This window comes from Ranitomeya variabilis, chromosome 3 (genome assembly GCF_051348905.1).
Source record: "Ranitomeya variabilis isolate aRanVar5 chromosome 3, aRanVar5.hap1, whole genome shotgun sequence".
Classification (NCBI taxonomy): domain Eukaryota; kingdom Metazoa; phylum Chordata; class Amphibia; order Anura; family Dendrobatidae; genus Ranitomeya; species Ranitomeya variabilis.
In genome coordinates this window covers 340334857-340623214 of record NC_135234.1, presented here as the reverse complement: position 1 = coordinate 340623214, position 288358 = coordinate 340334857, and the positions used below count along the sequence as shown (strand labels likewise).

Below are 288358 nucleotides of genomic sequence, written 5' to 3'. Positions count from 1 at the left end.
TGTATTTTCAGACTGATATTAGAATTCTTTATTTGTTCTTTTCTTCCCTTCGTTTGCTTTTTTAGGTTCAAAGTTGCACGTTTCAGATGCCAAACGCATTTTGCTTGAACTTGACCAACTTTGCTATATCTTGTGTGTGCATTGTGTTACCTATGTAAAGCATTGTATTGTATTCAATTTGTAATGTCATTAATGTAATCTATCTAAGGCCGGAGTCACACTACCATATAATACGGACGAGTGCTCTGCTGTAAAAAAATCGCATAGCACTCGGACCACTGTTAATCTATGGGGAAACTCAGATCAGTTTTTTTTCTCGGGCATATTCAGCATGCGAGTGAAATTGCAGCATGCTGCGATTGTACACGTATATCGACCAAGTCTCGCCAATGCAAGTCTATGGGTGCGAGAAAAAAATTACACACCACGCGGACCATCAGTGTGACTTGCGAGAAATACGCGCACATTTTCCTCATTACAGTCCATTGAGCCATTAAATTCAATGAGGAAAAGTAGTGAGAAATGTAAAGCCATACGCATGTCATACGGATGTCACACGGATACTTAGATGCGAGGAAATCGCATCATCGCTTTGCAAACAGATTACATACGGATGACCATACGGAGAACATTTATGCCATTTTTGGCTGAGAGAATCGGACCGATTTTTCATACGTTGAGTGCGACGTCGGCCCAACAAGGATTTTGCTGGTTGCTACAAGTGTGATAAGCTGCAATAATGTATTTGGCCTTTTGTACATTGTTGCACACACACCACCTACCTAGTCAGCGCACTTGGCCTAGTACTTACTGTTTTAATTCAAGTTTCCCATGTGGTAGGTATTGCTGAGTCCCATGCATTTTTATTCATTTTTTTGACGCTATGATTTATTTAGTGAAACATTGACTCCCTCTTGTGGAGCATTCACTTCTTAATTTTGTGTATGTGAATTAAATAAAAAAAAGTTTGGTTCTGTGGTGCTGTTTGAATATGCTGCCTATGTTTGTCTGTCTGAGTGTCCTAATGGTTTGTAGCCAGCCTTGTGCACTGCATGTTTCACAATGGGCCCTTGGCCATTATCTGGCTGTGCAGCAGCAGCCATCTTTAGTCTGCTGAAGAAGTGACAGCAGGTAGGTAGACGCAGGGCCGTATTTGCCACTAGGCACTGGAGGGGACGTGCCTAGGGCTGCAGGGGGTGGCACCAAGACGGGGAAGAACATTTTAGAAAAAAAAATTTTCAACCTCCTCTCCCCTCCATTAGACAATCCAAGAAATCTGTTGTCTTTTTGGAGGGGGGCGGGTGCGCTCCTCCATATTCACTTCCATGCAGGGACCTGACACAGGAAGTAGTGGCGCCGCAACTTCTGGGGTCAGAGAGGTCCCTGCATCCAAGGTGCTGAAGCATCTGCAAGTGAGGAGGATGAGATCATCTCTCACTGCAGACATCACAGCAGAGGAGGAAGACTACATGGGAGGACACAGGAGCAGGTGAGCGGTCATAGAGCTGAAGATGGGGGGGGGTGTTGTGAAATTGGATTTTGGGCTCCCCCGGTGGCCACTGGTGGAATTGAACTGGTGTGCATCATCCTCTCTGTTCACCTGTTTCCATCAGGATGTGGGAGTCGCTATTTAGCCTTGCTCCTCTGTCACTTCCATGCCGGTCAACATTGTAATCAGAAGCCTTTCTGTGCATGTTCCTGCTGCTAGACAACTCCCAGCTAAGTTGGACTTAGTCCTTGTTTGTTTTTGCATTTTGTTCCAGTTCACAGCTGTAGTTTCGTTTCTGTGTCTGGAAAGCTCTTGTGATCTGAAATTGCCACTCTGATGTTATGAGTTAATACTAGAGTCTTAAAGTAATTTCAGGATGGTATTTTGATAGGGTTTTCAGCTGACCATGAAAGTGCCCTTTCTGTCTTCCTGCTATCTAGTAAGCGGACCTCAATTTTGCTAAACCTATTTTCATACTACGTTTGTCATTTCATCTAAAATCACCGCCAATATTTGTGGGGGCCTCTGTCTGCCTTTCGGGGAAATTTCTCTAGAGGTGAGCCAGGACTATATTTTCCTCTGCCAGGATTAGTTAGTCCTCCGGCCGGCGCTGGGCGTCTAGGGATAAAACGCAGGCTACGCTACCCGGCTACTGTTAGTTGTGCGGCAGGTTTAGTTCATGGTCAGTTTAGTTTCCATCCTTCCAAGAGCTAGTTCGTATGTTTGCTGGGCTATGTTCTCTTGCCATTGAGAACCATAACAGTTTGACCGGCCCTAAAAGGGTTAAATTAATTGACAGAGAAAGGAGAGAAAAGAGAAGTCTGCTGAAGATTTTTTTTTTTTTTTTTTTTTCTCAGTTCTGAGTGTGCTTGTAATTGAATCTCTTGCAAGTCTGCCTATATTGCAGCCTTTCTCTCTCTCTCTCTCTCCTTCTAATCCTGGAATGGCTCTGTGTTCACCTGTTTAAAATGGATATTCAGAGTTTAGCTGCAGGTTTGAATAATCTCACCACGAAAGTTCAAAACTTACAAGATTTTGTTGTTCATGTTCCTATATCTGAACCTAGAATTCCTTTGCCTGAATTTTTCTCGGGGAATAGATCTTGCTTTCAAAATTTCAAAAATAATTGCAAGTTGTTTTTGTCCCTGAAATCTCGCTCTGCTGGAGATCCTGCTCAGCAGGTCAGGATTGTGATTTCTTTGCTCCGGGGCGACCCTCAGGATTGGGCTTTTGCATTGGCTCCAGGGGATCCTGCGTTGCTCAATGTGGATGCGTTTTTTCTGGCCTTGGGGTTGCTTTATGAGGAACCTCAGTTAGAACTTCAGGCGGAAAAGGCCTTGATGTCCCTATCTCAGGGGCAAGACGAAGCTGAAATATACTGCCAGAAATTCCGTAAATGGGCTGTGCTTACTCAGTGGAATGAGTGCGCCCTGGCGGCGAATTTCAGAGAGGGTCTCTCTGATGTCATTAAGGATGTTATGGTGGGGTTCCCTGTGCCTGCGGGTCTGAATGAGTCCATGACAATGGCTATCCAGATCGATAGGCGTCTGCGGGAGCGCAAACCTGTGCACCATTTGGCGGTGTCTACTGAGAAGACGCCAGAGAATATGCAATGTGATAGAATTCTGTCCAGAAGTGAACGGCAGAATTTTAGACGAAAAAATGGGTTGTGCTTCTATTGCGGTGATTCAACTCATGTTATATCAGCATGCTCTAAGCGTACTAAGAAGCTTGATAAGTCTGTTTCAATTGGCACTTTACAGTCTAAGTTTATTCTATCTGTGACCCTGATTTGTTCTTTATCATCTATTACCGCGGATGCCTATGTCGACTCTGGCGCCGCTTTGAGTCTTATGGATTGGTCCTTTGCCAAACGCTGTGGGTATGATTTAGAGCCTCTTGAAACTCCTATACCCCTGAAGGGGATTGACTCCACCCCATTGGCTAGCAATAAACCACAATACTGGACACAAGTAACTATGCGGATTAATCCGGATCACCAGGAGATTATTCGCTTTCTTGTGCTGTATAACCTACATGATGTGTTGGTGCTTGGATTGCCATGGCTGCAATCTCATAACCCAGTCCTTGACTGGAAAGCTATGTCTGTGTTAAGCTGGGGATGTAAGGGGACGCATGGGGACGTACCTGTGGTTTCCATTTCATCATCTATTCCCTCTGAGATTCCTGAATTCTTGACTGAATATCGTGACGTTTTTGAAGAACCTAAGCTTGGTTCATTACCTCCGCACCGGGAGTGCGATTGTGCCATAGATTTGATTCCGGGTAGTAAATACCCTAAGGGTCGTTTATTTAATCTGTCTGTGCCTGAACATGCTGCTATGCGAGAATATATAAAGGAGTCCTTGGAAAAGGGACATATTCGTCCTTCGTCATCTCCCTTAGGAGCCGGTTTTTTCTTTGTGGCTAAGAAAGATGGCTCTTTGAGGCCGTGCATTGATTATCGGCTTTTGAATAAAATCACGGTTAAATATCAATATCCGTTGCCACTGCTGACTGATTTGTTTGCTCGCATAAAGGGGGCCAAGTGGTTCTCTAAGATAGATCTTCGTGGGGCGTATAATTTGGTGCGAATTAAGCAGGGGGATGAGTGGAAAACCGCATTTAATACGCCCGAGGGCCACTTTGAGTATTTGGTGATGCCTTTTGGTCTTTCAAATGCCCCTTCAGTCTTTCAGTCCTTTATGCATGACATTTTCCGTGATTATTTGGATAAATTTATGATTGTGTATCTGGATGATATTTTGATTTTTTCGGATGACTGGGACTCTCATGTCCAGCAGGTCAGGAGGGTTTTTCAGGTTTTGCGGTCTAATTCCTTGTGTGTGAAGGGTTCTAAGTGTGTTTTTGGGGTTCAAAAGATTTCCTTTTTGGGATATATTTTTTCCCCCTCTTCCATCGAGATGGATCCTGTCAAGGTTCAGGCTATTTGTGATTGGACGCAACCCTCTTCTCTTAAGAGTCTTCAGAAATTTTTGGGCTTTGCTAACTTTTATCGTCGATTTATTGCTGGTTTTTCTGATGTTGTTAAACCATTGACTGATTTGACTAAGAAGGGTGCTGATGTTGCTGATTGGTCCCCTGCTGCTGTGGAGGCCTTTCGGGAGCTTAAGCGCCGCTTTTCTTCCGCCCCTGTGTTGCGTCAGCCTGATGTTGCTCTTCCTTTTCAGGTTGAGGTCGACGCTTCTGAAATCGGAGCTGGGGCGGTTTTGTCGCAGAGAAGTACCGATTGCTCCGTGATGAGACCTTGTGCTTTTTTCTCGCGTAAATTTTCGCCCGCCGAGCGGAATTATGATGTTGGGAATCGGGAGCTTTTGGCCATGAAGTGGGCTTTTGAGGAGTGGCGTCATTGGCTTGAGGGGGCTAGACATCAGGTGGTGGTATTGACTGACCACAAAAATCTAATTTATCTTGAGTCCGCCAGACGCCTGAATCCTAGACAGGCGCGCTGGTCGTTGTTTTTCTCTCGGTTTGATTTTGTGGTGTCCTACCTGCCGGGTTCTAAGAATGTTAAGGCGGATGCCCTTTCTAGGAGTTTTGAGCCTGACTCCCCTGGTAATTCTGAACCTACAGGTATCCTTAAGGATGGAGTGATATTGTCTGCCGTTTCTCCAGACCTGCGGCGGGCCTTGCAGGAGTTTCAGGCGGATAGACCTGATCGTTGCCCACCTGGTAGACTGTTTGTTCCTGATGATTGGACCAGTAAAGTCATTTCTGAGGTTCATTCTTCTGCGTTGGCAGGTCATCCTGGAATCTTTGGTACCAGGGATTTGGTGGCAAGGTCCTTCTGGTGGCCTTCCCTGTCTCGAGATGTGCGAGGCTTCGTGCAGTCTTGTGACGTTTGTGCTCGGGCCAAGCCTTGTTGTTCTCGGGCTAGTGGATTGTTGTTGCCCTTGCCTATCCCGAAGAGGCCCTGGACGCACATCTCGATGGATTTTATTTCGGATCTTCCTGTTTCTCAGAAGATGTCTGTCATCTGGGTGGTGTGTGATCGTTTCTCTAAGATGGTCCATTTGGTTCCCCTGCCTAAGTTGCCTTCTTCTTCCGAGTTGGTTCCTCTGTTTTTTCAAAGTGTGGTCCGTTTGCATGGTATTCCGGAGAATATCGTTTCTGACAGAGGTACCCAATTCGTGTCTAGATTTTGGCGAGCATTCTGTGCTAGGATGGGCATAGATTTGTCTTTCTCGTCTGCTTTCCATCCTCAGACTAATGGCCAGACCGAGCGGACGAATCAGACCTTGGAGACATATTTGAGGTGTTTTGTGTCTGCAGATCAGGATGATTGGGTTGCTTTTTTGCCTTTAGCGGAGTTTGCCCTCAATAATCGGGCCAGTTCTGCCACCTTGGTGTCTCCCTTTTTCTGTAATTCGGGGTTTCATCCTCGATTTTCTTCTGGTCAGGTGGAATCTTCGGATTGTCCTGGAGTGGATGCTGTGGTGGAGAGGTTGCATCAGATTTGGGGGCAGGTAGTGGACAATTTGAAGTTGTCCCAGGAGAAGACTCAGCTTTTTGCCAACCGCCGGCGTCGGGTTGGTCCTCGGCTTTGTGTTGGGGACTTGGTGTGGTTGTCTTCTCGTTTTGTCCCTATGAGGGTTTCTTCTCCCAAGTTTAAGCCTCGGTTCATCGGCCCGTACAAGATATTGGAGATTCTTAACCCTGTGTCCTTCCGTTTGGACCTCCCTGCATCTTTTTCTATTCATAATGTTTTTCATCAGTCATTATTGCGCAGGTATGAGGTACCGGTTGTGCCTTCCGTTGAGCCTCCTGCTCCGGTGTTGGTTGAGGGCGAGTTGGAGTACGTTGTGGAAAAAATCTTGGACTCCCGTGTTTCCAGATGGAAACTCCAGTATCTGGTCAAATGGAAGGGATACGGTCAGGAGGATAATTCTTGGGTGACTGCCTCTGATGTTCATGCCTCCGATTTGGTTCGTGCCTTTCATAGGGCTCATCCTGATCGCCCTGGTGGTTCTGGTGAGGGTTCGGTGCCCCCTCCTTGAGGGGGGGGTACTGTTGTGAAATTGGATTTTGGGCTCCCCCGGTGGCCACTGGTGGAATTGAACTGGTGTGCATCATCCTCTCTGTTCACCTGTTTCCATCAGGATGTGGGAGTCGCTATTTAGCCTTGCTCCTCTGTCACTTCCATGCCGGTCAACATTGTAATCAGAAGCCTTTCTGTGCATGTTCCTGCTGCTAGACAACTCCCAGCTAAGTTGGACTTAGTCCTTGTTTGTTTTTGCATTTTGTTCCAGTTCACAGCTGTAGTTTCGTTTCTGTGTCTGGAAAGCTCTTGTGATCTGAAATTGCCACTCTGATGTTATGAGTTAATACTAGAGTCTTAAAGTAATTTCAGGATGGTATTTTGATAGGGTTTTCAGCTGACCATGAAAGTGCCCTTTCTGTCTTCCTGCTATCTAGTAAGCGGACCTCAATTTTGCTAAACCTATTTTCATACTACGTTTGTCATTTCATCTAAAATCACCGCCAATATTTGTGGGGGCCTCTGTCTGCCTTTCGGGGAAATTTCTCTAGAGGTGAGCCAGGACTATATTTTCCTCTGCCAGGATTAGTTAGTCCTCCGGCCGGCGCTGGGCGTCTAGGGATAAAACGCAGGCTACGCTACCCGGCTACTGTTAGTTGTGCGGCAGGTTTAGTTCATGGTCAGTTTAGTTTCCATCCTTCCAAGAGCTAGTTCGTATGTTTGCTGGGCTATGTTCTCTTGCCATTGAGAACCATAACAGGGGGGCTGTGCTGTATACTGGTGAGAGGAGGCTGGTGACGGGAGGCTGCTGCTGTATACTGGTGAGAGGAGGCTGGTGACGGGAGGCTGTTCTGTATACTGGTGAGAGGAGGCTGGTGATGGGAGGCTACTGCAGTATACTGTGAGAGGAGACTAGTGAGAGGAGGCTGGTGATGGGAGGCTGTGCTGTATACTCTTGAGAGGAGGCTTGTAACAAGAGGCTGCTGCTGTATACTGGTGAAGAGAAGGCTGGTGCTGCTGTATACTGGTGAACAGGGGAGGCTGCTGCTGCTATATACTGTGGACAGGGGAGGCTGGTGCTGCTATACACTGGTGAGCATGGGAGGCTGTGTTGTATACAGGTGGACAGGGGAGGCTGGTGCTGCTATATACTAGTGACAGGGGAGGCTGGATCTGTTGTATACTGGTGAACAGGGGAGTCTGGTGGTATGCAGGCTGGGGATTTGGGGGAGGCTGACGCTTTAGAATGGGAATTAGGAATAGGGGGCATATTCCTATAGAATAGTTTTTATTGGTGCTGTAAAGTTAAATTTACTTTATTTAATATGCAAATGAGGGTGTTTCGCAGCACTCTCGTATTTGTATACTAAAGCTTGTCTTTATTGTCAGCGCTCTGTTAGTAAAAGTGAGTGCTGTCTAAAATCAGCTTTCAAGTCTGCGCTTACTCACAGAGGCTGGTTTCACACTTGTGTTTTTTTTTTTTCCAAGTCAGGCAAAATCAGGTATTTCAGCCAAATCCTGATCCTTTCAGGATCCAGTTTCTTGTCCATTCACTTTAATGGTGTCAGGCCAGGAAGCAACCTGAAGTAACTAGATTCTACCTGACACCATTAAAGTGAATGGGCAAAAACTGGATCCTAAAAGGATCAGGATTTGGCTGAAAAACCTGATTCTGCCCGATTTGAAAAAAAACGCAAGTGTGAAACCAGCGACACTGGATGAGTGCAGCAGCGCGCTCCAAGTGTGTGTGGGTGCACACAATGTGGCTGCAGGCTCGCTCTGACGCCTGCTACCTGTCTGCTCTTGGCTTCCCTTTGAACACTTTCAGTAAAGAGGAGGGGTGAATGAGCAGACAGCATTTCTCCATATCACTAGGCCTCTCCTCACTGAAGCAATGGTTAGGTCACCTATTTTAATCTCTTGATGACTTTGAAAAGCTGAAGGTGTTAAAAAAAAACACTCAAAAGACGGAACCTGTGTGCAGCAAGTGCAGACATTCATTCTTTTAGTGTTTAATTAGTGCTTTTTAAAGCGTTTTACAGAGTAGTTCTGCCTTAGGGCAGAGACACACTGCCGTATTTCCCATGCGAGAATCGCATCATAAAACTTGTACTGGCTGTCTGCTCTCCTGACCTGAGCTTGACAGTTGCATAGTAATCCATCATGCTGTCATGCTCATGTAGGAGGGTGGTGCTGTTATGGACAGTAAGGAACATGCACCCCCTTGTCTGCAGTGATGGAATGTTCTGCTCCCCCAGCAATAGACTGTGTAAATGAACTGCCCTGTACTAAGAGGAGGAGTTGAGCCTTGAAAGTGTGTGAGCAGGAACTGCTGTAGAGAACGTCTGTGCTAAGCTTGTATCTGTAAAAGAGGACCCACAGCCTGGGACGGAGTGGACTCGTGAAATTGGACAGAGTGCAGCAAGGATGGCTGTCCTGTGCTAGCTTGAGAAGCCTCGAAGATACCGAGAAAGGGATTTACAGTTTCCAGGAGCACCTCCAGGACCCAGAAGGAAGGAGAAGACCACGTTTCATGGAGCTGGCAGAGAGCCGTGTGCACCACCGTACTAGACTATTGGGGGCCCCCCAGGACTGGATCTGAGTCCCAAACATCACTGTGAGTTTGTTCCTGCTATGTGCAAATGTCAGGGTCTAGTGTAGGCTTCAATAGACAGAACACGGCAGCCGTGTGGCCTACTTAGTAGAGGCTAGGGAGGTGTTGTGATCCGCTTTTTGGCTCCCCTGGTGGTGGCTGGTGGTACTGGAGACTTGTGTGTGCTTTTCTGCCTCAGCTCACCTGCTTCCATCAGTTTTGGGAGTTCCCTATTTAGCCTTGCTCTCCAGTCACTTCCTTGCCGGTCATCATTGTAACCTGAGTCATTCAGTTGCATGTTCCTGCTACTAGTCTGCTGATCAGCTAAGTGGACTCTTGTCCTTATTGTTTTGTTTTTCTTGTCCAGTTTACAGTTTTGTCATTTCCTGTTACTGGAAGCTCTTGTGGACTGAAATTGCCACTCCTGTGTCATGAGTTGACACAGGAGTCTTAAAGTAATTTCAGGATGGGGTTTTTGAAAGGGTTTTTCAGCTGACCGTGAAGTCCTCTTTTGTATCCTTCCTCTATCTAGTAAGTGGACCTCGCTTTGCTAAATCTACCTTCATACTGTGTATGTCTTTTCCTCTGAACTCACCGTTAATATACGTGGGGGCTACTATCATCTTTGGGGAATTTCTCTAGAGGTAAGCCAGGTCTGTTCCTTCCTCTTCCAGGCGTAGTTAGTTCTCCGGCTGGCGCATGGCATCTAGGCAGCCGTAGGAATGCTTCCTGGCTACTGTTAGTTGTGTGGTAGATTTAGGTCACGGTCAGCTTGAGTTTCCATCACCCGAGAGCTAGTCTGTTATTTTTGTGTTTCTGATGTTCCCATGCCATTGGGAAATCATGACAGTATGACCGGCCGCTGTTAAAGTAATTTGCAGAAGAAAGGAGAGTAAAAGAAGTCTGTAGATTTTTTTTTTTTTTTCCTCTCATGTTTGCTACTTAGTTGGCTCAGTTGTATTTCTGCTCTATTTACAGCCTTGCCTTTCTCTCCTTCTAATCCTTGAATGGCTCTGATCTCTCCGGTTTAAGGATGGACCCTCAGAGTTTGGCTGCAGGTTTAAATAATCTTGCTACGAAGGTTCAGAATTTACAAGATTATGTTATACGTACTCCTATTTCTGAACCTAAGATTCCTACACCAGAGGTATTTTCCGGAGATAGATCTCGGTTTCGGAATTTCAAATGTAATTGTAAATTATTCCTTTCTCTCAGACCTCACTCCTCTGGAGATCCTGTTCAGCAGGTTAAGATTGTGATTTCTTTGCTGCGAGGTGACCCTCAGAATTGGGCATTTTCATTGACACCAGGGGATCCTGCGTTGCTCAATGTGGATGCGTTTTTTCTGGCTTTAGGGTTGCTGTATGAGGAACCTAATTTGGAGATTCAAGCTGAAAAAGCTGTAATAGCCCTGTCTCAAGGGCAAGATGAAGCTGAGATATACTGCCAAAAATTTCGTAAATGGTCTGTGCTTACTCAGTGGAATGTGTGTGCCCTAGCGGCAAATTTCAGAGAGGGCCTTTCTGATGCCGTTAAGGATGTCATGGTGGGGTTTCCTACGCCCACAGGTCTGAATGAGTCCATGACAATGGCGATTCAGATTGATCGGCGTTTGCGGGAGCGCAAACCCGTGCACCATTTGGCGGTATCTTCTGAAGAGACGCCAGAGAAAATGCAATGTGACAGAATTCTGTCAAGAAGCAAGCGGCAGAATTATAGGCGCAAAAATGGCTTGTGCTTCTACTGTGGTGATTCCGCGCATGTTATATCAGCATGCTCTAAACGTACTAGGAAGGTTGACAAGTCTGTTTCTATTGGCACTTTACAGTCTAAATTTCTTCTGTCTGTAACTCTGATTTGTTCATTATCAGTTATTACCGTGGATGCCTATGTGGACTCTGGCGCCGCTCTGAGTCTCATGGATTGGTCCTTCGCCAGGCGCTGTGGGTTTGATTTGGAGCCTCTGGAAGTTCCTATACCTCTGAAGGGTATTGATTCTACACCTCTGGCTTGTAATAGACCACAGTTCTGGACGCAAGTGACTATGCGTATGACTCCAGACCATCAGGAGATGATTCGCTTCCTCGTGTTGTATAATTTACATGATGTTTTAGTGCTTGGATTACCATGGTTACAATCTCATAACCCAGTACTGGACTGGAAAACTATGTCTGTGTTAAGCTGGGGATGTCGGGGGGCTCATGGGGACATACCTTTGGTTCCTATCTCGTCATCTATTCCCTCTGAGATTCCTGCATTTTTGTCGGATTTTGGGGATATTTTTGAAGAGCCTAAAATTGGTTCTCTCCCTCCCCACAGAGAGTGTGATTGCGCCATAGATCTGATTCCAGGCAGTAAATTTCCAAAGGGTCGTTTGTTTAACCTATCTGTACCTGAGCATGCTGCCATGCGAGAATATGTTAAGGAGTCCCTGGAAAAGGGACATATTCGTCCTTCTTCATCACCTTTAGGAGCTTGGTTTTTGATTGTCTCTAAAAAGGATGGCTCGCTGAGGCCTTGTATTGATTATCGACTCCTGAATAAAATTACTGTCAAATATCAGTATCCGTTGCCGCTGCTTACTGATTTGTTTGCTCGCATAAGGGGGGCTAAGTGGTTCTCCAAGATTGATCTCCGTGGGGCGTATAATTTGGTGCGAATTAAGCAAGGGGATGAGTGGAAAACCGCATTTAATACGCCTGAGGGCCACTTTGAGTATTTAGTAATGCCTTTCCGCCTTTCTAATGCGCCTTCAGTTTTTCAGTCCTTTATGCATGATATTTTCCGTGAATATCTGGATAAATTTATGATTGTGTATTTGGACGATATTTTGATTTTTTCTGAGGACTGGGAGTCTCATGTTCAGCAGGTCAGGAGGGTTTTTCAGGTCTTGCGGGAGAATTCTCTGTGTGTAAAGGGTTCTAAGTGTGTTTTTGGGGTTCAAAAGATTTCCTTTTTGGGGTACATTTTTTCCCCTTCTTCTGTTGAGATGGACCCTGTCAAGGTTCGGGCTATTTGTGACTGGACGCAGCCTACTTCTCTAAAGGGTCTTCAGAAGTTCTTGGGCTTTGCTAATTTTTATCGTCGATTTATAACTGTTTTTTCTGGTGTTGCTAAGCCTCTTACGGATTTGACTAAGAAGGGTGCTGATGTTGCCAATTGGTCCTCTGCCGCTGTGGAGGCCTTTCGGGAACTTAAGCGCCGCTTTTCGTCTGCCCCTGTGTTGCGCCAGCCCGATGTCTCTCTCCCCTTTCAGGTTGAGGTCGATGCTTCCGAGATCGGAGCGGGGGCGGTTTTGTCGCAGAAAAGTTCCGATTGCTCAGTGATGAGACCTTGTGCGTTCTTTTCTCGAAAATTTTCTGCCGTCAAAAGAAATTATGATGTCGGTAATCGGGAGCTTTTGGCCATGAAGTGGGCATTTGAGGAGTGGCGTCATTGGCTTGAGGGTGCTAGACATCAGGTGGTGGTTTTGACTGATCACAAGAATCTGATTTATCTTGAGTCTGCCAGGCGCCTGAATCCTAGACAGGCGCGCTGGTCGTTGTTTTTCTCTCGGTTTAATTTTGTGGTCTCATATCTGCCAGGTTCTAAGAATGTGAAGGCGGATGCCCTTTCTAGGAGTTTTGAGCCTGATTCCCCTGGTGATTCGGAACCTACAGGTATCCTTAAGGATGGGGTGATATTATCCGCTATTTCCCCAGATCTGCGACGTGCTTTGCAAGAGTTTCAGGCGGATAGACCTGATCGCTGTCCACCTGGTAGACTGTTTGTTCCTGATGATTGGACCAGTAGAGTCATCTCGGAGGTTCATTCTTCTACGCTGGCGGGTCATCCTGGAATTTTTGGTACCAGGGATTTGGTGGCTAGATCCTTCTGGTGGCCATCTCTGTCTCGTGATGTGCGTGTTTTTGTGCAGTCTTGTGATGTGTGTGCTCGGGCCAAGCCTTGTTGTTCTAGGGCTAGCGGGTTGTTGTTGCCCTTGCCTATTCCGAAGAGGCCTTGGACGCACATCTCGATGGACTTTATTTCTGATCTTCCTGTCTCTCAGAGGATGTCTGTTATCTGGGTGGTGTGTGACCGTTTTTCTAAGATGGTTCATTTGGTGCCATTGCCGAAGTTGCCTTCCTCGTCTGAGTTGGTTCCTTTGTTTTTTCAAAATGTGGTTCGCTTGCATGGTATTCCTGAAAATATCGTTTCTGATAGGGGTACCCAGTTCGTTTCTAGATTTTGGCGGGCATTCTGTGCCAGGTTGGGCATTGATTTGTCTTTTTCGTCTGCCTTCCATCCTCAGACTAATGGCCAGACGGAGCGAACTAATCAAACTTTGGAGACGTATTTGAGGTGTTTTGTGTCTGCGGATCAGGATGATTGGGTTGCCTTTTTGCCGTTGGCGGAGTTTGCTCTTAATAATCGGGCCAGTTCTGCCACTTTGGTTTCCCCTTTCTTTTGCAATTCGGGGTTTCATCCCCGTTTTTCTTCTGGTCAGGTGGAGTCTTCGGATTGTCCTGGAGTAGATGCTGTGGTGGATCGGTTGTATCGGATTTGGGAACAAGTGGTGGACAATTTGAATTTGTCCCAGGAGAGGACTCAGCGGTTTGCTAACCGCCAGCGTCGGGTTGGTCCTCGCCTTCGTGTTGGGGACTTGGTGTGGTTGTCTTCCCGTTTTGTCCCAATGAGGGTTTCTTCTCCTAAATTTAAGCCTCGGTTCATCGGTCCCTATAGGATTTTGGAGATTATTAACCCTGTTTCCTTTCGTTTGGACCTTCCGGCATCTTTCGCTATCCATGTGTTCCATCGGTCGTTGTTGCGGAGATACGAGGTGCCGGTGGTTCCTTCTGCTGGGCCTCCTGCTCCTGTGCTGGTTGAGGGTGAATTGGAGTACGTTATAGAGAAAATCTTGGACTCCCGTATTTCCAGGCGGAGACTCCAGTACCTGGTTAAATGGAAGGGCTATGGTCAGGAAGATAATTCTTGGGTAACTGCCTCTGATGTTCATGCCTCGGATTTGGTTCGTGCCTTTCATAGGGCTCATCCAGGTCGCCCTGGCGGTTCTTGTGAGGGTTCAGTGCCCCCTCCTTAAGGGGGGGGGGTACTGTTGTGATCCGCTTTTTGGCTCCCCTGGTGGTGGCTGGTGGTACTGGAGACTTGTGTGTGCTTTTCTGCCTCAGCTCACCTGCTTCCATCAGTTTTGGGAGTTCCCTATTTAGCCTTGCTCTCCAGTCACTTCCTTGCCGGTCATCATTGTAACCTGAGTCATTCAGTTGCATGTTCCTGCTACTAGTCTGCTGATCAGCTAAGTGGACTCTTGTCCTTATTGTTTTGTTTTTCTTGTCCAGTTTACAGTTTTGTCATTTCCTGTTACTGGAAGCTCTTGTGGACTGAAATTGCCACTCCTGTGTCATGAGTTGACACAGGAGTCTTAAAGTAATTTCAGGATGGGGTTTTTGAAAGGGTTTTTCAGCTGACCGTGAAGTCCTCTTTTGTATCCTTCCTCTATCTAGTAAGTGGACCTCGCTTTGCTAAATCTACCTTCATACTGTGTATGTCTTTTCCTCTGAACTCACCGTTAATATACGTGGGGGCTACTATCATCTTTGGGGAATTTCTCTAGAGGTAAGCCAGGTCTGTTCCTTCCTCTTCCAGGCGTAGTTAGTTCTCCGGCTGGCGCATGGCATCTAGGCAGCCGTAGGAATGCTTCCTGGCTACTGTTAGTTGTGTGGTAGATTTAGGTCACGGTCAGCTTGAGTTTCCATCACCCGAGAGCTAGTCTGTTATTTTTGTGTTTCTGATGTTCCCATGCCATTGGGAAATCATGACAGGGAGGCTACATGTAGAGTAGCATCATTCTTTGTTTATTGTTTGCATTTGCTTGTGTGACATATATTGAGTATGTAATAGTTGGAGCACCGTGCTATTTGACAGCCCAGTTAAAGAATACAACTCTTGTAAATTATCTTTTGCCATTGCAAACCCGTTTGCACCTTCCTCATCCACTTCATTCCTTGCCTTCCGATAAATTTACCCTTTGTTATTTGCACCTCATCTTGTGTACGGTAGTCTCCCTGCACTGTGGTGGTCCTTCGGCCATCGCTTCAAGTAGCGCTGCGAGCAGGGTACCGTCACCAAGATGGAGGCAGCAGACAGCAATGGCAGGAATGCTAATGTTAATGGGGATGCTGTGGCACCATATTTAGTGTGCTACTAAAGTTTGACGGCAATAATATGCCACTGTCCGACTGGGTGTCCCGGCTGCAAAGCACCCTGAAGATTTATAACAGCAGCCCGAACCTTGAAGCGGACATTGCTTTAACCGTCCTAGAGGGAGAAGCCCGTAGAAACGTCTGCCTACAACCAGAACTCACCCGTAGTACCCTGAAGGAGCTAGTGAAGTTCCTGGAAGAGATCTACGGTGAGACTGCTAGCGCGGGACACCTTCGTGCCAAATTTTTCTCTAGGCTGCATTGGGAAGAACAAGGAATTTCTCAGTATGCAACAGCACTGCAAGAAGTCTTAGCAGAGGTGCAGAGAAAGGAGTCCGATGGACTTGGGTGGCATGGGCTCTAAAGACCGGATATTCCAGGAGCAATTCATTCAGGGACTGCACAGCACATCCTTGAGGCGAGCACTGTCAGAACGGGTCCGGGCAGATCCGGGTCTTACGTTTCATCAAATCCTGGCGGAAACAGTGGCCCGAAGTAAAGAAGAAAGCTACGCGTCTGGGGTGATGCGTGTCCAGGGTGCCAATACCAGAGGGGACCCAAACCATCAGGAGGTGTTGGTCCAGGTGGTGCAAGACTTGCAGCGGTCCCTTGTCAACATGCAGGAGAAACTGACCTAGATAGAGCGAAGTGTGGGGGAACTACAACAATCTGACCCATCGTACTCATTAAACCATTCTTCGGCCCGACTGATAAGGGATCAGTGGGAGCAAGCCCCCTCCCGTCCAGTATCGGAAGCACGAGGACAGGCTTGAAGTGCCCCCCGATGAGGAGGAGGCATCCAATGCTGGGAATGTGGAGAACGGGGGCACCTTGCCAGAGACTGTCGGAACTGTGCTCAAGGCCAGTGGAAGCCGCCATTAAACTACCAACCCTGCGCAGGGGAGCTGAGGAGAGAGGCCGCTCCGTATCATAACGAACACTTGATTGCTGCGTGTCCCATCCTACGTGCTGAATTCGAGGGTGTTCTAGTGTATTGCTTCATAGATACTGGGTCACAAGTGATGACGATGCCAGAAACGTATTTCAAGCAGCATTTCCAGGCCCTGGCCAAGCCAGAAAAAGAGACATTGATCCGGTTGTTTGCTTCCCACCAACAACCGATCCCAGTCACAGGGGTCGTGTGGATGAATATTCGAATCTGTGGGCAAGAAGTGGGGAGAAAAGGGATCCTGCTAGTCCCTGAGCCTATCAAAGAAGATATGCCTGTAGTACTGGGAATGAATATCCTACGTGAACTCGATCAGATTATGTTTACAAAATGGGGACCCGGAAATTGGAAGAAGGCTACTACACATAAGCCTACTCAAGAGGCCATTCAACGACTGATTCGCATCTGTGGGATGCAGAAGAGTGTGCCATCTTATCAGACGGTAGGGGTCGTCAGGGCCTCTGGTAAAGAGCCTGTAATCCTACCTCCTGAGCGAGAAACCATATTATACCTTCCAGTGGGGACTCATCACAACTTTGATGGGTTGGAAGTGAGTGTTCAGCCTGTGGTAGGTGGAGGAGTTTACCAAGAAGTCATGATAGCTTGTACGATAGCTGTGTTCCAGTGAGGACATGTTCCATAAGAGCTTTGAATGTGAGCCCCGGGGAGGTCACCTTGCCACGAGGGACAGATCTGGCCCTGTGTACCTACATATGGGTGAAGTGGTGAGTCAGAAGGAGATATCTTTATTGCCAAAAGAAGGTGCGGGGTGGACCCTAGCAGTTGCTGCGGGGGCCAAAGAGACGCCATCCCCAGAGTGGAGTGGATGGGTCATCCTTGATCAAAAGGAAGTGGATGTGAAGGCTCTGGGTCCTGAGTATGTGCAAGTGATAGAAGCTATGCTGTGGGAAAATCAGGCCGCATTCGCCGGTCACGCCGAGGATTTCGGCTGTACTGAAGCCATCACACATGAGATACTGACCGGGGAAGCTCGTCCAATTCAAAAACGATACCGGCAGATCCCGCCCAAGATGTACCAAGAGGTGAAGACATTACTGAGGCAGATGCTGGATTCAGGAGTAGTGCAGAGTAGTCAGAGCCCTTGGGCAGCCCCAGTGGTGCTCATCAAGAAAAAGGATGGGACCATCCGGTTCTGTGTAGATTACAGGAAACTCAATGCCTGCACTGTTCGAGACTCGTATCCATTACCCCGCATCAAGGAGTCCTTGACAGCATTGGGGAAAGTAAAGTACTTCTCCACCTTGGACCTAGCAAGCAGATACTGGCAAGTAGCTGTGGCAGAGAAAGACAAAGAAAAAAATGCCTTCATCCTCCCTATGGTGCTTTTTGAGTTTAACCTTATGCCCTTCGGGCTCTCCGATACTCCGGGCACGTTTCAACGGCTGATGGAAAAGTGTTTGGGAGACTTAAATTTTGAGGCTATCCTGAATTATCTGGATGACATCATTGTGTTTTCAGCCTCATTCGAACAACACCTTGCCCGGCTTGGACAGGTACTCGGAAGACTGCGGGCTCATAACCTGAAGGTGAAGTCAAAGAAGGGCCACCTCTTCAAGAGAGAGATCGAGTACCTGGGCCACATAGTGTCACAAGATGGAGTTCTACCCTCATCAGAAAAAGTGGCTGCTATCCAGAAGTGACCACTGCCTCGAACAGTGAGAGAACTCCAGGCTTTTCTGGGGCTCACCGGGTACTACCGCCGGTTTGTCAAAGACTTTGCGAAGGTGGCGGGTCCTCTGAATGAGCTGCTGAGGGGGACCGCTGGAGTGCTGAAGACCCAGTACATCCCTTGAGCCCAGAGGCAAGGCGAGGCCTTCCAGGCTATAAAGAATGCCCTTACTTCAGCCCCGATTTTGGCCTACGCAGATTTCGATCAACCGTTCCTGTTGTACACAGACGGTAGCCTTCATGGACTAGGTGCAGTACTTTCGCAGATACAGGATGTGCATGAGAGAGTCATCGGGTATGCCAGAAGGTCCCTGCGAGACAGCAAGAGAAACCCCCACAATTACAGCTCCTTCCGGTTAGAGCTCCTGGCCCTGGTGTGGGCCATGACAGAGAAGTTTGTGGGATTCCTGACAGGGACCAAGATTAGTTAGAACAGACAATAATCCCCTGGCCCACCTTGAGAATGCTAAATTTGGGGCCTTAGAACAACGGTGGGTGGTTCACCTAGCCAAGTTTGACTTTACCATCCGTTATCGCTCTGCTACCAGACAAGAGCCCATGATGACTCCTTCAACAAGTGTTCTTCTGGAAGATAGTCAAGCCTTGCCTGACAGCCAAGAGCTCCGGAGATTCCAGAGGTCTAATGCAGGGGTTTCACCAGTCCGATATGAAGAACAGTGTACTCTGTCTTTCCAACTTTGTTGCCTCCTCTACAGGTACTGTTTCCAAATTGCACGTTCCTTCATTACACTGTGACCTTGATGTTGTGATGTCATTAAGTAGAGAGGCATGTAGGGGGGGGGGTGGTGCTGTTATGGACAGTAAGGAACACGCTGCCACTTTAAGAGACAGCACCCCCTTGTCTGCTGTGATGGAATGTTCTGCTCCCCCCAGCAATAGACTGTGTAAATGAACTGCCCTGTGTAAGGGGAGGAGTTGAGCCTTGAGAGTGTGTAAGCAGGAACTGCTGTAGAGTACGTCTGTGCTAAGCTTGTACCCGTAAAAGAGGACCCACAGCCTGGGATGGAGTGGACTCGTGAAATTGGACAGACTCTTCAGGTGCAGCAAGGATGGCTGTTCTGTGCTATCTTGAGAAGCCACGAAGATACCGAGAAAGGGATTTAGTTTCCAGGAGCACCTCCAGGACCCAGAAGGAAGGAGAAGACCACGTTTCACGGAGCTGGCAGAGAGCCGTGTGCACCACCGTACTAGACTGTTGGGGGCCCCCGGGACTGGATCTGAGTCCCCAACATCACTGTGAGTTTGTTCCTGTTATGTGCAAATGTCAGGGCGTAGTGAAGGCTTCAATAGACAGAACACGGCAGCCGTGTGGCCTGCATAGTAGAGGCCAGGGAGGCTATACGTAGAGTAGCATCATTTTTGCATTTGTTTGTGTGACTTATATTGAGTCTGTAATAGTTGGAGCACCATGCTGTTATGACCCCAATGGCAGAGGGTCTCAGAAGTAAATACCAAGTCTGCAAACACAAAAAACCAGCTCATAGGGCAGTGGTAACTGGGCTGACCATATATCTAATCCTAGCACCACAAATAGCAGCAGCCGGGGAACGTGCCTACGTTGGTTCTAGACGTCTCGCGCCAGCCGGAGAACTAACTAACCCTAGAAGGGAAAAGATAGACCTTTCTTGCCTCCAGAGAAAAGACCCCAAAAGTTGGATACAAGCCCCCAACAAATAATAACGGTGAGGTAAGAAGAAAAGACAAACGTAAGAATGAACTAGGTATTTAGCAAAGAGAGGCCCACTGACTAATAGCAGAATATAGTAAGATGACTTATATGGTCAGCAAAAACCCTATCAAAATTTCCACGCTGGATATTCAAGAACCCCCGAACCGTCTAACGGCCCGGGGGGAGAATACCAGCCCCCTAGAGCTTCCAGCAAAATCAGGAATCACATTTAGTACAAGCTGGACAAAAAATAAGAGCAATGCAAATAACCAAAAAACAAGGAAGCAGGACTTAGCTTAATTTTGCAAGAACCAGGACCAGCAGACAGGAGCAAACAGAAAGGACTGATTACAACGATGCCAGGCACCAGACTCAGAATTCAGGAAGTTCATATAGCAACACCCCTGGACTAACGACCCAGGTGGGTGCCAAACTGAGGAAAGACAATCCCAGAGTCATATCACTAGTGACCACAAGAGGGAGCCAAAAAAGTCTAATTCACAACACCGTGCTATTTGGCGGCCCAGTTAAAGAATACAACTCTTGTAAATTATCTTTTGCCATTGCAAACCCCTGTTTGCACCTTCCTCATCCACTTCATTCCTTGCCTTCCAATAAATTCACCCTTTGTTGTTGCCACCTCCTCTTGTGTACAGTAGTCTCCCTGCACCGTGGTGGTCCCCCGGCCATCGCTTCACTCAGGTCAGGAGAGGTGCCAGCCAGTCCATGCAGTGCGATGCGATTATCGAACGAGAAATGCGGCAGTGTTTCTCTGCCCTTATATAGATGTTGTGTGCACAGACTCAGTGTGTGACTTCAGTAAGGGGCGCGACCACGAAAAGTGCCTAGGGCAGCATGAAGGCCAAATAGGGCCCTGGGTAGACTCCTCTCTCCTGGTGTTGAGGCACTGGGAACAACAGTGGGAGGGTGTGTTAAAATAGTTGGATTTATGCAGATTAAAAACGCATGGATTGCAGCTAGAACAAGCAGCAGAACTGTTGTTTTTAAGGCGTCCAGTGTAGGAAGCTTGCAGCAAACTCCATTTAGCAGTTTTACATTATTGCCATCCCCATGTACATTTACCCATAATGACTCTACATTGCTGTAACTCCCCCCCAATGTCTTCACTGAACACAGGTTTTAATTAGACATGAGCGAATATTGTACCCGTCCACCTTTTTATATCTTTCCGGTCCTTTCTAAATGTAGTGTGACTCTCAGCGTTTGTTACCCAGTCATGGCTCTCATCATGCCAGGTTTCGGTAATGTCCACCATATTGTATTCTGTGACCGTCTTAAGAATCTCCACTTCTTTCATTTTGTTTGCTAGACTACTTGCATTTGCCAGCAGCCATTTAATATTATTAGCACATTTGTTACTCCTACTCAGCTCCCTGCTTGCCTTGCATATCCCAGCCCCCCCTTTCTGTCAACTCTATCTATCCCCTTATTAGCACACCTACCCTCCCTCCCCCATATCCTAGTTTACAAGCTCCTCCATCCTTCTTACCATTTTCCCCAAGTACAGCTGCACCCTCCCCCTTGACATGCAGCCCGTCTCTACAGGGCTTCACCATTTTTAAGCCACTTATTTATCTTCCTAAGCTCCCGCTGCCGTTCTAGTAATACTCATGGCACTGGCAGTATTTCTGAAAACACCATTGGGAAGGTCCTGGCCTTCAGCTTCTCTCCTAGTTCCCTGTAATCATTCTTAAGGATCTTCCACCTCCCTCTAACTTTGTCATTGGTACCAATGTGTACCATGATCGCTAGGCTTTCCCCAGCCCCACCCAGCAATCTGTCTATCTGATCCGCAATATGTTGAACCCGAGCACCCAGCAGACAACACACTGTTTGGCATTCCCGGTCTCGGCGGCAGATGACCTTGTCTGTCCGCCTAATCATAGAGTCCCCTACCACCAACAACTGTCTGGCCTTTGCTGTACTCATATTTCCCTCTTTCCTACAGCAGTTGTATTTCTGGTTGCTAGGAGCAAGGTACTGCTGCAATGATCCCAGTCCTGGGCTTGCATCCCTAATATCAGCCAAACAGGCGCATTCACTAGTTTGTGCCAGATCAGGGCTGGGCTCCTTGGCACTTTTCCCCTACCCCTTCTTGTAACATTTACCCAGCTACGTACTTTGTCCTGATCTTCCCCACCTCCATCCTCCTTCATATCACTGGCCCCAGCCAACGCAAGCTCAGTGAGCTCTAAACTCTTCTCCAGGCTTGCAATGCTGCTGAGTGTTGAAAGTTGCACATTTAGATCCAGTACCTAGGCTTCCAAACATGTAACTCGCTGGCATCAAGTGCAGACATATTCACCCTCAAACAGCTGTTCAAAGCATGCAAACATCTCATAAGATGCACACCTGGTAGCATTGTACATGGAACACATATTCATTGGGGATACAAGATAAAAGCAGAAAAAAACAAAACAATGAAAGCTAGTAAGGAAAACACCAAACTATGCTCTTGTTAACCCCTTCATGACCCAGCCTATTTTGGCCTTAATGACCTTGCCGTTTTTTGCAATTCTGACCAGTGTCCCTTTATGAGGTAATAACTCAGGAACGCTTCAACGGATCCTAGCGATTCTGAGACTGTTTTTTCGTGACATATTGGGCTTTATGTTAGTGGTAAATTTAGGTCGATAATTTCTGAGTTTATTTGTGAAAAAAACGGAAATTTGGCAAAAATTTTGAAAATTTCGCAATTTTCACATTTTTAATTTTTATTCTGTTAAACCAGAGAGTTATGTGATACAAAATAGTTAATAAATAACATTTCCCACATGTCTACTTTACATCAGCACAATTTTGGAAACACATTTTTTTTTGCTAGGAAGTTATAAGGGTTAAAATTTGACCAGTGATTTCTCATTTTTACAACAAAATTTACAAAACCATTTTTTTTTTAGGGACCACATCACATTTGAAGTCAGTTTGAGGGTTCTATATGGCTGAAAATACCCAAAAGTGACACCATTCTAAAAACTGCACCCCTCAAGGTGCTCAAAACCACATTCAAGAAGTTTATTAACCCTTCAGGTGTTTCACAGCAGCAGAAGCAACATGGAAGTAAAAAATGAACATTTAACTTTTTAGTCACAAAAATGATCTTTTAGCAAAATTTTTTTTATTTTCCCAAGGGTAAAAGGAGAAACTGGACCACGAACGTTGTTGTCCAATTTGTCCTGAGTACGATGATACCTCATATGTGGGGGTAAACCACTGTTTGGGCGCACGGCAGGGCTCGGAAGGGAAGGAGCGCCATTTGACTTTTTCAATGAAAAATTGGCTCCAATCTTTAGCGGACACCATGTCGCGTTTGGAGAGCCCCCGTGTGCCTAAACATTGGAGCTCCCCCACAAGTGACCCCATTTTGGAAACTAGACCCCCCAAGGAACGTATCTAGAAGCATAGTGAGCACTTTAAACCCCCAGGTGCTTCACAAATTGATCCGTAAAAATGAAACAGTACTTTTTTTTTTTCACAAAAAAATTATTTTAGCCTGTTTTTTCATTTTCACATGGGCAACAGGATAAAATGGATCCTAAAATTTGTTGGACAATTTCTCCTGAGTACACCGATACCTCACATGTGGGGGTAAACCACTGTTTGGGCACATGGTAAGGCTCGGAAGGGAAGGAGCGCCATTTGACTTTTTGAATGAAAAATTATCTCCATCGCTAGCAGACACCATGTCACGTTTGGAGAGCCCCTGTGTGCCTAAACATTGGAGCTCCCCCACAAGTGACCCCATTTTGGAAACTAGACCCCCCAAGGAACGTATCTAGAAGCATAGTGAGCACTTTAAAACCCCAGGTGCTTCACAAATTGATCTGTAAAAATGAAAAAGTACTTTTTTTTCACACAATTTCTTTTAGCCTCAATTTTTTCATTTTCACATGGGCAACAGGATAAAATGGATCCTAAAATTTGTTGGGCAATTTCTACTGAGTACGCCGATACCTCATATGTGGGGGTAAACCACTGTTTGGGTGCACGGCAAGGCTCGGAAGGGGAGGCGTGCCATTTGACTTTTTGAATGGAAAATTAGCTCCAATCGTTAGCGGACACCATGTCGCGTTTGGAGAGCCCCTGTGTGCCTAAACATTGGAGCTCCCCTACAAGTGACCCCATTTTGGAAACTAGACCCCCCAAGGAACTTATCTAGATGCATAGTGAGCACTTATAACCCCCAGGTGCTTCACAGAAGTTTATAACGCAGAGCCGTCAAAATAAAAAATAATTTTTCTTTCCTCAAAAATGATTTTTAGCCCAGAATTTTTTATTTTTCCAAGGGTAATAGGAGAAATTGGACCCCAAACGTTGTTGTCCAGTTTGTCCTGAGTACGATGATACCCCATATGTGGGGGTAAACCACTGTTTGGGCGCACCGCAGGGCTCGGAAGGGAAGGCACACCATTTGGCTTTTTGAATGGAAAATTAGCTCCAATCATTAGCGGACACCATGTCGCGTTTGGAGAGCCCCTGTGTGCCTAAACATTGGAGCTCCCACACAAGTGACCCCATTTTGGAAACTAGACCCCCCAAGGAACTTATCTAGAAGCATAGTGAGCACTTTGAACCCCCAAGTGCTTCACAGAAGTTTATAACGCAGAGCCATGAAAATAAAAAATAATTTTTCTTTTCTCAAAAATGATTTTTTAGCCCACAATTTTTTATTTTCCCAAGGGTAACAGGAGAAATTGGACCCCAAACGTGGTTGTGCAGTTTCTCCTGAGTACGCCGATACCCCATATGTGGGGGTAAACCACTGTTTTGGCACACGTCGGGGTTTGGAAGGGAAGTAGTGACGTTTTGAAATGCAGACTTTGATGGAATGCTCTGCGGGCGTCAGGTTGTGTTTGCAGAGCCCCTGATGTGCCTAAACAGTAGGAACTCCCCACAAGTGACTCCATTTTGGAAACTAGACCCCCAAGGGAACTTATCTAGATGTGTGGTGAGCACTTTGAACCCCCAAGTGCTTCACAGAAGTTTATAACGCAGAGCCGTGAAAATAATAAATGTGTTTCCTTTCCTCAAAAATATTTTTTTAGCCCAGAATTTTTTATTTTTTCAAGGGTAACAGGAGAAATTTGACCCCAAAAGTTGTTGTCCAGTTTCTCCTGAGTACGCTGATACCCCATATGTGGGGGTAAACCACTGTTTGGGCACATGCCGGGGCTCGGAAGGGAAGTAGTGACGTTTTGGAATGCAGACTTTGATGGAATGGTCTGCGGGCATCATGTTACGTTTGCAGAGCCCCTGATATGCCTAAACAGTAGAAACCCCCCACAAGTGACCCCATTTTGGAAACTAGACCCCCCAAGGAACTTATCTAGATGTGTGGTGAGCACGTTCAACCCCCAAGAGCTTCACAGAAGTTTACAACGCAGGGCCGTGAAAATAAAAAATCATTTTTCTTTCCTCAAAAAAGATGTTTTAGCAAGCAATTTTTTATTTTCACAAGGGTAACAGGAGAAATTGGGCCCCAATATTTGTTGCCCAGTTTGCTGTGAGTGTGCTGGTACCCCATATGTAAGGGTAAACCACTGTTTGGGCACAAGTCAGGGCTCGGAAGGGAAGTAGTGACATTTGAAATGCAGACTTTGATGGAATGGTCTGCGGGCATCACGTTGCATTTGCAGAGCCCCTGATGTGCCTAAATAGTAGAAACACCCCACAAGTGACCCCATTTTGGAAACTAGACCCCCGAAGGAACTCATCTAGATGTGTGGTGAGCACTTTGAACCCCCAAGTGCTTCACAGAAGTTTATAATGCAGAGCCGTGAAAATAAAAAATAATTGTTCTTTCCTCAAAAATTATGTTTTAGCAAGTAATTTTTTATTTTTGCAAGGGTAACAGGAAAAATTGGACCCCAACAGTTGTTGCCCAGTTTGTCCTGAGTATGCTGGTACCCCAAATGTGGGGGTACACCACTGTTTGGGCGCACGTCGGGGCTTGGAAGGGAGGGAGCACCATTTGACTTTTTGAACGCAAGATTGGCTGGAATCAATGGTGGCGCCATGTTGCGTTTGGAGACCCCTGATGTGCCTAAACAGTGGAAACCCCTCAATTATAACTTCAACACTAACCCCAACACACCCCTAATCCTAATCCCAACTGTAGCCATAACCCTAATCACAACCCTAACCCCAACACAACCCTAACCACAACCCTAACCCCAACACACCCGTAACCCTAATCCCAACCCTAACCCTAATCCCAACCCTAACCACAACTGTAACCCCAACACACCCCTAACCCTATCCGTAACCCTAACCACAAGCCTAATCTTAACCCTATTTCCAACCCTAGCCCTAATTCCAACCCTAACCCTAAGGCTATGTGCCCACGTTGCGGATTCGTGTGAGATTTTTCCGCACGATTTTTGAAAAATCTGCAGGTAAAAGGTACTGCGTTTTACCTGCGGATTTACAGCAGATTTCCAGTGTTTTTTTGTGCGGATTTCACCTGCGGATTCCTATTGAGGAACAGGTGTAAAACGCTGCGGAATCCTCACAAAGAATTGACATGCTGCGGAAAATACAACGCAGCGTTTCTGCACGGAATTTTCCGCACCATGGGCACAGCGGATTTGGTTTTCCACAGGTGTACATGGTACTGTAAACCTGATGGAAAACTGCTACGAATTCGCAGCGGCCAATCCGCTGCGGATCCGCGGCCAATCGGCTGCGGATCCGCGGCCAAATCCGCACTGTGTGCACATGCCATAACCCTAACCCTACCCCTAACCCTAACCCTACCCCTAACCCTAGTTCTAACCCTAGTTCTAACCCTAACCCTAGTGGAAAAAGAAAAAAAAAATATTTTCTTTATTTTATTATTGTCCCTACCTATGGGGGTGATAAAGGGGGGGGGGGTTATTTATTATTTTTTTATTTTGATCGCTGTGATAGAACCTACCACAGCGATCAAAATGTACTTTGTAATGAATCTGCCTGCCGGCAGATTCGGCGGGCGCACTGCGCATGCGCCCGCCATTTTGGAAGATGGCGGCGCCCAGGGAGAAGACGGACCGACTTCGGGAGTCTCGGTAAGTATGAGGGGGTGGTGGGGGGGTGTATCGGAGCACAGGGGGGGGATCGGAGGACGGGGGGAGCGGACAGGGGGACGGAGGGGGGTACCGGACAGAACGGAGGACTGGGGAGGAGATCGGGGCGGTGGGGGGGGCAGAACATGATTTCCAGCCATGGCAGATGCTATTGCAGCATCGGCCATGGCTGGATTGCAATATTTCACCATTTTCATAGGTGAAATATTGCAAATTGCTCTGATTGGCTGTTGAAAGTGCAACAGCCAATCAGAGCGATCGTAGCCACGTGGGGGCAAAGCCACCCCCCTGGGCTGAAGTACAACTCCCCCTCTCCCTGCAGATCGGGTGAAATAGGAGTTAACCCTTTCACCCGATCTGCAGGGACGCGATCATTCCATGACGCCACATAGGCGTCATGGGTCGGATTGGCACCGACTTTCATGACGCCTACGTGGCGTCAAAGGTCGGGAAGGGGTTAAACAATGATATTGCGTTTAACCCCTTAGTAACAGCCAATTTTGTACTTAATGACCAAGCCAATTTTTACAATACTGACCACTGTCACTTTATGAGGTTATAGCTCTGGAACACTTCAACGGATTCTACTGATTCTGAGTTGTTTCGTGACATATTGTACTTCATGTTAGTGGTAAAATTTCTTTGATATGACTTGCATTTAACCCCCTTCATGACCCAGCCTATTTTGACCTTAATGACCTGGCCGTTTTTTGCAATTCTGACCAGTGTCCCTTTATGAGGTAATAACTCAGGAACGCTTCAACGGATCCTGGTGGTTTTGAGAATGTTTTTTCATGACATTTCGGGCTTCATGTTAGTGGTAAATTTAGGTCGATACATTTTGCGTTTATTTGTGAAAAAAATGGAAATTTGGCTAAAATTTTGCAATTTTCAAATTTTGAATTTTTATTCTGTTAAACCAGACAGTTATGTGACACAAAATAGTTAATAAATAAATAAAATTACCCACATGTCTACTTTACATCAGCACAATTTTGGAAACAAAATTTTTTTTTGCTAGGAAGTTATAAGGGTTAAAATGTGACCAGCGATTTCTCATTTTTACAACGAAATTTACAAAACCATTTTTTTTTTAGGGACCACCTCACATTTTAAGTCAGTTTGAGGGGTCTATATGGCTGAAAATACCCAAAAGTGACACCATTCTCAAGGTGCTCAAAACCACATTAAAGCAGTTTATTAACCCTTCAGGTGCTTCACAGCAGCAGAAGCAACATGGAAGGAAAAAATTAACATTTAACTTTTTAGTCACAAAAATGATCTTTTAGCAACTATTTTTTTATTTTCCCAAGGGTAAAAGGAGAAACTGGACCCCAAAAGTTATAGTACAATTTGTCCTGAGTACGCCGATACCCCATATGTGGGGGGAACCCCTGTTTGGGCGCACGACAGTGCTCGGAAGGGAAGGAGCACCATTTGACATGCTGCGGAAAATACAAAGCAGCGGTATTTTCCGCATCATGGGCACAGCGGATTTGGTTTTCCATAGGTTTACATGGTACTGTAAACCTGATGGAAAACTGCTACGAATCCGCAGCGGCCAATCCGCTGCGGATCCGCAGCCAAATCCGCACCGTGTGCACATAGTCTAATTCTAACCCTAACCCTAATTCTAACCCTAACCGTAGCCCTAACCCTAGTGGAAAAATAAAACTAAATATATATTTCTTTATTTTATTATTGTCCCTACTTATGGTGGTGATAAAGGGGGGGTTCATTTACTATATTTTTAATTTTGATCACTGTGACAGGTTTTATCACAGTGATCAAAATGTACCTGGAATGAATCTGCCAGCTGGCAGATTCGGCGGTCGCACTGCGCATGCGCCCGTCATTTTGGAAGATGGCGGCGCCCATGGAGAAGACGGACAGACACTGGGAGGGACACTGGAGCTCGGTAAGTATGGGGGGTGGGATCGGAGCACAGGGGGAGCAGACAGGAGAACGGGGGGGGCGGACAGGAGGATGGAGGGGAGTGGAGCACATTACAGGACAGAGGACAGGGGAGGAGATCGGTGGCGGTGGCAGATCAGCGTTTCCAGCCATGGCCGATGATATTGCAGCATCGGCCATGGCTGGACTGTAATAATTCACGTTTCATAGGTGAAATATTACAAATTGCTCTGATTGGCTGTTGAAAGTGAAACAGCCAATCAGAGCGATCGCAGCCACGGGGCTGAAGTACCACTCAGTCTGTCCCTGTAGGTTGGGTGAAATTAGAGTTAACCCTATCACCCGACCTGCAGGGACGCGATCATTCTGTGACACAACATATACGTCACAGGTGGGATTGGCACCGACTTTCATGACGCATACGCTGTGTCACAGGTCGGGAAGGGTTTAATTATGTAAAAAAAATGGAAATTTGGCAAAAAATTTGAACATTTTGCAATTTTCAAACTTTAAATTTTTGTGCCCTTAAATCAGAGAGTCGTGTTTCACAAAATACTTAATAAATAACATTTCCCACATGTCAACTTTACATCATCACAATTTTGAAAACAATTTTTTTTTGTTAGGATGTTATAAGGGATAAAAGTTGACCAGCATTTTCTCATTTTTTTAACAAAATTTACAAAACCATTTTCTTAGGGACCACATCACATTTTAAGTGAGTTTGGGGGGCCTGTATGACAGAAAATACCCAAAAGTGACACCATTCTAAAAACTGCACCCCTCAAGGTGTTCAAAACAACACTCAAGAAGTTTATTAATCCTTCCGGTGCTTCACGAGAACTAAAGCAATGTGGAAGGAAAAAATGAACATTTTAAAAAAAATATTTTCACAAAAAAATTACTTTAGATCCAAACTTTATTTTCACAAGGGTAACAGGAGAAAATGGACTACAAAATTTGTGGTGCAATTTCTCCTGAATACACCATTACCCCGTATGTGGGGGAAAGCCACAGGGTCTATCACAGTGATCAAAATGAACCAATAGGAAAAATCACCTATTGCACTGTGCATGTGCTCGCCATTTTCTTCCTGGAAGAAGATGCCAATGGCCAGGGGACAGAGCCGGAGGGTCCAGGGACACAGGAGGTACTAGGGGAGGGCTCGGGGGGACCCCACTTCTCTCTCTCCTCTGGTATGCTAAATCATATTAGAGAAGAGAGAAATAAATGGGAAATCAGACTTTTTTTTTGTGTTGTGAATAACGGCGATCGCAACACTGGGGACGGTAAAATCCAACCCGAATCATGTTCTCCAGGATCTCAGCTACCTCCTGTAGCCAAGACCCTGGCCTGGAGATTTGCTGCGAGGCACTATACCCTTATTTCTCAGTGCCGTTAAAAAGCTCCACTGAGGAATTAGTACCATTAACTGCTGCCGTTAAGAGGTGTATTGGTGGTCATTAAGGGGTTAAGTATGGACTTATCTGCAGCCCCTGACTTAAGGACAGCCCTCTCTCTGCTCACAAGCCCTTGCTTAGCTATGTGGAACTTATAGTCCACCCAACAGCATAGATAAGTGTTTTTGCTAGAAGGTACTCAAAGGTATAGTAATTATATTAATACATTGTGAATATTATGCCTTACAATGAGAAACTTATATTTAGTATAAACACACGAACAAAAAATGGCTTGTTGAAAACAGGTAATATTATACAAGTGGGACCCATGCAGACTACTTAGGAACCTACAGCTCAGCAAATAACAGTTAAGGTCCCAAATATCATCTGCAATTCCCGTGAAAATGCTTCTCAGGCGCCCCACAAACCTTTTGTAGATTCATCCATGACATATCGGCAGACATGACCAAGCTAGCAGATCACCTACCTGGAGAGAAAAAAAAGTCTTTTTTTCTGTACACGATACAGTCGTAAATCTACGAGAAAATCTACACCAAAATCTGTATGATTTGGAGCACTTTTGCTATAGGAGTCACTGCCGGACTTCTCTGGTGGTGGCTTATTTCAGGTCACAGAAAAGTATTGTCAGTCGATGTCAGAGCTTGGCTGACGTTCGGCTAATGTGTATGGGGGGGTGTTTAGTCTGAATTTGTTGCAGAAATTGTTAAGAACAAAAATATTGTGTGAACTTACTCTAATACTATATTAGTTCAATAAAATCTGTTATTTTTTTTAGGATATTACATAGTTGGATTGTAGCTTTAGTTCATTTTATTATTTACATTTATCTTGAACAAGAGCTGATCTGCAGGGACTTATGGTGTTTCGGCTCCGTATACTGTTCAAATCTGGTCAACTCTGGAGCTGATCACTTGGGTTGTGATCTGATATTGATGACCTACCCTAAGAAGAGGTCATCAATAGAGATGAGCAAACCTAAACATAAAAGTTTGGGGTTCGTAACAGATAGTAAGTGTCCAGTGTTAAACTCTCAACAAGGACTTCCCCTGGAAGTCCATTTTAATGTTCTGAGTTCCGGGGAAAATCTGGAGACGAGAACATGAGAATATTTTCCTGCTCCAAAGTTCGGGTCTCCATTGTTTTCACTGGGTTTGGGGTTCAGGTTCAAGTTCAGGTATAGTCCTAGTGCCCAAACCGAACTTTGGACTAAAGTTTGGGTCGGGTACCAGAACCCGAACTTCAATTGGTCTGCTCATTCCTAGTCATCAATATCAAAGCAGTGGTAACACATTTAAAAGTAAGAAAGACACTTTTTATATGCAGGAGATGACTTCTGACACTGCCCGCAGTCTCCTATTTACGGGGGCTGCCATATTTGAGGTGTGTAAGTGTTGTTCTCAGACACTTTAAATACCAGAAAATGGCAGCTCTCAGTGGCTGAAGAAAAAGTTAATAAATAAAAAAGCTAAATGAGTGAATTTAATTTTGTATTAAAAGTAAGTGATTGTGTAATCAAAAATTATTAATGCAAAAATAAAAAATTGCAGCACCTTCCCCGTATAAAGTAACTATTTTTATATAATTTTGTCCAGCCTGGAAAGTTCTGAAACTTTTCAAGTCACTTTATTAGGGCTTTTGCCTACATTCCTGAAAAAATTTCAAATAAGTGGACTTCCAAACCTCTGCTTTTCCGCAGTTTACTTGCCCTCAACTGCACTGATATTTGAACATTTGGAGTACTGATTCTGGCAGTGAAAGGGTCTGCACCATTAGTGTCCTACTTATCAAGACAATCTCCTGCAGCAGGCTTGCTTGTCCCCAGAGCTAGGAAGACACAGTTGCTGACTCTCATCTGTATTCCAAACTTTCCATGCTGGACAATATTATCAAAAATAATTTAAGGTTTGCTCACTCCTTACACTGTTCTTTATCTTGGTGTGTTCATTAACCAGTGCGGTCACAATGCATCTTCTGCATGTTAACGTGACAACATTTTTTTAGCTATAAAAATTTTTCTTATAAAAGGTTTTATAAAGGTTTTATTTATTTTTTTTTACAAAAAATAGAATTAAACAATTTGACAAAATCACCCCCCAAAATGCCTTTTCTATTTCTCAAATAGATTCAACACAATGGAATTAAGTAGTATTTCTTTTAACATATCGCCATCTGGTAGAATAAAGAAGCAATCAGCAGGTATTTAAAGGGCGAGCTTCTCCCTGGACTGTGAAGCTAGCCTGCAAGACATTGGATGGCACTTTTGTGACTTGAAAAGGTTGCTGACCGCCGACATAAAGGCTGAATTTGCCTGGTTCAAGGATCCAGTAATTTGTCCAAACAGCTCGCTGTCGAGGCAAAACTGACACAGAAAACTTAACAGATCCACTCTGCGGAATTGTTACTCGTTGAACACCCACTAACTGCCAGCGGGGAACTGGCACAGATGCATTGGACCAGCTCATGTACACTTGAATTACCTGGGGAAAAGATATAGAAGTTACATCACCCTATGTTCATAGAAGACAATACAAGCAGAAGCCTGTGTAGTGCATCTTTCTGTTTATGTTCCATAGACATGCACATTATTGTGGATAACGTCAACACCATTTCAACTCCCTATAATCGTCAACGTTCTAGAATATTAGTTGTCATCTATGTCTTGGCCTTTAATACTTCCTACTATTTTAGGTCTTATAAGGAATTTGTAAAGGGGTTTTAATATGTATGTCACTGCCCCTCTGCTGTTCCTGTTGCCTTTATCTTCCCCCGGTTTAAAAGTCATGCCAGCACTGTCCTAGCCATGGGTAGCAGAAGGGTCATGGCAGAGCCAAGGACCCTACCCACAATCGTGCCCCAATGCACAAATCTATGATTAGAAGAGAATTTCAAACCCTGATTACACAAGAACCACAAAACTGATTTCTTCACCCCATGTATTGTTTTAATCAGTATCACAGGGCCAATATGGCTATGAGAGTACTTTACACAAATCTGAACACTTTGGGACAGTGTGAATTCAGTTCCCGTACCGTGCTCTCATGGCTGTGACAATTCTGTGCAGTCAGACTGTCTGTTTCACTCAGTAGCTGTTCATAATGCTTTTCACTATATTTTTTATCTATGTGTTACAAGATATGCACATTGTGCTAAACCTTTTGCTCCTGATTATATAAATCTATGTTTTAAGAAATAAATAATGAAGGTTGTTTTATTCTCACCTCATCTCCGGTCCTTAAGCCTGAATTTTTCACCTGTACAGATAAATCAAGGGTTTCACAAAGCTTAAGGATTGGGGTGACCACCAAATCACTGTACTGAAATGTAGTATAGGAAAGCCCATACCCAAATGGGTAAAGAGGGATCTGGTTGCCATAATAGCGGTATGTCCGTCCATACATGGTGTAGTTTTCCATTGCTGGCACCTTAAATAGAGAACAAAAATGTAGACACTTTGATTTTACCTTCTAGTCCTAACACTACTGAAAGGCATCCATTTAATACATACTTGGTCCATCCCTGCTGGCCATGTGGCTGGAAGTCTGCCACCTGGATTGGCTCCTTCTGCTCCAGTTAAGACTTTAGCAATTGCAATCCCCGCAGCTTGGGCAGGGAAGAAACACTCTAAGATAGTGTGGACACCGGTACTGTTCTGGGCCCAGGAAACATCCAGAGGGCCGGCATTAAATAGCAACAAGACAAGTGGACGGCCTGCCGCTGGGAGGTTGAATAAGAGCAATGAATTCACTGACATCTGAATATACACATTAAAACATGGACACGCATCAGATTACACAAGCTACCATGTTGTCTACTAAATTAACCAATGGGGCTCTAATCTATTCATTCCCAATGCCAACCTAATAGCAGCTTCAATATAAAGAAAATGGGAACACCAAAAAGATTCAGCAGGATTTAGTGATGGAACAGATAATAAAAGATGAAAACTCCACTGCCAATCACATAGTCGACTGTTCAGCTATGTCTTAACTTAATGCAGCCAAATCCCTTAAAGAAGCTTTATGTTCTTTATTAAATCTCAGTATACATTATAATGATAAAGTATAAGACAATGGCTACATAAACTGGTTTATTTGGATGTTTGTCTGTATAATGGCTCGTTCAGATGAGCAAATCCTATGGCATGTAAAAGTTTGGGCACCCCTGGTCAGAATAACTGTTACTGTGAACAGTAAAGCAAGTTAAAGATGAAATGATCTCTAAAAGGCCTAAAGTTAAATGACACATTTCCTTTGTATTTTAGGTAACAAAAAAAATAAATATATATACATTTTCATCTTTTACATTTTAAAAATTACAAAAAGGAAAATGGGCTGATGCAAAAGTTTGGTTAGTACCCAGTAGCACCCGCTTTTGCAAGTATCACAGCTTGTAACCGCTTTTTGTAGCCAGACAAGAGTCTTTCAATTCTTGTATGAGGGATTTTCACCCATTCTTCCTTAGAAAATTATTCCAGTTCTGTGAGATTCCTGGGTTGTCTTGCATGCACCGCTATTTTGAGGTCTAGCCAAAGATTTTCTATGATGTTCAGATCAGGGGACTGTGAGGACCATTGTAAAACCTTCATCTTGCCCCTTTTGAGGTAGTGTAGTGTGGATTTTGCCATGTATTTAGGATCATTATCCATTTTTTCTACAGATGTTGTTGTGTTTGCATCAAGAATTTGTTGAAATTTCATTGAGTCCATTCTTCCCTCTACCCGTGAAATGTTCCCCGTGCCACTGGCTGCAACACAACCCCAGAGCATGATTGATCCAATTGATTAATTGTTTGCAAGACTTTTTTTCCTTTTTTCAGCTTCTTAGAAGAACTAATGGCTGCAGTTTTTTGGTTAACCCCTTTCTGACCTCGGACGGGAGAGTACGTCTGAGGTCAGATCCCCTGCTTTGATGTGGGCTCCAGAGGTGAGCCCGCATCAAAGTCGGGACATGTCAGCTGTTTTGAACAGCTGCCATGTGCCGCAATAGCGGCGCGTGGAATCGCCATTCACCCACCACTATTAACTAGTTAAATGCCGCTGTCAAACACTGACAGCGGCATTTAACTACCGCTTCCGGCCATCGGGCCGGAAATGAGCACATCGCTGACCCCCGTCACGTGATCGGGGGTCAGTGATGCGTCGGCATGACAACCAGAGGTCTATTGAAGACCTCTATGGTTGTTGATGCCGGATTGCTGTGAGCGCCACCCTGTGGTCGGCGCTCATAGCAATGCAGTAATTCTCCTACATAGGAGCGATCTATGCATAGCTCCTATGTAGCAGAGGCGATCGAGTTGTGCCAGCTTCTAGCCTCTCATGGAGGATATTGAAGCACGGCAAAAGTTTTAAAAAAGTTTTAAAAAATATTAACAAAATGCAAAAAATATAAAAGTTTAAATCACCCCCCTTTCGCCCCATTCAAAATAAAATGAAAAAAAAAAAAAATTAAACCTACACATATTTGGTATCGCCGCATTCAGAATCGCCCAATCTATCAATAAAAAAAAGGATTAACCTGATCGCTAAATGGCGTAGCGAGAAAAAAATTAGAAACGCCAGAATTACGCTTTTTTGGTTGCTGCGACATTGCATTAAAATGCAGTAACGGGTGATCAAAAGAACGTATCTGTACCAAAATGGCATCATTAAAAACCGTTAGCTCAGCACGCAAAAAATAAGCCCTCACCTTTTTTAGCAAAGTTTGGAATTTTTTTACCACTTTGATAAAAAGAACCTAGACATGTTTGGTGTCTATCAACTCATAATGACCTGGAGAATCATAATAGCGCAAAAAAGCCAAACAAAAAACAAGTGTGGGATTGCACTTTTTTTGCAGTTTCACCGCACTTGGAATTTTTTCCTGTTTTCTAGTACATGACATGCTAAAACCAATGATGTCGTTCGAAAGTAGAACTTGTCCTGCAAAAAGTAAGCCCTCACATGGCCATATTGACGGAAAAATAAAAAAAAGGTTATGGCTCTGGGAAGGAGGGGAGTGAAAAACAAAAAAACAAAAAAAGCTAGGGTCATGAAGGGGTTAAAGGTTAGAAGAGGGTGGGTCTTTATAAAGCTAGGAATCTTTCATCACCTGATCTTTCCTAAGGATGATAGTGAACAAGCCATAACCCTAACAGGCTAATTAAGGTATGAAACATTCTTCAAAGTTATCTGAGCACACTAATCTCAAAGGGTGCCCAAGCTTTTCCATCGGCCCATTTTCCTTTTTGTAAAGTTTAAAATGCAAAAAAATGAAAATGTACTTTTTTTTGTCTAAAATACATAGGAAATGTAATCTTTAACTTTAGGCCTCTTAGAGATCATTTCATCTTACACTTGCGTAAGTATTCACAATAGTAATTTCGACCTGGGGTGCCCAAACTTTTACATGCCACTGTAGGTGTGCTGTCAATGGATAGCACACGACTACCGTAAATGTTATTCAATATAGCTGTTCAGCTAATAGTTTTATGACAGACTGAGTTTCCATGTAGACAAAAAAAAAATAATTGCAGCATGTACTAGTCTTTCTGTCTCTTGGAGACTCGCCTATAGGTGTGGAAAAAAAAATGTGATCCAATACAAAGTACGTATCATACTTACTGCATATTATTTTTAAGAATAGATTGCAAATTATTAACATAGGAAACTGTATTTGATCAAGTACATGTGAGGTCTCGCTCAGACGAGCGCTATACAGATGTGATATATCACAGTGCATCATTGATCGCACACATACCCGTTATAGCTGGTGTTCTAGTGCACTTTTGGCTGATTTTCCACATGGACCATAGGTCTTCGTGGAAAAAAAAAACACAGTATGCACTATTATGGTCATATATTATGGTCATATATATGGCCTAGACTAATGCATATAAACAGTCCCTGCACTCATCTTCTATGTAGACATGCACACAGAGCTAGTTATGGTCGCAATTAGTGAACATGACTCGCCCGAGCTTTATTACAGCTACCTGCACTATAGATATAAAAAAACAGCAATACAGATGATAATACAAATGAAAATTGTTAGTTTTTTCTGGACCCATCCTAACACTAAAAGGTTGTTTTATTACAGACACCATTAGACATGTGACCCCGGAGTGCAGAATAAAATCAAATGAATAAAGATCCTGTGGATCCGTTAAAAATGGTTGAAAAAAGCATATCCAAGTGACGTCAAACAAGATATGGTCAGCAGTGCTAGACTACCCGAGGCCAATTTTACAAAAACTGCCAACCTTCTGGGGATCTTGTGCAATGGTACAAAAAAAATACCAAGAATTGTGTGATTGTGGAGAACATCCAATGAAAGGGGATCCTGTGTACGTAAATAATTCTTTGATGAAAGGGGTTAGAGGAGGATGCGGAGTCCTTCTGACTAAGAGATAAAGCGAGGTGTGGCTGAATACGACACTAGTTAACCAACGGAGTTGAACGGAAAACTCCCGTTCTGTACTACTGATGGGCCATGACAGGATACGAACAGTTTGAGTGCTATTGTTGTGTAAGTGAGACAGAAAGTGAAGACTCCAGTGGTCCAGAAATTGGATCGATGAGCAATGGGAAAACATTTTCTGGACAGATTAATCCAGATGTTTGTTGCACCATGCTGATGGAAGGATCAAAATTTTGACTAAGAAGCATGAATTAATGAACCTTGCTTGTTAAGTGTTAACAGGTCAGACTAGTGGAATTAGAGTATATTGGTGTGGAAAATGTTTTCTTGTTACACACTGGGTCCTCTGATACTTGTGCATGGACATTTGGATAGTAGGACTTAAAAGGAACCTGACAGCTGATACATGCTGCCAAAACCGTAGGCCGCATGTATAAGCAGCTGACTGTTCTCAGCTATGTATGTGTGTCTCAAACACTGCAGCGTTTGTGAGAAAAACATAATTTTAATAATTGACGGGGACCGAGCCGTACGAATAACTAGTATTAACAAGCGTTTGCCTGCGTGCTCGTATAGGCAGAGGCTTGCCAGTTACTGTCAGTGGGTAGAGAGATGCCACCGGCTAGTCAATACCGCGGCTCAGTACCCAGCGGCTATTACAAGTATGTTTTTTTCTGAAACGCCACAGCGTTTCAGAGACAAACCTACATGGCTGTGATCATACCGCCAGTGGCTGACACATGCTGCCCATGGTTTAGGCAGCATATATCATCTGACAGGTTCACTTTAGCTAATCAATTTGGCCAACCAAGTTCTTCTCTTCATGGCAACTGGACATTTTTAGTAGGACAGTGCACCATGCTACAAGAGTTATGTTTAAAGCAGCAGCATGTTTAGACATCCTATAAGACAAAATTCTCGATTATGGTAGAATCAGCTGATAATCAAATGTGCATTGGCGTTTCCTGACTCTCAACAAACAGTAGATGTTAGGGGAGCATAAAGCTATACTAGATGTTGATATGGCTCGATCTGTTGTCCACATGAAAGCTATGTGGTAGTATGGTAGTGACTTATTCTGTGCCTCCATTAAAATAATCAAGCATGCTGAAGTTATTTCACGTTTTACCAGATTTTCTTCCTTTCACCATTTGATGTCTCTGATACAATAGATGACAAAGCTCCTTCTATTTGCTTGTGCTATTGAGTCTGACCATTTCTCACAAGTTGATGCTCCTTCCTTGTATAATAGTGAGGACACCACTGAGAATGCGGAGCCTGTGACAGAACTCCTAGAGAAGAACATCGTGACGATGTAAGTGTAGAGAATTACTGATCTTATAGAGAATCCTCACCCATCCCCTGCAGACTGTTAGCCCTCGTGGGCAGGGTCCTCCCTCCTTATGTACCTGTGTGCCTTGTTTTTTAGTCATGTTTATTGTATTTGTCTATATTTGCCCCCTTTTCATACGTAAAGCGCTATGGAATAAATGGCGCTATAAAAATGTATAATAATAATACATTTACTGTATTCTACTATTTTCTGTATAGAGGCTATTCCACGGTTTCATTCCGTGTGACCTATGCAATGCTAATTTAATAAGTACAAATGTATAGGATGATTTACCTGAAGCAACAGCATCTTTTAGTAATGTAGCCTGGAAACCAGGGAGTAATAGATTCTCTCTGTCATTGCTCTCCATCTCCACAGATGTACCTGAGAGACAAAGAGTGAAGATACTGAAATCATTGTATTGCCACTGTTCCCTTTTTTCCCAGTTCATAAAAAAAAAAAATACTTATCTACTCCAGACATTTCTCGCAAAAAGAAAGAGGTGGTTTAGCAGCAAACTCACTATGTTAAAAAAACTAACTCAACAAGCATATACACATGATAAGAATGAGCACACACTATCATCCTAGTATGACACTGCCCAAAAAGAAAAACAGCAAGGGTACAGTAAGTATAACTGACCTCTGTAATCCTCAAAATAAGTACAGTAGAATTCAGCAATGCAAAGGAGATTAATAAAATATAACTTTTATTGCCATAAAATGTATATAGTCAATAACTCATAGACAACCAAGACAACACATAAAGTGCTAGTGCTTAAAGTAACCAGGGCTCGTAGTAAAAACTGGTTTGATCTCACCAATGTAGTGATTTGTGTCACAGGTTTACAAGACTGGAGCAGGAGAGGAACAACAGTATTTGAAGGAGGGAGGGAGAAGTTACTCTTTTCCTTTAAAACTTTGTGTCATGCCCCTGCATTGCTCCTGGCCTTTCAAGGGCAGTCCCCGAGTATATAACTGCTCACAATTTACCCAATGTGCTTCCTCCTATTTTAGGGGAGTTCATCGGGGAAGGGGGGTTAATAGTGTATGGGAATATAGAAATAGATTGGTACTACTTGCCACTTCAAGAGTCCAGATTAAGCCTGACCAGTTGTGTCAGTGTCCCTACATGCCTCTACATTATTTACTACTATTCATGTAATCCCCCCTCATAAGACAAGAAGGCACTCCCTCCTCTGGGGAGAAAAAAGGATTCAGATCCCATAGGAGGCAAGAATTCTTTATCAAGAGAAATATTAGTGGCACAGCCTATCTCAGGAACTGGTCACAGCAGTAACCAGGACCGCCATCAGGGCAATATTGCCCTTACTGCTGTATGGTGCCTGGGGAGCAGAATTCCGCCCCCCTTGAGCTTCTGCTCACCTAGCCCTAGGGTATGAAAGTGTCATGCACAGGCGCGCTGCCATAGGAGGCACACATCTGGGTGCAGGAAGCCTTCCCGGTGCTGCACGGCCATCAAAACCGAATGGCCATGCAGCTCCAAGGGAGTCCCTTCGCCTCTTCTGTGATGCGCGGGTGATGGCAAATGATGATGAATAGAGAGTGGGAGTAGGAGAGAGAAAAGACATGACAATGAATTGGGGTGGAGGGGGCATGTAAATATAATGAATTGGGGGGAGCAGGAGGTACAGAGTAGGGGGCATTCAGGATGCAGGAGTGTGACTGGTGCTAATTAATTTATGTATTTATTGGGTGAGGAAATTGGCCATTTATAGTTGGGGGGCACAGTGGTAGATTACACGTTTTATATTTTGAATGGTAGGTTGCATAATAACTAATTATATATAAAGGGTGGGTGCATGTTTGTATTCAACTGTGTACTGTAGAAGAAAGGCAAAAAGTGGGGAATGTGATCTGGAAGCAGTACTCTAGATAACTGTATTATTTTATGCAGAGACGAGTCCTGGCTGGAAGAAGTGATGGCGGTCTACGCTGGATGAAGAAGAAAAGCGAAGATGAAGGACTCCAACTAGAGACATCACCGGTGACCCAGTGTGTTACCTGTATACGGACACTAAATACTGCATAATATGCACAGCGCTCCTGTGCATAATGGTACTGATGGTATGTGGTACCCTTCTCCTTGTGGTATAATGCTACCCTTTTATGTGGTATTTTTTGGTCACTAAGTGGTGGTAATACATCGTTGTATTTGTTCCTTGTACAGTTGTGTTCAAAAGTTTACATACCCCAGCAAAATTTTTGCTTTCTTGGTGTTATCATTCATATTCTGTGAAAAAAGGCCAAAACTTTTTCTCCACTCATGGTTAGTGGTTGGGTGAAGCCATTTAATGTTAAACTACTGTGTTTTCTCTTTTTAAATCATAATGACAACCCAAAACATCCAAGTGACCCTGATCAAATGTTTACATACCCTGGTGATTTTGGCCTGATAACATGCACAGAAGTTGACACAAATAGGTTTGAATGGCTACTAAAGGTAACATCCTCATCTGTGACCTGTTTGCTTGTAATCAGTGTGTGTGCATAAAAGCTAAGTGAGTTTCTGAGATCCAGACAGACTCTTGCATCTTTTATCCAGCCACTGACATTTCTGGATTGTGAGTCATGGGGAAAGCAAAAAAATTGTCAACAGATCTATGGGAAAAGGTATTTGTACTGTATAAAACAGGAAAGGGATACAAAAAGATATCCAAGGAATTGAGAATGCCAGTCAGCAGCGTTCAAACTGTGATTAACAAATGGAAAATCAGGGGCTCTGTAAAAACAAAACCACAGTCATCCACAACTGCCAGGAAAATTGTCCAGGATGCAAAAAAAAAAAACCCCATAAATAACATCAGCTGAAATACTGGACTCCCTGAAAACTAGCGGTGTGGCTGTTTCAAGATGCACTATAAGGAGGCACTTGAAGAAAAATGGGCTGCATGGTCGAGTCACCAGAGGAACGTCATTAGTGCACAAATGCCACAAAGTATCTCACCTACAATACGCAAAACAGCATAGCGACAAGCCTAAAAACATCTGGAACAAGGTAATTTGGAGTGATAAGACGAAAATTGGAGGTCAACAAGGCCTAAGGTGAACGAAACACCATTTCTACTCTAAAGCACGGAGGTGGATCACTGATGTTTTGGCTATGTGTGAGCTACAAAGGCACAAGAAACTTGGTCAAAGTTGAAGGAAAGATGAATGCACCACATCATCAGCAAATACTGGAGGCAAATTTGCAATCATCTGCCCGGAAGCTGTGCATGAGACGCACTTGGACGTTCCAACATGACAACAATCCAAAACACAAGGCCAAGTCAACCTGTCATTGGCTACAGCAGAACAAAGTGAAGGTTCTGGAGTGGCCATCTCAGTCTCCTGACCTCAATATCATTGACCAACTCTGGGGAGATCTCAAGCACGCAGTTCATGCTAGACAGCCCAGAAATTTACAGTAACTGGAGGCTTTTTGCCAAGAAGAGTGAGCAGCTTTCCATCTGAGAAAATAAAGAACCTTATCCACAACTACCACAAAAAACTTCAAGCTGTGATTGATGTTAAAGGGGGCAATACATGGTATTAAGAAATGGGGTATGTAAAGTTTGGATCAGGGGCATTTGAATGTTTTGGTTTGTGATTATGATTTAAAAAGAGAAAACACAGTAATTTGACAATAAATGGCTTCACCCAACCACTAACTTTGAGTGGACAAAAAGTTTTGGTGTTATTTCATATTCTGTGAAAAAAGGCCAAGAAAGCAAAAATTTTGCCAGGGTATGTAAACAACTGTATGTGGTATTATTGGTCACTATTTGGTGGTAATATGCGGTCCAGCCATGGTGTGGTGGTTTTTGTTCCATGTATGTGGTATTATTTAGTCACGATGTGGTGGAAATATGTGGTCTGGTCGTGGTGTGACAGTATTTGTTCCTTGTATGTGGTAATATTTGGTCACTATGTGGTAGTAATATGTGGTCCAGTCATGCTGTAAAGTATTTATCCTTGTAGGTGGTATTAATGGTCATTTAAAAAAAATGTATGTGGTTCATTCCCTTAAAGAAAAATAAAGAAAAATATACCTTAATAGTGTAGGATATTTTAAAAAATGTTTACTAGGTTAGAGTAGGGCCCGGCCAAAAGGGTTAATCTTGTTGTGGTGGCAGGCTTAAAAAATCTTTTGGCTGAAACAAAAGCTGATGGCTATGTACATGATATTGTGTTTGATGGGAACTGTAAATCTGTGATTGATGAGGACATGGTGCAGAAGTGGAGTTTTTCCAAGAGTGGGAGGTGGAACTGTGGAAGTGGAGGCTGGAGTGGAGTCTGAGTGGTGTCTCAAGGGGGCCCAGAAATGTTGCCAGTATGGGGCACTTGGGATTATGAGCGTAAAATCTCTTTTAGGGCAGACTGGATCATGCATTATAGTTGTACCAATACCCCATTACATTTATTGTCTTTCACCCCTTGGTTGACCTTGAAGGACATGTGTCTTTTTTTAACATTATTCATATCATGGAATCCGTGCACTCTGTCAGTGGCAGAAGACTGTAATACTGTTGATAGAAATATAATGCAATTTAACAATTATCATAATTTTTAACTAAATGAAGTACCCCAGGTTTTGACAGTAGAAAATAGGAAAAACATATTTCCTACTAATTACTAGATCCCAGGAAGTGTAAAGAAGTGGAGGGTTCAATATAACTAATTTTAATGCACTAGGGTAGATTAGGGAGGTAATAGATGGAATGTGTTTCCCTGCAGCACACATTATGTACACTCTCTGCAGCGTACACATAAACACAACTCGGCTACATGCACAGTACAACCACATTCAGCTCAGCAGCATATGCACACAACTCTGCTACATAAGCACACAGCTCAGTTACACCAACATACACCACTATGCTGCATCAACATACACAGCTCTGCTATACCAACACACATAGCTCTGGTACAATACCACACACACATACATCTCTGCTGCACAATGTGTAAACAATACTACATTTTGAAACTTTTTCCGGGCATGTGACTGATCATATGATCTGAAAGGTCCTTCAGCTACTCAGAACTTGAAGCATCCTTGCAGCTTTAGTGATGTGCAAGTTGTGTGAATGTACCAAGTCCTGATAGCTTTCTCCCCTGCCTGGCACCTATCAGATCAGTGTAGGTTTGCAGGGGTGAGCAGTGGATCAGTGATCAGTAATGATGCTGTGTCAGCATTCTCTTTTTGATCACAGGAAGCTGACTCAGAACTATAAGATGCTCACACTTTTTAGCAAGATTTTTTCTTGCTAAAAAGTGAGTCTCATGGTCAAAAAAAAAAATACAATATACATTTATAGAATTTTTGTAAAGCAAATTATCCTGTATCAAATGTACTTTTTTGTACTGTCTGCACCTACCAGTCCCAAGGCATACAATGGTTACATCAACAGTCTCGACCAATCCTTTAATCTCTTCGGAGGAGTATGTCTTACATTTTGCATCACTGCATCCTGCAGCAAAGCTCACCTCCACTGGAAGCTGTGCAATGCCATCTCTGAGAAGCAGAATGGATAACACTGTTGTTACTGGTTTTAATAACTTCATGAAAGACATAACATGCAGTTGTACTGATATCCTACAAAAATGACTGATTAAAACATATTAGTAATATAGCTGATCAGTAGGAAATGCTGTCACTTATGCTGGACTTTAGCCCAACACGGAGTGTATAGTGCAGTGAATAAGTATTCTCACACTGAATGGTATATGTAGGAACAAAATAATACCTGAACTGATATTACAAGAACAGCATGTTCATTCTAGTGGAAGTCCAAGCTTAACAGTGACTAAATCAAACATAAAAAGGGACACCATAGCAAAGAATATCAGTGGCCGTCATTATAATGCTCAGGACAGAATGGCTCACTGTTTGGTTCATTAATTTTGCCTTTGTACCCTACAATATATATTTCCATTAATATATGAAAACACTGTTACCTAGAATCATGAGATCTAAATTGTTACAACAATCTTTATTTTCAGAATTTTTTTCTTCCTACCTGGGAGTGGAAATATATTGAGGATCAGGATGTGGCTCATAGTCTCCAAACAGCTCATGTGCACTATCAGCGAAAGGGCCAATTACCTGGAGGAATAAGGTTAGGGCTGTCAAGTTTCATGTATAGTGCATGTGCAAGAGAACAGTAAGAGTCCCTAAGGCACCATATGGTGCAGCCATGGACACTCCATGTGACTCTGTACGGCACCATACGGTGCAGCCATGGCCACTCCATGTGACTTTGTATGGCACCATACAGTGTAGCCATGGCCACTCCACGTGACTCTGTATGACACCTTATGGTGCAGCCATGGACACTCCATGTGACTCTGTATGGCACCATATGGTGTAGCCATGGCCACTCCACGTGACTCTGTATGACACCTTATGGTGCAGCCATGGACACTCCATGTGACTCTGTATGGCACCATATGGTGTAGCCATGGCCACTCCACGTGACTCTGTATGACACCATACGGTGCAGCCATGGACACTCCATGTGACTCTGCATGGCACCATACGGTGCAGCCATGGACACTCCAAGTGACTCTATGGCACCATACGGTGCAGCCATGGACACTCCATGTGACTCTGTACAGCACCATACGGTGCAGCCATGGACACTCCATGTGACTCTGTACAGCACCATACGGTGTGGCCATGGACACCCATGTGACTCTGTAAGGCACCATATGGCAAATCTTCATACCTAATCAGACTAACTATCATCTATTTGACATTAGTCAAAATCATGCTTGTTTAAAACTTCTCAGACCCTAGGAATCCAAATCCTCTGTTCACTGAATTACAGGGTTTATCGTAGAATCCACTATTTTTTTCAAATTCCTTGTACTTTAATAACCCCTCTAAAGTAATCAATTTAAGGCTTCAGATACTGGTGAATTTTTTTCTCCAGCTTCTCCATAATTGTGTCTGGGCACAGTGTGAAGTACGGTAGGTGGTCTTTCAGTGTTGACCATATCTACTATATAATTGTCTAAGGGTCACTTCCGTCTTTCTGTCTGTCCTTCTGTCTTTCTGTCTGTCTGTCTGTCACGGAAATCCCAAGTCGCTGATTGGTCGCGGCAAAACAGCCACGACCAATCAGCGACGGGCACAGTCCGGCGGCAAAATGGCCGCTCCTTACTCCCCGCAGTCAGTGCTCGGCGCCTGCTCCATACTCCCCTCCAGTCAGCGCTCACACAGGGTTAATGCCAGCGGTAATGGACCACGTTATGCCGCGGTGTAACGCACTCCGTTAACGCTGCTATTAACCCTGTGTGACCAACTTTTTACAGCATCAATAGTAAAAAGATCTAATGTTAAAAATAATAAAAAAAATAAAAAATAGTTATATACTCACTGTGCTGTTCAGATTATCCTGATAGACTTTCAGCCATACATGGACATTTATGTAATGGTAATATACTCAGTTCTATCATCTATTGTATTTGTTATACTTTGCTGCCATCTACTGGTCATTGCTGTATTACACTGTAATATTTTGTTATGGTACTTTCCCATAATACCTCTCTGTCTATAGCTCCTCCTATCTTTTTCCTTCTCTTACTGTTTTTGTACTCCGTGCCATCTTGGAACACACATGTGCTGCAGAGCTGGAAAAGGGATTCTCTTGTTACCTCCAACCTGGAGCTTCTATTGTCTCTAACCTGGAGCTTCTATTATCTCTAACCTGGAGCTTCTATTATCTCTAACCTGGAGCTTCTATTACAGTTCTAACCTACAGTCCTCACTCCTACCTCATCTTCATTCCTTCATCTTCCCTGACGTCTCATCTCATCAAGGTACTGTAAATAAAGTCTGTTAAATTTATCACTGCATCATCCTTCCGGATCACCACGCGCAGCTGTTAAGAGACTGGGAGCACAGGTTGGCGAGTAACGCTATCCGCCATTGTTTATACAGAGATTCATGATCACATCCCTCAGACACATCTCATCCATGTATATCGGTGGCAGAATACTCACCGTCCGTCGGCCCCTCGGATCAGGAACAAGCCTTTTCCGCTCCTCGCGACGCTCCGGTGACCACTCCATGCATTGCGATCTCGCGAGATGATGACATAGCGGTCTCACGAGACCGCTACGTCATCATCTCGCGAGACCGCAATGCACTCTTGGGACCGGAGCGCGAGAGGAGCATCGGTAAATGCCTTGCTTGGATCCGGGGTGAGTATAGAACTATTTTTTATTTTAATTCTTTTTTTTAACAGGTGTATGATGCCCACATTGCTATATACTACGTGGGCTGTGCAATATACTACATGGGCTCTGCAATAAACGTGGGCAGTGCAATATACTACGTGGCTGTGCAATATACTACGTGGGCTGTGCAATATACTACGTGGGCTGTGCAATATACTACGTGGGCTGTGCAATATACTACGTGGGCTGTGCAATATACTACGTGGGCTGTGCAATATACTACGTGGGCTGTGCAATATACTACGTGGGCTGTGCAATATACTACGTGGCTGTGCAATATACTGCGTGGCTGTGCAATATACTGCGTGGCTGTGCAATATACTGCGTGGCTGTGCAATATACTACGTGGCTGTGCAATATACTACGTGGGCTGTTATAAGCTACGTGGCTGTGCTATTTACTATGTGGGCTGCTATATACTACGTGGCTGTGCTACATACTACGTGGCTGTGCTATATACTACGTGGCTGTGCTATATACTAAGTGGCCGGCCACGAACAATCAGCGACAGGCGCAGTCTGGCCACGAATTGGCGCGGGATTTGAACCACGCTTCGCTAATTGGTCGCGCCCGGCCGGCCGAATCCAGTGTATTCAATGTATTATTCTAAAATCTTCATAAATAAACTACATATATATTCTAGAGTACCCGATGCGTTAGAATCGGGCTGCCATCTAGTGACCACTATAACATCCTTAGGTACTCCTCTGTGGTCTAATGATGCCACAGGTCAGCGCTGACAGGAAGAGACAAGGTGCTGTGCACAGTTTCTAATATTATACGAATAAATGTACGGTAATTATTGTCCATCCCTACTTCCCTGAGTAAGTTTCTATCCCTTCAAATCTGTACGTGATTCGGATAGGTTTCCCTTATGCATCCTCTTCTAGCTGTAAACATTAATCAAACATCTCAGATCATGACGGGAACTCAAAAGAACATGGTGAACATAAATCCCCTTAAAAGACAAAATTTATTGTATACTCATCTAAAATTACACCACCCCAGTGTTTCTCCCAGCAGAAAAAACTCTGCCAAAAATAGCTGCAAAGTGACCACTCCTAGCACATACCCTACAATAACCTAACTGTTACCTGCCTTGCTGTGGAGGTTGGCACCCTATATAACGCTTTTTTGGCGCCCCCACTCAATGAGCACTCTCCCTTACTGCCCTTCCTCACCCTGATAGAAAAGGTGGGAAAACAATATTAATAGAACAGAGATGAAAAAAGCAAAAAAAATGGTCACACAAAAAAAATATAAAAACCAAATATAATCAAAAATAGCAAAAAAGACCAAGGCAGGACAAGGTACAGTCATATATGATTAGGATCCTTTATCAACATGACTGCCAAATGCTAACTTGTAATATCGGGTATATTGCCAGATTTGCCATAACAATACGGCAAAAAAAACAGTATCAAAGAGAACAAAAGAAACAGATTGATTGGGTCCGTTTATGTGCTCCCTAAATGCTGTTGTTGTTTTTTGGGGGTGTATTGTTTGAACTAAATAGTCATGTTATGGCATGTTTTTACATGCACCTCATTGTAGGTTTTATTAGGATCTGTATGTTTATATCGGTTATGTTTTTTGATAAGACTGCCATATCCCTTTGTGACAGGTTGTCTGATATTGATAGGGTTAAAATAGAATGGGGTATTTCCTCGTCACTCTATGAGATTGTGTCTACGGGCATGATATGAGTCCCACTATCAGAACTATCTTGTAATCTTATGAGACTGAGCGCTGTAAGATTAGTGTTACTGCAGGTGGATTGAGAAGGGACCTTTTTGTCCTATGTAACACACTGTAGGGAATAACTCTAAGACTGTGGAGTCCGTATTAGAGTGGGAGACACCACTGGGCATGCGCAATATCCCTGCTTTGAGCGATATGTCATAGTCAGGTAAAAAGGAGGCGTCACTTCCGGTCCTGCGCATTCAGCTGGAACGCACGCTGCGGGACGACAAGGTGTTGTGAGTCATCTTGAACAGAGACACCTTTGGGCATGCGCAACACTCTGGAACCCACGCTGGAGTGGACTAACCGCTTGTGGGATATGGCAGGTAAAGCACCTGATTACTCGGTTTTCTGGTCCATCGCTGGTCTAGCGGTGGTGCTGATTGGAGCAACTGTATAAACGGGGGTATATAACTCCGCCCGATGTGAACCACCGGTTATGCTTTTTTATCCATGGCATCTGGTATCTAACATATTTGATGGGCCTCCTGATGAACCGCACCACGGGGAAACGCGTTGAGGCGTACAGAGGCATACATTATCAGGATAAGTGATCTCCAGCTTTACTACTGTGTATACCAACAGCATATTTTGTATGGATTATTGATTCTATATGCCCTTATTTATGGGCATTATCTAGACTGCTAGACTATCCTCTAGGTTGCAGTTTGGATTATGTAGTATTGCATGGGCGCTTTCCTGTTTCTTTTGTTCTCTTTGATACTGTTTTTTTTGCCGTATTGTTATGGCAAATCTGGCAATATACCCGATATTACAAGTTAGCATTTGGCAGTCATGTTGATAAAGGATCCTAATCATATATGACTGTACCTTGTCCTGCCTTGGTCTTTTTTGCTATTTTTGATTATATTTGGTTTTTATATTTTTTTTGTGTGACCATTTTTTTGCTTTTTTCATCTCTGTTCTATTAATATTGTTTTCCCACCTTTTCTATCAGGGTGAGGAAGGGCAGTAAGGGAGAGTCCACGTTGAGTGGGGGCGCCAAAAAAGCGTTATATAGGGTGCCAACCTCCACAGCAAGGCAGGTAACAGTTAGGTTATTGTAGGGTATGTGCTAGGAGTGGTCACTTTGCAGCTATTTTTGGCAGAGTTTTTTCTGCTGGGAGAAACACTGGGGTGGTGTAATTTTAGATGAGTATACAATAAATTTTGTCTTCTAGCTGTAAAACCTGTATTTGTTTCCCATAGCAGCCAATCACAAAGCAGCTTTCATATTACCAAAGTGGTTTAAAACATTTAAAGTCGAGCTGTGATTTGTTGGTTGTTGTGAGCAGCAAAGACGGCATCTCTTTAATACAATATAAATAAAGATCCAGTCATAGTCATAGATCGGAGGTGTCCATTGTAAAAAAAAAAATGTTCATGTTTTTAAAGTGAAAAACCACCGGTGGTTTAGTAACTGGTGTGCCTGCTCTTGGTCTACTTCGTCTATCACTCAGTCAGGGCACAGTTGGGGAGGATAAGAGCTGTTCCTCTTTTAAATGGAGCTGGCGCTCTGTGCCCATGTCCACCCTCTGCGGTAAAGACGGTGCAGTCAAGCATGTGGTGTCTCACTGCAAAGTAAGAAGAGCATACCGACTATAGAAGAACAGCAACTATCTATTGGGCACATGTAACCTGTCATGAACAAACTAAAGGACATATCAATGGCCAACCAAGTAGGCCAAAGCCTCTGACACGCTGTATTTCAGGGGGGATATATATTTAGAGCAGTGAGCATTTTTGGAAATTGCTTGCATTTGACAACTTTATTTTAGGATTTTAGGCCACTGAGATATGATTGATATTGTAGGAATAACTCTTTAATTGGGCTACATACTTTGTAATGCAGATAGAATAAGGTATTAAAACAAAATTGATTTGTAGAGCAAATAGGTCAGACAGTGTCAAAAATAGCGCAAAATATAAGAAGGCTTCTCACCCCAAACTTCTTCCCTTTGATGCTCTGCAAGTCCATAGGCAAGGTGTCCACAATGTTCTTGAGCAGGATGAAGCTCTTAATAGCAGCCTCCACAGCGACGTCTCTGTGTTCTTGACTCTGAACAGAACTAAGATCTAAAGAGCTGTAAGGATTCATGTCTGGAGGATCAAATTCTCCCAACCGCATTCGGGTGTAGAACAGGGGGTACAGGCGTTGTTTCACCGTCTAGTGGATCATACAGTCAGAAGACAGGTTACTATTTTCTGGCACTTAGAATCTATATGCAATCTGAATAGTATCATGGTGCGCAGTGGAAAAGGATGATGTCATAGATCACCAGCCATGACATATTCTGTTGATTTTGTTTTTAACAAGCAAACAGTAAAAATGTCTTACAATAAAAATATTAAAGCACTTTTACAAGGCACATGGCGTATGGGGATTCGGAGAATGACTGCAAGGTTTGGGTATTAACTGAATTCTACACATAATCTAATATACCAAAAAGAGCCCACAGGACATGCAAAATAAATGAGATAAAAGGGAGAAAAAATGGAAAATAACTATTGTAAAAATGCCTTTATTGAGGTGAATGGCAAATTGATACAAAGTGCAAGAGTGCACGCACAAAAATAAAATAAAATCTTATTAGAAATAATACCATAAACTGTTAAGTCAGGGACCGCCCAAGGAGAATCCTGAAATACCGTAAAATAGTATATATGTAGAGATAAATAGCAATAAATATATTGGATTATAGAATTATGATAAATAATTGAATATTAGAATATAAAATATAAATAAATCACAAAAATATATCCAATAACAAATAATGCTGAACCATGAATCAATCAAATTGAAACTAGTATACTGCCTAATATATAATACTATATCCAATCACACTCCCAAACGGTTGTACACTAGTGGAGATAATAATCATAAGTCCCCCCGTCAGGAAAACATGGCTGAAGAGGGCTGACTGCAAAAATCATGTGCAAAATAGCCACTCATAAGTGAAAGCAACCCAAAACCGTGAGAGAGATGCTGTGAAAGGAAAATAAAATAATACCTGGTAACAGGAAAAATGGCAGTCCCCGACGTGTGTTTCGGAACTGCGTCCTTTGTCACAGTTATTTCTGTGTGGGCACTATTGCACTTTGTATCAATTTGCCATTCACCTCAATAAAGGCATTTTTACAATAGTTATTTTCCATTTTTTGTCCCCTTTATCTAATTTATTTTGCATGTCTTGTGGGCTCTTTTTGGTGTTTAACCGGAATGGTCTGCCATTCAAATTACTGGACGTAGTCGCCCACATTATTTTACATTTATTTTAAATAAGTGTTCTGATTATAATTTTGGTTTTTATGAGCGGTTACATCTAGTTTCTTTTTGACATAATCTAATATAGCAGGGTAATTCTTGGATGGAATATATTGATGCAAAAAGGGGCTTTTCATTTTGAGACAGAAATAATTATCTTTCCTTATGCCATTCTTTACCTCCAGCGTGATGTTACCCAAATTCACTGCATCTTGTATTTTCATGAAAACATTGTCTTTCAGATTGAAGGACAGCTCCAAATTGCATCCTGAGGTCACAGAAGCTAAAGACAAATAGCAAAAATGAAAATGCTGTGCTTCCTCCAACTTTGTGTTTTCACATAAGAAAGTCAGCAGGTGATTACAAGCACCAATCACAAATTTGAGGCTGCCCTTTTTACTTAAAGAAGCACCCATAGTCTTTATTCTTTTTAAAGTCTCAGGAAGTCTCTTTTCCTTGCATAAATCATCCCCCTCTTCAACTCCTGACCCAGCTGATCCCTCCTACCCCTTGCCAGGTACTTTTGCAGTGACTCATGAAGGCGAAATTGGCTTAGAAGGATTCCACTAGCCAGTTTTTAATCACATGATGTCATATGCCTAATGGAAAGGAGAAGAATTACCTGGGCAGAAAGGCAAAGTTAGCAATTGTAATTACACGGTGCTATATAATATGATGACTGCAATATATTTAGGGGATAAAATGTTGATGGGAGTGCTCCTTTAGTAAAAACGTGGGTAGCCCCAGACTGATGATTTGTCTAAGATTTCCAGTCCACTACCAAAACCTTCAGAAGTAGCTCTAACGTCCCCCAAAAGGGCCCAACTTTCTAGCAAAGTAGTGTACGTACTACTGGTTTATGGTATCCTGGAAAGCAGAGTAGGCGCACACGACCCTCTGCAGCTGTTCTTGTAGAAAAGAGATCTTGCTGTTTCTACTAGTCCAGCATTTTTGCATACTTTAACTGATATCGAACAGTAACAGCTATGAAGAGGTTAACATTTGGTAACAAATTAAGAAAGAACTTAAATCAAACCTGTCATGTCCCCAAAAGCTATTAAATTGAAGATATGAGTTAATTTGCAGGTTAATAGCATTCTAAAGCTGCCAAGCCACCAAACTGAAAGCACGGCTACCAGAAGAAAACTTTATTCCTCTCAGCAGCCTCCAGCTTTCAGTCCTAGATGCGTAGGGGTGTTTCTTCAATCACCACTCTGTATACAGCGAGTAGCGGCTGTAAGCACGCCTTGACACTAACTGACAACAGTGTCCGCACAGATGTTCTGCAGTGAAAGCTTTCAGTCAATGTTCTAGGGCATGTTTACAGCTGCAGCTCACTTTAAGTGCCATCTTATTTTCTCCTTGTTGTTGTGTAGGAACTGAAACTGAGGATTGGACTCATAATTCTGTTGATAATTTATTTTTAGTTCCATTAACGATCGAAAAAAAATTATATTGCAAAGGGTCTAAGACACAAGTCTATTGCCTTTCATCTTTAAATGACCAATGAGAGCTCAAAGCTAAAGAACTCTCTTCACAGCAATCTTAGTTTCCGGGGACCTCATTAAATACATTAGACTTCACCAACATCAGGGGCCTTTCAGGTAGATGATTATTCTGAGGACTCACCAATGGCGGTTTCCAGAAAGCTGCTGGTGTACTTGTGTGCCCACATAATAAATTCAACTGCGCCTTCATCACTTACAACATAACCTTTAAAGCCCCACTCAGAGCGCAGGATGTCAGATAGTAGCTTTTTATTAGCACAAGCGGGAACTCCATTTACTCTGCAAAACACAAAGAAATTGAAATCACGTCATCAGCGGGACAGCATTAAGCTACTTACCGGTAGCGGTATTTTTCGGAGGCCCATGACAGCACCACGAGAGAGGGGATCCGCCCATTAGGAACAGGAAAACTACAGGCACAGTACAAAAGGGCGGCACCTCTCCCACATATCAGTTGTATTATAGAGCATGAGAGGACTACCGCGGTTAATAGCATACAAATATAAACAATCATATACAATATCTTATTAAAAACTGCAATCCAGATATCACATGTGAAAAAAAACCTTTTTTTTTTTTTTTTTTTTAATTTTAAGGAAGTGCAAACCCCACGTGAATAGGGAGGGAACTAAGGGTGCTGTCATGGTCCTCTGAAAAATGCCGCTACCGGTAAGTAGCTTAATGTTTTATTCGGACTCCCATGACAGCACCACGAGAGATTTACAGAGATGTAAGCCACCCTAGGGAGGGACTATAGCCTGTAGCACCCTTAACCCAAAAGTGAGATCTGAGGAGAATCCCAAGTCCAACCGATAGTGTTTGAATGTGGCCGCCTTACATATCTTGGTCTATAGATACTCCAGATCTTTCCCCCCAGGATGATGCCATGGCCCTGGTGGAATGCGCCTTCAGATTCTGCGGAGCTGGACCTCCACCTGCTGTATAAGCCAGAGAGATAGCCTCCCTAATCCATTTGGCTAGAGTGCATTTTGAAACTCTGAACCCTTTCCTAGGACCTTGGAAGGATAAGAATAGCGCATTACCCTTCTTCCAAGCATCAGTGACTGAGATATAATGTAAAAGGCATCTTCTAACATCTAATGTACGGAGTTCTTTTTCTCTAGGGTTAGAAGGATTAGGGATAAAAGATGGCAAAACTATCTCCTGCCACCTGTGAAAATGGGATGCTACTTTTTGCAAATAAGCTGGATCCGGCTTGAGGACCACTCTATCGTGTAAGAATTCTGTATAAGGGGGAAGTCTGCAAAGTGCCAGGATGTCTCCTGTCCTTCGAGCCAATGTTATAGCTCCCAGGAAAGCTGTTTTAAGCGACAACATCTTGATTGAGGCTTCTTGTAAGGGTTCAAAGGGGTCTCTTGTCAAAGATGAAAGGACTAGATTTAGGTCCCATGGTACCGTCTTGTTTTTATGCAAAGGTCTAGCTCTACCGACTGCCTTAATGAACCTCGACACCCAATAGTTATTGGCAATATTACAAGAGAACAGGGCACCCAGGGCTGAGACCTGTAAGCTCAGTGTACTTGTAGAAAGATTTAATTCTAACCCCTTCTGCAGAAATTCTAAGATCTGGCATATCGGCACACCTTCTTTGATGAAATCTGAAAAGGCCAGGAACTTTCTCCAGGTTCTAGAGTAGATTTTTGTTGTTATCTGTTTCCTACTCTTTAGAAGGGAATCTACCAAATTTGGGGAGAAGCTTCTGTCCTTTAACAATGACCGCTTAAACTCCAAGCCGTTAAATGGAGTCCCATCATTTGTGGATGGCAGATCGGTCCAAGGAAAAGCAAGTTCGGGATATCTGGGAATACCCAGGGATCGCCTACAGACATTGTCCTGAGCCACGCAAACCAGATTCTCCTGGGCCAGAATGGGGCAATCAGGTTGACCCCATCTGCGGACAATTTGATTGAAAATGTTGCCGTTTAGAGACCATTCTCCTTGTTTTAGCGTATTGCGGCTGAGAAAGTCTGCTTTTACATTTTCTTTCCCTTTGATGTGAAGAGCAGTCAAAGATTGAAAATTTGTCTCTGCTGTTTGGAACAGGCGATCTGCCACCTGCATCAGAGCCTCGGAACGTGTTCCACCTTGATGATTTACATAAGCCACCGCCACCTGGTTGTCCGAGAGGATCCCGACGTGGTGTCCCTGCAGATATGAGGACTTTTTTAACTGCTAACTCGATCGACATTAACTCCCTCTGATTGGATGAAGATGTTGTGTGGGGTTCCCATTGTCCCTGAACCACAATGTCACCCATGTGGGCCCCTCACCCTGAGGGGCTAGCATCTGTGGTTATCACCCGAGTTATATGTGTTAGAAGGTACCGTCTCACAGTGGCACTTTGGTCGCTACGACGGCACGATCCGTGAAGCTCTAGCGTCGCTCCATTATCGCTCCAGCGTCGTAGACTGCGGTCACAATTCGCAATGCACGGCGGCTGGAGTGATAATTTCATGACGTATTTTCGATGTAGAAGTCGTACGTATCAAGCTCCTCCACCCATTACATCGTATACAATATCGTGCACACCTTTGTTACACGATGCGATCATGCCGCCACAGCGGGACACTTGACGACGAAAGAAAGTTTCAAACAATCTGCTACGATGTACGATTCTCAGCGGGGTCCCTGATCGCAGTAGCGTGTCAGACACAGCGAGATCGTAAGTATATCGCTGGAATGTCATGGATCGTGCCGTCGTAGTGACCAAAGTGCCACTGTGAGACAGTACCCTTACCCAGGGAACGCCTGCCGACAACTGGAATACATGATATGAGGGACCCTAACAAGGACATAGCTTGTCGAAGAGTCATGGAGGGTGTATTAATTGCTTTTAATACCTGTCGCTGAATTTGATCTGACTTCTCACTAGGAAGATGACACTGTTGTGTAGCTGAATCTAACAACAACCCTAAAAACTTTTGAACTTTTAGGGGCTGTAATCGAGATTTTTCATAATTTATTATCCAATCTAGGTGTTCCAACTTACTTCTAGCTACTTCCAATTGTGACAAGCAATGATCCATTTAATTCCCCACTAAGAGAAAATCATCTAGGTAGGGGACAATAAGAATATTGGATTCCCGTAAATGTGCCATAACCTCAGCAACTATCTTTGTAAATACCCTAGGGGCAGAAGATAGACCGAAGGGAAGTGCCCTATACTGAAAATGGCGAACTACTCCCCCATTAAACCACTACCCTTAGGAATAGTTGGAAATCTACATGGATGAGTACATGATAATATGCATCTTTTAATTCCACTACTACCATGAAGCAGTTTTTAAACAGCATCTTTATTGTTGAATTGATAGACTCCATTTTGAAGGTATGTTTGACCAGAAAATTATTAAGGAATCTAAGGTTTATGATGGTCCTATATATTTTGCCAGGCTTCTGAATAAGGAACAGGGGAGAGTAAAATCCCCTTCCTCTTTCAGATTCTGGAACTTCTATCAAGACATCTTTTGAACAAAGAGACATCACCTCTTCTTCTAAAGCCGACTGTTCAAGGGGAGAAGAGCGTAAGGGAATCAATTTAAAATTATCCTGTGTGGTACGACTAAACTCAAGTTTGAGTCCCTGAGATATAGTGTTCTGCACCCAAACACTATTTGTGATTTTAGACCATGCAGAAAAGAAGTGTAACAATCTTCCCCCCCCCCGGAATTGCTAGTCATTGGTCTGGCTTCTTTCTCTCCCTCGAGGAACGACGAAACAGTATACTGGAGATTGGCTTCTACGCAAAACAGTGGAAGAAGCAGTGATGTGACCAGCAGGCAGTGGTCCTGGAGCCTGGGGTTCTGCCCACAAAGTCGGATGCTTTGCTTGCATGTGCCTGATCATGCTGGTGGAGGTCAGGCTGGTTGTTTTGCTACCCCTGCTGATGCGGGCATGGCAAGTGCTGCAAATGGTCTGTTTGGGGTTATCGGCAGAGTCTTTAAAAAGCAGCCAAACTCGGGAAGATCTCACAGGTGGAATGGCAACTTCACTCATGTTGGTGTTACGGGGAACGGATGCACGCCTTCTGTCTGTGGCCACCACAGTGCTTCTTCCTGCCTGTTGGGGGGATATGCCTCCTTCCCCATTTGTGCTGCTGTCCTCGCTATGCATGTCCTCCTGCCAGGTTGGGTCAGTCACTATAGTTCTAGAGAAATGGCATGAACTTTGCAAAGTATGTGGTAGGTACAGGCTGGACCTGGAGTCAATCAAGTCAGAATCACAGAATAAAAAAAACAGCCGCACTCAGAGTGTAGGTTTTCAAATGCGTAACAAAGGTCAGATATTTATTTGAGTCACAACAGAAGTAAAGAAAGGTTCCAAGGTAACGTTTCGACCCCGTAATTGATCTTTATCAAACCTCACTTTGAAGAAGATAAAGGTAGCAAAAGAGGGGCCGCAGTAGAATATAGGGGCTCACAAGTAGAGCTAGGCACGGAAGGGGACATTGGTCCTGGTAGGAACTGCTGATCCCGTATGGCGGGTGTCTGTGGTGACGTCAACAGACATTTCTCAGGAGTTGTGGATGTAAGAGTTGCAGACTTACACTAACTAAAACCACGATTCTGACCCTATCTCGGCAGCAGCTCTCCCTACTCTCGCTGAAACAGGAACAGAATGCGGAGAGCAGGTCGGTGCCAGGTCTCTTATACTCGGGACGATGCTGTACGGCCCAGCCAATAACAGCACGACCACAACAAAGATGGCTGCGGTGTTTCATGGCCTGGCAGACAATCCCTGCACCATGATTGGGTCTCTAAAGTCCGCCAAAATTGCTGGGTGGAGACTGCAGTTACCGCCGAATAAGACTGGAAATGCTCACCGAGTACACCAAGCATAGCGACACTTCGGCAAGTAACGAGTAATGGCGAGCACGTTCGCTCATCACTACTCCTTACCTTGACAAGCCAGAGCTTTCACAAGGAGAAACCTTACATCTTAGACCTCAGTCCAGAGCCTCTCATCTAGCCTAAAAAGTTCTCCTGCTTCGCACTGACTAGGGCCAAGAGCCCGAAACACCGTGTCTGCGAATTGAGATACTGATTTGGCTCCTATCCTAAGTCATATTGCAAGACTCGTTAAAGGGTTGATTGTGACTTGAAGGATCGCTACTTCCAACAGGTGGCGCTATAGAGCTCAAGTCCTCTTTTTCTCTGAAGAGGCAGTTTACATATTAAACTTCCCAGAGGAGCATTGCACAGCGAATAAGCCTCCTTACCTTGACAAGCCAGAGCTGGTATGTCACTCTCCACAAGGAGAAACCTTACCCCTTAGACCTCAGTCCTGAGCCTCTCACCTAGCCAAGTCAGTTCTCATGCTTCGCATTGATGAGGGCCAACAGCGTGAAACACTGTGTCTGCGAATTGAGATACTGATTTGGCTTTTATCCTAAGTCATATTGCAAGACTTGTTAAAGGGTTGATTGTGACTTGTAGGATCGCCACTTCCAATAGGTGGCGCTATAGAGTTCAAGTCCTCTTTTTCTCTGAAGAGGCAATTTACACGTGCAAGGATAAAAATTTAATTTTATTTTTCACACAACAATATTCCTTTAGCCACAATTTTTTAAATTTTCGCAAGGATAACCTAAGAAAACGGACTATAAATTTTGTTGTGCAATTAGTCCTGAGTATACCGATACCCCATATGCGTTGGCTCAGAAGGGAAGGAGCACGATTTGAATCCGGAGCACAAAACTGTCTGGAAGAGATAACACAAGACGCACATGATGAAGGCGCAGGAGCCCAGGAACACAAGCCAAATAAGGTACCATTTACTCCTAGACACGCTTCCTAGTATCAACAATTGGACTTATTTGTCTCCAACAACAGTATGAATAAGACTCTGGCAGGGTTAAAACATTATTTTTTTGTCGCTAAATTTCCTGCACCTTTTTCCATATCAGTGCTTTTGTCATGCTCACTACATGTGAAATAAACTTTCTGCAAATGTTCATCAAGAGTGTGCGGTGATTCCTTACTACATGGAATAGATAACAGACACCATGTCATGTTTGCAGAGTCCCTGATGTGCCTAAACAATAGAAACCCCCCAAAAGTGACCCTATTTTGGAAAGTACACCCCTCAAGAAATTTATGTAGAGTTGTAGTGAGCACTTTCAACCCTCATGCGACTATATAACATTGGGCTAAATACATGAAAACAACACTAAAATGTTGCTTTAGCATCAAGTTTTTAATTTAAAAAAAGACTAATAGGAATAAACGAAAAGTGCAATTTGTTACACAATTTCCCCTGAGTACATACTGTATGCTTATCTCATGTTGCTGAATTGCAACCACACCAGGTGAGTGGTTTCACTTTTCTCACTCCTCCATATCATCGGATAAGACCCTATTGCGCTCTTTTTTCTTCTAGATCATTCTTTCCAATGGACTGGTATGGTAGTCGAGAGAGTGCTGAAGGCACCATGTGGCCATCATCTTGGTCGAGAGAGTGCTGAAGGCACCATGTGGCCATCATCTTGGTCCTCCTATGAAGCCCAGCCACTGGGTGGACTTCATAACGGAATATTTTTCACTTTATACTGTGATACCATGGTATTGCTGTATATTGTACATCGATCATACTTTTTTTACCACTTAAAAACTAAACCGATACAATTTTGGAATCATAATTCCTCGTCATTTTTACAGCACAATATACGTTGTAAAAACAAAACCCAAAAAGCAATTGTGTTATCGCATTTTTTTTTGCGCTGCAGATGGAATTTTTTCCCATTTTCCAGTAAAATATATGGTCAAATGGGTAATGCCATACAAAACTACATCTTGTCCACCCAAAAATAAGCACTCAAAGGTTGAATAAAAATGTTGAAACTCTTTGGAAGAAAGGGATGATAAAAATAGAAGTTCAAAAATGGAAAATTGCCTGATAAGGAAAATTAAAGTACAGAATTGAATCTTTTTTGCATTAAAACAACACAATAAAAGGTAGCATCAAATCTGCACAAAAATGCATTAAAAAGAGAAAACACATAGAAAAGCAACATAAATGCAATAAACAGTAGATTTGTAATACACATTTTAGTGTGGACACCTGTGGAAAACCAGCAATGAAAAAATGCAGTGTCCTAAAATTCTGGATCTATAATAAAGCCCAGTAATGACTGCCAATGGCGTGTGTGTGGATACTTGCCTGTTATAACTGCACATAATGCTGTAGGTGCCAGCTTCAACACAAGCCTGAAATTGTGGTAAAAATGTCATTCGCAAGTCTCTCTCCTCCACCTGTGGAAAAAACAAAAGATGAGCAACTTGGACTAAACACTTATGATTGTGCAACCTCTGGCAAAAATTACCATATATACTCAAGTATAAGCCGAGATTTTCGGCCCATTTTTTTAGGCTGAAAGTGCCCCTCTTGGCTTATACTCGAGTCATTCCCAGGGGGTCGGCGGGGGAGAGGCAGCTGTCAAATCATACTCACCTGCTCCCGGCGCTGTCCCTGCTTCTCACAGATGGTCTCCGGGTGCTGACAGCTTCTTCCAGAGTTGAGCGGTCACATGGTACCGCTCATTAAAGTAATGACTATGGACGCGACTCCACTCCCTAGGGGTGGAGCGCATATTCATTATTTTAATGAGCGGTACCAGTGACCACTCAACACTGGAAGAAGCTGCCGGCGCTGAGACCATCTGTCAGTGAGAAGCAGGGACCACGCCGGGAGCAGGTGAGTACAATGGGTATGTAACCACCGGCCTTCGAGGATGTTCATTCAGTTGTTTAATGTTGTAGGAAAAAGCGCATCACAGGAATGGCACAAAACTACAGTCATTTCAAATGACAAATTTCTGGCTTTAATAAACACTAAAAGAAATCAAGAACAAAAAATGCTGTAGTCAGTAATGGTTACTTTTTTAGAACAAGCAGAGGGAAAAAAAATTATGGAATCATCCTCTAAATTTCAATTCCCAAAACTAACAGCTGCATCAAATTAGATCTGCTCGTTATTCTGCATCTAAAAAGGAGTGATCACACCTTGGAGAACTGTTGTACCATGTGGACTGACATGAATCATGGCTCCAACAGGAGAGATGTCAATTGAAACAAAGGAGAGAATTATCAAACTCTTAAAAGAGGGTAAATTGTCAGGCAATGTCGCAAAAGATGTTGGTTGTTCACAGTCAGCTGTGTCTAAAATCTGGACCAAATACAAACAACATGGGAAGGTTGTTAAGCCAAACATACTGGTAGACCAACGAAGACATCAAAGCGTCAATACCGGAAACTTAAAGCAATATGTCTCCAAAACAGGAAATGCACAACAAAACAAATGAGGAACGAATGGGTAGAAACTGAAGTCAACGTCTGTGACCGAACTGTAAGAAACCACCTAAAGGAAATGGGGATTTACATACAGAAAAGCTAAATGAAAGCCATCATTAACACCTAAACAGAAAAAAACAAGGTTACCATGCTCTAAGGAAAATCAATCGTGGACTGTGGATGACTGGATGAAAGTCATATTCAGTGATGAATCACGAATCTGCATTGGGCAAGGTGATGATGCTGGAACTTTTGTTTGGTGCCGTTCCAATGAGATTTATAAAGATGACTGCCTGAAGAGAACATGCAAATTTCCACAGTCATTGATGATATGGGGCTGCATGTCAGGTAAAGGCACTGGGGAGATGGCTGTCATTACATCTTCAATAAATGCACAAGTTTATGTTGATATTTTGGACACTTTTCTTATCCCATCAATTGAATGGATGTTTGGGGATGATGAAATCATTTTTCAAGATGATAATGCATCCTGCCATAGAGCAAAAACTGTGAAAATATTCCTTGAAAATAGACACATAAGGTCAATGTCATGGCCTGCAAATAGTCCGGATCTCAATCCAATTGAAAATCTTTGGTGAAAGTTGAAGAAAATGGTCCATGACAAGGCTCCAACCTGCAAAGCTGATCTGGCAACAGCAATCAGAGAAACTTGGAGCCAGACTGATGAATAGTACTGTTTGACACTCATTAAGTCCATGCCTCGGAGACTGCAATCTCTTATAAAAGCCAGAGGTGGTGCAAAATACTAGTTATGTGTTGGAGTGGTTTTTTGTTTGTTTTTCATGATTCCATTACTTTTTCCCACATAATTGAGTGAGTCCATAAATTTTTCCCTCTGCTGGTTCTAAAAAGGTAACCATTACTGACTACAATACTTTTTGTTCTTGATTTCTTTTAGTGTTTATTAAAGCCAGAAAGTTGCCATTTGAAATGACTTTACAGTAGTTTTGTGCCATGTCTGTGATCTGCTTTTTTTCTACAACATTAAACTGAATGAACATCCTCCAAGGCTGGTGACTACATAATTTTTGCCAGGGGTTGTAATAAATGTATTTGTGTAAATGGAAGAGGGGTGTTAAAATGTTCTCCACAACTACTCTGTGTTCTCTGTATGTAAGGAAACACTACGATCAGTGATTAAGGCGATGTTCACATTGCATTTTACCTTATGTTCAGTATCACCATCATGGCTTATATCAGAACCCCACAAAACGGGATTTGGGTGTAAGTGCTGACAGGGCAATTGTCTATAATGATGCAGACGGAGTCAGTGTGGTGTGTTGTATATGCCTAGTTAAAAAGGGTTGTCCACTACTACAACTACCCGTTCTGAATCCCTATGTTTCCCCCGTGTAAAATAACTAACAACATTTCTTGATCTGAATGTTTGGAGCCCATAAAATAAAAATACTTATACTCACTGGTGCAGGCACTCGCTGTCCCAGGGATTGTGTGACACTGTTATGTCAAGTAATCTCTGCAGCCAATCAGCGCTGGCTGCTGGTCTCACTTCCACCAGATGTATGCGATCCCTGGGAGAGCCAGTGCCAACAGGGATTTAATGGGGAAGGCATTGGAGATAAGTATGAAGATGAGTAGAGATGTTATTATTTTAGAAAGGGGAAAACAAGGATTCAAAAGTGGTTGTCTGAGTAGTGGACAACCCTTTTAAGGTGTGCAGAATGACATAGTCTAGGGCATCGAGAGCCACATGTGACCACCGAGACTCAGGTTGTGCACCCATAGTCAAGATTCATGAGGTACCTAAAACTAAAATGGAAATGAAAATTATCAACAAGCTACTTTTAGACTTAATATATTAGCATCAATCATTGATACATAAAACAAAATCCAAAAGCCAGACTGCATTACCTTGGCATCAAAGCTAAATCTGGAAACAGGAATATTTTCAGGCCCACCGTGGACGTCAAAGTGTTTGCAGCCAGCATTGGCTTTGATATAACGAGGGTGGTCTCCCTGTAGTCCTTTCACAAAAGCTCTGGCTAGAAGTCCACTAAGGTAAGGATCTTCCCCATAAGTTTCCTGCAGATAAAACCTTACAAAATGTAATAGTTGAAAACACATTGCTTATAAAGTGTTGGTAGAAGTCCATGAACGAGCATCAGCCTGCAAGCTTTACATCACCAAGAACAATGCCAAGTGTCAGAGTGTTGTGAAGTTGCCAGTACTGGACTCTGGAGCTATGGAAATGTGACAAATCACAATTCTCTACATGGCTGTATAATCATCGAGACCAAGTTTGGCAAAAGCCAAGAGAACGTTGCCTGCTTGACTTCAATAGGTGGAGGAGAGATAATTCTATGAACTTATTTTTCAAGATGGACAGTGGTAAGCTTCTAAATTTATAGAAAATTGTATGCTTCCACTTTGTTGGAATACTTCTGGTAAGGTCTTGTTTGTTCCAGTATTACTGTGTTTTAATGCAAAAACACAATTAATAAAAGGCATGGTTGGGCGAGTTTGGTTTGGAAGAATAGAGCCCTGGCCTGAACCCCATCAAACACTTTAGGTTTAACTAGAATTCAGATTGTGAGCCAGGTCTCCTCCTTCAACATCTGACCTCACAATTACTCTTTTGAATTAATGGGCAAAAATTCTCACATACATTCCAAAATCTTCTAAAAAGCATGGCATTACAAGATCTATTCCTTAAATAATAAATAAAAACACAACACAGAATTTATTGAGTGGAAGAAAAATGGCCGTGATGTTTATTTAGGGTTAAACCAGTTACAAACAGAATAAATAATATAATCACAACTTCCATATTTCCATAAAAACACCAAATCCAATCCGCCCATACCAATGGGCGATTTTCCCACAAACAAGAACATCACGACGGGGACTTAACAAAGAAAAGGGGAGGGAGGGTGGGCTCTTCTTTTCTTCACTGCTCCAGCGGAATGAGGTTCCCTGGTAGAAGCTGGCAAATATATAGCAGAATAAATCTGCCCAACAACCATAACCACCAATAAAAATCATTTGAAATGGGCGCCAAAAGCGCCAGTTAAAACCAGAGCTTCTAAAAATAGCTCACCATGTACATTTAAACTGACCTGAGATTGAACCCTAAATTAAAGCCCAAGGGGCATATCTGATAACCTCAATCTTCCTAAGATCTGTAATGCCATGAGACCCCCCCTTTATTTTATTTTTTGACGGGGGGGGGGGGCTAGCATGGCATTACAAGATCTATTCCTTAAATAAATAAAAACACAACACAGAATTTATTGAGTGGAAGAAAAATGGCCGTGATGTTTATTTAGGGTTAAACCAGTTACAAACAGAATAAAATAATGTAATCACAACTTCCATATTTCCATAAAAACACCAAATCCAATCCGCCCATACCAATGGGCGATTTTCCCAAAAGCCAAGCCTCAAAGAGGCGAGCCCCCCCATAACCACACAGCCACTTTTCAACCATCGTTTGTAAATTTAAGTTAAAAATATCCAATCCAATAACTGATAAATGGACCAAATCATTCCGAAAAAGCCCTGGTAAAAACCCTTCTAATTCCTCGTGACGAAAAGAAAAACCGCCAATTAATGGTAAAAATTTACTCATACTCCTATTAATTCTTTTACGAATCTTATCCAAAAATAAAAACTTAGAATCAGACCATAAAAATCTGGGGACAATTTCAGAAAAAACAAGACCCACAGACGGGAAGGACTGTCTAATGCTGCAAATATCAGACCTCATAAAAGCTAATAAATCTAAAGTTCTCATTTTGCCCAGATCGTTACCGGACAGATGAAAAATCACTAAATCTGGAAAAGGAAACATTTTAATACATTTTCTAAACTCAAAACAAAAATTCGACCATTTCATGCCCCGAACACTGTGCCAGAAGATCTGAACTTGAGAAGAATTAAATGATAAATTCTCAGTATAAACTCTCTGCCTGGCCCTCTTCTCTGCCCAAAAAATATACGAGTGTCCAATAATCCAAACTATGAATGGACCTGAAAAATAAATAGATAATTAGTAATCGTAAAGTTCGTGGCGAACATACAATTTGAATCTATTAGATTCCCATCTACCCAATTTCTGTATCGAAGCATCCTCTAAGCCTGATCTGGCTGCTTCGGTAGCAGCTCCTATACGGAAAGAATGGGAAGTTATCCTAAGGTGTTGGTAATTCAAAGAACATAAGCATTTTTTCAGAACTGCGTTGAATTGAAATATAGTTACAGGTAAACCATCCAAATGAATAAATAACGGGCCTGAAATATCTGGCCTAATAATAAGCAAACGCATTAAACTAGATACTGGGCAGATTAACGGCTCAGGGAAAGAGTTAATAATTAACCTAGATCCTCTGCCCATCTGGTCTGTTTTTGATTTTCTAATAAATAAAACTACTTGAGAATTATCAACTCTGACATCAGAAATGAACAGACCAGAAGGTTCAGATTTATTAGTTGAGACTACCTCGCCAACCCGCAAGGCACCGAAAAATGTGAGTGTGAATATTGAATAAAATAAAAGGCTCTCCTCACTAGAACTACAAACATCAGGGAGCGCTAAGCATAATTCCTTCAAAAGCTGGAAAGAGATCGGGCGCCTTGAATCGGGTTTAAAGTTAGATCTCTTCAAGCCCTTCAAAAATTGCTTTAAGGGGAAAAAACTAGTTAGCGGGGGGTTACCCCTTAATTTTAGAAAAAACGATACCCCTGCGATTGATTTAGCTATAGCTGAGTGGGAGAGGCCTGATTCAGACAGAGATACTGCAAACTGTAGGCCGGATAAGGCATTGGATACATTGCAATTTAAATTATGAAGGGCGCAAAAATTCACCCATCTAAGCCACGTGGCCGAATAATCGGCCCATGATCTAGCAGAGAGGGAATTCCTAATACATTGAGGAATCAAATCGAAATCAGCTCCCAAATTGACTGCGGGCAAGGAGTTGGCTCCAAATCTGCGATGGGTACCTGTAAGCAAAAGATTGACCGCTCATGTTTGCACAGTGAACCCGCCACTGAAGCCCATGCACTCACACCTTGTTTCGCTTTGATCCAAATATTAAATTTTAGGCATGTTAAAACCAATTGTCTTATAATCAAAGAAGCGCATTTATTTTTAGAGGACAGGGTGTTTATGGAGAGAAGTACTCCTTGATTCAATGAAAAGATGCTAATCCTGGAGTTCTGAATCAAAGAGCCCCATAAATAGAGCCCCAAAAAAATTGCAAAGAGTTCCAGCACCATCTCATTATTTGTGATATGAGAATCCAACCAATGAGATGGCCACTGAACATAACACCAATGATGTGACAAGAAAATGCCACATCCGGAAGTGGAATTCACTGAAAAAGAGAAGGGGATTGAGTCAGCAGAAATAAAAGCAGTTTGCCAGCAAGACTTTCCGTTAAAATCTGAAAGAAATTCTAACCAAATTTTTACATCCTCCTTCATCTCAGAAGAAATTCTGATATGAGAAGTAGGAGACGTTAATCCTTTGGTAGCATCATAAAGCCGTCTAGAAAAAACTTGACCGATTGGAATAATACGCAAAGCAAAATTTAGTAGGCCGAGTAAAGATTGAAGATCCTTTAAGATCACCTTCTTTTTGGTAAGACAATTATTTAGTGCAGTGGATAATTTTACAATTTCGTCCAGCGGGAGTCTGGATTCCATTTTAACCGAGTCTAACGTAACACCTAAAAACTCGATACAATTACAAGGAAAAACGGTTTTCTCATGGGCAATGGGAACGCCAAAATAATCGCACATTTTAATAAAACTATTAAGTGTATCTAAACAAATTGAGGATTCAGGGGGGCCTACAAACAAAAAATTGTCCAGATAATGCAAAATATTGACATTAGGGGAATTGGATTCCAGTATCCAATGCAAAAATGATGAGAAGCTCTCGAAGTAGAAACAAGACAGGGAAAAGCCCATAGGGAGGCATTTGTCAAAGAAAAACTGGTTTTCAAAATAAAAGCCTAATGAATTAAAACCGTTAGGATCTATAGGTAATAACCGAAACGCCGACTTAATGTCCGATTTGGACATAAGAGCGTTCTTACCCATAGTCCTAAGCATGTCTATGGCCAAATCAAATGATGAGTAGCTAACAGAACAGACGTCTTTATCTACCTCATCATTTAAAGATGAACCGGTGGGGTACGATAGGTGGTGAATCAGGCGGAAAGATCCCGTATCTTTTTTGGGTACTAAACCTAACGGAGAAATACGAAAATTTGGGAAAGGAGGGGAGGTAAAAGGACCTGCGACCCTACCAAGTTCCAGCTCGCTAAAAAATTTTTCTCTAGCTATATCGGGATTAAACGCCAGAGAGGGAAGATTCCTTAACAACTTACAACCGATCCCTTTAAAAGAAGGAACAAAAAAAACTTTAGAAAACCCATTAAAAATTAATTTACTGCTCAGAAGATCTGGGTACTTGTTTAGCCAGTACACCAGTCTTTCCAGCTTCACTGGGGTCGAGGCTTTTTGCATTACTGTCCCTGGAAAGTGTTTGCTGAGCGGACTGCTTTTTAAAGCATCGTGACATAGAGTGCGCATTTCCACAAAATGAACACTCATGTCGAAATCTGCAGTTAGTATTCCACTTACAGACAGAGTCATTAAAAGCAAAACAGACGCCCTTCTTAGGTAGGGCTGATGACACCTGTTTAGTTGAAGACTGTCTCTGAGGCAGCATCAGATTAATCCAAAGCCCGACATCCTTCGTACCCCAGGAGAGGTCAGGATGAACAGCTAACTTTTGCCTAAAGGATTCATCATAATTAATCCAGGCAAAACCGCCAAAGTTGCGGTATGCCTCCAAAATTATATCAATGTGTTGAAACAATTTACTACATAAATTGGGTGATTTCTCGCCCAGGACCGCCGAGTAAATTGAAAAGGCCTGTATCCAATTGTTGAAAGATCTGATGTGACCACGTTTAACGTCATCAGAATCAGATTTTTCATCGCGCCTCTCCAACCTACCCGGCTGATCCCTGCGAGGAAGCAGAGAAAATAAATCAATGTATTGGTTACTCCAAATCAGCTCCTTTGTTGCTGAGCTGAGATGAAAACCAAGGGGAGAAAGCTCACAAGTCAGAGCTTCTTTAAAATGATTCTGAGGAATTACCGTAGAGGATGTGGAAATTCCAGGACTGTTGTCAAAACTGACAACTGTGGGAGAAGGAGATTTAAAAACCTCCCCCAGTGTCTCTGAAACCACATCCTTGATCATGTTTTTAAAATCAGAGTGCGAGACAGACAGGGGCACATGAATGTTCTCACCCCTACTGATGGCGTCGCTGCTGCGTCCAGAAGCGTTGCCAGCGCTCCAGCCCTCCATGTTGGGCGAGCGCCGGTGCGAGCCAGCTGATCCTGACCCGATGGAGTCCTCACGCTGCGGGAGCACGCGATCCGGTGCGGGAGCTGGGATGCTGGAGGAGGCCGCAGCCATCGCCGACAGGGCGCCTGACAGAGGGGTTCCCGCAGCGCTTGTACGGCTGCATCTTACCCCTGAGCTGCCAGCGCTCACTGATGACGCGGCTGGCGACGGCTGAAGACGCTGTGGGAGATCTCGCGCCGGGCTGCGAGATCTCCTGGATGCAGCACCGCGAGGCTTCCTGGAGGGCGCTTGAGAGCGTCGTCTGGTCCTCTGCGACGGGCCCGGTCCATCCTGAGGTAACGGCAGCGCCGGAGAGCCTGGAACTCCGATGACATACGGTGGCTCTGCAGCGTCTTGACACGAGGACTCAGCCTGGGATGCCGGTAAGGGAGGGGGGGAGACGGCTTCGGATGCTACCGCATAAGGTTCTATAGCCAGGCAGCTCCTTAGCCAGTCAACCCCGCCCTCTGCGCCGGCTCTGGAGATCAGTTGCTGTAGTAATTCTTCCATCATGGAAAGGGGGCTCTTTTCTTCACTGCTCCAGCGGAATGAGGTTCCCTGGTAGAAGCTGGCAAATATATAGCAGAATAAATCTGCCCAGCAACCATAACCACCAATAAAAATCATTTGAAATGGGCGCCAAAAGCGCCAGTTAAAACCAGAGTTTCTAAAAATAGCTCACCATGTACATTTAAACTGACCTGAGATTGAACCCTAAATTAAAGCCCAAGGGGCATATCTGATAACCTCAATCTTCCTAAGATCTGTAATGCCATGAGACCCCCCCTTTATTTTATTTTTTGACGGGGGGGGGGGGCTAGCATTCCGAGATGAGTGTAGGGGGAGGAGTATGGATTTGGAATGACACGTAAAAAGTTCCTGTAGATGTAATGGGCAGGTGTCCAATACTCTTCTCCTTACAGTGTATGTGCTTCCCTACCTGATTCCTGCCCCATAGAGGATGTCTCATAATGTTGATCACTGGACTGAAGCAGCTGAGACCAGTGTGGTCATCATAGTTCCCGACTGACATGAAGTAGTTGTGTTTTGCTCTGACTTCAGTGGCTGTGGCATTAGCCACCTTCAATATCAGTTCAGGGCTGCAGATAAAAGCACAGTATGAGACATAAGCCATGAAGACTAGCCCAAAATGTAGTGAGTGTTCTTTTTTACAATACCTGAATGATGCAGCCAGACCCAAAGCCTGAGGGTAAGAAGTGGCATAACCCTGTGCCTGGACATCTCCCCTCAAACATTCTGTATTCCAGTTGTAGGCCTTGATGCCCAACTTAGGGATAGCAGGAGCAGGACCATTGTTCATTGCACCACCCCTCGCCATCTGTGAGTGATCAAAAGAATTAAAATGAAACCTGCAACAGTATAAATAATAAGACCAAATACAGCATCATGTATGGTAACGCAAAGTACATAAGGCTCTCCGAAATGCTGCATGATGCTTCTTCCATCACAGCCCGAAGCCTACAGAATGTTTCCAGGTCTGCCAGAAATTCACTGATTCTTATAGGATTAAATGGTAGAAAAAGAACATGTTCAGCATATATTTACTCAGAACCAGGAAGCATTACCTGTAGCACCATTTCTTCAAGGCTAAGCCGATCGATCAGGTCCTTCACACGTACATCCCACGACAGTGAGGGATTCCTGAAGGGATAATCCTGTCCCAGACAAGCTGAGAGTTGTAGGAAAAGTATGGCCAGAGACACAATGTCGGCCTTAGCCATAGATAATGCAATAGATGTCATTCCTTATAGTTCTTATACAAGGGTAGACTTTAAGGAAGATGAAATGTAAAGTTTCACTATTATGAGCAGTCAGGAGCTGAAAAGAGGAAATCCTATTTGATGTTTTATTTTGTCGTCTGCAATGAGGAACAAAAAAAATATTATTAAAATTACAAGTAAAGTCACACGGTGTCTCAAACATATTCACACCAAACATTCTGCATCTTCACGTTCACACAAGGAAAATATTCTATCCACACTTAGCACCGTCTAGATGTGATACTATCAATCATTGGCAGACACAGAAAGAAAAGGACCCCTGTGCAAGAACAGTATATGGGCCCCTTGCAGTCCAATAACTCATCATAATGCACATCTTAACCTGTATTAGAGGTGGAAAAGGGCCTCTCTTACCTCCTGTGCTGCACAGGATTCACCAATGATATGTCCACCCCTGCCATCAATATCTACACACCAGAGCATAAATATACAGCTCTGGGGAAAATTAAGAGACCACTGCAAAATGTTCAGTTTGTCTGATATTTCTCTTCATAGGTATATTTTTGAGTAAAATGTAAATTGTTCTTTTATTCTATAAACTTCTGACAACTTGTCTCCGAAGTTCCAAGCAATAAATTTTGTATTTTTTTCTGACAAAGAAAAATGGTCAAAATTAAAAAAGAAACAAAACAGTGCTTTCAGCCTTCAAATAATGCAAAGAAAACAAGTTCATAAACATTTAGAAACAACAATACTAGTGTTTTCACTCTGGAAGAGGTCAGAAATCAATATTTTGTGGAATAACCATGATTTTTAATCACAGCTTTCATGCTTCTTGGCATGCTTTCCACCAGTCTTTCACACTGCTTCTGGTGCAAAAATGTAAGCAGTTCTTCTTTGTTTGATGGCTTGTGACTATCCATCATCCTCTTGATTACATTCCAGAGGTTTTCAATGGGGTTCAGGTCTGGAGATTGGGCTGCTCATGACAGGGTTTTGATGTGGTGGTCTCTTAATTTTTGCCAGAGCTAGATATATAGTGCTGGGGTCCTTGGTTCAAATCCCACTGAGAACATCTGTAAGGGTACGTGTCCACGGTCAGGAAACGCAGCATCCAGATGTTCCAGCATAGTGGAGGGGATTTTTTGAAATCCCGTGTCCACTATGCGTGGAAACACGCATGCAGCGGCCCTGCGACTCAGGTCATGCTGCACGTCTTTTCAGATCGCAGCATGTCCGTGTTCCTTGCGGCGCCGCTGCGCCGCCGCAAGACATAACACAGGGCCCTATGGGAGGGGGGCGATGATGCCGGATGTGTACAATAAACACATCCGGCATCATCGCGTCCCAGAAGAGGGCGGGGCTTAGCGCCGAGCGGGTTTGCCGCTCCGACGATACCGCCGGCCATCCTGACTGTGGACACGTACCCTAAGGGGTTTGTACGTTCTCCCCGTGTTTGCGTGCGTGTTCTCGGGTTTCCTTCCATACTCCAAAGACATACCGATAGGGAATTTAGATTGTGAGCCCCAATGGGGACAGTGATGATAATGTCTGTAAGGCGCTGTGGAATATGCTGGCGCTATATAAGCAATGCATAATATAGCACCTAATTCACCAGTATTTCAGAGCTCTGCAGTTTGTCAGCTTATGTGCAATCTAATAGATATTAATGACAGAGCCCCCCCCACACCTATTGAACCCTTGTGCAGTTGCACTGATGGAACATATCAAATACACACTGTGTATGTGCATTTTTACACTCCTACAGGGACCATTTTATAGATCCTGCTAAATCTCGTCCTCAGTCATCTGCATTATACATCACCTGAAAGGACTGAATTAAATATTCTAATAACTGGTCACAACAATCAATATAGTAAATATTCTGTATCATGCAGAACACAATGGCTGGTGTTACAGTGTCCATTACTCAAGGTCCACAGTGGGTAGTGCAGGGTAAAAGGCAATGTGGTGTAGCAGAGGGAATTAGGCTACTTTCACACATCAGGTTTTCACCATCAGGCTAAATCCGGCTAATTTTCAAAAAAACGGATCAGGCGAATGTTGCCGCCAGATCAGTTTTTTTGTCCCATAGACTTGTATTAGTGCCGGATTGCACCGGATGACATTGTGTATCGTCCGGTTTTCGCCGGATCCGGCAAATCTGCCGCTTCCGGTTTCTTGAAAAAACGTCCATAGCAATGGTTTTTGTCGCCGGTGAAAAAGCCTGAAGCGACGGATGCAGCGCTTCTGGCTGTTTGCTAGAATGGAAGCCTATGAGAGCCAGAAGGTGCCAGATCCGGAAAAAGGCGGATCCGGCGGCCTGATCCGGTTTTTTAAACTGAGCATGCTCCAAATTTTTTTTTTATCCAATAATCCAGATAGGCTAGCCGGATCCGTAAAAAAAAACGAATACGTCGCATCAGTTTTTCACAATCTGCGCCGGATCCAGTTTTTCCAACATTTGCCGGATTTAGCCTGACACTGAAAACCTGATGTGTGAAAGTAGCCTAACCCAGCACTGGCACTGTGCATCACTGGCACTGCAATGAACACTGGGGGTCAGCCCTAAGATACAGACTGATCAGCCACGTTCTGGATCGGGTTAGACTTTGCTTGTCTTGTTATACATGTGTTGACACTTGAACTGATTGAACGGAAGGGGGCACCAGGATGTCAGGATTAGCATGTCCATAGATGCAAAGGAACATAATGTAAAAATGATTACTCACACACCTCTACGGAAGATGAGCCAAACAGCCTCCGCCGACAGTCACATAGCCAGACTGTGACTTCCCCTAGTCAGCTGCTTCCTACCCTGCACTAATAAGGCGGAGTCGGTTCATTTCTACTCACCTTGCTGTTCAGCTTTCCACCACAAGAGGGCACAAATAACAGCACTGATAAACCTCCCTGAAGCTTGCTTTCTCTGCCACTAGGTGGCGCTGTTGTATAAGGCTGTTGTACTATATAGACCTATTCATGGCTCCTGCTTGTAGTAGGGAAGAAACAGCCACTTCTGTATGTTCCATACTATAAAACGGCAGAAAGGCAATTACCACAATCTATATATATTCGCTCTATGCAGAACTGGAAGCGAGGAGAGAAATAAGACTACATTCACTACAATAGGCTGTAAATACCAACTAAGTCACCATGTTAGAACAGTCTATATCCAGTCCTACATAGCTATGCAAATTAGCTCTCTTGCTAGAGCATAAATGGCAAACTCAGGCCCGAGGGCCAAATCTGGCCCAAAGTGTAATTATATAAGTCTTGCCTGAAAATACCAAATGTCTTCTGGAGCTGGCCCTCCGATAGTGCATACACCACTAATACTAGAAATCCTGCCTTTCCTCTCCGGAACGCTCCCTGGTTACTACAAGGCTGTTTCACCCCATAGTAATGTCTCTCCTGTTATGTCACGCCCTGGTTGGCATAACTCCTCTTCTCCCTCCATCAGTGCGCACGCCCCATGTGCTCTCCCATACATCTCAGGGTGCCTAGCATCTACTGCCCACTATCTCCCCCACATGCCGGGCACAGGTCTGCTACTGAGGCGCTGCAATCATGACATCATTGAATATAGGTTTAAATAACCCCAAAAGGAGATGAAGGACCTGGGGAGGGTATGTTGTCTAATCCAAAAAGGCCTACAGGGGCCAAGCCCCACTAGAAATGGCCTCTCTCTAGCTGGTCAATAAAACATACCTTTTATTGTACTACATTATAATAGCTATTTTATGGAGTAATGAACTAAAATGATAATTCTAATTTGCCATAAATAGATTATTCAATATATCCGTATAATCTAGTCTATTTAAGGCAAATTAGGATGATCATTTTAGTTCATTACTCAATAAAATAACTATTTTAATGCAGTACAATAAAAGCTACATTTTATTGACCTGCTAGAAAGAGGTCATTACTAGTGGGGCTTGGCCCCTGCAGGCCTTTTTGGAGCATGCCATGATTTATTTTATTTTATTATTTGTATTATTTTATTTTATTGCGCTATTTCACGTACTGTCCATTTTGTTTTGTTTTTACATTGTTATCCTTACCCTATATATTGAAATCTTACCTGATTACAACTATGGTGGTGTAGTCTAATCATCGGTATAGGGAAACCTCAACAGATGACCACGCTGTAATTGAAAAAAAAAAATCTCCACAACTACCAATACTGATATTACCATCATATAGTGTCCATATAGTGGTAGATATCAGTCCTGCAGAACATATAAGAGATTACTGCACAATTATAGATGGTGACTCACAGCTGATGTTCTTACTGATGGAATCGTTCACTTTTCCTGTCTTTTCCATCTGGCCCAGACTGACATGACAACTTCTCCAGCCAGGACTTGGCTGCAGAGATTACAACAAATACACATTTTACTTCTCATATTCCTCATCATCTTTCCTCCATCTTGTAGATCTTCCTTACCTGACTTATCTATAGCAATTAATGACATCATGCTTTCCCCCGTACTGAAAGTCTGCTGCCTCGGAGTAATCCTTGACTCTGCCCTGTCCTTCAAACTGCACATCCAAGCTCTTTCCACCTCCTGTTGCCTCCAGCTCAAAAATATCTACAGAATCCGTCCTTTCCTCAACCCTCAATCTACTAAAATGCTTGTGCACGCCCTCATCATCTCCCACCTCGACTACTGCAACATCCTTTTCTGTGGCCTCCCTGCTAACACTCTCGCACCACTCCAGTCCATCCCTAACTCTGCTGCCCGACTAATTCATCTCTCTCCTCACTACTCCACCGCTTCCCCCCTCTGCAAATCCCTTTGCAGCACCCCAGATGACCGGTTGCTGCAGTGATGTTGCTTTTCCTTCGGGGAGGGTAATGTCATGCTCAGAGGCAAAGAGTTCTCTTCACCAGGTAAGGCACACACATGCAACACATTCTGAATCCAGGCCAGGAGGGGGAGCTCAGGACCTGGATTCAGGGGAGCTTCCCTAGGCTTTATGTATCCTGACCTGCAGGAGGAGTTAGTCAGTTGGTCCAGGGAGACCAAGCAGAGCAGTTGTTTAGAGACAGTGAAGTATAAGGAAGTCTTGAACTGAGTGCAGACAGAGAGGCCTGGCAGCCACGAGGGAGCTGCAGCCTCTGGAAGGACAGATAACCTGGAAGGATTGGATATGGAGTAGCCAGAAGGGAAGGCGCACAGGAGAGGAACAGAGCTCAGAGGGGAACTGAGGCAGGGCACCCTCAGAGCTGAAGCACAGTACCAGGACCCGGAAGCCCAAGGCTTTTGTGGGATTCTAGGACACAGAGCAGATCCGGAGGGCAGGACACTACACGTTACCTGCCCGCACCACACCTGAGACGCAGCAGCTCCTGAGGAGCCCAGGGCATGATAGAGTCCCTGTAAAAAGGCTCAAGCTGCCCGTCATGCAGGTACCTGTCTCAGGACAGGGGAACGAACTGAGGACTCTGCAGGAAGCTTCAGGCAGCAGGGACCTCACCTTTAACGGTGCCAGTTGGAAAGGCTCACGGACCTCTACTGGGACAAGGGGACCATCCATTGCCTCTGAGCTGGCCGGACCACCATCATCCGTGCCTGGTACCCTGGACTGTGGCCAGCTACCTACAGTAAACCAGGTAAAGACTTACAGCTTGTCTCCTCCATTTATTTACCAGCTATACCATCCATGCCCTACACCATAGGACCCCTGGGGATCCCGCTTCACCTGTGGGAAGTGTAACATCTGTGCTGCCGCAACATCCCCCAGGGGACCCTTTCAATGCAGCATCAGTCCTATGTAAGATTTCTCTTACTGAGTGTATAGGGGGACACTCACTTGGCGCTGGATTAATGTAGCCAGGCACAATTTTCTAACAAAACAGTCCATGCGGTTTATTGAATATGCCATAAACCGGGTTATGCAAAGTTCATTACTTATATTACATAAAACACAACAGGCACCAACAGTCTCTTTGGTACCTGACGGGAGCTCCTGCTCCTCATGCCGACTCCGTTAACCTCTTCTGGGTAAGCTGCCTAACGGGGATCACCAACTTGCCTGGTCAATACACAGTAGTCAGTCCAGACCTCACCGAAGGACTCCAGCTTCCCCACACTTCGTTAACACTCTTCTGGGTAAGCTGCCTAACGGGGATCCCCAACTTGCCTGGTCGGCACCCAGTAATCAGTCCAGACCTCACCGAAGGACTCCAGCTTCCCCACACAGTAACTGTCCCTGGCTCCGCAGATCCCGGTCCTCACCTCGTGCTATTCAGGGATCCGGTCCTCCTCGCAGGACCTCCCAACACCCAGGTAGCCAGGACCCCGCCTGGTGGCCTAGTCGGGGTACTCTTCAGGACGTCCTTCCCCAGCCGGGAACGTCCAATACCCAGGCCACCCGAAACCAAGTCTCACGGTCTCAGGTGCTTGCAGGACCCTAGTCATTCCTAGGACAATCCAGCACCTTCACCATCTCAGGTGCTTGCAGGACCCTAGTCATTCCTAGGACAATCCAGCACCATCCATACATCAGGTTCCTCGGTTCCAGGTGCTCACAGGACCCTAGTTAGTCCATGAGCCAAGAACCAAATTTGACGATATCGGTACCAAGCGGAGTGACTAATTCTCTTTGGTATTTTTAGGTAGATGCATGTCTGTAGTTTATTTTTTGATATGATAGCCCTTACATATACGTAGCTTATTAACCCCTTCAGCCCTAGGCCTATTTGTACCCAAGTGCCTAAGCCAATCTGACCTGTGCCACTTCATGGGCTAATAACTTTGGAACGCTTTCACCTATCCAAGCCATTCTGAGATTGTTTTCTCGTGACATATTGTACTTCACGTCAGTGCTAAATGGGAGTCAATATATTTTACCTTTCTATATAAAAAAATGCTAAATATTCGGAAATTTTGGAAAAATCGGCAATTTTTTAACTTTGAAATTCTCTGCTTTTTACAAAAATACTGATACCCCCCATAATAGTTATTAATTTACACTCCCCACATGTTTACTTCATATTGGCATCATTTTGAAAATGAAACCTTATTGTTTTACGACGTAATAGGGCTTATAGTTTTATGCGCAATTTTTCACATTTACAGCAAAACCCACTTTTCAAAGGACCAAGTCACTTCTGAAGTCACTTTAAGGGGCTTACATAACAGAAACCACCCATAAATTACCCCATTTTGCAAACTACACCCCTCAAGCTGTTCAAAACTCATTTTTAAAAACTGTTAACCCTTTAGGTGTTCCACAGGAATTTTAGCATGAGCCAAGAACCAAATATGACGATATCGGTACCACCCGGAGTGACTAGATGTAGTATTTGTAACAAAATTTAATCCAAGTTATGTAAATACACACTGAACATGTCATGTGCATATATATATATATATATATATATATATATATATATATATATATATATATATATATATATATATGTTACTCCATAATATCTTCAACATCGGACTCTGAATCTGACTGTTGTTCTACTGGCTCGTCTTCAGTACCCTTGTTCTGGCATGTCTGTAATCTGCACATGTCTGTGCACTTCAGGCCATTGCTGAGGCAAGTACACTGAGGAAGTTCACATGACCGCACACACTTGCAGGACAGTAGCTGTATAATAGCTTCTGGTGCTGGTGCCCCTTGCATCCACTTGACAACAAGCTTTCCGTCGTTATCTATCATCCAACCGCAGTCTGTTGGGTTTGCAACCCATGGCTGGCTCTGCAGACTTCTCCTCCAGATCGCAGCCTGGTAGTTTGCACGCAGTGCATGCATGAAAAGGCAGTCCTGGCAAGGAGGGAGTTGACTTGACTCTACCACTCCACGTCTGGCACAGAACAGCTGATAACGGAGCCTGTTTACCTCAGTTGTTTGGGTAGTTGGCAGGTACATGTGGCAGGTGATTTCCTGTAACTTCTCAAAAAGTTCGGTAGACACTTCCCATGAACGACCAACTTCCTGAAAGGCATCCTGGTATGTCTTGTTCATCTTCAACTGCTTGAGTGTCGTCATCTTCCCACGGCCAGCGAATGCACTGACGGTGTCACAGCCTGTAAATGCATGCATACCAATCAATGAATCACATACGCTGCCTCCCAATGTTCGGCTCAGAGTGGTGATATCCAGGAATCTTGTCCGGTTCTGTGTACCGCATTTCTGGAACAGGTGGGATGGGATTTTGTGGCACATGCCCAGACACAGGACCATGACATCAGTATCCTCCGAAGTGATGATGACCGACTTGTAACCAGATTCTGCTGCATGAAGAGCATGGAGAAGGAGGCGTGTGTCTGCTTCTTCTTGATTTGACTTAAGGTCAGCAGCCTCTTCCCACTGTTCTTTGGTGATCTTAAAGCAGAGCTGCTCACATGTGACATACAGCTCCTTCTCCTCAAGCTTCTCCCTGTGGTGTTTCGCCTTCCATTCTTCTACCAGAAACTTTATGAGACTTGCCTTGTTGGAGGAACTACTTAGAAGCTTTTTCCACTGCTGGATGTTGTGCCCATGTTGAATGTTCTTGAAATGGATCCCTGTGCCTTCATATCTGTTGACTCTTTCTGTATCTTTGATGGATGTCTCCTTGTAGACGTCAAAGACAATATCAATGCGCTTGCTCTTAGCACCCTCATGGATAGCGCGACTCATTGCTGTGCCTGCTAGCTGGCCAAATGTTGCATTGTTTCCCTTCAGTTTCTGAACCAGGCTCATCCCATCAATGATGGTTGCAGAGGGCTCGGGGATCACTTCTGCAGGACGAGCATTCCTCTCCAACTCCCTTGCGAGGGCAGCCTTGTTGGTCTTGCGGATAGACCCATCACCATTGGCAAGTGCCCATGGCAATGGACCCAGGGGATGAGTCAAGACATCACTCATTTGTAGCTTTCTGTTCTCAGCTACAAGTATCATCTGGCCAAATAGGTTTCTGTCAGCCTTCAAAATTACCTCCTTGCCAAGACCTTGTCTGCGTGTCTTCATTTGGATGTTAGAGAACGTTTTAAGTTTGTTCTTCGTCATCTTGTCATGAAACAATGTAGTTGGCTTATCGGTACCCAAACGCTCATCCTTGAATGTTTGATATGCATCCTCTCCTATACTGTATGCCCCTTGAAGGTCTTTGGCTACATCTGGTGGTGCTACAGTCGCTGTTGACAAACTGATAAGTTCACCATTATGCTCTTTGTTGAAGGGGTTCACCCAACCTGTCTCCAGCAGTTGAACGAAAGATTGGACATCGGCTTCATCTCTTCTAATCCTAGACACCTGTAGGTCTGAATGGCTGAAGTCAGTATATTGTTGGCCTACCAGGGCCCTCAGCTGCCTCAAGTACATACTGCGGTACTCTGATGTCAGGTAGAACCTGGAAACAGCTCCAACTTTGAGGCTGAAGCCTTTTGTGCCCCCTGGTGTCTGGGTGTCTTTGTTGATTGTCTCTTCAATGGTCTGGTCCACAGGAATTCGTCCAAAAGGATTCTTGCTACCGATCTGGACCGAAAAGCCACCTTGCATGAAGTATTCATGGACCTCTGGGTGTTCTATGGGCAGCCGAGACATTGTGGCATAGTAATAGGTTAGGTATCGGGCATAGTTGACCTTGTCATAGGCAAAACACCATGGTATCATCTGTCGGATTGCTCCTAGGTGAAGCATCCAGTTGCCTTCTCTTGAAGCTCGAACCAGGGCCAGCATGGTCTCGACCATGTCCAAGTATGACATCCAGAATGCTGAGAGTTGTTCATTTCTGAGGGTCTCAAGATAAACTTGAAAGAGCTTCAGGGTAAGTGTGCAAGATTCATTATCCAAGAGCTTTTCGAAGGATCCCTGCGACACACTGATGCGAAAGTTTGTGATGTTCTTCAGTGTTTCATCCAGATGGTGAAGGTCCCTTGCATGGTTTTCTTCTAGCCATGGAAGGAAGTTTTTCCATGCAAGCAGAGGGAGATAGGAGCTCTGCAGAGAAGACCGGAGAGTCCTGTTCAGCACAGAACGTGTATGTGTCAGTGTGTGTGCGTGTGTTGGGGCACCTCAGGGTGTCTTCAAATGTGACATAGCCCCCTAGATTTCTTCCAGTAAAATTTGCACTCCAAAAGTCATTTGGCGCTCCTTCCCTTCCGAGGCCTGCCGTTCCCCAATACTGCAGTGTACGACAACATATCGGGTGTTGTTGTGTTCGGGAGAGATTGGTGAACAAATAGTGGGGTGCATTTTTTGCTGGTACACCTCTTAAAAATAAAAAAATGAGCCTAAAATGACACCTTCATGTAAAAAATGCACTTTTTCCATTTTCTCAACCAAGTGTTTCCAACTACTGTGAAACACTGGTTGGGTCAAAGTGGTCACTATACCCCCTAAAAGATTCCTTGGGGGTGTAGTTTCCAAAATAGGGTCACTTTTTGGGGTTTCCACTGTGGGTGTACCTCAGGCAGCCTTCAAATGTGACATGGCCCCCTAGATTTCTTCCAGTGAATCCGCCACCCAAAAACCACATAGCGCTCCTTCCGTGTTGAGCTGTGCTGTGTGCCCATACTTTAGTTTACGAGTACATGTGGGGTGTTTCTATAAACTGCAGAATTAGGGTAACCAAGTTTGGGTTTGCCGTTAACCCTTGCTAGGTTGCAGGTAAAATTGGATTACAATGTAATATCTGGAAAAAAAATGAAATTTTGAAATTTCGCCTTCATTCTGCTAAAATTCCTGTGGAACACCTAAAGGGTTAACAGTTTTTAAAAATGAGTTTTGAACAGCTTGAGGGGTGTAGTTTGCAAAATGGGGTAATTTATGGGTGGTTTCTGTTATGTAAGCCCCTTAAAGTGACTTCAGAAGTGACTTGGTCCTTTGAAAAGTGGGTTTTGCTGTAAATGTGAAAAATTGCGCATAAAACTATAAGCCCTATTACGTCGTAAAACAATAAGGTTTCATTTTCAAAATGATGCCAATATGAAGTAAACATGTGGGGAGTGTAAATTAATAACTATTATGGGGGGTATCAGTATTTTTGTAAAAAGCAGAGAATTTCAAAGTTAAAAAATTGCCGATTTTTCCAAAATTTCCGAATATTTAGCATTTTTTTATATAGAAAGGTAAAATATATTGACTCCCATTTAGCACTGACGTGAAGTACAATATGTCACGAGAAAACAATCTCAGAATGGCTTGGATAGGTGAAAGCGTTCCAAAGTTATTAGCCCATGAAGTGGCACAGGTCAGATTGGCTTAGGCACTTGGGTACAAATAGGCCTAGGGCTGAAGGGGTTAATAAGCTACGTATATGTAAGGGCTATCATATCAAAAAATAAACTACAGACATGCATCTACCTAAAAATACCAAAGAAAATTAGTCACTCCGGGTGGTACCGATATCTGGCCCGGCTCATGGACTAAGTCATTCCTAGGACGATCCAGCACCTTCACCGGTCAGGTCCATACACAGGAACCACACAGGACCTACCGGACACACCTCTCAGCTCCACACACAGGGAGCTCACAACGAACACTGACCCACACCCTGGTCACGTTACATACTGGTAACCACTCCCCTGGGTGGGAGTGTGTGTGTGGCTAGTCTGACCCTCCCATCTCTCATGACTAGCCCTGCCAATCTCCCATGAGAACTATACACATAACACAAACTCTTGAGGGACTACAGGTCCCAGCATAACCACAATACATCAGATTGACAGTGCAGAGTAACCTCCTCTGCAACACACATATTGGCCATTTACAATCCTGCCAAACTTTCTCTCTACACCATCACGCCTCCAAGCGCATACTGGGGAGATCATGCAGCGCCCCCTACCTGTTGCAGGGGTTACTGCATCACATATATCACACCTACTACTGACCGAACTCCACAGGTGGTGTCACGACAAACTTTGAACATTTTCCCCTTTAACGTTGAGGCCCAGGGCCACTGACCGGGTCGCAGCCACCGTGACATTCCCCCTTGTGACCGGACCTGGTACCGAGTACCCCACTGCCCAGTGGGCGACTCAACTTCACTGGCTCCCATTCCCTCAGTGTATCCAGTTTAAATTACTAATACTAACCTGCAAAGCCATCCATAACCTGTCTCCTCCATATATCTCTGAACTAATCTCCTGATATCTTCCCTCACGTAATCTCCGGTCCTCCCAAGACCTCCTTCTCTCCTCCACACTTTTTCGCTTCTCACCTAATTGCCTCCAAAACTTCTCCCGAATATCCTCATCCTCTGGAATTCTGTGTCCCAACACGTCTGACTATCAACCACATTCGGATCTTTCAGATGGAACCTGAAATCCCACCTCTTCAAGAAAGCTTACAACCTGCAATGACCCTGCTGCCTCCTCATCACTACCGAAGCTACTGCCTCACCAACACCGGAGCTGCTGCAACCCCCCAACCTACTGTCTCCTACCCCACCATCCTGTAGAATATAAGCCCCCAAGGGCAGGGTCCTCTCCCCTCTGTATCAGTCTGTCATTGTTAGTTTGCTTACTGTAAGTGATCTGTAATTTGTATGTAACCCCTTCTCATGTACAGCACCATGGAATTAATGGTGCTATATCAATAAATAAATACATAAATAATAATAATAATATTCCAGCCCCATCACCATGAATTCCCAACCTGCACAAACTCCATACCCTGCTGATACCCCAATACTGAGCCACTGCTGCCGTATGTGTCCCTATTACTGCACCTACTCTGTGGTACAATTTAAACAGGGCTTCTCTTAAGGTACCGTCACACAGTGGCATTTTCATCGCTACGACGGTACGATCCGTGACGTTCTAGCGATATCGTTACGATATCGCAGTGTCTGACACGCAGCAGCGATCAGGGATCCTGCTGAGAATCGTACGTCGTAGCAGATCGTTTGGAACTTTCTTTCGTCGCTTGATCACCCGCTGACATCGCTGGATCGTTGTGTGTGACACCGATCCAGCGATGTGTTCGCTTGTAACCAGGGTAAACATCGGGTAACTAAGCGCAGGGCCGCGCTTAGTAACCCGATGTTTACCCTGGTTACCAGCGTAAACGTAAAAAAACCAAACAGTACATACTCACATTCCGGTGTCTGTCCTCCGGCGTCTCAGCTTCTCTGCACTGTGAGCGCCGGCCGGCCGGAAAGCAGAGCACAGCGGTGACGTCTGACGTCACCGCTCTGCTTTCCGGCTATGGTGCTTACACAGTGGAGAAAAGCAGAACGCCGGGGGACAGACACCGGAATGTGAGTATGTACTGTTTGTTTTTTTTACGTTTACGCTGGTAACCAGGGTAAACATCGGGTTACTAAGCGCGGCCCTGCGCTTAGTAACCCGATATTTACCCTGGTTACCCGGGGACTTCGGCATCGCTCCAGCGCCGTGATTGCAAAGTGTGACCGCAGTCTACGACGCTGGAGCGATAATCATACAACGCTGCGACGATCGTGCCGTCGTAGCGATGAAAATGGCACTGTGACGGTACCCTTACTGCTTCACATATGGTACTAACGCTACTACTGTGCCCCTTACTTGGTAGAAATGTCTCCTTTCTACCCACACTGTATACAGACCCCCACAGTAGTCCCCACACTGTTTAAGGCCCCCACAGTTTATAACATCACCCCACAGTAGCTTCCACGCTGTGTGATGGCCCCCACAGTAGTCTCCAAACTGTATAATGGCCCCTTCATTAGCTCCCACTCTGTATAATAACCCAGATATTAGCTCCCACACCTTGCCTATGATTCTGCTGTATGTCTGTCCCTGTCTGTGGGCTGCAACTTGCACAGCTCTGATATATATACGCTTTGCATGCAGGCATGAATGCTATTCCATGCACCTTCGTGGATAACTGCACCTGCTGTGGACATTTCAAATGTGAGCTGATGAACTTTTTTCTTTTATCCCATATGTGGCTGTAGAGCACTACTTAGCCATACGGAGAGACTCGTTAGGAACAGAGCACTATTTGCCTCCGGGAGTGCAGATTTTCCTACAACAGTTTGTGAACTCCATATACAGAGCTCCTAATTGCTAGTAGAGCAGAATCCTCCTCAAGTGACCCCATTTTGGAAATTATACCCCTTTGGGAATTTATCCACAGGTATAGTGACAATTTTGCTTTTCCAGAGCCTTTGTACTACCAGATGACAGATCTGAGTGGGGACTTGCTTTTTTTGTGGATTGAGTTGAAGCTTTTATTGGGAACATTTTACATAACGTTTGGGATCACATTTATTCAGTGCTCTATGCTGAGCACTTACTTTGGGGTTTCCATCTAAATCTCTGAGTGACATCATTCAGATGAAACCCCCAAGGGATCCATTCACTATTATGAGGCAGCAGAGTTACTCTGGACTCCGTCTGGCCTCTGTTCGCCTGTGTCCTTCTTTTCAGAAGTGCACAAAACTATGGCCAACGACACTTTTATGCAATCCTAAAAAGATGGACACCATCAAATCTAGGTCAGACAGTATCCACAGTGCCTCCATCTGCCTCATTATAGGGAATCTTCCTCTATAGCTGGGGTCCCCAACCTGTAGCTTGAGAGTCACATGTGGCTCGCGAGCCTGTGATGTGTGGCTCGCTGCTGTCTGCCAGCTTGGTGCATTAGCACCAGGTGTAGCAAACCGCTACTGAGAGAAGATCTCTAGATAGTGACTTTTATGCGCAGCCCTGCACAGAAGAGCATATATGAATGGGGGTGAGACAGAAAACCATGGAGTTTGGCATACTGCCTTGGTGTGATTTCAGTGTAAAAGCTTTGGCTGTAATTATATCGGTAATAGGGGTCTATGGATGTCACTGCTGTGAGTGGGCCAGGAGCTGGATATGGCTCACGACCCTCTCTCAGAGCTTAATGTGGCTCACCACCCTCTTTTATAGCTGAATGTGGCTCTCAAGGTCAGAAAGGTTGGGAACCTCTGCTCTAGAGGTTCTGTCTGAATCATGTATTTAAGAGATTTATACAGACACCCTGGTGTAAGCACTCAGCCCAGAGTGGAAGGTAAATGTGCGCCAAGCCTTACTGCAATCTTTGGGAGGCAGAATGAACAAATCAACAGCAGGTGAACAATTGGTTTTATTGTTTACACTGTTCCTCATGTGGTACTGCCTTTTGGGCTTATCTACAGCATTCTGTAATGCTGTAGACAAGCCCTCAGTCTGACCTGAAAGAGAAGAAAAACAAGTTTTATTATACTCACCCGGGGGTGGTCCGGTCCGATGGGCATCACAGGTCCCGGGTCCGGTGCCTCCCATCTTCATGTGACGTCATCATCCTGCTTGCTTCGTTCCACGTTCCTGCGCAGGTGTACTGTTCTGATGGCACAGCAAAGTATTGCAGTGTGCAGGTGCCAGGAAAGGTCAGAGAGGCCCAGCGCCTGCGCACTGCAGGACTTTGCTCTGCCCTCAACAAGGCAGATCAGTGCGCCTGCGCAGCAAGCAGGGTGATGACATCGCAAGAAGATGGAAGGCTCCAGACCCGGTACATGTGACGCCTATCGGACCAGACCGCCCCTGGGTGTTGTGGATTCTGTTTTTGGGCTCCCTCTGGTGGTTACAAGTGGTACTGGGTGACTTTGGTGGGTTGCGGTCTCTGGTTTCCACCTGTCCATCATAGGCTGGGTGTTTTCTATTTAACCTGGCTTTCCTGTCATTCCCTTGCCGGCTATCAATGTAATCAGAGTGTCTCTGTTTGCCTCTGCTACCTGCTCCTATAATCTGCTGGACAAGCTAAGTTCTGATTTTCCTGTTTTTTGTGTTCTGCCTTATCATGTTTTTAGTCCAGCTTGCATACATATGAATCTTTGCTGCTGGTTGCTCTAGTGGGCTGAAATTACTCCCCATGTACCATGAGTTGGCACATGGGTCCCAGTAATTTCGGGATGGTTTTTTGAAGAAAGGGTTTTTCGCTGACCGCCTAGATCTCTTTTGTATCCTTCTGCTATCTAGCTGTAGCGGGCCTCATTTTGCTAAAACTGTTTTCATACCTGCGTATGTGCCTTCCTCTTAATTCACCGTCATTATATGTGGGGGGCTGCTATCCCTTTGGGGTATTTCTCTAGGAGGCAAGAAAGGTCTGCTTTTCATCTTCTAGGGGAAGTTAGTTCTCCGGCTGGCGCGAGACGTCTAGAGTCCCCGTAGGTACGTTCCCCGGCTGCTGATAGTGTTTGTGTTAAGTTCAGGATCGCGGTCAGCTAAGGTTCCATCACCCTAGAGCTTGTCCTATTTTTGTGCTTGCCCTTTTGGTGATTCCCTGCCATTGGAATCATGACAGTATAGCCGGCCCGAAAGTTTGGGCTGAAGCAGGAGAAAAAAAAGTGTTGAGGGGGAATTTTTTTTTTTTTCTTTCCTCAGAGTTTTGCTGCCTAGCCCTTAATTGCTGTCTAGCTGCTTCTTACCTCCTCTTAACCCTTGAATGGCTCTGACCTTAGCTGTTTAACATGGATGTCCAGAGTTTGGCTTCCAGCCTGAATAATCTTGCTGCTAAGGTTCAAAACATACAGGATTTTGTTGTTCACACTCCTATGTCTGAACCTAGAATTCCTATTCCAGAGTTTTTTTCTGGAGATAGATCTACCTTCTTGAATTTCAGGAACAATTGCAAATTGTTTCTTTCTTTGAAATCTCGCTCCTCTGGAGACCCTGCTCAGCAGGTCAAGATTGTAATATCTTTCCTGCGGGGCGACCCTCAGAATTGGGCATTTGCATTGGCACCAGGGGATCCTGCATTGCTCAGTGTGGATGCGTTTTTTCTGGCACTGGGATTGCTCTATGAGGAACCTAACCTGGAGATTCAGGCTGAAAAGGCTTTATTGGCCCTCTCTCAGGGGCATGATGAAGCGGAAGTATATTGTCAAAAATTTCGGAAATGGTCGGTGCTTACTCAGTGGAATGAGTGCGCCCTGGCTGCAAACTTCAGAAATGGTCTTTCTGAGGCCATTAAGGATATTATGGTGGGGTTCCCTGCGCCTACAGGTCTGAATGAGTCTATGACTATGGCCATTCAGATTGATCGGCGTTTACGGGAGCGCAAACCTGTGCACCAGTTGGCGGTGTCTTCTGAACAGGCACCTGAGACTATGCAATGTGATAGAATTCAGTCCAGAAGTGAACGGCAAAATTATAGGCGGAAAAATGGATTGTGTTTTTATTGTGGTGATTCAGCTCATGTTATATCAGCATGCTCTAAACGCACAAAAAAGGTTGATAAATCTTTTGCCATTAGTACTCTGCAGTCTAAGTTCATTTTGTCTGTAACTCTGATTTGTTCACTGTCATCCATTTCCGTCGATGCCTATGTGGATTCGGGCGCTGCCCTGAGTCTTATGGATTGGTCATTTGCCAAACGCTGCGGTTTTAGTCTGGAGCCTCTGGAAGTTCCTATTCCTTTGAAGGGAATTGACTCTACACCATTGGCTATGAATAAACCGCAGTACTGGACACAAGTGACCATGCACATGACTCCCGTTCATCAGGAGGTGATTCGCTTCCTTGTACTGTATAATTTACATGATGTACTAGTGCTTGGTCTGCCATGGTTACAAACTCATAATCCAGTCCTGGATTGGAAAACAATGTCTGTGTTAAGCTGGGGATGTCAGGGGGTTCATGATGATGCACCTCTGATTTCAATCGCTTCATCTACTCCTTCTGAGGTCCCTGCGTTTTTGTCTGACTATCGGGATGTTTTTGAGGAGCCTAAGCTCAATTCGCTCCCTCCTCATAGGGATTGTGACTGTGCTATAGATTTAATTCCTGGCAGTAAGTTCCCTAAGGGTCGTTTATTTAATCTGTCAGTACCAGAGCATACTGCTATGCGGAATTATATTAAGGAGTCCTTGGAAAAGGGACATATTCGTCCATCTTCGTCCCCTCTGGGAGCAGGTTTTTTTTTTCGTGGCTAAAAAAGATGGTTCCCTGAGGCCTTGTATAGATTATCGCCTTCTGAATAAGATTACAGTCAAATATCAGTATCCATTGCCTTTATTGACTGATTTGTTTGCTCGCATTAAGGGGGCTAGGTGGTTCACTAAGATAGATCTTCACGGTGCGTATAATCTTGTGCGGATAAAGCAGGGTGAATATTTTCCGTGAATATCTGGATAAGTTTATGATTGTGTATTTGGATGATATTTTGGTTTTTTCTGATGACTGGGAGTCTCATGTTCTACAGGTCAGGAAGGTGTTTCAAGTCCTGCGGGCCAATTCTTTGTTTGTGAAGGGCTCAAAATGTCTCTTCGGAGTTCAGAAGATTTCTTTTTTGGGGTACATTTTTTCTCCTTCTACTATTGAGATGGATCCCGTCAAGGTTCAGGCGATCTGTGACTGGACACAACCTACATCTGTTAAGAGTCTTCAGAGGTTCTTGGGTTTTGCTAATTTTTATCGTCGTTTCATTGCTAATTTTTCCAGTGTTGTTAAACCTTTGACTGATTTGACTAAGAAAGGTGCTGATGTTGCTGATTGGTCTCCTACGGCTGTGGAGGCATTTCACGAACTTAAGCGCCGGTTTTCTTCTGCTCCTGTGTTATGTCAACCAGATGTTTCATTTCCTTTTCAGGTTGAGGTTGATGCTTCCGAGATTGGAGCGGGGGCGGTTTTGTCACAGAGAAGTTCCGATGGCTCGGTGATGAAGCCATGTGCGTTCTTTTCTAGAAAATTCTCGCCCGCCGAGCGGAATTATGATGTGGGTAATCGGGAGCTTTTGGCCATGAAGTGGGCATTTGAGGAGTGGCGTCATTGGCTTGAGGGTGCTAGACATCGTGTGGTGGTCTTGACTGATCACAAAAATCTGATTTACCTCGAGTCTGCCAGGCGTCTGAATCCTAGACAGGCTCGTTGGTCATTGTTTTTTTCTCGTTTCAATTTTGTGGTTTCATACCTGCCAGGTTCAAAGAATGTGAAGGCAGATGCTCTTTCCAGGAGTTTTGTGCCTGACTCTCCTGGAGACTCTGGGCCTACTGGTATCCTTAGGGATGGGGTAATATTGTCCGCCGTCTCCCCAGACTTGTGACGTGCATTGCAGGAGTTTCAGGCGGATAAACCTGATCGTTGTCCACCAGAAAGACTGTTTGTTCCGGATGATTGGACCAGTAGAGTCATCTCCGAGGTCCATTCTTCTGTGTTGGCTGGTCATCCTGGAATATTTGGTACTAGAGACTTGGTGGCCAGGTCTTTTTGGTGGCCTTCCTTGTCAAGGGATGTGCGCACCTTTGTGCAGTTTTGTGAAGTGTGTGCTCGGGCTAAGCCTTGCTGTTCTCGGGCCAGTGGGTTGTTGTTGTCCTTGCCTATCCCGAAGAGGCCTTGGATGCACATTTCCATGGATTTTATTTCAGATCTCCCTGTCTCACAGAAAATGTCCGTCATTTGGGTTGTGTGTGACCGCTTTTCTAAGATGGTTCATTTGGTACCCTTGCCTAAGTTGCCTTCCTCCTCTGAGTTGGTCCCTTTGTTTTTTCAGAACGTGGTTCGTTTGCATGGGATTCCGGAGAATATCGTTTCTGACAGGGGATCCCAGTTTGTGTCTAGATTTTGGCGGACGTTTTGTGCTAAGATGGGCATTAATTTGTCTTTCTCGTCTGCATTCCATCCTCAGACGAATGGCCAGACGGAGCGAACTAATCAGACCTTGGAAACTTATTTAAGGTGTTTTGTTTCTGCTGATCAAGATGACTGGGTTGCCTTTTTGCCGCTGGCCGAATTTGCCCTTAATAATCGGGCTAGTTCTGCCACTTTGGTTTCTCCTTTCTTTTGTAATTCGGGGTTTCATCCTCGTTTTTCCTCTGGTCAGGTGGAGCCTTCGGATTGTCCTGGAGTGGACGTGGTGGTGGACAGGCTACATCAGATTTGGAATCAGGTGGTGGACAATTTAAAGTTGTCTCAGGAGAAGGCTCAGCAGTTTGCTAACGTCGCCGCGTGGGTCCCCGACTTCGTGTTGGGGACTTGGTGTGGTTGTCTTCTCGTTTTGTCCCTATGAAGGTCTCTTCTCCTAAGTTCAAGCCTCGGTTCATCGGTCCTTATAAGATCTTGGAGATTCTTAACCCTGTGTCTTTTCGTTTGGATCTCCCAGCATCGTTTGCTATTCATAATGTGTTCCATCGGTCGTTATTGCGGAGGTATGAGGTGCCCGTTGTTCCTTCGGTTGAGCCTCCTGCTCCGGTGCTGGTGGAGGGAGAATTGGAGTATGTTGTTGAGAAGATCTTGGATTCTCGTGTTTCCAGACGTAAACTCCAGTATTTGGTTAAGTGGAAGGGTTATGGTCAGGAGGATAATTCCTGGGTGGTCGCCTCTGATGTTCATGCGACTGATTTGGTCCGCGCCTTCCATAGAGCTCATCCTGATCACCCTGGGGGTTCTCGTGAGGGTTCGGTGACCCCTCCTCAAGGGGGGGTACTGTTGTGGATTCTGTTTTTGGGCTCCCTCTGGTGGTTACAAGTGGTACTGGGTGACTTTGGTGGGTTGCGGTCTCTGGTTTCCACCTGTCCATCATAGGCTGGGTGTTTTCTATTTAACCTGGCTTTCCTGTCATTCCCTTGCCGGCTATCAATGTAATCAGAGTGTCTCTGTTTGCCTCTGCTACCTGCTCCTATAATCTGCTGGACAAGCTAAGTTCTGATTTTCCTGTTTTTTGTGTTCTGCCTTATCATGTTTTTAGTCCAGCTTGCATACATATGAATCTTTGCTGCTGGTTGCTCTAGTGGGCTGAAATTACTCCCCATGTACCATGAGTTGGCACATGGGTCCCAGTAATTTCGGGATGGTTTTTTGAAGAAAGGGTTTTTCGCTGACCGCCTAGATCTCTTTTGTATCCTTCTGCTATCTAGCTGTAGCGGGCCTCATTTTGCTAAAACTGTTTTCATACCTGCGTATGTGCCTTCCTCTTAATTCACCGTCATTATATGTGGGGGGCTGCTATCCCTTTGGGGTATTTCTCTAGGAGGCAAGAAAGGTCTGCTTTTCATCTTCTAGGGGAAGTTAGTTCTCCGGCTGGCGCGAGACGTCTAGAGTCCCCGTAGGTACGTTCCCCGGCTGCTGATAGTGTTTGTGTTAAGTTCAGGATCGCGGTCAGCTCAGGTTCCATCACCCTAGAGCTTGTCCTATTTTTGTGCTTGCCCTTTTGGTGATTCCCTGCCATTGGAATCATGACAGTATAGCCGGCCCGAAAGTTTGGGCTGAAGCAGGAGAAAAAGAAGTGTTGAGGGGGAATTTTTTTTTTTTTCTTTCCTCAGAGTTTTGCTGCCTAGCCCTTAATTGCTGTCTAGCTGCTTCTTACCTCCTCTTAACCCTTGAATGGCTCTGACCTTAGCTGTTTAACATGGATGTCCAGAGTTTGGCTTCCAGCCTGAATAATCTTGCTGCTAAGGTTCAAAACATACAGGATTTTGTTGTTCACACTCCTATGTCTGAACCTAGAATTCCTATTCCAGAGTTTTTTTCTGGAGATAGATCTACCTTCTTGAATTTCAGGAACAATTGCAAATTGTTTCTTTCTTTGAAATCTCGCTCCTCTGGAGACCCTGCTCAGCAGGTCAAGATTGTAATATCTTTCCTGCGGGGCGACCCTCAGAATTGGGCATTTGCATTGGCACCAGGGGATCCTGCATTGCTCAGTGTGGATGCGTTTTTTCTGGCACTGGGATTGCTCTATGAGGAACCTAACCTGGAGATTCAGGCTGAAAAGGCTTTATTGGCCCTCTCTCAGGGGCATGATGAAGCGGAAGTATATTGTCAAAAATTTCGGAAATGGTCGGTGCTTACTCAGTGGAATGAGTGCGCCCTGGCTGCAAACTTCAGAAATGGTCTTTCTGAGGCCATTAAGGATATTATGGTGGGGTTCCCTGCGCCTACAGGTCTGAATGAGTCTATGACTATGGCCATTCAGATTGATCGGCGTTTACGGGAGCGCAAACCTGTGCACCAGTTGGCGGTGTCTTCTGAACAGGCACCTGAGACTATGCAATGTGATAGAATTCAGTCCAGAAGTGAACGGCAAAATTATAGGCGGAAAAATGGATTGTGTTTTTATTGTGGTGATTCAGCTCATGTTATATCAGCATGCTCTAAACGCACAAAAAAGGTTGATAAATCTTTTGCCATTAGTACTCTGCAGTCTAAGTTCATTTTGTCTGTAACTCTGATTTGTTCACTGTCATCCATTTCCGTCGATGCCTATGTGGATTCGGGCGCTGCCCTGAGTCTTATGGATTGGTCATTTGCCAAACGCTGCGGTTTTAGTCTGGAGCCTCTGGAAGTTCCTATTCCTTTGAAGGGAATTGACTCTACACCATTGGCTATGAATAAACCGCAGTACTGGACACAAGTGACCATGCACATGACTCCCGTTCATCAGGAGGTGATTCGCTTCCTTGTACTGTATAATTTACATGATGTACTAGTGCTTGGTCTGCCATGGTTACAAACTCATAATCCAGTCCTGGATTGGAAAACAATGTCTGTGTTAAGCTGGGGATGTCAGGGGGTTCATGATGATGCACCTCTGATTTCAATCGCTTCATCTACTCCTTCTGAGGTCCCTGCGTTTTTGTCTGACTATCGGGATGTTTTTGAGGAGCCTAAGCTCAATTCGCTCCCTCCTCATAGGGATTGTGACTGTGCTATAGATTTAATTCCTGGCAGTAAGTTCCCTAAGGGTCGTTTATTTAATCTGTCAGTACCAGAGCATACTGCTATGCGGAATTATATTAAGGAGTCCTTGGAAAAGGGACATATTCGTCCATCTTCGTCCCCTCTGGGAGCAGGTTTTTTTTTTCGTGGCTAAAAAAGATGGTTCCCTGAGGCCTTGTATAGATTATCGCCTTCTGAATAAGATTACAGTCAAATATCAGTATCCATTGCCTTTATTGACTGATTTGTTTGCTCGCATTAAGGGGGCTAGGTGGTTCACTAAGATAGATCTTCACGGTGCGTATAATCTTGTGCGGATAAAGCAGGGTGAATATTTTCCGTGAATATCTGGATAAGTTTATGATTGTGTATTTGGATGATATTTTGGTTTTTTCTGATGACTGGGAGTCTCATGTTCTACAGGTCAGGAAGGTGTTTCAAGTCCTGCGGGCCAATTCTTTGTTTGTGAAGGGCTCAAAATGTCTCTTCGGAGTTCAGAAGATTTCTTTTTTGGGGTACATTTTTTCTCCTTCTACTATTGAGATGGATCCCGTCAAGGTTCAGGCGATCTGTGACTGGACACAACCTACATCTGTTAAGAGTCTTCAGAGGTTCTTGGGTTTTGCTAATTTTTATCGTCGTTTCATTGCTAATTTTTCCAGTGTTGTTAAACCTTTGACTGATTTGACTAAGAAAGGTGCTGATGTTGCTGATTGGTCTCCTACGGCTGTGGAGGCATTTCATGAACTTAAGCGCCGGTTTTCTTCTGCTCCTGTGTTATGTCAACCAGATGTTTCACTTCCTTTTCAGGTTGAGGTTGATGCTTCCGAGATTGGAGCGGGGGCGGTTTTGTCACAGAGAAGTTCCGATGGCTTGGTGATGAAGCCATGTGCGTTCTTTTCTAGAAAATTCTCGCCCGCCGAGCGGAATTATGATGTGGGTAATCGGGAGCTTTTGGCCATGAAGTGGGCATTTGAGGAGTGGCGTCATTGGCTTGAGGGTGCTAGACATCGTGTGGTGGTCTTGACTGATCACAAAAATCTGATTTACCTCGAGTCTGCCAGGCGTCTGAATCCTAGACAGGCTCGTTGGTCATTGTTTTTTTCTCGTTTCAATTTTGTGGTTTCATACCTGCCAGGTTCAAAGAATGTGAAGGCAGATGCTCTTTCCAGGAGTTTTGTGCCTGACTCTCCTGGAGACTCTGGGCCTACTGGTATCCTTAGGGATGGGGTAATATTGTCCGCCGTCTCCCCAGACTTGCGACGTGCATTGCAGGAGTTTCAGGCGGATAAACCTGATCGTTGTCCACCAGAAAGACTGTTTGTTCCGGATGATTGGACCAGTAGAGTCATCTCCGAGGTCCATTCTTCTGTGTTGGCTGGTCATCCTGGAATATTTGGTACTAGAGACTTGGTGGCCAGGTCTTTTTGGTGGCCTTCCTTGTCAAGGGATGTGCGCACCTTTGTGCAGTCTTGTGAAGTGTGTGCTCGGGCTAAGCCTTGCTGTTCTCGGGCCAGTGGGTTGTTGTTGTCCTTGCCTATCCCGAAGAGGCCTTGGATGCACATTTCCATGGATTTTATTTCAGATCTCCCTGTCTCACAGAAAATGTCCGTCATCTGGGTTGTGTGTGACCGCTTTTCTAAGATGGTTCATTTGGTACCCTTGCCTAAGTTGCCTTCCTCCTCTGAGTTGGTCCCTTTGTTTTTTCAGAACGTGGTTCGTTTGCATGGGATTCCGGAGAATATCGTTTCTGACAGGGGATCTCAGTTTGTGTCTAGATTTTGGCGGACGTTTTGTGCTAAGATGGGCATTAATTTGTCTTTCTCGTCTGCATTCCATCCTCAGACGAATGGCCAGACGGAGCGAACTAATCAGACCTTGGAAACTTATTTAAGGTGTTTTGTTTCTGCTGATCAAGATGACTGGGTTGCCTTTTTGCCGCTGGCCGAATTTGCCCTTAATAATCGGGCTAGTTCTGCCACTTTGGTTTCTCCTTTCTTTTGTAATTCGGGGTTTCATCCTCGTTTTTCCTCTGGTCAGGTGGAGCCTTCGGATTGTCCTGGAGTGGACGTGGTGGTGGACAGGCTACATCAGATTTGGAATCAGGTGGTGGACAATTTAAAGTTGTCTCAGGAGAAGGCTCAGCAGTTTGCTAACGTCGCTGCGTGGGTCCCCGACTTCGTGTTGGGGACTTGGTGTGGTTGTCTTCTCGTTTTGTCCCTATGAAGGTCTCTTCTCCTAAGTTCAAGCCTCGGTTCATCGGTCCTTATAAGATCTTGGAGATTCTTAACCCTGTGTCTTTTCGTTTGGATCTCCCAGCATCGTTTGCTATTCATAATGTGTTCCATCGGTCGTTATTGCGGAGGTATGAGGTGCCCGTTGTTCCTTCGGTTGAGCCTCCTGCTCCGGTGCTGGTGGAGGGAGAATTGGAGTATGTTGTTGAGAAGATCTTGGATTCTCGTGTTTCCAGACGTAAACTCCAGTATTTGGTTAAGTGGAAGGGTTATGGTCAGGAGGATAATTCCTGGGTGGTCGCCTCTGATGTTCATGCGACTGATTTGGTCCGCGCCTTCCATAGAGCTCATCCTGATCACCCTGGGGGTTCTCGTGAGGGTTCGGTGACCCCTCCTCAAGGGGGGGGTACTGTTGTGGATTCTGTTTTTGGGCTCCCTCTGGTGGTTACAAGTGGTACTGGGTGACTTTGGTGGGTTGCGGTCTCTGGTTTCCACCTGTCCATCATAGGCTGGGTGTTTTCTATTTAACCTGGCTTTCCTGTCATTCCCTTGCCGGCTATCAATGTAATCAGAGTATCTCTGTTTGCCTCTGCTACCTGCTCCTATAATCTGCTGGACAAGCTAAGTTCTGATTTTCCTGTTTTTTGTGTTCTGCCTTATCATGTTTTTAGTCCAGCTTGCATACATATGAATCTTTGCTGCTGGTTGCTCTAGTGGGCTGAAATTACTCCCCATGTACCATGAGTTGGCACATGGGTCCCAGTAATTTCGGGATGGTTTTTTGAAGAAAGGATTTTTCGCTGACCGCCTAGATCTCTTTTGTATCCTTCTGCTATCTAGCTGTAGCGGGCCTCATTTTGCTAAAACTGTTTTCATACCTGCGTATGTGCCTTCCTCTTAATTCACCGTCATTATATGTGGGGGGCTGCTATCCCTTTGGGGTATTTCTCTAGGAGGCAAGAAAGGTCTGCTTTTCATCTTCTAGGGGAAGTTAGTTCTCCGGCTGGCGCGAGACGTCTAGAGTCCCCGTAGGTACGTTCCCCGGCTGCTGATAGTGTTTGTGTTAAGTTCAGGATCGCGGTCAGCTAAGGTTCCATCACCCTAGAGCTTGTCCTATTTTTGTGCTTGCCCTTTTGGTGATTCCCTGCCATTGGAATCATGACACCTGGGTGAGTATAATAAAACTTGTTTTTCTTCTCTTTCAGGTCGGACCGGGGGCTTATCTACAGCATTATAGAACGCTGTAGAAAAGTCCCGAAAGGCAATGGCCGTATCTTATAGCGGCAAAATGAGATGACAGGTTCCCTTTAACTAGTGGAACAGTTTTATAGGTCGGGTCGTTCCGAGTGTGGCGATACCAAATATGTGTATTATATTGTTTATATATTTCTTTTCATACAAATATTTATTTATTGATACAATATCGTTTGAATTTTTTATTATTATTTTAGAAATACTTTTACAGTTATTTAAAAAATATATATTTTTTCATTTTTCAACTTTTTTACTTTGTTCCACTATGGGACTATCATTTTTTGCAGGCTGATCGCTTGTATAGCATGGGGATGCAGGAGCATCCCTATGCTATGCAAACTGTCAGCTCTGCACTGACAGAAAAAGTTACGCATGATCTAGCAACTTAACTAGCTCTGGTGAGCTGGATGTCATTAGGACGACATTGGGTCACATCATGACAATGATCAGGACCCCATGTCACACTGCAGGGTGTCCGATCCAAGGACAGATGGGCTGTCATCCCTCTGCATGCTTCTTAGGGGGTTAAAGTGCCAGGAGTAGTGAGGGACCGCAGTGTCAGAATCAGCTGACACCCAGCGGCGTTCGCGTGCGCACAGCCCGTGTGTGCACACGATCCCCTGGACGTAATAATCCATCCAACTTCAATATGTACCAGGACACGTGGATGTATTATTACTGACTATGTCAGAAAGAGGTTAACGCGAACCTGTCATCAGAATTTTGCTAAGTAAACTGCAGACACTGTCAGGTTAGAGCTGTTGCACTGATTAAAATTATACCTTGATTGCTGAAATCTGTCTTGTGGTTGTTGTTTAATCTGTATTTTCAATTAATGATATTCTTGTGCTCCGAGGCGACCTGTGGGTGGGGTTGTGGGCGGGGCTTTACATGGTGCTTTGCTTACATATGCATCCTTATTGGCTTATGACTAGTCACTCGATAAGAAAGGTACTATTGCGCAGTATGTGCAGTATTTTAAAATAGGGGGCAGGGACCAATGACCTGTCAGACACCATACTGGTGAATTAGAGAACCACAGAAAGACCCCCACAGGCTCCCCCGAACAAGAGTCTCGTGAACTGAAACCTACAAATATAAATTAAACAACCACAAGACAGACTTCTTCACCCCAGGCATCATTTTAATCTATATAACGGCACCAACCTGACAGAGTCTGTAGTTTACTAAGCAAAATAAAGATGAGAGGTTTGCTTTATTTTATTTATTTATTATTTATTAACAGATGTGTGCCAACAATTTTGTCCAGATATACAGTATAAGCTGAAGATATCCTTGTATTGCAAGGAAGGCCATTATCTGAATACTGAATAATCACTATGTGGCACCCCAGGAGTTCGGGTACCACAGTAGCGCTGCCTTCCTCTCGGGGAGGGTAGTGCTATGTCTGGAGACAAGTTAGATTCCCTTTGGCAGGTTATCACACACACAACACCTTCCAAGTCCAGGCCAGCAGGTGGAGCTCAAAACCCTGTTTTAGGGCAGCTTCCCTGGATAAAGATCCTGGTTTGGAGTTGTAGTTAGTTTAGTGAGTACAGACAGTCTGTGTGCAAGGACAGACAGGGACGGAGCACAGTGGAGATACAAGACTCCAGGAGGGGACTAGGAAGGCCTCCAGGGAGTCAGAGCGCAGTAGCCGGGTACCCGGAGCCTGAGGCTTTTATGGACTATAAGCAGGGGCAGATTATCAGAGGGTCAATGTGGGCGGTAGCCCAGGGCCCAGTGGTGTGGGGGGGCCCTGGGCTACTGCACAGATTGACCCTCTGATAATCCGCCCGAGTGTGACTGAATGCCCGCCGCCATTTATGTGCCCCCGGACCCGGTGGGCAGAGAGAGGGGGCCCGCATCGGGCCCCTTCTCATCTGCTCACCGGGCCCCTTCCGGCGCTGCGGCGGTTTCCTATTGACATGCGGGCGCGCGCCCGCACGTCAATAGTTAACAACAGCCGCCAGCCAACTGGAGGCTGGCAGCTGAAGTCGGCCGCAGCGCACATGTCGCCAGCGTCTGACGTCATTGTCAGTCGCCGGCGAGTGTGCGCTGCTGGAGGGAGCTCGCCGCCTGGAGCGCTGGTCAGGTGAGAAGACTCTGTTTTTTTTTGTTTTTGTTTTTTTGATAAGCTAACGGTGGACGCACTGGGGCAATGCTGGAGGACACACTGGGGCAATGCTGGAGACACTGGGGCAGATTGCTGGAGACACTGGGGCAGATTGCTGGACACACTGGGGGCAATGCTGGAGACACTGGGGCAGATTGCTGGAGACACTGGGGCAATGCTGGAGACACTGGGGCAGATTGCTTGGCACACTGGGGGAAATGCTGGAGACACTGGGGCAATGCTGGAGACACTGGGGCAGATTGCTGGAGACACTGGGGCAGATTGCTGGAGACACTGGGGCAGATTGCTGGAGACACTGGGGCAATGCTGGAGACAATGGGGCAGATTGCTGGACACACTGGGGCAATGCTGGAGGACACACTGGGGCAGATTGCTGGACACACTAGGGGCAATGCTGGAGACACTGGGGCAGATTGCTGGACACACTGGGGGCAATGCTGGAGACACTGGGGCAATGGTGGAGACACTGGGGCAGATTGCTGGACACACTGGGGGCAATGCTGGAGGACACACTGGGGCAGATGATTGCTGGAGACACTGGGGCAATGCTGGAGACACTGGGGCAATGCTGGAGACACGGGCAGATTGCTGGACACACTGGGGCAATGCTGGAGGACACACTGGGGCAGACTGCTGGACACACTGGGGCAGATGATTGCTGGAGACACTGGGGCAATGCTGGAGACACTGGAGCAATGCTGGAGACACTGGGGCAGATTGCTGGACACACTGACGGCAATGCTGGACATACTGGGGCAGATTGCTGGACACACTGGGGGTAATATGCTGGAGACACTGGGGCAGATTGCTGGACACACTGGGGGCAATGCTGGATACTCTGGGGCAATATGCTGGACATACTGGGGCATATTGTTGAACACACTGTCTGGGGGCAATGCTGGAGACACTGGGGCAATGTTGGAGACACTGGGGCAATGCTGGAGACACTGGGGCAATGCTGGACACACTGTGGGCAATGCTGGACAATTGGACATACTGGGGCAGATTGCTGGACACACTGGTGGTAATATGCTGGACACACTGGGGCAATGCTGGACATACTGGGGCAGATTGCTGGACACACTGGTGGTAATATGCTGGACACACTGGGGCAGATTGCTGGACACTGGGGGCAATGCTGGACACACTGGGGGCAATATGCTGGAGTCAGACACTGGGGCAGATTGCTGGAGACACTGTCTGGGGGCAATGCTGGACACACTGGGGCAGATTGCTGGACATACTGGGGCAGATTGCTGGACACACTGAGGGTAATATGCTGGACACACTGGGGCAGATTGCTGGACACACTGGGGGCAGGACTGAGGCATAGGCAGAATGTAGACACGGGGAATGATTGGAGACACAGGGCAGAATGAAAGACATGGGGCAGGATTGGATCATGGGGCAGGATGGATACGATGGAGACAGATGGGGCAGGATGGGGAGATCATATGGTGTAGAATGGATACTCATGAGTGCAGGATGGTAGAACATATGGCTGGAGCCAGAAATGAGACACACGGGGCCAGGGTGGGGAATATTATTACCATAGGGGCTAATTAAGGGATATTATTACTGCAGTGATGTATTTATTTTATTTTTTGAGTATACTGTTTTAAATGGGGGGGGGGGGGGCGGTCCTGTTACTGTGCAGAGTGACACTATATCGCCTTTTTTTCTCCATGTGGTGTAATGTAGAAGTTGTGAAAAATTAAGTAATGTGTTCTGCAAGCAGAGCTCGAGATAACTGTGTTATTTCCTGCAGAAATGAGTCCAGGCTGGAAGAAATGATGGCAGTCTGTGCTGGATGAAAGATGAAGGACTTCACCTAGAGACGTCACTGGTGAGTCAGTGTTACCTATACACTGACACTATACACTGTATACTATATACAGAGGTCCTGTGTACAATGTCACCAGTGATCACTGTATTACCTATACATTATATACAGAGCTCCTGTGTATAATGTCACCAGTGATCTCTGTATTACCTCTACACAGACACTGCATACTAAGTACAGATCTCCTGTGAGTACTGGCACTTATGGTGATAGTATTGTGTTTTTTTTATTTTTATTACTGATCAGTATTGTAGTATTCAGTCACTATGTGGTGGTAATATGTGGTCTGGAAATGGTGTTGTGGTATTTGTCCCTTGAATGTGCTATTTGGTCACCAAGTGGTGGTAATATGTGGTCTTGACATGGTGCAGTGGTATTTGTTCCTTGTATGTGATATTATTCGATCACTGTGGTTGTAATTTGTGGTCTGGTCATGGCGCGGTGGTATTTGTTCCTTGTATGTGATATTATTGGTCAAAATATACCTAAATTGTATTGCAGATTTTAACAAATATTTAATAGGTTACAGTAGAGTAGGGCCCAGCCATTTTTCTGGAATAATCTGGTTCGGGTATCACATGACCCCCGTCACATGACCCCCGTCACATGACCCCCGTCACATGACCGGGGGGGCCCACAGTGTCTGAACAGCCCGGGGCCATGGCTACCCTTAATCCACCCCTGACTATAAGACACAGAGCAGAACCGGAGGGCATAATAATAATAATAATAATAATTTTATTTATATAGCGCCAACATATTCCGCAGCGCTTTACAAATTATAGAGGGGATTTGTACAGACAATAGACATTACAGCATAACAAAAATCACAGTTCAAAATAGATACCAGGAGGAATGAGGGCCCTGCTCGCAAGCTTACAAACTATAAGAAAAAGGGAGACACGAAAGGTGAATGGTAACAATTGCTTTCGTTGTTCGGACCAGCCATAGTGTAAGGATCGGGTGTTCATGTGAAGCTGCATGAACCAGTTAACAGCCTAAGTATGTAACAGTACAGATACAGAGGGCTATTAACTGCATAGAGTGTATGAGGACATGATGTGAGGAACCTGATTAAGATTTAAATTTTTTTTTTTTTTTAATGGGCCACACAAGGATAGTTAGGTTAATGTGTTGAGGCGGTAGGCCAGTCTTAACAAATGCGTTTTTAAGGCACGCTTAAAACTGTGGGGATTAATTTTATTAACCTGGGGAGTGCATTCCAAAGAATTGGCGAAGCACGTGAAAAGTCTTGGAGACGGGAGTGGGAGGTTCTGATTATTGAGAATGTTAACCTCAGGTCATTAGCAGAACGGAGAGCACAGGTAGGGTGGTAGACTGAGACCAGGGAGGAGATGTAGGGTGGTGCTGAGCCATGGAGTGCTTTGGATTCTTGAGAGGATGGGTAACCAGTGTAATGACTGGCATAGTGTAGAGGCATCGGTGTAATGGTTGGTGAGGAATATAATCCTGGCAGCAGCATTCAGGACAGATTGGAGCGGGGAGAGTTTGGTAAGAGGGAGGCCAATTAAGAGAGAGTTACAATAGTCTAGACTGAATGAGTGAAACAGTAACAGTTTTTGCAGTGTCAAAATTAAGAAAAGGGCGAATTCTAGAAATGTTTTTGAGCTGCAGATAAGAAGAGCGAGCAAATGATCGGATGTGATGGGTGAAGGAAAGCTCAGAATCAAGGATGACTCCAAGGCAGCGGGCATGTTGCTTGGGAGTAATGTTGGAACCACACACGGAGATGGCAATGTCAGGCAAAGGTAGGTTAGTAGAGGGAGAGAACAAGAGTTCAGTTTTTGACAGGTTCAGTTTTAGATAGAGGGAGGACATGATGTTAGAGACAGCGGTAAGAGAATCACTGGTGTTTTCTAAAAAGGCAGGCGTGATATCAGGAGAAGAAGTATATAATTGGGTGTCATCAGCATAGAGATGGTACTGGAAACCAAATCTACTGATTGTTTGTCCAATAGGGGCAGTATACAAAGAGAAGAGGAGGGGGCCTAGGACTGATCCTTGAGGAACCCCAACAGTAAGGGGAAGGTGAGAGGAAGAGGAACCAGCAAAACATACCGTGAAGGAGCGGTCAGAGAGATAGGAGGAGAACCAGGAGAGAACGGGGTCCTTGAGGCCGATGGAGCGGAGCATAGTGAGGAGGAGCTGATGATCGAAAGTATCGAAAGCTGCGGAAAGATCCAAGATAATTAGCATGGAGTAGTGACCATTAGATTTAGCTGTTAGTAGATCATTAAGGCATTGAATTACATGGACTTTGCCCATATTTACCTGTGGCACAGCAGCACCTGGGAGCCTGGAGTCACCATGAAAGGACCCCAATAGGCACGGCTCAAGCTGCCTGCCATACAGGTACCTGTCCCTGGACAGGAGAACGAATAGGGACTTTGCTTAGGACACTTAGTGGCAGCAGGGACCTCAGAGACAGTAAGTGCACAGTGGAAGGCTCCTACCTGACCACATGCCAAGGGGATTCCACTTGTCTCTGGACTACCCGGACTTCTAATTCACCTGTTGCCGGTGCCCTGGACTGTGGCCTGTCACCCACAAGTAAACCAGGTAAAGGCTTACAACCTGTCTCCTCCATTTATTCACCGGCCTTACCATCTACGCCACACACCATAGGACCCCTATGGACCCCGCTTCACCTGTTGGAAGTGTAACATCCCCCAGGGAACCCCTCTAATGCAGCGTCGGTCCCCCTATTGATCGAACTCCACAGGAGGCGTCACAACAAACTTTGAACATTTAATCCCCTTTAACGTTGATGCCCAGGGCCACGGACCGGGTCGCAGCCACCGTGACATCCCTCTTTGCAACCGGACCCGGTACCGAGTACCCCACTGCCCTGCGGGCGCGTCAACTATGTAATACAAACTTTTTAACTTCTGCCTGATTGGCTCTAACCACAGAAAACGCAACTAATTGCAGGATGTCCAGAGAGTGATTAGACAATTTCCCAGTGCCACATTTTGAAATGGGTTGTTTTCTAATAAAACAACTTTAAAGGCTCAGATAAAGTAGTTGCGACAGCACACTTTACCTAGAAAATTCAGAATTAGGACCCAAATTTAGTATTTTTTTTAATCCCTGCAAATCGCAGTTTTATGGGAATTCAGAAGTTAAAATAACTTTCATATATTTATTTCCAAAAATAAAAGGAGCTTCTGGAAATTTGTCACTTATGTCAAATCTGTTGATGTGAAAGCTGTCAGATGCATTTTCTAATATCTTACTCTGACCTCCAACTTCACAACTCTGAGCTCATAGATCTCCTGACATTTATTAGTACAGATAGCATGTTACTCATTAGAAAGCTCTAACAAGTGTGACATAGACATGGTCTGAGTGAGAAAGTTTGAGCAGCTAACATAACATAAATCATTACATTGCTTAAGGGGAATGTCCAACATGTCAGTATTATATTTCTTTGTGAGATAATGCAAAACATAACTATTTGTCATTTGTAATAATTTACCCCACTAAGCCTGACATCTGCTGTATGTGTACCACAGAATTCAGAGGGAGCAGAGACATAAAAATAACCTGTTTCAAATATTTTTAAAAATATAAAAAAAAAAGTCACCCCGGATCCTTGACCTGGTGCATGGCTCTCCTTCTAAGATTTGGGTTTCTGTTGCTCAGGACATCTGCTGCCATTTCATTCCTGTTCTACACTGGACAGCCCCCATATTTCCCAACGTGGGGATATTGAGTTATCACTTAGTGTTAGTCATACTCTTAAAATTCTACATTCTTGTAAATGCAAGAACCTCCTGGTTGACTCGCATGGTCCTCTTTTTCATATTACGAACAATCCTGGATTCCCATCAGATGTCTCCTCTAATGCATTTCTAAAGAGCTCCAAATAAAAAAACTCCTTTGTCTTTGTCACATTGCTCCCCAGTAGTGTTGAGCATTCCGATACCGCAAGTATCGGGTATCGGCCGATATTTGCGGTATCGGAATTCCGATACCGAGTTCCGATACTTTCAGTATATCGGATACCGGAATCGGAAGTTCCCATAATTCAAAGAGCCAGAATTCAGCCAATGAGGAATAATTAGAAGTGTGGGCACATCCTGTTCTGCATGGTAGGCATGTAACTACTGGCATGGCTGTGATTGGCTGCTGAAATTATGTCATGATGCAGTATAAAAGTTGCCGCCGCCGCCATTTTCGGTTCACTCTGCTGTGAATTCAGTTAGGGATAGGACGCTGTGTTCTGACTGAGGGCCAATTTAGAGATAGCGATTTGATTTATTGTGCTTTACCCAGGCTAATATAGCAACCGCTGTGTGAGAACCTTTTTTTTGCCTTGCAGCGCTGTTCACGGCTGTCTGCAAGGTGTCTGTGTGGGTGCAGCTCACTCTGTAGTCTGGTCTGCAGCCACCGCTGGTTGTAGTCAGCTCAGGGTGCGTCACTGCCTCATACCGTTCCATTGTCCGTTTTTCAAATAGTGCAGCCTGCTGCACATTTTTTCAATTTTATCCTATTAGTGGCTTTCCATCCGTATCCTGCTAGATTGTGGAAAAACACTATATAGGATTACATAGAGGAGTTTTTTTGGCCATGCAGTGCCGTTTACGGCTGTCTGCATGGTCTCTGTGTGAGTGCAGCTCACTCTGTAGTCTGTTCTGCCGCCATAGCCGGTTGTAGTCAGCTCAGGGTGCATCACTGCCTCATACCGTTCCATTGTCCGTTACTCAATTAGTGCAGCCTGCTGCACCTTTTTTCAAATTTATCCTATTAGTGGCTTTCCATCCGTATCCAGCTAGATTGTGGAAAAACACTATATAGGATTACATAGAGGAGCTTTTTTGGGCCTTGCAGCGCCGTTTACGGCTGTCTGCATGGTCTCTGTGTGAGTGCAGCTCACTCTGTAGTTTGTTCTGCCACCACAGCCGGTTGTAGTCAGCTCAGGGTGCGTCACTGCTTCATACCGTTCCATTGTCCATTTCTCAATTAGTGCAGCCTGCTGCACATTTTTTCAAATTTATCCTATTAGTGGCTTTCCATCCGTATCCTGCTAGATTGTGGAAAAACACTATATAGGATTACATAGAGGAGCTTTTTTGGCCTTGCAGCGCCGTTAACGGTCTCTGGGTGAGTGCAGCTCACTCTGTAGTCTGTTCTGCAGAAAAAACAAACAGTTTATAAAGTTCACCAAACACTCCACTTTAAAGTTGTGTAGGCCACATTAGCTCATATTAAAGTCTAGTCCACACTTGATAAAATTAGTGTTCCTTATACCTGTTAGCAGCTGTTCAGGAATAAGCACACTAAGCCCTTAGTACTTTTCTGCCTATCTTTATCAGTCTACTAAGATGAAGAAGGCAGGGAGTAACGCACGTGGGTGTGGGCGTGGAGGTGGAGCAGGGAGAGGACGGGGGATTCTGTGCCTGCTGCGGGCACTGTTGACTCATCATCCCCCAGTTTTAGCAGGGAACAGTCCTTCATGCGCAGCTTTGTAGGAGCTCACCGTGCCCCGCTGCTGCGGGACGAACAAATTGAAGCCGTTGTCGGATGGATGGCAGCTAACGCATAAACTTCAATTAGTGCCACGTCCTCTCAGGCACAGAGCACTGAAGAGCACCCATCTGTCTCTTCACCACCTGCCAAATTGCCCAGGCAGTCAGAGAGCCCAGGACAGGAGCCATCGCTACTTCTGTTCTCTGTATCTCTTGGCTTGGAAAGAGGGAGCCAGCCAAGCAGCATTGGAGAAATGGAAGAAGAGGCAGTATGCAGTGATGCCCAACAGCTTTTTCTCTCTGACTCTGAAGAGATGGGTGGGCCAGTGCCTCCGGTCAGCACACCTCAGTACGCATCTGATGATGAGACTCAGGTGCCACTTTCCGGTGCGTACTGTGCTGCCGAGACTACCCAGGAGAAGCAGTTGGAGGAAGAGGGTAGTGTAGATGAGGAGGTCCTTGACCCATCATGGCGTGAGGTACAGGAAGGTGGTGGGAGCAGCTCCCCGAACGGCCCAAAGAGGGAGAGGGAGGGGGAAGACTGTGGTGCCTGTAGCCTCCACTTCGGCACCCGTTAGGAGCATGCCTCTTCCAAAAGCCAAAACGGGCGCTCCCAAGACTTGCAGTGCCTAGTCCTTTTTGACACAGTTGCAGATGACATTTGCTTTGTCAAATGCAAGGTGTGTCATCAGAAAGTCAAAAGAGGGAAAAGTGTCAGCAACCTCAATACCACAAATATGTGGAAACATGTGCAGACCAAGCATGCGGTGGAGTTACAAAAACACATTGAAGACCTAGGCCAACCTACAGCGGCACCTACCACCTCTTCAGCTCGTGTTGTTGCCTCTTCCTCCAGCTCACACACAGCTGGTTCGGCTTCCTCACAGGATCGCCATGGAAGAACCTCTGGCACTGTTGTCCAGAGACCCAGTGTAATTCCACCCACAGCACCATGTTCCCAGTCATCCTCACACTCCCAGCCCAGTCTACAGCCATCGGTAGTACAGGCATGGGAGAAAAGGCGGCCATTCTCGGCAAACCACCCCCGAGCACAGGCTCTGAATGCTGGCATTGCAAAACTACTGTCCCTTGAAATTCTGTCATTCAGGCTGGTGGAGACTGACACCTTCTATAACTACATGGCATTGGCAGTCCCACAGTACAATGTGCCCAGCTGCTTGTATTTCAGCAGGCAAGCCGTCCCTGCCCTGCAAAAGCATGTGGAGGGAAACATTAAACACGCGCTACTGAACGCCGTCAGTGGCAAGGTCCACCTCACCACTGATGCGTGGACCAGTCACCATGGACAGGGGCGATACCTTTGCCTCACTACCCATTGGGTACACCCGCTGAACTTAACACTTATAAAATATGTCCCCTCATACCTTGAAACCGTCCCGGAGGTGGGACTTTCCTTCGTAATGAGACGCAACACAGCCATCATTCCTACCCCCTTGGCGCCGTGAGCCGCCTCCTCAGCGTTGTTTTAATCTGTCCTGGAGCCTGCGCTGTTATGTTAAACCTTGGGCATGCGCAATTAGCGCTGCCCATCTTCTGACATCATTTGGTGTCAGGATGACTGCGCCTGTGCGGCCGCGCTGACCGAGATCCCGCCTCGCAGTGTCTTCTGATTTATTCACACTGCGGGGCTGAGATTCATGGGCATGCGCAGTGCATATCTTCCCCTCAGGCTCTCACTCATCTCCCTCCGCCTTCTTCAAACTGGGTGCCGTCAGCTGATCCCTAATCGAATGCCACGGCTGTGATGACGCACTGTCTGAAGAAGCCGGAAGGAGATGAGTGAGAGGCAAAGATATGAACTGCGCATGCCCATGAATCCCAGGCCCGCAGTGTGATTAAATCAGAAGACACTGTGAGGCGGTATCTCGGGCAGCGCGGATGCACAGGCGGTCAGCCTGACACCAAATGATGTCAGAAGACGGGCAGCGCTAACTGTGCATGCCCAAGATTTAACATAACAGTGCAGGCTACGGGATAGATTCAAACAACGCTGAGGAGGCGGCGCACGGCGCCAAGGGGGTAGGAATGATGGCTGTGTTGCGTCTCATTACAAAGGAAAATCCCACCTCTGGGACGGTTTCACGGTATCAGGGGACACATTTTATAAGTGTTTAGTTCTGCGTTTGCAAGGAGCATAATAAAATGTGCCACCTTTTCCTTGTGCAGCATTAGTGCTGCACAAGGTGGCTCTTTCAGTTACAAACGATTGGGGGGGGTTAAAGGTTCCCTTTCAACTTGCTCCAATTAGGCCTCAGCCTACACTCTGCTTCTCCTGCATTCCCTGGGCTCCAACACCACCAGTTGCTGCCGTGTTATTGGGTTTCAGTAACACCAGCTGATCCCCAGCTGTGTATCCGGCAATGTGTCCTGCAACCGCCATGCTGACACTACAACAGATATTAAACTGCCTCGAGTGCAGGCCTCGGCCTACACTCTGTTCCTCCTGCTGTCCCTGGGCTCCAACACCGCCAGTTGCTGCCCGGAAGTGCTGTCTGCACAGTCAACAGTTGCTCCTCTGTTATTGGGGTTCAGTAACGCCAGCTGCTCCCCTGCTGTGTGTGTGGCAAAAGCTCTAGTCTGCTCCTCCTGCTGTCCCTGGGCTCCAACACCGCCAGTTGCTGCCCGGAAGTGTCGTGTGCACAGTCAACACTTGCTGCCGTGTTATTGGGTTTCAGTAACGCCAGCTGATCCCCAGCTGTGTATCCGGCAATGTGTCCTGCGACCGCCACGCTGACACTACAACAGATATTAAACTGTCTCGAGTGCAGGCCTCGGCCTACACTCTGTTCCTCCTGCTGTCCCTGGGCTCCAACACCGCCAGTTGCTGCCCGGAAGTGCTGTCTGCACAGTCAACAGTTGCTCCTCTGTTATTGGGGTTCAGTAACGCCAGCTGCTCCCCTGCTGTGTGTGCAGCAATAACTCTAGTCTGCTCCTCCTGCTGTCCCTGGGCTCTAACACCACCAGTTGCTGCCCGGAAGTGCCGTTTGCACAGTCAAAACTTGCTGCCATGTTATTGGATTTCAGTAACTTCAGCTGATCCCCAGCTGTGTATCCGTCAATGTGTCCTGCGACCTCCACACTGACACAACAACAGAAATTAAAGAGAACCTGTCCACCTCCCCCCAGGCATTTGTAACTAGAAGAGCCACCTTGTGCAGCACTAATGCTGCATTTGGACAAGGTGGCTCTTTTAGTTATTCTCCTTGCACACGCTGAAGTTAACACTTATAAAATGTGTCCCCTCGTACCTTCAAACCGTCCCAGAGGTGGGACTTTCCTTCTTAATGAGACGCAGCACAGCCGTCATTCCTACCCCCTTTGCACCGGGCGCTGCCTCCTCGGCGTTGTTTGAATCTGTCCCGGAGCCTGCGCTGTTATGTTATCCCTTGGCCATGCGCAGTTAGCGCTGCCCATCTTCTGACATCATTTGTTGTCAGGCTGGCTGTGCCTGTACGGCCGCCCTGCCCGAGATCACTCCCCTCAGTGTCTTATTTAATCACTCTGCGGGGCTGGGATTCATGGGCATGCGCAGTGCATATGTTCGCCTCTCACTCATCTCCTTCCACCTTCTTCAGACTATGCGGCGTCATGGCCGTGGCATGTGATTAGGGATCAGCTGACGCCGCACAGTCTGAAGAAGGTGGAAGAAGATGAGTTAGAGAGGCGAAGGTATGCACTGTGCAAGGCCATGAATCCCAGCCCCGCAGTGTGAATATATCAGAAGACACTGCTGGGCTGGGATTCATGGGCATGCGCAGTGCATATCTTCGCCTCTTACTCATCTCCTTCCGCCTTCTTCAGACTGTGCGGCGTCACGGCCGTGGCATGTGATTAGGGATCAGCTGACACCGCACAGTCTGAAGAAGGCAGAAGGAGATGAGTTAGAGAGGCGAAGATATGCACTGCGCAAGGCCATGAATCCCAGACCCGCAGTGTGAATAAATCAGAAGACACTGCTGGGCTGGGATTCATGGGCATGCGCAGTGCATATCTTCGCCTCTTACTCATCTCCTTCCACCTTCTTCAGACTGTGCGGCGTCACGGCCACGGCATGTGATTAGGGATCAGCTGACACCGCACAGTCTGAAGAAGGCAGAAGGAGATGAGTTAGAGAGGCGAAGATATGCACTGCGCAAGGCCATGAATCCCAGCCCCGCAGTGTGAATAAATCAGAAGACACTGTGGGGCCTGATGTCGGGCAGCGCGACCGCACAGGCACAGTCAGGCTGACATCAAATGATGTCAGAAGACAGGTAGCCCTAACTGCGCATGGCCAAGGGATAACATAACAGTGCAGACTCCGGTACACAAACAAACAACGCTCAGGAGGCTGCGCCTGGTGCCAAGGGGGAATGAACGACAGCTGTGCTGCGTCTCATAAAGAAGGAAAGTACCACCTCCGGGACGGTTTAACGGTATGAGGGGCCAAATTTTATAAGTGTTTCGTTCAGCGTGTGCAAGGAGCATAATTAAAATAGCCACCTTTTCCTTGTGCAGCATTACTGCTGCACAAGGTGGCTCTTCTAGTTGCTAACGCCTGGGGGGGTTAAAGGTTCCCTTTCAACTTGCTCCAATTAGGCCTCAGCCTACATGCTGCTTCTCCTTTATTCCCTGGGCTCCAACAATGCCAGTTGCTGCTCAGAAGTGTCTTTGGCACGGGTACTCCCTCCTGCCCAGCCCGGTTCCAGCACGCCAGCTGTTTCCGGGTAGTGTCAAGGTCACTTTGCCTCCAATACATTGTCCTGTCGTGTTGTGGTCGGGTTAGCCGACTCTATGGTGCCTGCAGTTTAGGTGCTTCCTATGTGGGCTGCGGGACCTGGCAATCAAGGCTGGTTCCGTAGTGCCAATAGGACAAGCTCCCCCTGTAGGACTGTGGATGTTCGGTAACTACGGCTGGCTTGTGGCCTAGCAACTTTTGGTTTTCCTGTGGACCTTCTGCTGCCTATCTGAGTTCCAGCACCATTAGCTGGTTCTTAGGAAGACAATCTTGAATAGGTCCCCCTGGTTCAAGTACCGTCAGCTGGTTCCAGGCAGAGCCTTTGGCTTAGGTGCCTCCTTCTGGGTATCCGAGTTCCACCAATGTCAGGTGGTCCTTAATAGTGCTTTCTGGCAGGGTACCTCCTGCTTAGTAACCGGGTTCCAGTAATGTCAGCTGGTCCTCGGTTGTTCCATTGGTTCTTGTACCTTCTGCTACCCATCCGGGTTCCAGTACCGTCAGCTGGTTCTCGGCAGTGTATTTTGCTCTTGTACCTTCTGCTCCCCATCCTGGTTCCAGTACCGTCAGCTGGTTCCAGGCAGAGCCTTTGGCTTAGGTTCATCCTATTGGCTATCCGAGTTCCACCAATGTCAGGTGGTACTTGGTAGTGCTTTCTGGCACGGGTACCTCCTGCTTAGTAACCGGGTTCCAGTACCATCAGCTGGTCCTCGGTAGTTCCATTGGCTCTTGGACCTTCGGGTAGCCATCTGGGTTCCTGTACCGTCAGCTGGTTCTTGGCATTTCCTCAGCCTTCTTGTACCTTCTGCTACGTTTCCAAGTTCAAAACCCTAAAGATGACGACCCTGAAGACCACCCCTAAGATGACGACCCCTGAGACGACGACCCTGGAGACGATGACCCTGAAGATCACCCCGACGACGACCCCGGAGATGACGACCCTGGAGATGACGACCCTGGAGACGACGACCCTGAAGACCGAGAAGCAGAAGAGCAAGAAGCTGCAGAACAAAGAGCAGAAGAACAGTAAGCATAAAACTAAAAATCAGAGCAAAAGATATTATCTAAATTATAAGCAGAAGAAGACTAAGCAGTGTATGGGGGTGAGTCCGTTCCTCCTCGTGGTGCCCCTGGAAAAAGCCTGCTGCTGCAGGCCAAACTGAACGCGGACAAATCCTGTTGTAACTCTTTTGTGACAGGCAGAACGGAAGGTGTAATCTTCAAACTTTTATAGATAACAACTACAGGAATGCCTGTCACAAATAAGAATATGATGAAGAAGTAGAATATGAAGAAGAATAATAGTTTTAATAAAAAGAATATGAAGAATGTAACAAAAAAGAATAATAGGAAGAAGGTGAAGAAGAAGATGAATAAGGTGAAGAAGAAGTTGATGTAAAAGATGCTGCTGCTGAGGATGATCAAGAAGAAAGTGTTGGAGAATTAAAAAAGAAGGTAAAGAGCATGGAATTAGTGAAACATCAATATCTGACAAAATATAAAAAATCTTAACATAGTCAATACCTTTGTAACTCCGAACGTCTTAAAAATTTTTTTTTATTCCTGCTATTCCATTTGATTGGGCTAAACCTCTATGCCTTTAATGTCTCCTCCACCTCCCCCAATACATTCTACATTATTCTTAGTTGTTTTCCTTCATGTAGAATGAACCTACAAGGAAAGAAAGGGTTTATTTTAATTCCATTATTTTGGTCCCATTGACTTGCATTGGTATCGGGTATAGACGATATCCGATATATTTTGAATATCGGCCAATCCAATCCGATACCGATACTTTTCAATATCGGAAGGTATCGCTCAACACTACACCCCAGGGATCCCTTCTCCCACTCACAACTAATAAAACTAAAACTCCCACATTGTGCCAGAGTTTTTAATATCTTCAACCTCATCACTTCTATCGCTCCCTAGCAATCGGAACCAAGCATGCACGTCCCTTATCAACTTTTGAAAAATTATGTACCTCTTCAATGAAAGTAGACTATGCAGTCTCAATCTTACACAAATTACATTCAACTTCATAGCAAGAATCCTTACCACATTTCTGCAGAGCATGGGAAACGGAACTCCATTAAAATTCTCAAAAGATCAGTGGAATAGATGTTTCCACCTCTCTCAGAAATCTATTATTGCAACCAAATCCCAGGAAACAAATTATAAAATAGTTTCTAGATGGTATTGGGTTCCCTCGGCTTTGCACAAATGGATCCCAGGTACTTCTAACTTATGTTGGCGATGTGGTGCAAGTGTAGGTCCTGGTCATGCAGTATTTTGGGAGGGAGTCCTTAAAATAATCAAAGAAGTCACTGTAATAACAATCCCCAACAAACCTGAAGCAACCCTTCTATTCATGTTCCCTATGTCAGGAACTAGTTTTAAAAAATTGCTCATAAGACCCCTTTTACAGGCAGCCAAAACAGTTATCCCCCGTGACTGGAAGTCCCTAGATGCACCTTCCCTAGAGAAGTAGTTTACAGAAATCTCTGTAACTAAGCACGTGGACATGTTGGTTTCACATTCCCAGGAAGAAAGGAGTAAAATTGCAACCAAGTGGTTTTATTGGGATGTCTTTCTAACTTCGTCTTTGTACAGGACCATCTGAGTTAATACGCCTTCAATTTAAACCATTTGCTCCTTATTTTCTTCACAATTTTGCATCTGATCTAATAGCCTCTTCTGATTTCCCCTAACCCATCCATCTGTCTATTTTTGTCTATTACCTGGTTTGTTTTCCCCATTCCTTTTTCCGTTCATTCCTACTTTCTGTAGGCCTTCTATTCACCCTATGCGAGGGAGATAATTCTACAGGGCCTCCTCTTGCAGTATTAATTGTGCTTTCCCTATGTTGGATACGTATTTTGTTGTAATATAGCCTTATGGACTGAGTTATGAGGATGTTTATATGCTTGAATTGTATAATGAAGACATTGTCAGGTCCACATCTTTTCTAAGGGCCTTGAACTTATTTGATTGTATTTGTTTCTGTTATTTCTGTTTGTTAATTACCGTATATACTCGAGTATAAGCCGAGGTTTTCAGCCCATTTTTTTAGGCTAAAAGTGCCCCTCTCGGCTTATACTCGAGTCATTGTCCCAGGGGGTTGGCGGGGGAGGGGGAGTGGCAGGAGTGGCGGGTGTCACATCATACTCACCGGCTCCCGACGCGGCCTTGTCTTTGCTTCTCAGATGGTTTCTGGCACCAACAGCTCTTCCAGTGTTCAGCGGTCACGTGGTACCGCTCATTAAAGTAATGAATATGGACACGACTCCACTCCACTATGGAGTGCATATTCATTACTTTAATGAGCAGTACCATGTGACCGCTGAACACAGGAACAAGCTGCCAGCGCCAGAGACCATCGGAGAAGCAGGGACCGCGTCAGAATGGGGTGAGTATGATGGGGGAGGGTGAGCCATGCGATATTCATCTGTCCCCGTTCCACGGCCGCCCTGTGTCTTCTGCATCCTCAGGCTGTGACGTTCAGGTCAGAGGGCGCGATGACGTGGTTAGTGTGCGCCCTCTGCCTGAACAGTCATTGCAGAGACCCAGAAGACACAGCGGCACACGGCGGTGGAACGGGGACAGGTGAATATCGCAAGTGCCGGGGGCCTGAACCAGCGGTGACAGTGGCACCTGGCCCCCATAGCCCACCAGTGTCTGCCTGCTCAGGACACTGGCACCTCTCCCCCAGCGACGAGAGGTGAGTTTGTCTGCATATGGGGCATATTATTCTATAGAGCATCTTATGGTGCCATCAACCTTTGTGCATCATTATATGGGGCATAATCTATGGAGCATCTTATGGGGCCAACAACCTTTGTGCAGCATTGTATGGGGCATAATATTCTATGGAGCATCTTATGGGGCCATCAATAACCTTTTATGCAACATTATATGGGGCATATTTTAATGTGGAGTATCTTATGGGGCCCATCATGAACTTTATGGAGCATTAGATGGGGCGTATTTTGTATGGAGCATCTTATGGGGCCCATCATGAAGTGCATGGAGCATTATATGGGGCTCCTGATTCAATATGGATATTCAAAAACACTTAACCTACTGATGTCTCAATCAATTTTACTTTTATTGGTATCTATTTTTATTTTTGAAATTTACCAGTAGCTGCTGCATTTCCTACCCTAGACTTATACTGAAGTCAATAAGTTTTCCCAGTTTTTTGTGGCAAAATTAGGGGTGTCTTATACTCGGGTCGGCTTACACTCGAGTATATACAGTAAAAAATTCTTAATAAAGTTTCAATTTGAAGAAAAAAAAACACACATAATATAATTATTTATCAAATGTTAATAAAACCTAAACAAATAAACTAATATGGTATTACTGCATCTCTCAAAGTGAAAATTCATAAAATGTTACAGTATTTTTCCTGTAAATGGTGAAAAACATGGCAAAATTGCCACTTTCTGCCTAACTGTGGGGAGCCGGCTGTCAATCAGCCTGACATTGGCAGTGATGACCCGTTAACAGAGCTGACCCAATGTGAAAGAGCTGCTCTGTTGGTGTGAGGTCAAATGAAGCTGGAGTATCGCTGCCTGAGACGGAACACATCAGTGTAGGGGAGAACAGTCAGTAGTTAGCACCTACCTGCTGGTAAGTTCTTATTTCCACAGCCAAAGAAACCCAAAGTCCCAGGTAATCTCAGGTAACAACTTTAATTAAGTATTGGAAGAATACTGCATTCCAATAATATACAGCTCTGGCAAAAATTAATAGACCACTGCAAAACGTTCAGTTTGTCTGATATTTCTCTTTATAGGTATATTTTTGAGTACAATGTAAATTGTTCTTTTATTCTATAAACTTCTGACAACATGTCTCCGAATTTCCAAGCAATAAATTTATTTTTTTTAATGAAAAGGAGAAATGGTCCAAATAAAAAAAAAAAACCCAGTGCTTTCAGACCTCAAATAATGCAAAGAAAACAAGTTCATAATCATTTAGAAACAACAATACTAATGTTTTAACTCAGGAAGAGGTCAGAAATCAATATTCTGTGGAATAACCATGATTTTTAATCACAGCTTTCATGCATCTTGACCTTTTATGCAGCATTATATGGGGCGTATTTTGTATGGAGAATCTTCTCCGGCCCATCATGAACTTTATGGAGCATTATATGGGATGTATTTTCTATGGAGCATCTTATGGGGCCCATCATGAACTGTATGGAGCATTATATGGGGCTCCTGATTCAATATGGATATTCAAAAACACTTAACCTCCATCAATTTTACTTTCACACTGCTTCTGGCACAAAAATGTAAGCAGTTCTTCTTTGTTTGATGGCTTGTGACTATCCATCATCTTCTTGATTACATTCCAGAGGTTTTCAATGGGGTTCAGGTCTGGAGATTGGGCTGCCCATGACAGGGTTTTGATGTGGTGGTCTCTTAAATTTTTCCGGATCTGTATACTACAGATGTCATATAGGACACAGCTCTCCATATAGATTTTATAATAAAAGCTATATTGTAATATCATACTAGGCCATTTTAGGTTGATAGGATCTTGAAAAGCTGGAGGAAAACCATACTTTCTATTGACCAAGATGTTCACTAATAGTTTTTTGGACTCTGCTGTATGTTTTTGCAACTACCTGTTTTCCCAATATAGTGAATAATGACAGTAATTTTTGCTGTTTCTATTTTCAGTGAGATAAGTGCAATTGAACAACAAATCTGAGTGTTTGCATATTCTTTTATAGCGCAATAATTAATACAAACATAATTCAACAAAATACTTGGAATGAAGACAGAATAGACACAACACAAGATATTTGAGCACAGAAGAAATTGTAAGAAAAGGATTCTAGGGTCAGCTATTAAACATCTACAAACATTTTAATCTTTACTGGCATGAATTCGTAGTTTACAATAAATGTGACTTCTTCAGCCATAATAGGTATTTCAGTCGGACCTGAAATGTTAGGTATATTTTAATATTAAAGTGAGAATTCGAGCTGAATGTTGGTTGTTCTAAGTAGAAGTCTCTTTTTAGGATCCATGCAGTTTTATATTTGTATTAGCTATACGTATGGGTACAAAATGAAGTTGTCACTTCACATGAATATGATTCCAACAATGTAGGGTAAAGGGGTAATTTAGAGGAGATAAATATGACCATAACACTGTCTTCTTTTCTCAGTGATTAATCTTCATCTGTTCCCAGCCACGAAATCTTGAATATCATAAATCATTATCATAGGAATACCGACCCTTTCAGAGTTTTATCTTTCATAGTCTGCATTGGAGTTCCAAAAGATCCATTTTCCAGAGTATCAAGTATGACTCGGAGAGAATTCCAGTTCATGCAGACCCAAGGGGCCTGACATTGCCCAGAGCACCAGATTTCAGCACACTCGCGCATAAGTATAAGCAGATTGAGACGTACGTGACTTTCTAGGCTCTTGATTCTCTGGTAGACAATGTGTCTGAGGAGCACACTACATATATTTATATTACGTTGGATCACACATTTTAGAAAACATTTTTTAAAGTGGTTTGAATACCAGATATAAAGGTCTGCGTGACTGATGTGATATTTACCTCCACTTACAACCAACGGAAACTGATATAAAAGTGTTATGAACTGAAAGTGGTATATCATCCTGAAGAAACATCATTTGCATTTCCAACCCCTCTCGTGAGAGGAGATTAGGGGATATTTCAGCTTGTTATGTGCTTTACGACATCATAGTGGCCCATCATACTGAGAATAAACTTGTCTCATCACAGTGCAAAATCTAAAATGTGTAGTCCAGTCATTTCCATGGGCAACGTTTCCACTTTAAATTGCTGACTGATGATACAGAGACACGGGTCAGTCTAAAGGGTATAATCATGACCATGACCATTACTGTTACAGACCATTTTAGGTGCCTTTTCAGTTTCCAAAAGAAAGATAAAAGTATTAGCAAAATGTTATAGCTGAAAGTGAAAGCCTGTTCAGTAGTCTGTAGGACGGATCATCATGGAGACAGACTTCAGACCATGGCTAGGTCCCTTCCAATAATGCCATTTGATGCTATTGTACTTGGGGGAACTAGATCCACTTGTGTAGTAAATGCCATTTAAGTTGGATGGGCCACAGGCATCAAACCACCAACCTAGAAAAAAAAGGAGTATTCCTTAGGAGAGGTAACGTAAAAATTATACAAAAAACATAACTTTCTGCAAATTGAGAACTGCACAGTTAGGGTATAGTAATATATGTATATAGACACAAAATGTTAATTATTCTGATCATTGTATTGTATTGTGAGATTGATGTGATAACATCATTGGATCTTGAACTATAATAGACATTTTTAATAACACTAGATAATTGTAGCTAGCATGTTTTGTGGTGTAGGTGGGTTCTAAGGGGTGTTATACAAGGCCGTATTATGGCACTATGCAACCTCCGAGTTAGAGCCATAATACGGTGCCCATAGAAGTGTATGGATCCTTTCTGTACATATAGAAGTTGTGCAATGAAACATGCCATCATCTAATTATTTTATCAGATTCAGATAAACAGATTTACCTCCGGTAGCATACTGAGCGCATTTGCAGCTGCAGTTATCATTATCTGCATCTTTGGTGCTAAAGTTGGTCCCTGTCGGAGCAAAACTGCTTGTCCTCCCTGCTGTACCAGCATATCCTTTTACATTTAATCTAACGAATGAAAAAGCAGAATACAGATGTGAATATAAATGCTAATAACTAGCAATTTTGGCATTAAAACAAGATAATAGTAATATATCAACTATTACTTTCTGTAAAATGTTATCTTAAGTTTTACCTTCTTTGGAATTCAAATATCTAATCATCATAAACACATTATACAGGTCCTTCTCAAAAAATTAGCATATAGTGTTAAATTTCATTATTTACCATAATGTAATGATTACAATTAAACTTTCATATATTATAGATTCATTATCCACCAACTGAAATTTGTCAGGTCTTTTATTGTTTTAATACTGATGATTTTGGCCTACAACTCCTGATAACCCAAAAAACCTGTCTCAATAAATTAGCATATCAAGAAAAGGTTCTCTAAATGACCTATTACCCTAATCTTCTGAATCAACTAATTAACTCTAAACACATGCAAAAGATACCTGAGGCTTTTAAAAACTCCCTGCCTGGTTCATTACTCAAAACCCCCATCATGGGTAAGACTAGCGACCTGACAGATGTCAAGAAGGCCATCATTGACACCCTCAAGCAAGAGGGTAAGACCCAGAAAGAAATTTCTCAACAAATAGGCTGTTCCCAGAGTGCTGTATCAAGGCACCTCAATGGTAAGTCTGTTGGAAGGAAACAATGTGGCAGAAAACGCTGTACAACGAGAAGAGGTGACCGGACCCTGAGGAAGATTGTGGAGAAGGACCGATTCCAGACCTTGGGGAACCTGAGGAAGCAGTGGACTGAGTCTGGTGTGGAAACATCCAGAGCCACCGTGGACAGGCGTGTGCAGGAAATGGGCTACAGGTGCCGCATTCCCCAGGTAAAGCCACTTTTGAACCATAAACAGCGGCAGAAGCGCCTGACCTGGGCTACAGAGAAGCAGCACTGGACTGTTGCTAAGTGGTCCCAAGTACTTTTTTCTGATGAAAGCAAATTTTGCATGTCATTCGGAAATCAAGGTGCCAGAGTCTGGAGGAAGACTGGGGAGAAGGAAATGCCAAAATGCCTGAAGTCCACTGTCAAGTACCCACAGTCAGTGATGGTGTGGGGTGCCATGTCAGCTGCTGGTGTTGGTCCACTGTGTTTCATCAAGGGCAGGGTCAATGCAGCTAGCTATCAGGAGATTTTGGAGCACTTCATGCTTCCATCGGCTGAAATGCTTTATGGAGATGAAGATTTCATTTTTCAGCACGACCTGGCACCTGCTCACAGTGCCAAAACCACTGGTAAATGGTTTACTGACCATGGTATTACTGTGCTCAATTGGCCTGCCAACTCTCCTGACCTGAACCCCATAGAGAATCTGTGGGATATTGTGAAGAGAAAGTTGAGAGACGCAAGACCCAACACTCTGGATGAGCTTAAGGCTGCTATTGAAGCATCCTGGTCCTCCATAACATCTCAGCAGTGTCACAGGCTGATTGCCTCCATGCCACGCCGCATTGAAGCAGTCATTTCTGCCAAAGGATTCCCGACCAAGTATTGAGTGCATAACTGAACATTATTATTTGATGGTTTTTTTGTTTGTTATTAAAAAACACTTTTATTTGATTGGCCGGGTGAAATATGCTAATTTAATGAGACAGGTTTTTTGGGTTATCAGGAGTTGTATGCCAAAATCATCAGTATTAAAACAATAAGAGACCTGACAAATATCAGTTGGTGGATAATGAATCTATAATATATGAAAGTTTAATTGTAATCATTACATTATGGTAAATAATGAAATTTAACACTATATGCTAATTTTTTGAGAAGGACCTGTATTCCTGTTTACTTATAATATTCAGGCTTAGAATTGCAATAGAAATCTTTGGACCTGGGTTGTTCATGCCACACCTTACTTCCTACCTAGTAAGCAAATGGGAATTGCACTTAGGCCGGGGTCACACGACTGTACATTCTCTCATTCAAGAGAATCAGGTCCATTATGCTAATGATGCTCCAATTAAGCTCTGATCAAAGTTTGATCTGAATGTCAGCATAGTGTGATCCGTTCTCTTATGCGAGAATCGGAGCACAATGTGAAGAGAATACGGAGAACAAAATTTCTCCTTCTTCTCCATTCTGTGAATCGACAGACATTGGACTGCACTCAAATGTCGTCTGAGTGCAGCCCAATTATTTAAACGCACCTATAGACTAGAATGGACGAATCTCATCCAATTTACACGTCAAATTGCAGCATGCAGTGATTTTTTTTCTCATGCCAAGTCGGTATGTGAAAAAAAGTTGATCAACACTGCCCCATTACATATCACTGGTCCGAACGCTATATGATAAAAAGGTTATATTGCTTGTCAGATTAATACGGTGTGTGAGCAAGCCCTATGGATATGAATGCAAATTTACATGTTGCAGAAATTTTCTTCATCTGAATTTGTTTGTTCCAAGATAAACCGTCCAGTTTCACCAGAAAATCTGCAGCAAAAGTGAAGATACCCTAAGGCTGCATTTATGCTGACTGAAAAGTGGAAACAAATATTCCCAAGGCTGGTTTCACACGTCAGTGGCTCCGGTATGTGAGGTGACAGTTTTCTCACGTACTGGAGACACTGACTCACGTAGACACATTAAAATCAATGTGTCTCTGCACATGTCAGCGTGTTTTCGCGGACCGTGTGTCCGTTTGAAAAACACGGAGACATGTCAGTGTTCGTGGGAGCGCACGGATCACACGGACCCATTAAAGTCAATGGGTCCGTGTAAAACACGTACCGCATACTGATGCTGTCCGTGTGCCGTCCGTGTGCCGTGCAGGAGACAGCGCTACAGTAAGTGCTCTTCCCCCAGCTTGTGGTGCTGAAGCCGCCATTCATTTCTTCTCTCCAGCAACGTTCGCTGGAGAGAAGGAATGAAAAATCAATGTTTTTTTATTTTTTTTTTAAACTTCCCGGCAACCTCCCCCCTCCAACCCCCTGTACGCCCGCCGCTGGAAATAAAATACTCACCCAGCTCCCTCGATGCGTCCCCTCCGAGCCGCAGCTTCTCCTGTATGATCGGTCTCGTGGTGCCGCTCATTACAGTGATGAATATGCGGCTCCACCTCCCATAGGGGTGGAGCCGCATATTCATCACTGTAATAAGCGGCACCACGTGACCGCTCATACAGGAGAAGCTGCGGCGCGGAGAGGACGCATCAAGGGAGCTGGGTGAGTATTTTATTTCCAGCGGGCGGGCGCACAGGAGGTGGGAGGGGGGTGGTGACAAAGATCTTTATTTCAACCGCAAAACAAAACAAAAAAAAAGATTTTTCATTTCTTCTCTCCAGCGAACGCTGCTGGAGAGAAGAAATGAATGGCGGCTTCAGCACCCAAAGCAGGGGACAGCGCTTACTGTAGCGCTGTCTCCTGCACGGTCCGTGTGGTACCCAGTCGGCACACGGGCGGCACACGGCTGCCGCACGTGTGCCACACTGATGTGCCATGTGAGCTCACGGACACACGGACACGGATAACTCCGGTACCGATTTTTCCAGTACCAGAATTATCTGGACGTGTGGGACAGGCCTAAGGGTATGTGTCCACGTTCAGGAAACGCTGAGTTTTTGACGCAGCGTTGAGCAGCATGCATAAAAAACGCAGCGTCCAGATGTTACAGCATAGTGGAGGGGATTTCATGAAATCCTGTCTCCACTATGCAGTAAAAGACGCATGCGGCACACCCGAGAAAACTCACATGCGGCGCATCTTTTAAGAACGCAGCATGTCCTTACATTGCAGAAAAAACTCAAGGACAACGCAGGTGACCTGCCAGTGACCTCAGGTGCAGATTTGGTCAGGATTTTACCTGCATAAAATCCTGACCAAATCCTGAAGCAATCCTGAACGTGGAAACATACCCTAAGAATGCTTTTTTTGAATCATCGGCCTTTCTAAACAAGTTGCCAATCAGTTGATGAACGAGTCAAACACTTGTTCGTCGGGTGAAATAATTATTAAGCTGGATTAAATATAATCGCTCTCAGCAGCACATAATCCTGTGTAAACCAGATGATGTGTTCTGAGAACAATAATATTCTGTGCACACAGAATAGTCATATTACCCATCATTCTGTGCATGTTTGCTTGCATGTTTGAACAAACTATGAAATGAATGCCAATTAGCTTGCATGTAGCTGATCGGCGGTAATTTTACAACTGCAGTTGGGCAGTATATAAGCCTATAGGCTTATTTGTGCATTAGTGTTTTGCATAAGAGTTCTGCCTTTGTTTTTCAAACATGTATAATTTTATTTTTTCTTTTACTTGATTCTATAGCTCCATTATTATCACAGCACTTATAGACGCTTTATTATCACCACTCTCTCCATAAGGGTTCATAATCTGAATTCCTTATCCGTATGTCAATAGAGTATAGGAGGAAACCCAGGCAAACACGGGGAAAGCCTACAAACTCCTCGCAGATATTGTCCTTGGTGGGATTTTGTTCAGAGTTCGTGAAAAAATTGGACAACACTTCAATGCCATCCATATGCCATCTGTGTGCTGTCCATTTTTCATGGACTCTTTATTATGGATAGTTTGAGAAACCTTCATCAGTTTTTTTGTTGCAATTGAGAAAAACTGATGAAACGCTAATGGTAAAAGCTGACATCTGGCCAAACTGATGAAAATCTGATTCCTAATGATGATGAAAATTGGTCCATTTTTTGTCTACAAGAAAAATTCAGTACAGAGGCATAACTATGGGTTTAGTTCAGGGGGAGACGAAACTTCTGAGGGGACCCTAACCATGTAACACTGAATACAACTATGGTGGCGCAGGGGAACCCTAATAGTGGATGCAGGAGAACTTCAGCAGATGACAGAGCTGTTACTAAAAAAATATCTATACTGTATACAAAGACCAACAGTGATATTACTGCCATATGGGGATGATAAGTGCTGCAAAACATATAAGAGATTATAGTACAGTCACAGTTAGTGACTTACAGCTGACGTTCTTTCTGATGAAATCATTCACTTTTCCTGATTTTTCAGCTGACAAAACCGACATGACAACTTCTCCAGCTGGAACTCGGCTGTAGAGATTACAACAAAGACACATATCACTTCATATTTCAGGCACTGTCCCCAACCTGCACAAACTCGTCATCCTGCTGATACCCCAATGCTGAGCCGCTGCTGCCGTATGTGACCCTATTACTGCCCCTGATACCCCAATACTGAGCCGCTGCTGCCGTATGTGACCCTATTACTGCACCTAATACCCCAATGCTGAGCCGCTGCTGCCGTATGTGACCCTATTACTGCCCCTGATACCCCAATACTGAGCTGCTGCTGCCGTATGTGTCCCTATTACTGCTCCTGATACCCCAATACTGAGCTGCTGCTGCCGTATGTGTCCCTATTACTGCCCCTGATACCCCAATACTGAGCCGCTGCTGCCGTATGTGTCCCTATTACTGCCCCTGATACCCCAATACTGAGCCACTGCTGCCGTATGTGTCCCTATTACTGCCCCTGATACCCCAATACTGAGCCGCTGCTGCCTTATGTGACCTTATTACTGCACCTGCTGTGTGGTTCTCTGTGCCCTCTAATTTACCTTCCACTGGAGCCCTAGATCCCACTTTCATTGCACTCATAAAGTATGATGCCAACAAAAGTGCCCACGAACATTGTAAGATATCCCCACAGCGTATTCCTCCACAGTACTCTCCACATGCACAGAATGATAAACCTACTGTAGCCCACCCCAGAAAGTATGGTGACCCCAACACAGTATGATCCCCAGCTGTGACCCCATAAAGCCCTCCACACAGTATGATAGACCCCACATAATCCTTCACACTGTATAATTGCTTACATTCAGTATAACGCACCCCATAGTCCTCCATACAGTAAAATACACTCCATAGTCCATACAGTATAATGCATCCCATAGTCCATACAGTATAATGAACACCATCGTCTATATAGTTTAATGCACCCCAGGCACCCCAGAGTCCTCTATATAGTATAATGCACCCCCTATAGTCCTCCATATTGTATAATGTACCCCATAGTACTCTGTATAGTATAATGCATCCCATAGTTCTCAGTACAGTAAAATGCACTCCATAGTCCTCTGTACAGTATAATGCACTCCATAGTCCATACAGCAATGAACCCCATAGTCCATAAGGTGTAATGCACCCCATAGTCTCTACAGCAGAATACACCCCATAGTCCATACAGTATAATGCACCCAATGGTCCTCTGTATAGCTAAATGCACACCAGAGTCCATACAGCGTAATGCACTCCATAGCCCATACAGTAAAATGCACCCCATAGGCTATACAGCATAATGAACCCCATAGTTCTCTGTATAGTATAATGTACCCCATAGTCCTCTCTATAGTATAATGCACCCCATAGTCCCTACAGCAGAATGCACCCCATAGTCCATACAGCATAATGCACTCCATAGCCCATACAGTATAATGCACCCATAGTCCATACAGCATAATGAACCCCATAGTCCAAAAGGTGTAATACACTCCATAGTTCATAAGCATAATGCACCCATAGTCCTCTGTATAGTATAATGCACTCCATAGTCCTCTGCATAGTATAATGTACCCTATAGTCCTTACAGCAGATTGCACCCCTTAGTCTATACAGCATAATGCACTCTATATCCCATACAATATAATGCACACCATAGTCTTCTGTACAACATAATGCTTCCCATAGTCCATACAGTATAATGTGCCCCATAGTCCTCTGTATAGTATAATTCACCCCATAGTCCATACAGCATAATGAACCCCATAGTACATAAGATGTAATGCACCCATAATGTGCCCCATTGTCCTCTGTATACTATAATGCACCCCATAGTCCTCCGCAAATTATAATGCACCCTATAATCCCTACAGTAGAATGCACCCCATAGTCCATACAGCGTAATGCACTCCATAACCTATACAGTATAATGCACCCCATAGTCCTCTGTGTAATATAATGCTTCCCATAGTTCATACAGTATTATGTGCCCCATAGTCCTCTGTATAGTATAATGAACCACATAGTCCCTACAGCAGAATGCACCCTTTAGTCCATACAGCATAATGCACTCCATTGCCCATACAGTATAATGCACCCCATAGTCCATACAGCATAATGAACCCCATAGTCCATCAGGTGTAATAAACCCTATTGTTTCTTACAGCATAATGCACCCCATAGTCCTCTGCATAGTATAATGCACCCTATAATCCCCACAGCAGAATGCAGCCCTTAATCCATACAGCATAATGCAGTCCATAGTCCATACAGCATAATGTACTCCATAGTCCTCTGTTTACTATAATGCACCCTATAGTCCTCTACAAAGTATAATGCACCCTATAATCCCTACAGTAGAATGCACCCCATAGTCCATACAGCGTAATGCACTCCATAACCTATACAGTATAATGCACCCCATAGTCCTCTGTATAATATAATGCTTCCCATAGTCCATACAGTATTATGTGCCCCATAGTCCTCTGTATAGTATAATGAACCACATAGTCCCTACAGCAGAATGCACCCCTTAGTCCATACAGCATAATGCACCCCATAGTTCATACAGTATAATGCACTCCATTGCCCATACAGTATAATGCACCCCATAGTCCATACAGCATAATGAACCCCATAGTCCATCAGGTGTAATAAACCCTATTGTTTCTTACAGCATAATGCACCCCATAGTCCTCTGCATAGTATAATGCACCCTATAATCCCCACAGCAGAATGCATCCCTTACTCCATACAGCATAATGCAGTCTGTCATGTTCTCAATGGCAAGAGAACATAGCATCAGCATATATAGGAACTAGCTCTTGGAAGATGGGAACTGAGCTGACCATGAACTAAACCTAACACACAACTAGCAGTGGCCGGGTAGCATGCCTACGTTGATTCTAGATGCCCAGCACCAGCCGGAGGACTAAATAATGCTAGCAGAGGAAAATATTAGTCCTAGCTCACCTCTAGAGAAATACCCCGAAAGGAGACAGAGGCCCCCCACATGTATTGGCGGTGAATTAAGATGAAATCACAAACGTAGTATGAAAATAGGTTTAGCAAATTTGAGGTCCACTTACTACATAGCAGAAGACAGAAAGGACACTTTCATGGTCAGCTGAAAACCCTATCAAAATACCATCCAGAAATTACTTTAAAACTCTGGCATTAACTCATAACACCAGAGTGGCAATTCCTGTTCACAAGAGCTTTCCAGACACAGTAACGAAACTACAGCTGTGAACTGGAACAAAAATGCAAAAACAAACATGGACAAGAGTCCAACTTATCTAGTAGTTGTCTAGGAGCAGGAACAAGCACAGAGAGGCTTCTGATAACATTGTTGACCGGCAAGCAACTAACAGAGCAGCAAGGTTATATAGCGACTCCCACATCTTGATGGGAACAGGTGAACAGAGAAGATGAAGACACAGTTCAATTCCACCAGTAGCCACCGGGGGAGCCCAGAATCCAAATTCACAACAGTACCCCCCCCTCAAGGAGGGGGCACCGAACCCTCACCAGAACCACCAGGACGATCAGGATGGGCCCTATGAAAGGCACGAACCAAATCAGAGGCATGAACATCAGATGCATTCACCCAAGAATTATCCTCCTGGCCGTATCCCTTCCACTTGACCAGATACTGGAGTCTCCGTCTGGAAACACGAGAGTCTAAGATTTTCTCCACAACGTACTCCAACTCACCCTCAACCAACACCGGAGCAGGAGGCTCAACGGAAGGCACAACCGGTACCTCATACCTGCGCAATAATGACCGATGAAAAACGTTATGAATAGAAAAGGATGCAGGGAGGTCCAAACGGAAGGAAACAGGGTTAAGAATCTCCAATATCTTATACGGGCCGATGAACCGAGGCTTAAACTTAGGAGAAGAGACCCTCATAGGGACAAAACGAGAAGACAACCACACCAAGTCCCCAACACAAAGCCGAGGACCAACACGACGGTGGCGGTTGGCAAAAAGCTGAGTCTTCTCCTGGGACAACCTCAAATTGTCCACCACCTGCTCCCAGATCTGATGCAATCTCTCCACCACAGCATCCACTCCAGGACAATCCGAAGATTCCACCTGACCAGAGGAAAATCGAGGATGAAACCCCGAATTACAGAAAAACGGGGACACCAAAGTGGCAGAGCTGGCCCGATTATTGAGAGCGAACTCTGCCAATGGCAAAAAAGCAACCCAATCATCCTGGTCAGCAGACACAAAACACCTCAGATATGTCTCCAGGGTCTGATTAGTCCGCTCGGTCTGGCCATTCGTCTGAGGATGGAAAGCGGACGAAAAAGATAAATCTATGCCCATCCTAGCACAGAATGCCCGCCAAAATCTAGACACGAATTGGGTCCCTCTGTCAGAAATGATATTCTCAGGAATACCATGCAAACGAACAACATTTTGAAAAAACAGAGGAACCAACTCGGAAGAAGAAGGCAACTTGGGCAGAGGAACCAAATGGACCATCTTAGAGAAACGGTCACACACCACCCAGATGACAGACATCTTCTGAGAAACAGGCAGATCTGAAATAAAATCCATCGAGATGTGCGTCCAAGGCCTCTTAGGAATAGGCAAGGGCAACAATAATCCACTAGCCCGAGAACAACAAGGCTTGGCCCGAGCACAAACGTCACAAGACTGCACAAAGCCTCGCACATCTCGTGACAGGGAAGGCCACCAGAAGGACCTTGCCACCAAATCCCTGGTACCAAAAATGCCAGGATGACCTGCCAACGCAGAAGAATGAACCTCAGAGATGACTCTACTGGTCCAATCATCAGGAACAAACAGTTTATCAGGTGGGCAACGATCAGGTCTATCCGCCTGAAACTCCTGCAAGGCCCGCCGCAGGTCTGGAGAAACGGCTGACAATACCACTCCATCCTTAAGGATACCTGTGGGCTCAGAGTTACCAGGCGAGTCAGGCTCAAAACTCCTAGAAAGGGCATCCGCCTTAACATTCTTAGAACCCGGTAGGTATGACACCACAAAATTAAACCGAGAGAAAAATAATGACCAGCGCGCCTGTCTAGGATTCAGGCGCCTGGCAGTCTCAAGATAAATCAAATTTTTGTGGTCAGTCAATACCACCACCTGATGTCTGGCCCCCTCAAGCCAATGGCGCCACTCCTCAAAAGCCCACTTCATGGCCAAAAGCTCCCGATTCCCAACATCATAATTCCGCTCAGCGGGCGAAAATTTACGGGAAAAGAAGGCACAAGGCCTCATCACGGAGCAGTCAGAACTTTTCTGCGACAACACTGCCCCAGCTCCGATCTCAGAAGCGTCGACCTCAACCTGAAAAGGTAGAGCAACATCAGGCTGACGCAACACAGGGGCAGAGGAAAAACGGCGCTTAAGCTCCCGAAAGGCCTCCACAGCGTCAGGGGACCAATCAGCAACATCAGCACCCTTCTTAGTCAAATCGGTCAATGGCTTAGCAATATCCGAAAAACCAGCAATAAATCGACGATAAAAGTTAGCAAAGCCCAAAAATTTCTGAAGACTCTTAAGAGAAGAGGGCTGCGTCCAATCACAAATAGCTTGAACCTTGACAGGATCCATTTCAATGGAAGAGGGAGAAAAAATATATCCCAAAAAGGAAATCCTCTGTACCCCAAAAACACACTTAGAACCCTTCACACACAAAGAATTAGACCGCAAAACCTGGAAAACCCTCCTGACTTGCTGGACATGAGAGTCCCAGTCATCCGAAAAAATCAGAATATCATCCAGATACACAATCATAAATTTATCCAAATAATCGCGAAAAATATCATGCATAAAGGACTGGAAAACTGACGGAGCATTTGAAAGACCAAAAGGCATCACTAAATACTCAAAGTGGCCCTCGGGCGTATTAAATGCGGTCTTCCACTCATCCCCCTGCCTGATTCGCACCAAATTATACGCCCCACGAAGGTCAATCTTAGAGAACCACTTGGCCCCCTTTATGCGAGCAAACAAATCAGTCAGCAACGGCAATGGGTATTGATATTTAACAGTGATTTTGTTCAAAAGCCGATAATCGATACATGGTCTCAAAGAGCCGTCTTTTTTTGACACAAAGAAAAAACCGGCTCCTAAGGGAGATGACGATGGACGAATATGTCCCTTTTCCAAGGACTCCTTTATATATTCTCGCATAGCAGCATGTTCAGGCACAGACAGATTAAACAAACGACCCTTTGGGTATTTACTACCCGGGATTAAATCTATGGCACAATCGCACTCTCGGTGCGGAGGTAACGAACCAAGCTTGGATTCTTCAAAGACGTCACGATAGTCAGACAGGAACTCAGGAATTTCAGAGGGAATAGATGATGAAATGGAAACCACAGGTACATCCCCATGAGCCCCCTTACATCCCCAGCTCAACACAGACATAGCTCTCCAGTCGAGGACTGGGTTGTGAGATTGCAGCCAAGGCAATCCTAGCACCAAATCATCATGTAGATTATACAGCACCAGAAAGCGAATAATCTCCTGGTGATCCGGATTAATACGCATAGTTACTTGTGTCCAGTATTGTGGTTTATTATTAGCCAATGGGGTGGAGTCAATCCCCTTCAGAGGAATAGGAGTCTCCAAAGGCTCTAAATCATACCCACAGCGTTTGGCAAAGGACCAATCCATAAGACTCAAAGCGGCGCCAGAGTCGACATAGGCGTCCGTGGTAATAGATGACAAAGAGCAAATCAGGGTCACAGATAGAATAAACTTAGACGGTAAGGTGCAAATGGAAACAGATTTATCAAGCTTTTTAGTGCGCTTAGAGCATGCTGATATAACATGAGTAGAATCACCACAATAGAAACACAACCCATTTTTCCGTCTAAAATTCTGCCGCTCGCTTCGGGACAGAATTCTATCACACTGCATACTCTCTGGCGACTTCTCAGTGGACACCGCCAGATGGTGCACTGGTTTGCGCTCCCGCAAACGCCTATCGATCTGAATAGCCATTGTCATGGACTCATTCAGACCCGCAGGCACAGGGAACCCCACCATAACATCCTTAATGGCATCAGAGAGACCCTCTCTGAAAGTCGCCGCCAGGGCGCACTCATTCCACTGAGTAAGCACAGACCATTTACGGAATCTTTGGCAGTAAATTTCCGCTTCATCTTGCCCCTGAGATAGGGACATCAAAGTTTTTTCTGCCTGAAGCTCCAAATGAGGTTCGTCATAAAGCAACCCCAAGGCCAGAAAAAACGCATCCACATTGAGCAACGCAGGATCCCCTGGTGTCAATGAGAAAGCCCAGTCTTGAGGGTCGCCCCGGAGCAAGGAAATCACAATCCTGACCTGCTGTGCAGGATCTCCGGCAGAGCGAAATTTCAGGGACAAAAATAATTTGCAATTATTTCGAAAATTCTGAAACCCAGATCTATTCCCCGAGAAAAATTCCGGCAAAGGAATTCTCGGCTCAGATACAGGTGCATGACAAACAAAGTCTTGCAAATTTTGTACCTTCGTGGCGAGATTATTCAAACCTGCAGTTACACTCTGAAGATCCATTACAAACAGGTGGACACAGAGCCATTCAAAGATTAGAAGGAGAGAAAAAAAAAAAAAAAAAAATCTCAGCAGACTTCTTATTTCTCTCCTTTCTCAGCCAAGGATTTTAACCCTTTAGTGGGCCGGTCAAACTGTCATGTTCTCAATGGCAAGAGAACATAGCATCAGCATATATAGGAACTAGCTCTTGGAAGATGGGAACTGAGCTGACCATGAACTAAACCTAACACACAACTAGCAGTGGCCGGGTAGCATGCCTACGTTGATTCTAGATGCCCAGCACCAGCCGGAGGACTAAATAATGCTAGCAGAGGAAAATATTAGTCCTAGCTCACCTCTAGAGAAATACCCCGAAAGGAGACAGAGGCCCCCCACATGTATTGGCGGTGAATTAAGATGAAATCACAAACGTAGTATGAAAATAGGTTTAGCAAATTTGAGGTCCACTTACTACATAGCAGAAGACAGAAAGGACACTTTCATGGTCAGCTGAAAACCCTATCAAAATACCATCCAGAAATTACTTTAAAACTCTGGCATTAACTCATAACACCAGAGTGGCAATTCCTGTTCACAAGAGCTTTCCAGACACAGTAACGAAACTACAGCTGTGAACTGGAACAAAAATGCAAAAACAAACATGGACAAGAGTCCAACTTATCTAGTAGTTGTCTAGGAGCAGGAACAAGCACAGAGAGGCTTCTGATAACATTGTTGACCGGCAAGCAACTAACAGAGCAGCAAGGTTATATAGCGACTCCCACATCTTGATGGGAACAGGTGAACAGAGAAGATGAAGACACAGTTCAATTCCACCAGTAGCCACCGGGGGAGCCCAGAATCCAAATTCACAACAGCAGTCCATAGTCCATACAGCATAATGTACTCCATAGTCCTCTGTTTACTATAATGCACCCTATAGTCCTCTACAAAGTATAATGCACTCCATAATCCCTACAGTAGAATGCACCCCATAGTCCATACAGCGTAATGCACTCCATAACCCATACAGTATAATGCACCCCATAGTCCTCTGTATAACATAATGCTTCCCATAGTCCATACAGTATAATGTGCCCCATAGTCCTCTGTATAGTAAAATGCACCCCATAGTCTATACAGTATAATGCACCCCATCTTCATCTGTATAGTATAATGCACCTCATAGTCTACACAGTATAATGCACCCCATATTCCATACAGCATAATACACCCCATAGTCTTCTGTATAGTATAATACACCACATAGTCTATACAGTATAATGCACCCCATAGTCCTTTGTATAGTATAATACACCTCATGGTCCATACAGCATAATGCACCCAATAGTACTCTGTGTAGTATAATGGACACCAAAGTCCATACAGCATAATACACCCTATAGTCCTCTGTATAGTATAATGCACCCCATAGTCCTCTGTAAAATACAATGCATCCCATAGTCCTCTGTAAGGCTACGTTCACATTTGCGTTGTTGTGTGCTGCATCGGCGACGCAACGCACAACGCATGCAAAACGCAGCAAAACGCAGCGTTTTGTGACGCATGCGTTCATTTTTTTAGCGCAAAAAAAAGCAACATGCTGCGTCCTCTGCGCCCTGACGCTTGCACCAAAAAAACGCATGCGTCACAAAACGCAACACAAAGCATGTCCATGCGCCCCCCATGTTAAATATAGGGGCGCATGACGGATGCGTCGCCGCGGCTGTGCCCGACGCAACGCAAATGTGAACGTAGCCTAAAGTATAATACATCACGTAGACCTCTGCACAGTATAATGCACCCAATAGTCCTCTATACAGTATTCTTGGCACCCCAATCTTCTAAAAAAAATACTCACCTCTCCTACTCGTTCCTCCCATTCTCCCGTCTCTGCAGTGAGTGCCCTGAGTGTTAGCATAATGGGTGCCATGCAGTGACACCATTGCACCTGCTTCACTAAGACGTTAGACGCAAAGAAGAATGATGCAGGAGGAAGTGTCAGCTGACGGTCCCTCCTTCATCATTGCTTTCAACTCTAGTGGCATCTAGGATGCTGACACAGTTGAAGTTGGGATGACGAGCGGGGGGCCTGGCGCTGGCACTGGGCCCCGTAGAGGCAGTGCAGAGAGATCGTATCTCCCTGCTCTGCTGGAGAGTTTAACTGTTTCAGTGCTCAGTGCATGCTGATACAGTTAAAAGTAGCAAAGCTCTGGGTTGGCCCCTCAAAGCGCGGGACCTGTGTGGCCACACCCTCTACCCAACCCCCGCCGGTATCTACTCTGCTGATCCAGTAGAATGGAACTTCTTTTCAGTCACAGAAAGGCTATGTTCACACATTGTTTTTTTGCAGCGTTTTATTGAGTGTTATTTTATGCAAATTAAAAGCTTTTTACAGTAGATGCAAAAACTATGAGATTTCAAAAGTGTCATGAATATGCTTGTTTTTTTCGTTAATGAATATTAAAACTTCAGCCTTTATAGAAATCAGCACCCTATCAATTCTTATTTCTCATATCCAACATGTTTGATGCAGGGGAAAAAAAGGCAAAGGCAAATTAATATACTATTTAAAACCACAATTTATTTGACATAAATATTAAATAAAACAAGACAAGGAAATTTCACAAAGATTGCTGAGGGTAAACCAGATAAACAAGGACTATAGGGAAAGGAATATCAAAATATCCTGTAGCACTGCTATATGCAAAATTGCTCTTTAAATAATACTCAAAGTGCATAGTGCTAAATAAATTATTATCATAGGAGCAAATTCATGTAAATGCTAATAGCAAAATATTAAATAAAGTGCCCAGTGCAAAAGGTGCCTTAATGAGCATTGCTGCCCATATCCCCCTATATCATTTCACTTACATAAGTGATAGGGTATGTGTCCACGTTCAGGATTGCATCAGGATTGGGTCAGGATTTTTCATCATCATCAGTTTTTGTAAGCCAAAACCAGGAGTGGAACAATTAGAGGAAAAGTATAATAGAAACATATGCTCCACTTCTGCATTTATCACCCACTCCTGGTTTTGGCTTACAAATACTGATGAAAAATCCTGACCAAATCCTGATGCAATCCTGAACGTGGACACATACCCTTAGTCCCTATCTGGATACCACTCAGTAGCCCCTTTATTAAACATGTACTATAGAGAAAGAACACATGTAATCCTGAAAAACGCAGCGACAACACTGAAAAACGGGTGTTTTGGACGCAGCGTTTTTGCTACCAAGAGAGCAGCTTTTGCCTGCAGAAAAAAACTCTGCAATAATGCTGCATTTGGACATAGTCTCATAGTCAATATGGCCGAGTCTCGCAGGTTAAAACCCGGCTCTACCGCCGCCACTCCAGAGCGGAGCGTGCAGCTCCATGTATTGCTGTGCGGCCGCACGCTCCGCTCTGGAGTGCAGGCGGCAGAGCCGGGTTTTAACCTGCGAGACTCGGCCGTATTTCACACAAGTGAAAAGGAGCCCTTACAGAGAAATCTGCAACATGTGACTTCACTTGCAGCCTACAGTTACGTGCTGCGTATTTTTCTGCAGCTTATCTACAGGAAAATCTGCAGCATATTTTTCAGGAATTTGCTGCAGACTTGCCACATGTTTCAACCATAGCATTGAAAAGGTAGAGATGCAAGACAAATTAATTGCAAATAATCGACACGCTGCAGATTTTATGATCTGCACCTCATGTCAATCTTCAAAGAGATATTTTTATCAGCATCCGTGCAGTTTTACCCGAAATAGCTTTCCTATCCAGCTTCCTATCTGGTATGACCTTGTGTCACAGGGAAAATGGAGATTGGTGTATGGATCTCTGTGGCCAGTGGTTATATTCATAGGGATAATTTATGAAAAAGCAAACGAACGGTCTGTGATTCTGCTCAGATTCAGACTAACATACTATAACATGGTCTGATGGCAACTGATTGGTTCTAGCTCTCTCCCTCCTGTGATAATATTTGGGCTGGAGGACCTTTGCAGGTTTTCTTCCTCTGCGCTTGCAGCATCAAAGCATTCAGTGTTGTCTACAAAGTCTGTCAGATCCTGCCCTGTACAGATGTGCTGAGCCAATCCAAATAGCGGGACATTTCCATTTGTTTTTCTACAGTATTGTTTGCTTCACACAAGAAGAAAAAAAACCCCTCAAAACAGGCCGATTTCCAATCCATACACAAACATGTCCTGTTTTGCCATGAGATGAGGCTTCCATCATCTGCCCAATGTGACCAGGTACTCACTTATGTGTCACAATGTAAAACTAAATGGGAAACTTACTAAGATGTGTGGCATCATGTGTATTCTACATGTGCTTAGCTTACTGCAGTACAATGTATCAGAACCAGGTTATTTCTGGGCACTTACTAAAGCTGACCCATTAGGTGGGCATTACAATTGCAGATTTAAAGGGTCTGTGTCACCATGGGAACTTATTTCAAACAATCAGCTGATTGACACAACTGGAGAGTTACAGTATAGATAACTCAATTTGCATGGCCACTCCCTCCTTGTTATTAACTCTTATGTCTGTACCGTATTTAAAGGGAACCTGTCAGCTGACACATCTTCATTTTTGACATCATGTTATATATGCCAGACTACCATTGATCTGGCTCTTAAAATGTCAAGAAACCCTTTTTTCAAATCAGAAAATCCCTTTAAACATACTTTTTTTTTAATGCAACGTATTTACACATATTGTATATTTTATCTAAATGTCATATATATGCTGCTATATTGTTAGCGGATGCATATGCAATATATTCCCAGAAAGACTACATAACAGTGTAGTATGAGGTCTCAATAGCAGAAAAAATTATATTACTTAGCTGTTTTATTTACATAGATACAATGTTATAAATCAGAGGGTAAAGAAGAACAATATCAGATGTTACAAAGCAACACGTAATGCAACAATGCAAAGCAGAGAACTGAGAGCCTTAGGCTACTTTCACACTAGCGTTTTTTGTCCTCCGTCACAATGCGTCGTTTTGGAGCAAAAACGCATCCTGCAAAAGTGTTTGCAGGATGCGTTTTTTCACCATTGATTAGCATTGGTGACGCATTGTGACGGATTGCCACACGTCGCATCCGTCGTGCGACAGATGCGTCGTGCTTTGGCGGACTGTCGGCACAAAAAAACGCTACATGTAACGTTTTTTTGTGCCGACGGACCGCCATTTCCGACCGCGCATGTGCGGCCGGAACTCCGCCCCCACCTCCCCGCACCTCACAATGGGGCAGTGGATGCGCTGGAAAAATGCATCCGCTGCCCCCGTTGTGCGACATATACAACGCTAGCGTCGGTAACCTCGGCCCAATGCACTGCGACGGACCGAGCCCGACGCTAGTGTGAAAGTAGCCTTACTTGTGTGGTTAAAGGGAACCTGTCAGCAGGATTGTGCACAGTAACCTACAGACAGTGTCAGGTCAGCGGCGTTATACTGATTACAATGATCCAACCATATTTTACAATAAATCCTGCCTGCACCGACATATGATATGAATGACTCACCTGTAATTATTTCCCTCACTATCCAAAGAGAAGACATCATATAAGGAGTAAGCTTCATTCCCATCCCAATCCTGTAGTTGAATCCTCAGCGTATATGAACATTGAGATGTTAATTGATGAATAAATTCATTACCCAACCAGTATTCACCAGTGGGTGACCCAAAACCCTGGAAAAAAAATACAAAATTGTGAAACTTATGGCTCTCAAAATATGTTGACACAAAAAAATTAGATAGTTTAAAAAGTATATTTATTGTATAAATAAAATAAACAATAAATTAAACCATATAGAGTAAATTTGGTTTCACCAATACTGTACTGATTTACAGAATACTGTACTGGTGTAACACTGTGAGTAGCATAAAATTTGAAACACAAAAATACTCTAGTACAATTGCTATTTTGTCTATATTCCTCCTCATAGTGCATTAATAAAAGTTTGTTAATGAGGTACAGTATATTTACCCCAAAATGATGCCCCTGAAAAAATAAGGTTGCATACGAATATGATGCCAAAAATATAAAAAAATTATTCTTCTGAAACCTGATTTTATGCTGTATGGGCTGTGGGGTGCATAAAGCTGTATGGACCATGGGATGCATTATGCTGCATTTTCTATGGGGTGCATTATGCTGTATGGACTATGGGGTACATTATGCTTCTGCAAATACGGATACACGCACACCCATTGTACTCAATGGTGGTGCGCAAATGTCAGGTTATTTTGCGCAACACAGGCAAAATACGTACTGCACACTGATGACACACAGATGACATCCGTATGTCATCAGCGTGACACATACTGGCGCCTGGGAAGAAGCGGTGCAGTTCTTGCTGTTCCCATGTGCCGGCCGTCTGCTGAAGGCTACTCTCATCATTGTCTCCTGCTGTGTAAAATAAAGAATTAATAAAAAAAACGGAATGGGCTCCCATGCAATGTAGTCCTCCATAATGGTGCGCTTCGTATAACCCAGTCTCCAACACTGATTGTTAGCTTTCTGCCTATGCACAGTGTACAGAGAGCCGTTAATCAGTATTGTGTGGGGGGTTATACAGAGCTCAGCAAACTGGTAGATCTGCAGCAGAGAAATTAGTGATTTTAGCCAAACTGCAGCAAGCAGCATAATAAGTGATACGTTGCTGGAATCAGGGTCTCTGTCACTACATCATGCTGCTCTCAGACGGCATAGCACAAACTTCGTGACAGATTCCTTTTAAATCTATTTTCAGACAAATAAAGAAATGAAAGCATCATTTTTTTATTATAATACATCACCCCTACTCTGGAAATCTCGAACATATCAGACACTCGCCTACCTTTGCAACCTTCAAAAGGAACCTGAAGACCCACCTCTTCCAACAAGCCTACAACCTGCAGTAACCACCGATCCAGCAAACCACTGCACGACCAGCTCTACCCTCGCCTACTGTATCCTCACCGATCCCTTGTAGATTGTGAGCCCTCGTGGGCAGGGTCCTCTCTCCTCCTGTACCAGTTGGTAACTTATATTGTTCACGATTATGTACTTGTTTTTATTATGTATACCCCTCCTCACATGTAAAGCGCCATAAATGGAATAAATGGCGCAATAATAATAAATAATATTCACTTAACCATTTTATTATAGCTCCTCTATTAGATTTTCACATTTCGGTAAAACTTGCACAAATACAGTGTCTAAATAACTCAAATCTCCAAGTCTAGGATTATGCAGATATTAGTCACCAGACTGTAACATGTGCTTGTTCTGCATTCTGCTTCCTATCATTAATTCTGACATGTGTGCAAAGCTAAAGAAATTTGGACACAGCTTGGTTTTGTCGGAAATGTTTAAACTGCTCAAAACTTGCCAAAGTTGAATATTTTACTAGTTTAAATTAATGGGCAAATGTAAAAAAATGTCTTAGTAGCCATGGAAATGAGAACAACATAGCTATGTGCAGACACATTACTATGTGCTCGATGAACCAGTTAATCTCCGGTGACCCCATTTATTGCAAATATGGGAAAGTGGTATGTGCAACTCTGTTCACTAAAGTACTACAGATCCAGCTGTCGGCAACGTACATCGTAAATGATTTCTATTTTAAGGTGAATATTAAGCAAACATCGCTGTAGTGATATGTACATCTTATGATAATAATCACAGATGTTATACGAAAAGGCTTGCAAAGAATAAAAAAAGATTTACTTAGTGCATGCTCGATGCATAAAGATCCTTTATCATAGTATGGGTTCCTCTAACAATTGTGTGATTCAAAGCACATCTGTTACCATGATATGATGGCAACATATTGCGGTGACAGGTCTACTGTTATGGACTGGTAATTTAGGAGCGACATGCGACTAGCTCTGAGCAGGTGGTAACTATACAGACCGCAGTTCCTGATCTTAACACAACACTAGCAGTAGCCGTGGGATGTTCCTGTCACTCCCTGGACACCTCGTCACAGCCGGAGAACTAGCTACCCCTAAAGGTAGAAATAGGAAAGCTATCTTGCCTCAGAGAAAATCCCCAAAGGATAGGACAGCCCCCCCACAAATATTGACTGTGAGTGGAGAGGGAAATAACATACGTAGTATGAAACAAGATTTAGCAAAGGAGGCCATTTCTAACTAGAAAGATAGTACAGGAAAGAACACTGTGCGGTCAGTAATAAAAACTAGAAAAAGTCCACCGCAGAGATATGCAAAAATCTCCACACCTGACTAAAGGTGTGGAGGGCAAAATCTGCAGCCCAGAGCTTCCAGCTTAGCTGAATAGATCCATACTGATAAGCTGGACAAATGAGCAAAACTTAGAATGTGCTGAACAATAAAGTCCACAAGTGGACAGCAAAAGGACAAGCAAGGACTTATCTTTGCAGAACTGGTCAGAGTGTCAGGGAAATCCAAAAGAGCAGTATCTCCAAGCAGGAACAATTGACAACTGGCATTGATTGAGGAATAAGGCCAGACTAAAATAGCCGAGCCAGAAAGACGATCAGTGGAAGCAGCTGCTGATGCTAAATCCAAGAAGCAGCTATACCACTCAAAACCACAGGAGGGAGCCCAAGAGCAGAATTCACAAAAGTGCTACTTACAACCACCGGAGGGAGCCCAAGAACGGAATTCACAACAGTACCCCCCTTGAGGAGGGGTCACCAAACCCTCACCAGAGCCCCCAGGCTGATCAGGATGAGCCAAGTGAAAAGCACGAACCAAATCGGCGGCATGGACATCGGAGGCAACCACCCAAGAATTACCCTCCTGGCCATAACCCTTCCACTTGACAAGATACTGAAGCCTCCGCCTCGAAAAACGAGAATCCAAAATTTTTTCAACCACATATTCCAACTCCCCCTCAACCAACACCGGGGCAGGAGGATCAACAGAGGGAACAACAGGTACCACATATCTCCGCAACAAAGATCTATGGAAAACATTGTGGATGGCAAAAGAGGCTGGAAGGGCCAAACGAAAAGACACTGGATTGATAATCTCAGAAATCTTATAGGGACCAATAAACCGAGGCTTGAACTTAGGGGAAGAAACCTTCATAGGAACATGACGGGAAGATAATCAGACTAAATCCCCCACACAAAGCCGAGGACCAACACACCGACGGCGGTTAGCAAAACGCTGAGCCTTTTCCTGAGACAACGTCAAATTGTCTACCACATGAGTCCAAATCTGCTGTAACCTGTCCATCACAGAATCTACACCAGGACAATCAAAAGGCTCAACCTGCCCTGAAGAATAACGAGGATGGAAACCAAAATTACAAAAAAAAGGCGAAACCAAAGTAGCCGAACTGGCCCGATTCTTAAGGGCAAACTCGGCCAACGGCAAGAAAGCCACCCAATCATCCTGATCAGCAGACACAAAGCATCTCAAATAGGTTTCCAAGGTTTGATTCGTTCGCTCAGTTTGGCCATTTGTCTGAGGATGGAACGCCAAAGAAAAAGACAAATTAATGCCCATCTTAGCACAAAACCTGGAAACAAATTGGGAACCTCTGTCAGACACAATATTCTCCGGAATGCCATGTAAGCGAACCACATGCTGAAAAAATAATGGAACCAAATCAGAGGAGGAAGGCAATTTAGGAAAAGGTACCACATGGACCATTTTAGAGAACCGGTCACAAACCACCCAGACAACAGACATCCTCTGGGACACAGGAAGATCCGAAATAAAATCCATGGAAATATGCGTTCAGGGCCTCTCAGGGACGGGCAAAGGCAAAAGCAACCCACTAGCGCGGGAACAGCAAGGCTTAGCCCGGGCACAGGTCCCACAGGACTGCACAAAAGAACGCACATCCCGTGACAAGGAAGGCCACCAAAAGGACCTAGCAACCAAATCTCTGGTACCAAAAATCCCAGGATGACCGGCCAAAACCGAACAATGGACCTCAGAAATTACCTTACTTGTCCATCTATCAGGAACAAACAGCTTCCCCACAGGACAGCGGTCAGGTTTATCAGCCTGAAATTCCTGAAGCACTCGCCGTAAATCAGGAGAGATGGCAGAAAGAATCACCCCTTCCCTAAGAATGCCAACCGGCTCAAGAACTCCAGGAGAATCAGGCAAAAAACTCCTAGAGAGAGCATCCGCTTTAACATTCTTAGATCCCGGAAGATATGAGACCACAAAATCGAAACGGGAGAAAAACAGGGACCATCAAGCCTGTCTAGGGTTCAGCCGCTTGGCCGACTCGAGGTAAATCAGATTCTTATGATCGGTCAAGACCACAACGCGGTGCTTGGCTCCCTCAAGCCAATGTCGCCACTCCTCAAATGCCCACTTCATAGCCAACAACTCCCGATTGCCGACATCATAATTGCGTTCCGCAGGCGAAAACTTTCGGGAAAAGAAGGCACATGGTTTCATCAAGGAACCATCAGAATTCCTCTGTGACAAAATGGCCCCTGCCCCAATCTCAGAAGCGTCAACCTCAACCTGAAAAGGAAGAGACACATCTGGCTGACACAAGACAGGGGCAGAAGTAAATCGACGCTTAAGCTCCTGAAAGGCCTCAACAGCCTTAGAGGACCAATTTGTCACATCAGCGCCTTTCTTTGTCAAATCGGTCAGTGGCTTAACCACACTAGAGAAGTTGGCAATGAAACGGCGATAAAAATTAGCAAAGCCCAAAAATTTTTGAAGGCTCTTCACAGATGTGGGTTGAATCCAGTCATGAATGGCTTGGACCTTAACAGGATCCATTTCTATAGACGAAGGAGAAAAAATAAACCCCAAAAAAGAGACCTTCTGAACTCCAAATAGGCACTTAGACCCCTTCACAAATAGAGCATTATCACGAAGGATCTGGAATACCATCCTGACCTGCTTCACATGAGACTCCCAATCATTGGAAAAAATCAAAATATCATCCAAATACACAATCAAGAATTTATCAAGATAATTGCGGAAAATATCATGCATGAAGGACTGGAACACAGAAGGAGCATTAGAAAGCCCGAAAGGCATCACCAGGTATTAAAAATGGCCTTCGGGCGTATTAAATGCAGTTTTCCATTCGTCACCCTGTTTAATACGGACAAGATTATATGCCCCTCGAAGGTCAATATTGGTAAACCAACTAGCCCCCTTAATCCGAGCAAACAAATCAGAGAGCAAAGGTAAAGGGTATTGGAATTTGACCGTGATTTTATTAAGAAGGCGATAATCAATACAGGGTCTCAAGGAGCCATCCTTCTTGGCAACAAAAAAGAATCCCGCTCCCAATGGTGACGAAGACGGCCGGATATGCCCCTTCTCTAAAGACTCCTTCACATAGCTCCGCATGGCGGCATGTTCTGGCACAGACAGATTGAAGAGTCGGCCCTTAGGGAACTTACAGCCAGGAACCAAGTCAATAGCACAATCACAGTCCCTATGTGGAGGAAGGGAACTGGACTTGGGCTCATCGAATACATCCTGGAAATCTGACAAAAATTCAGGAACATCAGAAGAGGGGGAAGAGGAAATTGACATTAAAGGAACGTCACTATGTACCCCTTGACAACCCCAACTAGTCACAGACATCGATTTCCAATCCAACACTGGATTGTGTACTTGTAACCATGGAAAACCCAGTACAACAAAATCATGTAAATTATGCAACACCAGAAAATGACAATCTTCCTGATGTGCTGGAGCCATGCACATAGTCAGCTGAGTCCAATACTGAGGTTTATTCTTGGCCAACGGTGTAGCATCAATACCCCTCAAAGGAATAGGGCTCTGCAAAGGCTGCAAAGAAAAACCACAGCGCCTGGCGAAGTCTAAGTCCATTAAGTTCAGGGCAGCGCCTGAATCCACAAATGCCATGACAGAAAAAGATGACAATGAGCAAATCAGGGTCACAGACAGGAGAAACTTAGGCTGTACAGTACTGATGGTAACAGATCTAGCAACCCTCTTAATACGCTTAGGGCAATCAGAAATAGTATGAGCACAATCACCACAGTAAAAACACAGCCCATTCTGACGTCTGTATCCCCTCTGTTCCACTCTAGTCAGAATCCCATCACATTGCATAGGCTCAGGACTCTGTTCAGAGGATGCTGCCATATGGTGCACCACTTTGCGCTCGCGCAGGCACCGATCAATCTGAATGGCCAGAGACATAGATTCGCTCAAACCAACAGGCGTGGGGAACCCCACCATAACATCTTTAAGGGCTTTAGAAAGACCCTTTCTGAAAATTGCTGCCAGAGCGTCCTCATTCCACTTAGTGAGCACAGACCATTTTCTAAATTTCTGGCAGTATAATTCTGCCGCTTCCTGACCCTGACACAGGGCCAACAAGGTTTTTTCCGCATGATCCACAGAGTTAGGTTCGTCATACAATAATCCAAGCGATTGAAAAAATGCATCTACATTAAGCAATGCAGGATCCCCTGACTCAAGGGAAAATGCCCAGTCCTGAGGGTCACTACGCAGCAGAGAAATAACTATTTTAACTTGCTGAATGGGGTCACCAGAGGAACGGGGTTTCAGAGCAAAAAACAATTTGCAGTTATTTTTAAAGTTCAAAAACTTAGATCTATCCCCGTAAAACAAATCTGGAGTGGGAATTCTAGGCTCTAAGGCTGGAGTCTGAACAACATAATCTTGGATAATCTGCACTCTTGCAGCAAGCTGATCCACATGAGAAAACAAACCCTGAACATCCATGTCCGCACCCAAATCCTGAACCACCCAGAGATTAAGAGGAAGGAAAAAGACAAAACAGGCTGCAGAGAAAAAAAAAATGGCTCAGAACTCTTTTTCTTTTCCTTCTTTTGAGATGCATTCAACTCATTTTTGGCCAGTTGTACTGTTATGGACTGGTAATTTAGGAGCGACATGCGACTAGCTCTGAGCAGGTGGTAACTATACAGACCGCAGTTCCTGATCTTAACACAACACTAGCAGTAGCCGTGGGATGTTCCTGTCACTCCCTGGACACCTCGTCACAGCCGGAGAACTAGCTACCCCTAAAGGTAGAAATAGGAAAGCTATCTTGCCTCAGAGAAAATCCCCAAAGGATAGGACAGCCCCCCCACAAATATTGACTGTGAGTGGAGAGGGAAATGACATACGTAGTATGAAACAAGATTTAGCAAAGGAGGCCACTTCTAGCTAGATAGATAGTACAGGAAAGAACACTGTGCGGTCAGTAATAAAAACTAGAAAAAGTCCACCGCAGAGATATGCAAAAATCTCCACACCTGACTAAAGGTGTGGAGGGCAAAATCTGCAGCCCAGAGCTTCCAGCTTAGCTGAATAGATCCATACTGATAAGCTGGACAAATGAGCAAAACTTAGAATGTGCTGAACAATAAAGTCCACAACAAGTGGACAGCAAAAGGACAAGCAAGGACTTATCTTTGCAGAACTGGTCAGAGTGTCAGGGAAATCCAAAAGAGCAGTATCTCCAAGCAGGAACAATTGACAACTGGCATTGATTGAGGAATAAGGCCAGACTAAAATAGCCGAGCCAGAAAGACGATCAGTGGAAGCAGCTGCTGATGCTAAATCCAAGAAGCAGCTATACCACTCAAAACCACAGGAGGGAGCCCAAGAGCAGAATTCACAAAAGTGCTACTTACAACCACCGGAGGGAGCCCAAGAACAGAATTCACAACAGTCTACTGTACTATAGGCTGACAGAATACAAAATATATTGTGATGTATGGCTGACACCACCTACCCAATAACAAATAGTTATGAGTCTGCCGTATTCAATAGGTTGAGCTCCTGAGACAGTTCTTGAAATGACACTTTGAACCATGCACAGACGCAGGAGACCTTTCCAGCACTCCTCCATTTCACACTTCATTCTGGACTTCCCGAAGTGCCACTTGCTTTCAACTCCTCTGCTGTTATCTCTCTACCACAGCAAGCTTCCTTCTTACCCCATCCTTGGCCGCCTTGCAGCAGAGCACTTTTTGTTCACAGGATCTATATCTAATTCAAGGCCTTCTCAAGTTTCGCTTTGCGCAACCCTCAATTTTCGGCAGTTGTCTTTCTTTTTGGCAGTAGACATTCACTCCTGGTAACGCACACTTTTCTCCATGCAGCCATCTCAATTATTTTGCTGTGGCTTTCACACATCCCTCCGAGTTTCACAGAGAAGACTTCTCTCTTCTCCTTATGAGTGGGCTTGTCTTCTGCTTCGGATACAGCAGGGAGTTACACTTTTATCGGACTGTCAGGTATCACCTTCATTTTTTAGGTGGTGCTGTCTAACCCCTGCTTTATTCTTTCACACTTGTAAGGATATGGACATGCTGCCCACATTTTCCTCTTGAAGAAACAATTTTATCATTGTAAAATGTTATGTTATGCCATGTGAACTGTGATGTATAGTGTGACTTGTAATGTGTGTTAAAGGCGTTATCAGTACTGATATTTTGTGTAGTCTGACAATATGGATAGTAAGAGTTTCAGGGAAAGTGACAATTTTCCTGTCTGAGAGTCAGATAGGGCATGGCATAGCAAGTGGACCTAAATATCTAAGGTGGGGTGCCCATAAGTGAGAGGAGACCAAAGTAAAGAGATAGCGAGATCCGTAGCAGAAGTGACTTAAGGTACCGTCACACTAAGCGACGCTGCAGCGATACAGACAACGATGCCGATCGCTGCAGCGTCGCTGTTTGGTCGCTGGAGAGCTGTCACACAGACCGCTCTCCAGCGACCAATGATGCCGAGGTCCCTGGGTAACCAGGGTAAACATCGGGTTGCTAAGCTCAGGGCCGCGCTTAGTAACCCGATGTTTACCCTGGTTACCAGCGTAAACGTAAAAAAAACAAACACTACATACTCACCTACGCGTCCCCCTGCGTCCGCTTCCTGCACTGACTGAGTGCCGGCCCTAACAGCAGAGCGGTGACGTCACCGATGTGCTGTGCTTTCACTTTACGGCCGGCGCTCAGTCAGTGCAGGAAGCGGACGGCGGGGGACGCGAAGTTGAGTATGTACTGTTTGTTTTTTTACATTTTACACTGGTAACCAGGGTAAACATCGGGTTACTAAGCGCGGCCCTGCGCTTAGTAACCCGATATTTACCCTTGTTACCATTGTAAAACATCGCTGGTATCGTTGCTTTTGCTGTCAAACACAACGATACACGCCGATCTGACGACCAAATAAAGTTCTGAACTTTAATCAACGACCAGCGATATCACAGCAGGATCCTGATCGCTGCTGCGTGTCAAACACAACGATATCGCTATCCAGGACGCTGCAACGTCACGGATCGCTGGCGATATCGTTTAGTGTGACGGTACCTTAAGAGACAGAGAGTGGAGATGGGTCCTGGGAGCTTAGGCCTAGCAGAAATCACCCGTTATATATAATTTCTGTGCATAAAACAACTGATTGATTATAATATTTTCTGAAACCTTTAATGACGGATAAAATAATTTCACAAAATATTGTAAATTGCAATTATCATTGCAGTTTATAATTTACATAGTTGTGCAAACAATGAGAAAGTTACAGAAAATATATCATATCGACTCCGGGAAAAGATTAAAACAGGTTTAATGTTCTCTCCTTACTTCTTTGTATTCTTTCCAATTCCGATGAAAATCCTCTGATCCGTCTCTGCGATGCTGAATGACAGTCCATCCTCCTCCAGTGGTATCCATATCACAAAATACCTACATGAGAAAACAATACAACAAAGTAGTGTATCCCTTACTGTAATAACATGTTTCACCGCTCAGCAAGTGTTATGGGTGGCCTCTTAATGTGTGCATGTTTTGGAACCAATACATTTCTTTAATGACCAGGGTTTCATCGCGGATGAAATGCTGAACATTGATACACTGCACAGAGGTCCAAAAACAACTAACATGATGGTAAAAGAAATTTCCTTTGATGGGTAGCAGAAATGTCAATAAACAGAACAATGTATTTTGGATTTTACTGGTAGCCTTTGTTTTTCTTTAACTAAGTTGGATTAGTGATTTTATTTAGCATAACTTGTTGGGTCTACTTTTTGTCATGGTATTGCCTGCTAAAGATATATTCTATAGAAACTACCGTACTTGCCTATGTACTATAGGAATAAAATAAATCAGTATATTAACTAATGAAAAAAGTTTCGTATTCTTTTAGTACACCCCCCAAGTATCATCACTCTCCAAGAAGAAAAGCAGAATAACAAAGAGAAGTGAACTGTTATTGGAGGAGAAACTGCAGCATTACTGTTGATTTAGCAGATAATATGATGTTAGTCAGAACATAATATGGGCAATACATTTTATGGTGGATACCTACACATAGACACAATAGATTCCCATTGACGTAAAAAATATGATCATAGAATGAAGACCCCTAACAGATGGGGTTTCAGCATGGTTGACCAATACATGAAGAGAAAAACAGTATGTATAGCAGGAACTGGGCAACTTTAGTTGTATTTGGTTTTTTTTGTGCAAATAGGTTCCAGAGTTATATTCCCTGGTAATAAGAGCACCCATTATGGATATTTTCCATTCAACCAACTAGGCATATACCACAGAACGTCTCTGTGGGTAATTGCTTTTTCTCCTCTATAATGATGGGCATTCAAAACAAGTCTGCATCATAGAAGTAAAAAAGCAACCGCCCTAAGAGAAGGTCAGTGCTGCAGCCTGGCTCAACGTGTTCTCACTCTGCAGTCATCACATGTAAAGATGAGCAGATCCATCTACAGAAGATCAAATTGAAGTCAAATTTCCGGAAATCCATGGTGTCATGCAAATTCAAACAATCTGCAATAAGATTCGTGGTTCACAATTGAAAGAAAAGGCCCAACACCATTTCACATATGTTGCACACTCAGTGAGCAACTAATGGAATCTGGCGTGGCAGCACAAGCTTCTCCATAATGCATTGCATCAATCTGATCAGAGGGTCTAGCACAGCCAATCGAGGGAAGCTATCACAGTCGATGTAAAACATAGGGGTCGGTCAAAGAACACCATTTTATGACTGTATTGTGTAGGCATAGGAGCACTCAGAGCACACAGGACAGGGATAGACAGGGCTGCCATCAGCGCATTACTGCCCTTACTGGCTTATAGGGCCTGGTGAGCAGAAGCAAGGAAGTGGGACCCAGACCAGGCCCACCCTCCTTTTGCTTCTGCTCATTATTCCCCAGGGGTAGGTTTCAGCTGGTTAATTAATTCAACGTGCGACCTCGGACACACATTCAGTTAAAATCTATTGCCATGCAAGAATTCACGGACTTCCTGCATGGCAGTAGTTAATAGCCCATCAGAGGTCCACAGCTAATGTTGGTAATATTAGTATTGTGTTTTTTTGTTAATGATCAGTATTGTAGCATTTGGTCACTATGTGGTGGTAATATGTTATGTGGTCATTTTGTGGTGGTACTTATTTCTTGTTTGTGGTATTATTCGGTCACTATGGGGTAGTAATATGTGATTTGGTCATGGTGTGGCGGCAATTGTTCTTTGTATGTGGTATTATTCAGTCACTATGTGGTGGTGATATGTGGTCCGGCCATGATGTGAAGGTATTTTTCCCTTGTATGTGGTATTATTGGTCATTTTAAAAAATGTATGTGACACATTCCCTTAAAGAAAAATAAAAAAATAAACCTAAAAAGAGTATTAATAAGCAGCAATGGACCTAAAACTTAACTTTTATTATCTCCAAAATAAAGCAAACAAACAAAGTGCCACACTGAACCCACCTAAGTGAAAAAACAGAAATGACAACTACAAGACACAAAAGGGGAAGGTATAAAAGGTAGCTGATAAACAATGCAGGCATATATAAGGACCTAACTCATGGGTGTACCAAAAAAAGGCTGATTTCTGCAAATTGGTCTCTTTCTTAAACTTTGAGAGAATTAATGATCAACAAAGGCCACCTGCAGTGCTCAGCCTTTTTAAAGCCACAACTTGCCAAGAAAAACGGGAATGCTTAATAATGTGCTGATTTTATTATGATCACCAGCACTTAATGGGCACTATGCATAAATATCGCTTTTGTCCCATATCATTCTTTTTGCTGTTTATGATCAGGCACATATTGTCCCAATCAATGTCCTCATGATTACATAAGCAAGTACGGTACACTATTGTATATCAGCATGAAAATATATGCAGCAAGTAAAATATGAGGCCCCCAAAAAATGAAAATGTGTCTTACCATATCTCCTACTGTCATTGCGGGCCATTAATCCCGCCCTTCATCTATTTTCAGTAGGTAGATCTTGTACCTTAATATGTGTCAAATACCATTTTTAGATTATTTATGATAGACATGTGACCGCATAATGTATATGCCTTTAGGTAGCATGGATATGGTCAAATACCTTCCTTCCCTCCATAGCTTAAGTCACAGTCTTCTGATATCATAAGTATGGTTAGATCTCACACAGGGGTGAACCTAGCCACACTGCTGCCTGAGGCGAACTTCAAAACGGCGCCCCCCCAAACACATATACAGTACAGCCCCCCTATAGGGTTCCCATCTCATATACAGTCCCCCATACATTACATGAGTGATAACTATTGTACATTCTACAATAGGTCATAAATCAGACAGTATAGTCCTCCATACAGTATTCTGGGCATTACAGTGCTTCATACAGAATAATGAGCCCCATATATTGCTCCATACAGTATTATTGGCACCACATAGTCCTCCATACAGTATTGTGGGCACCGCACAGCACTCCATACAGAATAACATGCCCCATATATTGCTCCATACAGTATAATGAGCCCCATATATTGCTCCATACAGTATTATGGGCACCACGTAGCGCTCCATACAGAATAATATGCCCTATATATTGCTCCATACAGTATAATGAGCCCCATATATGGCTCCATACAGTTATGGGCACCACATAGTCCTCCATACAGTATTGTGGGCACCGCATAGTGCTCCATACAGAATAACATGCCCCATATATTGCTCTATACAGTATAATGAGCACCATATATTGCTCCATACAGTATTATGGGCATCACATAGTCCTCTATACAGTATTGTGGGCACCGCACAGTGCTCCATACAGAATAACATGCCCCATATATTGCTCCATACAGTATAATGAGCCCCATATATTGCTCCACACAGAATTTTGGGTACCATATAGTGCTCCATACAGTATAATGGCCACACATGATGCTCCATACTGTATATTGGCCGTACATGATACTGCTTACCATATAATGGCTACACATAATAATAATCTTAATAATAATCTTTATTTTTATATAACGCTAACATATTCCACAGCGCTTTACAGTTTTGCACACATTATCATCGCTGTCCCCAATGGGGCTCACAATCTAAATTCCCTATCAGTATGTCTTTGGAATGTGGGAGGAAACCGGAGAACCCGGAGGAAAGCCACGCAAACATGGGGAGAACATACAAACTCCTTGCAGATGTTGTCCTTAGTGGGATTTGAACCCAGGACTCCAGCGCTGCAAGGCACATAGTTACTCCTACACACTTGGCTGCGCTCCGTACACCTTACACACACGGCTCTGCTCCGTACACCTCATACACACCCGGCTCTGCTCTATACACCTCATACACACACGGCTCCGCTCCATACAGCTCGCACACGCCCGGCTCCACTCCGTACACCTCGTACACACTTGGCTCCGCTCCGTACACCTCGTACACACATGGCTCTACTCCGTACACCTCGTACACACGCGGCTCCGCTCCGTACACCTCGTACACACGTGGCTCCGCTCCGTACACCTCGTACAAACGCAGCTCTGCTCTGTACATGACTGCCCCTTGTAATTAAACTCTTTCCATCCACTGCTTTAAGAAATTCAGTTAATCAAGTCTCTGCATTGACACGAGGCACTTGCTCCTTGAATCTACTTCTGAGTCTGACAATCTGATGGAGGGAGGCTGTAAACTGTGACAGAGCTGTGCAGCAGCATGTGGGGGATGGGGGGGTGGGTGGCGAATGATGTTTTTTTATAGTTACTTACACTTACTGCTGCCGGTTACTGCTCCGAATCCCAGCAATGTGTGTGTCCGACTCCCAGCACAGCAGCCAGCAGGTCAGGAGACAGGGCACCACCTCTGTACCTCAGTCTGGGCCAGGTGGTAACAGTCACCTGCCAGGCACGCCGCACATTAGCTTGTTTGTGACTCTGTCTGCACTGTCAGTAAGTGTCAGAGCAGGGATTGCAGGGAGAGTCGGCACCACGTGTTCTAACTTCTGACTGCCGCTCTGCCACCTCCTGTCTTTAGGAATGTTCCGCCGCTTGAGGCAAAGTATTCAACTTGCCTCATGATAGCAGCGCCACTGATCTCACCTGTTTCCTGAAGATATTGTGCTATACTGCTTCAGATTAAAGGGGAATAGGTGATGGGCCTATATGGCGTCTCCTGACGCGTTTCATCCTCTTACGGACTCATCAGGGGAGTGTAAACGATACCTGCGATGGCTGCATTTGGTCACTATGTGGTGGTAATATGTTATGTGGTCATTTTGTGGTGGGACTTATTTCTTGTTTGTGGTATTATTCGGTCACTATGGGGTAGTAATATGTGATTTGGTCATGGTGTGGTGGTAACTGTTCTTTGTATGTGGTATTATTCAGTCACTATGTGGTGGTGATATGTGGTCCGGCCATGATGTGATGGTATTTTTCCCTTGTATGTGGTATTATTGGTCATTTTAAAAAATGTATGTGACACATTCCCGTAAAGAAAAATAAAAAAATATACTTAAAAAGAATATTGGATATTTGATTTTTTTAAGGTTAGAGTAGAGTACAGCCCTGCCAAAAGAGTCTACCTTGTCATGGTAGCGGCTTAAAATATCTTTTGGCCAAAACAAAAGCTTTTTCCAGGAGTGGGAGGTGGAACTGTGGAAGGTTTGAGTGGTGGAGGCGGAGCTGAGGTGGAGCCTGGGCGGAGTCTAAAATGTGCCCAAAAATATTGCCAGTATGGGGCCCTGAAATTCCCAGTGGCAGCCCTGGGGATAAAGGCCTAATGTGATTCTGATGTACTACTTCAGTGGTGATACACCAGATTGCACATGGAGAGATAATTTCAATCTGTGAATATAAATCCAAGAATCAAGTGACATACAGCGATCTCTTGTAACGGTCTTATCATCACCACTCAGTGTGTGACTAGAAATTAATACATCTGTGATATGCAGCAGCAAAAGCACCTTAATAGCTGCAATTTTTTCCCTCAGTGAGAGCAATCTAGGGCATTAATAAACCACACATTGCAGATATTGCAACTCAATCTAAATGAATGTGTGATCCCTGTGCTTTGAGATCCGCCATCTTTTTTAGTGCTCATGCCCGCGGCTGTACTTTTGGTCCAAATACAATGCATTAAAAAAAAAGATCGCACTCGGACAAATGTTATTCAATGGGTCAGTGCAGAGGAATGACTTTTTTCACTGACTGAATCTGCATGGGAAAAAAACATAGCATGCATGATTTACCTCCAAAAATTGTATGAGACTCATACATTCAAGTCTATGGGTGTGAGAAAAATAATCAGATGGCATACCGAGCCAGAGCTTAACTTTCAATTTATATGGATACATTGCCATTTTGTAAATCATTAATAGCTGCTGCTGTAAAAAAAACTTATTGCATGAGGACTACACACGGATGACAAGCAAGAAAAAAATCGTTCCACTTTTCTGGATGCAACTCTGAACGATTTTTTTATACTGTTGTGTGAACCTACCCTTGAAAAGAGAAATCTCTCAAATTCTGAAATTAAAGCAAAAGTGTTTACCTACCAAAGTGTGCACATTGTTTAAAATATTTTTTTGAGAGGTTTTACTGCTCCAATATTTGAGACGTACATGCGCACATGAATACAGCAGGTACATGTGCTTTCTATTGGGATGTGATTCTACCTAGTTTCCTTGTCCAATCCTATTTGGGAAAAGCACATGGACTTTTTTTTTATTAAAGAGAAAAAAACGACATAATCCTGAAACTTAAACACTAACGTGCTTACATTTCTTAAAATAATTTGTTGAGCTGTCTCTGATTGCCCCAATTAGTCTAACAAAAGACATGTATACATGCCACCTTAGTACAAGGGCCAGATGCACGTGTCTGCTTGTGGCAAGTGATTCTACCTACATTTTCTAGCACCATCTGATTGTGTAAAGGCATGGGGCTATTTTTGTCTTTAACTTTAATATAAAAGGTCTCTTTATTTTTGGAATACCTTTCTACTCTAGATACTCTATACACCATGATCATTCTGCTGTTGTTGCCACATATTTGGTATAGGTTGTGCACCTACAAGAGCAACTTTGTTACCTAGCATTTTACGTATCATTAACTTTTCATTTTGGTTAACCGTTATTGCTTTAAAAAAAAAAAAAAAGTTAAAGTTTTGCAACTGTTTAATCACATTTAACAATTGTAGACGCCACAGCAATACTGATGACTGTTGCCGCATATTACTTTCCTTGCATGTACTTAGGTAGCCACCTCTTTATTTAGGGTTAAGCTTTTTTTTTTGTCAAAGGGGAGAGAATTTTCAACCAAAAAGTTAATTTAAGTTGGCTAGCAAAGTTTAGAAACAAATGAAAGGTTATACTTTTGTCAAAAATGTATTCTATACTCACATATGGCATGGGAGAAAAAAAACAAAAACATAATATCACTGATAGAAACCACTAGTAGTACTGGCAGCACCATTTCGACAGTAGTAGTGCAAGTCACATTTGGCTTTGCTTTCAAACTCTGTCAAGTGAATTAGCAGGGAATAAACAGAGGGCGTAATGGAGTACATAAGCACCAAAGCTGGAGGAAAGGACACCAACTTGCACCTGGTCAGAGTTGCATGCGTTGTGTTGATTGGAACCCTAAAAGTCCATATTACATGATTTGGAAGAACTAGATCAGGAAGAGGAGGTGGAGCAGGTAGACGTGGAGAAGAACATAGACTTGGCATAATAGTAGGATATGTCAGCTCACAGTTTTAGCAAAATTGGTGCCCAGAAGAAAAATATCACTAAATAATGGAAAATATTTTTCGGCACACAAAAGACAATAATCATAAATGAGGTAGTTTGTTTTTAAGTTGTAGAAATATTCCAATGTTTAGGTCTATTTGGGCCTTTGTCAAGTTTTATCTGTATAGTGATAAAGATATCAAGAAGACTAGTATCAACCACAAAAAAAAACAAAATTATAAAATACGTACATCAAAGTAAGTATATACAGATCATTTGTATCAGGAGCCAAAGGGATGCATACAAAAGTTCCCTCTGGAATAAATGCAGCTACTGCAGAGTTTTCCGAGTGGTCACGTGAGACAAATCTTGTCTCAAGGAAATATGCTGTGCCAAGCTGTAGCTGTGACCTTCACTGTGGGCCCTCTATGAAGCAGCAGTATTGTGATTGGCCTGCGTTACAGAGGAGAAAAAGCAAACTCCCACAGAGAAGTTAGGTAGCATACACCCAGTTAGGCTGGGATCACACATACGCGAGATACGGCCGAGTCTCGCAGGTGAAAACCGAGCTCTGGCGCTGGCACTCCAGAGCGGAGTGTGCAGCCGTACAGCAATACATGGAGCTGCATGCTCCGCTCCCAAGTGCCGGTGCCAGAGGAGGGATTTCACCTGCGAGACTCGGCCGTATCTCGCATATGTGTGTGATCCGGGCCTTAGTTTAAGGCTCAGTTTGCATATTTTGAACTCTTTATTAATTAACAAGAAAAAAGAGGGGCACAAAAAAATTAACCAAAATTAGTGGAGCAATACCAATTGTATGAGGCACCCAGTTTAAATGAAAAAATCCACTGAAGCATCTATATATATAATTGTCTAAGGGTCACTTCCGTCTGTCTGTCCCGGAAATCCCACGTCGCTGATTGGTCTCGCCAGCTACTTGTCCTGGCTGCCGCGACCAATCAGCGACGGGCACAGTCCGGCCGAGAATTAGTCCCTCCCTACTCTCCTGCAGTCAGTGCCCGGCGCCCGCTCCATACTCCCCTCCAGTCAGCGCTCACACAGGGTTAATGACCGGGTTATGCTGCGGGTAACGCACTCCATTAACGCTGCTATTAACCCTGTGTGACCAACTTTTTACTATTGATGCTGCCTATGCAGCATCAATAGTAAAAAGATCTAATGTTAAAAATAATAAAAAAACAAAAAACCTGCTATTCTCACCTTCCGTCGTCCGCCGAGGCGAGCGCGGCTGCCGCCAGCTTCCATTCCCAGAGATGCATTGCGAAATTACCCAGAATTCTTAGCGGTCTCGTGAGACCGCTATGTCCTCTGGGTAATTTCGCAGTGCATCCTGGGAAAGGAAGATGATGGCAGCTGCGCGTGCATCGGCACAGCTTCACTGGACGCCGACGGGTGAGTATATAACTATTTTTTATTTTAATTATTTTTTTTAACAGGGATATGGTGCCCACACTGCTATATACTGCGTGGGCTGCGTTATATACTACATGGCTGCTATATACTACGTGGGCAATGTTATATACTGCGTGGGCTGCGTTAGATACTACATGGCTATATACTACGTGGGCTGTGTTATATACTACGTGGGCTGTGTTATATACTGAATGGGCTGCGTTATATACTGCGTGGGCTGCGTTATATACTACATGGCTGCTATATACTACGTGAGCTGTGTTATATACTACTTGGCTGCTATATACTACGTGGGCAGTGTTATATACTACGTGGGCTGTGTTATATACTACGTGGGCTAGGTTATATACTGCGTGGGCTGCGTTATATACTGTGTGGGCTGCGTTATATACTGCATGGCTGCTATATACTATGTGGGCTGTGTTATATACTATGTGGGCTGCGTTATATACTACATGGCTGCTATATACTACGTGGTCAATATTATATACTGTGTGGGCTGCGTTAGATACTACATGGCTGCTATATACTACATGGGCTGTGTTATATACTACGTTGGCAGTGTTATATACTACATGGGCTGTGTTATATACTACGTGGGCTACGTTCTATACTACATGGCTGCTATAAACTACGTGGGCTGTGTTATATACTACGTGGGCTGCGTTAGATACTACATGGCTGCTATACACTATGTGGGCAATGTTATATACTGCGTGGGCTGCGTTAGATACTACATGGCTTCTATATACTACGTTAAATACTGCATGGGCAGTGTTATATACTACGTGGACTGCGTTATATACTACATGGCTGCTATATACTACGTGGGCAATGTTATATACTGCGTGGGCTGTGTTAGATACTACATGGCTATATACTACGTGGGCTGTGTTATATACTACGTGGGCTGAGTTATATACTGCGTGGGCTGCGTTATATACTGCATGGGCTGCGTTATATACTACATGGCTGCTATATACTACGTGGGCAGTGTTATATACTATGTGGGCTGTGTTATATACTGCGTGGGCTGCGTTATATACTACCTAGCTGCTAAATACTACATGGGCAGTGTTATATACTACGTGGGCAGTGTTATATACTACGTGGGCTGCATTATATATTACGTGGGCTGCGTTATATACTACATGGCTGCTATATACTATGTGGCCAGTGTTATATACTGCGTGGCCTGCGTTATATACTACATGGCTGCTATATACTTCGTGGGCTGTGTTATATACTGTGTGGGCTGCGTTATATACTACATGGCTGCTATATACTATGTGGGCTGTGTTATATACTACGTGGGCTGCGTTATATACCACATGGCTGCTATATACTACGTGGCCACTGTTATATACTGCGTGGCCTGTATTAACGCATCGGGTATTCTACAATATGTCGTGGCCTGTGCTATATACTATGTGGCTGCTATATACATACATACATACATATTCTAGAATACTCGATGCGTTAGAATCGGGCCACCATCTAGTCCTCTATAAACAGCAAATACTTTTTTCATTTAAATTTGTTCAGATTTTCTTATAGTACATTTGATAATATATCTTTCTAGCGAGCAGAGGTCCAGTTTTCTGATACGGAGTTACAAATCCTCTGTGTAACTGTAGAAAATTCCTATCTTAATTCTGTCATCTCCCTTGAGTGCCAATATAGTATTCCGCATTGGCGTCTTACATCACTAGTCATAAATCTTTTTATATGTGTTAAGGAGCCTGTACTTCAGACACAGCTGCAGCTTTTTATTGTATTTAGACACCCTTTTTATCACTGATGCTGGGCAGGTGCTCATATACTCTGCTTGTGAGGTTCTAATTTCAATCTAAACTATACTGATTACCTAGAAAAAAGAGATACATGGCATGTGTCTGTCCAGGTGTAGTCTGTTAGTGTGAAAACTGTCATAATCATTGATAAATAGGGGCTGGTTTATGTAAAAGTTTCATGTGGCTCCTATTTTCTGTTTGGTTTGTGAAATGTTCTGCATATGTGGAATGCATGGTGTTTTAAGAGCCCCTAATTAGCATTCTTTGGGTATTATGGCATTTTTTGTGATGTGCACTTTTCTCTTGTTAAATAAAATGTTCTGTCCTTTAGGTTCTTAAGTAGTTCATTGGCTTTTGCAGAAGGGCATAACTTTATCTGTCATAGCGGATGTACATTTCATTCCTACTAAGTAATGGTATGGTATTAATTTGTCTCAGTGATGGGTCAGTAATGCACAGTGATAAAATATAACAGCCATGGCTCATACTTTTCTACCTAGCTAGTAGTCAGAACTTAATAATATCATAAATCTATATATACCATCTAAATGTATTTGGACAGCTGTTTGCACCCATAACCATACTGTTCTGTTAGCACATGCTGCCCCAGTGTCCATATGGAATATATTGAATTCCTTATTTGACAATCATGGCATAAGGGAAATTTATTTTTTCTATGCAATTGGTCTAATGATTTTGTGTTTTCAAGTAATGTGATATTCAAATAAATAAACAACATTGATTGAATTGTTGAGTTCATCAGTAGTAGAAATAGTATAATTTATTGGCTGATCAGATTCAGCTTTTTCAACTGTAATAAAAAAAAATAATTTTCAAAAACTATATTTAAGGATTAATTTAAGTTACCCAAACAGCATCTTAAAGGCTTATTTCCAAAAAACAAGTTATATGCTATTCAATGTCATAAGTCATCAATATAAAAGAAGTGTACAATCCCTTTAACACCTTTTCCACTGAAGCCTGTTTTCACCTTCCTGACGAGGCCAATTTTTACAATTTTGACCACTGTTTTTGAGGTCATAACTCTGGAACCCTTCAATGAATCCCACTAATTGTGAGATAGTTTTCCTGTTACATATTGTACTTCATGACAGTGGTAAAATTTATTTGATATGACTTGCATTTATTTGTGAAAACAACGGAAATCTGTCAAAAATTTTGAAAATGTTGCAATTTTCAAACTTTTAAATTTTATGCCCTTAAAGCATAGAGTCATATCACACAAAATAACATTTCCCATATGTCTAATTTACATCAGCACAAATTTTGAAACATTTTTTTTTGTTAGGACGTTATAAGGGTTAATAGTTGACCAGCGATTTCTCATTTTCATAACAAAATTTGCAAAACCATTTTTTTTAGGGACCACATCACATTTGAAGTGACTTTGAGGGGCCTATATGAAAGAAAATACCCCAAATTTACACCATTCTAAAAACTGCACCCCTCAAGGTACTCAAAACCACATTCATGAAGATAATTAACCCTTCGGGTGCTTCACAGGAATTTTTGGAATGTGGAAGGAAAAAATAAACATTTATCCTCTTTCTTTCACAAAAATTTTCCTTAAGACCTAATTTTTTTTAAATTTCGCAATGGTAACAGGAGAAAATGGACCATTCAATTTTTTTGTGTAATTTATCCTGGGCATGCTGATACCCCATATGTGGGGGAAATCTACTGTTTGGGCACACGGCAGGGCTCGCATAATTAGCAGACGCCATGTCATGTTTGGAGAGCCCCTGATGTGCTTAAACAGTGAAAACACCCAACAGGTGACACCATTTTGAAAACTAGACCCCTTAGGGAACTTATCTAGATGTGTATTGAGCACCTTGAACCCACAGGTGCTTCACAGAAGTTTATAACGTTAAGACAAGAAAATTTAAAAAAAAATTCCCAGATAAATCTCTTTTAGCTCCAAATTTTGCATTTTCATAAGGGTAACAGGAGAAATTTGTTTTGCAATTTCTCCTGAGTGCGCAGATACCCCATATGTGAAGGAAAACAACTGTTTGGGCACACGGCAGGGCTTGGAAGGGAAGGAGCGCCTTATGACTTTTTGAATGCAAAATTTGCTGGAATAATTACCGGAAGCCATGTCGTGTTTTGAGATCCCCTGATGTGCCTAAACAGTGGAAATCCCCCATAAGTGACCTCATTTTGGAAACTAGACTCCTTTTGGAACTTCTCTAGATGTGCATTGAACACTTCACAGATATGTATAACGTTAAGCCATGAAAATAAAAAAATAAAATTTTTCCTGTAAAAATCTTAGCTCCAAATGTTGTATTTTCACAAAGGTAACAGATGAAACCCCCCATTGATCCATTCACTATAATGTGGCAGCAGAGTAACTCTGGACTCCATCTCACCTCTGTTCAGTGGTGTCCTTCTTTTCAATGCAATCCAAAAAAGACGGACACCGCTGGATAACAGGTCCTATGGCATCTACAGTGCCTTCACCTGCCTCATTATAGGGAATCTTCCACCGGGGGTTTCGTCTGAATCGTGTATTTCAGAGATTTAAAGGGAAACCCCGATGTAAGCACTCAATGTAGAGTGCAGGATAAATGTGCACCGAGCCTTACTGCAATCTTTGGGAGGCAGAATGAAAAAAATCAATAACATGTGAAGAATTGGTTTCATTTATTTTTTACGCCGTTCCTCATGCGGTATAAGTGATTAGGCGACTTTATTCTTCAGGTCGGTGTGAGTACAGCGATACCAGATTTATATTGGGTTTTTATGTTTGGCTGCTGTCACACACTAAAAGATGCTTTTTATTGCGAAAGAAAACTAGTTTTTGCATCCCAATATTTGGAGAGCTACAATTTTTCCATAATTCAGCTGAGAGAGTCATGTTATGGCTTGTTTTTTTGCAGGACGAGCTGATGTTTTTATTGGTACTCTTTTTGGGAACATGATTTTTTTGAACGCTTTCTTTTCCCGGTTTTGGGAGACAGAGTGAACAAAAAAGAGCAATTCAGGAATTGCTTCTTTTTTTTTTAATGCCGTTCTGCATGTTGTAAAATTGGTAAGGCAGCTTTATTCTTCGGGTCAGTACAATTACAGCGATACCCAATTTACAGCCAGTGAAATAAGTATTTGATCCCTTGCTAATGTTGTAAGTTTTCCCACTGACAAAGACATAATAATAATCTTTATTTTTTAATAATAATAATCTTTATTTTTATATAGCGCTAACAGGTTGTACAGGTTGCACACACATTATCGTCACTGTCCCCGTTGGGGCTCACAATCTAAATTCCCTATCAGTATGTCTTTGGAATGTGGGAGGAAACCGGAGTACCCGGAGGAAACCCACGCAAACACGGAGAGTACATACAAACTCTTTGCAGATGTTGTCCTTAGTGGGGCTTGAACCCAGGACTTCAGCGCTGCAAGGCTGCAGTGCTATCCACTGCGCCACCGTGCTGCCCCACTGCGAACAGTCTATTTCAACATTGAGAGATAGAATATCAAAAATAAAACCCAGAAAATCAAATTGTATAATTATATAAATATATAAATTATATATTATATATTATATAAATTTATTTGCATTTTGCAATGAGAAATAAGTATTTGATCCCCTACCAACCATTAAGGCCACATTCACACGTTCATTATTTGGTCAGTATTTTACCTCAGTATTTGTAAGACAAAATCAGGAGTGGAACAATCAGTGGAAAAGTATAATAGAAACACGTCACCACTTCTGTATTTATCACCCACTCCTGATTTTGCCTCACAAACACTAAGGTAAAATACTGACCAAATATTGAACATGTGACCGTGGCCTAAAGGCCCCGTCACACACAGCGACGCTGCAGCGATACAGACAACGATGCTGATCGCTGCAGTGTCGCTGTTTAGTCGCTGTGTGGTCGCTGGAGAGCTGTCACACAGACCGCTCTCCAGCGACCAACGATGCCGAGGTCCCCTGGTAACCAGGGTAAACATCGGGTTACTAAGCGCAGGGCCGCGCTTAGTAACCCGATGTTTACCCTGGTTACCAGTGTAAAATGTAAAATAACAAACAGTACATACTTACATTCGCGTCCCCCGGCGTCCGCTTCCTGCACTGACTGAGCGCCGGCCCTAACAGCAGAGCGGTGACGTCACCGCTGTGCTGTGCTTTCACTTTCACTTTACGGCGCTCAGTGTGGGTAGCGGACGCCGGGGGATGCGAAGGTGAGTATGTACTGTTTGTTTTTTTTACATTTTACACTGGTAACCAGGGTAAACATCGGGTTACTAAGCGCGGCCCTGCGCTTAGTAACCCGATGTTTACCCTGGTTACCAGTGAAGACATCGCTGAATCCGTGTCACACACACCGATTCAGCGATGTCAGCGGGACCTCAACGACCAAAAAAAGGTCCAGGCCATTCCGACACGACCAGCGATCTCACAGCAGGGGCCTGGTCGCTGGTACGTGTCAAACATAGCGAGATCGCTACTGAGGTTGCTGTTGCGTCACAAAACTTGTGACTCAGCAGCGATCTCGCTAGCGATCTCGCTATGTGAGACGGGGCCTTAAAGTTCTGGCTCCTACAGACCAGTTAAACACTCCTAATCAACTCGTTACCTGCATGAAAGACAGATGTCTTACATAGTCATGTTTATAAAAGACTCCTGTCCACAGACTCAATTAATCAGTCAGACTCTAACTTCTACATCATGGGCAAGACCAAAGAGCTTTATAAGGACATCAGGGACAAGATCATAGACCTGCACAAAGCTGGAATGGGCTACAAAACCATAAGTAAGACACTGGGTGAGAAGGAGACAACTGTTGGTGCAATAGTAAGAAAATGGAAGAAATACAAAATGACTGTCAATCGATATAGATCTGGGGCACCATGCAAAATTTCACCTCGTGAAGTATCCTTGATCATGAGGAAGGTGAGAGATTAGCCTAAAACTACACGAGGGGAACTTGTTAATGATCTCAAGGCAGCTGGGACCACAGTCACCAAGAAAACCATTGGTAACACAATACGCAGTAAAAGTTTAAAATCCTGCAGTGCCCGACAGGTCCCCCTGCTCAAGAAGGCACAAGTGCAGGCCCGTCTGAAGTTTGTCAATGAACACCTGGATGATTCTGTGAGTGATTGGGAAAAGATGCTGTGGTCAGATGAGACAAAAATTAAGGTATTTGGCATTAACTCAACTCGCTCTGTTTGGAGGAAGAGAAATGCTGCCTATGACCCAAAAAACACTGTCCCCAATGTCAAGCATGGAGGTGGAAACATTATGTTTTGGGGGTGTTTCTCTACTAAGGGCACAGGACTACTTCACCGCATCAATGGGAGAATGGATGGAGCCATGTCTCATAAAATCCTGAGCGACAACCTCTTTCCCTCCGCCAGAACAATAAAAATGGGTCGTGAATGGGTCTTTCAGCAAGACAATGACCCAAAACATACAGCCAAGGCAACAAAGGAGTGGCTCAAAAAGAAGCACATTAAGGTCATGGAATGACCTAGACAGTCTCCAGACCTTATTCCCATAGAAAACTTATGGAGGGAGCCAGAGGCATAGCTAGGGTTTTGGTTCAGGGGGGGCGAAGCTTCTGAGTGGGCCCCTAACCAGGTAACCTTGATTACAACTGGATGATGTACCCTAATAGTGGAGGAGGACCTCAGCATATGACCGCGCTGTTGCTGAAAATGATCTCTATATAAAGACCAATATTGATATTACCGCCATATAGTCAGTGGTAAATGCCAGTCCTACAGAACATATAAGTGGTTGCAGAAAATAACTTACTGCTGACGATCTTTCTGATGGAATCGTTCACTTTTCCCGTCTTTTCCATCTGGCCCACACTGACATGACAACTTCTCCAGCCAGGACTCGTCTGCAGAGATTACAAGAAAGACACATTTCACTTCTCACTTTTTCAGTCCCATCACCATCTATTCCCAACCTGCACAAACTCCTCATCCTGCTGATATCCCAATACTGACCCGCTGCTGTCGTTTGTATCCCTATTACTGCACCTACTATGGGGTTCTCTGTGCCTTCTAAATTCTAAAGCGACCCTCTATAATATAGTAATGCCGGGTGCAAGTGACCTAGAAAACAGTGCCCACATTTTGTTCCCTAAAAAGTAATAATGCCCTGTGTGTTACTTTGACAGTCACAGTAACCTGAGTTCCCATATAACAATAAGTGCCCACTTTACATTTAATAATGTCCTGAGTCTCCCCTTTTAAAGCTCCCCTCTACACAATATGATGCTTTCTTATACAGTCTAATGCCCCCTCACTACATATACAGGTCCTTCTCAAAAAATTTGCATATAGTGTTAAATTTCATTATTTACCATAATGTAATGATTACAATTAAACTTTCATATATTATAGATTCATTATCCACCAACTGAAATTTGTCAGGTCTTTTATTGTTTTAATACTGATGATTTTGGCATACAACTCCTGATAACCCAAAAAACCTGTCTCAATAAATTAGCATATTTCACCCGACCAATCAAATAAAAGTGTTTTTTAATACCAAACAAAAAAACCATCAAATAATAATGTTCAGTTATGCACTCAATACTTGGTCGGGAATCCTTTGGCAGAAATGACTGCTTCAATGCGGCGTGGCATGGAGGCAATCAGCCTGTGACACTGCTGAGATGTTATGGAGGCCCAGGATGCTTCAATAGCGGCCTTAAGCTCATCCTGAGTGTTGGGTCTTGCGTCTCTCAACTTTCTCTTCACAATATCCCACAGATTCTCTATGGGGTTCAGGTCAGGAGAGTTGGCAGGCCAATTGAGCACAGTAATACCATGGTCAGTAAACCATTTACCAGTGGTTTTGGCACTGTGAGCAGGTGCCAGGTCGTGCTGAAAAATGAAATCTTCATCTCCATAAAGCATTTCAGCCGATGGAAGCATGAAGTGCTCCAAAATCTCCTGATAGCTAGCTGCATTGACCCTGCCCTTGATGAAACACAGTGGACCAACACCAGCAGCTGACATGGCACCCCACACCATCACTGACTGTGGGTACTTGACACTGGACTTCAGGCATTTTGGCATTTCCTTCTGCCCAGTCTTCCTCCAGACTCTGGCACCTTGATTTCCGAATGACATGCAAAATTTGCTTTCATCAGAAAAAAGTACTTGGGACCACTTAGCAACAGTCCAGTGCTGCTTCTCTGTAGCCCAGGTCAGGCGCTTCTGCCGCTATTTATGGTTCAAAAGTGGCTTTACCTGGGGAATGCGGCACCTGTAGCCCATTTCCTGCACACGCCTGTGCACGGTGGCTCTGGATGTTTCCACACCAGACTCAGTCCACTGCTTCCTCAGGTTCCCCAAGGTCTGGAATCGGTCCTTCTCCACAATCTTCCTCAGGGTCCGGTCACCTCTTCTCGTTGTACAGCGTTTTCTGCCACATTGTTTCCTTCCAACAGACTTACCATTGAGGTGCCTTGATACAGCACTCTGGGAACAGCCTATTTGTTGAGAAATTTCTTTCTGGGTCTTACCCTCTTGCTTGAGGGTGTCAATGATGGCCTTCTTGACATCTGTCAGGTCGCTAGTCTTACCCATGATGGGGGTTTTGAGTAATGAACCAGGCAGGGAGTTTTTAAAAGCCTCAGGTATCTTTTGCATGTGTTTAGAGTTAATTAGTTGATTCAGAAGATTAGGGTAATAGGTCATTTAGAGAACCTTTTCTTGATATGCTAATTTATTGAGACAGGTTTTTTGGGTTATCAGGAGTTGTATGCCAAAATCATCAGTATTAAAACAATAAAAGACCTGACAAATTTCAGTTGGTGGATAATGAATCTATAATATATGAAAGTTTAATTGTAATCATTACATTATGGTAAATAATGAAATGTAACACTATATGCTAATTTTTTGAGAAGGACCTGTATATACTGACCCCTTAGTATCCCCCAAACGGTTTGATAGCTCTAACACTAATCTCCAAACTGTATGATGACCCCCTAGATAGCCTCCATATAGTATAACGCACCAGACAATCCTCAATATAGTATAATGCACTCCCCATGCGCCCCCATACAGTATAATGCACTTCCCATAGGCAGCCTCTATAATGTAATGCAGCCCCTAATATAATGCACCACCATAGGCAGCCTCTAAAGTATAATGCACTTCCCATAGGCAGTGTCTATAGTGTAATGCAGCCATTAATATAATGCACCCCATAGGCAGCTTCTATAGTGTAATGCAGCTCCATAGGCAGCCTGTATCATATATTGCACCCCCATAGGCAGCCTGTATAGTATATTGCACCCCATAGGCAGCCTGTATATTGCGGTATATTGCACCCCCATAGGTAGCCTGTATAGTATATTGCACCTCCATAGGCAGCCTGTATAGTATATTGCACCCCCATAGGCAGCCTGTATAGTATATTGCACCCCTATAGGCAGCCTGTATAGTATATTGCACCCCAAATGTAGCCTGTATAGTATATTGCACCCCCATAGGCAGCCTGTATAGTATATTGTACCCCCATAGGCAGCCTGTATAGTATATTGCACCCCCATAGGTAGCTTGTATAGTATTTTGCACCCCCATAGGCAGACTGTATAGTATATTGCACCCCCATAGGCAGCCTGTATAGTATATTGCACCCCCCATAGGCAGACTCTATAACATGATGCACCCCATAAAAAATAAATCCAATACTCACCTCTCTTTCTCCTTCTTCCTCCACTGCTCTGAGCGCCTGCACATCTCGTGGGTGCCGAGTAGTGACATAATTGCGCCTGCTGTCAGTGTCAGCATCGGTGATGTCAGACGCTGACAGGGGGATGATGAGAGAGGGAGCATAACGCTCCATCTCTCATCAATGTGGTCAGCTGTATCAGCTAGATGCCGATACATCTGAACCTGCGATGACGGGTGGGGGGGCCCACTGCTGGCATTGGGCCCCCACCTTCTCAGGGGCCACATAGTGGCCAGGCAGCAGAGCAGGGAGATTGATTCTCCCTGCTCTGCCGCAGAATGTAACTGTATCGGCGGGCTGCGCGCACCAATGCAGTTACAGCAGTGTAGCTCCGGGTGGGACCCTTCAGAGCACAGGGCCCAGGGTGATGACCCCCTCTACCCCCCGGTAGCTACGCTACTGGAGGGAGTTGAAGCTCCGAGTTAACAAGCAACAGCCTCAAAATTTTAATGATTTAGAGACGATCTGCAAGAGCAAAAAAAAGAGACAAGTGATGAGCGAGTGTACTTGTTGCTCGGCTTTTCCTGAGCAAGCTGGGGTGATCTCCGAGTATGTAACTGCTCGGAGATTTAGTTTTCGTTGCCTCAGCTGCATGATTTATGGCTGCTAGCCAGCCTGAGTACATGTGGGGGTTGCCTGGAATCCCCACATGTATTCAAGCTGTCCATCAGCTGTAAATCATGCAGGTGAGGCAAGGAAAACTAAATCTCCGAGCAGTTACAAATACTCGGAGACCACCCGAGCAACGAGTACACTCGCTTATCACTACTCCTGACATGTGCTTTAATCTCATCATCAACTACAAAAAATGTCTGACTGCTGTGCTTGCCAACAAGAGTTTTGCCACCAAGTATTAAGTCTTGTTTGCCAGAGGGATCAAATACTTATTTCTCACTGCAAAATACAAATAAATTTATATAATTTATACAGTGTGATTTTCTGGATTTAATTTTTGGTATTCTCTCAATGTAAAATTAACCAACCCTTAAAATTATAGACTGTTCATGTCTTTGTCAGTGGGCAAACTTACAAAGTCAGCAATGGATCAAATACTTATTTCCTCCACTGTATTTGAGAGCTATAACTTTTTTTATTTTTCTGTTGATGGAGCTGTATGACGGCTTATTTTTTGCGGGACAAGATGACTTTTTAAGCGTTACCATTTTTATTTACATTCGTCTTTTTGATCGCGTTTTATTGCACTTTTTGTTCAGTGGTATGATGATAAAGCATTGTTTTTTGCCTCATTTTTTATTTATTTTTATGGTGTTCACTGAAGAGGTTAATTAGTGGGACAGTTTTATAGAGTGGGTCATTATGGATGAGATGATACCAAATATGTCAACTTTTATTATTTATTTTTTATTTACATAAATAAATGTATTTATTGGAAAAATATTTGTTTCTTTTATTTCTTTATTTGGGGATTTAAAAAAAAATATTTTACACTTTTTAATATATATATATATATATATATATATATATATATATATATATATATATATATATATTTAACTTTTTTACATTGTCCCAGCATGGGATATTACTGTATAGCATCTGATGTTCTGCAATGCATCTGCACTGCAGGGCATCGGAGCAGTGTCTGACAGGCAGGGAAGGAGGCATCTCACGTCTTGCTCTGAGCAGGCACTGACATGCCACCTTCCCTGAAAACCTCCCGGGCCATCTTACAGCCGAGGGTCTCAATAGTGACCATGCGTTCCCTGCGCGATCCTCCTTTGTCGCTGTCATTACTGACAGTGGCATCGGAGGAGTTAAATGCCCGATCTCACACAGAGCTGACACCTGTACCCGATTGCCGCAGCCCTCAGCGTGAGGCCGAGCGATCGGTGTGTCATACCTATACTTCAGTTTGCGGGAACGCAGCTCCCGCAGAGAAGTACATGTACGGCTCATGCTGTTTATCATAATATAGGATTTCTATAATAACTAAACTGCTAATACATTCTCTTTGTGAAATAGAAAAAGCAAATATTTCTAACTAAGGTTTTGTGCACACTTTCAGTATTTGGTCAGTATTTTACCTCAATGTTTGTAGGCCAAAACCAGGAGAAGAACAATTAGGCCGGGGTCACACTAGACCGTAATACAGACGAGTGTTATGCGAGAAAAAATCGCATAGCACTCGGCCCAATGTTAATCTATGGTCCAGCTCCCATCATCCGATATTTTCTCCACCGTATTCAGGATCCGAGGGAAATCGCAGCATGCTGCGATTGTCAGCGTATCTCGGCCGAGACTCGCCAATGAAAGTCTATGGGGGCGAGAATAAATCGGATTACACACGAACCATGCGTGTGCATTGCGAGAAATACGCAGCGGTGTTCTATAGAAAAGCCGGTAATTCAATTGCCGGCTTCTCATTTCTCCTTTACAAACCCGACAGGATATGAGACATGGTTTACATACAGTAAACCATCACATATCCCCCTTTTTTTTGCATATTCCACACTAGTAATGTTAGTAGTGTGTATGTGCAAAATTTGGCCGCTGTAGCTGCTCAAATAAAGGGTTAAATTGCGGAAAAAATTGGCGTGGGCTCCCGCGCAATTTTCTCCGCCAGAGTGGTAAAGCCAGTGACTGAGGGCAGATATTAATAGCCAGGAGAGGGTCCATGGTTATTGGCCCCCCCGTGGCTAAAAACATCTGCCCCCAGCCACCCCAGAAAAGGCACATCTGTAAGATGCGCCTATTCTGGCACTTGGCCACTCTCTTCCCACTCCCGTGTAGCGGTGGGATATGGGGTAATGAAGGGTTAATGCCACCTTGCTATTGTAAGGTGACATTAAGCCAGATTAATAATGGAGAGGCGTCAATTATGACACCTATCCATTATTAATCCAATTGTAAGAAAGGGTTAAAAAACACACACAGACATTATTAAAAATTATTTTAATGAAATAAACACACAGGTTGTTTTAGTATTTTATTGTTCTCTCAATCCATCAGAACACCCTCGCTTGGCAAAATAATTAACCCACAAGATACATACCTTCCAATGATCTGTCACATCCAACGAGGTAATCCATCTGAAGGGGTTAATTATTTTACAGGCAGGAGCTGCGCTAAAGCACTGCTCGTGTCTGTAATCCCCGGGTAATGAAAGGAAATCTGAGTGATCTGTACTTACATTGAGTTGCGGTGAGGCGCCCTCTGGTGGATGAACTCATATGAACTCGAGCGTGGGAACTTTTCCAAGGCTCCAGTTCATGAGAACATCCACTAGAGGGCGCCTCACCGCAACTCAATGTAAGTACAGATCACTCAGATTTCCTTCATTACCCGGGGATTACAGACACGAGCGAGTGCATTAGCACAGCTCCTGCCTGTAAAATAATTAACCCCTTCAGATGGATTACCTCGTTGGACGTGACAGATCATAGGAAGGTATGTATCTTGTGGGTTAATTATTTTGCCAAGCGAGGGTGTTCTGATGGATTAAGAGAACAATAAAATACTAAAACAACCTGTGTGTTTATTTCATTAAAATAATTTTTAATAATGTCTGTGTGTGTTTTTTTAACCCTTTCTTACAATTGGATTAATAATGGATAGGTGTCATAATTGACGCCTCTCCATTATTAATCTGGCTTAATGTCACCTTACAATAGCAAGGTGGCATTACCCCTTCATTACCCCATATCCCACTGCTACACGGGAGTGGGAAGAGAGTGGCCAAGTGCCAGAATAGGCGCATCTTCTAGATGTGCCTTTTCTGGGGTGGCTGGGGGCAGATGTTTGTAGCCACGGGGGGGCCAATAACCATGGACCCTCTCCTGGCTATTAATATCTGCCCTCAGTCACTGGCTTTACTACTCTGGCGGAGAAAATTGCGCGGGAGCGCACGCCAATTTTTTCCGCCATTTAACCCTTTATTTGAGCAGCTACAGCGGCCAAATTTTGCACATAAACACTACTAACATTAGTAGTGTGGAATATGCAAAAAAAAAGGGGATATGAGATGGTTTACTGTATGTAAACCATGTCTCATATCATGTCGGGTTTGTGAAGGAGAAATGAGAAGCCGGCAATTGAATTACCGGCTTTTCACAGATATCGCGCTGAATGAAATATAAATACAGAATATATATATATATATATGTGTCTCAATGACATATATATATATATATATATATATACTGTATATATTTTTTAACGAACATTTGAGCACATAAATCCATTAGATGTCGGGTTTGCAAGCCTGCGAGAAAATCTCGGCATACGGATGCCATACGGATGTCACACGGATGTCAAAGGGATCATTTGATGCGAGGAAATCGCATCCTCGCACTGCACACGGATCACTGTTTTGGAAACATTTGTGCGATTCTCGTCCGTGAAAAACGGACCGTTTTTTTATACGTTGTGTGTGTCCCCGGCCTTAGAGGAAAAGTATAATAGAAACACGTCACCACTTCTGTATTTATCACCCACTTCTGCTTTAGGCTTACAGATACTAAGGTAAATTGCTGATCAAATATTCAATGTGTGCATGTGGCCTTTCACAACCCTTTTTGAAAAATCCTGCGTTTCTCCCTGAGGCTTCATTGAGACTCCAGTATTTTTCCCATACACAAAAAAATGATGCAAATGTAATTTAGTCTTTGATGCCAGTGAAACATAAGGTCCACAAAACCCCCCAAAATGTAGATGTTCTATCCCCATTCTAGCCCCTTGGACTATAAAGCCATGCGTACACGTTCAGTATTTTTCATCAGTATTTGTAAGCCAAAACCAGGAGTGGGTGAAAAATGCAGAAATGGTGATGGGTTTCTATTATACTTTTCCTCTGATTGTCTCACACCTAATTTTGGCTTACAAATACTGATGTAAAAACTCACCAAATACTCAACGTGTGAATGTGGTTTAAGGTAAGTTCTATCCGTGAAAATCACTGAAAGATGACCTACATGAAACACAGATGTCTGAATGAGGCCTGATAGAAATAAACCTTCTAGAGTATGCAGAAAGAACCTGCCTTTATTATGGTGGAGGATGCATTAATGATTGTTTCTGAATTAAAATTATACTATTTTTTTAGACATTGCTAATTTTCAAGCAAAACCTTTTAAGTTTATTTATTGTATTAAACTCCTCAGCTTCTATTTATATATTCTTTACAGCTGGAAATACATATACTTTTACTTGTTGATCTAAACATATATGTCAGCTCTGTATTTTCAAGCAATGAGCACTGTATAGATCATTATAGATATGCATGAGAGGGATGGCATAGACATGTGACGATTACGTCACGCTCAGGGTTTTCTTGCCGATAGGTCCATTCAGCTTTCAAGAACCTGGCAGTCCCTTGCTCCAACACGCACCCAGAAGAAGCTGGTGGCGAAACGCGCGTTGGGGTGAGGAGACGCCGAGGTGATGTCTAACATCGGAGCTTTTATATTCCAGCTACATTCAGGTAAATCTAACAAGGCACAAAGCCTTAAATAAAGTAAATTTTTTATTATGGATCTCTTCTGCATTCGACCCATTATTTGGTTTGAATTTTGGTATACAGTATAGATATGCGCCTATTTACTACTGACCTTAATTGACTCTGTGGAGTTTGGATAGTGCAAGGTGTATACTCCACTTGATGTTAGACCAGCTCTATAAGCATTTGCACAGTCTTGAAAATTCAACTGCTCCTCTTCTGGTAAGACTGAAATATCTGGAAATCCAAAATGTTTATCATTATTAGTAGATTCTTTAACCTTTACAACGGAATGTATAGTGGTGTGGACATAGGGTAACTTTATATATAAGGAAATTTCACTAAGACCATTTACACAATTAAAAAAAATCTTGTTTATAATAGACTGACGGCAACTAGTGATGATGAGCGAACGTGCTCGCCACTACTTGTTACTCGCCCGAGTATCAGTGTACCGAGCATTTCTGGGATTATTCGGCGGGAACTGGTGTCTCCACCCAGCATTTTTGGCAGTCTTTAGAGACCCAATCACGCTGCAGGGATTGTCTGCCAGGCCATGAAACGTCGCAGCCATCTTTGTTGTGGTTGTGCAGTGATTGCTTGGCCGCACAGCATCATCCCGAGTATAAGAGACCTGGCGCCGCCCTGCTCGCCGCATTCTGCTCCGGATTCAGCGAGAGTAGGGAGAGCTGCTGCCGAGATAGGGTTACTAAAATTGACAAATCTCCGGGCCCGGATTTGATACACCCCCGAGTACTGCAGGAATTAAGTACAGTCATTGATAGACCATTATTTTTAATCTCTAAAGACTCCATAATAACAGGGTCTGTACCACAGGACTGGCGTATAGCAAATGTGGTGCCAATATTCAAAAAGGGGACAAAAGCTGAACTCGGAAATTATAGGCCAGTAAGCTTAACCTCTACTGTGGGTAAAATCTTGGAGGGCATTCTAAGGGATGCTATACTGGAGTATCTGAAGAGGAATAACCTCATGACCCAATATCAACATGGGTTTACTAGGGACCGTTCCTGTCAGACTAATCTGATCAATTTCTATGAAGAGGTAAGTTCCGGACAGAACCAAGGGAACCCAGTGGACATAGTGTATATGGACTTTTCAAAAGCTTTTGTTACGGTGCCACACAAAAGATTGATACAAAAAATGAGAATAATGGGGATAGGAGAAAATATTTGTAAGTGGGTTAAGAGCTGGCTCAGGGATAGGAAACAAAGGGTGGTTATTAATGGAGCACTCTCGAACTGGGTCGTGGTTAGCAGTGGGGTACCACAGGGGTCAGTATTGGGCCCTCTTCTTTTTAACATATTTATTAATGACCTTGTAGGGGGCATACAGAGCAGAATTTCAATATTTGCAGATGACACTAAACTTTGCAGGGTAAACAATACAGAGGAGGACAATTTTATATTACAGGATGATTTATGTAAAATAGAAGCTTGGGCTGATGAATGGCAAATGAGCTTTATTGGGTATAACTGTAAGGTCATGCACTTGGGTAGAAGTAATAAAATGTATAACTATGTGCATAATTCTAAAACTCTGGGCAAAACCGTCAATGAAAAAGACCTGGGTGTATGGGTGGATGACAAACTCACATTTAGTGGCCAGTGTCAGGCAGCTGCTACAAAGGCAAATAAAATAATGGGATGCATTAAAAGAAGCATAGATGCTCATGAGGAGAACATAATTTTACCTCTATACAAGTCACTAGTTCGACCTCACTTAGAATACTGTGTACAGTTCTGGTCTCCGGTGTATAAGAAAGACAGAGCGGATGCAGAGAAGAGCGACCAAGGTTATTAAAGGACTGGGGGGTCTGCAATACCAAGATAGGTTATTACACTTGGGGCTATTTAGTTTGGATAAACGAAGGCTGAGGGGTGATCTTATTTTAATGTATAAATATATGAGGGGACAGAACAAAGACCTTTCTGATGATCTTTTTAACCATAGACCTGAGACAGGGACAAGGGGGCATCCTCTACGTCTGGAGGAAAGAAGGTTTAAGCATAACAACAGAAGCGGATTCTTTACTGTAAGAGCAGTGAGACTATGGAACTCTCTGCCATATGATGTTGTAATGAGTGATTCATTACTTAAATTTAAGAAGGGACTGGATGCCTTTCTTGAAAATTATAATGTTACAGGTTATATATACTAGATTCCTTGATAGGGCGTTGATCCAGGGAATTAGTCTGATTGCCGTATGTGGAGTCGGGAAGGAATTTTTCCCCCCAATGTGGAGCTTACTCTTTGCCACATGGTTTTTTTTTGCCTTCCTCTGGATCAACATGTTAGTGCATGTTAGGTTAGGCTATGGGTTGAACCAGATGTACTTAAAGTCTTCCTTCAACCTTAATAACTATGTTACTATGTTAGAATCGTGGTTTTTATAGTTAGTGTAGGTCTGCAACTGTTAAATCCACAACTCCTGAGAAACCAGCAGTCCTTTTTAGGGCTAATTTGTGGGTCCCGATATTGCAGCCCTAGGTAGGCAGGGCATAGCATATCCACATCAGTGCAAGGCCTGCAGGCACTGTATGTGTGTCCATTGCTCCCACTGCATCCCTTCCAAAGCTCCATAACAGTCTGCTGCTGCAGCTTCTTTACTATATACCTAGTTGGATTTTTTTTTCAAAAAATTCACCCCCAAAAAACAAAAATATACAGTCTATTCTGTCAGATTGAGGCCTGTTGAAAAATCATAGTTTGTCAGGCATATGTAGCATAGTTGTGTGTGCTAGCCTTGTGCCACTGTTTTTTTTTTTAATTCACTAAAAAAGGCCTCATATATCTGCGTGCTCCAAGTTTGGGCATTTTAGGCCATTTTGCCACTGTTTTTGCTGTCTGTTACTCTACTTATATACAGCACTATTTTGCATTTTGCAAAAAAGCAAGCCACACATTTGGCAGTGAGGTATTTCCGTAACAGGCCTCATATATCTGCATGCTCAAAGTTTGGGCATTTTAGGCCGTTTTGCCACTGTTTTTGCTGTCTGTTACTCTAATTATATACGGCACTATTTTGCATTTAAAAAAAACAGGCCACATATTTAGCAGTGTGGTATTACCGTGACAGTCTTCAGATATCTGCGTGCTCAAAGTTTGGGCATTGTTGGCCGGTTTACCACTTTTTTTTGCTGTCTGTTACTCTACTTATATACAGCACTATTTTGCATTCAGAAAAAACAGGCCACATATTTGGCAGTGTGGTTATTCCGTGACAGGCCTCATATATCTGCGTGCTTCGTTTGGGCATTGTAGGACAGTTTCTCACTTTTTTTTCTGTCTGTTACTCAACTGACATACAACACTATTTTGCATTAATATAAAAATACAGGCCACATATTTGGCAGTGTGATATTTCCGTGACAGGCCTCCTATATCTGCGTGCTCAAAGTTTTGGCATTTTAGGCCGTTTTGCCACTGTTTTTGCTGTCTGTTACTCTAATTATATACAGCACTAATTTGCATTTAAAAAAAAAAAACAGGCCGCATATTTGGCAGTGTGGTATTTCCGTGACAGGCCTCATATACAGTACAGACCAAAAGTTTGGACACACCTTCTCAATTAAAGATTTTTCTGTATTTTCATGACTATGAAAATTGTATATTCACACTGAAGGCATCAAAATTATGAATTAACACATGTGAAATTATATACTTAACAAAAAAGTGTGAAACAACTGAAATTATGTCTTATATTCTAGGTTCTTCAAAGTAGCCACCTTTTGCTTTGATGACTGCTTTGCACACTCTTGGCATTCTTTTTATGATCTTCAAGAGGTAGTCACCGGGAATGGTTTTCAATTCACAGGTGTGCCCGGTCAGGTTTGATAAGTGGGATTTCTTGCCTTATAAATGGGGTTGGGACCATCAGTTGTGTTGTGCAGAAGTCTGGTGGATACAAAGCTGATAGTCCTGATAGTCCTACTGAATAGACTGTATTATGGCAAGAAAAAAGCAGTTAAGTAAAGAAAAACGAGTGGTCATCATTACTTTAAGAAATGAAGGTCAGTCTGTTAGGGCTGGCAGAACGCACCGAGTAAATATAGATGTTATTATTGGTGTGTTCGCATCCCGGGGTCCACCGTGCAGGAGGAGAACCTGCTGCTAGCAAATGGCACTATATGGAGTTATAAGGGAGCTCTGTTTTCTTCACAGAGTCACCGTAATAGAAAAGCACTGTGTCCTGTTAAGCTCACAGGAGAACACAGCTAACTGCTGAGCTGATAGCAGTCAGCGGTCATGCAGTCAGAAAAGCACACAAACAATTCCTCACCGGAGGTGCCGGTATTCTAGTGGCTTATTTCAGCTGGGCCCTGAATACATGCAAACAATCTCCTCACCGGAGGTGCCGTTATTCTAGTGGCTTATTTCAGCCAGGCCCTGACCACAAGCATACATGACCACACTGGCGCAAAGCTCATAACAAAGATTGATACTAGCGCATGGCCGTGCGGCCATGCGATCCTTTTATAGTTGCAGCAACTTCAGGACCTTCCTAGAGGACCAATAGGAGTTGCTTCAGGACCTGAGCGTGTGACCCCTTACCTCCAATGAGAGGTCTTCCTTTGGGCATGCTCAGAAGGGAGAAAGGAGGACTTAGTCCCAGAAGCGAGTCCTAGCTGCAGACCAGTATTAGTTATAATGGCAGAGCCTGGAAGAACAGCAGTAGCCAGATGCAGAGTATCTGCCTGAGCCAGACGCTGGGACCAACGTCTCCACTGAGCAGGCTCCACTGCAGCTGGAGAAGAATGGGAGACCGCAGCTGAGATGGCTTAAGATTCCCCTTGTGCAGAGGTGGGAACTCGCTCCCTAACACAGTCAGTCCGAAAAATTGGGAAAAACTTTGAAAGTGTCCCCAAGTGCAATGGCAAAAACCATCAAGCGCTTCAAAGAAACTGGCTCACATGAGGACCGCCCCAGGAAAGGAAGAACAAGAGTCACCTCTGCTTCTGAGGATAAGTTTATCCAAGTCACCAGCCTCAGAAATCGCAGATTAACAGCAGCTCAGATTAGAGACCAGGTCAATGCCACACAGAGTTCTAGCAGCAGACACATCTCTACAGCAACTGTTAAGAGGAGACTTTGTGCAGCAGGCCTTCATGGCAAAATAGCTGCTAGGAAACCACTGCTAAAAACAGGCAACAAGCAGAAGAGACTTGTTTGGGCTAAAGAACACAAGGAATGGACCAGTGGAAATCTGTGCTTTGGTCTGATGAGTCCAAATTTGAGATCTTTGGTTCCAACCACCGTGTTCTTGTGTGACGCAGAAAAGGTGAACGGATGGACTCTACATGCCTGGTTCCCACCGTGAAGCATGGAGGAGGAGGTGTGATGGTGTGGGGGTGCTTTCCTGGTGACACTGTTGGGGATTTATTCAAAACTGAAGGCATACTGAACCAGCATGGCTACCACAGCATCTTGCAGCGGCATGCTATTCCATCCGGTTTGCGTTTAGTTGGACCATCATTTATTTTTCAACAGAGCAATAACCCCAAACACACCTCCAGGCTGTGTAAGGGCTATTTGACCAAGAAGGAGAGTGAAGGGGTGCTACGCCAGATGACTTGGCCTCCACAGTCACAGGACCTGAACCCAATCGAGATGGTTTGGGTTGAGCTGGACCGCAGAGTGAAGGCAAAAGGGCCAACAAGTGCTAAGCATCTCTGGGAACTCCTTCAAGTTTGTTGGAAGACCATTCCTGGTGACTACCTTTTGAAGCTCATCAAGAGAATGCCCAGAGTGTGCAAAGCAGTCATCAAAGCAAAAGGTGGCTACTTTGAAGAACCTAGAATATAAGACATAATTTCAGTAGTTTCACACTTTTTTGTTAAGTATATAATTCCACATGTGTTAATTCACAATTTTGATGCCTTCAGTGTGAATCTACAATTTTCATAGTCATGAAAATACAGAAAAATCGTTAAATGAAAAGGTGTGTCCAAACTTTTGATCTGCACTGTATCTGCATGCTCCAAGTTTGGGCATTTTAGGCTGTTTTGCTGTCTGTTACTCTAATTATATACAGCACTATTTTGCATTTAAAAAAAAACAGGCCACATATTTGGCAGTGTGGTATTTCCGTGACAGGCCTCATATATCTGCATGCTCAAAGTTTAGGCATTGTAGGCCAGTTTACCACTTTTTTTGCTGTCTGTTACTCTACTTATATACAACACTATTTTGCATAAAAATAAAAATACAGGCCACGTATTTGGCAGTGTGATATTTCTGTGACAGGCCTCCTATATCAGCGTGCTCAAAGTTTTGGCATTTTAGTCCGTTTTGCCACTATTTTTGCTGTCTGTTATTCTAATTATATACAGCATTATTTTGCATTTAAAAATAGTATTTTCGTAACAGGCCTCAAATATCTGCGTGCTCCAAGTTTGGGCATTGTAGGCCAGTTTACCACTTTTTTTGCTGTCTGTTACTCTAATTATATGCAGGCAGTATTTTGTATTTAAAAAAACCAGGACACATATTTGGCAGTGAGGTATTTCCGTGACAGGCCTGATATATCTGTGTGCTCAAAGTTTGGGCATTGTAGGCCTGTTTACCACTTTTTTTCCTGTCTGCTACACTAATTATATGCAAACATATGACCCAAACTCATTACCTCACACTCTGGATGGGTAACCCTCTATACAAACTATAAACATACTGACCAACTATGCACTTATTAAACTGCGTGTTGAATCAAAGAGTGTTGTTTCTTTTTTTTATAAAAAGTTATAACTTTATTGACACAGACAATACACACATTTAATTAAAATAATGCCTCTAAGCCGTAGAAAAATTGTAATAACAGGTAAGCGTAGAGAAAGTTTACAATAATAGCAGGTAAGCACTAAATTACATTACAAAACAGCTTGATTTGTTAGTATTAATGATAGAGCATGCTGAGATAATATCTCAATTCAATTAAAGCATACTAAGAAAATATCTCAATTAGATTACAGCATGCTGAGAAAATATCTCAATTCAGGTAAGCATTAGATAAGGTAAGCACTAAATAACATTACAAAATAGCTTGACTTGTTCGTATTGATGATAGAGCATGCTGAGATAATATCTCAATTCAATTAAAGCATGCTGAGGAGATATCTCAATTAAATTAGAGCATGCTGAGAAAATATCTCAATTAAGGTAAGCACTAAATAAGATAAGCACTAAATAACATAATATCTCAATTCAATTAAAGCATGCTGAGAAAATATCTCAATTAAATTAGAGCATGCTGAGAAAATCTCTTAATTAAGGTAAGCACTGAATAAGATAAACACTAAATAACATTACAAAACAGCTTAATTTGTTAGTATTGATGATAGAGCATGCTGAGATAATATTTCAATTCAATTAAAGCATGCTGAGAAAATATCTCAATTAAGATTCCCTGTCTGGAAACATTGCACCATTTTTGTAAAAAGCATGCTAAGAAAATATCTCAAACATTTTTAAAGCGATTGTGTTTTGTTATTGGTTGTCAAAAGAGCATGCTGAGAAAATTCTCAATTGTGCTGAGGGCAACTTTGCTGATACCATGGACATAATTTATAAAGAGTGCAGAAAGCTGCATATCAAAACACAGTATATTAATGCAAAGAGTGTTAAGCGCTCAGTCAAAAGATCAATACCTTCATTTCATAATATGCGCTACATAAATTTTAATGTGCAGACCCCATAAATCAAAACATAAATAAAGCTATTATACTGGCTCAAATGACCTATCAAAAACTGGACAATAAGATCTCCACAAGAATTTATGCCGACTCGATTACCCTATCAAAAAATGAGCAATAAAGCCGCAGCTATATTTAATGCTACTCACAGCCATGCAAGGATTATATCCATTTCATTGCCCAGTCAGAGTAAATACTATGACCGCACCTATATTTAGTGCAGATAGAAACCATGGATTCCAAGAGCCCTATATACCAGCTTTAACCAGATCAATGCGCTCCAAGAGCTACTGCTAACCTGGATCCACTAATATCAAAATACATCAACTGTAAAAACTGAAAATGTACGTATTACCTAAATAGGTGGTGCTCCCTGCTTACAGCCACACATGGCACGCTAGTCCTGGCCGAACTGTGGCTGTAAGCAGGGAGCACCACCTATTTAGGTAATACGTACATTTTCAGTTTTTACAGTTGATGTATTTTGATATTAGTGGATCCAGGTTAGCAGTAGCTCTTGGAGCGCATTGATCTGGTTAAAGCTGGTATATAGGGCTCTTGGAATCCATGGTTTCTATCTGCACTAAATATAGGTGCGGTCATAGTATTTACTCTGACTGGGCAATGAAATGGATATAATCCTTGCATGGCTGTGAGTAGCATTAAATATAGCTGCGGCTTTATTGCTCATTTTTTGATAGGGTAATCGAGTCGGCATAAATTCTTGTGGAGATCTTATTGTCCAGTTTTTGATAGGTCATTTGAGCCAGTATAATAGCTTTATTTATGTTTTGATTTATGGGGTCTGCACATTAAAATTTATGTAGCGCATATTATGAAATGAAGGTATTGATCTTTTGACTGAGCGCTTAACACTCTTTGCATTAATATACTGTGTTTTGATATGCAGCTTTCTGCACTCTTTATAAATTATGTCCATGGTATCAGCAAAGTTGCCCTCAGCACAATTGAGAATTTTCTCAGCATGCTCTTTTGACAACCAATAACAAAACACAATCGCTTTAAAAATGTTTGAGATATTTTCTTAGCATGCTTTTTACAAAAATGGTGCAATGTTTCCAGACAGGGAATCTTAATTGAGATATTTTCTTAGCATGCTTTAATTGAATTGAAATATTATCTCAGCATGCTCTATCATCAATACTAACAAATTAAGCTGTTTTGTAATGTTATTTAGTGTTTATCTTATTCAGTGCTTACCTTAATTAAGAGATTTTCTCAGCATGCTCTAATTTAATTGAGATATTTTCTCAGCATGCTTTAATTGAATTGAGATATTATGTTATTTAGTGCTTATCTTATTTAGTGCTTACCTTAATTGAGATATTTTCTCAGCATGCTCTAATTTAATTGAGATATCTCCTCAGCATGCTTTAATTGAATTGAGATATTATCTCAGCATGCTCTATCATCAATACGAACAAGTCAAGCTATTTTGTAATGTTATTTAGTGCTTACCTTATCTAATGCTTACCTGAATTGAGATATTTTCTCAGCATGCTGTAATCTAATTGAGATATTTTCTTAGTATGCTTTAATTGAATTGAGATATTATCTCAGCATGCTCTATCATTAATACTAACAAATCAAGCTGTTTTGTAATGTAATTTAGTGCTTACCTGCTATTATTGTAAACTTTCTCTACGCTTACCTGGTATTACAATTTTTCTACGGCTTAGAGGCATTATTTTAATTAAATGTGTGTATTGTCTGTATCAATAAAGTTATAACTTTTTATAAAAAAAAGAAACAACACTCTTTGATTCAACACACAGTTTAATAAGTGCATAGTTGGTCAGTATGTTTATACTAATTATATGCAGCACTATTTTGCATTTAAAAAAAAACAGGCCACATATTTGGCATTGTGGTATTTCCATGACAGGCCTCATATATCTGCGTGCTCCAAGTTTGGTCATTGTAGGCCGGAGGACCACTTTTTTTGCTGTCTGTTACTGTAATTATATACAGCACTATTTAGCATAAAAAGATATAAAAAGGCCACATATTTGCCAGTGTGGTAATTCCGTGACAGCCCTCATATACCTGCATGCTCCAAGTTTGGGCATTGTAGGCCGTTTTCCCACTGTTTTTGCAGTCTGTTACTCTACTTATATACAGCACTATTTTGCATAAATTAAATTCACAAAAAAGGCCCCAAAAATTTAATACAGTCTGTTATGTCAGGCTGAGGCCTGCCTGGTGTTTGTGTTTGAAAAATCGTAGATTTGCAGGCATACTGATCAGATATTATTTTGCTCCAAATAAATACATTTGTGTTGAGCTTTTGAAATAGTGCAGTAGTCCATTTAAAATGGGCAAGGCAAGGGACGGTGAAGTGGACGTGATGTTGATGGTGCATGCAGAGGACGAGGCCATGGCCAAGGTGAAAGTGGGCCAAAACAAGACCCATATCTTCTCGCTCGACCTTCCTGTCCCAGTTTCTAGGGGACCGCAGCACACCACTATTGAAGCCAGAGTAGTGTGATACGGTTGTCGGTTGGATATCGGATAATGCTTCCAGTCACTTAGCCACCACCACCATGTCTTCCACACGGTCAAGTCTGAGTAGCCGTGAGTGTGGCCTGAATATTCCTCACCCTGATCCTCCTTCCTCCGGCCCATGCCGAGTGCCCTGAGACAACTGATCCCACACTTGGACACTCTGAAGAGCTGTTCAGTTTTCTATTTCAAGATTCTGGACTCTCAGCCGGTCAACTTGAAGTGGTGATGGCTGAGATCGCATGTAGAGATGCCCAAAGCTTTGACCAGCCCCGGTCACATGAAGGCAATGGTGGGAAAGTGTCAGAAGAGGTGGACAATGATGAGACACAATTTCCAGAAAGTTAGGAGGGGGAGCAAGTCAGGAGGAGGTTGTGGAAGACGAGGTGGTGGATGACTATGTGACTGACCCAACCTGGCAGGAGGACATCCAGAGCGAGGGCAGCAGCACACATGGGGAAGGAGGCATATCACCCCAACAGGCAGGAAGAAGCAGTGTGGTGGCCACAGACGGAAGGCGTTCATCCGTTCCCCGTAACACCAACATGAGTGTAGTTTCCATTCCAACTGTTAGATCTTACTGAGTGTGGTTATTTTTTAAAGACTCTGCCGATAACCCGAAGCAGGCCATTTGCAGCACCTGCCATGCCCGCATCAGCAGGGGTAGCAAAACAACCAGCCTGACCACCACCAGCATGATCAGGCACATGGCAGCAATGCACCCGACTTTGTGGGCCGAACCCCAGGCTCCAGGACCACTGTCTGCAGGTCACACCTCTGCTTCTTCCACTGTTTTGCGTAGAAGCCAATCCCCAGTATACCGTGCATGTGAAGATGCATCTAGCCCTGCACCTGTTGTAGCCCACAGTCAAGCAGCACCATCATCAAGCCCGTCCACGTCCTTGTCCCAGCACAGCCTTCAGTTTTCTATATCCCAGTCTTTGGAACGCAAGCGGAAATACCCGTCAACGCCCCACAGGCCACAGTCCTAAATTCTAATATTTCTCTTCTGCTTGCGCTAGAAATGTTGCCTTTTAGGCTCATTGAGATGGAAGCTTAACGCAACCTGATGGTGGCGGCCGTCCCAAGGTACTCAGTCCCCAGTCGCGACTATTTCTCCCAATGTGCCGTACCGGCATTACACCAGCATGTGTCCCACAATATTAACCGTGCCCTCAAAAATGCTGTTACAGGGAAAGTCCACCTAACCACGGACACATGGACAAGTGCTTGTGGGCAGGGACGGTACATCTCACTGACAGCACCCTGGGTTAACATAGTGGAAGCCGCGACCCAGTTGGACCTTGAGATGGAACACATCCTCTCCATGCCGAGGATTGTTGGCCCTACGTCAATCAGGGTTGCCCCACAGTCTACAGCTCCTGCACCTCCTCCTCCTGCTCTTCACCCTCCATCTCTGAAATCAACACATCAGTCAGAAGCTGGAAGCACTGCAGCACTGCCTCAGCCAAGCGGCAACAGGCTGTGCTGAAGCTAATCTGCATAGGTGACAAACCGCACAATGCAGAAGAGTTGTGGACAGCGCTGAAAGAGCAGTCAGATATTTGGATGACACCGCTGAACCTACAGCCAGGCATGGTCGTGTGTGACAATGGCCGTAACCTGGTGGCGGCTCTGAGGCAAGGTGAGCTCACACGTACCTTGCTTGGCCCATGTGCTTATCTTCGTGTTTCAACATTTTCTGAAAAGCTACCCGGAGCTGCCGGATCTGCTAGTGAAAGTACGCCGTCTGTCTGCTCATTTTAGAAAGTCAGCTACAGCTTCAACCGCCCTTGCCGTGCTTCAGCAGCGTTTGCAGCTTTCAGCTCACCAGCTGGTGTGTGATGTCCCCACACGCTGGAATCTACGCTGCATATGTTGTAAAGGATTTGTGAGCAGAAGAGGGCAGTTGTTGACTATCAACATCAACAAGGCCGTCAATATTCAGTTCAGACTCCACACATAAGACCTCAGGAGTGGACATGGATGTCTGACATATGTACTATCCTCCAAAACTTTGAGTACTGTACCAAGATGGGGAGCAGCAATGACGCCATAATTAGTGTCACCATCCCGCTTCTCAGCATTCTGAAAACCTCTCTGCTCACAATTAAAGAGGAGGCATTGCAGGCAGAGAACGAGGACATGGAGCAAGGAATCATACAGGGGGATTACACTCAGCCCAGCTTCATGTCTTCTCAATGTGGATTAGTAGTCAATGAGGAGGAGGAGGAAGAACAGGAGCTATTTTCATGCGCTATAGACGGTACTACAAACACAGCTGTCATACCGTCTGTTCAGCAGGGATGGCCTGAGGACAGGGAGGAGGAGGATGAGGATGAGGAGGACAGCATGGTCAGTTGTCCTGTTGGTGGGGACAAGGAAGTCTTGCCTGTTAGCAGTCTGGCACGCATGGCTGACTTTATGTTGCGCTGCATTTCACGTGACCCTCGCATTATAAAAATTTGGGGTGACACTCATTACTGGTTGGTGACACTTCTAGACTCACGCTACAAGGAGAATTTTCAATCTCTTCTGCCAGAGGCAGAGAGGTGTACTAAAATGTTGCAGTACTAGAGGGCCCTTAATAATAATAATAATAATAATCTTTATTTTTTTATAGCGCTAACATATTCCGCAGCGCTTAACAGTTTGCACACATTATCATCGCTGTCCCCAAAGGGGCTCACAATCTATGTCTTTGGAATGTGGGAGGAAACCGGAGTACCCGGAGGAAACCCACGCAAACACTGCAGTGCTATCCACTGAGCCCTTGTAGCAGAATTACTTAGAAAATTCCTATGTGAGAACGCTGGCAGCAGACTTCAGAGCTTGTTGTACAACCAAGGAGTCCAAGCAAGAGAGACAGAAATACAATCCAGCTCAGGCAGGGGACAATTTTCTCAGACCCTCCCATCATCCCTGGACCGAGGCAAGGGGTGCTGTCACAAGAAGTGCAATGTTTGGGAAGATGCTGAGGGAGTACCTTGCAGATCGTACAAATGTCCTCCGGGATTCCTCTGGGCCTTTTAATTATTGGGTATCCAAGATGGACATGAGACATGAACTGGCTCTCCACCTTAGAGGTCCTGGCCTGCCCTGCTGCTAGCATTCTGTCAGAGCGGGTTTTTAGTGCCGCTGGTGGAATCATAACAGATAAGCGCATCCGCCTGTCAACTGAAAATGCTAACAGGCTGACTCTTATAAAAATGAACAAGGGCTGAATTGGGAAAGACTTCTGTACACCACCAAGTGAAAACAGCAAAACATAACCTCAAATACATTCTCTGTTTTGGGGAGGTGTATTCTCATGCACCTCTTCACAACCACACAGTCCTCTAATGAGGTATTGTACACCTCTACAATAGAAAATTACTCCAAGACTTTAATATTATATTTTTATTTTTAGCCATGTCTCTGAGCAGTTGCTAGGGACAAACATATCTCTTTGCACGCATTCAGGCTTCAAATCTATGAACCTGTGTTTGCCCCTCCCTTTTGTTATTTACTTTCATCGATAGATTCAAATTTTTTATTTATTTGTTTTATTTCATTATGATTTAGCTTTATGTTTCCTCATTCTCCACCACTAGATCACCAGGCTTATCGGCTTGTGTGCCGCTACAGGCAGTCAACTTTTTGGCAAGGGTGTCTCGGATGTCCATGGTATGTTTTTAATCAATGTATCCCCCTTGGAGAAATGTGTGTCAGCCCATAGGCACTTAGTGTATGGGCATTACAAGTGTAGGAGAAACACTCCTTTCAATTGGGCCTAGGTTTTAATGCAGCCTTCCCCCACCTCTCATCATTTTCCACCACTATATCACCAGGGTTCATGTTTTCTGTGCTGCTACAGACAGTCAATTTTTTGAAAAAGGTGTCTCGGATGGCCATAGTATGTTTTTATTCAGTGTATCCCCCTTGGGGAAATGTTTGTCAGCCTATACACTTAGTGTATGGGCATCACAAATGTAGGAGAAACGCTCCTTTAAATTGGGCCTAGGTTTTAATGAGGCCTTCCTCCACCTCTCATCATTTTCCACCACTATATCACCGGGGTTCATGTGTTCCGTGCTGCTACAGTCAATTTTTTGGCAAGGGTGTCTCGGATGCCCATAGTATGTTTTTAATCAATGCATTCCCCTTGGAGAAATGTTTGTCAGCCCATAGGCACTTAATGTATGGGCATTACAAGTGTAGGAGAAACGCTCTTTTATATTGGGCTTAGGTTTTAATGAGGCCTTTCTCTACCTCTCATCATTTTCCACCACTAGATTACCAGGGTTCATGTGTTCCATGCTGCTACAGACAGTCAATGTTTTGGCAAGGGTGTCTTGGATGCCCAAAGTATGTGTTAGGAGTCGAGTTCCCGCCGCTGCACAGGGGGAATCTCGAACCATGTCTGCTGCGGTCTCCCATCAGCCGCAGTGGAGCCTGCTCAGCGGAGACGTCAATCCCAGCATCTCACTTGGTCTGATACTGTGCAAAGGGTTACTGCTGCCTTTCCAGGCTCTGCTGTTGTAGCCTGCATTAGTCAGCGGCGAGCAGGCTTTTCTGGGACTAAGTACAAAAAATAAAGAAAACACGCATCCGCACTGCTGATCCGTGAGCACCCCCAAAGTGGATTACTGCCAATCCAGCACTCTAAAGGTAGTGACGGCTGTACGTATCTTCCACACCTAGGGGTGCCGCATCCAGAAAATATAAACAGGATCCAACGAGAAAAAATAGAAAAAAGTAGGAGCGCACTTACCCTGGTGGGTTTAACATCACTTTATTTGGACATTCTAAAAAGCAAACAGCAGGGAGGGATGATGTCAGCTACGGACAACGGCCGTTTCGTGCTTTACGGCACTTCAACAGGTCCAGATGCTGAATGGATCAAGGGAGTGTTTTATAGACCCACCTGAGTCACAAACTCCTCCCCATCAATCATCAAAACATAAACATTATTACATTTAAAAACAACGAATGAGATTTAAAAACAAACTCTGTGAACACAAATTAAGACAGGATTAAGCATTAGAGACCAACAATGGATATTACAAAAAGACCGACATATCGACTTTTTCATTTAGACCAGATGGTCCTGCCGCATCAGCGCGCAGAATCCATCTGGCCTCTCTGCGTAGTAGGAGGCGACACAAATCGCCTCCTCCCTCCGGCAGGGAGACCCGTTCTAACCCAGCGAATCTCAATACCTCGGCATTACCTGCATGGTAAGTGCAAATATGATCTATTAATCTCGGAGCCCCCTTGCCTGTTCTAACAGAATTAAAGTGTTCCCTGATGCGGACAAAGAGGGGGCGAACCGTTTTGCCAATGTAGAAATTCCTGCATGGGCAGAAAAGGATATAGACAACGTGAGTGGTCCTGCAGGATATAAAGTCCCGTACTACATGTTGTATGTGGCCCACTCTAACCATGTTTCCTGTATGATGATATCTACAGAAATTACAACTCCCACATTTAAAGTTTCCTTTGGGAATGCTGTCTGTGAGCCAATTATTTCTATTTGTCACAAAGCGGTTGTGGACTACACTATCCCTGATGTTTCTACTCCGGCGGCTGGCAAATAAAGGTCCCCTATCAACAATTTCTTTTAAGTCATTATCTTGTCGCAAAATCTGCCAATTTTTGCGGATGACTGCTCTGATGTGATTGTCAAGTGGGCCGAATTTAAAGCTGAACACGAACTTTTTCTCATGTTTTTTCTGGGGGATGATGGAAATATCTGTAGCAACCGCCCTGTCATAGGCAGTGCTTAAAATGGCGGGGGGGTACCCACGTTTTTTGAATCTATCAACAAGATCAACTGACTGCTGCGTGAATCCCACTGGGTCGCTATTGATTCTTTTCACCCTGAGGAATTGACTATATGGTAAAGATCGTTTCGTATACAACGGGTGAGCACTGTTAAAATGTAATAATGAATTTGATGCGGACGGTTTTCGGTATACTTCTGTAGAGATACCCCTCTCATTAGCTTGCAATTTAACATCCAAAAAAACCAAACTGGCTCCTCCAAATTGCAAGGTAAACCCCATGTTCATGGTGTTGGATGTCCCCAGGTACTCCACAAAAGCTGTGAATGTATCCTGGTGCCCATCCCACACCATGAACATGTCATCGACATATCTAGCAAAAAGCTTGATATGCCGAAGAAAAGGGTTATTTGAGGAATAAATGTACTCCTCCTCAAACCTGGCAAGAAAGAGGTTAGCCAGGGTACATGCGACGGGGGTACCCATTGCGGTACCCACCGTCTGCAGGTACCACTGGCTATCGAATTGGAAAGCATTATGATTTAAAATGAAAGAGAGCCCCTCACAAATAAACTCCACAGTGTCTCGTCCGGTAGGTGTATTCTCCAAAATGCGTCTAACTGTATTAGACGCATTCAGCGTCTGGACCCGTTGAAGTGCCGTGAAGCACGAAACGGCCGTTGTCCGTAGCTGACATCATCCCTCCCTGCTGTTTGCTTTTTAGAATGTCCAAATAAAGTGATGTTAAACCCACCAGGGTAAGTGCGCTCTTACTTTTTTCTATTTTTTCTGGGACTAAGTCCTGCTTTGCACACACTGAGCATGCCCAAGGTAAGACCTCTCAGTGGAGGTCAGGGCTCACATGCTCAAGTAATGCTGCAGCTTCCATTGGTCACCTAGGACGGTCCTGAAGCTGCTCTGGTATTGCAGCAACTTCCATTGGTTCCCTAGGAAGGTCCTGAAGCTGCTGCAGCTATAAAAGGTTTGCATGGCCGCACGGCCATGCGCTAGTATCACCTCATGTCATGAGCTTGTTATTTGTGGTCGCGCCTGTATGTATGTATTCAGGGACCTGGCTGAAATAAGCCCCTAGAATACCGGCACCTCTGGTGAGGAGTTTTGAATGTATGTATTCAGGGACCCGGCTGTAATAAGCCCCTAGAATACCGGCATGTCTGGTGAAGAGTGTCTGTGTGCTTTTCTGGTGCGTGACCACTGACTGCCATCAGCTCAGCAGTTAGCTGTGTTCCCCTGTGACGTTAACAGGGCACAGTATCTTGTTTCTAGCGAATCTGTGGAGATAACAGAGTTCAATTTTACTGCCATATAGCGCCGCCATTTGCCAGCAGCAGGTTCCTCTCCTGCACGGTGGACCCCAGGTTGCGAACGCACCTATTTATGCATATATATACTCGGTGCGTTCCGCTATCCCTAACAGTATGTTTTTAATCAATGTATCCCCCTTGGGGAAATGTTTGTCAGCCCATAGGCACTTAGTGTATGGGCATTATAAGTGTAGGAGAAATGCTCCTTTCAATTGGGCCTAGGTTGGGCCTTCCTCCACCTCTCATCATTTTCCACCACTAGATCACCAGGGTTCATGTGTTCCGTGCTGCTACCGACAGTCAATTTTTTGCCAAGGGTATCTATTATCCCCATGAAATTTTTTTTTTTACATTTACCTCCCATGACCAAATGCTTGTCAGGCCAAGCACTCCATTACAAGTCTCAGAGACCCACACCCATACATTGGGCCTACTTCTTAACTCTGTCTTTTGCAATGTCTCTTCTTTACCTGACACTTGATGACCAGGGTGAACGTGCTCTGTACTGTTATAGGTCGGTGAATTTTGGGCAAGGGGGGCTGTGATGGCAATAGTATATTTTTTATATTACCTCATATTGGTGAAGCCACATCCTTGTTGGCAAAGACTTCATAACATTTGTGTACCTTAAAGAGCTCACTTAAAAAGCTCCTTTTGTGTTGCCTGGTTGATCACATTGGACACAATACTCTTCATATAAATTTGATAAAGCAATGCTGGTAGTTTGGCTCTGTAGTTCATTACAAATATTTCTTTGTCCACTATATTAGTTTCTCTCCTTGAGAGCAAGAACTTTGGCTGCATTAAATGTACAAATGGTGAATTTTCAAATGGCGATTTGGAATCCAGATTAAAATACTGTATACCGAATGCATTCAGACAATTACATAGCTGCATTTCTAGTAAAACATTTACAGATGTGACAGACAATACTCATAGTGACACAATCTTGAGAAATGTTTGTTTATTCACTTCACAAATAGTTCTAAGCCTCTATATGTTTGCTGTTTGCCATTGTAAAACATTAAGGTTTACTGAAACTCTGCCTGTGGTGGTTTGATCTAAATCCTTGTGGCTTTTATATTCTAGGGGTTTATGGCTCCTCGTCTGATGACTCCATGAAATCTCAGTTTCATCCAACCTTGAAAGATAGCCACTTGAAGGGCTGGTTGAAAGTAGAGTTACTACATAGTGTAAATCACTACATATAAGACCATAGAAACATGACTAAGACAGATGCAAAAACTGGGGTACCTGTACATGTAGAGTGTGCTCATACCTGCATAATTGGGGAAGCTCATGCAGTGTAGGTAATCTCACAGAGGTTCTCTGCCTTGGTGTTGCTTCTCTGATATTCCAGACGGATGATGTTTAAATGCCTCTTGGTTATGATCTAAGTATACTGCATGCAGTTAATCTTTATATATACTTAATCATTATATGTATTTAATCCTTAGATGTACTTAACCTTTGTATGTTAACATATACAAAAGTGTACGCACTCATGCTATTCAATCATACTATTCCTTTAATATGGTACTTTGCAATACAATTGCATTGTATTGCAAGTATTAGCCTTCTTTAAAGCCATATCTGAACCTTAGTGTTAAAAACATGGCAAATTAAATTGCCAAATTCTCCTGTAAATAATTCTGCAAAGAGGGAACCATCATTCCATTAAAAAATACAAGTGGATATTCCTGGGCCCATCCAGTATGTGGGTTCCAAGGCGTAAGGGGGGCATATGACTGACTATGCAGCAGGGCTGGCCTTGGTGTCAATGTGTAAAACAAAGAAGTATGGGAGTACAAAATGCACATTGTGAAGTGGATTTTCATGGGCCCATCCAGTATGTGGGTTCAAAGGCTTATTGGGGAGCATATGAATTGGTAGCAGGACAGGCCTTGCATTCAATGCAACATTTTTTCATGAGGACCTCCTGGACATGTTATGAAAGGGGTATTGTGGTGTGTAGTAATTCTTGGCAGCCCATCCACTCACAATGTAGGCTACAACAGTCTAGGAGACCCACTGTTTAATAATGGCCCTTTAAGAAGATTAATGCCGCCTGATGCACCGGTAAAAATAGGCTCTGATACTTTAAGAGTCGTTCCTTCATAAATAAAACAAGATGGGTCTGCTTATGTTTCACACACCACATGGCCAGCTAGGGTTGTTAAATGTTACAATGACATACAGTGAATTCATTTGTAGTGGTTTAAAGCAATGTTAAAGTTGAAAAATGCTGGGTCTGAACTAAGTACAAGTGGGGGAGGAACATTTCGGTCTGGGGTTAAATATTTGGCCTTACAGGCAAGTCATTATGACGCCACAGGGCAGTGGGGTACTCGGTACCGGGTCCCGGCGCAAAGGGGGATGTCACGGTGGCTGCGACCCGGTCCGTGGCCCTGGGCATCAACGTTAAAGGGGTTAATGTTCAATGTTTGTCGTAATGCCACCTGTGGAGTTCGGTCAATCTGGGGATCGATGCTGCATTAGAGGGGTCCCCTGGGGGATGTTGCAGCAGCCCAGATGTTACACTTCCCACAGGTGAAGCGGGGTCCTCAGGGGTCCTATGGTGTGTGGCGTAGATGGTATATGGAGCGCCCCCACACCACCGCAGGGCCGAGGGGATACCCGGAGCCGGGCCTCTGAGTTTCAGTCCTGGGGTTGTCACGGTGGCTAGACCCGGTCCGTGGCCCTGTCTGTCAGTGGGGGACGTCCGGTGCAATAAGCGGTGTTGTAACGGTGCAGGTCGCGGTAAATAATGAAGACACCAGGTTGCAGTCTCTTTACCTCTTTACTGAAGATGTTGGAGACCTCAGTCCAGAGCGCTGTTAACTGGGTTTTCAGAGACCGGCCGGTCCAACGACACATCAGGAGTTCCTCCTTACAGGTGGGAATCAGTATCTACCTTCTAGCGCTGTGTGTTGTAGTTCTTCCCTGCTGAGCTCCCGGGATAGTCCTCACAACTGTTTCTTTCTGTCTCTACTGTTCTTTCTCCGTCCTCCAGATGATATGGTAGGACGCACCCGTATGACGGGGTAGGCCTGGAGTTCTTCCGGGACCCTAGAGTCGCCCCTCTCCCACAGCTGCCTCCGTTGTCTGCTTAGGTGTTAAGTGAGACAGCCAACCTGTAATTAGCTGTCCGGCCGTGGTTTGCAATGTACTTAAAGTCTCTTACTTGCTCGGCGTTCCGGCCACCGACTGTTTGCGCCTCAGAAGGATGTTGCCTCGGTCTAACAGCAGGACCCCTTCTGGTATTTCTCCTTTACTGTATTCCCGTTGTTTACTGGTTAGTTCTGCTCTGAGGAGTCTGCCAGGATCCCATCCCTGACAGGTCCTCTCACTAGCTCTTCCCAGCTACTTCTCCCTGTCTTCCTGTCCAACCCCCAGTTTTACCAGAGTTGTGAGGAGTGGCCTACTAGATAGGACCACCCCCCCTGGTGGCCGGAGTGTGAAGTGTGGTGTGAGTGTACCTGGTCAGAGAAACTCCTTTAGTGCAATCAGACGTACCACAGCTCCCCATAGTGGCGGAGCCACAGTACTGCAACAACCAGGACTCTGGGGTGCTGCACTCCCCCCCGGTTAAATCCAGTACTCCGGGACTGGGAAAACAAGAACAATAATACATGTTAACAGGAAACACACAAACTTTTGAAATAGCATAACAATTGAACATAACAAGGCTTCCCTTTACGGGAGGTGAGGATTCTTGAACGTTGCAAAAGTTAGGTCATGCACAGTTTATGACTCTCAGTTCAGTGATTGAAACAGCGGGGACCCCGGGTAAACAAAGGGGCCCCCCTTTTTGAAAGTTTTTGAGCAATTCACCGTCCATTACTCTATTGTCCATTTAAAAACCTGTAACAAAAAGATATATATACAACATTTTCAATTAAATAGCAGCCCTTATTAATACCTCCAAAGTTTGTAGCGGAGGGGAGTTTGATTTTGAGTGCTGCGTGTGGACCTTCGCAGCGCAGGGGTTGCTATTGGCCTAACAGGGCCCGCTATGCTTGCTACCGCTGGTGTAGTGCGCTGTCTTCTAACTACACTTCTAGTGAGTCTGGGTAGCACTGGCAGGTTGGGGCTCTCAGAGCTGCTGCTATCAACAGTGGGTACGGCAGGCTCACTGATAGCAGAGGGAGGATTTGCCGGTTCAACGGTTGGCATGGCTTCTTCAGGCAAGGCTTGTTGAGGTTGCGGAGCCGGATGATCTGGTACCACCATTGTTTCTGGTGGGTCCGGCTGTGGAAACGTTAGAACAGGTACCGCGATGGCCTGATTTATCTGAGTCCAGGACTGGGGAAAGTCACCAAGGACAGTATGGAACATCTTCTCCTTTTCCACCGGCGGGGAGATTTCTGGGGCCGTGCCCCTCTCTTTCAACTTATCGGGGCAGACCTTAAGGTGATCCCTGGATACCGCTGTCGAGGTCTCCCCTCTGTCCTTGCTGATGAGACAGACCTTAGTGTTGTCGAAGTCGGATGGCAAGATGGTATACGGTTCCGCTTCCCATTGGTCATCGAGCTTGTGTAACCTCCTCTTTCGTTTAAGCACTTGCTCACCAGGTGACAGGGGAATCGCAGGAGCGTGTTGGTTGTAGTCCCTTTCTTGCTTCTGCCTAGCCTGGGCGAGACTTCTCTCTACACACTCCTGTACTTCGCGGTACCTTTGCTGCCTTTCTGCATCCCAATCTGCATCCGGCGAGGTATCTTCGGGTACTAGGACCCCCATGTCCAGATCAACGGGTAACCGACTAGACCTTCCTCGCATCAGGTACGCTGGAGTACAGTTGGTGGAACTTACTGGGATGTGGTTGTACATATCCACTAAGTCAGGCAACTTTGTCGGCCACAGATTCCGTTCCTCCACAGGCAAGGTCTTCAACAAATCGATTACTACCTGGTTCATCTTCTCGCACATCCCGTTAGTTTGAGGGTGGTACGGTGTAGTTCTGATCTTCTTACACCCGTACAACTGGCAGAATTCTTGGAACACTTCCGCTTCGAATGCAGGCCCCTGATCGGTCAGTACTTTCTCTGGGTAGCCATGGGGTCTACAAAAGTGCTGCTGGAAGGCCCTGGCGGCAGTCCTAGCTGTTAGATCCTTGACAGGCACAACCACCAAAAACCTGGAGTAGTGGTCCACGATGGTAAGGGCGTAGATATAGCCCGACCGGCTAGGCGTCAGCTTCACATGATCCAGCGCGACCAGTTCGAGCGGCCGTTTGGTGATGATAGGCCGCAGGGGAGCCCGTTGACTGTCACGGTCCTTCCTTCGCAGACTACACGGACCACACTCTCGACACCACTTCTCAATGGTTCTCTTCATGCCAATCCAATAGAACCTCCCTCGGAGCAGCTTCTCCAGCTTCCTCCATCCGAAGTGTCCGGCTCCATCATGGTAGGCTCCCAGAACCATGGGCGCATCTCGCCTTGGCACCACTATCTGCCACACCAATTCATGAGTACGTGGGTCGATGCTCCTCCTGCACAACTTGCCATCATGGATAAACAGTTTGCTTCTCCCCTTCCACAGCTGTTGAGTTTCTTGTGGATCATCTGGGCCAGGGTGCAACCCAGCCTGCGTCAAGAGTTCCTTCACCTGACGGACCGCGGGGTCACTATCCTGGGTTTCTGCCCATCCGTGGTGGGGCAGGGGATTCAGCGTGGCATCCGGTTGGTTCTTGTGCCTGTTCTTCACATGGTGAGAGTTCTGAGTGGCTTTGGGGCGATGGAAGGCAGGCAGCTCCACCTCTTCAAGTGCCTCCGGGTCTTCTCCCACTTCTGGTAGATTGGGCATTCGGGACAGAGCATCGGCATTGGCATTCTGGTGTCCTGCCCGATATTTGATGGTGAAATCATAGTTGGACAGCCGGGCCATCCACCGCTGTTCCAAAGCCCCGAGTTTGGCAGTATCCAGATGCGTTAGCGGATTGTTGTCCGTGAAGACGGTGAATTTCGCAGAGGCCAGGTAGTGCTTAAACCTCTCTGTCACTGCCCAGACAAGGGCAAGGAATTCCAGTTTGAAGGAACTGTAGTTGTCAGGGTTCCTTTCCGTGGGACGGAGTTTCCTGCTGGCGTAAGCGATCACCCTTTCTTTGCCGTTCTGAACCTGGGACAGCACGGCTCCTAATCCCACATTACTGGCATCTGTGTACAGCACAAACGGTTGATCGTATTCGGGGTAAGCCAGTATCTCTTCTCCCGTCAGTGCCGACTTCAAACAGGTGAAGGATTCCTCCAGCTCTTCGTTCCAATCAAAGGGGGTTTTCCTCCCCTTGGTCTTCTTTGGTTGGCCCACCAGCAGATCTTGCAAGGGTGCGGCCTTCTTGGTGAAAACCTTAATGAATCTCCGATAGTAACCTACCAACCCGAGGAACTGCCGGACTTCGTGGAGGTCACTGGGCTTTGGCCAGTCCTTGATCACTGTGACCTTGTCGGAGTCTGGGGCCACTCCTTCAGCGCTCACCACATGGCCCAGGTACTGCACTTTAGGTTTCAGCAGATGACACTTGGACGGTTTCACCTTTAGGCCGAAGTTGGACAAGGCTTCGAACACCTCGGCCAGGTGCTTCAGATGGTCTTCGTAGGTTTTAGAGAAGACTATGACGTCATCCAGATATAGCAGCACGGTTTCAAAGTTCAGGTGTCCCAGGCAGCTCTCCATCATCCTCTGGAACGTTCCGGGAGCATTGCACAATCCGAAGGGCATGTAGTTGAACTCACAGAGGCCCATTGGCGTCGTGAAGGCCGTCTTCTCTTTGTCCGCCTCCGCCACAGGAACCTGCCAGTACCCACTGGTGAGATCTAAGGTAGAGAAATAGTTAGCAGATTTTAAGGCAGCCAGGGACTCCTCTATCCTGGGCAGTGGGTATGCGTCCTTATGTGTAATGCGATTCAACTGTCTGTAATCAACACACATCCTCATTGTACCATCTTTCTTTTTAACGAGGACTAACGGAGCTGCCCAGGGGCTACAGCTGTCTCTCACCACCCCAGCCTCCTTCATTTCCCGCAACATGTCCTTGGCACACTGGTAATGAGCTGGGGGTACAGGGCGATATCTCTCTTTTATGGGTCGGTGATCTCCCGTGGGGATGTGATGTTGGATCCCTTTCACCTGCCCAAAATCTGAGGGGTGTTTGCTGAATACCTGCTCGTACTCGTGTACTACCCTGTAAGCCCCCTGTATTTGATGAGATGGGGTAGAGTCAGTGCCCACATGCAATTCCCGACACCAGTCTTTCGAGTGCTCTGCAGAACCTTTGTTCTCCGCCACGTTTGACGGGACCAAGGGTTCAGGTGTCTGTATTACACTATTATTGACAGTGAACAGTTTGGCGAGCGTGGTATACTTGGTTAGGTAGACCTCTTCCTCCCCACAATTGAGGACACGTACGGGCACTCTCCCCTGTCGGACGTCGACCACCCCCCGAGCTGTCAGAACAGTAGGCCTATTGTCTGAATATACAGGTTCTACCAAGGCCTGGTAGTCCCTACCCCTGAGGCCTATGGCTGCTCGACACCATATTAACATTTCACTCTTGGGAGGTATCGCGATGGGGTTTGAATCACTTACAGTGACACGACCAATCTCGCCACCAGTCAGCTCTACCTGCTGTCTCTGCATCAGAGCCCTGATTTCCTTCTGCAGGGCACGTTGCTCACTGTGGCCAGCGTTTTCTGCCACCTGTTGCAACAAAACAATCACTTCTGCAAGACAATTTTCTATAACATTAGTACCAAGAGTCATCATGGGATTACATTCTCGACGATCAATATCTACAATCACAATCCCTTGGGCTTTCAATTCCACCCGCCCCACTTTGATGGTGACCTCCTTATACCCCACTTGTGGCAACGGCTGACCATTACTGGCGATTATGGTGAAATCATCGTCAGGGCCACGAGTAATATCAGCGTCCTCCCAATACCGTTTGTAGAGCACGTGAGGTATAGTCGTCACCTGAGAACCGGTGTCCAGCAAAGCATTCAAGGGGATTCCATCAATCACTACAGGGAGAACTGGTCGTCCTCCAATATACTTGGTTCTCCAATGCTGCGGGCCTGACCGTCCTACTCCTGGGGGTTGGCCCTTTGCCCCAGGGGTTGCTCGTTTAAAGGACAGTACCTTGCAAGATGGCCCACCTGGTGACAGCGGCGGCAGATGGGTCGTCCATCCTGGTGGAAGCGATCGTCGGGCCGGCTCCTGGTCGGCGGAGTCCTCCTCCGTCGCATCCAAGGGACATCCTCCGGGCTGGAAGCCAACTGGATCTTCTCTTTGGGGGCCTCCTGCAGGGACTGCACCGTCCGGGCCAGGGCAGCAACGCTCTTGGTTAGCTCTTGCATCTGGAGACGGAGTCCTGCAGGGGAGTCGTCCTCGAAGCTCTGGGCGTCGGCCTCCGCGGCAACTGGGGTATCCGATGCCACCTCCTGGTGGTAGGTGAGAGCGGGGCGCCTGGGTGGTACTGCGCGGCTGGGCTGTCGCTCCTGTAATGCCTGGATAGCTTTATCTTTAAACTGCGCAAAAGTCAAGTCTGGATTTTGCATGGCCAGGAAGTGCAATTGGCCCCGCTGGTGACTGCACAGGAGCCCCTCAATGAACCGCTCCTTCAGGATTTTATCCTCATCCTGCATGCTGCCGGGGTCACTCTGCTTAATGGCCCGCATCGCTTCCTGGAGATCAAGGGCATAGTCCCGTAAGCTATCCTGCGACCTCTGTTTGCATCCATAGAAAGTCAGTTTAATCTCTGTGGCAGTGCGAGTATCAAAGGTGGCTTTAAGCTTGGCAAAAATCTGTTGTGCAGTTCCTTTATCCTCAGCGGGCCAGGATTTCACTTCTCTCAGAGCCGCCCCAAAGAGTTGGCCGGTTATCATATGGACCTTCTGGGGCTCGGTTAGGGGATAGAACTCGAGCAGGCTGCAGAGCCCTTCTTTAAAGTCAGTGAACGTATGCGCCTCCCCAGAATATCGTGGGAGCCAGGCCGCTCCGGGCAGGTAGGGCATGGAGAAGGGCATTATGGCTTTCGCATTAGCGGCAGTGTCCGACTGGCTGATGGGGGCAGCGGGTTCTGCGGCAGCCAGTGGTGGTATTAGGGCCGCGGCTTCGGCCGCTGCGGGGACCGGAGCTGCCCCTGCGTCCGCGGCTGCGACCGCCACCTCCTCTCCTCCCGACTCGGACATGGCCGTCCCTTCCTCCCACTAACCTGCTGGAGGTCGGAGTTCCTCTTCCGGGATTGGCGTCTCACCGCGCTTTCCGTTCCGCGCTTCTTTTGGCTGATCCCGCCCACGTAGCTAAGGCTCCTCCCTCCGCGCGCGGCAATGGCGAATTTTGGCGGTAACTTTCCGCGGCAAGCAGTAGCACACAGTTCTCTCAATAAAGTACAGTCCAAGCACGATAAATCACAGTTCCAAGGCACACATGACCTGATTCTTCAGGCTTAAGTAAATCCTGTTCGTGACGCCAAGTTGGAGCGCCCCCACACCACCGCAGGGCCGAGGGGATACCCGGAGCCGGGCCTCTGAGTTTCAGTCCTGGGGTTGTCACGGTGGCTAGACCCGGTCCGTGGCCCTGTCTGTCAGTGGGGGACGTCCGGTGCAATAAGCGGTGTTGTAACGGTGCAGGTCGCGGTAAATAATGAAGACACCAGGTTGCAGTCTCTTTACCTCTTTACTGAAGATGTTGGAGACCTCAGTCCAGAGCGCTGTTAACTGGGTTTTCAGAGACCGGCCGGTCCAACGACACATCAGGAGTTCCTCCTTACAGGTGGGAATCAGTATCTACCTTCTAGCGCTGTGTGTTGTAGTTCTTCCCTGCTGAGCTCCCGGGATAGTCCTCACAACTGTTTCTTTCTGTCTCTACTGTTCTTTCTCCGTCCTCCAGATGATATGGTAGGACGCACCCGTATGACGGGGTAGGCCTGGAGTTCTTCCGGGACCCTAGAGTCGCCCCTCTCCCACAGCTGCCTCCGTTGTCTGCTTAGGTGTTAAGTGAGACAGCCAACCTGTAATTAGCTGTCCGGCCGTGGTTTGCAATGTACTTAAAGTCTCTTACTTGCTCGGCGTTCCGGCCACCGACTGTTTGCGCCTCAGAAGGATGTTGCCTCGGTCTAACAGCAGGACCCCTTCTGGTATTTCTCCTTTACTGTATTCCCGTTGTTTACTGGTTAGTTCTGCTCTGAGGAGTCTGCCAGGATCCCATCCCTGACAGGTCCTCTCACTAGCTCTTCCCAGCTACTTCTCCCTGTCTTCCTGTCCAACCCCCAGTTTTACCAGAGTTGTGAGGAGTGGCCTACTAGATAGGACCACCCCCCCTGGTGGCCGGAGTGTGAAGTGTGGTGTGAGTGTACCTGGTCAGAGAAACTCCTTTAGTGCAATCAGACGTACCACAGCTCCCCATAGTGGCGGAGCCACAGTACTGCAACAACCAGGACTCTGGGGTGCTGCATATAGCCAGTGAATAAATGGAGAAGACAAGTGATCAGTCTTTACCTGGTTTACTTGTGGGTGACAGGCCACAGTCCAGGGTACCAGGCACGGGTGATGGTGGTCCGGCCGGCTCAGAGGAAAGTTAGGGTTCTTTTTTCCCAGTAGAGGTCCATGAGCCTTTCCTACTTGTGCCTTTCTAAGTGATGTTCTTGCTGCTTTAAGCTTCCTACAAGGTACTCCAGTTTTCCCCTGTCCTGGGACAGGTACCTGAACGACGGGCAGCTTGAGCCTTTTCACAGGGACTCTCAGATGCCCCGGGTTCCTCCAGTAATGCTGCGTCTCAGGCGTGGTGCGGGCAGGTGATGTATAGTGTAGTGCCCTCCGGTTCTGCTCCGTGTCCTAGAGTCCACGAAAGCCTCAGGCTCCCGTTTCCCGGATTCTGCGCTTTAACTCTGACGGTGTCCTGCCACAGTTGTCCTCTGAGCTCTGTCCCTCTCCTTTGCTCCTTCCCTTCTGGCTGCTCCACATGCAACCCAACAGGTCACTCCTTCCCAGAGACTGCAGCTCCCTCATGGCTGCCAGGCCTCTCACGTCTGCTACAGACGTCCTTCTCCTTTTGTGTCTGTCAACAACTAACTAACTCCTCCTCCAGGTCAGGAAACATAAAGCATAGGGAAGCTCCCCTGAATCTGGGTATTGAGCTCCCCCTCCTGGCCTGGATTCAGAATGTGTTGCATGTGTGTGCCTTACCTGGTGAAGAGAACTCCTTTGCCTCTGAGCATGACATCACCTTCCCCGAAGGAAAAGCAACATCAGTGCAGCAACCGGTCACCTGGGGTGCTGCACTTAACCTGCAAAGGATGTTCCTTAACATATTTCCCAGCAAAATCCACTTTGGATTCATTTTACTGTGTTTTTTGTGGCACCGGGAAAAATCGCATGAATCTCGGAAAAAATGGTTTAAAGTTGTGAACTAGGAGTCAGGAATGCTTCCAGGGGCGATCCCCATGATGTTCCTGTGTCATTTGAGCAGTGTTTCCATCATTTTCAGATGTTTTTAGACCATAAAAGGACCCCCGGGGGGATCGCTGTAAAAATGCTCGGGTCTCCCATAGACTTACATTGGGCTCGTGGCTCGGGTCGAGTACCTGAGTTTACCAATCTGCTCGACCCGAGCAACGAGCACCCAAGCATTTTAGTGCTCACTCATCATTAATGGGAACCACTGTTTAAAAGGAACCTGACAGTAGGATTTTCCCCTACGATGCATCAGGAACACTTTGTATGCCTCCTGATACCGTATTTAATGTTCCCGGTGTTATAACTAAATGATACATGTGAGTATTTAAGAAATAATGAAATCCTCCCAGCCTGCGAGTAGTGTACAAGTTAAGGACTGTTGTCAATCATTACTGAAGTGCACTGGATCCCTCTGGGATCCCTGTTTTCTTCTTGCTCCACTTGAATGTCAATCATGCCACTGTGGAAGTAATTGCTTTAGCAGTGATTGACAACAGTCCCAGAATAGTCCACTACCTTCAGGCACGGAAAGAATGGAAAAATTAATGTAAGTTTTAAACACACACTTGTCACATTTATGTATAAGGGTGCTTTCACATTGCTGAAGACGCTATAGACTATTACACAGGTCAACAAAAAAAAAATTTTTTTCTGGTGTCCAAAATATTTTAATGAATTTGGGGTATTTTTGGGGTGCTGATTCTGAATATGCTATCAGTTTTGCCAGATTGGCTCAAGTTTTTGACATTTTTGGTATCTTATTTATAGCACTTGTTGGTAAATGCGACGCATCATCTCATTAATTTCTTTGGATTAGTACTTGAACTGAGCAGTTCTCAATATAGTTTTGTGTTAATTAGTGTTCTAAAAGTTTGTTCATAGCTTGATTTTTGCACTAACTTTATGTTGTTGTCTGTTTTCCAGTGAAAAGCATGAACTCATCAAGAAGAAGTTGTCTTAACGATCCAGACTCATTCTGTTACATTTGTGGTGAATACACACTGCCAAAACATAGAAGAAACATAACAGACTTCGTAAAAAAAGTGTATTTTGCCTATTTTGGGGTTATGCTTGGGGACCAAGACAAGTTTTGGGCACCACACATAGTGTGCAAAGCATGTATCGAATTATTACGAAAATGGAGCAAAGGACAAAGAAAAAGCTTCAAATTTGGTGTTCCAATGGTGTGGAGAGAGCCAAAAAATCATCATGATGACTGTTATTTCTGTGCAGTGCAAGTGCAAGGATTCAATAAGCATAAGAAACGAAAATGGGAGTAACATGGAATCTGCAAGAAGGCCTGTCCCTCATTGTGAAGATGTGCCTGTACCTGTGTTTACCATAAATAACAGTCATCATGATGATTTTTTGGCTCTCTCCACACCATTGGAACACCAAATTTGAAGCTTTTTCTTTGTCCTTTGCTCCATTTTCGTAATAATTCGATACATGCTTTGCACACTATGTGTGGTGCCCAAAACTTGTCTTGGTCCCCAAGCATAACCCCAAAATAGGCAAAATACACTTTTTTTACGAAGTCTGTTATGTTTCTTCTATGTTTTGGCAGTGCGTATTCACCACAAATGTAACAGAATGAGTCTGGATCGTTAAGACAACTTCTTCTTGATGAGTTCATGCTTTTCACTGGAAAACAGACAACAACATAAAGTTAGTGCAAAAATCAAGCTATGAACAAACTTTTAGAACACTAATTAACACAAAACTATATTGAGAACTGCTCAGTTCAAGTACTAATCCAAAGAAATTAATGAGATGATGCGTCGCATTTACCAACAAGTGCTATAAATAAGATACCAAAAATCTCAAAAACTTGAGCCAATCTGGCAAAACTGATGACATATTCAGAATCAGCACCCCAAAAATACCCTAAATTCGATGAAATATCTTTGGCACCAAAAATGCTGTTGACCAGTGTTATGTACGTTTGCTCTGCCGGCACCATTTTAGTCGGCGCATACGTCCCTATCCCGTTTTGTATGGGGTCCAGACTTAAGCCCCCATGGGGCCGCCAAACTGGTGATGGAACAAAATGTGAAAGCACCCTAATATAAGGCTCATTATATTAGAAGGCTGATAAAACACTCCTAATACCTCCTGGGGGTAAATCCATCAGTTTCCCTTTGAATTATGGTTATGTGTTTGGATCGCCCCGTCTAGGACAGTGGGGTACTCGGTACTGGGCCCTTCGGTTCTCAGGGGGATGTCACAGTAGCTGACCCAGTCTGTGGCCCTAGGGACGTCAGTGAAAAAGGGAAAGGTCTTTAAAGGGGAAGTGTTAGTGATGCCACCTGTGGTATTCGGTCAGGGTGACCGACGCTGCTTTAAGGGGACCGCTGGGGTGATGTTATTGCAGCTAGATGCTATACCTTCCCACAAGTGAAGTGTATCCCCAGGGCTTCCCAGTGTGCAGATGGTGGATGTTGAGAAGCACAGTGAAGAACGAGGACACAAGGTTGCAGTCTCTTTACCTTTTACTGTAGACTTCAGCATCCACAGTCCAGAGCACCAGACCACAGGGTAGGCAGAGTCCGGCCGGTTTGGAGGCAAGTCCAGAGTCCCCTTATCCAGGTGGAAATCAGTAGCCTTCCTCTAGCGCCTTGGTGTTGTAGTATCTTATTGCTAAGCGTCTCATAAGATCCTCACAGATGTTGTAGATGTTGTGTCTCTCTGTCTGTCCCCCAGATGGATAAGACAAACCCTTATGACCGGTGGCTTGAGGCATTTTACAGGGACTCTATCATGCCCCAGCCTCTAATGGGTGCCACCTTGCCTCCTGGGTGTAGGGCGGACGGTAACGTGAAATTAGCTGTCCTGCCGGTCTCTGAAGTAAAGCATAAAGGTCCTTACTCCCTCGGTGTGCCGGCTACCGGATTTCTGCGCCTCAGAAGGAGGCAGCCTGCTGCTGGCTGGTCTCCTCTCTGATATCCTCTCCTGTGCTTTGCTTTCCTTGCAATATGTTCGGCTTTCTGTATGTCTTCCCAGGAGCTGTAACACTTCAGGCTACACGGCTCCTATGCTTTCTTTCCCTCAGTCTTCCTGACAGGAACTGAACTCTTTCCCTCCAGATCAGGATGTTCTTATAGGCGAGTTCACCTTAAACAGGCTTAGAGCTCCCCCTTCTGGTCTGGAGTGTGAACATGTTGCATGCATTGTGTTACCCAGGGCCGGCGTCAGCACCCGGCGCACCTGGGCAAGTGCCGAGGCCCTGGCGAGACAGGGTGGCCCACTCATGCTGTCTGGGATACAGCCAGGGCCGGCGTTAGGGGCCCCCCAGCCACTACAGCAGAAGCTCCACAGATAATCATAATCAGTGAAGCTTCCGATGTAGAGACTGGTTGAGGACCTGTAGTGACATCACGATCATGTGACTGTGATGTCACCACAGGCCATGTATTCATAGGCCAGTGCACCGTCCTCCTGTCCTCCTGTACGGAGCTTCTGAGGGGAGGGAGAGCTAAGACCCGGCCGGCACCTACATACCTGAGCTGTGATGTGAGGTACCATAAGTCGTGCAGCACCCTTTGTGTGTGCTGCTCCTGTGATGATGGCTCCTGTCAGCTCCTCCAGCTCTTGTCCGCAGTCCCAGCAGAGGAGAGGGCAGGGAGGTGTCTGCTGGGATAGTGCTGCTGCTGGGAGCAGGAGGGCTGCATCTGATACTGTGGAACATCTCATTCCCTACAGCATAAAGCAGTGTATGTGAGGTGTGTGTAATTGATGTGTGTATAGTGTGTGGTATGTGTACTGTGTGCTGTCTGTGAGCTATGTGTATGTGTTTATATATGAATCACATGTATTAAATGAGCATTTGTTGTGCAGCATGTGTCTGCCATGTATATGTCGTGTGTGCCATGTATGTATGTGTCGTGTGTGCCATGTATGTATGTGTCGTGTGTGCCATGTATGTATGTGTGTGCCATGTATGTATGTATGTGTGTGTGCCATGTATGTATGTGTCGTGTGTGCCATGTATGTATGTATGTGTGTCTGCCATGTATGTATGTATGAGTGTGTGCCATGTATGTATGTGTGTGTGCCATGTATGTATGTGTGTGTGCCATGTATGTGTGTGTGCCATGTATGTATGTGTCTTGTGTGCCATGTATGTATGTGTGTGTGCCATGTATGTATGTGTGTGTGCCATGTATGTATGTATGTGTGTCTGCCATGTATGTATGTGTGTGTGCCATGTATGTGTGTGTGCCATGTATGTATGTGTCGTGTGCCATGTATGTATGTGTCGTGTGCCATGTATGTATGTGTGTCTGCCATGTATGTATGTATGTGTGTCTGCCATGTATGTATGTGTCGTGTGTGCCATGTATGTATGTGTCGTGTGTGCCATGTATGTATGTGTCGTGTGTGCCATGTATGTATGTGTCGTGTGTGCCATGTATGTATGTGTATGCCATGTATGTATGTGTGTGTGCCATGTACATGTGTGTTCCATATACGTATGTTCCATGTACTGTATGTACATGTGTCTGCTGTATCTGTGATTCATGAATTGTGGTATGTGTTAAAGGGGGGGCCCAGTGAGACTCTTTCGCCCGGGGCCCTCAAAAACCTGGAGCCGGCCCTGGTGTTACCTGACAAAGAGATCTCCTTCATTGCCTCCAAACGTAACATCACTCCCCCCTAGAGGAATATAACATTACTGCAATGACCAGGACCCTGGGGCGCTGCATGTTGTTAACCCCTTCAACCCCGACCTGTTTTCACCTTCCTGACTAGGCCAATTTTTTTCAATTCTGACCAGTGTCACTTTATGAGGTAATAACTCTGGAATACTTCCACGGATCCCACTGATTCTAAGACTGTTTTCTCGTGACATATTATAGTTCATGATAGTGGTAAAATTTGTTCGATATTTTTTGCATTTATTTATATATGTGGCACATGTCAAGAAGGGGTTAATCACAGAAACAGACTTAAAAAGTCTATCAAAGGCTTTAAAATCAATGGCCTATTCTTAGTACAGGGAATCAATATTTAATCTGTAAGGGTCCAGCTTTTTACATTTTAATTGTTTATAGAGCACAGCTCTGTATGTTTAGTAGTCGCTGTTCTTGGTATTCCAGCTCAGTTCTCTTCATTTTAATGTAATGAAGCTGCAGGGGATACAACATTCACTGAAACACTGCAGCCCTTTCATACACTCTAACAGATCGCGGGAGGTGATAAGAGTCTCCACTGACCTAATATTGATGACCCATCCTAAGATTAGACCATTATTTTTAAAATTCTGGATAACAGAATGTTTCACAATATAATGAATGCTATTTGGTAATGGATATTTCGCTTTAGAAAGACATCCTATTCATATAATGTATAACCAAATATCTGATTTTACTCCACATGGTGAGTAAACACATTCATGAGCTTTTGCGAACGGATATGCAGACAATATAATGCCTGCATCTTGCATGACCCCGTTTTTGGAAATAAATAAGGTGATACTGATAATGTACAGATATATTTTGTAAAAAATTATTTGTTTTACTAACGGTTGTTTTGTGAAACCAGGTTGGTAAGTTGTCCCACAGTCTCCATGATGTATGCCTGCTGTCTCTGCAGCATGCTGTTGTTCTGCATTGCTTCATTGAGTTGTTCTCCAAGTTCACCAATGAGTTGACTCTGCTTGGAAAGTAACTCATCTACATGAAGTTTCTCAGCTCTCAAGACTTCTATTTCCTCTTGGTGTTTCTCCTCCATTTGCAAAACTTTATTCTCTAGAAAACTGAAAATACAGAAATTGTATTGTGAATAGATATATTGTACAGAAGTCTTTCTGAGACTCAAGTCATTACTAAATGGTATAACTATGTTATATGTAATTTGACTAAATAAAGGACCAGTAGTTGTGATGGATGAAGTATGCACAGGTGTCTAATGGAAAACCCATACTCAAAAGGTCTTTTTCAGTTGCAAAAAAAACAACCCACTTGTGTTTATTTCATATACAAGAGATGTTCACCACAGACAAAAATAAGTGAAAGCAAGGTAACAAGGTAACGTTTCGACCCTGCTCTGGGTCTTTGTCAAACCTCACTGCAAAAGTAAACATATGAAAATGAGTGTGCTGTACAAAATATACATGTGAGCATAACACAGAACAATCATATAAGAATGTGGTAGGTTAATGGTGAGGGGCATAAAGGCAAGACACAGAGTATTTGAAATGAGATGTGGATAAGGGGGGGAGAGCGAGGGGAATGGGGGAAATTATGTAAAATTGTAGTGTTATAGAAGGATTAATAGTTTGCCTTTAAGGGCCTCTTGCCTTTAAGTGTTAGAATTACTAGAATCTGTTGACGCAGTAGTCTGATGGTCTCCTCTTCAAGGATACTATACTTCTTATCATGTATGTTCTCAATAGTCAGCCACAACATGGTCTGAGTTGTGGTAAATAAAGTATGACCCTGGGTGATGGTGGGGGCTACATGAGTTACATTGAAATGCATTTTGTGTAAATGGTATAAAGCATTGCCTTGGTTTTAATATATCAGATAAAAGTGACTTGCTCACAGGATATGTGTGAGGTGTCTTTTTGTCTCCAAGCGCTTGTCAATTAAGGGCGTAATTCCACAATTAGGCCTCACTGGTGATCTGACGTACTTACTCTGGGTCAGAGCGAAAACAGCTACGACAGTTTGGCGCCCAACGTGGGGCCTAATTGTGGAATTACGCCCTTAATTGACAAAAAGTGAAAAAATGAGAAAGGAATAAAGTAAAATAAAATAAAAATAAAGATAAAAATGAAAATAAAAATAAATAAAAATAAAAATTAACCTCTTTCTGACCTCGGACGGGATAGTGCGTCCGAGGTCAGATACCGCGCTTTGATGCAGGGCTCCAGCGGTGAACCCGCATCAAAGCCGGGACATGTCAGCTGTTTTGTAGAGCTGACATGTGCCCGCAATAGTGGCGGGTGAAATCGCGATTCACCCGCCGCTATTAACTAGTTAAATGCCACTGTCAAATGCTGACAGCGGCATTTAACCGGCTCTTCCGGCCAGGCGGCCGGAAATGAGAGCATCGCCGACCCCCGTCACATGATCGGGGGTCAGCGATGCTTCTGCATTGTAACCATAGAGGTCCTATGGAGGCTATTGAAGCATGGCAAAAGTAAAAAAAAAAGTTAAAAAAATGTGAAAAAAATAAAAAATATATAAAAGTTTAAATCACACCCCTTTTGCCCCATTCAAAATAAATCAATAAAAAAAAAAATCAAACCTACACATATTTTGTATTGCCGCGTTCAAAATCGCCCGATCTATCAATACAAAAAAAGGATTAACCTGGTCGCTAAACGGCGTAGAGACAAAAAAATTTGAAACGCCCGAATTACGTTTTTTTGGTCGCCACGACATTGCATTAAAATGCAATAACGGGCGATCAAAAGAACATATCTGCACCAAAATGCTATCATCAAAAACACCAGCTCAGAATGCAAAAAATAAGCCCTCACCCAACCCCAGATCATGAAAAATGGAGACGCTACGGGTATCGGAAAATGGCTCATTTTTTTTTTTAGCAAAGTTTTGAATTTTTTTTCACCACTTAGATAAAAGAGAACCAAGACATGCTTGCTGTCTATGAACTCGCACTGACCTGGAGAATCATAATGGCAGGTTAGTTTTAGCATTTAGTGAACCTAGTAAAAAAGCCAATCAAAAAACAAGTGTGGGATTGCACTTTTTTTGCAATTTTACCGCACTTGGAATTTTTTTCCCGTTTTGTAGTACAGGACATGCTAAAACCAATGATGTCGTTCAAAAGTACAACTTGTTTCACAAAAAATAAGCCCTCACATGGCCATATTGACGGAAAAATAAAAAAGTTATGGCTCTGGGAAGAAGGGGAGCAAAAAACGAACACGGAAAAACAGAAAATCCCAAGGTCTTGAAGGGGTTAAATGGGGGGGGAATTGGTCGTATTATTTAAATCTAAATAATAACCCCCATACACTTCTGGCCCCCACACCCTCCAGCACCTAAAGACTTAGCATTTCCTGCTTCTGATTATCGTAATTTCCTGAGCAACTCTTTTGTATACTGTTCATTATCTGAAAGATGCATTGTTTGGTGTAACATTATATTGTGTTCAAGTAGATACAACTTTAGGGATTGTTGATTTTTGACTATTGCATTTTGGATTTAAATTTTTTGCTATATGATTGTTCTGTGTTATGCTCACATGTATATTTTGTACAGCACTCTAATTTTCGTATGTTTACTTTTGCAGTGAGGTTTGACAAAGACCCGGGGCAGGGTCGAAACGTTACCTTGTTTCCTTGTTTTCACTTATTTTTGTCTGTGCTGAACATCTCTTGTATAGGAAATAAGCACAAGTGTTTTTTTTAGCAACTGAAAAAGACTTTTTGAGTTCGGCTGTTCTCTCCTTTTAGTTACGGTCACTGGACTCGGTCCGTGTTCAGCCTGCACCTACACTTGAGCATCATTTACCCTCCTAATGGAACACCCATGGCACACAGTTGAAAAGCTTATCTCAGTGGTAGAATTGCACCCAGGAGATTGTCCATTCTGCTCAGTTCTGTTGTTAACTAATTCACTATGTGGAGTCAGACATCCTCATCAAGGTATAATAACTAGAGATGAGAGAACCTTTCATGGTTCAATTCGGCTCGGTGAACGTCCCAATGTTTGCGAACATACCCGAACCCCATTGAATTCAATGGGAGTCAAAAGCAAAAAGAATAGATAACAATCTATGCAGATTCATATAATATTTATTTCATATTATACCTGTAGAAGGGAAGTGCCCTAAAATGTATATCTTTACATAGAGATGTGTTTAGTGATATAATTCTCCCACATGTGTTCCCAGAAGCCCCCTCCTCCAGGTTGCTGTATTGCAAAGTAGGTCTGCCATGAGCTGGTAAGACAGGTTATTGAGGGGATATACCTTTGCCAGTGGACAATAGACTCATTCCCCACACCTGGGGATGGACACACCTCTTTTAGCTGGTCACATAAAAGGGACAAGAGCTTGTGGCTCTGATCTCTTTTGCTTTGCCTGCTTCCTGGAATGATGATGGACCCACATGGCTGAGTATAATCTGTAACCTCTTACTCCTAAAGTTTGCTCTTTTGTCATTGAAATGTATTGTTAGACCAGTGAGGTTTTGACAGGAGGCAGAAAGGCTTTATCTGAGGTTCATTGTGATTGCAATGATAACACAATTTGTTAGTTGTTTGCTGTTTTCTATCAGATGCCCTGTGAAGTAAATGAAGTGTATTTGCTGGTACTTGTATTTTTAGCTCCAGTTTTCCATAGAATTCATAATGATAAGTGTAACACAGACTGCAGGATAATACAGTCACATCCACGGATGCTCTGATTTGTTGCTTGAACTAAGATAGGTAAGGAGGTGTGTGTTCACTTAGGTCTTGAAGTTCAGCTGTAAAATTGACTTTGTTTTCCTGTGCATCTTAGATTGGATAAAGGGTGTTGTTGCGTGAACTAAGACAGGCAGAGAAGCATGGACAGATAACGGACGTACACGATGGAGTGTCCTGTTATACTGTGTGCTGCTAAGACCTTGAAGTTTGGACAGATTACATGGTTTTCTTTAAAACGTGATGCAGGATTCATCTAATGTCAGTGTACCTTAGCTTTATGTTTAGTTTTCCTAGGGTGTTAAGTAGCTGTGAGGGTTGTATGTTACTCTTTTGAATTGTGAAAAACTGGAAGGGGTGTCTGTATAGAAAACAGAAAGAATTACCATATATACTCGAGTATAAGCCGAGATCTTCAGTAAAAAAAATTGGCTAAAAGTGCCCCTCTCGGCTTATACTCGAGTCATGGTCGGTGGGGTGGTCGGTGGTTGAGGGGGAGCGATGACTGTCACATACTCACCTGCTCCTGGTGCTCCTGACACGGGCCCCTGCATGTCCCATGGTCTCCAGTGCTGGCAGCTTCATCCCATGTTCAGCGGTCACGTGGTACCGCTCATTAAAGTAATGAACATGGACTCCACTCCCATAGGGGTGGAGCCGCATACTCATTACTGTAATGAGCGGTACCAGTGACCGCTGAACAGAGGAAGAAGCTGCCGCGCCCAGAGACCATCTCTCTGGGAGAAGCTTCCAGGGACAGCGCCGGGAGCAGGTGAGTATTTCATATTCACCTTTCCTCGTTCCACCGCCACCCCGCCTTCCGCATCCTCTGCAGTGACTGTTCAGGTCAGAGGGCGCGATGATGTATAAGTGTGCGCGCCGCCCTCTGCCTGAACAGTCAGTGCAGAGAGACGGGACGCTGAGGAGCAGCGAGCAGGGACGAGAGGTGAGTATGTCATTTTTTTATTTATTGCAGCAGCTGCATTATATGTGGCACATTGTTATATGGAGCATCTTATGGGGCCATAAAGAACTGTATGGAGCATTATATGTGGCACATTGTTATATGGAGCATCTTATGAGGCCATAATGAACTGTATGGAGCATTATATGTGGCACATTGTTATATGGAGCATCTTATGGGGCCATAATGAACTGTATGGAGAATTATATGTGGCACATTGTTATGTGGAGCATCTTATGAGGCCATAATGAACTGTATGGAGCATTATATGTGGCATATTGTTATGTGGAGCATCTTATGGGGCCATAATGAACTGTATGGAGCATTATATGTGGCACATTGTTATATGGAGCATCTTATGGGGCCATAATGAACTGTATGGAGCATTATATGTGGCATATTTTTATATGGAGCATCTTATGGGGCCATAATCAGCATTTGTGCAGCATTATATGGGGCATAATACTCTATGGAGCATCTTATGGGGCCATAATCAACATTTGTGCAGCATTATATGGGGCATATTTTAATATGGAGCATCTTATGGGGCCCATCATAAATTTTATGGAGCATTATATGGGGCATATTTTGTATGGAGCATCTTATGGGGCCCATCATGAACTGTATGGAGCATTATATGGGGCTCCTGATTCAATAAGGATATTCAAAAACACTTAACCTACTGATGTCTCAATTAATTTTACTTTTATTGGCATTCTATATTTATTTTTGACATTTACCGGTAGCTGCTGCATTTTCCACCCTAGGCTTATACTCGAGTCATTAAGTTTTCCCAGTTTTTTGTTGCAAAATTAGGGGTCTCGGCTTATACTCGGGTCAGCTTATACTCGAGTATATACAGTAACTAGGATATTACTAAAGGAAAAATGCATTCATTTTGTGAGGCTTAGGAGAGTTGAGGCATTAGCTAATTACTGGGCAGCTCAAGAAAGGTTAACAGGGGGAGGTCACCCTGAAGTAAAAGCATAAAGAGTGAGTGAGTTTGGTGGGACAGGGAAGCATTAAATAAGGAAGGTTAACCTGTACCAGGATGGTTATTAACTGCACTGAGAGATCTCCCAGAGCGTATTGTTCCCTTTTGTCCCATTTTAGGTATCTATGTAGAAGTGCACCTATCGCTCCAGAGAAGATGACTTGACCTTTGCCAAGATGCCCCTGAGAGACTCCAGAACACCCCTCTTACATTTGGTGCCAAGCTGAAACATCTCCTCTCAGATTTCAGCCATGAGGAGGAGACTGATAATAAAACCCAATGCCACTTTTTCCTGTCATTTTCCTCCTGGTCATTATTATATATATATTGGGCTGTTTATGATCTGCAAGAGGACCAAAAGACTGGACAACCAACTGCACGGAAGTCAGGCTGAGCACCATTAACTCAGCCGGAGAAGGGGGATAAGGACATAAAAAAAATCCAGTCCTTTACCCCGAATCCAATATATATTGTATATAAATAATAATACTATATTCATTGTTGTGTTACTGTGTAGTAACTCCATATGTGTGCATATAGACACTTTAGGTGTAGGTGCAGGACTACCTGCACATGGACATACTCAGTAAGTGTGTTCATGTGAAGGTGTCCATGCATTTACAGCCAGTAGAGCTTAAGTCTCTATTTGCATTATGGAATTGTAACATGTGTTTTGTGTGAATGGGGTGTGAATGGGGAAAAAGAGTAAGGTTCTCTAGGGACAGGTCCCCTCAACTAAGGTATTTGCCACTTTAACCCTAGCAATGGTGAACTTCGTAAGGGATGGATTTAATGTCGGTTAGAATTAGACGGTGTTCTTTCCCGCAGTCTACTTAGGTATTTTGACATCACTCCCTACTCAAGATATTCTGACCTGCCTAGTAAAGATCTTCGTATCTATTCATGGAGGAACCTCATCAACGATCTTCAATCAAGACTACAGGAGAAGTGCCTGATGGAAGTAATTTCCAGTGCTTGAGTCCAGACATTTTAAGTGCCTGAGTCAAGTCATTTCCAGTGCCTGAGTCCGCGAGGCCCAGAAAAAAAACAAAAAAAAAAACCTGTGACATCCAGCAGTCTCATCATGGCAGACATACTCAAAATACTGCTGATTCAAGCTATATGAGAGTAATGTGAAGTCTGGCAGGGTACCTGGTGCATACAGGATGATGTTGACTGACTTATGGACTGTAAGGGTGAAGCCATTCCAGTATCTAACCACTAAGACGACATTGGGATAGACCTACAGCTGAAGACCGGTAACGATATGACCACGGAGAAAAGACATAGCAACAAGACTTTGATAACAAAAGACTTTGATTTGACAGCAATGAGACTTTGATTAAGAACCAAGAAAGAAGAAGAAGGTGTACTCTGTGGATAGACATGTGGGTTATGGTGAACGGCAGGGAAGAGCTGATGGTCGTGTGGATAATGTCTAGGTTGCCTAAGTGCAGAATTATGCTTCATTCCATCCTAAACTGTCACAAGTTATAATTGGGGTTGAGTAGGCAAATAAATCCCAGCACAACACTTCCCTTAATTTTCATTGTCGTGTTCTCGACAACAGGGGGAATGCAGAAGGGAAGTGCCCCAAAATGTATATCTTTATCTTTACATAGAGATGTGTTTAGTGATATAATCCTCCCACATGTGTTCCCAGAAGCCCCCTTCTCCAACCTGCTGTATTGCAAAGTAGGTCTGCCATGAGCTGGTAAGACAGGTTATTGAGGGGATGTACCTTTCCAGTGGACAATAGACTTGTGACCTCATTCCCCACACCTGGGGCTGGACACACCTCTTTTAGCTGGTCACATAAAAGGGACAAGAGCATGTGACTCTGGTCTCTTTTGCTTTGCCTGCTTCCTGGAATGATGATGGACCCACATTGCTGAGTATAATCTGTAACCTCTTAGGCCTTAGGAATAGCAAGCTATAGATTGGGAGGGCTGATATGGCATGTGTGATTTGGGTAATCTGGGCAGTTAATTGTGGGTTTTTATTGTGTGATATTGTGGTAGTCAAGTTCGGCATTAATCGTTAATATCGGACCTTAATAGAGGTGAAGGGGGAGTTCCTCCTTTGATAACTATAAGCTTTAATAATTTTGTGGAGGAAGTCCCATCCCTTTACAATATCATATTTATTTATATTGCATATCAATTGCAATATAAATAAATAATATTAAAAAATTGACATGGGTTCCCCTGTATTTTTGATAACTAGCCAGGCAAAACTGACAGCCGTGGGCTGCAACCCTCAGCTGTCAGCGTCAGCAAAGCTGGTTATCAGCGCTGCACTTTGTTACTATTTCTCACTGTGCTTGCGGTGATCTCACTGAGGTCTCTGCAGTTCAGGGGCCAGTCTGGGAACGCAGCTTCAGTGACTGGTGGAAACCTTGATAACGTCACTGTTAGTCACCGAGGCATGGATTACGGTGTGGGACAGAAGGACAGACAGCTAAGGGATATGGTTGTTATTTATTTTTATTTTATTACAGGAGATGAGGGCTTCAATGGAATGGGCGTTAGGTGAGTATAACTATGTTTGTTATTTTTAAATAAAAAAAGAAAACTTTGCTTTGTTTCTATTTCAAGAAAGGACCTTATTTTCTCAGTGTGTTTATTTACCATATAACTGTAGGATTAGTAATGAAGAGGCATCTAATAGATGCGACTTTTCCGAGGTGGCTGCGGGCTGTTATTTTTAGGCTGAGGGGGCCAATATCCATGACCCCTTACCAACCTGAGAATACCAGCCCCCAGCTGTCTGCTTTAGCTTGGATGTTAGTCAAAAATGGGGGGTCCCCACGCCGGGTTTTTTATATTATTTATTTAGATGATAAAAAAATACAACATGTAGGCCCCTCTACTCTTGATAACCAGCCTTGCTCAAATTGACAGCAGAGGGTTGCTGCTCACAGCTGTCAATTTTGCCTGGCTGGTTATCAAAAATACAGGGAAACCCCACATCATTTAAAAAAAATGTATTTAATTATAGCGCAGGCAGTGACTGATGAATACTCTCATCAGCCTCCACCTGCTCTCACTGTTATTATTGGCAGCAGGCGTAGACTGATGGGAGTAGTAGTCCCATCAGCCACCACCAGGTCTCAGTTTTAACAGTTGAATATAACTCTCAACATTGTCCCCTGCTAGTGCTGATCACAGCATGAGCAGGAAAGAATGATGAAAGCTGTCTTCGGCACCCAGCACCGGGCAATAGTGTAAACAGTACAACTGATTCCCAGGCACCGGTACGTATCACACTGATGACACACAGATGTCATCCATGTGTCATCATGGTGCACGTGTGTATGATGTTATGCGGCCTGTGCTGTTACCGGAAACACTGATGTCTGAAAGAGCCCTTAGTGAAATCGATAATTTACCGAACTTTGGATGAATTTTGCTGGTTTTTAAGGAAAAAGCTTGGGAATCCAAACACGAATCTGAATGTGCTACGTTCGTGCCGAATTTGAGATAGGAGAACGCTTTCCGAACAAGTTCGCTCATCTCTAATAATAACCATTAAAATTGTTCTTTATTCTTGAATAGATTGAAAAGTATAATGTGAACAGTTTCTTCTGATGTACAGGTGCTTCTCACAAAATTAGAATATCATCAACAAGGTAATTTATTTCAGTTCTTCCATACAAAAAGTGAAACGCATATATTATATAGAGTCATTACAAACAGAGTGCTCTATTTCAAGTGTTTATTTCTGTTAATGTTGATGATTATGGCTTACAGCCAATGAAAACCCAAAAGTCATTATCTCAGTAAATTAGAGTATTTTATAACACCAGCTTGAAAAAATGATTTTAAAATCTGAAATGTTGGCCTACTAAAATGAATGTTCAGTAAGTGCACTCAATACTTGGTAGGGGTTCCTTTTGCATCAATTTCTGCATTTATGTAGCGTGGCATGGAGGCAATCAGCCTGTGGCACTGCTGATGTGTTATGGAAGCCCAGGTTGCTTTGATAGCAGCCTTCAGCTTGTCTGCATTGTTGGGTCTTGTGTCTTTCAACTTCCTCTTGACAATACCCCACATATTCTCTATGGGGTTAAGGTCAGGCGAGTTTGCTGGCCATTCAAGCACAATGATTCTGTTGCTTTTAAACCAAGTATTGATACTTTTGGCAGTGTGGACAGGTGCCAAGTCATGCTAGAGAATGAAATTTCCCTCTCCAAAAAGCTTGTCGGCAGAGGGAAGCATGAAGTGTTCTAAAATTTCCTGGTAGATGGCTGCGCTGACTTTGGTCTTGATAAAACACAGTGGATCTACACCAGCAGATAACATGGCTCCCCAAACCATCACTGATTGTGGAAACTTCACACTAGATCTTGGAAATCAAGGTCCCAGAGTCTGGAGGAAGAGTGGAGATGCATACAATCCAAGCTGCTTGAGGTCTAGTGTATCTGTTTTTAATGTCTCTATCTAATATATGAGTTTCACTTTTTGTATTGAAGAACTGAAATAAATTAACTTTTTGATGATATTCTAGTTTTGTGAGAAGCACCTGTATCTACAAACAATGGTGAAATATGTATGGGGTAGAGGCAGTAGGCCGTTTTTAATGTGGATATACATTACATAACAAAATAGAATTATTAAGGTAATAATTAGACCATAATTTATTGTCCATCCTTGACTGATGTCATTATAGTATATGATTTTTGTCAAAAATACTACATAGGTGTCTCATCTACTATCTTCAGGAGCAAAACAATATCCTATATCCCAGTTTTCTGCATACTGGGGATGGTGTTCCTCCTAATGCTTGACAGTTTGGATCAGCGGCATGGCTGCACCACTGGCCTGAACTGCACAATGTCCCATGCTGAAAGCAGAGTTGGCTTTGCCTCTGCAGCATCAGAGGAGTGATGGGGGACTGAAGCTGTCCATATTCAGTGATTTGTCCAACTTGAGAGCAATAATTGCAAGTGGTATAGCACAGGGCTTGTAAGTGCTGCTCTCCTTATACAGGAGACCCACCACCTCCGATAGACTGCAAGAGTATCCAGTAACAAAGCGTTATGACTGCTAAAGCACATTCACACAGGTTGCGTACAAACCAGGGAGACAAATACCTGAACCTGACAGGACCCCTTTCAGACTAGGAAAAGCCATTCTCTGACCCTGGTCTGTCCCTGCCTGACTGCAAATATTGGCACCCTAAGATAGCACCATGGTGCCCCCCCCGATGGTGTCTTGCCCTGTACGTCCTTAGCAGCTCCTAGTATCGCTAGAGTAGCAATTCCCTAAGGAATAAAGGAATCACACAAGAAACAACTCCAACCAATTTAAATTACAGCAAACTGAATGAATTCAACAAAGACTATCACCAGCAGGAAACACTAGCAAGGGAAGGTATGTAAAGCTGCACCCGAAAGGTGATAAGGCAGACATTCAGAGTAAACAAAAAACATCTGTTACCCAAAACTGACAGGAAAATAGATAATAGAACTAAGGCTACTTTCACACTAGCGTTAACTGCATTCCGTCACAATGCGTCGTTTTGCCGAAAAAACGCATCCTGCAAAAGTGTTTGCAGGATGCGTTTTTTCACCATTGATTAACATGAAGCAACGCATTGTGACGGATTGCCACACGTCGCACCCGTCGTGCGACGGATGTGTCGTGCAGTGGCGGACCGTCGGGAGCAAAAAACGCTACATGTAACGGTTCGCCCCCACCTCCCCGCACCTCACAATGGGGCAGCGGATGCGCTGGAAAAATGCATCCACTGCCCCCGTTGTGCGGCGGAGACAACGCTAGCGTCAGGAATGTCGGCCCGAGCCCGACGCTAGTGTGAAAGTAGCCTAAAACACCCAAAGAAAAGGTGTATCTGCTGTGGGTCATCGAAAAGAGACGCCAACCATAGAAAACAGAGAGAAGCGTTCAAATTCATAACCCTAGACATTGATTATAATTATAAAACTAAAATGTAATAAGAGGTAAATTGTAAAGTTGTTTGTAATTAAAAGATATATATTTCATACTTACATAATAAATATAATATTGTGACCATAGATTCTTACCTGTTCTTTTCACGTAAGTTACTGATTTCATGACTCTGTAATAGCAATGCTTTCTCTACTTTGTTGGTGGAGATGGAATTTTCTAGTAATTGGATTTCTAGTCTATTTGTCTGGTTAAGGACCTGTTATTTAGACACATAAATAAACGTAATTAAAATCAAGATTGTTTTATGTACAGAACTGTATCCTCTTTGCAAGTCGTCACCATAGATATACTAAATAAATGGCACTTAAACCAAGGGCCAATCATATTTTCTTGAAAGATTTGGAGAATAGAACACAAAAATTGGGCACAGAGGGAAGAACAATCAACAATGACTCAATGAGGTAAAAATCCTTTTATCTAGACATCAAACTTTGGGGGAAAAGTCACCAGCTGGTTTGGCTCTCCTAGAGATCTCCTGGTTACCATGAATAACTACTATATAGACCTCGGGACAGCTGCAGTGCCTGGAGCAGCCGGAATCATTGTGGAGCAGTCTTTGCCACATTTCTTTGGTATTATACAATCACCTTCTTTATTCTCTGAAAATTTGTAGGTCCAGAGCATTGTATGTGACAAACGTTGCTCCCATGAGTTCTTTACTGCACCAGCACTCAATAATGTAGCTCTCATTTTCTCCCAGGACTGTAATAACTGTTTTAACCTTCTCTGTGAGCATTTTCTTTTTCTTACATTTCTATGACAATTGTTTTGTTACAATTAGGCAGCATCATAGAAGGTTAAAGGTAAACGACCCGAGAGAGGAATCTGTTTGTGCCCCCTGGATTGAAGGGGAAACTGCAAAAGCCAATATCTTGGCCAAGGAGTGGAAAAAAAATAGCACAAAATATTTTAATCAGATATTCAGCTTCTTTTTAGTGAGCAATACATATCAATGATCTTGACTGGTTGTCCAGTGCAAAACATTCTCAATTTCCACTAACTGCTGTCAGCTTAGACCAACAAGAGATTCTACTTAATAAGGATTTGTCTGCAGTAACTCATAATACCAGATTATTTATAACCCACAATGCCATTTGATGTGGTGGGAAAAGCATCTAGCCCCCTTTTTAACATGCTGATGTGGTGTCTGCCTTTGCTACCTCTTGTCGTAGGACATTCCATAGTCTGACTGCTCTAACTGGAAAGAACTCTTTCCTATTTAGATGCTGGAATCGCCTTATCTCCACACGCAGTGAATGTCCCCTGGTCCTTTGTAAGGTTCTTGGGAGGAATATATCATGTGCCTGTCCTTTGTATTGATTACACAGGTTTTTATATGCATAAATAATGAGATCACTTTTGAGGAGTCTTTTATCTAGGACCAAGCACAACTTTTCCAGCCTCTCCTTCCATCTCAGAGGTCTTCCATCCCATGTAATAATCTAGTTGCTCACCTTTGAACTGACTCTAACTTCCCTATATCATTTTGAAAATGTGGAGCCCAAAACTAGATTCCAAGTTGATTCTAGTGATAACTAATAGCAAGAATAAGACCCAATATATGTTATTGATTTATCAGTGACAATATGTTCTTTGACACAGATATTTACTAGAAAAAAAAGATATTTCATATTTAAAATGTCGCCTCTTCACAACAGTTTCCATGTCTCCTACATTAAACATTGTTCTGTATATTTCCAGCAAACTGACATATATTGACTACAAAATCCAGTGCAATAAAAAATGTTGCTTTAATGAAAAAATTACATTAAGCAGCACTATACTACAGCTGTGTTGAAGTTGAAAATTGGTTGATTCAATGCCGAAGGTTTCATTTTGAATGATAAGAATATCTCCAAATTTACAACAGACAACGTAGTAAGTACTAAAAAGCAGGGAAAGCTGAATAAGTGAAGTGCAGACATAGTATACAAGACGGACGTATGTTAATGTTAGGATTAAATAAAAATGTTCTGAATGTAACCAGACTCTCATGACTATAGATAAAGGTAAACAATGTCTATAAAGTAGTAATAGAAAACAAGAAGAAAAGGCAAAGTGAAGGCATGCTAGGACAGGTGTATGCATAGGGAATAGAGAAGCAATAGAGCCTAGGGATGCAGTTCGAGGGACTGCAGTATGATGGATGACCCAAGCTGTTCAATAGAAACAGTGACCTGAAAAAACTGTGATAGATAGCTGGAACCAGGACAAGAGCCATGTGTTGAAAACTTTGAGAATATCTGGGATAACATAGAAATGCTGGTAACATTCACATATATGTATACCTGCACATTGGAAATACATGACAGAATGTTTCTTGTTAGGCCGGTGTCACACTTGTAACTGCAACTCATGCGAGTCTCTCGCCTCAATACCCGGCACTGCCACCGGCACTTGGGACCGGAGTATGCGGCTGCATGTATTTCTATGCAGCTGAACACTTCGATCTGAACTGCCGGTGGAAGTGCCGAATATTGAGTTGAGAGACTAGCGCGAGTTTCTCGCATTGCAGTTGCAAGTGTGACACCGGCCTAATCCTACAAATTTCTTTGATGTCTATTAAAGTTGAGCACATTTTTTAACCCCTTTTCGACATCGGGCATAATAATATGTCGATGTCGGACACCCTCCCTTTGATGTGGGCTCCGCCGGTAAGCCCACATCTTTTCCGGCACATGTCAGCTGTCTTGAACAGGGTGGATGGAATCGTGAACCACCCGCGGCTGGTAACCCATTAGATGTGGCTGTCAAACTCTGACAGCGGCATTTAGCATGCGCATCTGGCAAGTGCGCCATAAATTCTGCCCATTGGCGACTGTGTCACATGACCGCGAGTCGTCAATGGGTTGGCATGACAACCAGAGGTTTCCAGCAGACCTCTAGGGTTGTCACTACCGGATTGCTATGATCGCTGCCCGGTGGTCAGCACTCATAGCAAGTCAGTAATTCTGCTACATACAGGCAGTCTGATCATCGCCTGTATGCAGCAGAGGTGATCGGGTTATGGCAGCTTCTAGTCTCCCATGGAGACTATTGCACCATGCCAAAAGTAAAAAAAAAAATGTTTTTAAAAATATTCAAAAAATAAAAAAATATATAAGTTTAAATCACCCTCTTCTGCCCCATTCAAAATAAAACAATAAAAAGACCAAACATACACATATTTGGTATTGCCACTTTCAGAATCACTCGATCTAACAATCTAAATAGAATTAACCCTATCACTAAACTGCTTAACAAGGAAAAAAGTCAAAACGCAAGAATTATGGGTTTTTTTGGTCGCTGCAACATTGCAATAAAATGCAATAACGCATGATCAAAAGATCGTATCTGCACCAAAATAATATCTTTAAAAAGTCAGCTCGGCCTGCAAAAACAAGCCCTCACCCAACCCGAGATCATGAAAATTGGAGACGCTATGGGTATCGGAAAATGGAGTAATTTTTTTTTTAACAAACTTTGGAATTTTTTTTCACCTCTTAGATAAAAAAGAACCTAGACATGTTTGGTATCTCTGAACTCATAATGACCTGGTGAATCATAATGGAAGGTCAGTTTTAGCATTTAGTGAACATAGTAAAAAAGCAAGCCAAAAAACAATTGTGGAATTGCACTTTTTTTGCAATTTCACACGACTTGGAATGTTTTTCCCATTTTCCAGTACAAGATATGTTAAAACCAATGGTGTCGTTCAAAAGTACAACTCGTCCCGCAAAAAAACAAAACAAACAAAATAAAAAAGTTACGGCTTTAAGAAGAAGGGGAGCAAAAAATTAAAATGCAAAAACGAAAATACCTCTGGTCATGAAGGGGTTAAAAGTTTAGCAATTTCAACAAAATTTCACAATAAATTAATTTTGCAGTGAAAAGTACTTCAAAGCATTCATTTGCCCTGAAAATGCCCTGAAAATGTGTCATACACTATGTGGAGACACAGCATTGCATCTTAATTAACCAGATGTCTATTTTTAGCAAACCAAGAAGAATAGACTGTTATCTGTATGTTGGCTTTTGAATTTAAGCATTTTTTTCTGGCTGGTCAAGAAAACAGATTTTTGTTTGTGTAAGCCTGTAATGTTGACTTGTAAGCTGATATTTGATATAACATAGTGTGCTCTTATCCATAATGATTAGTGATATGCTAATTATGTATTGGGCAACCTAGGTAGTTTGCTGATTTTTAAAACATAGTAGGAAAATCAATGCAAATAGATTACATAATCAAACAAGGCGACTTGGTCATCACTATTCTTCCCCTTATCTGTGATGCTGGACTGAAGGACACTTGTTAAGTATAAAAGCAGGATACATGCCTTGGTATAGACTGAGAGAGATTGAGAGACAGCCAGAGATTCTGTCAAGACATCCAAACATCCAGGGGACCGTACAGAACTGCTGCCAATATATCGTGGCCCCATCACGAGGGACACGGATCTATCATTCTACAGGAAACATCCTAGGGTACTTTGGTTGGAAGAATACAGATCTGTTCCATTGACCATCGCTAAACCATGCATACGTTTGGAGAAAGCCAGGATTGGGACCCGCCGGTGGCCTGGCTCCATGGAGATGATCGGAGAAGCCAGGTTGTGACCCTTGGGTCATCTGGCCTTGTACCTGAATGGACTGTCATCTTGTCATCTCCCTATGCTTGTCAATATCTCCTCTCTATGTGCATGCCATAGATGGGATAGCTGACCCTAGGAGCTCTGACTTAACAGCTGCCATTATCCCGGGAAGTCAGCGGAAGAGTGAGACGCTGCAATATGCTCCATCTTGTGGTATTTTGCTGGGACTGTACTATGTGTTATCTGCCTGTTTTGTGGTTCATTAAAGCATTGTCACTGTTTTACCCTCACCCTGTGTTGTCTGAGTAGCGTTATGCCCACTTTAAAGGGAGAACAGGACGATCTCTGGTCCATGCTGTTTCGGCTAGCGGACCTGGACGCCCACTGTCCCCCTTGTCTACACACACTATTTTCTTTTCTTCACACACTAATCTTCTTCTGTTGTGCTGTCACACATGCTATCTGTACAGTTTTTTCAGTGTTTTACAGTTTTATTTTCTTATCTCATTTGCCAAGCTGTGAGCTGTGAGATACTTTCAATATCCAGATTCACAAACAAATGGATGCTGTATTTCCTGCGTCTGCTTTTATACAGGCTATGGTAGTATTTTCTGATTGGATCAGCTAAACCAAGTAACGTGGTAGATGCAGTGTGATTATGAAGAGGCCCACTTTAGGTCATGTGTTTCTTCTTGTCAGGACTCTGAACATTTTATATTACCTTTTTGTGCATTACTGCCCTTTTCCAAGATGGCGTCTTTGGTCTCATGTGCAGTGTCTTCCTGCTATAAAACTCCACCCCAGCCTTCAGTCTGTGCTAGAGTATTCTGCCTTGCATCCAGCTCCTGACGTCTGGTGACTCCCTGGCTATATACCTGCTCCTGTGAACCTGTGGGGTTATCCTGCTACCCTGCTCTGAGTTCCTGCTGCATACACCAGTTCCAGTAATCCTCCTTCATCTGCTGCTCGTGTTTACTTCCATCTGCATTTGCTGGACATGTAAGCTGTTTCTGCTCTGCAAAAACCTGAGACTATTAGCCAGGCCTCCCTGGTTGAGCTAAGATATGATTTGAACTGCCTTATAAGCATATCTATCTGTGTTTGGACTAAGACAAGGATTTATTCGTGTCAAGTATCCTCAAGAATAACTGTGCTTCATAGACTTTCTGCTTGATTGCATTTTCCTCTGAAGTTTCCTATAGACTGCTAAGCTGCATTTATTATTTACACCAAGTGTTGTGGACTTGAGTTTCTCTCTGCACCTGTTTGAATCACCGTGTGATAATATAGACTTTACCACTTATATAACTGTGTCCTGTAGTTGTCTTGTTCCACGCAAAGAGTCTCCTGAGTTATCCCCTATAATTATTACACTTCTCTTTCTGATGTTATCTTCTGTTGTGTGTAAAATGGTTGCAGGTCTCACTTGAAGCAATTCGCAAATTGTTTGAATTTACTGTTTTAAGTGAATTCCTAAAAATGTATATGAATTAGATTTGCATCAAATTGATTCACTCATCTCTAATTCATTTGTAGTTAATGTGTAACTGTAGGGATAAGTGAATGTTCTCGGTGATACTCAGATATCACTCGAGTATCTGGGTGTTCATATGTGCTCCGCACTCATTGAGCATTAGCTGGTTCCCAGTTTGAAGCTCGAATCCCTGCCACCCATGTTTGGTTCCTGTTACACAGTCAATGAACATGCGGGGATTGCCTACGAGTTACAATAATGCTGTAGTCATCTTGGTAGTAGCATTATAGTGATTGGCTGTCCGCATTACCTTATCAGAGGTTATAAAAGGACAGATTGCTGTTAAGTCACCAAATCAGGAGGACCAGGGTGCTGTGTATGATGAAGTCAGTGACCCAGTCTGGGAAGATGTCATGCATAGCAAGGAAAGCACTGAAGGGGGAGGAAATGGCAAAACCGAAACAGGCATGAAAAGGAAGTGGGGTGACTAGAGGCAGAAGGCAGGCAACTGTTATGCAGAGCACCGACACTCGTGAATTTCTCCATCAAAGAGTTAGGTGTTCCCCAGTCTGAGACTTCTTTAAAGAGAGTTCTGAGACAAAAAATGGTAATTTGCAACTTGTGCCATGTGAAGATCAGCAGGGGCATGGTCACTAAGCGCCTAACCACCACCAGCATGATCAGGCACATGTCATCAAAGCACCCGACTCAATGGGCTGAACGCCTGGGTCCATGATTTGTGACACCTGGTGAGACCACTGCCTGTTCCCCTGTACTAGGTGCTTCCCAATTCCCTGTCCATGACACTGGCACAGATGTCTCCCGCTCTGCACCTGACCTTCCTCATTCTGAGGCACCATCATCAAGCACTGACAAAAACTTGTTCCAGCACAGCATTCAGCTGTCCTTACCCAAGGCATTGGCATGAAAAAGAAAGTTCCCATCCACCAACCCACAGGCCCAAGCACTAAACGGGCACATTCTCAGACTGCTTACCATGATATTGTTGCCATTTCAGCTTGTAGACAAGAAGAAGGAAAATGAGGAGGAAGAGAAGGAGGAGGAGATGGTGAGTAGTCATCATGGTGGAGACACGGAAGTGTTGGCTGTTGGGAGATTGGCACATATGGCCGAATTTATGTACCACTGCCTTTCCAGTGACCCTCACTTTACATTCATCTTGGCCAAAAAAAGAGTACTTGTTGTTTACCCTGTTACACCCATGCGACAAAGAAAACCTTGCATCTCTCCTTCCTGAAGCAGAGAGGTCTACTAAATTGGTGTTATACCAGAAGGCCATTGTGGAAAATATGTTGAAAAAAGTCCCATCAGGCAACGCTAGAGGCAGGGGGCAAGCTTCCTTGCCCAATCAAAGAGGAGAGGTGAGGGAGACACACACCTGGTAAGAGCAGAAGTCAGGAGCATACTGTCAAATACCTTGACTAATTTCATGACACACTCCCAGTGTCTAGGTCCTGATGAACGGGTATTTTAGACAAGGAAGGGAAATGTTTTTAAAGATGGTCAGGCAATACCTGGCCAAAAAAACAGCGTACTCCCAAATTCCTCTGGGACCTTCAACTATTCGGTCTGAAAGCTGGGCGTCAGGCACCAGCTGGCCATACATGCCTTGGAGGTGTTTTGCTGTCTTGCTGCTAGCATCTTGTCTGAGTGGGTTTTTAGTGCCGCCGGGGGGTCATAACAGACAGGCGCTTCCATCTGTCAACAGAAAATGCTGACAGGCTCACTCTGATAAAAATGAACAAAGCCTGGATTAGCCCCATCTTTTCCACACTGCCAGATGACAGCAGTACATAAAGTGTTTTTAAACTTCAATATTTGAATGAGGCCTGCCAGTTGTTGCATTCAAGGGTCTATGGATGACCAGATGACCCTCCTCATATTTTTTTCCTGGCTTTGCACTTTGTGCAAAGTCTTTATGAGTATAGAAGGGCCATAATTACTCTTTGTTAATTTTTTATGAGGCACTCCCCTTGGTGCCATCAAGGGTGTATAGATGACCCTACTTGTAATTTCTGATTGGTTTAGCATTATATGCAGAGCTTTTATGAGTGCAGGCGTGCTACAATTACACTTCATTCACAATATTTGAATAAGGCACTACAGTTGGTACCTTCAACGGTTATGGTTGAAACCGCTTGTAATTTTTGCCAGGCTTTGCACTTAGTTTATAGGTTTTATGAGTCTAGGGGTATCACTAAATCACAATTTGAACAGAATGTGTATAAGGCCCTCCTTTATGTCTAATACAGGGTGTACCTGAGTCCCTTATTTTTGGTAGTTCTTGCTTCCTACATAATTTACACTTAAATTTCCAATGTTGTAATAAAATAAATAAAAATTAATCAAAAAAATAAATGTTGGCTTACTTAAATATTGTTTTTTTATATCATTTTAAATATTGCCTTATATACAAGTTATTATAGTTTACTGTAAACTCCAATTTCTCATTGTGTTTTATTGTCAGTCCTTAAAGTGGAGTAAAAGTGTGACACTATTGTTCTCAGCAGCAATCTGGGAGTCATAAATGCTTCCAGGAGTCTTCCCCAATGCTGGTTTCTTTCCATTCAACACTTTTTTCATTCATTTCAACATTTTCACTGCCCCTCAGATCTCCTTGTAGGGTCTGCTGGAAAATGCTCAGATTTTCCTTTGACTCCCATTATACTCGTTACTCGAAACAAGCATCTTAGCATTAGGAATTGCTTGGTTCGAGTAACGAGAATACAAGCATTTTAGTGCTCGCTCATCCCTTTTTAACTGTTATCATCTAGAATTTCAGTGAAATTTAGATGAAAACAATATGTAATCACAATAAAGAAAATTTCATTTTCAAGGTACACACAAAAAAAGTAAAAGTTGATATTTCGAACTTCATTTCTCATGATATGACAAAGTAAGGTGCTAGTCGTAGCAGTTGTAGACTAGTTTTAGCAAAGAATAATATAGCAAGAATAGCTCAGTTTAACAAAAAAACAGCCCCTTATTGTCTTTGAACATGTAAAAAAAAGATCATTCAATATGGAAACTAAAGTACATTTAGATTATGTAACATATATTTGAGGAAGAAAAAGTGTAACAGAGTACTGCATCAGATGACCTGACCTTCATACTCATCACATTTAAGTGTAAAACAATGAGCAGGTATGAAGGTAAAATAAAAATGTATTATGAGTAGTGTTGAGCATTCCGATACCGCAAGTATCGGGTATCGGCCGATATTTGCTGTATCGGAATTCCGATACCGAGTTCCGATATTTTTGTGATATCGGAAATCGGAATCGGAAGTTCCCAGTGTATGGTTCCCAGGGTCTGGAGGAGAGGAGACTCTCCTTCAGGCCCTGGGATCCATATTCATGTAAAAAATAAAGAATTAAAATAAAAAATATGGATATACTCACCCCTCCGGCGGCCCCTGGACCTTACCGATGTAACCGGCAGCCTCCGTTCCTAAGAATGAGGAGTTTAGGACCTGCGATGACGTCGCGTCTTGTGATTGGTCGCGTGAGCGGTCACATGAGCGGTCACGCAGCCAATCACAAGCCGCGACGTCATCGAAGGTCCTAAACTCCTCATTCTTAGGAACGGAGGCTGCCGGTTACATCGGTAAGGTCCAGGGGCCGCCGGAGGGGTGAGTATATCCATATTTTTTACTTTAATTCTTTATCTTTTACATGAATATGGATCCCAGGGCCTGAAGGAGAGTTTCCTCTCCTTCAGATCCTGGGAACCATCCAGGATAGCTTCCGATACTTGTGTCCCATTGACTTGCATTGGTATCGGGTATCGGCGATATCCGATATTTTTTTGGATATCAGCCCATCCCATCCGATACCGATACCTTTGAGTATCGGAAGGTATCGCTCAACACTAATTATGAGACTTCATGGGTTTATCAAACATTCTAGATTATCACATTTTTACTAAGAAGTATATAACTTACAGTAATATCAACTGTAGAAAGTTTTAAGGAAAATAATGTAATATGACACTGATGCCATGAGCATTGGGTCATCTATGATAAGCCTTATTGTTCTACTCAAGCAAGATTTTAGAACTTATGAATTATTGAGTGTCACTACTCATGCAGATTTACATAATGCATACAGTTACATGTACTGGAACAGTTAGGGCAGATTTCATATATCTGGACTATATGCATAAGGGTATGTTCCCACGGTCAGTAAACGCTGTTTACATCCACAGTTGTCCAACCCGCAGTGTCGAGATGTTACAGCATAGTGGAAGGGACTTTAAAAAATCTCATGTCTATGTGAGCACCGGCACCCGCGGCTTCCCTGCGGAGACGGACTTGCGGCGCGTCTTTACAGACCGCAGCATGTCTATTTATCTTGCAGAGACGCTCAGCCTCCGCAAGATAAATATCACCCGTTCAATGTATTGGACGCGGTGATTCCGCACGGTTCAATGAACACATGCAGAATCACCTGCGTTCAATAGCCGGCAGCACTTTGGACGCAGCAAACATATGCTGCGTCCAAACGCTGCCAATTACTGACTGTGGGGACGTAGCCTAAGGTGTTTTGGACCTCATCTGATGACAACTAATCTTGAAACAGCAGCTCACAAGTTCAGAAGTAGAAATTGTGAGCCGGATCACAAAGCGTATAGAATTTTCTGAACTGGGTCTATGAAGGGCCTGGTGCAACATCTGATGTTTCTCTTTGGAGTTTCACTGTCACAACAGAGGGAAAGAAAAACAGATGGTCCTATGAATGGGAACCTGGCCTTAGTGTCTGACAGTATTACATACCTGGGTCTCAACTTCAGTAAGCTTGCGTGCTTGTTCTGCTCTTTGGCTTATTACATTTGCTCCAGTTTCCAACACAGTGCTTGTTTGATTCTGGTCAGCTAGTAGATGGGAAGCTGGCATCTCACTTTTGACATTATCCTGGATGTAATTTTCTAACTGAAATAGAAAAAGTAACCATTGATAGTAGCAACATTGCTAGGTTAATTGAACAATCGATGTTCGTTATTTTGGTTAGTTCCTATTGTATCAGTCCATGCAGCTTGTTGTTACTCAAATATTGAAGGTCAAAATATGCAGGTTAATTGAACACTGGAATATTAAGAAACGACTTCCTCCCACTTCCCCCCCCAAATCTGTGGATGTCCTGTAGGACAGCTGTAGGTGTAAAAAGGGACTTCTTTCCTTCTGCAGGAAGGCTCTACAGGACAGTAACCAAACAGGGCTCCAAACTTAAGAATACAGATTTGATCCATTGCCTATCACTAAACCCATGAAGATGTATGGAGAATCCAGGTTTGGACAATCAGGTCACATGGCCATGTATCTCAATGGACTGTCAGCTTCCTAAGCTTGCCGATACCTCCTCTCTGTGGATGCCTGCCAAGTGCAGGGTGCTACTGACTGGGGTGGTTAGCACCGGAAGCCCCAAAGTCGCAGATGTTCTCATTTCTGGCGAGCCAGTGGAAGGGTGAGAATTTGTCATTTGCACTATCTTATGTACTTGCTGGGACTGTACCATATGTTATTGTCTGTTGTTGGTTCAATAAAGTATTGTCACACTGTGTTACCCTTACCCTGTGTTATCTAAGTAGTATTCTGCCCATGGGAAAGGTGTACGAGCATCCAATGGGATAAGCCCTGGTCCACAAGGCCTTTCTACAGACAGCCAGTCCTGCAGACGAGAGCAACCACTGACCCTCGTGTGTCCACACAAACATGTTATGAAATTTTGCTATGAAGAATTATGGTTTATCAAACACCTAGGTACCAAATTATACAGAAAGTTCCATTGGAATCCCCAGAGTTTTCAGTGTTCTGCAGACTATAAAAAATTGAGATTTTCTTTGAACAATTCTAAAAATGTGTGTATGAAAAAAAATAATTTATATCTCATCCAAAATTAAGACTGCATAGGAAGAAGCTTGCCAAATCACATCCCATGTTGCCAAAAATGTGCAATTCTTATATTATGCAGATTAAAACATTTTTATGCATATATTGATGCTAGTGCCATTGTGATCAAGAAATCATTTTTCTTTACTTCATTTGTAACCTCAGTTATACATAGAATTGAAACTGTTGCATTCAGCTCACATGTAAAGCGCCATGGAATAAATGGCGCTATAATAATAATAATAATAATAATAATTCAGTGGTGTTCATTGGGATAAGTGAACACTATAGCAAAAAATATTTTGACAACCTAGTGCTGCGGACTCATTTTTTTACATTCTCTATACTTTGGATAGGTGAAAAGATTGTTCTTTCAACAGTTTTAGCGACTTTTGTTGAGAAAGAGGGCATTGTGATAGATTCATGTACCAAGTCCTCAGTCGCAACTATCTTTCTCTTGCTTAAAGGTTATCCAGGATGATATTATTTTTTTACTATGGTCCTAAGAATTAAAAGGCAGTTAGCTGTTACCTATCTGCCTTTTCTGCCCTTCTACGATCTCTGCTGGCACAGAGGAGTTACAGACCACTCCTGCCGGTGATTCTGCAGCTTCTACCGACATCAAGTCCGCAGAACAGTGGGTTGTGTCCTTTTCTGGTCTGACTGACAGCCGACTCACCGCTGCCTAATTGTGGGAAGCCGGCTGTTGATCAGTATGATGCCAGCATTCACACCCCGTCAACAGAGCAGCCCGGATGAAACAAAGCTGCTCTGTTGACATGCAGCAGCTGGATCATCGGCAGAAGCAGTCAATGACTGGTCTGAAGCAGCGCCGGATAGAACAGATAGTTAGGAATTACCTGCCTGGTAGTTTTTAGGCTCATATTAATAAATTAATATAATCCTGGAAAACGCCTTAAAAATAATCAGTTTCCCGAATTTTACTGGCTATTTTACCATTATCTCCGTGACAATTCATATTGTCCATAGTAGATAGCACTAAGACTTGCACAATTTGTGCATTCTCTATTGAAGTACCTTGTTAGCTGTAGCAGTGGCTTTTATGATTATAAACTCTGAAGTATATGTTTTCATTCTACCAAGCATATCACCTATATCATGGTTCTCACGTATTCATTTACAATGTTATTGTCCTAACCTAAAGATATTTTGCTAGGGCTAAAGTTTATATTCTCAACACTACAAAAAAATAACATCTTGTTGAATTTTTTACAAGTTACACATCCATATATCAAGCCAATGAGTTTTTAAATTACCGTATGTTATTCTTCAAATAAAGTATTACTCCTTCCAAAAATAGTAACTCTAGAGCACCTCTGAATACGGGCCATGTAAGAAGACAGCCAGAATTTTAATTAGGAAGAGATGGAATTTTTTGTCAGCTGCCAGCACTGGAAAAGCCTGCCGAGGTTAACTTGGACGTACGAGATGCCATACACGTTCTCTCAAGTAAGACTCTTATTCTGTGTCTCCTATCCATTGATAGATTTAATAGTCACACATTTATCTTTGTTACAAACAACTGTACTGTGCAACTATGATTCACAGTATAATCTTGACTGTCTTGATTTCGAAAGGCCATGAAACTGGTGTCCTACTGACCCATTTGCTAACTGTAAATGAATTGGTGTCATAACTCGAGTTAGAAATATTCTGGGCATTACAGTTTTTCTTTATGCTTGAAAATGTCAACCAATCAAGCATATATTTTTAGGAGTTATGGGGTCAAGTCAGTGAAAGACTTCACAATCATTGAAAAATCAGTTAAGAATAAGGAAAGACTCCACAAAATGAAGGCACTTTAATGGCACTCTATCTTGAAGACTCAGAGAGTTATGGAAATCTTATAACAGCTATACTGTAGGAAGAATCTAAGTTTTTCTACAGTTGGATCACAACAACCCTAGAGATACTATCGTCTTTCATCCATAAGTTATAACACTACATCTATGCATTACGTTGCTCACCATTACTAGGATAGGGTTTGCACTAGGAATGTTAACCATTATGTGCTTACAGAACATTTAATTTTATGCATTTACATGAAATCTTGTAACTATTTTATTGGATTTGATGGCAGTAAATGAATCAATCCTTAGGGACTAAGCAACTAGATATATGTTTGAGTTTTTCTATTGATACAATTGACACATTATGTGACTGTAAATTGTTTGCTTAGTGCTCTTCATGAATTTTACCATTCAAGGCTTCCTGTAATTTTAATGGGGGCATAGCAGTCACACTGCCTTGGTACATATTTTGGGTGATTTGTATAAAGTGGCATGTTGGAGCCCAACGAATGTGTTAAATTGATTTTGCTTCTCTCAGACAGCTCGCTTGTGGCAATAAGCTCAAGTCTCACTCTCTTGTCTCATGGTGAGATAGATGCGAAGAATGTGGGGAGAATGTCAACCTCTGATAAATGACCAGAAATACAAGATGCATTAAAACCATTCCTGATGTAAGGGCACAATGAACAAGCAATTATTCTTTGCAGTCAACAGCAGATGATTTTGGCAAGATTTGTAGAGCTCATCCTAACCTTGTGAACTCCAATTACAAAGTTATATTTCATACAGTAGATATTTGAATTTGCTTTACTTTTGGTCTGTACAAACAAAAGAATCAGCAATTATTAAAATAAAATATTGTATCTATAGATGTGCACTAAAGCAGATGCAACGCCTAAAATTTGTCACTCACAATTCATTAGGTGTCGAGTGCCAAGAGTCAGACCCCCAAGTCTTAAAACATTTTAGAAAGCATATTCATTCCTGTCCATGGGGCATGTCAGGTATTACAACTCAAATAAATAGGGTTGAGCTGCATTTGCAGTCATAGGGAACGTTCCCATGATCAGTGCTTGTTCAGGTTTTCATACAGCTTTACTAACCCAATGAATTAATGGCAGATGTGATTCTTGACAAATTACAGCTGTCATCAACCCCAATTTTTACCCCATTTGCCATTGCACCAGGGCAATTGGGAAGAGCTGGGCAAAGCGCTAGAATTAGCGAATCTAATGTGATGCACCACTTCTGGAGAGGCTGCGGGCTTGTATTTTTTGGCCCGATAATATAGCTTGATAATATAAGCCCGCAGCTGTCTGCTTTACCTGGGCTGGTTATCAAAAATATGGGTGACCTCACATCATTTTTTTAAATTATTCATTTATCTATATTTAGATAGTTTGTTTACGCTGCATAATCGTACTCTACAACGCTTTTATTTTCTAATGCAAGTCTGTGGGGAAATTCCACACAGAAGACTGAGTTTTACCACAAGAGAAATTGACATGCTGCGGTTTGGAATCCTGTATTGCTGGTGAGTCTACGCAGCATTATAAAGAAGTACAGTGGGCATGGAATTTCTATTAATCCTATCCACTGTGCTTGTACTCTACAATGCAGCATTTTAGAACAGTTACAATTAGTGTTGAGCGATACTTTCCGATATCGGAAAGTATCGGTATCGGAAAGTATCGGCCGATACCGTCAAAATATCGGATCCAATCCGATACCGATACCCGATCCCAATGCAAGTCAATGGGACGAAAATATCGGAATTAAAATAAACCCTTTATACACTTGTAGGTTCATTCTACATGAAGGAAAACAACTAAGAATAATGTAGGATGTATTGGGGGACGTGGCGGAGACATTAAAGGCACAGAGGTTTAGCCCAATGTAATAGAATAGCAGGATTTTTTTTTTTTTGGATGACGTTCGGCGTTAGAAAGAATTTGACTATGTTAATTTTTTTTTTTTTTTATGCCACATATTGATGTTTCACTACTTCAACGCCCTTCACCTTCTTTTTTTCTTCTCCCACGCTTTCTTCTTCATTATCCTCATCATCAGCTTCTTTGACATCAACTTCTTCACCTTATTCATCTTCTTCTTCATCTTCTACCTATTATTTTTTGGGTTACATTGTTCATATTCTTTTTATTTTACTATTATCTTCATCATATTCTACTTCTTCATCATATTCTTATTTGTGACAGGCATTCCTGTAGTTGTTATCTATAAAAGTTTGAAGATTACACCTTCCGTTCTGCCTGTCACAAAACAGTTACATTTGTCCGCGTTCAGTTTGGCCTGCAGCATCAGGCTTTATCCAGGGGCACCACGAGGAGGAACGGACTCACCCCCATACACTGCTTAGTCTTCTTCTGCTTATAATTTAGATAATATTTTTTGCTCTGATATTTAGTGTTATGCTTAATGTTCTTCTGCTCTTTGTTCTGCAGCCTCTTGTTCTTCTGCTTCTCGGTCTTCCAGGTCGTCGTCGTCTCCAGGGTCGTCGTCTCCAGGGTCGTCGTCTCCCGGGTCATCGTCATCGGGGTGGTCTTCAGGGTCGTCGTCTCCGGGGTCGTCGTCATCACGGTGGTCTTCAGGGTCATCGTCTCCAGGGTCGTCGTCATCACGGTGGTTGTCGTCTCTGGTGTCGTCGTCATCTTAGGGGTGTTCTTCCGGGTCATCGTGTTTAGTCTCTTGAACTTGGAAATGTAGCAGAAGGTACAAGAAGGCTGAGAAAATGCCGAGAACCAGCTGATGGAACTGGAACTCGGATGGCTACCCAAAGGTCCAAGAGCCAATGGAACTACCGAGGACCAGCTGACGTTACTGGAACCCGGTTACTAAGCAGGAGGTACCCGTGCCTGAAAGCACTACCAAGGACCACCTGACGTTGGTGGAACTCGGATACCCAGAGGGAGGCACCTAAGCCAAAGGCTCTGCCCGGAACCAGCTGACGGTACTGGAACCAGGATGGGGAGCAGAAGGTACAAGAGCAAAAGACAGTGCCGAGAACCAGCTGACGGTGCTGGAACCCGGATGGGTAGCCGAAGGTCCAAGAGCCAATGGAACTACCGAGGACCAGCTGACGTTACTGGAACCCGGTTACTAAGCAGGAGGTACCCGTGCCTGAAAGCACTACCAAGGACCACCTGACGTTGGTGGAACTCGGATACCCAGAGGGAGGCACCTAAGCCAAAGGCTCTGCCCGGAACCAGCTGACGGTACTGGAACCAGGATGGGGAGCAGAAGGTACAAGAGCAAGTGTCTGCGTGGCTTTTGCAGGACACGATGCCGGCTGCACAGCAGGGGAACAGCTGGCGGTGCTGAACCCCACTGACACATTGGCGAGGTGTTTTTCTCTGTGCAGCTAGCAGTACCGGGCCCCAACTGGCGGTGTTGGAGCCCGGGGTCAGCAGGAGGAGGAGAGGGAGCAGAGTGTAGGCCGAAGCCTGCACTGGCGGCAGCTTTGGGTCTGTTGTGCCTGCGTGGCTGTTGCAGGACACGTTGCCGGCTGCACAGCAGGGGAACAGCTGGCGGTGCTGAACCCCACTGACACATTGGCGAGGTGTTTTTCTCTGTGCAGCTAGCAGTACCGGGCCCCAACTGGCGGTGTTGGAGCCCGGGCTCTGCAGGGGGAGCAGAGTGTAGGCCGAAGCCTAATCGAACCAATTTCAAAGGTAACCTTTAACCCCCCCTCAGGGGTTACAAAGTAGAAGAGCCACAGCTTATGCAGCAGTAGTGGTGCACAAGTCAAAGGTTGCTCTTTTAATTTGGCTCCTTGCACACGCTGAATGGAACACGTATAACATTTAGCCCTTTATACAGTCAAACTGTGTTGGAGGCGCGAGTTCCCTTTGTAATGAGACGCAGCACAGATGTCAAGAATCCCACCTTGGTGCTGGGTGCAGCCTCCTGAGCGTTGTTATTTGGTGTACAGGAGTCTGCGCTGTCGTGTTATCCCCTGGCCTAGCGCTGTTAGCGCTGCCCATCTTCTGACCTCATTTAATGTTGGCTGGTGCGGTTCGCGATGCCCATGAATCACAGCCCCGCAGTGTATTGACATAGTTAAAACACTGCGGGGCTGGGATTCATGGCCTGGCGCAGTACATATGTTCGCCTCTCGCTTGGGTTCTTACACCTGCTTCAGACTATGTGGCGTCAGCTGATCCCTTATCGCATGCCACGGCCATGAAGCCGCACAGTCTGAAGAAGGCGGAAGGAGATGAGGGACAGGCGAACTGATGCACTGCTCATGCCCATCAAACACACCCTCGCACTCCCAAGAAATAAGACACCGAGGGGCGTTGTGTGGGTCAGGGCGGCCGCAGAGGCGCAGGCAGCCAAACAATGATGCCAGAAGATGGGCAGCGCTACCAAGGGGGTTGCAGCGTGTCATTACAAAGGAAAGTCACACCACCGGGACGGTTAAATGGTCACACAGAGGACACATTTTAGACGTGTTTTCCGTTCCACATGTGCGAGGAGAATACGTTTATGAGCCACCTTGCACACATGCAGCATTACCGCTGTACAAGGTGGCCTTAAAAACGTACAAACGCCTGGGGGAGGGGGGACAGGTTCCCTTCAATTTCAGTTCTGGTGTCTGCGTGGCTTTTGCAGGACACGATGCCGGCTGCACAGCAGGGGAACAGCTGGCGGTGCTGAACCCCACTGACACATTGGCGAGGTGTTTTTCTCTGTGCAGCTAGCAGTACCGGGCCCCAACTGGCGGTGTTGGAGCCCGGGGTCAGCAGGAGGAGGAGAGGGAGCAGAGTGTAGGCCGAAGCCTGCACTGGCGGCAGCTTTGGGTCTGTTGTGCCTGCGTGGCTGTTGCAGGACACGTTGCCGGCTGCACAGCAGGGGAACAGCTGGCGGTGCTGAACCCCACTGACACATTGGCGAGGTGTTTTTCTCTGTGCAGCTAGCAGTACCGGGCCCCAACTGGCGGTGTTGGAGCCCGGGCTCTGCAGGGGGAGCAGAGTGTAGGCCGAAGCCTAATCGAACCAATTTCAAAGGTAACCTTTAACCCCCCCTCAGGGGTTACAAAGTAGAAGAGCCACAGCTTATGCAGCAGTAGTGGTGCACAAGTCAAAGGTTGCTCTTTTAATTTGGCTCCTTGCACACGCTGAATGGAACACGTATAACATTTAGCCCTTTATACAGTCAAACTGTGTTGGAGGCGCGAGTTCCCTTTGTAATGAGACGCAGCACAGATGTCAAGAATCCCACCTTGGTGCTGGGTGCAGCCTCCTGAGCGTTGTTATTTGCTGTACAGGAGTCTGCGCTGTCGTGTTATCCCCTGGCCTAGCGCTGTTAGCGCTGCCCATCTTCTGACCTCATTTAATGTTGGCTGGTGCGGTTCGCGATGCCCATGAATCACAGCCCCGCAGTGTATTGACATAGTTAAAACACTGCGGGGCTGGGATTCATGGCCTGGCGCAGTACATATGTTCGCCTCTCGCTTGGGTTCTTACACCTGCTTCAGACTATGTGGCGTCAGCTGATCCCTTATCGCATGCCACGGCCATGAAGCCGCACAGTCTGAAGAAGGCGGAAGGAGATGAGGGACAGGCGAACTGATGCACTGCTCATGCCCATCAAACACACCCTCGCACTCCCAAGAAATAAGACACCGAGGGGCGTTGTGTGGGTCAGGGCAGCCGCAGAGGCGCAGGCAGCCAAACAATGATGCCAGAAGACGGGCAGCGCTACCAAGGGGGTTGCAGCGTGTCATTACAAAGGAAAGTCACACCACCGGGACGGTTAAATGGTCACACAGAGGACACATTTTAGACGTGTTTTCCGTTCCACATGTGCGAGGAGAATACGTTTATGAGCCACCTTGCACACATGCAGCATTACCGCTGTACAAGGTGGCCTTAAAAACGTACAAACGCCTGGGGGAGGGGGGACAGGTTCCCTTCAATTTCAGTTCTGGTGTCTGCGTGGCTTTTGCAGGACACGATGCCGGCTGCACAGCAGGGGAACAGCTGGCGGTGCTGAACCCCACTGACACATTGGCGAGGTGTTTTTCTCTGTGCAGCTAGCAGTACCGGGCCCCAACTGGCGGTGTTGGAGCCCGGGGTCAGCAGGAGGAGGAGAGGGAGCAGAGTGTAGGCCGAAGCCTGCACTGGCGGCAGCTTTGGGTCTGTTGTGCCTGCGTGGCTGTTGCAGGACACGTTGCCGGCTGCACAGCAGGGGAACAGCTGGCGGTGCTGAACCCCACTGACACATTGGCGAGGTGTTTTTCTCTGTGCAGCTAGCAGTACCGGGCCCCAACTGGCGGTGTTGGAGCCCGGGCTCTGCAGGGGGAGCAGAGTGTAGGCCGAAGCCTAATCGAACCAATTTCAAAGGTAACCTTTAACCCCCCCTCAGGGGTTACAAAGTAGAAGAGCCACAGCTTATGCAGCAGTAGTGGTGCACAAGTCAAAGGTTGCTCTTTTAATTTGGCTCCTTGCACACGCTGAATGGAACACGTATAACATTTAGCCCTTTATACAGTCAAACTGTGTTGGAGGCGCGAGTTCCCTTTGTAATGAGACGCAGCACAGATGTCAAGAATCCCACCTTGGTGCTGGGTGCAGCCTCCTGAGCGTTGTTATTTGCTGTACAGGAGTCTGCGCTGTCGTGTTATCCCCTGGCCTAGCGCTGTTAGCGCTGCCCATCTTCTGACCTCATTTAATGTTGGCTGGTGCGGTTCGCGATGCCCATGAATCACAGCCCCGCAGTGTATTGACATAGTTAAAACACTGCGGGGCTGGGATTCATGGCCTGGCGCAGTACATATGTTCGCCTCTCGCTTGGGTTCTTACACCTGCTTCAGACTATGTGGCGTCAGCTGATCCCTTATCGCATGCCACGGCCATGAAGCCGCACAGTCTGAAGAAGGCGGAAGGAGATGAGGGACAGGCGAACTGATGCACTGCTCATGCCCATCAAACACACCCTCGCACTCCCAAGAAATAAGACACCGAGGGGCGTTGTGTGGGTCAGGGCGGCCGCAGAGGCGCAGGCAGCCAAACAATGATGCCAGAAGACGGGCAGCGCTACCAAGGGGGTTGCAGCGTGTCATTACAAAGGAAAGCCACACCACCGGGACGGTTAAATGGTCACACAGAGGACACATTTTAGACGTGTTTTCCGTTCCACATGTGCGAGGAGAATACGTTTATGAGCCACCTTGCACACATGCAGCATTACCGCTGTACAAGGTGGCCTTAAAAACGTACAAACGCCTGGGGGAGGGGGGACAGGTTCCCTTCAATTTCAGTTCTGGTGTCTGCGTGGCTTTTGCAGGACACGATGCCGGCTGCACAGCAGGGGAACAGCTGGCGGTGCTGAACCCCACTGACACATTGGCGAGGTGTTTTTCTCTGTGCAGCTAGCAGTACCGGGCCCCAACTGGCGGTGTTGGAGCCCGGGGTCAACAGGAGGAGGAGAGGGAGCAGAGTGTAGGCCGAAGCCTGCACTGGCGGCAGCTTTGGGTCTGTTGTGCCTGCGTGGCTGTTGCAGGACACGTTGCCGGCTGCACAGCAGGGGAACAGCTGGCGGTGCTGAACCCCACTGACACATTGGCGAGGTGTTTTTCTCTGTGCAGCTAGCAGTACCGGGCCCCAACTGGCGGTGTTGGAGCCCGGGCTCTGCAGGGGGAGCAGAGTGTAGGCCGAAGCCTAATCGAACCAATTTCAAAGGTAACCTTTAACCCCCCCTCAGGGGTTACAAAGTAGAAGAGCCACAGCTTATGCAGCAGTAGTGGTGCACAAGTCAAAGGTTGCTCTTTTAATTTGGCTCCTTGCACACGCTGAATGGAACACGTATAACATTTAGCCCTTTATACAGTCAAACTGTGTTGGAGGCGCGAGTTCCCTTTGTAATGAGACGCAGCACAGATGTCAAGAATCCCACCTTGGTGCTGGGTGCAGCCTCCTGAGCGTTGTTATTTGCTGTACAGGAGTCTGCGCTGTCGTGTTATCCCCTGGCCTAGCGCTGTTAGCGCTGCCCATCTTCTGACCTCATTTAATGTTGGCTGGTGCGGTTCGCGATGCCCATGAATCACAGCCCCGCAGTGTATTGACATAGTTAAAACACTGCGGGGCTGGGATTCATGGCCTGGCGCAGTACATATGTTCGCCTCTCGCTTGGGTTCTTACACCTGCTTCAGACTATGTGGCGTCAGCTGATCCCTTATCGCATGCCACGGCCATGAAGCCGCACAGTCTGAAGAAGGCGGAAGGAGATGAGGGACAGGCGAACTGATGCACTGCTCATGCCCATCAAACACACCCTCGCACTCCCAAGAAATAAGACACCGAGGGGCGTTGTGTGGGTCAGGGCGGCCGCAGAGGCGCAGGCAGCCAAACAATGATGCCAGAAGACGGGCAGCGCTACCAAGGGGGTTGCAGCGTGTCATTACAAAGGAAAGTCACACCACCGGGACGGTTAAATGGTCACACAGAGGACACATTTTAGACGTGTTTTCCGTTCCACATGTGCGAGGAGAATACGTTTATGAGCCACCTTGCACACATGCAGCATTACCGCTGTACAAGGTGGCCTTAAAAACGTACAAACGCCTGGGGGAGGGGGGACAGGTTCCCTTCAATTTCAGTTCTGGTGTCTGCGTGGCTTTTGCAGGACACGATGCCGGCTGCACAGCAGGGGAACAGCTGGCGGTGCTGAACCCCACTGACACATTGGCAAGGTGTTTTTCTCTGTGCAGCTAGCACATCTGGGCCCCAACTGGCGGTGTTAGAGCCCAGGGTCAGCAGGAGGAGCAGGGGGAGCGGAGTGTAGGCCGAAGCCTGCACTGGAGCAAGTTGAAAGGAAACCTTTAACCCCCCCCCCAGGCGTTTGTAGCTGGAAGAGCCATCGTGTACAGCACTAATGCTGGAAAAGGTAAACTTAGCTCTTTTAATTATGGTCCTTGCAGATGCTGAACCTAACACTTATGAAATGTGTCCCCTCACAGCGTTCAACCGTCCGGTAGGTGGAACTTTCCTTTGTCATGTGACGCAGCACAGCCGTCATTTTTACCCCCTTGTCGCCGTGCGCCGCCTCCTCAGCGTTGTTTGAATCTGTCCCGGAGCCTGCGCTGTTAGGTTACCCCTTGGCCATGCACACATTTTGCGCTGCCCGTCTTCTGACATCATTTGCTGTCAGGCTGGCTGCGCCTGTGCGGGTGCGCTGTCCGAGATTCAGCCTCGCGGTGTCGTCTAATGTAATCCCACCGCGGGCCTGGGATCCGTGTCCATGCGCAGTGCATATCCTCGCCTCTCACTCCCCTCCCTACGGCTTCTAAAGACTGTTCGGTGTCAGCTGATCCCTAATAGCATGCCACGGCCGTGACACCGCACAGTCTTAAGAAGCCGTAGGGAGGGGAGTGAGAGGCGAGGATATGCACTGCGCATGGACACGGATCCCAGGCCCGCGGTGGGATTACATTAGACGACACCGCGAGGCTGAATCTCGGACAGCGCACCCGCACAGGCGCAGCCAGCCTGACAGCAAATGATGTCAGAAGACGGGCAGCGCAAAATGTGTGCATGGCCAAGGGGTAACCTAACAGCGCAGGCTCCGGGACAGATTCAAACAACGCTGAGGAGGCGGCGCACGGCGACAAGGGGGTAAAAATGACGGCTGTGCTGCGTCACATGACAAAGGAAAGTTCCACCTACCGGACGGTTGAACGCTGTGAGGGGACACATTTCATAAGTGTTAGGTTCAGCATCTGCAAGGAGCACCACGAAAAGAGGCACTTTTTCCCTTTGCATCATTACTGCTGCACAAGGTGGCTCCTTCAGTAACAAACGCCTGGGGGGGGGGGGGGACAGGTTCCCTTAAATTTAACTTGTTGTGCCTGCGTGGCGGTCGCAGTACACGTTGCCGTATACACAGCAGGGGAACAGCTGGCGGTGCTGAACCCCACTAACACATTGGCGAGGTGTTTGGCTCTGTGCGTACAGCACTTCTGGACGGCAACTGGCGGTGTTGGAGCCCAGGGACAGGTGGAGGAGGAGGAGGTTGGAGGAGGTAGGAGGGATTGCCACACACACAGCAGGGGAACAGCTGACGTTACTGAACCCCAATAACAGAGGAGGGACTGTTGACTGTGCGTACAGCACTTCTGGACGGCAACTGGCGGTGTTGGAGCCCAGGGACAGGTGGAGGAGGAGGAGGTTGGAGGAGGTAGGAGGGATTGCCACACACACAGCAGGGGAACAGCTGACGTTACTGAACCCCAATAACAGAGGAGGGACTGTTGACTGTGCGTACAGCACTTCTGGACGGCAACTGGCGGTGTTGGAGCCCAGGGACAGGTGGAGGAGGAGGAGGTTGGAGGAGGTAGGAGGGATTGCCACACACACAGCAGGGGAACAGCTGACGTTACTGAACCCCAATAACAGAGGAGGGACTGTTGACTGTGCGTACAGCACTTCTGGACGGCAACTGGCGGTGTTGAAGCCCAGGGGCAGGTGGAGGAGGAGGAGGTTGGAGGAGGTAGGAGGGATTGCCACACACACAGCAGGGGAACAGCTGACGTTACTGAACCCCAATAACAGAGGAGGGACTGTTGACTGTGCGTACAGCACTTCTGGACGGCAACTGGCGGTGTTGGAGCCCAGGGACAGGTGGAGGAGGAGGAGGTTGGAGGAGGTAGGAGGGATTGCCACACACACAGCAGGGGAACAGCTGACGTTACTGAACCCCAATAACAGAGGAGGGACTGTTGACTGTGCGTACAGCACTTCTGGACGGCAACTGGCGGTGTTGGAGCCCAGGGACAGGTGGAGGAGGAGGAGGTTGGAGGAGGTAGGAGGGATTGCCACACACACAGCAGGGGAACAGCTGACGTTACTGAACCCCAATAACAGAGGAGGGACTGTTGACTGTGCGTACAGCACTTCTGGACGGCAACTGGCGGTGTTGGAGCCCAGGGACAGGTGGAGGAGGAGGAGGTTGGAGGAGGTAGGAGGGATTGCCACACACACAGCAGGGGAACAGCTGACGTTACTGAACCCCAATAACAGAGGAGGGACTGTTGACTGTGCGTACAGCACTTCTGGACGGCAACTGGCGGTGTTGAAGCCCAGGGGCAGGTGGAGGAGGAGGAGGTTGGAGGAGGTAGGAGGGATTGCCACACACACAGCAGGGGAACAGCTGACGTTACTGAACCCCAATAACAGAGGAGGGACTGTTGACTGTGCGTACAGCACTTCTGGACGGCAACTGGCGGTGTTGGAGCCCAGGGACAGGTGGAGGAGGAGGAGGTTGGAGGAGGTAGGAGGGATTGCCACACACACAGCAGGGGAACAGCTGACGTTACTGAACCCCAATAACAGAGGAGGGACTGTTGACTGTGCGTACAGCACTTCTGGACGGCAACTGGCGGTGTTGGAGCCCAGGGACAGGTGGAGGAGGAGGAGGTTGGAGGAGGTAGGAGGGATTGCCACACACACAGCAGGGGAACAGCTGACGTTACTGAACCCCAATAACAGAGGAGGGACTGTTGACTGTGCGTACAGCACTTCTGGACGGCAACTGGCGGTGTTGGAGCCCAGGGACAGGTGGAGGAGGAGGAGGTTGGAGGAGGTAGGAGGGATTGCCACACACACAGCAGGGGAACAGCTGACGTTACTGAACCCCAATAACAGAGGAGGGACTGTTGACTGTGCGTACAGCACTTCTGGACGGCAACTGGCGGTGTTGAAGCCCAGGGGCAGGTGGAGGAGGAGGAGGTTGGAGGAGGTAGGAGGGATTGCCACACACACAGCAGGGGAACAGCTGACGTTACTGAACCCCAATAACAGAGGAGGGACTGTTGACTGTGCGTACAGCACTTCTGGACGGCAACTGGCGGTGTTGGAGCCCAGGGACAGGTGGAGGAGGAGGAGGTTGGAGGAGGTAGGAGGGATTGCCACACACACAGCAGGGGAACAGCTGACGTTACTGAACCCCAATAACAGAGGAGGGACTGTTGACTGTGCGTACAGCACTTCTGGACGGCAACTGGCGGTGTTGGAGCCCAGGGACAGGTGGAGGAGGAGGAGGTTGGAGGAGGTAGGAGGGATTGCCACACACACAGCAGGGGAACAGCTGATGTTACTGAACCCCAATTACAGAGGAGGGACTGTTGACTGTGCGTACAGCACTTCTGGACGGCAACTGGCGGTGTTGGAGCCCAGGGACAGGTGGAGGAGGAGGAGGTTGGAGGAGGTAGGAGGGATTGCCACACACACAGCAGGGGAACAGCTGACGTTACTGAACCCCAATAACAGAGGAGGGACTGTTGACTGTGCGTACAGCACTTCTGGACGGCAACTGGCGGTGTTGAAGCCCAGGGGCAGGTGGAGGAGGAGGAGGTTGGAGGAGGTAGGAGGGATTGCCACACACACAGCAGGGGAACAGCTGACGTTACTGAACCCCAATAACAGAGGAGGGACTGTTGACTGTGCGTACAGCACTTCTGGACGGCAACTGGCGGTGTTGGAGCCCAGGGACAGGTGGAGGAGGAGGAGGTTGGAGGAGGTAGGAGGGATTGCCACACACACAGCAGGGGAACAGCTGACGTTACTGAACCCCAATAACAGAGGAGGGACTGTTGACTGTGCGTACAGCACTTCTGGATGGCAACTGGCGGTGTTGGAGCCCAGGGACAGGTGGAGGAGGAGGAGGTTGGAGGAGGTAGGAGGGATTGCCACACACACAGCAGGGGAACAGCTGACGTTACTGAACCCCAATAACAGAGGAGGGACTGTTGACTGTGCGTACAGCACTTCTGGACGGCAACTGGCGGTGTTGGAGCCCAGGGACAGGTGGAGGAGGAGGAGGTTGGAGGAGGTAGGAGGGATTGCCACACACACAGCAGGGGAACAGCTGACGTTACTGAACCCCAATAACAGAGGAGGGACTGTTGACTGTGCGTACAGCACTTCTGGATGGCAACTGGCGGTGTTGGAGCCCAGGGACAGGTGGAGGAGGAGGAGGTTGGAGGAGGTAGGAGGGATTGCCACACACACAGCAGGGGAACAGCTGACGTTACTGAACCCCAATAACAGAGGAGGGACTGTTGACTGTGCGTACAGCACTTCTGGACGGCAACTGGCGGTGTTGGAGCCCAGGGACAGGTGGAGGAGGAGGAGGTTGGAGGAGGTAGGAGGGATTGCCACACACACAGCAGGGGAACAGCTGACGTTACTGAACCCCAATAACAGAGGAGGGACTGTTGACTGTGCGTACAGCACTTCTGGACGGCAACTGGCGGTGTTGGAGCCCAGGGACAGGTGGAGGAGGAGGAGGTTGGAGGTGGTAGGAGGGATTGCCACACACACAGCAGGGGAACAGCTGACGTTACTGAACCCCAATAACAGAGGAGGGACTGTTGACTGTGCGTACAGCACTTCTGGACGGCAACTGGCGGTGTTGGAGCCCAGGGACAGGTGGAGGAGGAGGAGGTTGGAGGAGGTAGGAGGGATTGCCACACACACAGCAGGGGAACAGCTGACGTTACTGAACCCCAATAACAGAGGAGGGACTGTTGACTGTGCGTACAGCACTTCTGGACGGCAACTGGCGGTGTTGAAGCCCAGGGGCAGGTGGAGGAGGAGGAGGTTGGAGGAGGTAGGAGGGATTGCCACACACACAGCAGGGGAACAGCTGACGTTACTGAACCCCAATAACAGAGGAGGGACTGTTGACTGTGCGTACAGCACTTCTGGACGGCAACTGGCGGTGTTGGAGCCCAGGGACAGGTGGAGGAGGAGGAGGTTGGAGGAGGTAGGAGGGATTGCCACACACACAGCAGGGGAACAGCTGACGTTACTGAACCCTAATAACAGAGGAGGGACTGTTGACTGTGCGTACAGCACTTCTGGACGGCAACTGGCGGTGTTGGAGTCCAGGGACAGGTGGAGGAGGAGGAGGTTGGAGGAGGTAGGAGGGATTGCCACACACACAGCAGGGGAACAGCTGACGTTACTGAACCCCAATAACAGAGGAGGGACTGTTGACTGTGCGTACAGCACTTCTGGACGGCAACTGGCGGTGTTGGAGCCCAGGGACAGGTGGAGGAGGAGGAGGTTGGAGGAGGTAGGAGGGATTGCCACACACACAGCAGGGGAACAGCTGACGTTACTGAACCCCAATAACAGAGGAGGGACTGTTGACTGTGCGTACAGCACTTCTGGACGGCAACTGGCGGTGTTGGAGCCCAGGGACAGGTGGAAAAGCAGAGGAACACAATGTAGGCCGAAGTCTGAGAAAGTCGAAAGGGAACCTTTAACCCCCCCCCAAGGCGTTTGTAGCTGAAAGAGCCAGCTTGTGCAGCACAAAAGATGCAAAAGGAAAAGGTGGCTCTTTTCATCATGCTCCTTGCAAACACAGAACTAAACACTTATAAAATGTGTCCCCTGCAACCGTAAAACCGTCCCGGAGGTGGGACTTTCCTTCGTAATGTGACGCAGCACAGCCGTCATTCCTACCCCCCCGGCGCCGCGCACCGGCTCCTCAGCGTTGTTTTATTCCGTCCCGGAGCCTGCGCTGTTATGTTATCCCGTGGCCAGGCACACTTAGCGCTGCCCGTCTTCTGGCATCATTTGGTGTCAGGATGGCTGCGCCTGTGCGGCCGCGCTGGCAGAGAGCCCGCCTCGCAGTGTCTTCTGATTTAATCCCACTGGGGGCCTGGGATCCATGGACATGCGCAGTGCATATCCTCGCCTCTCACTCCCCTCCCTACGGCTTCTTAAGACTGTGCGGTGTCACGGCCGTGGCATGCTATTAGGGACCAGCTGACACCGAACAGTCTGAAGAAGCCATAGGGAAATGAGTGAGAGGTGGAGGTTCAGATATGCACTGCGCATGTCCATGGATCCCAGGCCCCCAGTGGGATTAAATCAGAAGACACTGCGAGGCGGGCTCTCTGCCAGCACGGCCGCACAGGCGCAGCCATCCTGACACCAAATGATGCCAGAAGACGGGCAGCGCTAAGTGTGCCTGGCCACGGGATAACATAACAGCGCAGGCTCCGGGACGGAATAAAACAAAGCTGAGGAGCCGGTGCGCGGCGCCGTGGGGGTAGGAATGACGGCTGTGCTGCGTCACATTACGAAGGAAAGTCCCACCTCCGGGACGGTTTTACGGTATCAGTGGACACATTTTATAAGTGTTAAGTTCTGCGTGTGCAAGGAGCTAAACAAAAATAGCTACCTTTTCCTTGTGCAGCATTACTGCTGCACAAGGTGGCTCTTTCAGTAACAAACGCCTTGGGGGGGGGGGACAGATTCCCTTACATTTCAGTTGTTGTGTCAGCGTGGCGGTCGCATGACACATTGCCGGCTACACAGCTGGGGATCAGCTGACGTTACTGAAACCCAATAACACTGGGTCGTATGTTTTGACTGTGCAGACGGCACTTCTGAGCCTCAACTGGCGGTGTTGGAGCACAGGAATTTAAGTTCAGGTGGTAGAAAGATGAACACAACAGGAGACCTGGATAACGTATACAGTGACCTAATTATTTAATCAGGAGGAGGAGTGGCAAATTCCTGCGAGATCCAGGCCTTGTTCATTTTCAGGAAAGTAAGCCGGTCAACGTTATCGGAGGATAGTCGCATGCGACGGTCAGTTAGTACACCACCTGCAGCACTAAAGACACGTTCCGATAATACACTGGCCGCAGGGCAAGACAGCACCTCCAATGCATACTGGCTTAGCTCTGGCCATGTATCCAGCTTTGAGACCCAAAACTTGAAAGGGGAAGAGCCGTCTGGGAGTACAGCAAGAGGGCAAGACATGTAGTCTGTCACCATCTGACGGAACCGTTGCCTCCTTCTGACTGGAGCCGTCTGTGATGGTGTAGACTTTTGTGGGGGGCACAGAAAACTGTGCCACAGTTGGGCCATACTGGTCTTGCCTTGGGCAGAGGCACTGCTTCTGCTCCCTCTTTGTGCAGAGCCTCCTGCACTGCCTGGACGCACTGAGCTGCTTTGTAATGCACTAGCAGCACTTCTCTCAGTTGGAATGGAGAAGATGATGGAATTGACCAGTGTGTCTTGGTACTCCCGCATTTTTCGCTCCCGGTTCAACGGTGTGATGAGGCTTTCTACGTTGTCCCGGTAGCGAGGATCGAGGAGGGTGAACACCCAATAATCAGACATGTTGAGAATGTGGGCGATGCGGCGGTCGTTTCTCAGGCACTGCAGCATGTAATCCACCATGTGCTGCAGACTGCCAACTGCCCAAGAAACGCTGTCCCCTGCTGGAGGCGTGATCTCTGCCTGCTCGTCATCACCCCACCCTCGCTGTACACACTGAGTACTGGACAATTCGGTAACTCCCTCCTCTGGACGGACGTCTTCCTCCTCCATTGACTCCTCCTCATCCTCCTCACAAACTGTCCCCTGCCTACGCGTTTGTGAGGAACCACGTGGCGCTGACTGTCCAGAAGATGATGGAAATGGTGAATCCTCATCCTCCACCTCTTCCACAACATCATCCCTTAGCGCTTGCAGTGATTTTTCAAGCAGGCAGATAAGGGGGATAGTCATGCTGACTAGTGCATCATCTGCACTCGCCATCCGCGTGGAATAATCAAAGGGACGCAAAACCTGGCAGACGTCATTCATAGTGGCCCACTCTGTGGTTGTGAAGTCTGTACGGCGCTGACTGCGACTTTTTTGCGCCTGAAGCAGCTGGTACTCCATTACAGCTTGCTGCTGCTCACACAACCGCTCCAACATATGTAACGTGGAATTCCACCTGGTAGGTAGGTCACATATGATGCGATGTTCCGGCAGGCGGTGTCGGCGCTGCAGAGCCGCAATGCGCGCTTTTGCCGTGCTGGAACGCCGCAAGTGAGCACACTCTAGGCGGACCTTGTGCAGCAGTGCATCAAGATCCGGATAGTCCCTCAAAAAGCTCTGCATGACCAAATTGAGCACGTGCCAGACATGGGATGTGAGTGAGGTTGCCGAGGCCCAGAGCTGCCACCAGATTTCGGCCATTATCACACACTACCATGCCTGGCTGGAGATTCGCTGGCACAAACCACACATCGCTCTCCTGCTTGATGGCATTCCAGAGCTCCTGCGCTGTGTGGCTACGATTCCCCAAAAAAATTAATTTCAAGACGGCCTGTTGACGTTTGGCCACGGCTGTGCTCATGTCGGTCGTAACAGGTACACGTTCATCACGGGTCCATGTGGAGGTGGACTGTGACGGCTCCTGCAGCGATGATTCTGAGGAACTGGTGTAAGAGGAGGAGTCAATGCGTACAGAATGGATTCCTGCAATCCTTGGAGTGGGCAGGACACGTCCTGGGCCACTCGCACGGTCTGTACCCGGCTCAACGACATTAACCCAATGGGCAGTGAGGGAAAGGTATCGCCCCTGTCCATGTTGACTGGTCCACGCATCGGTGGTGAGGTGGACCTTGCTACTGACGGCGTTCAGAAGCGCGTGTTTTATGTGTCCCTCCACATGCTTGTGCAGGGCAGGGACGGCTTGCCTGCTGAAGTAAAAGCGGCTGGGCACATTGTACTGTGGGACTGCCAATGACATCAAGTCACGGAAGCTGTCAGTCTCCACCAGCCTGAATGACAGCATTTCCAGTGACAGCAGTTTGGCAATGCCTGCAGTCAGAGCCTGTGCTCGTGGGTGGTTTGACGAGAAAGGCCGCCTTTTCTCCCATGCCTGTACTACCGATGGCTGTAGACTGGGCTGGGAGTGTGTGGATGACTGGGAAAGTGGTGCTGCGGGTGGAATTACAGCGGGTCTCTGGACAACAGGGCCAGAGGTTCTTCCACGGCGATCCTGGGAGGAAGCCGAACCAGCTGCGTGTGAGCTAGAGGAAGAGGCAACACGAGCTGAAGAGGTGGTAGCTGCCGCTGTTGGTTGGCCTACCTCTTCAGTGTGTTTTTCTAACTCCGCCGGGTGCCTGTTGCGCACATGTTTCCACATGTTGGAGGTATTGAGGTTGCTGACATTTCGACCTCTTTTGACTTTTTGATGACACACGTTGCATCTGACATAGCAAATGTCATCTGCAACTGTGTCAAAAAAGGACCAGGCACTGCAAGTCTTGGGAGCGCCCTTTTTGGCTTTTGGAAGAGACATGCTCCTAACGGGTGCCAAAGCGGAGGCTGCAGGATCCGCAGTCTTCCCCCTCCCTCTCCCTCTTTGGGCCGTATGGGGAATCTCTTCCTCAGAGCTGCTCCCACCACCTTCCTGTCCCTCACGCCAAGATGGGTCGAGGACCTCATCATCTACACTACCCTCTGCCCCCAACTGCTCCTCCTGGGTAGTCTCAGCAGCAGAGCACGCACCAGTAAGTGGCACCTGAGTGTCATCATCAGCTGATGCGGCCTGCGATGTGGTGACCGGAGCCACTGGCCCACCCGCCTCTTCAGAGGAAGACAGAAAAAGCTGTTGGGCATCACTGCACCCTGCCTCTTCTTCCATTTCTCCAATGCTGCTTGGCTGGCCCCCTGTTTCCAAGCCAAGAGATTCAGAGAACAGAAGTAGAGACGGCTCCTGTCCTGGGCTCTCTGTCTGCCTGGGCAATTTGGCAGGTGGTGAAGAGACAGATGGCTGCTCTCCAGTGCTCTGTGTCTGAGAGGATGTGGCACTAATGGAAGTTGATGCATTAGCTGCCATCCATCCGACAACAGCTTCAATTTGGTCTTGACGCAGCAGCGGTGTACGGCGCTCTGACACAAAGCTGCGCATGAACGACTGTTGCCTGGTGAAAGTGGGTGCTGATGAGTCACCGGTGCCCGCAGCAGGCACAGAATCCCCACGTCCCCTCCCTGCTCCGCGCCCACGCCCACGCCCACGCCCACGTGCCTTACTCACTGCCTTCTTCATCTTGGTTGACTGATAAAGATAAGCAGAAAAGTACTAACGGATTTGTGTGCTTATTCCTGAGCAACTCCTCCTAACAGGTATAAGAAACACTAATTTTCTAAAGTGTGGACTAGACTTTAATATGAGCTAATGTGGCCTACAGAAATGTAAAGTGGTGTAACTGGTGTGTTTGGTGAACTTTATTATTTATTTCTTTTTTGGGGGCTGAACTGACAACAGATAGAGCTGCAGTCACACAGAGACCGTGCAGACAGACGTAAACGGCGCTGCAAGGCCCAAAAACCCTCCTCTACGTTATCCTATGTAGTGTTTTTCCACAAATTAGCTGGAGACGGGTGGAAAGACACTAATAGGATTTTTTTAAATTAATTAGCAGCAGACTACACTACTTGAAAAAAAATTAAAATTGATTTGGCGGTATGACGCAGTGAACAACCCTGAGCTGGAGACAACCAGGCTACGGCTGCTCACAGACTACAGGGCGAGCTGCAGTCACACGGAGACCGTGCAGACAGCCGTAAACGGCGCTGCAAGGCCCAAAAACCCTCCTCTACTTTATCCTATGTAGTGTTTTTCCACAAATTAGCTGGAGACGGGTGGAAAGACACTAATAGGATTTTTTTAAATTAATTAGCAGCAGACTACACTACTTGAAAAAAAATTAAAATTGATTTGGCGGTATGACGCAGTGAACAACCCTGAGCTGGAGACAACCAGGCTACGGCTGCTCACAGACTACAGGGCGAGCTGCAGTCACACGGAGACCGTGAAGACAGCCGTAAACGGCGCTGCAAGGCCCAAAAACCCTCCTCTACTTTATCCTATGTAGTGTTTTTCCACAAATTAGCTGGAGACGGGTGGAAAGACACTAATAGGATTTTTTTAAATTAATTAGCAGCAGACTACACTACTTGAAAAAAAATTAAAATTGATTTGGCGGTATGACGCAGTGAACAACCCTGAGCTGGAGACAACCAGGCTACGGCTGCTCACAGACTACAGGGCGAGCTGCAGTCACACGGAGACCGTGCAGACAGCCGTAAACGGCGCTGCAAGGCCCAAAAACCCTCCTCTACTTTATCCTATGTAGTGTTTTTCCACAAATTAGCTGGAGACGGGTGGAAAGACACTAATAGGATTTTTTTAAATTAATTAGCAGCAGACTACACTACTTGAAAAAAAATTAAAATTGATTTGGCGGTATGACGCAGTGAACAACCCTGAGCTGGAGACAACCAGGCTACGGCTGCTCACAGACTACAGGGCGAGCTGCAGTCACACGGAGACCGTGCAGACAGCCGTAAACGGCGCTGCAAGGCCCAAAAACCCTCCTCTACTTTATCCTATGTAGTGTTTTTCCACAAATTAGCTGGAGACGGGTGGAAAGACACTAATAGGATTTTTTTAAATTAATTAGCAGCAGACTACACTACTTGAAAAAAAATTAAAATTGATTTGGCGGTATGACGCAGTGAACAACCCTGAGCTGGAGACAACCAGGCTACGGCTGCTCACAGACTACAGGGCGAGCTGCAGTCACACGGAGACCGTGCAGACAGCCGTAAACGGCGCTGCAAGGCCCAAAAACCCTCCTCTACTTTATCCTATGTAGTGTTTTTCCACAAATTAGCTGGAGACGGGTGGAAAGACACTAATAGGATTTTTTTGAATAAATTAGCAGCAGACTACACTACTTGAAAAAAAAAAAAAAAAAAAAAAAAGAACAGTATGAGGCAATGAACCACCCTCCCTGAACTGAATACAACCAGCTATGGATGGCCTATGTGGCTGCACTCAGACTAGAGAGTGGGCTGCACTCACACACACACACACACAGACCTTGCAGATCGCTGTGAAAACAGCGCTACAAGGCAAAAGCAAGGTGAATAGTAGGTGAACACAGCGGTTGCTAAATTAGCCTTTGGAAAGCACAAAGAAGCAAATCGCTATCTCTAAACTGTCCCTCAGTCAGCAAACAGCGTCCTGTCACTAACTGAATTCACAGCAGAGTGATCGCAAAATGGCGCCAGCGACTTTTAAACTGCATCATGACATCATTTCAGCAGCCAATCACAGCCTTGCCAGTAGTTTCATGCCCTCCATGCTAAACAGGATGTGCCCACACTTGGAATCATTCTCATTGGCTGAATTTCGGAATTTTGAATCTGGGAACTTCCGATTCCGGTATCCGATACGCGGCAAGTATCGGAATCCCGGTATCGGAATTCCGATACCGCAAGTATTGGCCGATACCCGATACTTGCGGTATCGGAATGCTCAACACTAGTTACAATACGTTGCACCCAAAATGCTACTGTTCCTGATCATGGGCACGTAGCCTTTGACTATGGACAAGAGTGGGTGTTTACAAAAAAAGCAAATCTTTTTTTTCTAGTCCCTCAAATCCATTAAATTGTTTACATTTAGTGAATCTCCTAAAATCTACAAGTTCTGGAATCCAAGTTATTCTAGAACACATTTTTTCATTTCCTGTAAAAGCTACTTGTCCTTTTGACTTTATGGTTATGTCACAAGCACCAGACGTTAGTATTTGACAGGAAACATGATCTATTGGAGAGCTGAGCTTACAAGACACCAACTAATTCTACAGTAGAAAACAATTTAAAAGACGGGCTGCTGATACTTATTAACGGAGTCCTAAAAGCTGAAGCCATTGCCAGTTAAGGAGAATCATATGTGTATTGGAATAATTAATATAAGATATAATAATTTTATTTACGGTATGTTGCGCCAAAAAGTTCAGCAGCACAATTAACAGGTATAGCTTAGGATTTTGTTTTTCATTAAATTTAATTAATTTTGAGGAAAATGAGAGGAAAATGGAATGTGTCAACATTTGTATTTGCTGTTATGACCTGTCATTCTCTTCCTGTCCTTCATGTACCATCATCATGGAACAGCTGTTCTCTGAGAGGCGATAACACCATCACTGGCCTAGCTGTTTTTTTTTCTCACAATGCAGGCTACTCAGTTTTGCTAAAATTCTTACAGTGTAAAACGGATCTACATAAAAAAATCAATTTCCTACTTAAAAATTACAATTATTATTTTAATAGGAATCAAAAGATTTATATATCTATACAAAAAACACAGAGATGACACTATAGCTATCAAATGATCAAAGATACAAAATTAGGATCAGATAACTCACAAGAGCTGCGTGGACAGCGAGGTTGGCACCTTATGAAACGCAGTGGTGCTCCTGCTCAACGTTGGCCATAGCCTTACTTGGTTGTATCAGTTTTATCAGTTACAGATGCTTCTAACAAAATTAGAATATCATCAAAAAGTTAATTTATTTCAGTTCTTCAATACAAAAAGTGAAATTCATACATTATATAGAGTCATTACAGAGTGATCTATTTCAAGTGTTTATTTCTGTTCATGTTGGTGATTATGGCTTACAGCCAATGAAAACCGAAAAGTCATTATCTCAGGAAATTAGAATAATTAACAAAACACACCTACAAAGGTTTCCAAAGCATTTAAAAAGGTCCCTTAGTCTGTTTCAGTAGGCTTCACAAACTTGGGGAAGACTGCTGACTTGACAGATGTCCAGAAGGCTGCCATTGACACACTCCACAAGGAGAGTAAGCCACAAAAGGTAATTGCTAAAGAAACTGGCTGTTCATAGAGTTCTGTATCCAAGCATATTAAAGGAAAGTTGAGTGGAAGGAAAAAGTGTGGTAGAAAAAGGTGCACAAGCAACCAAGATAACCACAGCCTTGAAAGGATTGTTAAGAAAAGGTCATACAAAAAGTTGGAGGAGATTCACAAGGAGTGGACTGCTGCTGGAGTCATTGCTTCAAGAGCCACCACACACAGATGTATCCAGGACATGGGCTACAAGTGTCGCGTTCCTTGTGTCAAGTCATTCATGACCAATAGACAACGCCAAAAGCGTCTTACCTGAGCCAAGGAAAACAAGAACTGGACTGTTGCTAAGTGGTCCACTGTGTTGTTTTCAGATAAAAGTAAATTTTGCCTTTCATTTGGAAATCAAGGTCCCAGAGTCAGGAGGAAGAATGCTGAGGCACACAATCCAAGCTTCTTGAGGTCTAGTGTGAAGTTTCCACAATCTGTGATGGTTTAGGAGCCATGTCATCTGCTGGTGTAGGTCCACTGTGTTTTATCAAGACCAAAGTTAGCGCAGCCGTCTACCAGGAACTTTATAGCACTTCCTGCTTCCCTTTGATGACAAGCTTTTTGGAGATGGAAATGTCATTCTCCAGCAGGACTTGGCACCTGTCCACACTGCTAAAAGTACCAATACCTGGTTTAAAAACAACAGTATCGTTGTGCTTGATTGGCCAACAAAATTGCCTGACCTTAACCTCATAGAGAATCTATTGCGCATTGTCAAGAGGAAGATGAGACACCAGACCCAACAATGCAGATGAGTTGAATGCTGCTATCAAAACAACCTGGCCTTCCATAACACCTTAGCAGTGTCACAGGCTGATCCCCTCCATGCCACGCCGCATTGATGCAGTAATTGATGCAAAAGGAGCCCCGACCAAGTACTGAGTGCATTTACTGAACATACATTTCAGTAGGCCAAGATTTCGGATTTTAAAATAATTTTTTAAGCTGGTGTTATAAAGTGCGGTATTCTAATTTACTGAGATAATGACGTTTGGGTTTCCATTGTCTGTAAGCCATAATCATCAACATTAACAGAAATAAACATTTGAAGTAGATCACTCTGTTTGTAATGACTCTATCTAATATATGAGTTTCACTTTTTGTATTAAAGAACTGAAATAAATTAACTTTTTGATGATATTCTAATTTTGTGAGAAGCACCTATATATTTGTTACAATTTGGTGCACACTAACAGCGATATTTAAATGCTCAGTGCATTATAGAAACAGTAATGCTTTGGATATTGTGTCAGCCTTGGAACCACAACTTCTTCAATATCAGCATAATGTTTTCCTCCCCTTCTTTACAATAAACTTTGTGGTAGCTTTTGAGAATAAGATTTCATATGTGTACATGAGGGATCATACTATTTATGGCTATTAAGTCTTGTATTCTGCACTTTTAACAGGTTTCCCTCTGCAATAGAGACCTTGTCAGTTTCATTTTTGTATGCTGTGGTCCCAATTCACTGAATCTGACAATTTGCAGTGAATTTTTCCCAGCTCTGCCAATATAGGCAAAGCTGCGGCGTAGTGGTCTTGTAAATTTTCATAGGTTCAACATTTGAAAAGCAAAAACGTTTGTCGAAATTTAATACAAGGGAATCTGTCAGGTCCCCCATGCCTTCCAACCCAGCAGCATTCGTGTATTTATTACTAAATTCCCTGCCCTTTAACTTGTTAGTCACTTAAAATTCATGTTTTTAAAAAAAGTATTTGTAAGCTATGTTTTTCTTATGCTAATTAGGCCTTGACGAGTTAATGGGCGTTAATTTCCCCAGATCTGTTGGCCCTCCTTGCATATTATCAGGACCACAGGATAACATGATTTGCAGGAGTCGGTGTCATCTTTAGCTCCCTCCAAATATTGTGCATGCTCTCGTCTTCAGACACATCATTGCGCCTCTGAAGCCAGGTGTATGCTTTCCAGCTTCAAAGGTGCAGTGTGCATGATCACAAGTGCACAAGACTTCATTTTCTTCCAGCAAAGTTCGTCTAAATGCGGTTGCTGTGCAGGTTAATAACCCTATTAATAATAATAAAAAATAATAATCACTTTATTTATATAGCGCCAACATATTCCGCAGCGCTTTACAGTTTGCACACATTAACATCACTGTCCCCGATGGGGCTCACAATCTAAATTCCCTATCAGTATGTCTTTGGAGTGTGGGAAGAAACCCACACAAACAAGGGGAGAACATACAAACTCCTTGCAGATGTTGTCCTTGGTGGGATTTGATCCCAGGACTCCAGCGCTGCAGTGCTAACCGCTGAGCCACCATGGTGCTCACAATGCAAATTAACCCCATATCTGAAGGTTAACAGCATTTTTTCTGGTAACAGGTTCCATGTAAATTTATAAGATGCCTTAAAAAATAGCCATATTTACTTATTGAATCTTGCTCCTCTCATGTGCTTGATTTGTAATCTGGGTACATGGTGCGGCAAATGTTGATCCACGATGCATCCCTTCGGCTACAGTCCACATAGGCAGGGTCACAGATGTCCCAAAGTTCTGGCCTCTCTTGGATGAGGACTAGCAGCATTTTCATATTAATATGCAGTGCCATTTTTGTCAAGATCTCCTTGCAGGTGTGCTATTTTTTTTGTATGGTTGCCAGCCCTCTTCCAGAAGCCCAAGTTCATGGTCTTGGATGATGCAATGTCCTGGTTCTTTGGCATGCTGTACCTTTATTTTTGGCGCCATACGGATGGTCCATGTGGTGTATGTTTTTTTCATGCACCCATAGACTTGCATTGGCAAGGCTCATCCGATTTATGGATCCACTTGCAGCATGCTCTGATTTATTCCTCAGGCCGATGAGGCCTAAGAAAAACAACGCAGATCTACAAGGCCTCCTTGAATAACTGGTCCAATTCAATTGGTCCAAGCGCAATCTGATATTTTTCTCGCGTTGAACTTGTCCATTTTATATGCTTGTTTGAGCAATCTCTGTGAATAATAATACAAATATTCCAGTGATAGGAAGTTGCTGAACCTGCAGAGTCAGTGTGACTGTGAATTCATTCATCTGTGATAAGCAGCAGTATGGCATTTTAGCAACATATCTTTTTTAATTTTCACACACTGCAAACAATACTCCTCTGTCCTAATTTAGCATTTTGGTTCAAAAGCTGGAAAGGGGTCAATTACATAACTAGGAGACCTGAGTGTGTTATGCATGTCTTCTTCGGGCATATAGGGATTTGCAATATTGACATTAGACGCAAATTTATTCCCAGCAAATTGATTTTTTGGTGAAAATTCAGCAAAGCTGGCAAATTTCAATTTCAAAAGATACTATATACTTGTTTGTATTCCCAGGCAAATTTTGTAGCCATATTATTATTATTATTATTATTATTTATTGTTATAGCGCCATTTATTCCATGGCGCTTTACATGTGAGGAGGGGTATACATAATAAAAACAAGTACAATAATCTTAAACAATACAAGTCATAACTGGTACAGGAGGAGTGAGGACCCTGCCCGCGAAGGCTCACAATCTACAAGGGATGGGTGAGAATACAGTAGGTGAGGATAGAGCTCGTCGTGCAGCGGTTTGGTTGATCGGTGGTTACTGCAGGTTGTAGGCTTGTCGGAAGAGGTGAGTCTTCAGGTTCTTTTTGAAGATTTCGATGGTAGGCGAGAGTCTGATGTGTTGTGGTAGAGGGTTCCAGAGTAGGGGTGATATGCGAGAGAAATCTTGTATGCGATTGTGGGAAGAGGAGATAAGAGGGGAGTAGAGAAGGAGATCTTGTGAGGATCGGAGGTTGCGTGTAGGTAAGTACCGGGAGACGAGGTCACAGATGTATGGAGGAGACAGGTTGTGGATGGCTTTGTATGTCATGGTTAGGGTTTTGTACTGGAGTCTTTGGGCAATGGGGAGCCAGTGGAGGGATTGACAGAGGGGAGAGGCCAGGGAATAGCGGGGGGACAGGTGGATTAGTCGGGCAGCAGAGTTTAGAATAGATTGGAGGGGTGCGAGAGTGTTTGAGGGGAGGCCACAGAGCAGGAGGTTGCAGTAGTCAAGGCGAGAGATGATGAGGGCATGGACTAGGGTTTTTGCAGATTCTTGGTTGAGGAATGAACGGATTCGTGAAATATTTTTGAGTTGAAGTCGGCAGGAAGTGGAAAGGGCTTGGATATGTGGTTTGAAGGAGAGATCAGCGTCAAGGATTACCCCGAGGCAGCGAGCTTGTGGGACTGGGGAGAGTGGGCAGCCATTTACTGTAATGGTTAGGTTCGTTGGGGGGGTCGCGTGAGATGGGGGAAAGATGATGAATTCTGTTTTGTCCATGTTATGTTTCAGAAATCTAGCGGAGAAGAAGGATGAAATAGTGGACAGACATTGAGGGATTCTGGTTAGTAGGGAGGTGATATCTGGTCCAGAGATGTAGATCTGTGTGTCATCAACATAGAGGTGATACTGAAAGCCATGAGATTCTATGAGCTGTCCCAGGCCAAAGGTGTAAATGGAGAAGAGCAGGGGCCCGAGGACTGAACCTTGCGGGACTCCGACAGATAGGGGGCGAGGTGAGGAGGTGGTGTGTGAGTGGGAGACGCTGAATGTCCGGTCTGTTAGGTATGATGAGATCCAGGATAGGGCCAAGTCTGTGATGCCAAGGGATGAGAGGGTCTGAAATAATAGGGAATGGTCCACTGTGTCAAAGGCAGCCGACAGGTCGAGGAGGAGGAGAACAGAGTAGTGTCGCTTGCTCTTGGCGGTTAGGAGGTCATTGGTGACCTTAGTTAGGGCAGTTTCAGTGGAGTGGTGTGACCGGAAGCCAGATTGTAGGCGGTCAAAGAGGGAGCAAGAAGAGAGATGGGAGGACAGTTCAAGGTAGATGTGTTGTTCCAGTAGTTTGGAGGCATAAGGGAGAAGTGATATAGGGCGATAGCTAGATACAGAGGATGGGTCAAGAGAGGGCTTTTTGAGGATAGGTGTGATGGAGTCATGTTTAAAGCTTGAGGGGAAAACACCAGTTGTTAGTGATAGGTTGAAGAGATGGGTTAGGGTTGGGATGAAGACTGTGGTGAGGTTTGGGATGAGGTGGGATGGGAGTGGGTCAAGTGCACAGGTGGTGAGATGCGATCTTGAGAGTAGAGTGGAGAGTTGATCTTCTGTAATGGTGGAGAAGTTGGTTTTGGAGGTGGAGGGCTGGGAAGTCGGGAGGAAGGGCTCTGGGGCTTGTTGACCAAAACTGTCTCTGATGCTATCAATCTTCTGCTTGAAAAATGAGGCAAAGTCTTCAGCTGAGATGAGTGGGGAGGGAGGAGGTGCTGGGGGACAGAGGAGAGAATTGAAAGTGTTGAATAACTGTTTAGGGTTGTGAGACAGGGAGGATATGAGAGATGAGAAGTAGGTTTGTTTAGCTGTGGCGAGTGTGGTCTTGAAAGTAGTGAGGGACTGTTTGAATGCGATGAAGTGGTCGTTGGAGTGGGATCTTTTCCATCTGCGCTCAGCAGCCCTGGAAGCTCGCCTCAGTTCTTTGGTCAGGCTGGTGTGCCAGGGCTGTCTGTTGATTTTGCGAGCTTTGGTATGTGTAAGTGGGGCAGCAGATTCCAAAGCTACAGCTATTGTGGTGTTATATTATAGGAATGTCCTAGTCTTAGTCACTACTGGGATGGAATAATTAGGATTTTGTTGAATAATATTAAAATAGTAATCTAAATATGGATGTGGTGTCTGTGATTTTAACCCCTTCGTGCCATGCGCCGTACTAGTACGGCGCTGCCGGCACTGCATTAGTGCCAGCCGCAGTACTAGTACGGCGCATCGATCACCGTGGTCTCCCGCTGAGCGCCGCGGTGATTGGGTGCGGGTGTCAGCTGTATATGACAGCTGACACCCCGCAGCAATGCCCACGATCGGCGCTGTCGCCGATCGCGGGCATTTAACCCCTCTGATGCCGCTGTCAATAGTGACAGCGGCATAGAGGGGGATCGCGCAGGGACGGGGGCTCCCTGCGCTCTCCCACCGGAGCAGCGCAATGAGATCGCGCTGCTCTGGTGACCTGGAAGGAGTCCCCGGATCCAAGATGGCCGCGGGACTCCTTCCGGGTCATGAGATGACCCTGCTTGCCGGCGTCTGCTGAGAATTCCTCATAGCAGGCGCCGGCAAGCCTCTGCAATGTGCCTGTCAGATCGATGATCTGACAGAGTGCTGTGCACACTGTCAGATCACCGATCTGTGATGTCCCCCCCTGGGACAAAGTAAAAAAGTAAAAAAAAAATTTTCACATGTGTAAAAAAAAATAAAAAAATTCCTAAATAAAAAAAATAAAAAAAATATTCCCATAAATACATTTCTTTATCTAAATAAAAAAAAATCACACAATAAAAGTACACATATTTAGTATCGCCGCGTCCGTAACGACCCCACCTATAAAACTATATCACTAGTTAACCCCTTCAGTGAACACCGTAAAAAAAACACACAAAAAATGAGGCTCATACCGCCAAACAAAAAGTGTAATAACACGCGATCAAAAAGACGGATATAAATAACCATGGTACCGCTGAAAACGTCATCTTGTCCCACAAAAAAAAAGCCGCCATACAGCATCATCAGCAGAAAAATAAAAAAGTTATAGTCCTCAGAATAAAGCGATGCAAAAACAATTATTTTATTATATAAAATAGTTTTTATTGTGTAAAAGCGCCAAAACATAAAAAAATTACATAAATGAGGTATCGCTGTAATCGTACTGACCCGAAGAATAAAACTGCTTTATCCTTTTTACCAAACGCGGAACGGTATAAACGCCCCCCCCCCTAAAAGAATTTCAGGAATTGCTGGTTTTTGTTCATTCCGCCTCCCAAAAATCGGAATAAAAAGCGATCAAAAAATGTCATGTACCCGAAAATGGTACCACTAAAAACGTCAACTCGTCCTGCAAAAAACAAGATCTCACATGACTCTGTGGACCAAAATATGGAAAAATTATAGCTCTCAAAATGTGGTGATGCAAAAACTATTTTTTGCAATAAAAAGCGTCTTTTAGTGTGTGATGGCTGCCAACCATAAAAATCCGCCCAAAAAACGCTATAAAAGTAAATCAAACCCTCCTTCATCACCCCCTTAGTTAGGGAAAAATAATAAAATGTAAAAAAATATATTTATTTCCATTTTCCCGTTAGGCTACTTTCACACTAGCGTCGGTACGGGGCCGTCGCGCTGCGTTGGCCCGACATACCGACGCATACTGTGCAAGCGCCGCACAACGGGGGCAGTGGATGCTGTTTTTCCACGCATCCGCTGCCCCATTGTGAGGTACGGGGAGGTGGGGGCGGAGTTCCAGCCGCGCATGCGCGGTCGGAAATGGTGGACCGTCGGCACAAAAAAAGTTACATGTAACGCTTGCGACGTGTGTCAATACATCGCTAATGTTAGTCTATGGGGAAAAAACGCATCCTGCAGATGACTTTGCAGGATGCGTTTTTTCGCCAAAACGACGCATTGCGATGTATGCAAAATAACGCTAGTGTGAAAGTAGCGCTAGGGTTAGGACTAGGATTAGGGTTGGGGTTAGGGTTTCAGTTAGAATTGGGGAGTTTTCACTGTTTAGGCACATCAGGGGCTCTCCAAACGCGACATGGCGTCTGATCTCAACGTGTTTGTTTGCGTTAAGAACGAATGCGTTTTTATAGAAAAAAAACAGAACACACACTGAAAAGTCACCCACCACCATCAAGGTGATAAAGGGATCCAAACCCTAACCCTACCCCTAAACTCACCCCTAACCGTTTAATGAACATTTTCTGACAGTCATAGTGCCACGTATTTCAGTGCCACGTATTTCAGTGGCACGTATTTCAGTGCCACGTCTTTCAGTGCCACGTATTTCAGTGCCACGTATTTCAGTGCCACAATATTTCAGTGCCACGTCTTTCAGTGCCACGTCTTTCAGTGCCACGATATTTCAGTGCCACGTATTTCAGTGAAATACGTGGCACTGAAATATCGTGGCATTTACGTGAAATACGTGGCGCTTATATACGTGGCACTGAAATACGTGGCACTGAAATACGTGGCACTTATATACGTGGTACTTATATACGTGGCACTTATATACGTGGCCACTGAAATATTGTGGCATATACGTGGCACTTATATACGTGGCACTTATATACGTGGCACTTATATACGTGGCACTTATATACGTGGCCACTGAAATGTCGTGGCACTTATATATGTATATACGTATATAAACGTATTTCAGTGCCACGTATTTCAGTGCCACGTATTTCAGGTTAGGGGTAGGGGTAGGGGTAGGGTTATAGGGTTAGGGGTAGGGTTAGGGTTTTTGGGTTTTTTCTTGTTTTCTTGTGTTTTTCTATAAAAACGCATGCGTCTAAAAAACGCATGCGTTTTACCGCGTTTACATGCGTTTTTTCACACATGCGTTTTTTAAAAAAACGCATGCAGATAAAAACGCAAGTGTGAAACCAGCCTTACCCTTGGGAAAATAAAAACATGGGGGCTAAAATATAATTTTCGTGGAAAAAAATATATTTTTTATTTTCGCGGCTCTGCGTTATAAACTGTAGTGAAGCACTTGGGGGTTCAAAGTTCTCACAACACATCTAGATAAGTTCCATGGGGGGTCTAGTTTCCAATATGGGGTCACTTGTGGGGGGTTTCTACTGTTTAGGTACATCAGGGGCTCTGCAAATGCAACATGACACCTGCAGACCAATCCATCTAAGTCTGCATTTCAAACGGCGCTCCTTACCTTCCGAGCTCTGCCGTGCGCACAAACAGTGGTTCCCCCCATATATGGGGTATCAGCGTACTCAGGACAAATTGGACAACAACTTTTGTTGTCCAATTTCTCCTGTTACCCTTGGGAAAATAAAAACATGGGGGCTAAAATATAATTTTTGTGGAAAAAAAAATATTTTTTATTTTCACGGCTCTGCGTGATAAACTGTAGTGAAACACTTGTTGGTTCAAAGTTCTCACAACACATCTAGATAAGTTCCGTGGGGGGTCTAGTTTCCAATATGGGGTCACTTGTGGGGGGTTTCTACTGTTTAGGTACATCAGGGGCTCTGCAAATGCAACATGACACCTGCAGACTAATCCATCTAAGTCTGCATTTCAAACGGCGCTCCTTCCCTTCCGAGCTCTGCCGTGCGCCCAAACAGTGGTTCCCCCCAATGTATGGGGTATCAGCGTACTCAGGACAAATTGGACAATAACTTTTGTGGTCCAATTTCTCCTGTTACCCTTGGGGGAAAAAAAATTGCGGGCTAAAACATCATTTTGTGGAAAGAAAAAATGATTTTTTAATTTTCACAGCGCTACATTCTAAACTTTAGTGAAACAACTGGGGGTTAAAAGTGCTCACCACACATCTAAATAAGTTCCTTAGGGGATCTTCTTTCCAAAATGGTGTCACTTGTGGGGGTTTCCACTGTTTAGGCACGTCAGGGGCTCTCCAAACACGACATGGGTTCCGATCTCAATTCCAGCCAATTTTGCATTGAAAAGTCAAATGGCGCTCCTTCCCTTCCGAGCTCTGCCATGCGCCCAAACAGTGGTTTATCCCCATATATGAAGTATCAGCGTACTCAGGACAAATTGCACAACAACTTTTGGGGTCCAATTTATCCTGCTACCCTTGGGAAAATAAAAAATTTGGGGCAAAAAGATCATTTTTTGTGAAAATTAATATTAATTTTTTTTTACGGCTCTACATTATAAACTTCTGTGAAGAACTTGGAGGTTCAAAGTGCTCACCACACATCTAGATTAGTTCCATAGAGGGTCTACTTTCCAAAATGGTGTCACTTGTGGGGGTTTCCACTGTTTAGGCACGTCAGGGGCTCTCCAAACACGACATGGGTTCCGATCTCAATTCCAGCCAATTTTGCATTGAAAAGTCAAATGGCGCTCCTTCCCTTCCGAGCTCTGCCATGCGCCCAAACAGTGGTTTATCCCCATATATAAAGTATCAGCGTACTCAGGACAAATTGCACAACAACTTTTGGGGTCCAATTTATCCTGCTACCCTTGGGAAAATAAAAAATTTGGGGCAAAAAGATCATTTTTTGTGAAAATTAATATTAATTTTTTTTACGGCTCTACATTATAAACTTCTGTGAAGCACTTGGAGGTTCAAAGTGCTCACCACACATCTAGATTAGTTCCTTAGAGGGTCTACTTTCCAAAATGGTGTCACTTGTGGGGGTTTCCACTGTTTAGGCACGTCAGGGGCTCTCCAAACACGACATGGGTTCCGATCTCAATTCCAGCCAATTTTGCATTGAAAAGTCAAATGGCGCTCCTTCCCTTCCGAGCTCTGCCATGTGCCCAATCAATGGTTTACCCCAACATGTGGGGTATCGGCGTACTCAGGACAAATTGTACAACAACTTTTTTGGTCCAATTTCTCCTGTTACCCTTGGTAAAATAAAACAAATTGGATCTGAAGTAAAAATTTTGTGAAAAAAAAGTTAAATGTTCAATTTTTTTTAAACATTACAAAAATTCCTGTGAAGCACCTGAAGGGTTAATAAACTTTTTGAATGTGGTTTTGAGTACCTTGAGGGGTGCAGTTTTTAGAATGGTGTCACTTTTGGGCATTTTCTGTCATATAGACCCCTCAAAGTCACTTTAAGTGTGAGGTGGTCCGTAAAAAAAATGGTTTTGCAAATTTTGTTGCAAAAATGAGAAATCGCTGGTCAACTTTTAACCCTTATAACTCCTTAACAAAATAAAATTATGTTTCCAAAATTGTGCTGATGTAAAGCAGACATGTGGGAAATGTTGTTTATTAACTATATTATGTGATATAACTCTCTAATTTAAGGGCATAAAAATGAAAAATTTGAAAATTGCTAAATTTTCATAATTTTCGACAAATTTCTGTTTTTTTCACAAATAAATGCAAGTCATATCGAAGAAGTTTTACCACTATCATAAAGTACAATATGTCACGAGAAAACAATCTCCAGGATCCGTTGAATCGTTTCAGAGTTATGACCTCATAAAGTGACAGTGGTCAGAATTGTAAAAATTGGCCGTGTCACTTAGGTGAAAACAGGCTTTGGAGGGGTTAAAGAGAATCGTTCACCACTTCTTACATACTAAACAGGCACCATAAAGACAAAGGGCTCAAGAGCTGAATAAAACATAGTTTTATTTTTTTATTTCTCATCTCTGTTGAGCATCATTATTTCCATAGCGCTTTATAGACATCGAGATCATTGTTCCCATTAGGACTCACAATCTAAATTCCCTATCACTATGTCTTTGGAGTGTAGGAGGGAACCGAAGAACCCAAAGTAAACCCACGCAAACATGAGGAGAATATATAAACCCCTTTGTGGGATTCGAACCCAGGACCCCAGTACTGCAAAGTTATTGCAGAGATATTTGCATGTAATATTTAGATGCTGATTATCCATTCAACCAAGAAGTATTAACAGAGATGCTTCTCTGATGGTGTTTATTTTACCCCATGTATGACACAGATCAATCATAACCATGCAGCATCATACAGGAGAAAGAAAGAAAACACCCCCAGAGAAGTTTATAACCAGCTTTCTCAATGCGATGTGTTAAGACTTAAGACTGATGTGTCTAACCAGGTCATCACACTGCGATTTCATATTGCCAGCAGTGATATATATATATATATATATATATATATATATATATATATATATATATATATATATATATATATATATACAGGATATACAGTGGGGCAAAAAAGTATTTAGTCATTCAGCAATAGTGCAAGTTCCACCACTTAAAAAGATGAGAGGCGTCTGTAATTTACATCATAGGTAGACCTCAACTATGGGAGACAAACTGAGAAAAAAAAATCCAGAAAATCACATTGTCTGTTTTTTTAACATTTTATTTGCATATTATGGTGGAAAATAAGTATTTGGTCAGAAACAAAATTTCATCTCAATACTTTGTAATATATCCTTTGTTGGCAATGACAGAGGTCAAACGTTTTCTGTAAGTCTTCACAAGGTTGCCACACACTGTTGTTGGTATGTTGGCCCATTCCTCCATGCAGATCTCCTCTAGAGCAGTGATGTTTTTGGCTTTTCGCTTGGCAACACGGACTTTCAACTCCCTCCAAAGGTTTTCTATAGGGTTGAGATCTGGAGACTGGCTAGGTCACTCCAGGACCTTGAAATGCTTTTAACGAAGCCACTCCTTCGTTGCCCTGGCAGTGTGCTTTGGATCATTGTCATGTTGAAAGACCCAGCCACGTTTCATCTTCAATGCCCTTGCTGATGGAAGGAGGTTTGCACTCAAAATCTCACGATACATGGACCCATTCATTCTTTCATGTACCCGGATCAGTCGTCCTGGCCCCTTTGCAGAGAAACAGCCCCAAAGCATGATGTTTCCACCACCATGCTTTACAGTAGGTATGGTGTTTGATGGATGCAACTCAGTATTCTTTTTCCTCCAAACACAACAAGTTGTGTTTCTACCAAACAGTTCCAGTTTGGTTTCATCAGACCATAGGACATTCTCCCAAAACTCCTCTGGATCATCCAAATGCTCTCTAGCAAACTTCAGACGGGCCCGGACATGTACTGGCTTAAGCAGTGGGACACGTCTGGCACTGCAGGATCTGAGTCCATGGTGGCGTAGTGTGTTACTTATGGTAGGCCTTGTTACATTGGTCCCAGCTCTCTGCAGTTCATTCACTAGGTCCCCCCGCGTGGTTCTGGGATTTTTGCTCACCGTTCTTGTGATCATTCTGACCCCACGGGGTGGGATTTTGCGTGGAGCCCCAGATCGAGGGAGATTATCAGTGGTCTTGAATGTCTTCCATTTTCTAATTATTGCTCCCACTGTTGATTTCTTCACTCCAAGCTGGTTGGCTATTGCAGATTCAGTCTTCCCAGCCTGGTGCAGGGCTACAATTTTGTTTCTGGTGTCCTTTGACAGCTCTTTGGTCTTCACCATAGTGGAGTTTGGAGTCAGACTGTTTGAGGGTGTGCACAGGTGTCTTTTTATACTGATAACAAGTTTAAACAGGTGCCATTACTAGAGGTAATGAGTGGAGGAAAGAGGAGACTCTTAAAGAAGAAGTTACAGGTCTGTGAGAGCCAGAAATCTTGATTGTTTGTTTCTGACCAAATACTTATTTTCCACCATAATATGCAAATAAAATGATAAAAAAACAGACAATGTGATTTTCTGGATTTTTTATTCTCAGTTTGTCTCCCATAGTTGAGGTCTACCTATGATGTAAATTACAGACGCCTCTCATCTTTTTAAGTGGTGGAACTTGCACTATTGCTGACTGACTAAATACTTTTTTGCCCCACTGTATATGTACACCTAGTGGTACAAGTGCCTAGACTGGAAAACATCTAAGGTGTGTGTCGTTACATCCACTGGTCTGCATCAATTTCAAGCAATGGGGAATAAGGCCCCAATTCATGACATAGATCCTGGACAGTGTACTGTATGTAACACTGGACAATACCGTTCCCCTCTCCCTGTGTTGTCATGTCATTACATTATGAATAATATAATAATGTTATTTTTATAGCAAAAGTGCTACAGAGAGCAATTCACGCCAGCATTGCTCCCATTAACAAATTTCATTACTATAAGCCTTTTGAGCATTTGGATGTCAGTAGTTACCAAGATGCAAACAGCTGCCATACACATCTTGTAGTGATTACCCCCATAGCTGACAGTTCAGTTCTTCTTAGACAACCAGCTAATGTCTATAAGGAGATGTATTTTCTAAATTCCAGGAATTTCAGAAAATAGCTACTTAGTATAGAATGTGTGTAGAATGTAAGAAATATAGATCCAGCTAAATGAAATCTTTCAGAAAGTGTAACAGTTGACTGTGATGTGGCATATGTCTAATCAAGTAAAATACAGTGGGTACGGAAATTATTCCTACCCCATTAAATTTTTCACTCTTTGTTTCTTTGCAGCCATTTGGTAAATTCAAAAAAGTTCATTTTGTTCTCATTAATGTACACTCTGCACCCTATTTTGACTGAAAAAAAAACAGAAATGTAGAAATTTTTGCAAATTTAATAATAAAAGAAAAACTGAAATATCACATGGTCATAAATATTCAGACCCTTTGCTCAGACACTCATATTTAAGTTACATGCTGTCCATTTCCTTGTGATCCTCCTTGAGATGGTTCTACTCCTTCATTAGAGTCCAGCCAATTTGGAAAGGCACGCACCTGTCTATATAAGACCTCACAGCTCACAGTGCATGTCAGACCAAATGAGAATCATGAGGTCAAAGGAACTGGCCAAGGAGCTCAGAGACAGAAGTTGTCAGTACATGATCACTATTTATGTACAGTATATGATCAGCTTAGTGCTCAGATACAATTATTTTCATAGTATATTAGGGAATTCCCATAATTGAAAGGTATTCTTTCCATTCGACTGGTAAAAACTTAATTGCTAGGAGCCCCACTGCTGAGACACCAAGCCATCCTTACAGACTCCTTGAAACGAATGAGGTGCACATGCTTGACCTCAGCACTACTAATTCTCTCTACGTGTTCTGGAGAATGAATGGAGCAGAGATCGAGCATGCGCATATTAATGCCATTGAAAATTCCCTGCAGAGCTCCATTCCCTGAATTTAGAGCCTCTTTTAAGGATTTTTCAACTTTCAATTTGAGAATACCGCTTTAAATAGGAAATAAAAAACAGAAAAATTGAGCTTGACTTGAGTTGGTATACATGCAACACATAAACGCATGTTCACATTGGCCATAAAACATATAGAACCTAAAAGGAGAAAAAAATAGCAAAATCCCTGCTGTAACTAAGTAAAAAGCAAAAAGTGCATCTAAATAACACAGAGTTTTTAGTAATACTGTTTTTGATCAAAATAGGAAATAGTCATAGACATGATGTCCCCTTTTCAGCTTTCCTCCCGATTTGGATGGCCGGCTGGCTCACTAGATAGACTAAACAGTCTGTAAATAGTTATCTACCAATCAGCACTGGCAGAAACCAGAAAACTCTCAGTTTATATATTTGTATTTTGTCATCTGCTCTGTATCACACACACTTTCCATTACTACAAAGCCAGATAGGAATAAAAATTCCGGAATATGTCTTTATGTTAATATTACTAATAATTTATACCTCCCAAGATATATTATATGTGTAAATATTGAAATATAGATATAAATATCATACATATAAAAAAAAATACAATTTTGATTCTGCAATATGAGGTCTAAGGGGTAACGGTTCTCCTTGTGAAGAGCCAGGCCTGGCATATCAGAGTGAGGAGACTTAAAAGCCATTCCTGCTCCTCTGGGAAATTAAATATGCAAAATATCTGTTCAGAGAGGAAGAGGACTAGAACTGTAGTGCCACCTATTAGTAGCCGCGATCCTAAAAGTCAGTATTGACTCTTTGACAAGCCTTGCAATATGACTTAGGATAAAGGCAAAACCAGAATTTTTTCAATTTGCAAGTCTGTAATATGAAATAACTATATTTTATATGATTTTAAACCATAGTAAAAAGTTATCTCCTTCGTTATTCTAGAAGCCTTGCCTGGCTGATGAAGCTTTAGGACATACAGAACATAGGATACGATTTATTGATTTGTTACAATCTGTAGCTTCCTATGATCTCATTGTTCAAGAATTAGACTTGATTTACACACGAAAAATCAGTCATAAATTTGACTGACATCCAGATTCAGCATTGCTAAAATAACAATTTAATGTACACACTGATAGTCTTTTCTTTTTCTTACGCAGCACACAGCAAACTTCCTCAATACAATATTTTGTACTAAACAGAACTGAAATACTGTATGTGACTTCATTTACTAACTGGCTAAAAGTGTTGTGAGGCTCAAAAACTGGATAAAACCCTTATATAAAATGTGATGCATGGCATGTACACCAGAATTCTGGAGTAATAATAAATCTGCTCCATAATTCCTATTGTAGAAAAGCAAAACACCATTAGGGTATAGCACATTTGCTAGCGATTTTTCAGCAGTCTATATGCAGCTTATCTTCATCAAAACCTGCAGGAAAATTTTTATGTCATGTACAAATTTTATTGCAAATTTGCTACAGATACACCATGGAAAATAATGCATCACAAAGTGAAATTCTGCACAAGGAAGTGTCACTATGTGGATTTTCTTTCAGCACCAGGTTACTTTCGACTGGTATTGTATTATACTGTGGATTTTTTGCATGCAAATCTGTGCAGAAAATGCAACACGCAATTTATAGTAAATCCACACAGTAACTCACTTTATTCCATAGTGCTATTGTGCGTACTGCTACTGTGTATGCTGCCTGCAAACTGGAATCCGAAACGCCGCCATGAAATTGGTTAAGTATCTAAGGTAATGTGGTTTTACCAATAGGGGTCATTTTTTAAGTGTTTTTTTGTGTGCAGATTTCTCCCACCTCCATCTTCCCATTTACTAAAAGTATTTATTGACTGTAGAAAATGCTATTTCTGAACCCATCCTCTAAGTCTTGTACAGTATGTATGCAAGTTCTTATTCTTTATTCTTCAGCTCTTACCTTTTGCAGCCACTGTGTGTTGTTCTCCATAATCTTCTCAAGTTCTCGAATCCTGTTAATGGGCCAGTGGTGGTCATCCTGGACAGGTGCATCCCTTTGTAAGGAGTTGGAAACCTGGTAGTCGGAAGGGGGTGAGTGGCAGTTGTCAAGTTCAGGGAGGAGGAAGGTGTAGCTGCAGTGTCCATGCTGCACCTTGTGGTGACGTTTCTCAGGTATGTTCAGGTGAGTGGCCATTACTATAGGGGTAAGGAGAGGCCAGCTCAATAGGAATAGCAGGATAACATTTTTCGCCATAGTTGTGAATAGTAAATGAAGGACCCTGCTTAGTGCCTGCTCAGTGAGATAGCTGCCAGTGCCTCGTATAGCAAACCATGTTGTCCTGTCAACTTCAGGAAGTTTTTCTCTGTAAGCAGCAGCCCCCTCTATCCACAATCTCCCTCCCACCATATATGACTAGAGCTGGAACACTTCTAAGGATGCTTTATCTATTAACCTCTACATCACCAGACTGCTATGAGTCATTGCACATATTAGTAATCCACATGAAGCTGAACACTATGCCAGTTTTCACCTATTTTGCAATATATCTGCGTATACAAACCCACAATTCTGAAATATGCATTGTCGACAGCCAGCATTTCCATACTTCTGAAACATACACAAGAACAGCATCCTTGTTATGTCAAGGCTCAGACGCAAAAGCACCACAATGTCATAATCACATAGTAAAATGTCTAAACTGTTTGTATAAGAAAATGTTTTATTTCAGTTCATTTAGCAATTATTCATTAGAGGAATTTTTGTGCATAGTTCTCAATTCTTTTGTTGCCTGTTTAAGGAAATGTTAAAGCAATTACATCTATAAAATACAGAGAATGTAATTTATATAATAATAATAATAATAATAATAATAATAATAGTAATTATTATTATATTATAGTCATAATATTAATAATTTATTATTATTATTCCTTAAAGGGTGTGTACCAATATTAAAAGTTACCCTCTAAACATAGTATTGGGGATCACTCCCTGATCATTGGTTTTCCCACGTCTGAGATCCTGTGGCATTCTAAAGAGCATCAGAGGCTGAGCATGGGCACATCCACTCCATTCATTCGCAATCCATAAGACATAGCTGAGTGCTACCATCTGCTTGCCTTTGGCACTCCCATTAAGAATGAATGGAGTGGAACTGTGCATATGTAATGTAGAGATAGCCATGGGCAAGCGGGGCGGTAGCCATGGGCAAGGTAATCATCTCTCAAGCCTCGTCACGTTACATGAAGGTGGGGGTCCTGGATGGGTGTGTGGACTTCATCTAAAGGGGTGATATGCCCTTGCAGGTCACATGATGCCTTTGACTTCGGCTGGCCAGGATCAGAATTTGAACAGTTTAATGAGGGAGACCACCACTCAGAAAGAAATAGTCCTTTTCTTAACAGTAACTTGGTGGGGATTATGTGGAGCACCAGCTAGGACCGTGGGGTACTCGGAACCAGGCCAGTTCTTGAAGGGATGTGTCACAGTAGCGGTGACCCAGTCCGTGGCCCTGGACATCCAATTAAAGGGGAAATAATGTGTATTGGGAAATGTAATCTAAAGTTCGTGACCCCACATGTGATACTCGGCCAGGGATGGCCGACGCTGCTTAAAGGCATGCGCTGGGGCCGACGGTACTGCGGCTTAGTTGGTTTGGCACCCCACAGGTGGAGCAGAGGCCCCAGGGCTACCAGGACAGTCTAAGAGGGGTTGTAGATGTTGAGGTGCAGGAAAGAATTGGATGACACAGGGTTGCAGTCTCTTTACCTTTTACTGGTGAAGTTCAGGTACACAGATTACAGGTGATCTTGAAATCTGGGCAGCCTGGAAGGGGTTCAGAATCTTCCTAGTCAGTTGGAGTTGGAAGCCTTCCTTCTGCGCTAAATTTTAGGTTCTTGGTGCATTAGCTTTCCTCAAGTCCCTCTCTCAATCTGTCCTTTTGGTGGAACAATACCTGCATGGCAGGCAGCTTGAGCCTTTTTACAGGTGTCCCTTTCTCGTGGTGACTCTGGGCTCTAATCTGCTGCTGTGCCTTCGGGTGTCAGTTGTGGCTAGAAGACATGCAATCTCCTGCCCTCCGGTTTCTGCTGTGGGGCAAACAGTTCCCAAACAACCCAACCTCGGACACCAGTGTCTGGCTTCTTGCAATCAAATCTGGTGTGAGTCCTATCGCAGCTCAACTCCAGTTTCTCTCTCCTCCTGTGCTCCCTCTACCTTCACTGTCTCACACAGACTGCCCACTAACTTCTCCATGACCAGAACTTATAGGGAAGCTACCCTGAAACCGTGTTTAGAACTCCCCCTTCGGGCCTGGAGTCAGGAAAATGTTGTATGCTAGTGTTACCTGCAAAGGGAATTCCTTTTCGCTTCCAGGCATGGCATCACCCTCCCCAGGAGGCAGGCAACACCATTGTGGCATCCGGATTCCTGGGGTGCCACATATGCACAAAAGATAGTGTGTACACAGTTTAAATGGAACCTGTCAGCAGGATTGTGCACAGTAACCTACACACAGTGTCAGGTCGGTGCCGTTATACTGATTAAAATGATACCTTGGTTGATGAAATCCGTCTTGTGGTTGTTTCTTAATCTTTATTTTCAGTTTTCAGTTAATGATATGCTCGTGCTCCAGGACGGCCTGTGGGGGGTCTTCATGGGGTGCTCTGATTATATATTCATAATGAAGACTGCTGACAGGTCACTTCTCTGTTGTGAATTTCCGTTCTTGGGCTCCATCCTGAGGTTGCGAATGGTATTTTTGGGAGTTCTGCTCTTGGGCTCCCTCTGGTGGTTTCAAGTGGAACTTAGCAGCTGCTTTCACTAATCGGTTCCCTGGCCTTGTTATTTAACTGGGCTTTGGGCTGTAGTGGATGCCAGCTGTCAATGTTCCTTCCTGTGGATTCAGTCCTTTCCTGGAAGTTCTCTGTTGGCCAGTCCATTTCAGCTTAAGATAAGTTCTGCTAGTTTTTGGGTGTTTCCCTGCCTATGACCTTTTGTTCAGTTTAAATTATGTCTCTTTTGTCCAGCTTGTCATCATGAAATATTCTGGCTAGTTGGAAGCTCTGGGGTTGCAGATTTGCCCCTCCACACTGTGAGTCTGTGTGGAGGTTATTTTTGTAAACTCTGCGTGGACATTTAGTTTTTATACTGATCGCACAGTAGCCTTTTCTTTCTCTGTCTATTTAGATAGTAGTGGCCTCCTTTGCTAAAATCTAAAATCTTTCCTTTGGGGGTTTCTCTGAGGCGAGATAGTTTTCCGTTTCCATCTTCACGGGTAGCTAGTTCTTAGGCTGTGAAGAGGCATCTAGGCAGAGATAGGAACGCTCCACGGCTATTTCTAGTGTTGGTGTTAGGAGTAGGGATTGCGGTCAGTAAAGTTACCACCTCCTCAGAACTAGTACATTATTTGTTTTACCCACTAGGTCATTTCAGTGCTGCTCCGTAATCACTAGGTCATATAGGTGATTACTGTCTGTAGAGCTGCCACCTCCTCTGAGCTTGTCTATGATTGGTTTTACCCACCAGGTCATCTCAGTACCACTCCGTAACCACCAGGTCATAACACTTCTCCCTCAGTGACCTGCCCCCTAGTTTACATAATGAATATACTAATGTATGTATTTGAAAAAAAGCATGTCGTTTAATCAAAATGGTGGCACCTGCGCACTTTCTCTTATCGATTAGTGCCTATTATCTTCCTGCGTTTCAAATGAAAAAAATCACCATCAATATGGCGCTGTCGGATGTACCTGCGCATTCGTATCTACCGTGTTCCGATAGATGCTACTGCGCAAGCGCCGCCGGCTCCTTGTTGCTGCGGCAAAAAAAGTACACTACAAGAAAATGGCACCGGCGCTTGCACAGTAGCATTCCTCTGTACGCGATAGATGCTACAGCAGATGCGCCGCCTCTGGTGCCATTTTGTTGTAGTGTAATTTTTTTTTTTTACTGCAGCCACAAGGAGCTGGCGAAGGCGCTTGCGCAGTAGCATCTGTCTCCTACCGAGAGATGTTACTTGGTTTCTTTATGCATTAGTTCAACTGCCTTCCCTAGAACCCAGCACAGTACTACAGTCCAGTGAGAGTCCTACTCTTAACCCGCATTTTCGTGTCCTCTTCAATCTTATGGCAGAGTCCCGCGTGGCACAGACACTGGGGGTGCAATGACTGATAGCTAGTGTGAATGTACAGCATCATCACCCAGCATCAGCTGATTCACACGAGCACGCTAGTCATTTCTATACTAGTGTGACTGCTCTATAAAGACCACGCTTGTGCCTACTTAATGCATGCACTCACCTATGCTTGCAGTGCATCGGTCGATGCGGTTACGCTGTGGGAGTTACCAGCAGGGTGTACACAACTAACATTAATAGTGACCACCCTGATTGCCTGCATTTAGGTTACCATGGCTGTTCTATCCAACCTGCAGCAAGTGCAATAGCACAAATGGCTCAGATCAAATTATCACCAGCAATCTACCAATAAAATATATACACAGTACCTCAACATCTAGAGGAATATAGAGAAATTAGAGATAAAATCTCTCTAGGCTCATTGAATATAATCAACTTAACCCGGACTTATAATTTAATAAGGGACATTAGTCAGAGATTATTATGAATTTTTCAATGATTAAATATCTTGCACTACAATTCATCGGGTATTAGTGGATCAAAAATCACAACACAAGAATTGTGGTCCAATATACATCCTATGTGGATGTATGTTACTTTTTTTTTTTTTTACAATTTTATTTAACATCAAGTAAAGGTTAAATTTTATAACACCTCCTTTCCCCATCTCTTCACCCCTTTTCCTATGCTCTAAAATAATTTTAACAGCAACACCAAATGGTTTTATCATAAATTATATTTATCTCCTATTCATTCCTGGTTTGTGGCATCTTTGTACATCCGCCCTGTATTGTGATATACTATGACATGACTACTGTACCAGTATAATATTATGTTCATTATTGCATCATTGTTATCTTGTGTCCGTGTTCAATGACCTAGGTATGAGGTTGAGAGGCTGCAGTCATACGTGACCAGAGGTGCGTGAGTGACCAGGACTATAAATGTGGATGTCAATTTGGGTGAAGTCTGTTACAGATGTGGCTTAATGACACAAGAATTTCAAGTTATGCCTTCGATAATAGTTAAAAGGGTTTTCTGGGATCAAAAAAAGAGAGCAAAGATGGAAAAAGCCATAAAAAGCATAAGTTACTTGTTGCATCCTCTGCTGCTCCAGTGCTCAGTTTTTGTTTACTTGCTGCAGCACTGTTGACACATGTGACCACTGCAGCTAATCACTTGACTCAGTGGTGTGACTACTTACTGCAACGGTCACATGTGTCAAAGCGAAATCAGCATGGAAGCAAGGAAGCAAAGACTGGTAGGTGGGTAATATGTTCTATAGAATTTCCCCCTCTTGGCTACTTTTTGTTGATCTTGGACTAACCCTTTAAGGATTATTTCAAGGCCTCTGTCAATAGATTAGATACTAGCTGTTTCCAGCCAGCTAACGCTCTGCACGCTCAGGAGCCTCGTGTGGTAATGTGCGGGGACGGAGCCTTGTGTGGTAATGTGCGGGGATGGAGCTTCATGTGGTAATGTGGGGGGATGGAGTATTGTGTGGTAATGTGGGGGAACGGAGCCTCGTGTGGTAATGTATGGGGACGGAGCCTCGTGTGGTAATGTGTGGGGACGGAGCCTCGTGTGGTAATGTGGGGAACGGAGCCTCGTGTGGTAATGTGTGTGGACGGAGCCTCGTGTGGTAATGTGTGGGGACTGAGCCTCATGTGGTAATGTGTGGGGATGGAGCCTCGTGTGGTAATGTGTGGGGACAGAGCCTCGTGTGGTAATGTGTGGGGACGGAGCCTCGTGTGGTAATGTGTGGGGACGGAGCCTCGTGTGGTAATGTGGGGAATGGAGCCTCGTGTGGTAATGTGTGTGGACGGAGCCTCATGTGGTAATGTGTGGGGACTGAGCCTCGTGTGGTAATGTGTGGGGACGGAGCCTCGTGTGGTAATGTGTGGGGATGGAGCCTCGTGTGGTAATGTGTGGGGACGGAACCTTGTGTGGTAATGTGGGGGGGTGGGATTATGTGTGGTGATGTGGTGGGGGCAGGATTATGTGTGGTGATGTGGTGCGGGCGGGATTATGTGTGGTGATGTGGGAGGGCGGGATTATGTGTGGTAATATGGGGGGGTATTATGTGTGGTGATGTGGTGGGGGCGGGATTATCTGTGGTAACGTGGTGGGGGGTGGGATTATGTGTGGTGATGTGGTGGGGGGGCGGGATTATGTGTGGTAATGTGGGGGTCGGGATTATCTATGGTAATGTGGTGGGGGGATTATGTGTAGTGATGTGGTGGTGGGGCGGGATTATGTGTGGTGATGTGGTGGGGGGTGAGATTATGTGTGGTAATGTGGTTGGGGCAGGATTGTGTGTGGTAATGTGGAGGGGGCGGGATTGTGTGTGGTAATGTGGTGGGGGCGGGATTGTGTGTGGTAATGTGGTTGGGGCAGGATTGTGTGTGGCAATGTGGAGGGGGCGGGATTGTGTGTGGTGATGTGGTGGGGGGCGGAGCTACTGTGCAGGGGGCGGGATTAGTGAGTAATCACGATGCCTCATATATATAGATTGGCTACATTCAGCAACATAATGCTTTATGTATAAGCACATGCCAATTTTAATCTATGGAGTAGATCTGGAGATTTTCAGCATGGATGTGAAACCAGCCCATCTTCATTAACTGTGTGCGATTGTTAAAGAGTTGTTATAGTCCAGAGCTTTAGATAACAGATATTGTCTGTTTTATTTTAAAGTGATGAATAATGTTTTTGGCCTTTTTGACTACATCCACTTGACTCCAATCATACGTTATTATACATCTTAGCATCTTTAACAGTGATATTTCTGTTGTTTAGACATAGTAAATTATGTGACATTGTGTACATTATGGTCAAGTAATTGCGTAAAATTTCTTACATTTTTGATTTTTAGTATTTCTTTGTTTAATAGAGTATGACGGAACTCTAATCTGTTTTCTAGTGCAGAAAGGATAGATTTGTGGATTGGAGCGTTAGAAATGGGTTTAAAGGGAACTTGTAAAGAGATTCATGCTGCCTGAACCGATGGCAGCACAAAATAAAGACAAACATCTATGTTTTACTGTGAAATGCTGCAGAATTCCACTATTGGTCTGAAAACTGAAAAACAGTCAATGGGGCAACTTATCTCCTGGCTTCTCCCTGTCTAGCTTGGTTTAATTGATAAATAGCCACCCACTTAACTTCTTAAGGACTTGGAGATTTTTCGCTTTTGCTCTTTAATTTTTTACCTATCCTTCTTCCAAGAGCCATTGCTTTTTTATTTTAGTGTTCACATAGCCATTTCAGAGCTTCTTTTGCTGCAGGAGTTATATTTTTGAATGTCCTCATTCATTTTATAAGATGATATACTGAAAAATGGGAAAATAAAACTCCACGTGAAGGGAAATTACGAACCCCACCTCCACCATTCCACATTTATTTTTGGATTTTGTTAAGTAAAAATGATCTGAAAATATGATTACAACAATATAAAACTGGCATAGTTTTTTGTTTATTTAAGTGGTAAAAAAAGAATAAAAAATATTTTTCGCTTCTGTTACCATTTTCCTAGACCCATAATATTTTCATTTTTCCATCTTTGGAGCTGTGTGAGGGCTTGCTTTTTGCAGTATGGTGACCTGATGTTTTTATTTATACCATATTGGGGTAGATTCAACATTTGGATCACTTATAAATTTTTTTGCAATTATGTGGCAACCAAAAAACTGCACTTCTGGCATTTTAATTATTTTTCTATTTTACAGTTTTTACTAATTGGGTTAATTAATATTATATTTTGATAGATTGGGCTTTTATGAAAGCAGCAGTACCATGTACAGTGGGTATGGAAAGTATTCAGACCCTTTTAAAATTTTCACTCTTTGTTTCATTGCAGCCAGTTGCTAAATTCAAAAAAGTTTTTTTTTTTTCTCAGTAATGTACACTCTTTACCCCATCTTGACTGAAAAAAACCTGAAATGTAGTAATTTTTACAAATTGATTAGAAAAGGAACACTGAAATATCACATGGTCAAAAGTATTGAGACCCTTTGCTCAGTATTGAGTAGAAGCACCCTTTTGAGCTAGCACAGCCATGAGTCTTCTTGGGAATGATGCTACAAGTTTTTCACACCTGGATTTGGGGATCCACTGCCATTCTTCCCTGGAGATCCTCTCCAGTAGCGTCAGGTTGGATGGTGAACATTGGTGGACAGCCATTTTCAGATCTCTCCAGAGATGCTCAACTGGGTTTAGGTCAGGACTCTGTCTGAGCCAGTCAAAAATGGTCATAGAGTTGTTCTGAAGCCACTCCTTTGCTATTTTAGCTGTGTGTTTAGGGTCATTGTCTTGTTGGAAGGTGAACCTTCGGCCAAGTCTGAGGTCCACAGCACTCTGGAAGAGGTTTTCATCCAGGATATCTCTGTACTTGGCCAAATTCATGTTTCTTTCATTGACAACCAGCCTTCCTGTCCCTGCAGCTGAAAACACCCCCATAGCATGATGCTGCCACCACCATGTTTCACTGTTGGGATTGTATTCTGCAGGTGATGAGCAGTGCCTGGTTTTGTCACGGGGCAGAAACAGGAAAACAGAAGATGAGGAATCTGGGCCCCTGAACTGTCCCTCAGGCTAAAGGAAGCCCTGTCTTTCCTTAACTTGGGGGTACCCTTGAAGGTAGGGAGGCCCAAGTCACCGACCTGTCCCTGTCTCCTAATAAACCCTGAACTAAACCCCCACCCCAGGAGGTGAACAGTGTAAATAGCACCACAAAGCAATAAACAGGAATAAACAATATGAGAGTGAGGGGAAACTGCATTAACCCCCGATGACCAGAAAGGAAAAAAAGGTTTAAATCAGAGGGAAACCAGATCTGCCACAGATCCAAACATGGATCATGACAGTACCCCCCTTTCAATGAGTGGCCTCTGGACACTCAACATCAGACCTCACCAACCCTACCTACGGTGAGGACGCCTCGATCCACCAGAGTTCACCTCGGCAGTCACCTGACTCTCAGGTTTATGGCAAACGCGGCCTGATGAAAATGCCAGCAACGTAGGCTCCGGAGGCACCACAAATCTCCAGAGCGCCGACCTGGGGAATGAGTTGTGTACATGCATAACTGGGGGTAACTCCAACTGAAAAGTCCCTGGGCTGAGAATGGCTGACACCCGATATGGCCCAATAACCCTGGAACTCCAGGTCCCAGTTGCACACTTCCACCTGATGTTTTTGGTGGACACCCATACGTACTCATTCACACACAGGTCCAGACCTGAACATTTATTTTCACGCATGTGTCTGCCACAAGATGGTGAACTCTTTACAGAACCGACAACAGAGGCATCCCCCTGTGTCGCCAAACTCACTCCCCCACTATGCATCGAGGGAACCACCACCCTCCTCTGACCCCTCCTCCTAAGAGGTCTCTGACATACCGGGTTAGAATATAGTGAGGGTAGAGTCTTGCCCCTACTCCCTTCAAGAACCTCTAGTGCCCCTACCGGAGAAGAAGGGGTAGGTTGTAGAAGGATGGCAGAGATCGTAGTTCCTGGGCAGCAGTCCTCACACGACTGACCCCAGCTGACTACTTCTCTGGACCGCCAGTCTATGACCGGATTGTGTTTTTTCAACCAAGGGAGACCTAAGACCATGGGAGTTGGTATGCCCTCCAAGATGTAGCATGACAGGGACTCTTCATGACAAGCCCCTATACGCAGATGTATATTGTCTATGACTTGGGTAATGCTCCCCTGGCTGAGCGGGGCAGAGTCAATGGCCTGGACGCTTAGAGGTCTAGCTAGCGACCTACTCATCAGGTCATGAGTCTGGACAAAATGAGCATCCACCAAATTGACTCCTGCTCCACTGTCCACAAGCACCGGAACATTCTCAGTTACCCCACCAACAACCACCTCAGCAGGTAAGGTACACTGAGATGAGAAAATGGAGGAAATATACACTCCCTGGTCGCTTCCTTCCACACAACCAGGGGGACGCGGCTTTTTAGATGGAACAGGAATTTTGGCGCGAGCTGGGCAGACATTGATAAAATGACCAGTCTGCCCACAGTAAAAACATGCCCCCACACCACGGCGAACCCCAGACAACCCCGTTTGGGAACCAACTCCTCCCACCTGTATGGGTTCGTCCGCCTGGTCAGGTGTGTCCTCCTCCCTAGCAAGGACTACAGGGGGCACATTTGGTGTATGCCTCTCCCTCAAGCGTCTATCCACCCGGATGGCAAGGAACATGGCGGCCTCCAACGACTTGGGGGTGGCGTACTGTACCAGAGTATCTTGCAACCTAGGGGACAGACCCTGCACAAAATGGCTCCTAAGGGCCGGGTCATTCCACTGTGTGTCAGTGGCCCACCTCCTGAACTCTGAACAGTAGTCCTCTGCCAGCCGGCCCCCCTGCTTGATCTTACGGAGTCGGGATTCCGCCAAGGAGACGCCATCCGGGTCACCATATACCAGCGCCAGAGCTGCAAAAAACTCATCCACCGACCGTAGGGATGGTGAACTGGTTGGCAGGGAGAAGGCCCAGGATTGTGGATCACCCTTAAGAAGGGAAACAATGATACCCACCCGTTGTTCCTCACTCCCTGATGAACGAGGGCGGAGCCTAAAGTACAACTTGCAGACCTCCTTAAAAACCAAAAATGTATCTCTCCCTCCAGAGAACCTGTCTGGGAGAGATATCTTGGGTTCTGGTTGAGCCTGTACCAGAGCCGAGGCCCAAAACCCCAACAATTGCTGCAGCTGCTGCACCACCTCACCACGCAGCACCTTACACTCATCGATGAGAGTCTGTAGCAATTGGGCAAAGGCCTGCATTTGGGCCATGGCTCACCAGAAAAAAAAAAGAATGGTTGGTTATAATGTCAAGGGGCAGAAACAGGAAAACAGAAGATGAGGAATCTGGGCCCCTGAACTGCCCCTCAGGCTAAAGGAAGCCCTGTCTTTCCTTAACTTGGGGGTACCCTTGAAGGTAGGGAGGCCCAAGTCACCGACCTGTCCCTGTCTCTTAATAAACCCTGAACTAAACCCCCACCCCAGGAGGTGAACAGTGTAAACAGCACCACAAAGCAATAAACAGGAATAAACAATATGAGAGTGAGGGGAAACTGCATTAACCCCCGATGACCAGAAAGGAAAAAAAGGTTTAAATCAGAGGGAAACCAGATCTGCCACAGATCCAAACATGGATCGTGACAGCTTTTCTCCACACATAAAATTATAACCAAAAAGGTCTATCTTCATCTCATCAGACCAGAGAATTTTATTTCTCATAGTCTGGGAGTCCTTCATGTGTTTTGTTTTAGCAAACTCTATGCGGGCTTTCATATGTTTTGCAGATATCAAAAAATATCAAAAAAACTGACTGTCACAGCCAAACAAAAATCAGGTCTGAACATTTGCTTGGTAAACATATAACCCAGGCCCATCACCGTAAGCCAAGGGATGGGCAACACTCCAATCAAATGTTAAACATAATGATCCACAAGGCAGTTATTAAACTGCATACTGAATCAAGAAGTGTCAACTTTTTTTGCATAAAACATTATAACTTTATTGATATACAAAACACATAAAATAAAACACACACAATAAAACAATGCCTCATCAACTTAAGATTTAAGTATTGTGGCAGATAGGAGTAGAACAAATCTAATAGCTAGCAGAGAAGCACACGGCAATATATGTATTTCTGTTGTTAGATTAAACTAATGCACGCTGAGACCAAGTCTCTTACCAAAATTGGGTGTGGCACATATAGAAAAACTCTTAATGCCCTTTCATTATAATTACACTAGTGCATGTAATGCAAACATTACTGCCAAAGAGGTGATACAATGCAGTCAACCAGCTTGAGACATAATATATGGGCAAATGAAAATACTGACATAACACCAAAATTGTAAATTAATTAATATAACACCCAATATAAATGTCTCAGAGGACCGAAGGCAACAAAATCAGCCTCTAAATCTCACGCTAGAATAGCCCAGTGAAAATAATCTGTATAAGTTGCATGCAAACAGTGCGCAACAAACAATAAGCAGACCTTCATTCAATACGTCCACTTACTCATAGGGAGTACATTTTACAAAGCTCACTGAGCACAGGCATGTGACTTATTTGGATAAAGAGAACAAACAGAACTTAAATAATACATATTACCTAAAAGTACGATGCTTTCTGACCAGGCAGAGATTGGCGTGCCACACGTGGCTTGCTGCAGAAAGCATCGTACTTTTAGGTAATATGTATTATTTAAGTTCTGTTTGTTCTTCATATCCAAATAAGTCACATGCCTGTGCTCAGTGAGCTTTGTAAAATGTACTCCCTATGAGTAAGTGGACGTATTGAATGAAGGTCTGCTTATTGTTTGTTGCGCACTGTTTGCATGCAACTTATACAGATTATTTTCACTGGGCTATTCTAGCGTGAGATTTAGAGGCTGATTTTGTTGCCTTCGGTCCTCTGAGACATTTATATTGGGTGTTATATTAATTAATTTACAATTTTGGTGTTATGTCAGTATTTTCATTTGCCCATATATTATGTCTCAAGCTGGTTGACTGCATTGTATCACCTCTTTGGCAGTAATGTTTGCATTACATGCACTAGTGTAATTATAATGAAAGGGCATTAAGAGTTTTTCTATATGTGCCACACCCAATTTTGGTAAGAGACTTGGTCTCAGCGTGCATTAGTTTAATCTAACAACAGAAATACATATATTGCCGTGTGCTTCTCTGCTAGCTATTAGATTTGTTCTACTCCTATCTGCCACAATACTTAAATCTTAAGTTGATGAGGCATTGTTTTATTGTGTGTGTTTTATTTTATGTGTTTTGTATATCAATAAAGTTATAATGTTTTATGCAAAAAAAGTTGACACTTCTTTGCTTACCTAGAGTCGCCAACTCATATACAATGAAACACATAAGTCATCACTCTGTAGTGCTATAGCGTGCAAACATAAAATTAGAAAATTGAATTGCATTACTGCACTAGAAATATGAATAATTGAGAATGCTTAGTGCATAAATTGGCCAATTCATGTGTGCCTGGCAGCCACATTTAGGCATTTCTCATTGCCAGGACCTAATGCCAATCCTCTCTTAGACAGTCTACATTTCTCTGGGAACCTAATGTGAATCCTCTCTTGGACTAAAGTCTATATCTCTGTGGAGGGGTAGAATCCTGCTGCAATTAAAAACACCTGAGGCACCTTATGTAAAAATTTTGCAACTTTTCAAAGTGTTTTACGCCAGATTTTTCGTATAAACACTTTGAAGAATCAGGGCATTGACTTCTGCATATCAATGGGTCTGTCCAGGTTTGAAACACTAACTACTTTTGGGTAGGTCATCAATATCAGATCGGTAGAGGATTGGTACACCAAACCCCCACTGGTTAGCTCCTGTAGCTACCTACACAATATACAGACCCGGAACATTATAGCTAAATAGTGGCCATTTTTTAATACTGCTGCTCATCAGTAATTCTCTTCTATGAGGGAGCTTTTGATAACTTTTTGTATATCTGATTCCACAGGCATCAAATCATTGTTTCCTGTTATTTTATTTCATTATTTTCCAGATCATGTACCATTGTTTCCTTCTTGATTACAAATTTTTGTCATCTATGTGTATTCTCTATATTTTAAACATGTTTGCTCATTTTAATGAATACCATAATAAAGATTCATGGATATTTTAATACTACGGAGTCCCAACTAATTATGATTAGAGCCTCTTGATTGCAGTCACAGTGAGTGTGCTCATGCCAAGGTACATTTTTTAGTCACAATTTTCATCACTGTACTTCCAGAGCAATGGTAGTGAAAATCTCCATACCAACTCAAGACATGTGGCCCCACAACTGGGCAAACCAGAATTTCCAAAGGACTGCCTACCACATTTCTCAGAAAACAGTCCCAAACACAATCCCCATATTAGTGACAGTTAAAGTATATGTATCCATTGTAGTACATTTCATAGGATCCTTTTAAAAGCATTTGTCACGTTACTATATAATAATGCCCTTTCCCTTGGCTGGAACTTCTATTGCCCTACTAGACTGGGTGGCATGTGCTTTGAGGGCTTATATGCTGGGTACAGTACGCTGAGGGAAGTGACTTTTAACACTTTATGCATGGATCACATTATTAAAAAAAAACAAGTTGACAGGTTTATGTATGACTGATTTTCCTCAGATGTTAAGATGTCATGGATGATATGTGCTTCTGTGTTTTATTACAAGAGGGTAAAATATAGTATGTAACATATGCCATGCTGGTATATTCATTTATGATGTTTATTCACTTTTAGGAGACAATCAAGAGTCCCACCAACTTCTATATTTTTGCTTCCTATTCCATAAATTAGGGGTAAGTTCACAATACACTGTGTGTGTTTGTTTTTGATTTTTATCTTTTTAAAAACTATTAATTTGTTATTGGATCATGACAGAATGACTGTACTATTTTTGGTATAACAGTACTCTTAATCATACTTCTACAACTAGGCACTAAATTATAATATGGTTGACATAAACAATAGTAGCAGTTGTAGTAGTACAATGTAAATATTGCTATTAGTACAATTCTAGTAGCAGGACTGCCAATGCAAAATGATAATTAAAAATGCCATGGCAATACTGATAGTTGTCTGGGCTATATTTGATTTTCATGCTGCCCTAAGCACTTTAAGTGGTCAAGCCGCTACTGGTAAGTTAGTCTAAAAGTGTACATACTTCTAAGATAACAGCTAAGGCCTTTAAACACGTCCACCGAAGAAGCACAATTGCGAAACGCACGTTGGGGTCCCCCCTTTCCACATTCCATATAAGGTTGGTCTTTTATCCCAATATAGGTTTCATTGACCACCCGGTTTTTATATCTACTTAGACTCCGGTATAATTTTTGACTGGTACTGGGCTTAGTGTGTATTATTATGATCTCTACAATCCTTCCTGCACTCTTTAAGATATTATTTCAAATTAACTGTATGTCTGATTTGACCACTTTTTGCATTTGCACTTTATATTTAATTAATTTTATTGATAATAACTTTGAATAGTGGAGAAGGTTTCTTGTTGATCTTACAGTGCAATATTATGCTCCTACAGTGCAATATTATGCAATAATAATTTGGGGTACATCTCTTCCCCTCTATTTGTGAGTCTATATATATATATATATATATATATATATATATATATATATATATATATATATAGTACAGGCCAAACGTTTGGACACAACTTCTCATTTAAAGATTTTTCTATATTTTTATGACTATGAAAATTGTACATTCACACTGAAGGCATCAAAACTATGAATTAACACATGTGGAATTATATACTTAACAAAAAAGTGTGAAACAACTGAAATTATGTCTTATATTCTAGGTTCTTCAAAGTAGCCACCTTTTGCTTTGATGACTGCTTTGCACACTCTTGGCATTCTCTATATGAGCTTCAAGAGGTAGTCACTGGGAATGGTCTTCCAACAATCTTGAAGGAGTTCCCAGAGATGCTTAGCACTTGTTGGCCCTTTAGCCTTCACTCTGTCGTCCAGCTAACCCCAAACCATCTCGATTGGATTCAGGTCTGGTGACTGTGGAGGCCAGGTCATCTGGCGTAGCACCCCATCACTCTCCTTCTTGGTCAAATAGCCCTTATACAGCCTGGAGGTGTGTTTGGGGTCATTGTCCTGTTGAAAATTAAATGATGGTCCAACTAAACGCAAACTGGATGGAATAGCATGCCGCTGCAAGATGCTGTGGTAGCCATGCTGGTTCAGTATGCCTTCAATTTTGAATAAATCCCCAACAGTGTCACCAGCAAAGCAACCCCACACCATCACACCTCCTCCATGCTTCACGGTGGGAACCAGGCATGTAGAGTCCATCCGTTCACCTTTTCTGCGTCGCACAAAGACACAGTGGTTGGAACCAAAGTTCTCAAATTTGGACTCATCAGACCAAAGGGCAGATTTCCACTGGTCTACTGTCCATTCCTTGCGTTCTTTAGCCCAAACAAGTCTTTTCTGCTTGTTGCCTGTCCTTAGCAGTGGTTTCCTAGCAGCTATTTTACCATGAAGGCCTGCTGCACAAAGTCTCCTCTTAACAGTTGTTGTAGAGATGTGTCTGCTGCTACAACTCTGTGTGGCATTGACCACATAACCTCAGAAGCAGAGGTGACTCTTGGTCTTCCTTTCCTGGGGCGGTCCTCATGTGAGCCAGTTTCTTTGTAGCGCTTGATGGTTTTTGTCACTTTCAAAGATTTCCCAATTTTTCGGACTGACTGACCTTCATTTCTTAAAGTTCATTACTTAGCTGCTTTTTTCTTGCCATAATACAAATTCTAACAGTCTATTCAGTAGGACTATCAGCTGTGTATCCACCAGACTTCTGCACAACACAACTGATGGTCCCAACCCCATTTATAAGGCAAGAAATCCCACTTATTAAACCTGACAGGGCACACCTGTGAAGTGAAAACCATTCCCAGTGACTACCTCTTCAAGCTTATCAAGAGAATGCCAAGAGTGTGCAAAGCAGTCATCAAAGCAAAAGGTGGCTTCTTTGAAGAACCTAGAATATAAGACATATTTTCAGTAGTTTCACACTTTTTTGCTAAGTATATAATTCCACATGTGTTAATTCATAGTTTTGATGCCTTCAGTGTCAAATGTACAATTGTTATAGTCATGAAAATACAGAAAAATCTTTAAATAAGAAGGTGTGTCCAAACTTTTGGTCTGTGTATCTGGGTGTCTCTAATTCCTTCCCTTGTTTTTACATATAAAAAACTTCTTTAATATGTATGTGTCTGTATGTACTGTATTAATAAAGTTTTAATACATTTTTTATTTGCTCCTGTGTCCATTTATTTTTTTGAGGTATTCATTGTTTATTTATGGATGAGCTTTTACTTTATTGGCCTTTCTTTTGGGACTTTAAACATGTTAGACTGACGTCAGACAAAGCTTCAGATATTGACGGGGTTCGGACAACAGTCTCATGTGTATGGGGGTCCCTGACAGATGATTATTGAGGGAGATAAGAATCCCACATGTCTGATTTCTTATTGCAAATTATTTTGTTCAAGGCAGAGTGAGCTTTTTTGTGTATGAGAAAGTTGAACAAGATAGCTGCCGGGTAGTGATGAGCTAGCACTAAAATGCTCGAGTGCTCATTTCTCGGGTGGAGCAGATTGGAAAACTCGGGTACTCGGCAAGAACAACGAGCCCAATGTAAGTCTATGGGAGACCCGAGTATTTTTACCGCGATCCCCCCCCGGGGGTCCTTTAAAGGTCTAAAAACATCTGAAAATGATGGAAACACTGCTCAAATGACAC

The 288358-nt window shown here is 44.3% G+C and overlaps 2 protein-coding genes across 3 annotated transcripts; both read right to left on the bottom strand.

The window, feature by feature from the left end:
- Positions 1–32039: 32039 nt before the first annotated feature.
- On the bottom strand, positions 32040–73815 carry LOC143815980 (uncharacterized). Of its 2 annotated transcripts, none has more exons than XM_077295833.1 (15): positions 73717–73815; positions 70825–71117; positions 70417–70577; positions 70179–70338; positions 63724–63894; positions 60701–60792; positions 53643–53800; positions 52193–52296; positions 50691–50915; positions 44782–44867; positions 44140–44276; positions 39051–39140; positions 33535–33743; positions 33248–33451; positions 32040–32506 (listed from the first exon to the last, which is right to left on the bottom strand). In XM_077295833.1, exons 2-15 carry the CDS (start codon positions 70999–71001, stop codon positions 32219–32221), a joined length of 2262 nt encoding a protein of 753 aa, XP_077151948.1. In that variant the 5' UTR covers positions 71002–71117; positions 73717–73815; the 3' UTR covers positions 32040–32218. The 2 variants fall into 2 exon arrangements, with proteins under 2 accessions (XP_077151948.1, XP_077151949.1); XM_077295834.1 differs by having other exon boundaries at positions 73713–73800.
- Positions 73816–116993: 43178 nt separating this feature from the next.
- LOC143815979 (angiopoietin-2-like) lies at positions 116994–271236 on the bottom strand. The gene is made up of 9 exons (XM_077295832.1): positions 270838–271236; positions 228823–228978; positions 218057–218178; positions 206198–206430; positions 172007–172131; positions 147079–147180; positions 137040–137206; positions 118840–118970; positions 116994–118420 (listed from the first exon to the last, which is right to left on the bottom strand). The coding sequence occupies exons 1-9, from the start codon at positions 271129–271131 to the stop codon at positions 118260–118262; spliced, it is 1491 nt and encodes a 496-aa protein (XP_077151947.1). The 5' UTR covers positions 271132–271236; the 3' UTR covers positions 116994–118259.
- Positions 271237–288358: the final 17122 nt, after the last annotated feature.

Coding starts and splice junctions, on each gene's coding strand:
- LOC143815980 (XM_077295833.1), bottom strand. CDS start 71,001: ATGACATCTATTGCATTATCTATGGCTAAGGCCGACATTGTGTCTCTG. Junction 70,339..70,416: donor GGTCTGGCTGCATCATTCAG/GTATTGTAAAAA, acceptor TTTTATCTGCAG/CCCTGAACTGATATTGAAGG. Junction 60,793..63,723: donor GATTTAGCTTTGATGCCAAG/GTAATGCAGTCT, acceptor TTTTTTCCACAG/GTGGAGGAGAGAGACTTGCG.
- LOC143815979 (XM_077295832.1), bottom strand. CDS start 271,131: ATGGCGAAAAATGTTATCCTGCTATTCCTATTGAGCTGGCCTCTCCTT. Junction 147,181..172,006: donor ACTCCACAGAGTCAATTAAG/GTCAGTAGTAAA, acceptor TTTCTCATGTAG/GTATTTTGTGATATGGATAC. Junction 118,421..118,839: donor CGCTCAGTATGCTACCGGAG/GTAAATCTGTTT, acceptor TTTTTTTTCTAG/GTTGGTGGTTTGATGCCTGT.